We start from the raw sequence: 286,015 nt of genomic DNA, 5'->3' as shown, positions 1-286,015 counted from the left end.
TCAATCGAGTGGGTAGGATCTGGAATGCACTGTCTGAGAGTGTGGTGGAGACAGGTTCAATCGAGTAGATAGGTTCTGGAATGAACTGGGAGTGTAATGGAGACAATGAATCGAGTAGTTAGGATCTGGAATGCACTGTATGAGAGTGCGGTGGAGACTGGGTCCATCGAATGGTTAGGATCTGTAATGCACTGTGTCAGAGTAGTAGTGGAGGCAGCTTCAATCGAGTGGTAAGGATCTGGAATGCACTGCATGAGAGTGTGGTGGAGGCAGGTTCAATCGAGTGGTTAGGATTTGGAATGCACTGCCTGCGAGTGTAGTGGAGACAGCGTCAATCGAGTAGTTAGGGTCTGGAATGCACTGACAGCGTGATGGAGACAGTCAATTGAGTGGTTAGGATCTGGAACACGCTGCCTGATTGTGATGAAGACTGGGTCAATCGAGTGGTTAGGATCTGGAATGCACTGCCTGAGAGTGGTGGAAGCACGTTTAATCGAGTGGTTAGGATCTGGAAAGCACTGCCTGAGAGGCTGGTGGAGACAGGGTCAAACGAGTAGTTAGGATCTGGAATGCACTGCTTGAGAGTGTGGTGGAGACAGGTTCAATCGAGGGGTTAGGATCAGGATGGCACTGTGTGAGAATGTGCTGGAGACAGGGTCAATCGAGTAGATAGGTTCTGGAATGCACTGAGAGTGTAATGGAGACAATGAATCGAGTAGTTAGGATTTGGAATGCACTGCCTGATAGTGGTGGAGACAGGGTCAATCGAGTGATTAGGATCTGGAATGCACTGTCTGACAGTGTGGTGCAGACAGGGTCAATTAAGTGGTTAGGATCTGGAATGCACTGCATGAGAGTGTGTTGGAGACAGGGTCGATTGAGTGGTTCGGATCTGGAATGCATTATCTGAGAGTGTGGTGGAGACAGGGTCAATCGAGTGGTCAGGATTTGGAATGCACTGTCTGAGTGTGATGAAGCCAGGGTCAATCCAGTGGTTAGGATCTGGAATGAACTGTCTGAGAGTGTGGTGGAGACAGGGTGAAGCGCGTGGTTAGGATCTGAAATGCACTGCCTGAGAGTGGTGGAAGCACGTTTAATCGAGTGGTTAGGATCTGGAATGCACTGCCTGAGAGTCTGGTGGAGACAGGGTCAATCGAATAATTAGGGTCTTGAACGCACTGTGAGAGTAGTGGTGGAGACAGGATCAATCGAGTATTTAGGATCTGGAATGCACTGTCTGATAGTGCGGTGGAGTCAGGGTCAACAGAGTGGTTAGGATCTGGAATGCACTGCCTGAGAGCGGTCAAGGCAGGTTCAATCGAGTGGTTAGGATCTGGAATGCACTGTCTGATGTGTTGAAGACAGGGTTAATCGAGTGGTTAGCATCTCGAATGCACAGCCTGAGAGTGTGTTGGAGACAGGGTCAATCGAGTGGTTAGGATCTGAAATGCAGTGCCTGAGAGCGGTGGAGGCAGGTTCAGTCAAGTAGTTAGGGTCTGGAATGCACTATCTGAGTGTGATGAAAACAGGGTTAATCGAGTGGTCAGGATCGGGAAGGCACTGCCTGAGAGTGTGGTGGAGACAGGGTCAATCGAGCAGTTAGGATCTGGAGTGCACTGTCTGAGAGTGCGGTGGAGACAGGGTCAATCGAGTGTTTCGGATCTGGAATGCACGGCCTGAGAGTGGTGGAGGCAGGTTCAATTGAGTGGTTAGGATCAGGAAGGCACTGCATGAGAGTGGTGGAGGCAGGTTCAATCGAGTGGTTAGGATCAGGAAGGCACTGCCTGAGAGTGGTGGAGGCAGGGTCAATTGAGTGGTTAGCACCTGGAATGCAATGCCTGAGAGTGTGATGGAGATAGGGTTAATCGAGTTGTTAGGATCTGGAATTTACTGTCTGAGAGTGTGCAGGAGGCAGGTTCAATTGAGTGGTTAGGATCTGGAATACCTTGCCTAACTGTGAGGAAGACAGGGTCAATCGAGTGGTTAGTATCTGGAATGCACTGTCTGAGACTGTGCTGGAGACAGGATCAATCGAGTGTTTAGGATCTGGAATGTACTGTCTGAAACTGTGGTGGGGACAGGGTCAATCGAGTAGTTAGGGTCCGGAATGCACTGAGAATGTAATGGAGACAGTCTATCGAGTTATTAGGATCCGGAATGCATTGAGAGTGTGGTGCAGACTGGGTCAATCGAGTAGTTAGGATCTGGAATGCACTGTCTGAGAGTGCGGTGGAGACAGGGTCAATTGAATGGTTAGGATCTGGAATGTACTGTCTGAGAGTGTGGTGGAGAAAGGGTCAATCGAGTGGTTACGATCTGCAAGGCACTGCCTGAGAGTGTGGTGGAGGCAGGATCAATTGAGTGGTTAGGATCTGTAATGCACTGACTGAGAGTGTGGTGGAGACAGGGTCAATCGAGTGGTTAGGATCTGGAACGCACTGCGTGAGTGTGATGAAGACGGTCAATCGAATGGTGAGTGGTTAGGATCTGGAATGCACAGTCTGAGAATGTGATGGGCACAGAGTTAATTGAGTGGTTAGGATCGTGAATGCACTGCTTGAGAGTGAGGTGGAGACAGGGTCAATTGAGTGGTTAGGATCTGGAATGCACTGCCTGAGAGTAGTGGAGGCAGTGTCAATCGAGTGGTTAGGATCTGGAATGTACTGTCTGAAACTGTGGTGGAGACAGGGTCTGGAATTAACTGAAAGTATAATGGAAGCAGGTTCAGTCAAGTCGTTTGGGTCTGGAATGCACTGTCTGAGAGTGTGGTGGAAACAGGGTCAATTGAGTGGTTAGGATCTGGAATGCACTGCCTCAGAGTGTGGTGGAGACAAGGTCAATCGAGTGGTTCGGATCTGGAATGGACTGTTTGAGAGTGCTGTGGAAACAGGGTCAAACGAGTGGTTAGGATCTGGAATGCACTTTCTGAGAGTGTGGTGGAGGCAGGATCAATTGAGTGGTTAGGATCTGGAATGCACTCTCTGAAAGTGTGGTGGAGACAGGGTCAATCGAGTGGTTAGGATCTGGAATGTACTGCCTGAAACTGTGGTGGAGACAGGGTCAATCGAGTGGTTAGGATCTGGAATGCACTGACTGAGGATGTGGTGGAAACAGGGTCAATCGAGTGGTTCGGATCTGGAATGCACCGTTTGAGAGCGTGGTGGAAACTGGGTCAATCGAGTGGTTAGGATCTGGAATGCACTGTCTGAGAGTGTGGTGGAGACAGGGTCAATCGAGTGGTTCGGATGTGGAATGCACTGTCTGAGAGTGGTGGAGGCAGGTTCAGTCAAGTAGTTAGGGTCTGGAATGCACTGAGAGTGTGATGGAGACTGGGTCAATCGAGTGGTTAGTATCTGGAATGCACTGTCTGAGAGTGTGGTGGAGACAGGGTCAAGCGAGTGGTAAGGATCTGAAATGCACAGCCTGAGAGTGCTGAAGGCAGGTTTAATCGAGTGGTTAGGATCTGGAATGCAATGCCTGAGAGTGTGGTGGAGACAGGGTCAATCGAGTGGTTCGGATCTGGAATGCACTGCCTGAGAGTGTGGTGGAGACAGTGTCAATCGAGTGGTTAGGATGTGGAATGGACTCTCTGAGAATGTGGTGGAGACAGGGTCAATCGAGTGGTTAGGATCAGGAAAGTACTGTCTGAGAGGGTGGTGGAGACAGCGTCAATCGAGTGGTTAGGATCTGGAATGCTCTGCCTGAGAGTCTGGTGGAGACAGGGTCAATCGAGTGGTTAGGGTCTGGAATTCACTGTGAGAGTAGTGGAGGCAGGTTCAATCGAGTAGTTAGCATCTGGAATGCACTGTCTGAGAGTATGATGGAGACAGGGTCAATCGAGTGGTTCGGATGTGGAATGCACTGTCTGAGAGTGGTGGAGGCAGGTTCAGTCAAGTAGTTAGGGTCTGGAATGCACTGTCTGAGAGTGTGATGGACACAGGTTCAATCGAGTAGTTAGGGGCTGGAATGCACTGAAAATGTGATGGAGACTGGGTCCATCGAATGGTTAGGATCTGGAATGCACTTTCTAAGAGTAGTAGAGGCAGGTTGAATCGAGTGGTTAGGATCTGGAATGTAGTGCCTGAGAGTGTGGTGGAAACAGGGTCAATCGAGTGGTTGGGATCTGGAATGCACTTCCAAAGAGTAGTGGGGACAGGTTCAATCGAGTGGTTAGGGTCTGGAATGCACTGTCTGAGAGTGTGATGGAGACAGGGCTAATCGAGTGGTTAGGATCTGGAATGCACTGCCTGAGAGTGTGGTGGAGGCAGGGTCAATCGAGTGGTTAGGATCTGGAATGCACTGCCTGAGAGTGTGGTGGAGACAGTTTTAATCGAGTGGTTAGGATCCGGAATGTACTGTTTGAGAGTGTAGTGGAAACAGGTCAATCGAGTGGTTAGGATCTGGAATGCACTGCCTGAGAGTGTGGTGGAGACAGGGTCAATCGAGTGGTTAGAATCTGGAATGTACTGCCTGAAACTGTGGTGGAGACAGGGTCAATCGAGTGGTTAGGATCTGGAATGCACTTTCTGAGAGTGATGAAGACAGGGTTAATCGAGTGGTTAGGATCTGGAACGCACTGCCTGAGAGTGTGGTGGAGGCAGGTTCAATCGAGTGGTTAGGATCTGGAATGTACTGCCTGAAACTGTGGTGGAGACAGGGTCAATCGAGTGGTTAGGGTGTGGAATGCACTGTCTGAGAATGTGGTGGAGACAGTGTCAATCGAGTGGTTAGGATCAGGAAAGTACTGTCTGAGAGGGTGGTGAAGACAGGGTCAATCGAGTGTTTAGGATCTGGAATGCACTGCCTGACAGTATGGTGGAGACGGGGTCATTCGAGTGGTTAGGGGCTGGAATGCACTGCCTGAGATTGGTGGAAGCACGTTTAATCGAGTGGTTAGGATCTGGAATGCACTGCCTGAGAGTCTGGTTGAGACAGGGTCAATCAAGTAGTTAGGGTCTGGAATGCACTGACAGTGTAATGGAGACAGTCAATTGAGTGGTTAGGATCTGCAAAACGCTGCCTGAGTGTGATGAAGACTGGGTCAATCGAGTAATTAGGAACTGGAATGCACCGTCTGATGTGTTGAAGACAGGGTCAATCGAGTTGTTAAGATCTGGAATGCACTGCCGCAGAGTGTGGTGGAGGCAGGTTCAGTCAAGTAGTTACAGTCTGGAATGCACTGAGAGTGTGATGGAGACTGGGTCCATCGAATGTTTAGGATCTGCAATGCACTGTCTCAGAGTAGTGGTGGAGGCAGCTTCAGTTGAGTGGTTAGGATCTGGAATGCACTGCCTGAGAGTTTGGTGGATACAGGTTCAATCAAGCAGTTAGGATCTGGAATGCACTATCTGAGTTTGATGAAGACACGGTTAATCGAGTGGTCAGGATCGGAAATCCACTCCCAGAGACTGTGCTGGAGACAGGGTCAATCGAGTGGTTAGGATCTGGAATGTACTGTCTGAGAGTGCGGTGGAGACAGGGTCAATCGAGTAGTTAGTGGCTGGAATGCACTGAGAGTGTGGTGGAGACAGGGTCAATCGAGTGGTTAGGATCTGGAACGAACTGCCTGAGTGTGATGAAGACGGTCAATCGAATGGTGAGTGGTTAGGATCTGGAATGCCCAGTCTGAGAATGTGATGGGTACAGTGTTAATTGAGTGGTTAGGATCATGAATGCACTGCTTGAGAGTGAGGTGGAGACACGGTCAATCGAGTGGGTAGGATCTGGAATGCACTGTCTGAGAGTGTGGTGGAGACAGGTTCAATCGAGTAGATAGGTTCTGGAATGAACTGGGAGTGTAATGGAGACAATGAATCGAGTAGTTAGGATCTGGAATGCACTGTATGAGAGTGCGGTGGAGACTGGGTCCATCGAATGGTTAGGATCTGTAATGCACTGTGTCAGAGTAGTAGTGGAGGCAGCTTCAATCGAGTGGTAAGGATCTGGAATGCACTGCATGAGAGTGTGGTGGAGGCAGGTTCAATCGAGTGGTTAGGATTTGGAATGCACTGCCTGCGAGTGTAGTGGAGACAGCGTCAATCGAGTAGTTAGGGTCTGGAATGCACTGACAGCGTGATGGAGACAGTCAATTGAGTGGTTAGGATCTGGAACACGCTGCCTGATTGTGATGAAGACTGGGTCAATCGAGTGGTTAGGATCTGGAATGCACTGCCTGAGAGTGGTGGAAGCACGTTTAATCGAGTGGTTAGGATCTGGAATGCACTGCCTGAGAGGCTGGTGGAGACAGGGTCAAACGAGTAGTTAGGATCTGGAATGCACTGCTTGAGAGTGTGGTGGAGACAGGTTCAATCGAGGGGTTAGGATCAGGATGGCACTGTGTGAGAATGTGCTGGAGACAGGGTCAATCGAGTAGATAGGTTCTGGAATGCACTGAGAGTGTAATGGAGACAATGAATCGAGTAGTTAGGATTTGGAATGCACTGCCTGATAGTGGTGGAGACAGGGTCAATCGAGTGATTAGGATCTGGAATGCACTGTCTGACAGTGTGGTGCAGACAGGGTCAATTAAGTGGTTAGGATCTGGAATGCACTGCATGAGAGTGTGTTGGAGACAGGGTCGATTGAGTGGTTCGGATCTGGAATGCATTATCTGAGAGTGTGGTGGAGACAGGGTCAATCGAGTGGTCAGGATTTGGAATGCACTGTCTGAGTGTGATGAAGCCAGGGTCAATCCAGTGGTTAGGATCTGGAATGAACTGTCTGAGAGTGTGGTGGAGACAGGGTGAAGCGCGTGGTTAGGATCTGAAATGCACTGCCTGAGAGTGGTGGAAGCACGTTTAATCGAGTGGTTAGGATCTGGAATGCACTGCCTGAGAGTCTGGTGGAGACAGGGTCAATCGAATAATTAGGGTCTTGAACGCACTGTGAGAGTAGTGGTGGAGACAGGATCAATCGAGTATTTAGGATCTGGAATGCACTGTCTGATAGTGCGGTGGAGTCAGGGTCAACAGAGTGGTTAGGATCTGGAATGCACTGCCTGAGAGCGGTCAAGGCAGGTTCAATCGAGTGGTTAGGATCTGGAATGCACTGTCTGATGTGTTGAAGACAGGGTTAATCGAGTGGTTAGCATCTCGAATGCACAGCCTGAGAGTGTGTTGGAGACAGGGTCAATCGAGTGGTTAGGATCTGAAATGCAGTGCCTGAGAGCGGTGGAGGCAGGTTCAGTCAAGTAGTTAGGGTCTGGAATGCACTATCTGAGTGTGATGAAAACAGGGTTAATCGAGTGGTCAGGATCGGGAAGGCACTGCCTGAGAGTGTGGTGGAGACAGGGTCAATCGAGCAGTTAGGATCTGGAGTGCACTGTCTGAGAGTGCGGTGGAGACAGGGTCAATCGAGTGTTTCGGATCTGGAATGCACGGCCTGAGAGTGGTGGAGGCAGGTTCAATTGAGTGGTTAGGATCAGGAAGGCACTGCATGAGAGTGGTGGAGGCAGGTTCAATCGAGTGGTTAGGATCAGGAAGGCACTGCCTGAGAGTGGTGGAGGCAGGGTCAATTGAGTGGTTAGCACCTGGAATGCAATGTCTGAGAGTGTGATGGAGATAGGGTTAATCGAGTTGTTAGGATCTGGAATTTACTGTCTGAGAGTGTGCAGGAGGCAGGTTCAATTGAGTGGTTAGGATCTGGAATACCTTGCCTAACTGTGAGGAAGACAGGGTCAATCGAGTGGTTAGTATCTGGAATGCACTGTCTGAGACTGTGCTGGAGACAGGATCAATCGAGTGTTTAGGATCTGGAATGTACTGTCTGAAACTGTGGTGGGGACAGGGTCAATCGAGTAGTTAGGGTCCGGAATGCACTGAGAATGTAATGGAGACAGTCTATCGAGTTATTAGGATCCGGAATGCATTGAGAGTGTGGTGCAGACTGGGTCAATCGAGTGGTTAGGATCTGGAATGCACTGTCTGAGAGTGCGGTGGAGACAGGGTCAATTGAATGGTTAGGATCTGGAATGTACTGTCTGAGAGTGTGGTGGAGAAAGGGTCAATCGAGTGGTTACGATCTGCAAGGCACTGCCTGAGAGTGTGGTGGAGGCAGGATCAATTGAGTGGTTAGGATCTGTAATGCACTGACTGAGAGTGTGGTGGAGACAGGGTCAATCGAGTGGTTAGGATCTGGAACGCACTGCGTGAGTGTGATGAAGACGGTCAATCGAATGGTGAGTGGTTAGGATCTGGAATGCACAGTCTGAGAATGTGATGGGCACAGAGTTAATTGAGTGGTTAGGATCGTGAATGCACTGCTTGAGAGTGAGGTGGAGACAGGGTCAATTGAGTGGTTAGGATCTGGAATGCACTGCCTGAGAGTAGTGGAGGCAGTGTCAATCGAGTGGTTAGGATCTGGAATGTACTGTCTGAAACTGTGGTGGAGACAGGGTCTGGAATTAACTGAAAGTATAATGGAAGCAGGTTCAGTCAAGTCGTTTGGGTCTGGAATGCACTGTCTGAGAGTGTGGTGGAAACAGGGTCAATTGAGTGGTTAGGATCTGGAATGCACTGCCTCAGAGTGTGGTGGAGACAAGGTCAATCGAGTGGTTCGGATCTGGAATGGACTGTTTGAGAGTGCTGTGGAAACAGGGTCAAACGAGTGGTTAGGATCTGGAATGCACTTTCTGAGAGTGTGGTGGAGGCAGGATCAATTGAGTGGTTAGGATCTGGAATGCACTCTCTGAAAGTGTGGTGGAGACAGGGTCAATCGAGTGGTTAGGATCTGGAATGTACTGCCTGAAACTGTGGTGGAGACAGGGTCAATCGAGTGGTTAGGATCTGGAATGCACTGACTGAGGATGTGGTGGAAACAGGGTCAATCGAGTGGTTCGGATCTGGAATGCACCGTTTGAGAGCGTGGTGGAAACTGGGTCAATCGAGTGGTTAGGATCTGGAATGCACTGTCTGAGAGTGTGGTGGAGACAGGGTCAATCGAGTGGTTCGGATGTGGAATGCACTGTCTGAGAGTGGTGGAGGCAGGTTCAGTCAAGTAGTTAGGGTCTGGAATGCACTGAGAGTGTGATGGAGACTGGGTCAATCGAGTGGTTAGTATCTGGAATGCACTGTCTGAGAGTGTGGTGGAGACAGGGTCAAGCGAGTGGTAAGGATCTGAAATGCACAGCCTGAGAGTGCTGAAGGCAGGTTTAATCGAGTGGTTAGGATCTGGAATGCAATGCCTGAGAGTGTGGTGGAGACAGGGTCAATCGAGTGGTTCGGATCTGGAATGCACTGCCTGAGAGTGTGGTGGAGACAGTGTCAATCGAGTGGTTAGGATGTGGAATGGACTCTCTGAGAATGTGGTGGAGACAGGGTCAATCGAGTGGTTAGGATCAGGAAAGTACTGTCTGAGAGGGTGGTGGAGACAGCGTCAATCGAGTGGTTAGGATCTGGAATGCTCTGCCTGAGAGTCTGGTGGAGACAGGGTCAATCGAGTGGTTAGGGTCTGGAATTCACTGTGAGAGTAGTGGAGGCAGGTTCAATCGAGTAGTTAGCATCTGGAATGCACTGTCTGAGAGTGTGTTGGAGACAGGGTCAATCGAGTAGTTGGGATCTGGAATGCATTTCCAAATAGTAGTGGGGGCAGGTTCAATCGAGTGGTTAGGATCTGGAATGCACTGTCTTGTGTGTGGTGGAGACGGGGTCAATCCAGTGGTTAGGATCTGGAATGCACTGCCTGAGAGTGTGTTGGAGGCAGGGGCAATCGAGTGGTCAGGGTCTGGAATGCACTGCCTGAGAGTGTGGTGGAGACAGGGTCAATCGAGTGGTTAGGATCTGGAATGTACTGTTTGACAGTGTAGTGGAAACAGGGTCAATCAAGTGGTTAGGATCTGGAATGCACTGGCTGAGAGTGCTGTGGAAACAGGGTCAATCGAGTGGTTCGGATCTGGAATGCACTTTCTGAGAGAGTGGTGGATGCAGGATCAATTGAGTGGTTAGGATCTGGAATGCACTCTATGAGAGTGTGATGGAGACAGGGTTAATCAAGTTGTAAGGATCTGGAATGCACTGCCCGAGAGTGTGGTGGAGACAGGGTCAATCAAGTGGTTAGGATCTGGAATGTAGTGCCTGAGAGTGTGGTGGAGACAGGGTCAATCGAAATGTTCGGATCTGTAATGCACTGCCTGAGAGTGCGGTGGAGACAGGGTCAATCGAGTGGTTCAGATCTGGAATGCACTGCGTGAGAGTGTGGTGGAGACAGTGTCAATCGAGTGGTTAGGATGTGGAATGGACTGTCTGAGAATGTGGTGGAGACAGGGTCAATCGAGTGGTTAGGATCAGGAAAGTACTGTCTGAGAGTGTGGTGCAGACTGGGTCAATCGAGTAGTTAGGATCTGGAATGCACTGTCTGAGAGTGCGGTGGAGACAGGGTCAATTGAATGGTTAGGATCTGGAATGTACTGTCTGAGAGTGTGGTGGAGAAAGGGTCAATCGAGTGGTTACGATCTGCAAGGCACTGCCTGAGAGTGTGGTGGAGGCAGGATCAATTGAGTGGTTAGGATCTGTAATGCACTGACTGAGAGTGTGGTGGAGACAGGGTCAATCGAGTGGTTAGGATCTGGAACGCACTGCGTGAGTGTGATGAAGACGGTCAATCGAATGGTGAGTGGTTAGGATCTGGAATGCACAGTCTGAGAATGTGATGGGCACAGAGTTAATTGAGTGGTTAGGATCGTGAATGCACTGCTTGAGAGTGAGGTGGAGACAGGGTCAATTGAGTGGTTAGGATCTGGAATGCACTGCCTGAGAGTAGTGGAGGCAGTGTCAATCGAGTGGTTAGGATCTGGAATGTACTGTCTGAAACTGTGGTGGAGACAGGGTCTGGAATTAACTGAAAGTATAATGGAAGCAGGTTCAGTCAAGTCGTTTGGGTCTGGAATGCACTGTCTGAGAGTGTGGTGGAAACAGGGTCAATTGAGTGGTTAGGATCTGGAATGCACTGCCTCAGAGTGTGGTGGAGACAGGGTCAATCGAGTGGTTCGGATCTGGAATGGACTGTTTGAGAGTGCTGTGGAAACAGGGTCAAACGAGTGGTTAGGATCTGGAATGCACTTTCTGAGAGTGTGGTGGAGGCAGGATCAATTGAGTGGTTAGGATCTGGAATGCACTCTCTGAAAGTGTGGTGGAGACAGGGTCAATCGAGTGGTTAGGATCTGGAATGTACTGCCTGAAACTGTGGTGGAGACAGGGTCAATCGAGTGGTTCGGATCTGGAATGCACTGTTTGAGAGCGTGGTGGAAACTGGGTCAATCGAGTGGTTAGGATCTGGAATGCACTGTCTGAGAGTGTGGTGGAGACAGGGTCAATCGAGTGGTTCGGATGTGGAATGCACTGTCTGAGAGTGGTGGAGGCAGGTTCAGTCAAGTAGTTAGGGTCTGGAATGCACTGAGAGTGTGATGGAGACTGGGTCAATCGAGTGGTTAGTATCTGGAATGCACTGTCTGAGAGTGTGGTGGAGACAGGGTCAAGCGAGTGGTAAGGATCTGAAATGCACAGCCTGAGAGTGCTGAAGGCAGGTTTAATCGAGTGGTTAGGATCTGGAATGCAATGCCTGAGAGTGTGGTGGAGACAGGGTCAATCGAGTGGTTAGGATCTGGAATGCACTGCCTGAGAGTGTGGTGGAGACAGTGTCAATCGAGTGGTTAGGATGTGGAATGGACTCTCTGAGAATGTGGTGGAGACAGGGTCAATCGAGTGGTTAGGATCAGGAAAGTACTGTCTGAGAGGGTGGTGGAGACAGGGTCAATCGAGTGGTTAGGATCTGGAATGCTCTGCCTGAGAGTCTGGTGGAGACAGGGTCAATCGAGTGGTTAGGGTCTGGAATTCACTGTGAGAGTAGTGGAGGCAGGTTCAATCGAGTAGTTAGCATCTGGAATGCACTGTCTGAGAGTGTGTTGGAGACAGGGTCAATCGAGTAGTTGGGATCTGGAATGCATTTCCAAATAGTAGTGGGGGCAGGTTCAATCGAGTGGTTAGGATCTGGAATGCACTGTCTTGTGTGTGGTGGAGACGGGGTCAATCCAGTGGTTAGGATCTGGAATGCACTGCCTGAGAGTGTGTTGGAGGCAGGGGCAATCGAGTGGTCAGGGTCTGGAATGCACTGCCTGAGAGTGTGGTGGAGACAGGGTCAATCGAGTGGTTAGGATCTGGAATGTACTGTTTGACAGTGTAGTGGAAACAGGGTCAATCAAGTGGTTAGGATCTGGAATGCACTGGCTGAGAGTGCTGTGGAAACAGGGTCAATCGAGTGGTTCGGATCTGGAATGCACTTTCTGAGAGAGTGGTGGATGCAGGATCAATTGAGTGGTTAGGATCTGGAATGCACTCTATGAGAGTGTGATGGAGACAGGGTTAATCAAGTTGTAAGGATCTGGAATGCACTGCCTGAGAGTGTGGTGGAGACAGGGTCAATCAAGTGGTTAGGATCTGGAATGTAGTGCCTGAGAGTGTGGTGGAGACAGGGTCAATCGAAATGTTCGGATCTGTAATGCACTGCCTGAGAGTGCGGTGGAGACAGGGTCAATCGAGTGGTTCAGATCTGGAATGCACTGCGTGAGAGTGTGGTGGAGACAGTGTCAATCGAGTGGTTAGGATGTGGAATGGACTGTCTGAGAATGTGGTGGAGACAGGGTCAATCGAGTGGTTAGGATCAGGAAAGTACTGTCTGAGAGTGTGGTGAAGACAGGGTCAATCGAGTGTTTAGGATCTGGAATGCACTGCCTGACAGTGTGGTGGAGACGGGGTCAATCGAGTGGTTAGGATCTGGAATGCTCTGCCTGAGAGTCTGGTGGAGACAGGGTCAATCGAATATTTAGGGTCTGGAATGCACTGTGAGAGTAGTGGAGGCAGGTTCTATCGAGTAGTTAGGATCTGGAATGCACTGTCTGAGAGTGTGTTGGAGACAGGGTCAATCGAGTAGTTGGGATCTGGAATGCATTTCCAAATAGTAGTGGGGACAGGTTCAATCGAGTGGTTAGGATCTGGAATGCACTGTCTTGTGTGTGGTGGAGACGGGGTCAATCGAGTGGTTAGGATCTGGAATGCACTTCCTGAGAGTGTGGTGGAGGCAGGGTCAATCGAGTGGTTAGGATCTGGAATGCACTGCCTGAGAGTGTGGTGGAGACAGGGTCAATCGAATAGTTAAGGTCTGGAATGCACTGAGAGTAGTGAAGGCAGGTTCAATCGAGTAGTTAGGATCTAGAATGCACTGTCTGAGAGTGTGATGGAGACAGGGTTAATCGAGTGGTTAGGATCTGGAATGCACTGAGAGTGTGATGGAGACAGGTTCAATCGAGTGGTTAGGATCTGGAATGCACTGCCTGAGAGTATGGTGGAGACAGGGTGAAGCGAGTGGTTAGGATCTGGAATGGACTGCCTGAGAGTGGTGGAGGCAGGTTTAATCTAGTGGTTAGGATCTGGAATGCGCAGTCTGAGAGTGCGTTGGAGACAGGGTCAATAGACTGGTGAGGATCTGGAATGAACTGATTGACAGTGATGGAGGCAGGTTAAATCGAGTGGTTAGGATCTGGAATGCACTGTCTGAATGTCTTGAAGACAGGGTTAGTGGAGGCAGGGTCAATCGAGTGGTTAGGATCTGGAATGCACTGCCTGAGAGTGTGGTGGAGACAGGGTCAATCGAGTGGTTAGGATCTGGAATGTACTGTTTGAGAGTGTAGTGGAAACAGGGTAAATCAAGTGGTTAGGATCTGGAATGCACTGCCTGAGAGTGTGGTGGAGACAGGGTCAATCAAGTGGTTCAGATCTGGAATGTACTGCCTGAGAGTGGTGGAGGCAGGTTCAATCGAGTGGTTAGGATCTGGAATGCACTGTCTGAGAATGATGAAGACAGGGTTAATCAAATGGTTAGGATGTGGAACGCACTGCCTGAGAGTGTGGTGAAGACAGGGTCAATCGAGTAATTAGCATCTGGAATGCACTGTGAGAGTAGTGGAGACAGGTTCAATCGAGTAGTTAGGATCTGGAATGCACTGTCTGAGAGTGTGATGGAGACAGGGTCAATCGAGTAGTTAGGGGCTGGAATGCACTGAAAATGTGATGGAGACTGGGTCCATCGAATGGTTAGGATCTGGAATGCACTTTCTAAGAGTAGTAGAGGCAGGTTGAATCGAGTGGTTAGGATCGGGAATGTAGTGCCTGAGAGTGTGATGGAAACAGGGTCAATCGAGTGGTTAGGATCTGGAATGCACTGTCTGAGAGTGTGGTGGAGACAGGGTCAATCGAGTGTTTCGGATCTGGAATGCACTGCCTGAGAGTGTGGTGGAGACAGGGTCAATCGAGTGTTTCGGATCTGGAATGCACTGCCTGAGAGTGTGGTGGAGACAGTGTCAATCGAGTGGTTAGGATGTGGAATGCACTGCCTGAGAATGTGGTGGAGACAGGGTCAATCGAGTGGTTAGGATCAGGAAAGTACTGTCTGAGAGGGTGGTGAAGACAGGGTCAATTGAGTGTTTAGGATCTGGAATGCACTGCCTGACAGTGTGGTGGAGACGGGGTCAATCGAGTAGTTAGGATCTGGAATGCTCTGCCTGAGAGTCTGGTGGAGACAGGGTCAATCGAGTGGTTAGGGTCTGGAATGCACTGTGAGAGTAGTGGAGGCAGGTTCAATCGAGTAGTTAGGATCTGGAATGCACTGTCTGAGAGTGTGTTGGAGACAGGGTCAATCGAGTAGTTGGGATCTGGAATGCACTTCCAAAGAGTAGTGGGGGCAGGTTCAATCGAGTGGTTAGGATCTGGAATGCACTGTTTGAGAGCGTGGTGGAGACAGGGTCAATCGAGTGGTTAGGGTCTGGAATGCACTGCCTGAGAGTGTGGTGGAGACAGGGTCAATCGAGTGGTCCGGATGTGGAATGCACTGTCTGAGAGTGTGGTGGAGACAGGGTCAATCGAGTGGTCAGGATCTGGAATGCACTGTCTGAGAGCCTGGTGGAGACAGGGTCAAGCGCGTGGTTAGGATCTGAAAAGCGCTGCCTGAGAGATGGGGAGGCAGGTTTAATCGAATGGTTAGGATCTGGAATGCACTGCCTGAGAGTCTGGTGGAGACAGCGTCAATCGAATAGTTAAGGTCTGGAATGCACTGAGAGTAGTGAAGGCAGGTTCAATCGAGTAGTTAGGATCTAGAATGCACTGTCTGAGAGTGTGATGGAGACAGGGTTAATCGAGTGGTTAGGATCTGGAATGCACTGAGAGTGTGATGGAGACAGGTTCAATCGAGTGGTTAGGATCTGGAATGCACTGCCTGAGAGTATGGTGGAGACAGGGTGAAGCGAGTGGTTAGGATCTGGAATGGACTGCCTGAGAGTGGTGGAGGCAGGTTTAATCTAGTGGTTAGGATCTGGAATGCGCAGTCTGAGAGTGCGTTGGAGACAGGGTCAATAGACTGGTGAGGATCTGGAATGAACTGATTGACAGTGATGGAGGCAGGTTAAATCGAGTGGTTAGGATCTGGAATGCACTGTCTGAATGTCTTGAAGACAGGGTTAATCGAGTGGTTACAATCTGGAATTCACCGCCTGAGAGTGTGTTGCTGACAGGATCAATCGAGTTGTTAGGATCTGGAATGCACTGCCTCAGAGTGTGGTGGAGACAGGGTCAATCGAGTAGTTAGGGACTGGAATGCACTGAGAGTGTAAAGGAGACAGTCAAACGTGTGGTTAGGATCTGGAATGGACTGCCTGAGTGTTCTGAAGAGAGTGTCAATCGAGTGGTCAGGATCTGGAATGCACTGTCTGAGAGTGCGGTGGAGACAGGGTCAATTGAGGGTTTAGGATCTAGAACGCACTGCCTGACAGTGTGGTGGAGACGGGGTCAATAGAGTGGTTACGATCTGGAATGCTCTGCCTGAGAGTCTGGTGGAGACAGGGTCAATCGAGTAGTTAGGGTCTGGAATTCACTGTCTGAGAGTGTGATGGAGACAGGGTTAATCGAGTGGTTAGGATCTGGAACGCACTGCCTGAGATTGTGGTGGAGGCAGGTTCAATCGAGTGGTTCAGATCTGGAATGCACTGTCTGAGTGTGGTGGAGACAGGGTCAATCGAATGTTTAGGATCTGCAATGCACTGTCTGAGAGTGTAATGGAGACAGGTTCAATCGAGTGGTTAGCAACTGGAATGCACTGTCTTGTGTGTGGTGGAGACGGTGTCAATCGAGTGGTTAGGATCTGGAATGCACTGCCTGAGAGTGTGGTGGAGGCAGGGTCAATCGAGTGGTTAGGGTCTGGAATGCACTGCCTGAAAGTGTGGTGGAGACAGGGTCAATCGAGTGGTTAGGATCTGGAATGCACTGCCTGAGATTCTTTTGGATACAGGTTCAATCGAGTGGTTAGGATCTGGAATGCACTGTTTGAGAGTGTGATGGAGACAGGGTCAATAGAGTAGTTAGGGGCTGGAATGCACTGAAAATGTGATGGAGACTGGGTCCATCGAATGGTTAGGATCTGGAATGCAGTTTCTAAGAGTAGTAGAGGCAGGTTGAATCGAGTGGTTAGGATCTGGAATGTAGTTCCTGAGAGTGTGGTGGAAACAGGGTCAATCGAGTGGTTAGGATCTGGAATGCACTGTCTGAGAGTGTGGTGGAGACAGGGTCAATCGAGTGGTTCGGATCTGGAATGCACTGCCTGAGAGTGTGGTGGAGACAGTGTCAATCGAAAGGTTAGGATGTGGAATGCACTGTCTGAGAATGTGGTGGAGACAGGGTCAATCGAGTGGTTAGGATCAGGAAAGTACTGTCTGAGAGGGTGGTGAAGACAGGGTCAATCGAGTGTTTATGATCTGGAATGCACTGCCTGACAGTGTGGTGGAGACGGGCCAATCGAGTGGTTAGGATCTGGAATGCTCTGCCTGAGAGTCTGGTGGAGACAGGGTCAATCGAGTAGTTAGGGTCTGGAATGCACTGTGAGAGTAGTGGAGGCAGGTTCAATTGAGTAGTTAGGATCTGGAATGCACTGTCTGAGAGTGTGTTGGAGACAGGGTCAATCGAGTAGTTGGGATCTGGAATGCACTTCCAAAGAGTAGTGGGGGCAGGTTCAATCGAGTGTTTAGGGTCTGGAATGCACTGTCTGAGAGTGTGATGGAGACAGGGCTAATCGAGTGGTTAGGATCTGGAATGCACTGCCTGAGAGTGTGGTGGAGGCAGGGTCAATCGAGTGGTTAGGATCTGGAATGCACTGCCTGAGAGTGTGGTGGAGACAGGTTCAATCGAGTGGATAGGATCTGGAATGTACTGTTTGAGAGTGTAGTGGAAACAGGGTAAATCGAGTGGTTAGGATCTGGAATGCACTGCCTGAGAGTGTGGTGGAGACAGGGTCAATCGAGAGGTTAGGATCTGGAATATGCTGCCTGAAACTCTGGTGGAGACAGGGTCAATCGAGTGGTTAGGGTCTGGAATGCACTGTCTGAGAGTGTGGTGGAGGCAGGTTCAATCGAGTGGTTAGGGTCTGGAATGCACTGCCTGAGAGTGTGGTGGAGACAGGGTCAATCGAGTGGTTAGGATCTGGAATGTACTGTTTGAGAGTGCTGTGGAAACAGGGTCAATCAAGTGGTTGGGATCTGGAATGCACTGCCTGAGAGTGTGATGGAGACAGCGTTAATCAAGTTGTAAGGATCTGGAATGCACTGCCTGAGATTGTGGTGGAGACAGGGTCAATCGAGTGTTTAGGGTCTGGAATGCACTGTCTGAGAGTGTGGTGGAGGCAGGTTCAATCGAGTGGTTAGGGTCTGGAATGTACTGTTTGAGAGTGTGGTGGAAACAGGGTCAATCGAGTGGTAAGGATCTGGAATGCACTGACTGAGGGTGTGGTGGAGACAGGGTCAATCGAGTGGTTCGGATCTGGAATGCACTGTTTCAGAGCGTGGTGGAAACTGGGTCAATCGAGTGGTTAGGATCTGGAATGCACTGCCTGAGAGTGTGGTGGAGACAGGGTCAATCGAGTGGTTCGGATGTGGAATGCACTGTCTGAGAGTGGTGGAGGCAGGTTCAGTCAAGTAGTTAGGGTCTGGAATGCACTGAGAGAGTGATGGAGACTGGGTCAATCGAGTGGTTAGTATCTGGAATGCACTGTCTGAGAGTGTGGTGGAGACAGTGTCAAGCGAGTGGTTAGGATCTGAAATGCACTGCCTGAGAGTGCTGAAGGCAGGTTTAATCGAGTGGTTAGGATCTGGAATGCAATGCCTGAGAGTCTGGAGAAGACAGGGTCAATAGAGTAATTAGCATCTGGAATGCACTGTGAGAGTAGTGGAGACAGGTTCAATCGAGTAGTTAGGATCTGGAATGCACTGTCTGAGAGTGTGATGGAGACAGGGTCAATCGAGTAGTTGTGGGCTGGAATGCACTGAAAATGTGATGGAGACTGGGTCCATCGAATGGTTAGGATCTGGAATGCACTTTCCAAAAATAGTAGAGGCAGGTTCAATCGAGTGGTTAGGATCTGGAATGTAGTGCCTGAGAGTGTGGTGGAGACAGGGTCAATCGAGTGGTTCGGATCTGGAATGCACTGCCTGAGAGTGTGGTGGAGACAGTGTCAATCGAGTGGTTAGGGTCTGGAATGCACTGTGAGAGTAGTGGAGGCAGGTTCAATCGAGCAGTTAGGATCTGGAATGCACTGTCTGAGAGTGTGTTGGAGACAGGGTCAATCGAGTAGTTGGGATCTGGAATGCATTTCCAAATAGTAGAGGGGGCAGTTTCAATCGAGTGCTTAGGATCTGGAATGCACTGTCTTGTGTGTGGTGGAGACAGGGTCAATCGAGTGGTTAGGATCTGGAATGCACTGCCTGAGAGTGTGGTGGAGGCAGGGTCAATCGAGTGGTTAGGGTCTGGAATGCACTGCCTGAGAGTGTGGTGGAGACAGGGTCAATCGAGTGGTTAGGATCTGGAATGTACTGTTTGAGAGTGTAGTGGAAACAGGGTCAATCAAGTGGTTAGGATCTGGAATGCACTGCCTGAGAGTGTGGTGGAGACAGGGTCAATCGAGTGGTTCAGATCTGGAATGTACTGCCTGAGAATGATGAAGACAGGGTTAATCGAATGGTTAGGATCTGGAACGCACTGCCTGAGAGTGTGATGGAGACAGGGTCAATCGAGTAGTTAGGGGCTGGAATGCACTGAAAATGTGATGGAGATTGGGTCCATCGAATGGTTAGGATCTGGAATGCACTTTCTAAGAGTAGTAGAGGCAGGTTCAATCGAGTGGTTAGGATCTGGAATGTAGTGCCTGAGAGTGTGTTGGAAACAGGGTCAATCAGGTGGTTAGTATCTGGAATGCACTGTCTGAGAATGTGGTGGAGACAGGGTCAATCGAGTGGTTAGGATCTGTAATGCACTGCCTGAGAGTGTGGTGGAGACAGGGTCAATCGAGTGGTTCGGATCTGGAATGCACTGCCTGAGAGTGTGGTGGAGGCAGGTTCAATCGAGTGGTTAGGATCTGGAATGTACTGCCTGAAACTGTGGTGGAGACAGGGTCAATCGAGTGGTTAGGATCAGGAATGTATTGCCTGAAACTGTGGTGGAGACAGGGTCAATCGAGTGGTTAGGGTCTGAAATGCACTGTCTGAGAGTGTGGTGGAGGCAGGTTCAATCGAGTGGTTAGGGTCTGGAATGTACTGTTTGAGAGTGTGGTGGAAACAGGGTCAATCGAGTGGTTAGGATCTGGAATGCACTGCCTGAGGGTGTGGTGGCGACAGGGTCAATCGAGTGGTTAGGATCTGGAATGCACTGCCTGAGGGTGTGGTGAAGACAGGGTCAATCGAGTAATTAGCATCTGGAATGCACTGTGAGAGTACTGGAGACAGGTTCAATCGAGTAGTTAGGATCTGGAATGCACTGTCTGAGAGTGTGTTGGAGACTGGGTCCATCGAATGGTTAGGATCTGGAATGCACTTTCTAAGAGTAGTAGAGGCAGGTTGAATCGAGTGGTTAGGATCTGGAATGTAGTGCCTGAGAGTGTGGTGGAAACAGGGTCAATCGAGTGGTTCGGATGTGGAATGTTCTGTCTGAAAGTGTGGTGGAGACAGTCTCAATCGAGTGGTTAGGATCTGGAATGCACTGTCTGAGAGTGTGTTGGAGACTGGGTCCATCGAATGGTTAGGATCTGGAATGCACTTTCTAAGAGTAGTAGAGGCAGGTTGAATCGAGTGGTTAGGATCTGGAATGTAGTGCCTGAGAGTGTGGTGGAAACAGGGTCAATCGAGTGGTTCGGATGTGGAATGTACTGTCTGAAAGTGTGGTGGAGACAGTCTCAATCGAGTGGTTAGGATGTGGAATGTACTGTCTGAGAATGTGGTGGAGACAGGGTCAATCGAGTGGTTCGGATCTGGAATGCACTGTCTGAGAGTGTGGTGGAGGCAGGTTCAATCGAGTGGTTAGGATCTGTAATGTACTGCCTGAAACTGTGGTGGAGACAGGGTCAATCAAGTGGTTATGGTCTGGAATACACTGTCTGAGTGTGTGGTGGAGGCAGGTTCAATCGAGTGGTTCGGGTCTGGAATGTACTGCCTGAGAGTGTGGTGGAAACAGGGTCAATCGAGTGGTTAGGGTCTGTAATGTACTGTTTGAGAGTGTGGTGGAAATAGGGTCAATCGAGTGTTTAGGATCTGGAATGCACTGCCTGAGGGTGTGGTGGAGACAGGGTCAATCGAGTGGTTAGGATCTGGAATGCACTGTTTGAGAGCGTGGTGGAGACAGGGTCAATCGAGTGGTTCGGATGTGGAATGCACTGTCTGAGAGTGGTGGAGGCAGGTTCAGTCAAGTAGTTAGGGTCTGGAATGCACTGAGAGTGTGATGGAGAAAGGGTCAAGTGAGTGTTTAGGATCTGAAATGAACTGCCTGAGAGTGGTGAAGGCAGGTTTAATCGAGTGGTTAGGATCTGGAATGCACTGCCTGAGAGTGTGGTGGAGACAGGGTTAATCGAGTGGTTCGGATGTGGAATGCACTGTCTGAGAGTGGTGGAGGCAGGTTCAATCGAGTAGTTAGGATCTGGAATGCACTGTCTGAGAGTGTGATGGAGACAGGGTCAATCGAGTAGTTAGGGGCTGGAATGCACTGAAAATGTGATGGAGACTGGGTCCATCGAATGGTTAGGATCTGGAATGCACTTTCTAAGAGTAGTAGAGGCAGGTTCAATCGAGTGGTTAGGATCTGTAATGCACTGCCTGAGAGTGTGGTGGAAACAGGGTCAATCGAGTGGTTAGGATCTGGAATGCACTGCCTGAGAGTGTGGTGGAGACAGTGTCAATCGAGTGGTTCGGATGTGGAACGCACTGTCTGAGAATGTGGTGGAGACAGGGTCAATCCAGTAGTTAGGATCAGGAAAGTACTGTCTGAGAGGGTGGTGAAGACAGGGTCAATCGAGTGTTCAGGATCTGGAATGCACCGCCTGACAGTGTGGTGGAGACGGGGTCAATCGAGTGGTTAGGATCTGGAATGCTCTGCCTGAGAGTCTGGTGGAGACAGGGTCAATCGAGTAGTTAGGGTCTGGAATGCACTGTGAGAGAAGTGGAGGCAGGTTCAATCGAGTAGTTAGGATCTGGAATGCACTGTCTGAGAGTGTGATGGAGACAGGGTCAATCGAGTAGTTAGGGGCTGGACAGCACTGAAAATGTGATGGAGACTGGGTCCATCGAATGGTTAGGATCTGGAATGCACTGCCTGAGAGTGTGGTGGAAACAGGGTCAATCGAGTGGTTAGGATCTGGAATGCACTGCCTGAGAGTGTGGTGGAGACAGGGTCAATCGAGTAGTTAGGGACTGGAATGCACTGAGAGTGTAAAGGAGACAGTCAAACGAGTGGTTAGGATCTGGAATGGACTGCCTGAGTGTTCTGAAGACAGGGTCAATCGAGTGGTCAGGATCTGGAATGCACTATCTGAGAGTGCGGTGGAGACAGGGTCAATCGAGTGTTTAGGATCTAGAACGCACTGCCTGACAGTGTGGTGGAGACGGGGTCAATAGTGTGGTTACGATCTGGAATGCTCTGCCTGAGAGTCTGGTGCAGACAGGGTCAATCGAGTAGTTAGGGTCTGGAATTCACTGCCTGAGAGTCTGGTGGAGACAGGGTCAATCGAGTGGTTAGGGTCTGGAATGCACTGTGAGATTGTGATGGCGACAGGGATAATTGAGTGGTTAGGATCAGGAATACACTGCCTGAGAGTGTGGTGGAGACAGGGTCAATTGAGTGGTTCAGATCTGGAATGTACTGCCTGAGAGTGGTGGAGGAAGGTTCAATCGAGTGGTTAGGATCTGGAATGCACTGTCTGAGACTGATGAAGACAGGGTTAATCGAGTGGTTAGGATCTGGAACGCACTGCCTGAGAGTGTGGTGGAGGCAGGTTCAATCGAGTGGTTAGGGTCTGGAACGTACTGCCTGAAACTGTGGTGCAGAAAGGGTCAATCGAGTAGTTACGGTCTGGAACGCACTGTCGGAGTGTGGTGGAGACAGGGTCAATCGAATGTTTAGGATCTGCAATGCACTGTCTTGTGTGTGGTGGAGACGGGGTCAATCGAATGGTTAGGATCTGGAATGCACTGCCTGAGATTCTGGTGGATACAGGTTCAATCGAGTGGTTAGGATCTGGAATGCACTGTCTGAGAGTGTGGTGGAGACAGGGTCAATTGAGTGGTTAGGATCTGGAACGCACTGTCTGAAAGTGTGTTGGAGACAGGGTCAATCGAGTGGTTAGGATCTGGAACGTACTGCCTGAAACTGTGGTGGAGACAGGGTCAATCGAGTGGTTAGGTACTGGAATGCACTGCCTGAGAGTCTGGTGAAGATAGGGTCAATCGAGTAATTAGCGTCTGGAATGCACTGCCTGAGAGTGGTGGAGGCAGGTTTAATCGAGTGGTTAGGATCTGGAATGCACTGCCTGAGAGTCTGGTGAAGACAGGGTCAATCGAGTAATTAGCGTCTGGAATGCACTGTGAGAGTAGTGCAGACAGGTTCAATCGACTAGTTAGGATCTGGAACGCACTTTCTGAGAGTGTGGTGGAGACAGGGTCAATCGATTAGTTCGGGGCTGGAATGCACTGAAAGTGTGATGGAGACAGGGTCAATCGAAAGGTTAGGATCTGTAATGCACTGCCTGAGAGTGTGGTGGAGACAGGGTCAATCGAGTGGTTCGCATCTGGGATGCACTGCCTGAGAGTGTGGTGGAGACAGGGTCAATCGAGTGGTTAGGATCAGGAAACTACTGTCTGAGAGGGTGGTGAAGACAGGGTCAATCGAGTGTTTAGGATCTGGAATGCACTGCCTGACAGTGTGGTGGAGACGGGGTCAATCGAGTGGTTAGGATCTGGAATGCTCTGCCTGAGAGTCTGGTGGAGACAGGGTCAATCGAGTAGTTAGGGTCTGGAATGCACTGTGAGAGTAGTGGAGGCAGCTTCAATCGAGTAGTTAGGATCTGGAATGCACTGTCTGAGAGTGTGTTGGAGACAGGGTCAATCGAGTGGTTAGGGTCTTGAATGCACTGTCTGAGAGTGTGATGGAGACAGGGTTAATCAAGTGGTTAGGATCTGGAATGCACTGCCTGAGAGTCTGGTGGAGGCAGGGTCAATCGAGTGGTTAGGATCTGGAATGCACTGTCTGAGAGGGTGGTGGAGACAGGGTCAATCGAGTGGTTAGGATCTGGAATGTACTGTTTGAGAGTGTAGTGGAAACAGGATCAATCGAGTGGTTAGGATCAGGAAAGCACTGCCTGAGAGTGTGGTGGAGACAGGGTCAATCGAGTGGTTAGGATCTGGAATGTACTGCCTGAGAGTGGTGGAGGCAGGTTCAATCGAGTGGTTAGGATCTGGAATGCACTGTCTGAGAGTGATGAAGACAGGGTTAATCGAGTGGTTAGGATCTGGAACGCACTGCCCGAGAGTGTGGTGGAGGCAGGTTCAATCGAGTGGTTAGGATCTGGAATGTACTGCCTGAAACTGTGGTGGAGACAGGGTCAATCGAGTGGTTAGGGTCTGGAATGCACTGTCTGAGAGTGTGGTGGAGGCAGGTTCAATCGAGCGGTTAGGTTCTGGAATGTAGTGTTTGAGAGTGTGGTGGAAACAGGGTCAATCGAGTGGTTAGGATCTAGAATGCACTGCCTGAGAGTGTGGTGGAGACAGGGTCAATCGAGTGGTTACGGCCTTGAATGCACTGTCTGAGAGTGTGATGGAGACAGGGTTAATCGAGTGGTTCAGATCTGGAATGCACTGTCTGAGAGTGTGGTGGAGACAGGGTCAATCGAGTGGTCAGGATCTGGAATGCACTGTCTGAGTGTGATGAAGACAGGGTCAATCGAGTGGTTCGGATCTGGGATGCACTGTCTGAGAGCGTAGTGGAGACAGGGTGAAGCGCGTGGTTAGGATCTGGAATGCACTGCCTGAGAGTCTGGTGGAGACAGCCTCAATCGAATAGTTAGGGTCTGGAATGCACTGAGAGTAGTGAAGGCAGGTTCAATCGAGTAGTTAGGATCTAGAATGCTCTGTCTGAGAGTGTGATGGAGACAGGGTTAATCGAGTGGTTAGGATCTGGAATGCACTGAGAGTGTGATGGAGACAGGTTCAATCGAGTAGTTAGGATCTGGAATGCACTGTCTGAGACTGGTGGAGACAGGGTCAATCGAATAGTTAGGGTCTGGAATGCATTGTGAGAGTATTGGAGGCAGGTTCAATCGAATGGTTAGGATCTAGAATGCACTGTCTGCGAGTGTGGTGGAGGCAGGGTGCAGCGCGTGGTTAGGATCTGAAATGCACTGCCTGAGAGTGGTGGAGGCAGGTTCAATCAAGTAGTTAGGGTCTGGAAGGCACTGAGAATGTGATGGAGACTGGGTCCATTGAATGTTTAGGATCTGTAATGCACTTTCGAAGAGTAGTGGAGGCAGGTTCAATCGAGTGGTTAGGATCTGGAACACACTGCCTGAGGGTGATGAAGACAGGGTCAATCGAGTGGTTCGGATCTGGAATGCACTGTCTGAGAGTGTGGTGGAGACAGGGTCAATCGAGTGGTTAGGATCTGGAATGCATTGCCTCAGAGTGTGGTGGAGGCAGGGTCAATCGAATGGTTAGGATCTGGAATGCACTTCCTGAGATTGTGGTGGAGACGGGGTCAATCGAGTGGTTAGGATCTGGAATGCTCTGCCTGAGAGTCTGGTGGAGACAGGGTCAATCGAGTAGTTAGGGTCTGGAATGCACTGTCTGAGAGTGTGATGGAGACAGGGTTAATCGAGTGGTTAGCATCTGGAATGCACTGTCTGAGAGTGTGGTGGAGACAGGTACAATCGAGTGGTTAGGATCTGGAATGCACTGTCTGAGAGTGTGGTGGAGACAGGGTCAATTGAGTGGTTGGGATCTGGAACGCACTGTCTGTGAGTGTGTTGGAGACAGGGTCAATCGAGTGGTAAGGATCTGGAATGCAAAGTCTGAGAGTGGTGGAGGCAGGTTCAATCAAGTAGTTAGGGTCTGGAATGCACTGAGAGTGTGATGGAGACTGGGTCAATCGAGTGGTTAGGATGTGGAATGCACTCTCTGAGAATGTGGTGGAGGCAGGTTCAATCGAGTGGTTAGGATCTGGAATGCACTGCCTGAGATTGTGGTGGAGTCAGGTTCAATTGAGTGGTTAGGATCTGGAATGCACTGCCTGAGAGTGTGGTGGAGACAGGGTGAAGCGAGTGGTAAGGATCTGGAATGGACTGCCTGAGAGTGGTGGAGGCAGGTATAATCTAGTGGTTAGGATCTGGAATGCACTGCCTGGGAGTGTGGTGGAGACAGGGTGAATAGAGTAGTTAGTGTCTGGAATGCACTGTGAGATTGTGATGGCAACAGGGTTAATTGAGTGGTTAGGATCAGCAATACACTGCCTGAGAGATTGGTGGAGACAGGATCAATCGAGTAGTTAGGATCTGGAATGCACAGTCTGAGTGTGCGGTGGAAACAGGGTCAATAGACTGGTGAGGATCTGGAATGAACTGATTGACAGTGATGGAGGCAGGTTAAATCGAGTGGTTAGCATCTGGAATTCACCGCCTGAGAGTGTGTTGCAGACAGGGTCAATCGAGTGGTTAGGATCTGGAATGCACTGAGAGTGTAAAGGAGACAGTCAAACGAGTGGTTAGGATCTGGAATAGACTGCCTGAGTGTTCTGAAGACAGGGTCAATCGAGTGGTCAGGATCTGGAGTGCACTGTCTGAGAGTGCGGTGGAGACAGGGTCAATCGAGTGGTTAGGGTCTGGAATGCACTGTGAGATTGTGATGGCGACAGGGATAATCGAGTGAACAGTGATCTGGAATGCACTGCCTGACAGTGTGGTGGAGACGGGGTCAATAGAGTGGTTACGATCTGGAATGCTTTGCCTGAGAGTCTGGTGGAGACAGGGTCAATCGAGTGGTTAGGGTCTGGAATGCACTGTGAGATTGTGATGATGACAGGGATAATCAAGTGAACAGGGATCTGGAATGCACTGCCTGAGAGTGTGGTGGAGACAGTGTCAATCGACTGGTTAGGATGTGGAATTCACTGTCTGAGAATGTGGTGGAGACAGGGTCAATCGAGTGGTTAGGATCAGGAAAGTACTGTCTGAGAGGGAGGTGAAGACAGGGTCAATCGAGTGTTTAGGATCCGGAATGCACTGCCTGACAGTGTGGTGGAGACGGGGTCAATCGAGTGGTTAGGATCTGGAATGCTCTGCCTGAGAGTCTGGTGGAGACAGGGTCAATCGAGTAGTGAGCGTCTGGAATGCACTGTGAGAGTAGTGGAGGCAGGTTGAATCGAGTAGTTAGGATCTGGAATGCACTGTCTGAGAGTGTGTTGGAGACAGGGTCAATCGAGTAGTTAGGGTCTGGAATGCACTGTCTGAGAGTGTGATGGAGACAGGGTTAATCGAGTGGTTAGGATCTGGAATGCACTGTCTCAGAGTGGTGGAGGCAGGTTCAGTCAAGTAGTTAGGGTCTGGAATGCACTGAGAGTGCGGTGGAGACAGGGTCAAGCGAGTGGTTAGGATCTGTAATGCACTGCCTGAGAGTCTGGTGAAGACCGGGTCAATCGAGTAATTAGCGTCTGGAATGCACTGTGAGAGTAGTGGAAACAGGTTCAATCGATTAGTTAGGATCTGGAACGCACTGTCTGAGAGTGTGATGGAGACAGGGTCAATCGATTAGTTAGGGGCTGGAATGCACTGAAAGTGTGATGGAGACTGGGTCCATCGAATGGTTAGGATCTGGAATGCACTTTCTAAGAGTGTGGTGGAGACAGGGTCAATCGAGTGGTTCGGATCTGCAATGCACTGCCTGAGAGTGTGGTGGAGACAGTGTCAATCGACTGGTTAGGATGTGGAATTCACTGTCTGAGAATGTGGTGGAGACAGGGTCAATCGAGTGGTTAGGATCAGGAAAGTACTGTCTGAGAGGGTGGTGAAGACAGGGTCAATCGAGTGTTTAGGATCTGGAATGCACTGCCTGACAGTGTGGTGGAGACGGGGTCAATCGAGTGGTTAGGATCTGGAAAGCTCTGCCTGAGAGTCTGGTGGAGACAGGGTCAATCGAGTGGTTAGGATGTGGAATGCACTGTCTGAGAATGTAGTGGAGACAGGGTCAAGCGAGTGGTTAGGATCAGGAAAATACTGTCTGAGAGGGTGGTGGAGACAGGGTCAATCGAGTGGTTAGGATCTGGAATGCACTGCCTGAGAGTCTGGTGGAGGCAGGGTCAATCGAGAGGTTAGGATCTGGAATGCACTGCCTGAGAGTGTGGTGGAGACAGGGTCAATCGAGTGGTTAGGATCTGGAATGTGCTGTTTGAGAGTGTAGTGGAAACAGGGTCAATCGAGTGGTTAGGATCAGGAATGCACTGCCTGAGAGTGTGGTGGAGACAGGGTCAATCGAGTGGTTCAGATCTGGAATGTACTGCCTGAGAGTGGTGGAGGCAGGTTCAATCGAGTGGTTTGGATCTGGAATGTACTGCCTGAAACTGTGGTGGAGACAGGGTCAATCGAGTGGTTAGGGTCTGGAATGCTCTGCCTGAGAGTCTGGTGGAGACAGGGTCAATCGTGTAGTTAGGATCTGGAATGCACTGTGAGAGTAGTGGAGGCAGGTTCAATCGAGTAGTTAGGATCAGAAATGCACTGTCTGAGAGTGTGTTGGAGACAGGGTCAATCGAGTAGTTGGGATCTGGAATGCACTTTCTAAGAGTAGTGGGGGCAGGTTCAATGAGAGTGGTTAGGATCTGGAATGCATTGCCTGAGAGTGTGGTGGAGACAGGGTCAATCGAGTGGTTAGGGTCTGGAATGCACTGTCTGAGAGTGTGATGGAGACAGGGTTGATCGAGTGGTTAGGATCTGGAATGCACTGCCTGAGAGTCTGGTGGAGGCAGGGTCAATCGAGTGGTTAGGATCTGGAATGCACTGCCTGAGAGTGTGGTGGAGACAGGGTCAATCGAGTGGTTAGGATCTGGAATGTGCTGTTTGAGAGTGTAGTGGAAACAGGGTCAATCGAGTGGTTCAGATCTGGAATGTACTGCCTGAGAGTGGTGGAGGCAGGTTCAATCGAGTGGTTTGGATCTGGAATGTACTGCCTGAAACTGTGGTTGGGACAGGGTCAATCGAGTGGTTAGGGTCTGGAATGCACTGTCTGAGAGTGTGGTGGAGGCAGGTTCAATCGAGTGGTTAGGGTCTGGAATGTACTGTTTGAGAGTGTGGTGGAGACAGGCTGAAGCGTCTGGTTAGGATCTGAAATGCACTGCCTGAGAGTGGTGGAGGCAGGTTCAATCAAGTAGTTAGGGTCTGGAATGCACTAAGAGTGTGATGGAGACTGGGTCCATTGAATGTTTAGGATCTGTATTGCACTTTCGAAGAGTAGTGGAGGCAGGTTCAATCGAGTGCTTAGGATCTGGAACACACTACCTGAGTGTGGTGGAGACAGGGTCAATCGAGTGGTTCGGATCTGGAATGCATTGCCTCAGAGTGTGGTGGAGGCAGGGTCAATCGAATGGTTAGGATCTGGAATGCACTGCCTGAGATTGTGTTGGAGACGGGGTCAATCGAGTGGTTAGGATCTGGAATGCTCTGCCTGAGAGTCTGGTGGAGACAGGGTCAATCGAGTAGTTAGGGTCTGGAATGCACTGTCTGAGAGTGTGATGGAGACAGGGTTAATCGAGTGGTTGGCATCCGGAATGCACTGTCTGAGCGTGTGGTGGAGACAGGGTCAATCGAGTGGTTAGGATCAGGAATGTATTGCCTGAAACTGTGGTGGAGACAGGGTCAATCGAGTGGTTAGGGTCTGAAATGCACTGTCTGAGAGTGTGGTGGAGGCAGGTTCAATCGAGTGGTTAGGGTCTGGAATGTACTGTTTGAGAGTGTGGTGGAAACAGGGTCAATCGAGTGGTTAGGATCTGGAATGCACTGCCTGAGGGTGTGGTGGCGACAGGGTCAATCGAGTGGTTAGGATCTGGAATGCACTGCCTGAGGGTGTGGTGAAGACAGGGTCAATCGAGTAATTAGCATCTGGAATGCACTGTGAGAGTACTGGAGACAGGTTCAATCGAGTAGTTAGGATCTGGAATGCACTGTCTGAGAGTGTGTTGGAGACTGGGTCCATCGAATGGTTAGGATCTGGAATGCACTTTCTAAGAGTAGTAGAGGCAGGTTGAATCGAGTGGTTAGGATCTGGAATGTAGTGCCTGAGAGTGTGGTGGAAACAGGGTCAATCGAGTGGTTCGGATGTGGAATGTACTGTCTGAAAGTGTGGTGGAGACAGTCTCAATCGAGTGGTTAGGATCTGGAATGCACTGTCTGAGAGTGTGTTGGAGACTGGGTCCATCGAATGGTTAGGATCTGGAATGCACTTTCTAAGAGTAGTAGAGGCAGGTTGAATCGAGTGGTTAGGATCTGGAATGTAGTGCCTGAGAGTGTGGTGGAAACAGGGTCAATCGAGTGGTTCGGATGTGGAATGTACTGTCTGAAAGTGTGGTGGAGACAGTCTCAATCGAGTGGTTAGGATGTGGAATGTACTTGTCTGAGAATGTGGTGGAGACAGGGTCAATCGAGTGGTTCGGATCTGGAATGCACTGTCTGAGAGTGTGGTGGAGGCAGGTTCAATCGAGTGGTTAGGATCTGTAATGTACTGCCTGAAACTGTGGAGGAGACAGGGTCAATCAAGTGTTATGGTCTGGAATACACTGTCTGAGTGTGTGGTGGAGGCAGGTTCAATCGAGTGGTTCGGGTCTGGAATGTGGTTAGGATCTGGAATGCACTGTCTGAGAGTGTGTTGGAGGACTGGGTCCATCGAATGGTTAGGATCTGGAATGCACTTTCTAAGAGTAGTAGAGGCAGGTTGAATCGAGTGGTTAGGATCTGGAATGTAGTGCCTGAGAGTGTGGTGGAAACAGGGTCAATCGAGTGGTTCGGATGTGGAATGTACTGTCTGAAAGTGTGGTGGAGACAGTCTCAATCGAGTGGTTAGGATGTGGAATGTACTGTCTGAGAATGTGGTGGAGACAGGGTCAATCGAGTGGTTCGGATCTGGAATGCACTGTCTGAGAGTGTGGTGGAGGCAGGTTCAATCGAGTGGTTAGGATCTGTAATGTACTGCCTGAAACTGTGGTGGAGACAGGGTCAATCAAGTGGTTATGGTCTGGAATACACTGTCTGAGTGTGTGGTGGAGGCAGGTTCAATCGAGTGGTTCGGGTCTGGAATGTACTGCCTGAGAGTGTGGTGGAAACAGGGTCAATCGAGTGGTTAGGGTCTGGAATGTACTGTTTGAGAGTGTGGTGGAAATAGGGTCAATCGAGTGTTTAGGATCTGGAATGCACTGCCTGAGGGTGTGGTGGAGACAGGGTCAATCGAGTGGTTAGGATCTGGAATGCACTGTCTGAGAGTGTGGTGGAGGCAGGTTCAATCGAGTGGTTAGGGTCTGGAATGTACTGTTTGAGAGTGTGGTGGAAACAGGGTCAATCGAGTGGTTAGGATCTGGAATGCACTGCCTGAGGGTGTGGTGGCGACAGGGTCAATCGAGTGGTTAGGATCTGGAATGCACTGCCTGAGGGTGTGGTGAAGACAGGGTCAATCGAGTAATTAGCATCTGGAATGCACTGTGAGAGTACTGGAGACAGGTTCAATCGAGTAGTTAGGATCTGGAATGCACTGTCTGAGAGTGTGTTGGAGACTGGGTCCATTGAGTGGTTAGGATCTGGAACGCACTGTCTGAAAGTGTGTTGGAGACAGGGTCAATCGAGTGGTTAGGATCTGGAACGTACTGCCTGAAACTGTGGTGGAGACAGGGTCAATCGAGTGGTTAGGTACTGGAATGCACTGCCTGAGAGTCTGGTGAAGACAGGGTCAATCGAGTAATTAGCGTCTGGAATGCACTGCCTGAGAGTGGTGGAGGCAGGTTTAATCGAGTGGTTAGGATCTGGAATGCACTGCCTGAGAGTCTGGTGAAGACAGGGTCAATCGAGTAATTAGCGTCTGGAATGCACTGTGAGAGTAGTGCAGACAGGTTCAATCGACTAGTTAGGATCTGGAACGCACTTTCTGAGAGTGTGGTGGAGACAGGGTCAATCGATTAGTTCGGGGCTGGAATGCACTGAAAGTGTGATGGAGACAGGGTCAATCGAAAGGTTAGGATCTGTAATGCACTGCCTGAGAGTGTGGTGGAGACAGGGTCAATCGAGTGGTTAGGATCTGGAATGTAGTGCCTGAGAGTGTGGTGGAAACAGGGTCAATCGAGTGGTTCGGATGTGGAATGTACTGTCTGAAAGTGTGGTGGAGACAGTCTCAATCGAGTGGTTAGGATGTGGAATGTACTGTCTGAGAATGTGGTGGAGACAGGGTCAATCGAGTGGTTCGGATCTGGAATGCACTGTCTGAGAGTGTGGTGGAGGCAGGTTCAATCGAGTGGTTAGGATCTGTAATGTACTGCCTGAAACTGTGGTGGAGACAGGGTCAATCAAGTGGTTATGGTCTGGAATACACTGTCTGAGTGTGTGGTGGAGGCAGGTTCAATCGAGTGGTTCGGGTCTGGAATGTACTGCCTGAGAGTGTGGTGGAAACAGGGTCAATCGAGTGGTTAGGGTCTGGAATGTACTGTTTGAGAGTGTGGTGGAAATAGGGTCAATCGAGTGTTTAGGATCTGGAATGCACTGCCTGAGGGTGTGGTGGAGACAGGGTCAATCGAGTGGTTAGGATCTGGAATGCACTGTTTGAGAGCGTGGTGGAGACAGGGTCAATCGAGTGGTTCGGATGTGGAATGCACTGTCTGAGAGTGGTGGAGGCAGGTTCAGTCAAGTAGTTAGGGTCTGGAATGCACTGAGAGTGTGATGGAGAAAGGGTCAAGTGAGTGTTTAGGATCTGAAATGAACTGCCTGAGAGTGGTGAAGGCAGGTTTAATCGAGTGGTTAGGATCTGGAATGCACTGCCTGAGAGTGTGGTGGAGACAGGGTCAATCGAGTGGTTCGGATGTGGAATGCACTGTCTGAGAGTGGTGGAGGCAGGTTCAATCGAGTAGTTAGGATCTGGAATGCACTGTCTGAGAGTGTGATGGAGACAGGGTCAATCGAGTAGTTAGGGGCTGGAATGCACTGAAAATGTGATGGAGACTGGGTCCATCGAATGGTTAGGATCTGGAATGCACTTTCTAAGAGTAGTAGAGGCAGGTTCAATCGAGTGGTTAGGATCTGTAATGCACTGCCTGAGAGTGTGGTGGAAACAGGGTCAATCGAGTGGTTAGGATCTGGAATGCACTGCCTGAGAGTGTGGTGGAGACAGTGTCAATCGAGTGGTTCGGATGTGGAATGCACTGTCTGAGAATGTGGTGGAGACAGGGTCAATCCAGTAGTTAGGATCAGGAAAGTACTGTCTGAGAGGGTGGTGAAGACAGGGTCAATCGAGTAGTTAGGGTCTGGAATGCACTGTCTGAGAGTGTGATGGAGACAGGGTTAATCGAGTGGTTAGCATATGGAATGCACTGTCTGAGAGTGTAATGGAGACAGGGTTAATCGAGTGGTTAGGAATTGGAATGCACTGTCGAGTGTGGCGGAGACAGGGTCAATCGAGTGGTTAGGATCTGGAATGAACTGTCTGAGATTCTGGTGGAGACAGGTTCAATCGAGTGGTTAGGATCTGGAATGCACTGTCTGAGAGTGTGTTGGAGACAGGGTGAATCGAGTGGTTAGGATCTGGAATGCTCTGTCTGAGAGTGGTGGAGGCAGGTTCAGTCAAGTAGTTAGGGTCTGGAATGCACTGATAGTGTGATGGAGACTGGGTCAATCGAGTGGTTAGGGTCTGGAATGCACTGTCTGACAGTGTGGTGGAGGCAGGTTCAATCGAGTGGTTCGGGTCTGGAATGCACTGTCTGAGAGTGTGGTGGAGGCAGGTTCAATCGAGCGGTTAGGTTCTGGAATGTAGTGTTTGAGAGTGTGGTGGAAACAGGGTCAATCGAGTGGTTAGGATCTAGAATGCACTGCCTGAGAGTGTGGTGGAGACAGGGTGAAGCGTGTGGTTAGGATCTGAAATGCACTGCCTGAAAGTGGTGGAGCAGGTTCAATCAAGTAGTTAGGGTCTGGAATGCACTAAGAGTGTGATGGAGACTGGGTCCATTGAATGTTTAGGATTTGTATTGCACTTTCGAAGAGTAGTGGAGGCAGGTTCAATCGAGTGCTTAGGATCTGGAACACACTACCTGAGTGTGGTGGAGACAGGGTCAATCGAGTGGTTCGGATCTGGAATGCATTGCCTCAGAGTGTGGTGGAGGCAGGGTCAATCGAATGGTTAGGATCTGGAATGCACTGCCTGAGATTGTGTTGGAGACGGGGTCAATCGAGTGGTTAGGATCTGGAATGCTCTGCCTGAGAGTCTGGTGGAGACAGGGTCAATCGAGTAGTTAGGGTCTGGAATGCACTGTCTGAGAGTGTGATGGAGACAGGGTTAATCGAGTGGTTGGCATCCGGAATGCACTGTCTGAGCGTGTGGTGGAGACAGGGTCAATCGAGTGGTTAGGATGTGGAATGCACTGTCTGAGAATGTGGTGGAGACAGGGTCAATCGAGTGGTTAGGATCAGGAAAGTACTGTTTGAGAGGGTGGTGGAGACAGGGTCCATCGAATGGTTTGGAACTGGAATGCACTTTCTAAGAGTACTGGAGGCAGGTTCAATCGAGTGGTTAGGATCTGGAATGCACTGCCTGAGATTGTTGTGGAGTCAGGTTCAATTGAATGGTTAGGATCTGGAATACACTGCCTGAGAGTGTGGTGGAGACAGGGTCAAGCGGGTGGTTAGGATCTGGAATGGACTGCCTGAGAGTGTGGTGGAGACAGGGTGAATAGAGTAGTTAGTGTCTGGAATGCACTGTGAGATTGTGATGGCGACAGGGTTAATTGAGTGGTTAGGATCAGGAATACACTGCCTGAGAGTCTGGTGAAGACAGGGTCAATCGAGTACTTAGCGTCTGGAATGCACTGTGAGAGTACTGGAGACAGGGTCAATCGAGTGGTTCGGATCTGGAATGCACTGCCTGAGAGTGTGGTGGAGGCAGGTTCAATCGAGTGGTTAGGATCTGGAATGTACTGCCTGAAACTGTGGTGGAGACAGGGTCAATCGAGTGGTTAGGATCAGGAATGTATTGCCTGAAACTGTGGTGGAGACAGGGTCAATCGAGTGGTTAGGGTCTGAAATGCACTGTCTGAGAGTGTGGTGGAGGCAGGTTCAATCGAGTGGTTAGGGTCTGGAATGTACTGTTTGAGAGTGTGGTGGAAACAGGGTCAATCGAGTGGTTAGGATCTGGAATGCACTGCCTGAGGGTGTGGTGGCGACAGGGTCAATCGAGTGGTTAGGATCTGGAATGCACTGCCTGAGGGTGTGGTGAAGACAGGGTCAATCGAGTAATTAGCATCTGGAATGCACTGTGAGAGTACTGGAGACAGGTTCAATCGAGTAGTTAGGATCTGGAATGCACTGTCTGAGAGTGTGTTGGAGACTGGGTCCATCGAATGGTTAGGATCTGGAATGCACTTTCTAAGAGTAGTAGAGGCAGGTTGAATCGAGTGGTTAGGATCTGGAATGTAGTGCCTGAGAGTGTGGTGGAAACAGGGTCAATCGAGTGGTTCGGATGTGGAATGTACTGTCTGAAAGTGTGGTGGAGACAGTCTCAATCGAGTGGTTAGGATGTGGAATGCACTGTCTGAGAATGTGGTGGAGACAGGGTCAATCGAGTGGTTCGGATCTGGAATGCACTGTCTGAGAGTGTGGTGGAGGCAGGTTCAATCGAGTGGTTAGGATCTGTAATGTACTGCCTGAAACTGTGGTGGAGACAGGGTCAATCAAGTGGTTATGGTCTGGAATACACTGTCTGAGTGTGTGGTGGAGGCAGGTTCAATCGAGTGGTTCGGGTCTGGAATGTACTGCCTGAGAGTGTGGTGGAAACAGGGTCAATCGAGTGGTTAGGGTCTGGAATGTACTGTTTGAGAGTGTGGTGGAAATAGGGTCAATCGAGTGTTTAGGATCTGGAATGCACTGCCTGAGGGTGTGGTGGAGACAGGGTCAATCGAGTGGTTAGGATCTGGAATGCACTGTTTGAGAGCGTGGTGGAGACAGGGTCAATCGAGTGGTTCGGATGTGGAATGCACTGTCTGAGAGTGGTGGAGGCAGGTTCAGTCAAGTAGTTAGGGTCTGGAATGCACTGAGAGTGTGATGGAGAAAGGGTCAAGTGAGTGTTTAGGATCTGAAATGAACTGCCTGAGAGTGGTGAAGGCAGGTTTAATCGAGTGGTTAGGATCTGGAATGCACTGCCTGAGAGTGTGGTGGAGACAGGGTCAATCGAGTGGTTCGGATGTGGAATTCACTGTCTGAGAATGTGGTGGAGACAGGGTCAATCGAGTGGTTAGGATCAGGAAAGTACTGTCTGAGAGGGTGGTGAAGACAGGGTCAATCGAGTGTTTAGGATCTGGAATGCACTGCCTGACAGTGTGGTGGAGACGGGGTCAATCGAGTGGTTAGGATCTGGAAAGCTCTGCCTGAGAGTCTGGTGGAGACAGGGTCAATCGAGTGGTTAGGATGTGGAATGCACTGTCTGAGAATGTAGTGGAGACAGGGTCAAGCGAGTGGTTAGGATCAGGAAAATACTGTCTGAGAGGGTGGTGGAGACAGGGTCAATCGAGTGGTTAGGATCTGGAATGCACTGCCTGAGAGTCTGGTGGAGGCAGGGTCAATCGAGAGGTTAGGATCTGGAATGCACTGCCTGAGAGTGTGGTGGAGACAGGGTCAATCGAGTGGTTAGGATCTGGAATGTGCTGTTTGAGAGTGTAGTGGAAACAGGGTCAATCGAGTGGTTAGGATCAGGAATGCACTGCCTGAGAGTGTGGTGGAGACAGGGTCAATCGAGTGGTTCAGATCTGGAATGTACTGCCTGAGAGTGGTGGAGGCAGGTTCAATCGAGTGGTTTGGATCTGGAATGTACTGCCTGAAACTGTGGTGGAGACAGGGTCAATCGAGTGGTTAGGGTCTGGAATGCACTGCCTGACAGTGTGGTGGAGACGGGGTCAATCGAGTGGTTAGGATCTGGAATGCTCTGCCTGAGAGTCTGGTGGAGACAGGGTCAATCGTGTAGTTAGGATCTGGAATGCACTGTGAGAGTAGTGGAGGCAGGTTCAATCGAGTAGTTAGGATCAGAAATGCACTGTCTGAGAGTGTGTTGGAGACAGGGTCAATCGAGTAGTTGGGATCTGGAATGCACTTTCTAAGAGTAGTGGGGGCAGGTTCAATGAGAGTGGTTAGGATCTGGAATGCATTGCCTGAGAGTGTGGTGGAGACAGGGTCAATCGAGTGGTTAGGGTCTGGAATGCACTGTCTGAGAGTGTGATGCAGACAGGGTTGATCGAGTGGTTAGGATCTGGAATGCACTGCCTGAGAGTCTGGTGGAGGCAGGGTCAATCGAGTGGTTAGGATCTGGAATGCACTGCCTGAGAGTGTGGTGGAGACAGGGTCAATCGAGTGGTTAGGATCTGGAATGTGCTGTTTGAGAGTGTAGTGGAAACAGGGTCAATCGAGTGGTTCAGATCTGGAATGTACTGCCTGAGAGTGGTGGAGGCAGGTTCAATCGAGTGGTTTGGATCTGGAATGTACTGCCTGAAACTGTGGTTGGGACAGGGTCAATCGAGTGGTTAGGGTCTGGAATGCACTGTCTGAGAGTGTGGTGGAGGCAGGTTCAATCGAGTGGTTAGGGTCTGGAATGTACTGTTTGAGAGTGTGGTGGAGACAGGCTGAAGCGTCTGGTTAGGATCTGAAATGCACTGCCTGAGAGTGGTGGAGGCAGGTTCAATCAAGTAGTTAGGGTCTGGAATGCACTAAGAGTGTGATGGAGACTGGGTCCATTGAATGTTTAGGATCTGTATTGCACTTTCGAAGAGTAGTGGAGGCAGGTTCAATCGAGTGCTTAGGATCTGGAACACACTACCTGAGTGTGGTGGAGACAGGGTCAATCGAGTGGTTCGGATCTGGAATGCATTGCCTCAGAGTGTGGTGGAGGCAGGGTCAATCGAATGGTTAGGATCTGGAATGCACTGCCTGAGATTGTGTTGGAGACGGGGTCAATCGAGTGGTTAGGATCTGGAATGCTCTGCCTGAGAGTCTGGTGGAGACAGGGTCAATCGAGTAGTTAGGGTCTGGAATGCACTGTCTGAGAGTGTGATGGAGACAGGGTTAATCGAGTGGTTGGCATCCGGAATGCACTGTCTGAGCGTGTGGTGGAGACAGGGTCAATCGAGTGGTTAGGATCAGGAATGTATTGCCTGAAACTGTGGTGGAGACAGGGTCAATCGAGTGGTTAGGGTCTGAAATGCACTGTCTGAGAGTGTGGTGGAGGCAGGTTCAATCGAGTGGTTAGGGTCTGGAATGTACTGTTTGAGAGTGTGGTGGAAACAGGGTCAATCGAGTGGTTAGGATCTGGAATGCACTGCCTGAGGGTGTGGTGGCGACAGGGTCAATCGAGTGGTTAGGATCTGGAATGCACTGCCTGAGGGTGTGGTGAAGACAGGGTCAATCGAGTAATTAGCATCTGGAATGCACTGTGAGAGTACTGGAGACAGGTTCAATCGAGTAGTTAGGATCTGGAATGCACTGTCTGAGAGTGTGTTGGAGACTGGGTCCATCGAATGGTTAGGATCTGGAATGCACTTTCTAAGAGTAGTAGAGGCAGGTTGAATCGAGTGGTTAGGATCTGGAATGTAGTGCCTGAGAGTGTGGTGGAAACAGGGTCAATCGAGTGGTTCGGATGTGGAATGTACTGTCTGAAAGTGTGGTGGAGACAGTCTCAATCGAGTGGTTAGGATGTGGAATGCACTGTCTGAGAATGTGGTGGAGACAGGGTCAATCGAGTGGTTCGGATCTGGAATGCACTGTCTGAGAGTGTGGTGGAGGCAGGTTCAATCGAGTGGTTAGGATCTGTAATGTACTGCCTGAAACTGTGGTGGAGACAGGGTCAATCAAGTGGTTATGGTCTGGAATACACTGTCTGAGTGTGTGGTGGAGGCAGGTTCAATCGAGTGGTTCGGGTCTGGAATGTACTGCCTGAGAGTGTGGTGGAAACAGGGTCAATCGAGTGGTTAGGGTCTGGAATGTACTGTTTGAGAGTGTGGTGGAAATAGGGTCAATCGAGTGTTTAGGATCTGGAATGCACTGCCTGAGGGTGTGGTGGAGACAGGGTCAATCGAGTGGTTAGGATCTGGAATGCACTGTTTGAGAGCGTGGTGGAGACAGGGTCAATCGAGTGGTTCGGATGTGGAATGCACTGTCTGAGAGTGGTGGAGGCAGGTTCAGTCAAGTAGTTAGGGTCTGGAATGCACTGAGAGTGTGATGGAGAAAGGGTCAAGTGAGTGTTTAGGATCTGAAATGAACTGCCTGAGAGTGGTGAAGGCAGGTTTAATCGAGTGGTTAGGATCTGGAATGCACTGCCTGAGAGTGTGGTGGAGACAGGGTCAATCGAGTGGTTCGGATGTGGAATGCACTGTCTGAGAGTGGTGGAGGCAGGTTCAATCGAGTAGTTAGGATCTGGAATGCACTGTCTGAGAGTGTGATGGAGACAGGGTCAATCGAGTAGTTAGGGGCTGGAATGCACTGAAAATGTGATGGAGACTGGGTCCATCGAATGGTTAGGATCTGGAATGCACTTTCTAAGAGTAGTAGAGGCAGGTTCAATCGAGTGGTTAGGATCTGTAATGCACTGCCTGAGAGTGTGGTGGAAACAGGGTCAATCGAGTGGTTAGGATCTGGAATGCACTGCCTGAGAGTGTGGTGGAGACAGTGTCAATCGAGTGGTTCGGATGTGGAATGCACAGTCTGAGAATGTGGTGGAGACAGGGTCAATCCAGTAGTTAGGATCAGGAAAGTACTGTCTGAGAGGGTGGTGAAGACAGGGTCAATCGAGTGTTTAGGATCTGGAATGCACCGCCTGACAGTGTGGTGGAGACGGGGTCAATCGAGTGGTTAGGATCTGGAATGCTCTGCCTGAGAGTCTGGTGGAGACAGGGTCAATCGAGTAGTTAGGGTCTGGAATGCACTGTGAGAGAAGTGGAGGCAGGTTCAATCGAGTAGTTAGGATCTGGAATGCACTGTCTGAGAGTGTGATGGAGACAGGGTCAATCGAGTAGTTAGGGGCTGGACAGCACTGAAAATGTGATGGAGACTGGGTCCATCGAATGGTTAGGATCTGGAATGCACTGCCTGAGAGTGTGGTGGAAACAGGGTCAATCGAGTGGTTAGGATCTGGAATGCTCTGCCTGAGAGTCTGGTGGAGACAGGGTCAATCGAGTAGTTAGGGTCTGGAATGCACTGTCTGAGAGTGTGATGGAGACAGGGTTAATCGAGTGGTTAGCATATGGAATGCACTGTCTGAGAGTGTAATGGAGACAGGGTTAATCGAGTGGTTAGGAATTGGAATGCACTGTCGAGTGTGGCGGAGACAGGGTCAATCGAGTGGTTAGGATCTGGAATGAACTGTCTGAGATTCTGGTGGAGACAGGTTCAATCGAGTGGTTAGGATCTGGAATGCACTGTCTGAGAGTGTGTTGGAGACAGGGTGAATCGAGTGGTTAGGATCTGGAATGCTCTGTCTGAGAGTGGTGGAGGCAGGTTCAGTCAAGTAGTTAGGGTCTGGAATGCACTGATAGTGTGATGGAGACTGGGTCAATCGAGTGGTTAGTATCTGGAATGCACTGTCTGACAGTGTGGTGGAGGCAGGTTCAATCCAGTGGTTAGGGTCTGGAATGCACTGTCTGAGAGTGTGGTGGAGGCAGGTTCAATCGAGTGGTTAGGGTCTGGAATGTACTGTTTGAGAGTGTGGTGGAAACAGGGTCAATCGAGTGGTTAGGATCTGGAATGCACTGCCTGAGAGTGTGGTGGAGACAGGGTGAAGCGTGTGGTTAGGATCTGAAATGCACTGCCTGAAAGTGGTGGAGGCAGGTTCAATCAAGTAGTTAGGGTCTGGAATGCACTAAGAGTGTGATGGAGACTGGGTCCATTGAATGTTTAGGATTTGTATTGCACTTTCGAAGAGTAGTGGAGGCAGGTTCAATCGAGTGCTTAGGATCTGGAACACACTACCTGAGTGTGGTGGAGACAGGGTCAATCGAGTGGTTCGGATCTGGAATGCATTGCCTCAGAGTGTGGTGGAGGCAGGGTCAATCGAATGGTTAGGATCTGGAATGCACTGCCTGAGATTGTGTTGGAGACGGGGTCAATCGAGTGGTTAGGATCTGGAATGCTCTGCCTGAGAGTCTGGTGGAGACAGGGTCAATCGAGTAGTTAGGGTCTGGAATGCACTGTCTGAGAGTGTGATGGAGACAGGGTTAATCGAGTGGTTGGCATCCGGAATGCACTGTCTGAGCGTGTGGTGGAGACAGGGTCAATCGAGTGGTTAGGATGTGGAATGCACTGTCTGAGAATGTGGTGGAGACAGGGTCAATCGAGTGGTTAGGATCAGGAAAGTACTGTTTGAGAGGGTGGTGGAGACAGGGTCCATCGAATGGTTTGGAACTGGAATGCACTTTCTAAGAGTACTGGAGGCAGGTTCAATCGAGTGGTTAGGATCTGGAATGCACTGCCTGAGATTGTTGTGGAGTCAGGTTCAATTGAATGGTTAGGATCTGGAATACACTGCCTGAGAGTGTGGTGGAGACAGGGTCAAGCGGGTGGTTAGGATCTGGAATGGACTGCCTGAGAGTGTGGTGGAGACAGGGTGAATAGAGTAGTTAGTGTCTGGAATGCACTGTGAGATTGTGATGGCGACAGGGTTAATTGAGTGGTTAGGATCAGGAATACACTGCCTGAGAGTCTGGTGAAGACAGGGTCAATCGAGTACTTAGCGTCTGGAATGCACTGTGAGAGTACTGGAGACAGGGTCAATCGAGTGGTTCGGATCTGGAATGCACTGCCTGAGAGTGTGGTGGAGGCAGGTTCAATCGAGTGGTTAGGATCTGGAATGTACTGCCTGAAACTGTGGTGGAGACAGGGTCAATCGAGTGGTTAGGATCAGGAATGTATTGCCTGAAACTGTGGTGGAGACAGGGTCAATCGAGTGGTTAGGGTCTGAAATGCACTGTCTGAGAGTGTGGTGGAGGCAGGTTCAATCGAGTGGTTAGGGTCTGGAATGTACTGTTTGAGAGTGTGGTGGAAACAGGGTCAATCGAGTGGTTAGGATCTGGAATGCACTGCCTGAGGGTGTGGTGGCGACAGGGTCAATCGAGTGGTTAGGATCTGGAATGCACTGCCTGAGGGTGTGGTGAAGACAGGGTCAATCGAGTAATTAGCATCTGGAATGCACTGTGAGAGTACTGGAGACAGGTTCAATCGAGTAGTTAGGATCTGGAATGCACTGTCTGAGAGTGTGTTGGAGACTGGGTCCATCGAATGGTTAGGATCTGGAATGCACTTTCTAAGAGTAGTAGAGGCAGGTTGAATCGAGTGGTTAGGATCTGGAATGTAGTGCCTGAGAGTGTGGTGGAAACAGGGTCAATCGAGTGGTTCGGATGTGGAATGTACTGTCTGAAAGTGTGGTGGAGACAGTCTCAATCGAGTGGTTAGGATGTGGAATGCACTGTCTGAGAATGTGGTGGAGACAGGGTCAATCGAGTGGTTCGGATCTGGAATGCACTGTCTGAGAGTGTGGTGGAGGCAGGTTCAATCGAGTGGTTAGGATCTGTAATGTACTGCCTGAAACTGTGGTGGAGACAGGGTCAATCAAGTGGTTATGGTCTGGAATACACTGTCTGAGTGTGTGGTGGAGGCAGGTTCAATCGAGTGGTTCGGGTCTGGAATGTACTGCCTGAGAGTGTGGTGGAAACAGGGTCAATCGAGTGGTTAGGGTCTGGAATGTACTGTTTGAGAGTGTGGTGGAAATAGGGTCAATCGAGTGTTTAGGATCTGGAATGCACTGCCTGAGGGTGTGGTGGAGACAGGGTCAATCGAGTGGTTAGGATCTGGAATGCACTGTTTGAGAGCGTGGTGGAGACAGGGTCAATCGAGTGGTTCGGATGTGGAATGCACTGTCTGAGAGTGGTGGAGGCAGGTTCAGTCAAGTAGTTAGGGTCTGGAATGCACTGAGAGTGTGATGGAGAAAGGGTCAAGTGAGTGTTTAGGATCTGAAATGAACTGCCTGAGAGTGGTGAAGGCAGGTTTAATCGAGTGGTTAGGATCTGGAATGCACTGCCTGAGAGTGTGGTGGAGACAGGGTCAATCGAGTGGTTCGGATGTGGAATGCACTGTCTGAGAGTGGTGGAGGCAGGTTCAATCGAGTAGTTAGGATCTGGAATGCACTGTCTGAGAGTGTGATGGAGACAGGGTCAATCGAGTAGTTAGGGGCTGGAATGCACTGAAAATGTGATGGAGACTGGGTCCATCGAATGGTTAGGATCTGGAATGCACTTTCTAAGAGTAGTAGAGGCAGGTTCAATCGAGTGGTTAGGATCTGTAATGCACTGCCTGAGAGTGTGGTGGAAACAGGGTCAATCGAGTGGTTAGGATCTGAAATGCACTGCCTGAGAGTGTGGTGGAGACAGTGTCAATCGAGTGGTTCGGATGTGGAATGCACAGTCTGAGAATGTGGTGGAGACAGGGTCAATCCAGTAGTTAGGATCAGGAAAGTACTGTCTGAGAGGGTGGTGAAGACAGGGTCAATCGAGTGTTTAGGATCTGGAATGCACCGCCTGACAGTGTGGTGGAGACGGGGTCAATCGAGTGGTTAGGATCTGGAATGCTCTGCCTGAGAGTCTGGTGGAGACAGGGTCAATCGAGTAGTTAGGGTCTGGAATGCACTGTGAGAGAAGTGGAGGCAGGTTCAATCGAGTAGTTAGGATCTGGAATGCACTGTCTGAGAGTGTGATGGAGACAGGGTCAATCGAGTAGTTAGGGGCTGGACAGCACTGAAAATGTGATGGAGACTGGGTCCATCGAATGGTTAGGATCTGGAATGCACTGCCTGAGAGTGTGGTGGAAACAGGGTCAATCGAGTGGTTAGGATCTGGAATGCACTGCCTGAGAGTCTGGTGGAGACAGGGTCAATCGAGTAGTTAGGGTCTGGAATGCACTGTCTGAGAGTGTGATGGAGACAGGGTTAATCGAGTGGTTAGCATATGGAATGCACTGTCTGAGAGTGTAATGGAGACAGGGTTAATCGAGTGGTTAGGAAATGGAATGCACTGTCGAGTGTGGCGGAGACAGGGTCAATCCAATGGTTAGGATCTGGAATGAACTGTCTGAGATTCTGGTGGAGACAGGTTCAATCGAGTGGTTAGGATCTGGAATGCACTGTCTGAGAGTGTGTTGGAGACAGGGTGAATCGAGTGGTTAGGATCTGGAATGCTCTGTCTGAGAGTGGTGGAGGCAGGTTCAGTCAAGTAGTTAGGGTCTGGAATGCACTGATAGTGTGATGGAGACTGGGTCAATCGAGTGGTTAGTATCTGGAATGCACTGTCTGACAGTGTGGTGGAGGCAGGTTCAATCCAGTGGTTAGGGTCTGGAATGCACTGTCTGAGAGTGTGGTGGAGGCAGGTTCAATCGAGTGGTTAGGGTCTGGAATGTACTGTTTGAGAGTGTGGTGGAAACAGGGTCAATCGAGTGGTTAGGATCTGGAATGCACTGCCTGAGAGTGTGGTGGAGACAGGGTGAAGCGTGTGGTTAGGATCTGAAATGCACTGCCTGAAAGTGGTGGAGGCAGGTTCAATCAAGTAGTTAGGGTCTGGAATGCACTAAGAGTGTGATGGAGACTGGGTCCATTGAATGTTTAGGATTTGTATTGCACTTTCGAAGAGTAGTGGAGGCAGGTTCAATCGAGTGCTTAGGATCTGGAACACACTACCTGAGTGTGGTGGAGACAGGGTCAATCGAGTGGTTCGGATCTGGAATGCATTGCCTCAGAGTGTGGTGGAGGCAGGGTCAATCGAATGGTTAGGATCTGGAATGCACTGCCTGAGATTGTGTTGGAGACGGGGTCAATCGAGTGGTTAGGATCTGGAATGCTCTGCCTGAGAGTCTGGTGGAGACAGGGTCAATCGAGTAGTTAGGGTCTGGAATGCACTGTCTGAGAGTGTGATGGAGACAGGGTTAATCGAGTGGTTGGCATCCGGAATGCACTGTCTGAGCGTGTGGTGGAGACAGGGTCAATCGAGTGGTTAGGATGTGGAATGCACTGTCTGAGAATGTGGTGGAGACAGGGTCAATCGAGTGGTTAGGATCAGGAAAGTACTGTTTGAGAGGGTGGTGGAGACAGGGTCCATCGAATGGTTTGGAACTGGAATGCACTTTCTAAGAGTACTGGAGGCAGGTTCAATCGAGTGGTTAGGATCTGGAATGCACTGCCTGAGATTGTTGTGGAGTCAGGTTCAATTGAATGGTTAGGATCTGGAATACACTGCCTGAGAGTGTGGTGGAGACAGGGTCAAGCGGGTGGTTAGGATCTGGAATGGACTGCCTGAGAGTGTGGTGGAGACAGGGTGAATAGAGTAGTTAGTGTCTGGAATGCACTGTGAGATTGTGATGGCGACAGGGTTAATTGAGTGGTTAGGATCAGGAATACACTGCCTGAGAGTCTGGTGAAGACAGGGTCAATCGAGTACTTAGCGTCTGGAATGCACTGTGAGAGTACTGGAGACAGGGTCAATCGAGTGGTTCGGATCTGGAATGCACTGCCTGAGAGTGTGGTGGAGGCAGGTTCAATCGAGTGGTTAGGATCTGGAATGTACTGCCTGAAACTGTGGTGGAGACAGGGTCAATCGAGTGGTTAGGATCAGGAATGTATTGCCTGAAACTGTGGTGGAGACAGGGTCAATCGAGTGGTTAGGGTCTGAAATGCACTGTCTGAGAGTGTGGTGGAGGCAGGTTCAATCGAGTGGTTAGGGTCTGGAATGTACTGTTTGAGAGTGTGGTGGAAACAGGGTCAATCGAGTGGTTAGGATCTGGAATGCACTGCCTGAGGGTGTGGTGGCGACAGGGTCAATCGAGTGGTTAGGATCTGGAATGCACTGCCTGAGGGTGTGGTGAAGACAGGGTCAATCGAGTAATTAGCATCTGGAATGCACTGTGAGAGTACTGGAGACAGGTTCAATCGAGTAGTTAGGATCTGGAATGCACTGTCTGAGAGTGTGTTGGAGACTGGGTCCATCGAATGGTTAGGATCTGGAATGCACTTTCTAAGAGTAGTAGAGGCAGGTTGAATCGAGTGGTTAGGATCTGGAATGTAGTGCCTGAGAGTGTGGTGGAAACAGGGTCAATCGAGTGGTTCGGATGTGGAATGTACTGTCTGAAAGTGTGGTGGAGACAGTCTCAATCGAGTGGTTAGGATGTGGAATGCACTGTCTGAGAGTGTGGTGGAGGCAGGTTCAATCGAGTGGTTAGGATCTGTAATGTACTGCCTGAAACTGTGGTGGAGACAGGGTCAATCAAGTGGTTATGGTCTGGAATACACTGTCTGAGTGTGTGGTGGAGGCAGGTTCAATCGAGTGGTTCGGGTCTGGAATGTACTGCCTGAGAGTGTGGTGGAAACAGGGTCAATCGAGTGGTTAGGGTCTGGAATGTACTGTTTGAGAGTGTGGTGGAAATAGGGTCAATCGAGTGTTTAGGATCTGGAATGCACTGCCTGAGGGTGTGGTGGAGACAGGGTCAATCGAGTGGTTAGGATCTGGAATGCACTGTTTGAGAGCGTGGTGGAGACAGGGTCAATCGAGTGGTTCGGATGTGGAATGCACTGTCTGAGAGTGGTGGAGGCAGGTTCAGTCAAGTAGTTAGGGTCTGGAATGCACTGAGAGTGTGATGGAGAAAGGGTCAAGTGAGTGTTTAGGATCTGAAATGAACTGCCTGAGAGTGGTGAAGGCAGGTTTAATCGAGTGGTTAGGATCTGGAATGCACTGCCTGAGAGTGTGGTGGAGACAGGGTCAATCGAGTGGTTCGGATGTGGAATGCACTGTCTGAGAGTGGTGGAGGCAGGTTCAATCGAGTAGTTAGGATCTGGAATGCACTGTCTGAGAGTGTGATGGAGACAGGGTCAATCGAGTAGTTAGGGGCTGGAATGCACTGAAAATGTGATGGAGACTGGGTCCATCGAATGGTTAGGATCTGGAATGCACTTTCTAAGAGTAGTAGAGGCAGGTTCAATCGAGTGGTTAGGATCTGTAATGCACTGCCTGAGAGTGTGGTGGAAACAGGGTCAATCGAGTGGTTAGGATCTGGAATGCACTGCCTGAGAGTGTGGTGGAGACAATGTCAATCGAGTGGTTCGGATGTGGAATGCACAGTCTGAGAATGTGGTGGAGACAGGGTCAATCCAGTAGTTAGGATCAGGAAAGTACTGTCTGAGAGGGTGGTGAAGACAGGGTCAATCGAGTGTTTAGGATCTGGAATGCACCGCCTGACAGTGTGGTGGAGACGGGGTCAATCGAGTGGTTAGGATCTGGAATGCTCTGCCTGAGAGTCTGGTGGAGACAGGGTCAATCGAGTAGTTAGGGTCTGGAATGCACTGTGAGAGAAGTGGAGGCAGGTTCAATCGAGTAGTTAGGATCTGGAATGCACTGTCTGAGAGTGTGATGGAGACAGGGTCAATCGAGTAGTTAGGGGCTGGACAGCACTGAAAATGTGATGGAGACTGGGTCCATCGAATGGTTAGGATCTGGAATGCACTGCCTGAGAGTGTGGTGGAAACAGGGTCAATCGAGTGGTTAGGATCTGGAATGCTCTGCCTGAGAGTCTGGTGGAGACAGGGTCAATCGAGTAGTTAGGGTCTGGAATGCACTGTCTGAGAGTGTGATGGAGACAGGGTTAATCGAGTGGTTAGGGTCTGAAATGCACTATCTGAGAGTGTGGTGGAGGCAGGTTCAATCGAGTGGTTAGGGTCTGGAATGTACTGTTTGAGAGTGTGGTGGAAACAGGGTCAATCGAGTGGTTAGGATCTGGAATGCACTGCCTGAGGGTGTGGTGGCGACAGGGTCAATCGAGTGGTTAGGATCTGGAATGCACTGCCTGAGGGTGTGGTGAAGACAGGGTCAATCGAGTAATTAGCATCTGGAATGCACTGTGAGAGTACTGGAGACAGGTTCAATCGAGTAGTTAGGATCTGGAATGCACTGTCTGAGAGTGTGTTGGAGACTGGGTCCATCGAATGGTTAGGATCTGGAATGCACTTTCTAAGAGTAGTAGAGGCAGGTTGAATCGAGTGGTTAGGATCTGGAATGTAGTGCCTGAGAGTGTGGTGGAAACAGGGTCAATCGAGTGGTTCGGATGTGGAATGTACTGTCTGAAAGTGTGGTGGAGACAGTCTCAATCGAGTGGTTAGGATGTGGAATGCACTCTCTGAGAATGTGGTGGAGACAGGGTCAATCGAGTGGTTCGGATCTGGAATGCACTGTCTGAGAGTGTGGTGGAGGCAGGTTCAATCGAGTGGTTAGGATCTGTAATGTACTGCCTGAAACTGTGGTGGAGACAGGGTCAATCAAGTGGTTATGGTCTGGAATACACTGTCTGAGTGTGTGGTGGAGGCAGGTTCAATCGAGTGGTTCGGGTCTGGAATGTACTGCCTGAGAGTGTGGTGGAAACAGGGTCAATCGAGTGGTTAGGGTCTGGAATGTACTGTTTGAGAGTGTGGTGGAAATAGGGTCAATCGAGTGTTTAGGATCTGGAATGCACTGCCTGAGGGTGTGGTGGAGACAGGGTCAATCGAGTGGTTAGGGTCTGAAATGCACTGTCTGAGAGTGTGGTGGAGGCAGGTTCAATCGAGTGGTTAGGGTCTGGAATGTACTGTTTGAGAGTGTGGTGGAAACAGGGTCAATCGAGTGGTTAGGATCTGGAATGCACTGCCTGAGGGTGTGGTGGCGACAGGGTCAATCGAGTGGTTAGGATCTGGAATGCACTGCCTGAGGGTGTGGTGAAGACAGGGTCAATCGAGTAATTAGCATCTGGAATGCACTGTGAGAGTACTGGAGACAGGTTCAATCGAGTAGTTAGGATCTGGAATGCACTGTCTGAGAGTGTGTTGGAGACTGGGTCCATCGAATGGTTAGGATCTGGAATGCACTTTCTAAGAGTAGTAGAGGCAGGTTGAATCGAGTGGTTAGGATCTGGAATGTAGTGCCTGAGAGTGTGGTGGAAACAGGGTCAATCGAGTGGTTCGGATGTGGAATGTACTGTCTGAAAGTGTGGTGGAGACAGTCTCAATCGAGTGGTTAGGATGTGGAATGCACTGTCTGAGAATGTGGTGGAGACAGGGTCAATCGAGTGGTTCGGATCTGGAATGCACTGTCTGAGAGTGTGGTGGAGGCAGGTTCAATCGAGTGGTTAGGATCTGTAATGTACTGCCTGAAACTGTGGTGGAGACAGGGTCAATCAAGTGGTTATGGTCTGGAATACACTGTCTGAGTGTGTGGTGGAGGCAGGTTCAATCGAGTGGTTCGGGTCTGGAATGTACTGCCTGAGAGTGTGGTGGAAACAGGGTCAATCGAGTGGTTAGGGTCTGGAATGTACTGTTTGAGAGTGTGGTGGAAATAGGGTCAATCGAGTGTTTAGGATCTGGAATGCACTGCCTGAGGGTGTGGTGGAGACAGGGTCAATCGAGTGGTTAGGATCTGGAATGCACTGTTTGAGAGCGTGGTGGAGACAGGGTCAATCGAGTGGTTCGGATGTGGAATGCACTGTCTGAGAGTGGTGGAGGCAGGTTCAGTCAAGTAGTTAGGGTCTGGAATGCACTGAGAGTGTGATGGAGAAAGGGTCAAGTGAGTGTTTAGGATCTGAAATGAACTGCCTGAGAGTGGTGAAGGCAGGTTTAATCGAGTGGTTAGGATCTGGAATGCACTGCCTGAGAGTGTGGTGGAGACAGGGTCAATCGAGTGGTTCGGATGTGGAATGCACTGTCTGAGAGTGGTGGAGGCAGGTTCAATCGAGTAGTTAGGATCTGGAATGCACTGTCTGAGAGTGTGATGGAGACAGGGTCAATCGAGTAGTTAGGGGCTGGAATGCACTGAAAATGTGATGGAGACTGGGTCCATCGAATGGTTAGGATCTGGAATGCACTTTCTAAGAGTAGTAGAGGCAGGTTCAATCGAGTGGTTAGGATCTGTAATGCACTGCCTGAGAGTGTGGTGGAAACAGGGTCAATCGAGTGGTTAGGATCTGGAATGCACTGCCTGAGAGTGTGGTGGAGACAGTGTCAATCGAGTGGTTCGGATGTGGAATGCACAGTCTGAGAATGTGGTGGAGACAGGGTCAATCCAGTAGTTAGGATCAGGAAAGTACTGTCTGAGAGGGTGGTGAAGACAGGGTCAATCGAGTGTTTAGGATCTGGAATGCACCGCCTGACAGTGTGGTGGAGACGGGGTCAATCGAGTGGTTAGGATCTGGAATGCTCTGCCTGAGAGTCTGGTGGAGACAGGGTCAATCGAGTAGTTAGGGTCTGGAATGCACTGTGAGAGAAGTGGAGGCAGGTTCAATCGAGTAGTTAGGATCTGGAATGCACTGTCTGAGAGTGTGATGGAGACAGGGTCAATCGAGTAGTTAGGGGCTGGACAGCACTGAAAATGTGATGGAGACTGGGTCCATCGAATGGTTAGGATCTGGAATGCACTGCCTGAGAGTGTGGTGGAAACAGGGTCAATCGAGTGGTTAGGATCTGGAATGCTCTGCCTGAGAGTCTGGTGGAGACAGGGTCAATCGAGTAGTTAGGGTCTGGAATGCACTGTCTGAGAGTGTGATGGAGACAGGGTTAATCGAGTGGTTAGCATATGGAATGCACTGTCTGAGAGTGTAATGGAGACAGGGTTAATCGAGTGGTTAGGAATTGGAATGCACTGTCGAGTGTGGCGGAGACAGGGTCAATCCAATGGTTAGGATCTGGAATGAACTGTCTGAGATTCTGGTGGAGACAGGTTCAATCGAGTGGTTAGGATCTGGAATGCACTGTCTGAGAGTGTGTTGGAGACAGGGTGAATCGAGTGGTTAGGATCTGGAATGCTCTGTCTGAGAGTGGTGGAGGCAGGTTCAGTCAAGTAGTTAGGGTCTGGAATGCACTGATAGTGTGATGGAGACTGGGTCAATCGAGTGGTTAGTATCTGGAATGCACTGTCTGACAGTGTGGTGGAGGCAGGTTCAATCCAGTGGTTAGGTTCTGGAATGCACTGTCTGAGAGTGTGGTGGAGGCAGGTTCAATCGAGTGGTTAGGGTCTGGAATGTACTGTTTGAGAGTGTGGTGGAAACAGGGTCAATCGAGTGGTTAGGATCTGGAATGCACTGCCTGAGAGTGTGGTGGAGACAGGGTGAAGCGTGTGGTTAGGATCTGAAATGCACTGCCTGAAAGTGGTGGAGGCAGGTTCAATCAAGTAGTTAGGGTCTGGAATGCACTAAGAGTGTGATGGAGACTGGGTCCATTGAATGTTTAGGATTTGTATTGCACTTTCGAAGAGTAGTGGAGGCAGGTTCAATCGAGTGCTTAGGATCTGGAACACACTACCTGAGTGTGGTGGAGACAGGGTCAATCGAGTGGTTCGGATCTGGAATGCATTGCCTCAGAGTGTGGTGGAGGCAGGGTCAATCGAATGGTTAGGATCTGGAATGCACTGCCTGAGATTGTGTTGGAGACGGGGTCAATCGAGTGGTTAGGATCTGGAATGCTCTGCCTGAGAGTCTGGTGGAGACAGGGTCAATCGAGTAGTTAGGGTCTGGAATGCACTGTCTGAGAGTGTGATGGAGACAGGGTTAATCGAGTGGTTGGCATCCGGAATGCACTGTCTGAGCGTGTGGTGGAGACAGGGTCAATCGAGTGGTTAGGATGTGGAATGCACTGTCTGAGAATGTGGTGGAGACAGGGTCAATCGAGTGGTTAGGATCAGGAAAGTACTGTTTGAGAGGGTGGTGGAGACAGGGTCCATCGAATGGTTTGGAACTGGAATGCACTTTCTAAGAGTACTGGAGGCAGGTTCAATCGAGTGGTTAGGATCTGGAATGCACTGCCTGAGATTGTTGTGGAGTCAGGTTCAATTGAATGGTTAGGATCTGGAATACACTGCCTGAGAGTGTGGTGGAGACAGGGTCAAGCGGGTGGTTAGGATCTGGAATGGACTGCCTGAGAGTGTGGTGGAGACAGGGTGAATAGAGTAGTTAGTGTCTGGAATGCACTGTGAGATTGTGATGGCGACAGGGTTAATTGAGTGGTTAGGATCAGGAATACACTGCCTGAGAGTCTGGTGAAGACAGGGTCAATCGAGTACTTAGCGTCTGGAATGCACTGTGAGAGTACTGGAGACAGGGTCAATCGAGTGGTTCGGATCTGGAATGCACTGCCTGAGAGTGTGGTGGAGGCAGGTACAATCGAGTGGTTAGGATCTGGAATGTACTGCCTGAAACTGTGGTGGAGACAGGGTCAATCGAGTGGTTAGGATCAGGAATGTATTGCCTGAAACTGTGGTGGAGACAGGGTCAATCGAGTGGTTAGGGTCTGAAATGCACTGTCTGAGAGTGTGGTGGAGGCAGGTTCAATCGAGTGGTTAGGGTCTGGAATGTACTGTTTGAGAGTGTGGTGGAAACAGGGTCAATCGAGTGGTTAGGATCTGGAATGCACTGCCTGAGGGTGTGGTGGCGACAGGGTCAATCGAGTGGTTAGGATCTGGAATGCACTGCCTGAGGGTGTGGTGAAGACAGGGTCAATCGAGTAATTAGCATCTGGAATGCACTGTGAGAGTACTGGAGACAGGTTCAATCGAGTAGTTAGGATCTGGAATGCACTGTCTGAGAGTGTGTTGGAGACTGGGTCCATCGAATGGTTAGGATCTGGAATGCACTTTCTAAGAGTAGTAGAGGCAGGTTGAATCGAGTGGTTAGGATCTGGAATGTAGTGCCTGAGAGTGTGGTGGAAACAGGGTCAATCGAGTGGTTCGGATGTGGAATGTACTGTCTGAAAGTGTGGTGGAGACAGTCTCAATCGAGTGGTTAGGATGTGGAATGCACTGTCTGAGAATGTGGTGGAGACAGGGTCAATCGAGTGGTTCGGATCTGGAATGCACTGTCTGAGAGTGTGGTGGAGGCAGGTTCAATCGAGTGGTTAGGATCTGTAATGTACTGCCTGAAACTGTGGTGGAGACAGGGTCAATCAAGTGGTTATGGTCTGGAATACACTGTCTGAGTGTGTGGTGGAGGCAGGTTCAATCGAGTGGTTCGGGTCTGGAATGTACTGCCTGAGAGTGTGGTGGAAACAGGGTCAATCGAGTGGTTAGGGTCTGGAATGTACTGTTTGAGAGTGTGGTGGAAATAGGGTCAATCGAGTGTTTAGGATCTGGAATGCACTGCCTGAGGGTGTGGTGGAGACAGGGTCAATCGAGTGGTTAGGATCTGGAATGCACTGTTTGAGAGCGTGGTGGAGACAGGGTCAATCGAGTGGTTCGGATGTGGAATGCACTGTCTGAGAGTGGTGGAGGCAGGTTCAGTCAAGTAGTTAGGGTCTGGAATGCACTGAGAGTGTGATGGAGAAAGGGTCAAGTGAGTGTTTAGGATCTGAAATGAACTGCCTGAGAGTGGTGAAGGCAGGTTTAATCGAGTGGTTAGGATCTGGAATGCACTGCCTGAGAGTGTGGTGGAGACAGGGTCAATCGAGTGGTTCGGATGTGGAATGCACTGTCTGAGAGTGGTGGAGGCAGGTTCAATCGAGTAGTTAGGATCTGGAATGCACTGTCTGAGAGTGTGATGGAGACAGGGTCAATCGAGTAGTTAGGGGCTGGAATGCACTGAAAATGTGATGGAGACTGGGTCCATCGAATGGTTAGGATCTGGAATGCACTTTCTAAGAGTAGTAGAGGCAGGTTCAATCGAGTGGTTAGGATCTGTAATGCACTGCCTGAGAGTGTGGTGGAAACAGGGTCAATCGAGTGGTTAGGATCTGGAATGCACTGCCTGAGAGTGTGGTGGAGACAGTGTCAATCGAGTGGTTCGGATGTGGAATGCACAGTCTGAGAATGTGGTGGAGACAGGGTCAATCCAGTAGTTAGGATCAGGAAAGTACTGTCTGAGAGGGTGGTGAAGACAGGGTCAATCGAGTGTTTAGGATCTGGAATGCACCGCCTGACAGTGTGGTGGAGACGGGGTCAATCGAGTGGTTAGGATCTGGAATGCTCTGCCTGAGAGTCTGGTGGAGACAGGGTCAATCGAGTAGTTAGGGTCTGGAATGCACTGTGAGAGAAGTGGAGGCAGGTTCAATCGAGTAGTTAGGATCTGGAATGCACTGTCTGAGAGTGTGATGGAGACAGGGTCAATCGAGTAGTTAGGGGCTGGACAGCACTGAAAATGTGATGGAGACTGGGTCCATCGAATGGTTAGGATCTGGAATGCACTGCCTGAGAGTGTGGTGGAAACAGGGTCAATCGAGTGGTTAGGATCTGGAATGCTCTGCCTGAGAGTCTGGTGGAGACAGGGTCAATCGAGTAGTTAGGGTCTGGAATGCACTGTCTGAGAGTGTGATGGAGACAGGGTTAATCGAGTGGTTAGCATATGGAATGCACTGTCTGAGAGTGTGTTGGAGACAGGGTGAATCGAGTGGTTAGGATCTGGAATGCTCTGTCTGAGAGTGGTGGAGGCACGTTCAGTCAAGTAGTTAGGGTCTGGAATGCACTGATAGTGTGATGGAGACTGGGTCAATCGAGTGGTTAGTATCTGGAATGCACTGTCTGACAGTGTGGTGGAGGCAGGTTCAATCCAGTGGTTAGGGTCTGGAATGCACTGTCTGAGAGTGTGGTGGAGGCAGGTTCAATCGAGTGGTTAGGGTCTGGAATGTACTGTTTGAGAGTGTGGTGGAAACAGGGTCAATCGAGTGGTTAGGATCTGGAATGCACTGCCTGAGAGTGTGGTGGAGACAGGGTGAAGCGTGTGGTTAGGATCTGAAATGCACTGCCTGAAAGTGGTGGAGGCAGGTTCAATCAAGTAGTTAGGGTCTGGAATGCACTAAGAGTGTGATGGAGACTGGGTCCATTGAATGTTTAGGATTTGTATTGCACTTTCGAAGAGTAGTGGAGGCAGGTTCAATCGAGTGCTTAGGATCTGGAACACACTACCTGAGTGTGGTGGAGACAGGGTCAATCGAGTGGTTCGGATCTGGAATGCATTGCCTCAGAGTGTGGTGGAGGCAGGGTCAATCGAATGGTTAGGATCTGGAATGCACTGCCTGAGATTGTGTTGGAGACGGGGTCAATCGAGTGGTTAGGATCTGGAATGCTCTGCCTGAGAGTCTGGTGGAGACAGGGTCAATCGAGTAGTTAGGGTCTGGAATGCACTGTCTGAGAGTGTGATGGAGACAGGGTTAATCGAGTGGTTGGCATCCGGAATGCACTGTCTGAGCGTGTGGTGGAGACAGGGTCAATCGAGTGGTTAGGATGTGGAATGCACTGTCTGAGAATGTGGTGGAGACAGGGTCAATCGAGTGGTTAGGATCAGGAAAGTACTGTTTGAGAGGGTGGTGGAGACAGGGTCCATCGAATGGTTTGGAACTGGAATGCACTTTCTAAGAGTACTGGAGGCAGGTTCAATCGAGTGGTTAGGATCTGGAATGCACTGCCTGAGATTGTTGTGGAGTCAGGTTCAATTGAATGGTTAGGATCTGGAATACACTGCCTGAGAGTGTGGTGGAGACAGGGTCAAGCGGGTGGTTAGGATCTGGAATGGACTGCCTGAGAGTGTGGTGGAGACAGGGTGAATAGAGTAGTTAGTGTCTGGAATGCACTGTGAGATTGTGATGGCGACAGGGTTAATTGAGTGGTTAGGATCAGGAATACACTGCCTGAGAGTCTGGTGAAGACAGGGTCAATCGAGTACTTAGCGTCTGGAATGCACTGTGAGAGTACTGGAGACAGGGTCAATCGAGTGGTTCGGATCTGGAATGCATTGCCTGAGAGTGTGGTGGAGGCAGGTTCAATCGAGTGGTTAGGATCTGGAATGTACTGCCTGAAACTGTGGTGGAGACAGGGTCAATCGAGTGGTTAGGATCAGGAATGTATTGCCTGAAACTGTGGTGGAGACAGGGTCAATCGAGTGGTTAGGGTCTGAAATGCACTGTCTGAGAGTGTGGTGGAGGCAGGTTCAATCGAGTGGTTAGGGTCTGGAATGTACTGTTTGAGAGTGTGGTGGAAACAGGGTCAATCGAGTGGTTAGGATCTGGAATGCTCTGCCTGAGAGTCTGGTGGAGACAGGGTCAATCGAGTAGTTAGGGTCTGGAATGCACTGTGAGAGAAGTGGAGGCAGGTTCAATCGAGTAGTTAGGATCTGGAATGCACTGTCTGAGAGTGTGATGGAGACAGGGTCAATCGAGTAGTTAGGGGCTGGACAGCACTGAAAATGTGATGGAGACTGGGTCCATCGAATGGTTAGGATCTGGAATGCACTGCCTGAGAGTGTGGTGGAAACAGGGTCAATCGAGTGGTTAGGATCTGGAATGCTCTGCCTGAGAGTCTGGTGGAGACAGGGTCAATCGAGTAGTTAGGGTCTGGAATGCACTGTCTGAGAGTGTGATGGAGACAGGGTTAATCGAGTGGTTAGGATCTGGAATGCACTGTCTGAGAGTGTGTTGGAGACAGGGTGAATCGAGTGGTTAGGATCTGGAATGCTCTGTCTGAGAGTGGTGGAGGCAGGTTCAGTCAAGTAGTTAGGGTCTGGAATGCACTGATAGTGTGATGGAGACTGGGTCAATCGAGTGGTTAGTATCTGGAATGCACTGTCTGACAGTGTGGTGGAGGCAGGTTCAATCCAGTGGTTAGGGTCTGGAATGCACTGTCTGAGAGTGTGGTGGAGGCAGGTTCAATCGAGTGGTTAGGGTCTGGAATGTACTGTTTGAGAGTGTGGTGGAAACAGGGTCAATCGAGTGGTTAGGATCTGGAATGCACTGCCTGAGAGTGTGGTGGAGACAGGGTGAAGCGTGTGGTTAGGATCTGAAATGCACTGCCTGAAAGTGGTGGAGGCAGGTTCAATCAAGTAGTTAGGGTCTGGAATGCACTAAGAGTGTGATGGAGACTGGGTCCATTGAATGTTTAGGATTTGTATTGCACTTTCGAAGAGTAGTGGAGGCAGGTTCAATCGAGTGCTTAGGATCTGGAACACACTACCTGAGTGTGGTGGAGACAGGGTCAATCGAGTGGTTCGGATCTGGAATGCATTGCCTCAGAGTGTGGTGGAGGCAGGGTCAATCGAATGGTTAGGATCTGGAATGCACTGCCTGAGATTGTGTTGGAGACGGGGTCAATCGAGTGGTTAGGATCTGGAATGCTCTGCCTGAGAGTCTGGTGGAGACAGGGTCAATCGAGTAGTTAGGGTCTGGAATGCACTGTCTGAGAGTGTGATGGAGACAGGGTTAATCAAGTGGTTGGCATCCGGAATGCACTGTCTGAGCGTGTGGTGGAGACAGGGTCAATCGAGTGGTTAGGATGTGGAATGCACTGTCTGAGAATGTGGTGGAGACAGGGTCAATCGAGTGGTTAGGATCAGGAAAGTACTGTTTGAGAGGGTGGTGGAGACAGGGTCCATCGAATGGTTTGGAACTGGAATGCACTTTCTAAGAGTACTGGAGGCAGGTTCAATCGAGTGGTTAGGATCTGGAATGCACTGCCTGAGATTGTTGTGGAGTCAGGTTCAATTGAATGGTTAGGATCTGGAATACACTGCCTGAGAGTGTGGTGGAGACAGGGTCAAGCGGGTGGTTAGGATCTGGAATGGACTGCCTGAGAGTGTGGTGGAGACAGGGTGAATAGAGTAGTTAGTGTCTGGAATGCACTGTGAGATTGTGATGGCGACAGGGTTAATTGAGTGGTTAGGATCAGGAATACACTGCCTGAGAGTCTGGTGAAGACAGGGTCAATCGAGTACTTAGCGTCTGGAATGCACTGTGAGAGTACTGGAGACAGGGTCAATCGAGTGGTTCGGATCTGGAATGCACTGCCTGAGAGTGTGGTGGAGGCAGGTTCAATCGAGTGGTTAGGATCTGGAATGTACTGCCTGAAACTGTGGTGGAGACAGGGTCAATCGAGTGGTTAGGATCAGGAATGTATTGCCTGAAACTGTGGTGGAGACAGGGTCAATCGAGTGGTTAGGGTCTGAAATGCATTGTCTGAGAGTGTGGTGGAGGCAGGTTCAATCGAGCGGTTAGGGTCTGGAATGTACTGTTTGAGAGTGTGGTGGAAACAGGGTCAATCGAGTGGTTAGGATCTGGAATGCTCTGCCTGAGAGTCTGGTGGAGACAGGGTCAATCGAGTAGTTAGGGTCTGGAATGCACTGTGAGAGAAGTGGAGGCAGGTTCAATCGAGTAGTTAGGATCTGGAATGCACTGTCTGAGAGTGTGATGGAGACAGGGTCAATCGAGTAGTTAGGGGCTGGACAGCACTGAAAATGTGATGGAGACTGGGTCCATCGAATGGTTAGGATCTGGAATGCACTGCCTGAGAGTGTGGTGGAAACAGGGTCAATCGAGTGGTTAGGATCTGGAATGCTCTGCCTGAGAGTCTGGTGGAGACAGGGTCAATCGAGTAGTTAGGGTCTGGAATGCACTGTCTGAGAGTGTGATGGAGACAGGGTTAATCGAGTGGTTAGGGTCTGAAATGCACTGTCTGAGAGTGTGGTGGAGGCAGGTTCAATCGAGTGGTTAGGGTCTGGAATGTACTGTTTGAGAGTGTGGTGGAAACAGGGTCAATCGAGTGGTTAGGATCTGGAATGCACTGCCTGAGGGTGTGGTGGCGACAGGGTCAATCGAGTGGTTAGGATCTGGAATGCACTGCCTGAGGGTGTGGTGAAGACAGGGTCAATCGAGTAATTAGCATCTGGAATGCACTGTGAGAGTACTGGAGACAGGTTCAATCGAGTAGTTAGGATCTGGAATGCACTGTCTGAGAGTGTGTTGGAGACTGGGTCCATCGAATGGTTAGGATCTGGAATGCACTTTCTAAGAGTAGTAGAGGCAGGTTGAATCGAGTGGTTAGGATCTGGAATGTAGTGCCTGAGAGTGTGGTGGAAACAGGGTCAATCGAGTGGTTCGGATGTGGAATGTACTGTCTGAAAGTGTGGTGGAGACAGTCTCAATCGAGTGGTTAGGATCTGGAATGCACTGTCTGAGAGTGTGTTGGAGACTGGGTCCATCGAATGGTTAGGATCTGGAATGCACTTTCTAAGAGTAGTAGAGGCAGGTTGAATCGAGTGGTTAGGATCTGGAATGTAGTGCCTGAGAGTGTGGTGGAAACAGGGTCAATCGAGTGGTTCGGATGTGGAATGTACTGTCTGAAAGTGTGGTGGAGACAGTCTCAATCGAGTGGTTAGGATGTGGAATGTACTGTCTGAGAATGTGGTGGAGACAGGGTCAATCGAGTGGTTCGGATCTGGAATGCACTGTCTGAGAGTGTGGTGGAGGCAGGTTCAATCGAGTGGTTAGGATCTGTAATGTACTGCCTGAAACTGTGGTGGAGACAGGGTCAATCAAGTGGTTATGGTCTGGAATACACTGTCTGAGTGTGTGGTGGAGGCAGGTTCAATCGAGTGGTTCGGGTCTGGAATGTACTGCCTGAGAGTGTGGTGGAAACAGGGTCAATCGAGTGGTTAGGGTCTGGAATGTACTGTTTGAGAGTGTGGTGGAAATAGGGTCAATCGAGTGTTTAGGATCTGGAATGCACTGCCTGAGGGTGTGGTGGAGACAGGGTCAATCGAGTGGTTAGGATCTGGAATGCACTGTTTGAGAGCGTGGTGGAGACAGGGTCAATCGAGTGGTTCGGATGTGGAATGCACTGTCTGAGAGTGGTGGAGGCAGGTTCAGTCAAGTAGTTAGGGTCTGGAATGCACTAAGAGTGTGATGGAGAAAGGGTCAAGTGAGTGTTTAGGATCTGAAATGAACTGCCTGAGAGTGGTGAAGGCAGGTTTAATCGAGTGGTTAGGATCTGGAATGCACTGCCTGAGAGTGTGGTGGAGACAGGGTCAATCGAGTGGTTCGGATGTGGAATGAACTGTCTGAGAGTGGTGGAGGCAGGTTCAATCGAGTAGTTAGGATCTGGAATGCACTGTCTGAGAGTGTGATGGAGACAGGGTCAATCGAGTAGATAGGGGCTGGAATGCACTGAAAATGTGATGGAGACTGGGTCCATCGAATGGTTAGGATCTGGAATGCACTTTCTAAGAGTAGTAGAGGCAGGTTCAATCGAGTGGTTAGGATCTGTAATGCACTGCCTGAGAGTGTGGTGGAAACAGGGTCAATCGAGTGGTTAGGATCTGGAATGCACTGCCTGAGAGTGTGGTGGAGACAGTGTCAATCGAGTGGTTCGGATGTGGAATGCACTGTCTGAGAATGTGGTGGAGACAGGGTCAATCCAGTAGTTAGGATCAGGAAAGTACTGTCTGAGAGGGTGGTGAAGACAGGGTCAATCGAGTGTTTAGGATCTGGAATGCACCGCCTGACAGTGTGGTGGAGACGGGGTCAATCGAGTGGTTAGGATCTGGAATGCTCTGCCTGAGAGTCTGGTGGAGACAGGGTCAATCGAGTAGTTAGGGTCTGGAATGCACTGTGAGAGAAGTGGAGGCAGGTTCAATCGAGTAGTTAGGATCTGGAATGCACTGTCTGAGAGTGTGATGGAGACAGGGTCAATCGAGTAGTTAGGGGCTGGACAGCACTGAAAATGTGATGGAGACTGGGTCCATCGAATGGTTAGGATCTGGAATGCACTGCCTGAGAGTGTGGTGGAAACAGGGTCAATCGAGTGGTTAGGATCTGGAATGCACTGCCTGAGAGTGTGGTGGAGACAGGGTCAATCGAGTAGTTAGGGACTGGAATGCACTGAGAGTGTAAAGGAGACAGTCAAACGAGTGGTTAGGATCTGGAATGGACTGCCTGAGTGTTCTGAAGACAGGGTCAATCGAGTGGTCAGGATCTGGAATGCACTATCTGAGAGTGCGGTGGAGACAGGGTCAATCGAGTGTTTAGGATCTAGAACGCACTGCCTGACAGTGTGGTGGAGACGGGGTCAATAGTGTGGTTACGATCTGGAATGCTCTGCCTGAGAGTCTGGTGCAGACAGTGTCAATCGAGTAGTTAGGGTCTGGAATTCACTGCCTGAGAGTCTGGTGGAGACAGGGTCAATCGAGTGGTTAGGGTCTGGAATGCACTGTGAGATTGTGATGGCGACAGGGATAATTGAGTGGTTAGGATCAGGAATACACTGCCTGAGAGTGTGGTGGAGACAGGGTCAATTGAGTGGTTCAGATCTGGAATGTACTGCCTGAGAGTGGTGGAGGAAGGTTCAATCGAGTGGTTAGGATCTGGAATGCACTGTCTGAGACTGATGAAGACAGGGTTAATCGAGTGGTTAGGATCTGGAACGCACTGCCTGAGAGTGTGGTGGAGGCAGGTTCAATCGAGTGGTTAGGGTCTGGAACGTACTGCCTGAAACTGTGGTGCAGAAAGGGTCAATCGAGTAGTTACGGTCTGGAACGCACTGTCGGAGTGTGGTGGAGACAGGGTCAATCGAATGTTTAGGATCTGCAATGCACTGTCTTGTGTGTGGTGGAGACGGGGTCAATCGAATGGTTAGGATCTGGAATGCACTGCCTGAGATTCTGGTGGATACAGGTTCAATCGAGTGGTTAGGATCTGGAATGCACTGTCTGAGAGTGTGATGGAGACAGGGTTAATCGAGTGGTTAGCATCTGGAATGCACTGTCTGAGAGTGTGATGGAGACAGGGTTAATCGAGTGGTTAGGAATTGGAATGCACTGTCTTGAGTGTGGCGGAGATGGGGTCAATCCAATGGTTAGGATCTGGAATGCACTGTCTGAGATTCTGGTGGAGACAGGTTCAATCGAGTGGTTAGGATCTGGAATGCACTGCCTGACAGTGTGGTGGAGACAGGGTCAATCGAGTGGTTAGGATGTGGAATGCACTGTCTGAGAATGTGGTGGAGACAGGGTCAATCGAGTGGTTCGGATCAGGAAAGTACTGTCTGAGAGGGTGGTGGAGACAGGGTCCATCGAATGGTTAGGATCTGGAATACACTGCCTGAGTGTGTGGTGGAGACAGGGTCAAGCGGGTGGTTAGGATCTGGAATGGACTGCCTGAGAGTGTGGTGGAGACAGGGTGAATAGAGTAGTTAGTGTCTGGAATGCACTGTGAGATTGTGATGGCGACAGGGTTAATTGAGTGGTTAGGATCAGGAATACACTGCCTGAGAATCTGGTGAAGACAGGGTCAATCGAGTACTAAGCGTCTGGAATGCACTGTGAGAGTAGTGGAGACAGGTTCAATCGAGTAGTTAGGATCTGGAATGCACTGTCTGAGAGTGTGATGGAGAGAGGGTCAATCGAGTAGTTAGGGGCTGGAATGCACTGAAAGTGTGATGGAGACTGGGTCCATCGAATGGTTAGGATATGGAATGCACTTTCTAAGAGTAGTAGAGGCAGGTTCAATCGAGTGGTTAGGATCTGGAATGTAGTGCCTGAGCGTGTGGTGGAAACAGGGTCAATCGAGTGGTTAGGATCTGGAATGCACTGTCTGAGAGTGCGGTGGAGACAGGGTCAATCGAAAGGTTAGGATCTGTAATGCATTGCCTGAGAGTGTGGTGGAGACAGGATCAGTCGAGTGGTTCTGATCTGGAATGCACTGCCTGAGAGTGTGGTGGAGACAGGGTCAATCGAGTGGTTAGGATGTGGAATGCACTGTCTGAGAATGTAGTGGAGACAGGGTCAATCGAGTGGTTAGGATCAGGAAAATACTGTCTGAAAAGGTGGTGGAGACGGGGTCAATCGAGTGGTTAGGATCTGGAATGTAGTGCCTGAGAGTGTGGTGGTGACAGGGTCAATCGAGTGGTTAGGGTCTGGAATGCACTGTCTGAGAGTGTGATGGAGACAGGGTTAATCGAGTGGTTAGGATCTGGAATGCACTGCCTGAGAGTCTGGTGGAGGCAGGGTCAATCGAGTGGTTAGGATCTGGAATGCAATGCCTGAGAGTGTGGTGGACACAGGGTCAATCGAGTGGTTAGGATCTGGAATGTACTGTTTGAGAGTGTAGTGGAAACAGGGTCAATCGAGTGGTTAGGATCAGGAATGAACTGCCTGAGAGTGTGGTGGAGACAGGGTCAATCGAGTGGTTCAGATCTGGAATGTACTGCCTGAGAGTGGTGGAGGCAGGTTCAATCGAGCGGTTAGGATCTGGAATGCACTGTCTGAGAGTGATGAAGACAGGGTTAATCGAGTGGTTAGGATCTGGAATGCACTGCCTGAGAGTGTGGTGGAGACAGGGTCAATCGAGTGGTTAGGATCTGGAATGTACTGTTTGAGAGTGTAGTGGAAACAGGGTCAATCGAGTGGTTAGGATCAGGAATGAACTGCCTGAGAGTGTGGTGGAGACAGGGTCAATCGAGTGGTTCAGATCTGGAATGTACTGCCTGAGAGTGGTGGAGGCAGGTTCAATCGAGTGGTTAGGATCTGGAATGCACTGTCTGAGAGTGATGAAGACAGGGTTAATCGAGTGGTTAGGATCTGGAATGCACTGCCTGAGAGTCTGGTGGAAACAGGGTCAATCGAGTGGTTAGGATCTGGAATGCATTGCCTCAGAGTGTGGTGGAGGCAGGGTCAATCGAATGGTTAGGATCTGGAATGCACTGCCTGAGAGTCTGGTGGAGACAGGGTCAATCGAGTAGTTAGGGCCTGGAATGCACGGTCTGAGAGTGTGATGGAGACAGGGTTAATCGAGTGGTGAGCATCTGGAATGCACTGTCTGAGAGTGTGATGGAGACAGCGTTAATAGAGTGGTTAGGAATTTGAATGCACTGTCTTGAGTGTGGCGGAGACGGGGTCAATCCAATGGTTAGGATCTGGAATGCACTGTCTGAGATTCTGGTGGAGACAGGTTCAATCGAGTGGTTAGGATCTGGAATGCACTGTCTGAGAGTGTGTTGGAGACAGGGTGAATCGAGTGGTTAGGATCTGGAATGCTCTGTCTGAGAGTGGTGGAGGCAGGTTCAGTCAAGTAGTTAGGGTCTGGAATGCACTGAGAGTGTGATGGAGACTGGGTCAATCGAGTGGTTAGTATCTGGAATGCACTGTCTGAGAGTGTGGTGGAGACAGGGTCAAGCGAGTGGTTAGGATCTGAAATGCACTGCCTGAGAGTGGTGGAGGCAGGTTTAATCGAGTGGTTAGGATCTGGAATGCACTGCCTGAGAGTCTGGTGAAGACAGGGTCAATCGAGTAGTTAGCGTCTGGAATGCACTGAAAGTGTGATGGAGACTGGGTCCATTGAATGGTTAGGATCTGGAATGCACTTTCTAAGAGTAGTAGAGGCAGGTTCAATCGAGTGGTTAGGATCTGGAATGCACTGCCTGAGAGTGTGGTGGAAACAGGGTCAATCGAGTGGTTAGGATCTGGAATGCACTGTTTGAGAGTGCGGAGGAGACAGGGTCAATCGAAAGGTTAGGATCTGTAATGCACTGCCTGAGAGTGTGGTGGAGACAGGGTCAATCGAGTGGTTCGGACCTGGAATGCACTGCCTGAGAATGTGGTGGAGACAGGGTCAATCGAGTGGTTAGGATCAGGAAAGTACTGTCTGAGAGGGTGGTGGAGACAGGATCAATCAAGTGTTTAGGATCTGGAATGCACTGCCTGAGAGTGTGGCGGAGACGGGGTCAACCCAATGGTTAGGATCTGGAATGCACTGTCTGAGATTCTGGTGGAGACAGGTTCAATCGAGTGGTTAGGATCTGGAATGCTCTGTCTGAGAGTGTGTTGGAGACAGGGTCAATCGAGTGGTTAGGGTCTGGAATGCTCTGTCTGAGAGTGGTGGAGGCAGGTGCAGTCAAGTAGTTAGGGTCTGGAATGCACTGAGAGTGTGATGGAGACTGGGTCAATCGAGTGGTTAGTATCTGGAATGCACTGTCTGAGAGTGTGGTGGAGACAGGGTCAAGCGAGTGGTTAGGATCTGAAATGCACTGCCTGAGAGTGGTGGAGGCAGGTTTAATCGAGTGGTTAGGATCTGGAATGCACTGCCTGAGAGTCTGGTGAAGACAGGGTCAATCGAGTAGTTAGCGTCTGGAATGCACTGTGAGAGTAGTGGAGACAGGTTCAATCGAGTAGTTAGGATCTGGAATGCACTGTCTGAGAGTGTGATGGAGAGAGGGTCAATCGAGTAGTTAGGGGCTGGAATGCACTGCCTGAGAGTTGGCGGACACAGGTTCAATCGAGTGGTCTGGATCTGGAATGCACTGTCTGAGGGTGTGGTGGAGACAGGGTCAATTTAGTGGTCAGGATCTGGAATGTACTGTCTGAGCGTGATGAAGACAGGGTCAAGCGAGTTGTTAGGATCTGGAATGCACTGTCTGAGAGCGTAGTGGAGACAGGGTGAAGCGCGTGGTTAGGATCTGAAATGCACTGCCTGAGAGTGGGGGAGGCAGGTTTAATCGAGTGGTTAGGATCTGGAATGCACTGCCTGAGAGTGTGGTGGAGACAGCGTCAATCGAATAGTTAGGGTCTGGAATGCACTGAGAGTAGTGAAGGCAGGTTCAATCGAGTAGTTAGGATCTAGAATGCACTGTCTGAGAATGTGATGGAGACAGGGTTAATCGAGTGGTTAGGATCTGGAATGCACTGAGAGTGTGATGGAGACAGGTTCAATCGAGTGGTTAGGATCTGGAATGCACTGTCTGAGTCTGGTGGAGACAGGGTCAATCGCATAGTTAGGATCTGGAATGCATTGTGAGAGTATTGGAGGCAGGTTCAATCGAGTGGTTAGGATCTAGAATGCACTGTCTGAGAGTGTGGTGGAGACAGGGTGAAGCGCGTGGTTAGGATCTGAAATGCACTGCCTGAGAGTGGTGGAGGCAGCTTCAATCAAGTAGTTAGGGTCTGCAATGCACTGAGAGTGTGATGGAGACTGGGTCCATTGAATGTTTAGGATCTGTAATGCACTTTCGAAGAGTAGTGGAGGCAGGTTCAATCGAGTGCTTAGGATCTGGAACACACTAACTGAATGTGGTGGAGACAGGGTCAATCGAGTGGTTCGGATCTGGAATGCATTGCCTCAGAGTGTGGTGGAGGCAGGTTCAATCGAATGGTTAGGATCTGGAATGCACTGCCTGAGATTGTGGTGGAGACGGGGTCAATCGAGTGGTTAGGATCTGGAATGCTCTGCCTGAGAGTCTGGTGGAGACAGGGTCAATCGAGTAGTTAGGGTCTGGAATGCACTGTCTGAGAGTGTGATGGAGACAGGGTTAATCGAGTGGTTAGCATCTGGAATGCACTGTCTGAGAGTGTGATGGAGACAGGGTTAATCGAGTGGTTAGGAATTGGAATGCACTGTCTTGAGTGTGGCGGAGACGGGGTCAATCCAATGGTTAGGATCTGGAATGCAATGTCTGAGATTCTGGTGGAGACAGGTTCAATCGAGTGGTTAGGATCTGGAATGCACTGCCTGACAGTGTGGTGGAGACAGGGTCAATCAAGTGGTTAGGATGTGGAATGCACTGTCTGAGAATGTGGTGGAGACAGGGTCAATCGAGTGGTTAAGATCAGGAAAGTACTGTCTGAGAGGGTGGTGGAGACAGGGTCCATCGAATGGTTAGGAACTGGAATGCACTTTCTAAGAGTACTGGGGGCAGGTTCAATAGAGTGGTTAGAATCTGGAACGCACTGCCTGAGATTGTGGTGGAGTCAGGTTCAATTGAATGGTTAGGATCTGGAATACACTGCCTGAGAGTGTGGTGGAGACAGGGTCAAGCGGGTGGTTCGGATCTGGAATGGACTGCCTGAGAGTGTGGTGGAGACAGGGTGAATAGAGTAGTTAGTGTCTGGAATGCACTGTGAGATTGTGATGGCGACAGGGTTAATTGAGTGGTTAGGATCAGGAATACACTGCCTGAGAGTCTGGTGAAGACAGGGTCAATCGAGTACTTAGCGTCTGGAATGCACTGTGAGAGTAGTGGAGACAGGTTCAATCGTGTAGTTAGGATCTGGAATGCACAGTCTGAGAGTGTGATGGAGAGAGGGTCAATCGAGTAGTTAGGGGCTGGAATGCACTGAAAGTGTGATGGAGACTGGGTCCATCGAATGGTTAGGATATGGAATGCACTTTCTAAGAGTAGTAGAGGCAGGTTCAATCGAGTGGTTAGGATCTGGAATGTAGTGCCTGAGCGTGTGGTGGAAACAGGGTCAATCGAGTGGTTAGGATCTGGAATGCACTGTCTGAGAGTGCGGTGGAGACAGGGTGAATCGAAAGGTTAGGATCTGTAATGCACTGCCTGAGAGTGTGGTGGAGACAGGATCAATCGAGTGGTTCGGATCTGGAATGCACTTTCTAAGAGTAGTGGGGGCAGGTTCAATCGAGTGGTTAGGATCTGGAATGCACTGCCTGAGAGTGTGGTGGAGACAGGGTCAATCGAGTGGTTAGGGTCTGGAATGCACTGTCTGAGCGTGTGATGGAGACAGGGTTAATCGAGTGGTTAGGATCTGGAATGCACTGCCTGAGAGTCTGGTGGAGGCAGGGTCAATCGAGTGGTTAGGATCTGGAATGCACTGCCTGAGAGTGTGGTGGAGACAGGGTCAATCGAGTGGTTAGGATCTGGAATGTACTGTTTGAGAGTGTAGTGGAAACAGGGTTCAATCGAGTGGTTAGGATCAGGAATGAACTGCCTGAGAGTGTGGTGGAGACAGGGTCAATTGAGTGGTTCAGATCTGGAATGTACTGCCTGAGAGTGGTGGAGGCAGGTTCAATCGAGTGGTTAGGATCTGGAATGCACTGTCTGAGAGTGATAAAGACAGGGTTAATCGAGTGGTTAGGATCTGGAATGCACTGCCTGAGAGTGTGGTGGAGACAGGGTCAATCGAGTAGTTGGGATCTGGAATGCAATGCCTGAGAATGTGGTGGAGGCAGGGTGAATGGAGCAGTTGGGATCTGGAAAGCACTGTCTGAGAATGTGTTGGAGGCAGGGTTAATCGAGTGGTTGGGTTCAGGAATAATGCACTGCTGAGAGTGTGGTGGAGACAGGGTCAATCGAGTGGTTAGGATCTGGAATGCACTGACAGTGTAATGGAGACAATCAATCGAGTGGTTAGGATTGGAATGCACTGACAGTGTAATGGAGACAATCAATCGAGTGGTTAGGATTGGAATGCACTGACAGTGTAATGGAGACAGTCAATTGAGTGGTTAGGATCTGGAACACACTGCCTGAGTGTGATGAAGACTGGGTCAATCGAGTGGTTAGTATCTGGAATGCACTATCTGAGAGTGTGGTGGAGATAGGGTCAATCAAGTGGTTAGAATCTAGAAAGCACTGCCTGAGAGTGTGGTGGAGACAGGATCAATCGAGTAGTTAGGATCTGGAATGCACTGTCTGAGAGTGATGGAGGCAGGTTCAATCGAGTGGTTAGCATCTGGAATGCACCGCCTGAGAATGTGTTGGAGATAGGGTCAATCAAGTGGTTAGGATCTGGAATGCACTGCCAGAGAGTGTGGTGGAGACAGGTTCAGTCAAGTAGTTAGGGGCTGGAATGCACTGAGAGTGTGATGGAGATTGGGTCCATCGAGTGGTTAGGATCTGGAATGCACTGCCTGAAAGTGTGGTGGAGACAGGGTCAATCGAGTGGTTCGGGTCTGGAATGCACTGTCTGAGTGTGATGAAGACAGGGTCAATCGAGTGGTTAGGATCTGGAATGCACTTTCTGAGAGTAGTGGAGGCAGGTTCAGTCGAGTGATTAGGATCTGGAATGTACTGTTTGAGAGTGTGGTAGAAACAGGGTCAATCGAGTGGTTAGGATCTGGAATGCACTGCCTGAGAGTGTCGTGGAGACAGGGTCAATCGAGTGGTTAGAGTCTGGATTACACTGCCTGAGAGTGTGGTAGAGACAGGATCCATTGAGTAGTTAGGATCTGGAATGCACTGTCTGAGAGTGCGGTGGAGACAGGGTCAATAGAGTGGTTAGGATCTGGATTGCACTGAGAGTGTGATGGAGACAGGTTCAATCGAGTGGTTAGGATCTGGAATGCACTGTCTGAGTCTGGTGGAGACAGGGTCAATCGCATAGTTAGGATCTGGAATGCATTGTGAGAGTATTGGAGGCAGGTTCAATCGAGTGGTTAGGATCTAGAATGCACTGTCTGAGAGTGTGGTGGAGACAGGGTGAAGCGCGTGGTTAGGATCTGAAATGCACTGCCTGAGAGTGGTGGAGGCAGCTTCAATCAAGTAGTTAGGGTCTGCAATGCACTAAGAGTGTGATGGAGACTGGGTCCATTGAATGTTTAGGATCTGTAATGCACTTTCGAAGAGTAGTGGAGGCAGGTTCAATCGAGTGCTTAGGATCTGGAACACACTACCTGAATGTGGTGGAGACAGGGTCAATCGAGTGGTTAGGATCTGGAATGCATTGCCTCAGAGTGTGGTGGAGGCAGGGTCAATCGAATGGTTAGGATCTGGAATGCACTGCCTGAGATTGTGGTGGAGACTGGGTCAATCGAGTGGTTCGGATCTGGAATGCTCTGCCTGAGAGTCTGGTGGAGACAGGGTCAATCGAGTAGTTAGGGTCTGGAATGCACTGTCTGAGAGTGTGATGGAGACAGGGTTAATCGAGTGGTTAGCATCTGGAATGCACTGTCTGAGAGTGTGATGGAGACAGGGTTAATCGAGTGGTTAGGAATTGGAATGCACTGTCTGAGAATGTGGTCGAGACAGGGTCAATCGAGTGGTTAGGATCAGGAAAGTACTGTCTGAGAGGGTGGTGGAGACAGGGTCCATCGAATGGTTAGGAACTGGAATGCACTTTCTAAGAGTACTGGAGGCAGGTTCAATCGAGTGGTTAGGATCTGGAACGCACTGCCTGAGATTGTGGTGTAGTCAGGTTCAATTGAATGTTTAGGATCTGGAATACACTGCCTGAGAGTGTGGTGGAGACAGGGTCAAGCGGGTGGTTAGGATCTGGAATGGACTGCCTGAGAGTGTGGTGAAGACAGGGTGAATAGAGTAGTTAGTGTCCGGAATGCACTGTGAGATTGTGATGGCGACAGGGTTAATTGAGTGGTTAGGATCAGGAATACACTGCCTGAGAGTCTGGTGAAGACAGGGTCAATCGAGTACTTAGCGTCTAGAATGCACTGTGAGAGTAGTGGAGACAGGTTCAATCGAGTAGTTAGGATCTGGAATGCACTGTCTGAGAGTGTGATGGAGAGAGGGTCAATCGAGTAGTTAGGGGTTGGAATGCACTGAAAGTGTGATGGAGACTGGGTCCATCGAATGGTTAGGATATGGAATGCACTTTCTAAGAGTAGTAGAGGCAGGTTCAATCGAGTGGTTAGGATCTGGAATGTAGTGCCTGAGCGTGTGGTGGAAACAGGGTCAATCAAGTGGTTAGGATCTGGAATGCACTGTCTGAGAGTGTGGTGGAGACAGGGTCAATCGAAAGGTTAGGATCTGTAATGCACTGCCTGAGAGTGTGGTGGAGACAGGATCAATCGAGTGGTTCGGATCTGGAATGCACTGCCTGAGAGTGTGGTGGAGACAGGGTCAATCGAGTGGTTAGGATGTGGAATGCACTGTCTGAGAATGTAGTGGAGACAGGGTCAATCGAGTGGTTAGGATCAGGAAAATACTGTCTGAGAGGGTGGTGGAGACAGGGTCAATCGAGTGTTTAGGATCTGGAATGCACTGCCTGACAGTGTGGTGGAGACGGGGTCAATCGAGTGGTTAGGATCTGGAATGCTCTGCCTGAGAGTCTGGTGGAGACAGGGTCAATCGAGTAGTTAGTGTCTGGAATGCACTGTGAGAGTAGTGGAGGCAGGTTCAATCGAGTAGTTAGGATCTGGAATGCACTGTCTGAGAGTGTGTTGGAGACAGGGTCAATCGAGTAGTTGGGATCTGGAATGCACTTTCTAAGAGTAGTGGGGGCAGGTTCAATCGAGTGGTTAGGATCTGGAATGCACTGTCTGAGAGTGTGATGGAGACAGGGTTAATCGAGTGGTTAGGATCTGGAATGCACTGCCTGAGAGTCTGGTGGAGGCAGGGTCAATCGAGTGGTTAGGATCTGGAATGCACTACCTGAGAGTGTGGTGGAGACAGGGTCAATCGAGTGGTTAGGATCTGGAATGTACTGTTTGAGAGTGTAGTGGAAACAGGGTCAATTGAGTGGTTAGGATCGGGAATGAACTGCCTGAGAGTGTGGTGGAGACAGGGTCAATCGAGTGGTTCAGATCTGGAATGTACTGCCTGAGAGTGGTGGAGGCAGGTTCCATCGAGTGGTTAGGATCTGGAATGCACTGTCTGAGAGTGATGAAGACAGGGTTAATCGAGTGGTTAGGATCTGGAATGCACTGCCTGAGAGTGTGGTGGAGACAGGGTCAATCGAGTGGTTAGGATCTGGAATGCACCGCCTGAGAGTCTGGTGGAGACAGGGTCAAGCGAGTGGTTGGCGTCTGGAATGCAGTGAGAGTAGTGGAGGCAGGTTCAATCGTGTAGTTAGGATCTAGAATGCACTGTCTGAGAGTGTGATGAAGATAGGGTTAATCAAGTGGTTAGGTTCAGGAATAATGCACTGCCTGAGAGTGTGGTGGAGACAGGGCCAATCGAGTGGTTAGGATCTGGAATGCACTGACAGTGTAATGGCGACAGTCAATTGAGTGGTTAGGATCTGGAACACACTGCCTGAGCGTGATGAAGACTGGGTCAATCGAGTGGTTAGTATGTGGAATGTACTGTCTGAGAGAGTACTGGTGGCAGGTTCAATCGAGTAGTTAGGATCTGGAATGCACTGTCTGAGAGTGTGATGGAGATCGGGTCAATCGAGTGGTTAGGATCTAGAAAGCACTGCCTGAGAGTGTGGTGGAGGCAGGTTCAATCGAGTGGTTACGATCTGGAATGCACTGTCTGAGTGTGTTGAAGACAGGGTTAATCGAGTGGTTAGTATCTGGAATGCACCGCCTGAGAATGTGTTGGAGACAGGCTCAAAAGAGTGGTTAGGATCTGGAATGCACTGCCAGAGAGTGTGGTGGAGACAGGTTCAGTCAAGTAGTTAGGGGCTGGATTGCACTGAGAGTGTGATGGAGACTGGGTCCATCCAATGGTTAGGATCTGGTATGCACTTTCTAAGAGTAGTGGAGGCAGGTTCAATCGAGTGGTTAGGATCTGGAATGCACTGCCTGAGAGTGTCGTGGAGACAGGGTCAATCGAGTGGTTAGAGTCTGGATTACACTGCCTGAGAGTGTGGTAGAGACAGGATCCATTGAGTAGTTAGGATCTGGAATGCACTGTCTGAGAGTGCGGTGGAGACAGGGTCAATAGAGTGGTTTGGAGCTGGAATGCACTGTCTGAGATTGTGGTGGAGACAGGGTCAATCGAGTAGTTAGGGTCTGGAATGCACTGTGTGAGTCGTGGAGGCAGGTTCCATCGAGTAGTTAGGATCTGGAATGCACTGTCTGAGAGTGTAATGGAGACAGAGTTATTTGAGTGGTTAGGATCTGGAATACAGTGCCTGAGAGTGCGGTGGAGACAGGATCAATCGAGTAGTTTGGATCTGAAATGCACTGTCTGAGAGTTTGTTGAAAACAGGGTTAATCGAGTGGTTAGCATCTGGAATGCACTCCCTGAGAGTGTGGTGGAGGCAGGTTCAGTCAAGTAGTTAGGGTCTGGAATGCACTGTCTGAGTGTGATGAAGACAGGGTCAATCGAGTGGTTAAGGTCTGGAATGCACGGCCTGAGAGTGTGGTGGAGACAGGGTCAATCGAGGCATTAAAGAGAGAATTGTATTGTTTCTTTTCAAGTAATAATGTGCAGGGTTATAGGGAGTAGGCAGGAGAATGGTACTAAGTGAAATGTTCATTCGGGGGGCCAGTGCAGAAATGATGGACCGAATGGCCTCCTTCTGCCCTGTAACAATCTTGTGATTCTGTGAAGACAACCCACTCATTGCAGGTATAAATATAGTAAGCCTCCTCTGAACCGCCTCCAACACATTCAAATCCTGCCTTAAATAACGAGACCAAAACTGCACACAGCATTCAGTGTGCGGTCTCACCAATGCCTTGCATAACTGAAGCATAACCTCCTCACTTTATTGTTCAATTCCTCTCATAGTAAAGGATAGCATTGCATTAGTCGTCTGAATTACTTGCTGGACCTGCTTCCTAACATTTTGTGACTCATGCACTGGTAGGCCTGCGCAATTTGTCTGTGTGGCTTTGTAATTGTTCCTTTGTGCCTTCCAACTTCTGGACAGCTACAAAGAAGAATATAAAATTCTATTCCTTCATCCAACTCATTAGTAAACAATGGGGAAAAGGTGAGGAAGGTCTGCTTGTTTTATCCCACCAATCAGGGAAGAATTCTCACCTCACAATCAATTGGTTAATCACCTCACAAGGTTGCTTCCAATTTTGTACACTTTCACTTTTGCAGGCCTTGACTTTGAAATTGCGGCTGATAATTCAGTGTCCTACTGAGAGAGCCCTGCACTGTCAGAGGTGCTGTCTTTCTGTTGAGTCGCTAAACCTAGGTCCCACCTGCCTTTTCAGGTGGATATATTAGGAGAAGAAGAACAGGGGAATTCTCCCCAGTGTCCTGGCCAATATTTTTGCACCAACCAACATCACTAAAATAGATTTTGTTTTACACTCATTGGTTGCTGTATTTTCTACATTGCAACACCGACCTCACTCAAGATTACTTCATCAGCTGTGAAGTGTCCTGAGGTGTGCTGAAGTTGTTCAAGGTGCTATAAAAGTGCAAACGATTGCACTTGAATTAAACCCATTTTGTAGCGGTCCTAATCATGGCACAAATTTGTAAGCCTCTGGTGTCATTCGTTCCCCAGTTCGACCAATACAATTGGGCCATAGCTTCCGAGCTCCCCATCGTCATATTGGGCGGTAACCCAAAGATTCACTGGGAAATCCCCTTCAGGGGGTCCCAGGTAAGTTTGCAAGGCAATTTCCTGAAGTGCAAACCTCCCCTGGGCAACTGCCTTGTACAGAGAACCATCTGAAAATATGATTTAAATCGCAAATTTCGGATGGTTCTGACTAGGTTACACCAATAGTTACCCGGATAAAGTTAGGATTTAAACCACTTCTAACTGAAGCATAACCTCCCTACTCTAGCATTCAATTCCCCTCGTAATAAACAATAACATTCTATTAACTTTCCTAATTCCCTTCATACTAACCTTTTGTGATTCATGCACTCGGACACCCAGATCCCTCTGAATCTCAGAGCTCTGCAATATCTCACCATTTAGATAATAAGCATCTTTTTTATTCTTCCTGCCAAAATGGACAATTTCACATTTTCCTACAATATACTCCATTCGCCAGATTTTGCCCACTCAACTAACCTATCTATATCCCTTTGTAGGCTCCTTATGTCCTCTTCACAACTTACTTTCCTATCTATCTTTGTGTCATCAGTAAATTTAGCAACCATACCACCTGTCCCTTTATCCAAGTCATTTCTATAAATTGTATAAAGTTGAGGCCCCAGCACTGATCCCTGTGGCACACCACTCATTACATCCTGCCAACCAGAAAACGACCCATTTATACTATCTCTCTGTTTCCTGTTTCCAATCTTCTATCCATGCCAATATGTTACCCCCATACCATGAGCTTTTATTCTCCCCAATAACCTTCAATGTGGCACCTTATCAAAGGCCTGATTGCCTTGAATTTATCTAAATGCCCTGCTATAACGTCTTTAATAATAGCTTTGAACATTTTCCCTGTGACAGATGTTAGGCTAACTGGCCTGTAGTTTGCTGCTGTCTGTCTCCCTCCCTTTTTGAATACAGCTGTTATATTTTCTATTTTCCAATCTAATGGAACCTTCCCCGAATCTAGGGAATTTTGTAAAAGTAAAACCAATGCATCAACCATATATTCTGTTTCTAGAATGCTTTTGTGAAAGTTTCCTTGAGCAATATGTTGTGGAGCCAACTAGAGATAAAGCTATCTTAGATGTAGTATTGTGTAATGAGTCAGGGTTAATTAGTAATATCATTGTAAAAGATCCACCAAGAAATAGTGGTCATAATGCCATTGAATGCTACATTAAGTTAGAAAATGATGTGCTCCAATCACAAACAAGGGTCTTAAATAAAACAATTTACATAGGTATGAGGGGAGAACTGGCAAATAGACTAATGGGTGTGGCGTAAATAAACAGTGGGAAATATTTAAAGAAACAATTCAATATCTTCAACAAAAATATTTTCCATTGAAAAAGAAGAGCACAGTGAGAAAGATCTATCCATGTTTACTAAGGAGCTTAAGGATAGTATTGGATGAAAACAAGAAGCTTATAATGTTACAAAGAATAGTGGTGGGTTTGAAGATTTGGGAGTGTTTTAGAAACTCACAAAGGACCAACAAAAAGTTGATAAAAGGAAAAAAAATAGAATGTGAGTAAACTAGCCAGGAATATAAAAACCAGATTGTAAGAGCTTTTATGGGTATATACAAACATACGAAATGGGAGCAGAAGTAGGTCATTTGGCCCCTTGAGCCTGATTCACCATTTCTCCTCATCTCTGTCCCAAAAGGGTGACCCCTAATTTTAAAACAGTGCCCCCTCGTTCTGGACTCACCCACAAGAGGAAACATTCTTTCCACATTCATCTTGTTGAAACCATTCAGGATCTTGTATAATTCAATCAAGTCACCCCTCACTCTTCTAAACTCCAGTGGAAACAAGCCCAGTCTGTCCAACCTATCCTCATAAGACAACCTACTCATTCCAGGTATCAATCTAGTAAACCTCCTCTGAACCGCCTTGAATGCATTTACATCCTTCCTTAAATAAGGAGACTAAAACTGCACACAGTATTCAAGATGTGGTCTCACCAATGCCCTGTATAACTGGAGCACAGTCCTTACTTTAATGTTCAAACCCTCTTGTAATGAAGGATAACATTCCATTAGCCTTCTTCATTACTTACTGTACCTGCATACTAACTTTTTGTGACTCATGCACGATAACGCCAAGCTACCTCTGCACCTGGGAATTCTACAGTCGTTCTCTATTTAAGTAATACTCTTCCTGCCAAAGTGAACAACTTCACATTTTCCCACATTATCCTCTATCTCCCAGATTTTTGCCCACTCGCTCAACTTCTATATATCCGTCTGCACTGTCCTTAGGTCCTCTTCACAACATACTTTCCTGCCTAAATTTGTAACATCTGCAAACTTGGCTACCGCGCCTTCGCTCACCTCATCTAAGTCATTGATGTAAATTGTAAAAAGTTGAGGCCCCAGTACAGACTCCATTCATCACATCCTGCCAATCAGAAACTGACCCATTTCAGCACACTCTCAGCTCTCTGCCAGCCAGCCAATCTCCTATCCATGCTAATATGTTACCCCCCCTACACCATGAGCTTTTATTTTCCACAATAACCTCCGATGTGGCACCTTATTAAATGCCTTCTGGAAATCCAAGTACAGCACATCTACAGGCTCCCCTTTATCCTCCAAAGAACTCCAATAAATTGGTTAATTATGATTTCCCTTTCACAAAACCATGCTGACTCTTCCCAGTTACCTTGAGTTTTTTTTAAGTGTCCAGCTATAACACCCTTAAAGATCAATTCTAACACCTTCCCCTGACAACGTCAGGCTAACTGGCCTATAGTTTCCTGTTTTCTGCCTAGCTCCCTTCTTGAATAGAGGGGTTTTCTTTGCTACTTTCCTGTCTGATGGAACCTTTCCAGAATCTAGGGAATTTTGGAAAATTAACACCAACACATCTACTACCTCATTAGCCATCTCTTTTAAGACCCTAGGATGAAGTCCATCAGGACCTGGAGACTTGTCACCCGCAGCTCCAGCAGTTTGCTCTGTACCGCTTCCCTAGTGATTCTAATTTCACCAAGTTCCCCTGACCATTCCGTTTCCTGATTTACAACAACTACCAGAATGTTTCTTGTATCCTCTATAATGAAGACAGAAACAAAATATTTATCCGTTTCATCTGCCATTTCCTTATTTTCTACTATTAACTCTCCATTCTCTAGAGGGCCAATATTCATGTAAAATTCAATCATGTTGTGGTTGCTACTACCTAGGGGTGACTTTACTCTGAGGTCATTAATTAATCCTGTCACATTACACAGTCCCAAGTCTAATAACCTGCTCTTTGGTCGGTTCCAGAACGTGCTGCTCTAAGAAACTATCTCGAAAGCATTCTATGAACTCCTCATCCAGGCTACTACTGCCAATCTGATTTTTCCAGTTTATATGTAAATTAAAATCACCCATGGTTATTGCCACCTCTTTATCACAAGCATCCAATATACTTTGTCCTACATTGTGCTTACTGTTTAGAGGGCATGTAGACCACTCCCACTAGTGACTTTTTCACCTTACTATTCCTCATCTCCACCCAAACCGAGTCTACATCCTGATCTCCTGAACCAAGGTCATCCCTAACTGTAGCACCAGTGCCATCCTTGATTAACAGCGCTACCCCTCCACCTTTACCTAGCTCCCTATTCTTCTTGAATGTCACATACCCCTTAATATTCAGGACCCGATCCTTGTCATCCTGCAGCCACTTCTCTGTAATGGCTGTCAGATCATATTTATTTACTTCAATGTGTGCTAAAAATTCATTTATTTTGTTACGAAAGCTACAGGCATACAGATAGAAAGACTTTATTTTTTTTTTAATCTTTGTAACATCCAGTCTTGACTGTTTGTGTATTCTTAGGTTTTTTTCTCTCTGTCCCTTCCTGCCATTCTCTGACCCTCATTCCCCATATTACTATTTTGCTCTCCAGCCTTGACTCTACTCCTTCATTTTCTACGTCTCCCCAGGCTTGATCCCTCATCCTCGTTGTTTAGTTTCTAGCCCTCTCTACTTCCCTAGTTATGCAGCCCGCTATAACACCAGTCCCAGCACAGTTCAGGTATGGACTATCCCAACGGTACAGCCCCCACTTTCTCCAGTACTGATGCCGGTGCTCCACAAACTGGAACCCACTTCTCCCATGCCAGTCTTTGAGCCACACAATCATTTCCCTAAATGTATTTGCCCTGCAGCCCCCACTCTCATCCAAACAAGCTGAGAGAACCTCAAACCTGTTGGATAATTGCAGAGGCTGAAACTCCTGCCCTTATCTGCCTTAGCTGCAGTCACACCCTCCTGTCCCTGACCACCTTCCAAATCAGAAGACCTATCCTAAGGGGTGTGACCGCATCCTTGTACAAAGCGTCCAGGTAACTTTCCCCTTCTCTGATGTGTCACGGTGTCTGCAGCTCGGCCTCCAGCTCAATGATTCTGAGTTGAAGCTCCTCAAGCTGCAAACGTTTACTGCAGATGGGTTTGCCCTGGATCATACTGGCACCCAGGAGCTCCCACATGCTGCAGCCTTGACACATCATCTGTCCTGTCATCCTTATGTATTTTAATTAACTACTTTATTATTTCATTCAATTATTTATTTATTTTGTATCCTATTAATCTTACCATGAATTCCTGTACTATTTTAAACGTTAGGAATAAAATAGATCTTAACCACTCACCAGATACTCACCAAACAGCTGGCACTCTCCCCGGTAGCCGAGGCATAACTATTTCCTACCAGGGTGAAAAAACTATAAAAAGCAAAGGAGCACCTCCCTCCCGTCCTCACCGAACTCCCTCAACTCACCAAACTCCCAGCACTCCATTGAGCTCACTCTCCAGTGCTAGGTCACTGAAATGTCTGAATTCATATGCTCAGAAAATAAAGGCATTAAGCCCAGAGACAGAGAAGCCAGTTCAAGCAAGTTTCCTTCATTAATTATCTCTAGCTGCTCCCCAGTGGTAGCTTCTACCTTTCTGCTTGGGCCCCTGAATGAGATTTAGAATTAGACAGTACTTTCAATTAAATGCTAAATATAAGCAATATTAGATATTTAGAAAGAGATTTCAGGTTCCCTCAACTCACCAAACTCCCAGTACTCCATTGAGGTTGCACGGCAGTGTATAAAAAAGGAAGTAGCTAAAGTAAATGTTGGTCTTTTAGAAGGAAAGACAGGAGAAATTATCACAGGGAATGAGGAAATGGCAGAGACATTGGTCAAATATTTTTATCTGTCATCACAGTGGAAGACAGAAGTTACCTGAAATAGAGGGTAACCTAGGGGCTAATAAGTGTGAGGAAGGTAAGATAATTAATATCAGCAGATAAGAAGTACTGGAGAAACTCAAGGGACTAAAATCTGACAAAACCTCAGGGCTTGATGGCCTACATCCTGGGATTCTAAAAGAGATAGCTGCAGAGATAGTGTATGCGCTGGCTGTGATTTTCCAAAATTCTGGAAGGAACCCAGCAGATTGGAAGTTAGCAAATGTAACATTATTATTCATGAATGACTTAGACAAAGAGTAATGTTTCTGAGTTTGTTAATGAAAGAAAAGTGGGTGGGAATACAAGCTGCGAGGAGGACACAAAGGGACTGCAAAGGTATAGAGGCACGGATTGGGCAACAAGGTGGCAGATGGAGTATAACTTGGGAAGTGTAAGGTTCTTCATTTTGGTCATCAGAATAGAAAAACTTATTTTTTTCTAAAGATGCGCAACTTATAAAAGAATGTTGAGAGACACTTGGGTGTACTCAAGGAATGTAGGTACAGCAAACAATTAGGAAAGTAAATGGCATGTTGGGCTTTATTACAAGGGGATTGTATTACAGGAATAAAGAAGTCTTTCTACAGCTGTACAGGGTTTTGGTGAGACCACGCCTGGAGCACTATGTGCAGTTTTGGTCTCCATATCTAAGGAAGGATATACTTGCATTGTAGGTGATACAGCAAAGGTTCACTAGATTGTTCTCTGGGAGAAGAAGGTTGTCCTATGATGAGAGACTGAATATATTGTGTCTATATTCTTTGGAGTTTAGAGGAATGAGTGATGATCTGATTGAAACCTACAGGATTCTGAAGGGACGAAAACATGAATACAAAAATACCTAGAAAAACTCAGCAGGTCTGACAGCATCAGCGGAGAGGGGTACAGTTGACGCTTCGAGTCCATATGATCCTTCATCAGAACTAAAAAATATATAAATGAGATGAAATATAAGCTGGTAGAGGGGGCTGGGAGAGACAGGTAGAGCTCGATAGGGGGCCAGTGATCGGTGGAGGCCAAGAGACTGCCAAAGATGTCATAGACAAAAGGACAAAGGGGTGTTAACGGTGGTGATATTATCTAAAGGATGTGCTAATGGGGACATTAAGGGTAGCAAGCAGGACAAGCTAGTGGCAGATGGCCCTAGTGGGGGTGGAGTGAGATGGGGGGGGGGGCGGGGGGGAGGGGATTTTGAAGGTGTTTGACTGGGTGGGCGCTGAGAGATTGTTCCCCTCCCCGGCTGGGGATTCTAAAGCACGGGGGCAGTCTCAGGATAGAGGGCTGATCATTTAGGGCATGGGAGTCACTGACTGGGCCCAGTATTTATTGCCCATCCCTTATTGCCCCTTGAGAAGGTGGTGGTGAGCTGCCTCCTTGAACTGCTGCAGTCCATCTGGTGTAGGCACACCCACAGTGCTGTTAGGGAGGGAGTTCCAGAATTTTGACCCAGCGACAGTGAAGGAACGGTGATATATTTCCAAGTCAGGATGGTGAGTGACTTGGAGGGGAACTTGAGTTGAAGCCGAAGATCAGTCATGATGGTATTGAATAGCGGAGTGGGCTCAAGGGTCATTTACTGTGTTCTTAGAGCAGCAACAGGTCCTCTTACCAAAGAGCTTATTCACTTGGAGACTGCAGCTTCCATACATTCTTAATCCGAGAAACTGCAAATAAACATCCATTCTGTTGATTCTACATGACCAAGATGGCGGCAGCGAGGCCGGGGGGTGGGGGGGGGGGGGGGGGGGGGGGGCGCGCGGCGGGGGATGTCGACCCTCTCCGGAAATTCCCGAAGTCTCGCCCCGGGGCAGGTCGACCGTCTCCGGAAACTCCCGAAGTCTCTACCAGAGGGTCGACCGCCTCCGGAAACTGCGTGCGCATTCCTTAAGCCACACCCCTTTCAGTCTCTCGCTCTTTCTCTCTCTCTCGGCGGCGGCGCTAAGATGGCGGGTGTGCATTTGTGCGAGTGTCTTGACTGTCCTTCTGAATCCATCGCCATCCTCCATCCCAGAGTCTCAGAGCAAGCAGCAGAGAGTTGGATGCGACTGCCACGACTCCGTTCCGTAAGGCCTCACCAAGATGTGGCTGAAAAATATTTGTGTTTAGAAACCTTTAGCTGAACTGATGGTGTGCTTTCTCTTCCTGTTCAGGGAGGGGGGTTTTGTGCAGGAGGATGGATGGCAGCAGAACCAGTTTTAAAAAAAAGGTTTGGATCTGAATTCATACTGGCTTTTAAAAGTGCAACATCTCTGAGCTGCTCACCTGATTAAGTTGATGTACTTTTATCCAATGCATGTTTTGTTGTGTTTGCACGTTTCTGTATCTGAACCTGAGATCACTCATTTGTCCACTCAAACCATCATCATCATTTTAGACACAATCAGCAAATGATCCTCCCCCCCACCTCCCCCAAAGTAGGGGTTATTCTGATGTTAAATGGTAAACCAGGTTGCAATGAATGAGATTCTGGAGGGAAGGTTGGTGGTAGAAAATTAGTGACACAGGACGGGGTCACTCGGCCCATCCTTTCTTTACTAGTCGTAAACGAGTGAACCAGTTTAGTCCCACCTTCCAGCACGAGATTCCAGCACCTCCAGGCCGATGTCCCGAGGAACAAAAACAAAAATTGCTGGGAAAACCTCAGCGGGTCTGACAGCGTCTGTGGAAAGACAGGGTTCATGTTTCCAGCCCGCGAGACTCCTCTCCAGAACCAAAGGGAAGGAGGAACGTGGTGAAATATATTCTCTTTAAGGGGGTGGGGCAGGGCAAGCTGGATCGAGGGGCCAGTGATTGGTGGAGGCTAAGGAGAGATGGCAAAAGATGTCATAAGCAAAAGGTGGAAGGGGTGTTAATGGTGGTGATATTGGAGAAAGGAGGTGCTAATGGTGACAGTAAGAGTAAGAATGAGCAGCAGATGGCCCTAGTTGGGGGGAGGGGGAGGGGACAGTGTGGGGATAAAAGATGGAAATTGGCTAAAAGATGAGGATAAAACTGAATGGAAATAAGTTTGAAAATTAATAGAAATAGGTGGGGAAAAATGTGTATATATAAAAATTTAAAAATAAATATTTGGAAAAAAAGGGGTGAGCATGGAGGAGAGAGCTCATGATCTGAAGTTGTTGAACTCAATATTCAGTCCGGAAGGCTGTAAAGTACCTAGTCGGAAGATGAGGTGCTGTTCCTCTAGTTTGTGTTGAGCTTCACTGGAACAATGCAGCAGGCCAAGGATGGACATGTGGGCATAAGAGCAGGGTGGAGTGTTGAAATGGCAAGCGACAGGGAGGTCTGGGTCATGCTTGCGGACAGACTGAAGGTGTGATGAAGTGTGTCCCGGAGGGAATGATTCCTACGGAATGCTGACGGGGGTGAGGGGGGCGGTGTGGGTGAAGGGAAGATGTGTTTGGTGGTGGCCTCGTGCTAGAGTTGGCGGAGTATGATCCTTTGAATGCGGAGGCTGGTGGGGTGAAAAGTGAGGACAAGGGGGATCCTATCATGGTTCTGGGAGGGAGATGAAGGTGTGAGGGCAGAGGTGCGGGAGATGGGTAGGACGATTTTTGATCAGGGATTCTGCCTCGGCTACCCTTTCAGGCAGTATGTTCCAAAGTGCCCACCACCCTCTGGGGAAAAATATTCTCCCCAACTCCCCTCTTATCCTCCCAGTAATTAATTTAAATCTCTGGTTATTGACCTTTCTGCTCATAGAAGGGCAGATTGGAGACCAAAAGGGGTGACATGTAGTGGGAGAGAGGGCATGGCTGAGATTAGGGCTAGGTTGTCTATACCAAGAAAAAAGACGATGCCAATGCTGTGAAAGAGGAGGCAATTGAGACAGTGGATGGGTTAAAACTTGATAAAGAGGAAAGACTGGCTGTAATTGGGATAAGTCACCAGGACTGAAGGGAATATTGAGGCAAGTTGCCGAGGCATTGGTCATAAGTCTTCCAAGCTTAGAAACGGGTGTTGCCAGAGGACTGGAGGATTGCATCCTTGATCAAAAAAAGGGCCCATAGATAAGCCCAGCAACTACAGGCCGTCAGTTTAACTTCAGTGCTGGGGAATCTTCTAGAATCACTGACTTGGACAAAATTATGTCACTTGGGCAAATATGGATTAATTACACCACATGGACTGCAGTGGTTCAAGAAGGCAGTTGAACACCACCACCTCAATTGAAGTTAGGGAGGGGCAATAAATGCCAGCGTTGCCCTTGTCTCTTGAATAAGAAAGTCAGCACGGATTTCTTTAGGGCAGAACATGTTTGTCTAATTTTGCGATAACAGAGGGTTGATGAGGGGAATGTTGTTGATGTGGTGTACATGGAATTCCAAAATGTGTTAGATAAAGTGCCTCTAACAGGCTTCTCAGCAAAGTTGAAGACTCTGGAATCAAAGTAGCAAAATGGATACAGAATTGGCTGAGTGTCAGTTGGAGAGTAGTGGTTAATGGGTATTTTTTGGGCTGGAGGAAGGTTTGTGGTGGAGTTCCCCAGGGGTCAGTGTTGGGACCCTCGCTCTTCCTGATATATATTAATGACCTTGACCTTGGTGTACAGGCAATAATTTCAAAATTTACCGATGACACAAAGTTTGGAAGCATTGTAAACTGTGAAGACAGTGTAGAACTTCAATACGACACAAGAAGGTGGAGTGGGCGGACAGTTGGCAGATGAAATCTAATACAATGAAGTGTGAGGTGATTTATTTTGGTCAGAAAAATGCAGAGAGACAATATAAAATAAATTGTACAATTCTAAAGGGGGTGCTGGAGCAGAGGGACCTGGGTGTATAGATGTACAAATCATTGAAGGTGACAGGACAAGTGGAGAGTGCATTTAACAAGGCATTCAGTATTCTGGCCTTTATCAATAGAGGAGCAAGGAGGTTATGATGTGACTTTATAAAACACTGGTTGAGTTTGAACTGGTGTGTCTTGGGCACCAAATGTAAGGAAGGATGTGATGGCTTTACAGTACAGAAATGATTCATGAGACTAACATAGAAAATAGGAGCAGGAGGAGGCCATTCGGTCCTTTGAGCCTGCCCTGCCATTCAATATGATCATGGCTGATCCTCTATCTCAACACAGTACTCCCGTTCTCTCCCTATACCCCTTGGTGCCTCTCGAGTCCAGAAATCTATCTATTTCCTCCTTCAATATATTCAGTGACTTGGTCTCCACAGCCTCTGTGGTAGAGAATTCAATCGGTTCACAACCCTCTGAGTGAAGAAATTTCACCTCACCTCAGTCCTAAATGGACTACCCCGTATCCTGAGACTGTGACCCCTTGTTCTACACCCCGTAGCCAGAGGAAACCTCATCCCTGCATCCAGTCTGTCCATCCCTGTCAGAAATGTATACGTTTCAATGAGATCCCCTCTCATTCTTCTAAACTCCAGTGAATACAGACCTAGTCAGCCCAATCTCTACTCATACCACAATCCTGCCATCCCAGGAATCAGTCTGGTGAACCTTTGCTTCACTCCCTCTATGGCAAGAAAATCCTTTCTTAGGTAAGGAGACTAAAACTGCTCACAATACATCAGGTGGGGTCTCAGCAAGGCCCTGTACAGCTGCAGTTAGACATACTTGCTCCTGTACTCAAGTCCTCTCACAATGAAGGCCAACGTACCATTTACCTTCTTAACTGCTTGCTGCACCTGCATGCTTGCTCTCACTGACTGGTGTACAAGGACACCCAGGTCCCTTTGTACAAGAACATTTCCCAATCTATCACAATTTAAATAAGACTGTCATTATGTTTTTCCTTATCCTTATTTCACACTTATCCACATGATACTACATCTGCCATGAATTTGCCCACTCACTCAATTTGCCTAAATCACCTTGAAACCTCTTAACATCCTCCTCACCTCTCGCATTCCCACCAAGTTTCATGTTGTCAGCTATTTTGGAAATATTACATTTGGGATGAAGTGAATTCAGTTACGTCGGTAGATTGAGAAGCCAAGGCAGCCCTTGGAGAAGAGAAGGTTGAGAGGAGATTTGACAGAGATGTTGAAAATCATGAGGGATCTGGACAAAGTAGATAGGGAGGAACTTCCCATTAGTGGAAGGATCGAGAACCAGAGGGCACAGGTTTAAAGTAATGGCGAAAGAAGCAATGGAGACATGAGAAACTTTTTCACACAGCGAGTGGTTAGGATCTGGAATGCATTGTCTGAGAGTGTGGTGGAGACAGGGTCAATCGAGGCTTTTTAAAGGGAATTGGATTATTTGAACAGAGAATTTTACCAGGGCTGCAGGTCAAAGGTGGGTGAGTAGTACAAGATGGGTTTCAAGATTACACGGTGCCTCGATAAAAAGCACCTTTCTCTCTGCGTCTCTTCCCAATCAGCCCTGCACCTCTTAACCACCATATTCCCTGACTGACTTAAATTCCTGTCTGGGAGTGTTTGATGGGGACAGTGTAGAGGGAGCTTTACTCTGTATCTAACCCCATGCTGTGCCTGTCTCAGGAGTGTTTGGTGGGGACAGTGTAGACGGAGCTTTACCCTGTATCTAGCCCCGTGTTGTACCAGTCCTGGGAGTGTTTGATGGGGACAGTGTAGAGGGAGCTTTAGCCTGTATCTCACCCTGTGCTGTACCTGTCCTGGGAGTGTTTGATGGGGACAGTGCAGAGGGAGCTTAAGCCTGTATCTCACCCTGTGCTGTACCTGTTGTGAGTGAATAGCTTCATACAATTGCAAATTTTTTTACCTCTGGTCCTTGCACCTGACCAACCTGAATTGTTTTCATCTTTGTAACTCAGCATTTTCTCTGATTATGTTGCAGATTGGAATCTGAAACTGACTCGTGCAATGAGCACTAATCCTGACAGCATCACAGTGTCACAGGTACGATTCTTACCTTGTGTTCAGTCTGACCAAGAGCTCGTCGCCACCGTGCCTGCTGTTGCCCCATGAGCATGTATGGCCAATGAGTGTGGCTCAAGAGGAACACACAAGCCCAGGCTAGGAAGCAGTAAGTGTCTGACCTGTGACCCTGCTGTGCTGAATCTAACTGGGACAAGTTCTGTACTTTCCCCTGGTGGATGGTGATGGTTAGGAGTGAGGAGGAGGGGACTCAGTGCTCACTGTTCCGGTGTGGGGGAAATGGCCGGAGAGTTTCTGTGAGAATGTTTGGCCAGCTGTTGGACATCAACAGTTTAAAGCAGATCACGTTTTGAACCTCGTGGATTCTGTAATCCATTTGGAGACTCTGAGTAACCTCCACCATTGAGAGCCTGACTTGACATTGAAACCGATACAGAGAAGGGACAGGATTCTGTAGCTTTGTGAGTGGCTCTGAGCTGTCAGGAGCTGGGTTTAAACCCAGTTCTGTCTGCTGGGAGTAGTGGAGGAGACAGAGGCCGATGTCTGTTCATTGTAAGTCAGAAATAAAAGCTGTTGGACAGTGACAAAATCTCCTGGAGCCCTTGTCCCACCGCACAGCCTGTCTGAAATGGTGGATCTCGTGCAGAGGCTACAGGCCCATTGGTTTGAGTAATTACATCTCGCATTGTCATGGAATAGGCTGTTGTATTAATTTGGGAATTAGATGCACTGAAATTGAGGAGAGAGCTTTATCCTGTATCTTCTCCTGTAATGTACCTGTCCTGGGAGTGTTTGATGGGGACAGTGCAGAGGGAGCTTTAGTCTGTATCTAACCTCGTGCTGTACTGCACCTATCCTAGGAAAGTTTGATGGGGGCAGTGTAGAGTGAGCTTTAGCCTGTATCTCACCCTGTGCTGTACCTGTCCTGGGAGTGTTTGATGGGGACAGTGTAGAGGGAGCTTTGGTCTGTATCTAACGCCGTGCTGTAGCTGTCCTGGGAGTGTTTGGTGGGGACAGTGCAGAGGGAGCTTTAACCTGTATCTCACCCTGTGCTGTACCTGTCTTGAGTGAATGGCTTCATACAATTGCAAATCTTTTTACCTGTGGCCCTTGCACCTGACCAACCTGAATTGTGTTCATCTTTTTAACTCAGCATTTTCTCTGATTATGTTGCAGATTGGAAACTGAAACTGACTCGTGCAATGAGCACTAATCCTGACAGCATCGCAGTGTCACAGGTACGATTCTTACCTTGTGTTCAGTCTGACCAAGAGCTCGTCGCCACCGTGCCTGCTCTTGCCCCATGAGCATGTATGGCCAATGAGTGTGGCTCAAGAGGAACACACAAGCCCAGGCTAGGAAGCAGTAAGTGTCTGACCTGTGACCCTGCTGTGCCGTATCTAACTGGGACAAGTTCTGTACTTTCCCCTGGTGGATGGTGATGGTTAGGAGTGAGGAGGAGGGGACTTTGCTCACTGTTACGGTGTGGGGGAAATGGCCGGAGAGTTTCTGTGAGAATGTTTGGCCAGCTGTTGGACATCAACAGTTTAAAGCAGATCACGTTTTGAACCTCGTGGATTCTGTAATCCATTGGGAGACTGAGTAACCTCCTCCATTGAGAGCCTGACTTGACATTGAAACCGATACAGAGAAGGGACAGGATTCTGTAGCTTTGTGAGTGGCTGTGAGCTGTCAGGAGCTGGGTTTAAACCCAGTTCTGTCTGCTGGGAGTAGTGGAGGAGACAGAGGCTGATGTCTGTTCATTGTAAGTCAGAAATAAAAGCTGCTAGACAGTGACAAAATCTCCTGGAGCCCTTGTCCCACCGCACAGCCTGTCTGAAATGGTGGATCTCGTGCAGAGGCTACAGGCCCATTGGTTTGAGTAATTACATCTCGCATTGCCATGGAATAAGCTGTTGTATTAATTTGGGAATTAGATGCACTGAAATTGAGGAGAGAGCTTTATCCTGTATCTTCTCCTGTAATGTACCTGTCTTGGGAGTTTTTGATGGGTACAGTGTTGAGGGAGATTTTCTGTGTATCTACCCCTGTGGTATAACTGTCCTGTGAGTGTTTGATGGGGACAGTACAGAGGGAGCTTTAGTCTGTATCTAACTCCGTGCTGTACCTGTCCTGGTTGTGTTTGATGGGGTCAGTGTAGAGGGAGCTCTTGTCTCTATCTAACCCCGTGCTGTACCTATCCTAGGAGTTTTTGATGGGGACAGTGCAGAGGGAGCTTTAGCCTGTATCTCACCCTGTGCTGTACCTGTCGTGAGTGAATAGCTTCATACAATTGCAAATCTTTTTACCTCTTTCCCTTACACCTGACCAACCTGAATTGTGTTCATCTTTCTAACTCAGCTTTTTCTCTGATTATGTTGCAGACTGGAATCTGAAACTGACTCGTGCAATGAGCACTAATCCTGACGGCATCGCAGTGTCACAGGTACGATTCTTACCTTGTGTTCAGTCTGACCAAGAGCTCGTCGCCACCGTGTCTGCTCTTGCCCCATGAGCATGTATGGCCAATGAGTGTGGCTCAAGAGGAACATATAAGCCCAGGCTATGAAGCAGTAAGTGTCTGACCTGTGACCCTGCTGTGCCGTATTTAACTGGGACAAGTTCTGCATTTTCCCCTGGTGGATGGTGATGGTTAGGAGTGAGGAGGAGGGGACTCAGTGCTCACTGTTACGGTGTGGGGGAAATGGCCAGAGTGTTTCTGTGAGAATGTTTGGCCAGCTGTTGGACATCATCTGTTTAAAGCCGGTCACGTTTTGAACCTCGTTGATTCTGAAATCCATTGGGAGACTCTGAGTAACATCCTCCATCGAGAGCCTGACTTCATATTGAAACCGTTACAGAGAAGGGACAGGATTCTGTAGCTTGGTCAGTGGCTCTGACCTGTCAGGAGCTGGGTTTAAACCCAGTTCTGTCTGCTGGGAGTAGTGGAGGAGACAGAGGCCGGTGTCTGTTCATTGTAAGTCAGAAATAAAAGCTGCTGAACAGTGACAAAATCTCCGGGAGCCCTTGTCCCACCACACATCCTGTCCGAAATGGTGGATCTCGTGCAGAGGCTACAGGCCCATTGGTTTGAGTAATTACATCTCACATTGCCATTGAATAGGCTGTTGTATTCATTTGGGAATTAGATGCATTGAAATGGAGGAGAGAGCTTTACCCTGTATCTTCTCCTGTAATGTACCTGTCTTGGGAGTTTTTGATGGGTAAAGTGTTGATTGAGATTTTCTGTGTATCTACCCCTGTGGTGTAACTGTCCCGTGAGTGTTTGATGGAGACAGTGTAGAGGGAGCTTTAGTCTGTATCTAACCCTCTGCTGTACCTGTCCTGTGAGTGTTTGATGGGGACAGTGTCGAGGGAGCTTTTGTCTGTATTTAACTCCGTGCTGAACCTGTCCTGGTTGTGTTCGATGGGGACAGTGTAGAGGGATCTATACTCTGTATCTAACCACGTGCCATAGCTGTCCTGGGAGTGTTTGATGGGGACAGTGCAGAATGAGCTTTAGTCTGTATCTAACCCTGTGCTGTACTTGTTCTGGTAGTGTTTGATGGGGACAGTGTAGAGGGAGCTTGACTCTGTAGGTAACCCCGTGCTGTACCTGTCCTGGGAGTGTTTGACGGGGGCAGTGTAGGAGGAGCTTTAATCTGTATTTAACTCCGTGCTGTACCAGTCCTGGGAATGTTTGATGGGGACAGTGTAGAGGGAGCTTTAGCCTGTATCTCACCCTGTGCTCTAGCTGTCCTAGGAGTGTTTGATGGGGACGGTGCAGAGTGAGCTTTAGCCTGTATCTCACCCTATGCTGTAGCTGTCCTAGGAGTGTTTGATGGCGATGGTGTAGAGGGAGCTTTACTCTGTATCTAACCCCGTGCTTCAGCTGTCCTGGGAGTGTTTGATGTTCACAGTGCAGAGAGTGCTTTAGTCTATATCTAAGCCCATGCTGTACCTGTCCTGGGAGTGTTTGATGGGGACAGTGTAGAGGGAGCTTTAGTCTGTATCAAGGCCCATGCTGTACCTCTCCAGGGAGTGTTTGATGGAGACAGTGTAGAGGGAGCTTTAGTTTGCATCTAACCCCGTGCTGTAGCTGTCCTTGGAGTGTTTGATGGGGACAGTGCAGAGGGAGCTTTAGTCTGTATCTAACCCTCTGCCTTACCTGTCCTGTGACTGTTTGATGGGGTCAGTGTAGCGGGAGCTTTACTCTGTATCTAACCTCGTGCTGTACTGCACCTATCCTAGGAGAGTTTGATGGGGACAGTGTAGAAGGAGCTTTAGCCTGTATCTCACACTGTGCTCTACCTGTCCTGAGAGTGTTTGATCGGGACAGTGTAGACGGAGCTTTAGTCTGTATCTAACCCCGTGCTGTAGCTGTCCTGGGAGTGTTTGATGGGGACAATGTAGAGGGAGCTTTACTCTGTATCTAACCCCATTCTGTACCTGCCCTGGGAGTGTTTGATGGGGACAGTGCAGAGGGAGCTTTAGCCTGTATCTCACCCTGTGCTGTAACTGTCGTGAGTGAATGGCTTCATACAATTGCGAATCGTTTTGCCTCTAGTCCTTGCACCTGACCAACCTGAATTGTGTTCATCTTTGTAACTCAGCATTTTCTCTGATTGTGTTGCAGACTGGAATCTGAAACTGACTCGTGCAATGAGCACTAATCCTGACAGCATCGCAGTTTCACAGGTAAGATTCTTACCTTGTGTTCAGTCTGACCAAGAGCTCGTCGCCACCGTGCCTGCTGTTGCCCCATGAGCGTATATGGCCAATGAGTGTGGCTCAAGAGGAACACACAAGCCCAGGCTAGGAAGCAGTAAGTGTCTGACCTGTGACCCTGCTGTGCCGTATCTAACTGGGACAAGTTCTGTACTTTCCCCTGGTGGATTGTGAAGGTTAGGAGTGAGGAGGAGGGGACTCAGTGCTCACTGTTACGGTGTGGGGGAAATGGCCGGATAGTTTCTGTGAGAATGTTTGGCCAGCTGTTCGACGTCAACAGTTTAAAGCAGGTCACGTTTTGAACCTCGTGGATTCTGTAATCCATTGGGAGACTCTGAGTAACGTCCACCATTGAGAGCCTGACTTGACATTGAAACCGATACAGAGAAGGGACAGGATTCTATAGCTTTGTGAGTGGCTCTGAGCTGTCAGGAGCTGGGTTTAAACCCAGTTCTGTCTGCTGGGAGTAGTGGAGGAGACAGAGGCCGATGTCTGTTCATTGTAAGTCAGAAATAAAAGCTGCTGGACAGTGACAAAATCTCCTGGAGCCCTTGTCCCACCACACAGCCTGTCCGAAATGGTGGATCTCGTGCAGAGGCTACAGGCCCATTGGTTTGAGTAATTACATCTCGCATTGCCATGGAATAAGCTGTTGTATTAATTTGGGAATTAGATGCACTGAAATTGAGGAGAGAGCTTTATTCTGTATCTACTCCTGTAATGTTACAGCCTTGGGAGTGTTTGATGGGTACAGTGTTGAGGGAGATTTACTGTGTATCTACCCCTGTGGTGTAACTGTCCTGTGAGTGTTTGATGGAGACAGTGCAGAGGGAGCTTGACTCTGTCTGTAACCCCGTGCTGTAGCTGTCCTGTGAGTGTTTGATGGGTACAGTGCAGAATGAGCTTTAGTCTTTATCTAACCCCGTGCTGTACCTATCGTGGGAGTGTTTGATCGGGGTGGTGTAGGAGGAGCTTTAATCTGTATGTAACCCCGTGCAGTACCTGTCCTGAGAGTGTTTGATGGGGTCATTGTAGAGGGAGCTTTAGTCTGTATCTAACACCGTGCTGTCGCTGTCCTGGGAGTGTTTGATGGGGACAGTGCAGAGTGAGTTTTAGTCTATATCTAATCCCATTCTGTACCTGTCTTGTGAGTGTTTGATGGAGACAGTGTAGAAGGAGCTTTAATCTTTATTTAAGCCCATGCTGTACCTGTCCTGGGAGTGTTTGATATGGACAGTGTAGAGGGAGCTTTAGCCTGTATCTAAGCCCATGCCGTACCTGTCCTGGGAGTGTTTGATGGGGACAGTGCAGAGGGAGCTTTAGTCTGTATCTCACCTTGTGCTGTACCTGTCCTGGGAGTGTTTGATGGGGACACTGCAGAGGGAGCTTTAGCCTGTATCTAACCCTCTGCCTTACCTGTCCTGTGAGTGTTTGATGGGGACAGTGTAGCGGGAGCTTTACTCTGTATCTAACCTCGTGCTGTACTGCACCTATCCGAGGAGAGTTTGATGGGGACAGTGCAGAAGGTGCTTTAGCCTGTATCTCACCCTGTGCTGTACCTGTCCTGGGAGTGTTTGATATGGACAGTGTAGAGGGAGCTTTACTCTGTATCTAACCCCATGCTGTACTTGTCCTGGGAGTGTTTGATGGGGACAGTGCAGAGGGAGCTTTAGCCTGTATCTCACCCTGTGCTGTACCTGTCTTGAGTGAATGGCTTTATACAATTGCAAATCTTTTTATCTCTGGCCCTTGCACCTGACCAACCTGAATTGTGTTCATCTTTGTGACTCAGCATTTTCTCTGATTATGTTGCAGTTTGGAAACTGAAACTGACTCGTGCATTGAGCACTAATACTGACAGCATCGCAGTGTCACAGGTACGATTCTTACCTTGTGTTCAGTCTGACCAAGAGCTCGTCGCCACCGTGCCTGCTCTTGCCCCATGAGCATGTATGGCCAATGAGTGTGGCTCAAGAGGAACACACAAGTGCAGGCCAGGAAGCAGTAAGTGTCTGACCTGTGACCCTGCTGTGCCGTATCTAACTGGGACACGTTCTCTACTTTTCCCCTGGTGGATGGTGATGGTTAGGAGTGAGGTAGAGGGGACTCAGTGCTCACTGTTCCGGTGTGGGGGAAATGGCCGGAGAGTTTCTGTGAGAATGTTTGGCCAGCTGTTGGACATCAACAGTTTAAAGCAGATCACGTTTTGAACCTCGTGGATTCTGTAATCCATTGGGAGACTCTGAGTAACCTCCGCCATTGAGAGCCTGACTTGACATTGAAACCGATACAGAGAAGGGACAGGATTCTGTAGATTTGTGAGTGGCTGTGAGCTGTCAGGAGCTGGGTTTAAACCCAGTTCTGTCTGCTGGGAGTAGTGGAGGAGACAGAGGCCGATGTCTGTTCATTGTAAGTCAGAAATAAAAGCTGCTGTACAGTGACAAAATCTCCTGGAGCCCTTGTCCCACCACACAGCCTGTCTGAAATGGTGGATCTCGTGCAGAGGCTACAGGCCCATTGGTTTGAGTAATTACGTCTCGCATTGCCATGCTACAGGCTGTTGTATTAATTTGGGAATTAGATGCACTGAAATTGAGGAGAGAGCTTTATCCTGTATCTTCTCCTGTAATGTACCTGTCTTGGGAGTTTTTGATGGGTACAGTGTTGGGGGAGATTTACTGTGTATCTACCCCTGTGGTGTACCTCTCCTGTGAGTGTTTGATGGAGACAGTGTAGAGGGAGCTTTAGTCTGTATCTAACCCTCTGCTGTACCTGTCCTGTGAGTGTTTGATGGGGACAGTGTCGAGGGAGCTTTTGTCTGTATTTAACTCCGTGCTGAACCTGTCCTGGTTGTGTTCGATGGGGACAGTGTAGAGGGATCTATACTCTGTATCTAACCACGTGCCATAGCTGTCCTGGGAGTGTTTGATGGGGACAGTGCAGAATGAGCTTTAGTCTGTATCTAACCCTGTGCTGTACTTGTTCTGGTAGTGTTTGATGGGGACAGTGTAGAGGGCGCTTGACTCTGTAGGTAACCCCGTGCTTCAGCTGTCCTGGGAGTGTTTGATGTTCACAGTGCAGAGAGTGCTTTAGTCTATATCTAAGCCCATGCTGTACCTGTCCTGGGAGTGTTTGATGGGGAAGGTGTAGAGGGAGCGTTACTCTGTATCTAACCTCGTGCTGTACTGCACCTATCCTAGGAGTCTTTGATGGGGACAGTGTAGAAGGAGCTTTAGCCTGTACCTCACCTTGTGCTCTACCTGTCCTGGGAGTGTTTGATCGGGACAGTGTAGACGGAGCTTTAGTCTGTATCTAACCCCATTCTGTACCTGTCCTGGGAGTGTTTGATGGAGACAGTGTAGAAGGAGCTTTAATGTGTATTTAAGCCCATGCTGTACCTGTCCTGGGAGTGTTTGATATGCACAGTGTAGAGGGAGCTTTAGCCTGTATCTAAGCCCATGCCGTACCTGTCCTGGGAGTGTTTGATGGGGACAGTGCAGAGGGAGCTTTAGCCTGTATCTCACCCTGTGCTGTACCTGTCGGGAGTGAATAGCTTCATACAATTGCAAACCTTTTTCCCTCTGGCCCTTGCACCTGACCAACCTGAATTGTGTTCATCTTTGTAACTCAGCATTTTCTCTGATTATGTTGCAGATTGGAAACTGAAACTGACTCGTGCAATGAGCACTAATCCTGACAGCATCGCAGTGTCACAGGTACGATTCTTACCTTGTGTTCAGTCTGACCAAGAGCTCGTCGCCACCGTGCCTGCTCTTGCCCCATGAGCATGTATGGCCAATGATGTGGCTCAAGAAGAACACACAAGCCCAGGCTAGGAAGCAGTAAGTGTCTGACCTGTGACCCTCCTGTGCCGTATCTTACTGGGACACGTTCTCTACTTTTCCCCTGGTGGATGGTGATGGTTAGGAGTGAGGAGGAGGGGACTCAGTGCTCACTGTTCCGGTGTGGGGGAAATGGCCGGAGAGTTTCTGTGAGAATGTTTGGCCAGCTGTTGGACATCAACAGTTTAAAGCAGATCACGTTTTGAACCTCGTGGATTCTGTAATCCATTGGGAGACTCTGAGTAACGTCCGCCATTGAGAGCCTGACTTGACATTGAAACCGATACAGAGAAGGGACAGGATTCTGTAGCTTTGTGAGTGGCTGTGAGCTGTCAGGAGCTGGGTTTAAACCCAGTTCTGTCTGCTGGGAGTAGTGGAGGAGACAGAGGCCGATGTCTGTTCATTGTTAGTCAGAAATAAAAGCTACTGGACAGTGACAAAATCTCCTGGAGCCCTTGTCCCACCACACAGCCTGTCTGAAATGGTGGATCTCGTGCAGAGGCTACAGGCCCATTGGTTTGAGTAATTACATCTCGCATTGCCATGTAATAAGCTGTTGTATTAATTTGGGAATTAGATGCACTGAAATTGAGGAGAGAGCTTTATCCTGTATCTTCTCCTGTAATGTAGCTGCCTTGGGAGTTTTTGTTGGGTACAGTGTTGATTGAGATTTACTGTGTATCTACCCCTGTGGTATAACTGTCCTGTGCGTGTTTGATGGAGACAGTGTAGAGGGAGCTTTAGTCTGTATCTAAGCCCATGCTGTACCTGTCCTGGGAGTTTTCGATGGGGACAGTGTAGAGGGAGCTCTAGTCTGTATCTAACCCCGTGCTGTACCTCTCCTGGGAGTGTTTGATGGGGACAGTGTAGAGGGAGCTTTATCCTGTATCTCACCCTGTGATGCAGCTGTCCTAGGAGTGTTTGATGGGGACAGTGTAGAGGGAGCTTTATCCTGTATCTCACCCTGTGATGTAGCTGTCCTAGGAGTGTTTGATGGGGACATTGCAGGGGGAGCTTTAGCCTGTATCTCACCCTGTGCTCTATCTCTCCTAGGAGTGTTTGATGGTGACGGTGTAGAGGGAGCTTTACTCTATCTAACCCCGTGCTGTAGCTGTCCTGGGAGTGTTTGATGTGGACAGTGTAGAGGGAGCTTTAGTCTGTATCTAACCCCGTGCTTTTGCTGTGCTGGGATTGTTTGTAGGAGACAGTGTAAAGGGAGCTTTGCTCTGTATCTAACCCCGTACTGGCGCTGTCCTGGGAGTGTTTGATGGGGATAGTGGAGAGGGAGCTTTAGTCTGTATCTAACACCGTGCTGTCGCTGTCCTGGGAGTTTTTGATGGGGACAGTGTAGAGGGCGCTTTAGTCTGTATCTAAGCCCATGCTGTACCTCTCCTGGTAGTGTTTGATGGGGACAGTGTAGAGGGAGCTTTAGTCTGTATCTCAGCCCATGCTGTACATGTCCTGGGAGTGTTTGATGGGGACAGTGCAGAGAGAGCTTTAATCTGTATCTCAGCCCATTCTGTACCTGTCCTGGGAGTGTTTGATGGAGACAGTGTAGAGGGAGCTTTACTCAGTATCTAACCCCATGCTGTACTTGTCCTGGGAGTGTTTGATGGGGACAGTGCAGAGGGAGCTTTAGCCTGTATCTCACGCTGTGCTGTACCTGTCTTGAGTGAATGGCTTCATACAATTGCAAATCTTTTTACCTGTGGCCCTTGCACCTGACCAACCTGAATTGTGTTCATCTTTGTAACTCAGCATTTTCTCTGATTATGTTGCAGATTGGAAACTGAAACTGACTCGTGCAATGGGCACTAATCCTGACGGCATCGCAGTGTCACAGGTACGATTCTTACCTTGTGTTCAGTCTGACCAAGAGCTCGTCGCCACCGTGCCTGCTGTTGCCCCATGAGCATGTATGGCCAATGATGTGGCTCAAGAGGAACACACAAGCCCAGGCTAGGAAGCAGTAAGTGTCTGACCTGTGACCCTCCTGTGCCGTACCTAACTGGGACACGTTCTCTACTTTTCCCCTGGTGGATGGTGATGGTTAGGAGTGAGGAGGAGGGGACTCAGCGCTCATTGTTCCGGTGTGGGGGAAATGGCCGGAGAGTTTCTGTGAGAATGTTTGGCCAGCTGTTGGACATCAACAGTTTAAAGCAGATCACGTTTTGAACCTCGTGGATTCTGTAATCCATTTGGAGACTCTGAGTAACGTCCACCATTGAGAGCCTGACTTGACATTGAAACCGATACAGAGAAGGGACAGGATTCTATAGCTTTGTGAGTGGCTCTGAGCTGTCTGGAGCTGGGTTTAAACCCAGTTCTGTCTGCTGGGAGTAGTGGAGGAGACAGAGGCCGATGTCTGTTCATTGTAAGTCAGAAATAAAAGCTGCTGGACAGTGACAAAATCTCCTGGAGCCCTTGTCCCACGACACAGCCTGTCTGAAATGGTGGATCTCGTGCAGAGGCTACAGGCCCATTGGTTTGAGTAATTACATCTCGCATTGCCATGGAATAGGCTGTTGTATTAATTTGGGAATTAGATGCACTGAAATTGAGGAGAGAGCTTTATCCTGTATCTTCTCCTGTAATGTACCTGTCTTGGGAGTTTTTGTTGGGTACAATTTTGAGGGAGATTTACTGTGTATCTACCCCTGTGGTATAACTGTCCTGTGCGAGTTTGATGGAGACAGTGTAGAGGGAGCTTTAGTCTGTATCTAAGCCCATGCTGTACCTGTCCTGGGAGTGTTTCGATGGGGACAGTGTAGAGGGAGCTCTAGTCTGTATCTAACCCCGTGCTGTACCTCTCCTGGGAGTGTTTGATGGGGACCGTGTAGAGGGAGCTTTATCCTGTATCTCACCCTGTGATGTAGCTGTCCTAGGAGTGTTTGATGGGGACATTGCAGAGGGAGCTTTAGCCTGTATCTCACCCTGTGCTCTATCTCTCCTAGGAGTGTTTGATGGTGACGGTGTAGAGGGAGCTTTACTCTGTATCTAACCCCGTGCTGTAGCTGTCCTGGGAGTGTTTGATGTGGACAGTGTAGAGGGAGCTTTAGTCTGTATCTAACCCCGTGCTTTTGCTGTGCTGGGATTGTTTGTAGGAGACAGTGTAAAGGGAGCTTTGCTCTGTATCTAACCCCGTACTGGCGCTGTCCTGGGAGTGTTTGATGGGGATAGTGGAGAGGGAGCTTTAGTCTGTATCTAACACCGTGCTGTCGCTGTCCTGGGAGTTTTTGATGGGGACAGTGTAGAGGGCGCTTTAGTCTGTATCTAAGCCCATGCTGTACCTCTCCTGGTAGTGTTTGATGGGGACGGTGTAGAGGGAGCTTTAGTCTGTATCTCAGCCCATGCTGTACATGTCCTGGGAGTGTTTGATGGGGACAGTGCAGAGAGAGCTTTAGTCTGTATCTCAGCCCATTCTGTACCTGTCCTGGGAGTGTTTGATGGAGACAGCGTAGAGGGAGCTTTACTCAGTATCTAACCCCATGCTGTACTTGTCCTGGGAGTGTTTGATGGGGACAGTACAGAGGGAGCTTTAGCCTGTATCTCACGCTGTGCTGTACCTGTCTTGAGTGAATAGCTTCATACAATTGCAAATCTTTTTACCTCTGGCCCTTGCACCTGACCAACCTGAATTGTGTTCATCTTTGTAACTCAGCATTTTCTCTGATTATGTTGCAGATTGGAAACTGAAACTGACTCGTGCAATGGGCACTAATCCTGACGGCATCGCAGTGTCACAGGTACGATTCTTACCTTGTGTTCAGTCTGACCAAGAGCTCGTCGCCACCGTGCCTGCTCTTGCGCCATGAGCATGTATGGCCAATGATGTGGCTCAAGAGGAACACACAAGCCCAGGCTAGGAAGCAGTAAGTGTCTGACCTGTGACCCTCCTGTGCCGTATCTAATTGGGGCACGTTCTCTACTTTTCCCCTGGTGGATGGCGATGGTTAGGAGTGAGGAGGAGGGGTCTCAGTGCTCATTGTTCCGGTGTGGGGGAAATGGCCGGAGAGTTTCTGTGAGAATGTTTGGCCAGCTGTTGGACATCAACAGTTTAAAGCAGATCACGTTTTGAACCTCGTGGATTCTGTAATCCATTGGGAGACTCTGAGTAACGTCCACCATTGAGAGCCTGACTTGACATTGAAACCGATACAGAGAAGGGACAGGATTCTGTAGCTTTGTGAGTGGCTGTGAGCTGTCAGGAGCTGGGTTTAAACCCAGTTCTGTCTGCTGGGAGTAGTGGAGGAGACAGAGGCCGATGTCTGTTCATTGTAAGTCAGAAATAAAAGCTGCTGGACAGTGACAAAATCTCCTGGAGCCCTTGTCCCACCACACAGCCTGTCTGAAATGGTGGATCTCGTGCAGAGGCTACAGGCCCATTGGTTTGAGTAATTACATCACGCATTGCCATGGAATAAGCTGTTGTATTAATTTGGGAATTAGATGCACTGAAATTGAGGAGAGAGCTTTATCCTGTATCTTCTCGTGTAATGTACCTGCCTTGGGAGTTTTTGATGGGTACAGTGTTGAGGGAGATTTACTGTGTATCTACCCCTGTGGTGTAACTGTCCTGTGAGTGTTTGATGGAGACAGTACAGAGGGAGCTTTAGTCTGTATCTCAGCCCATGCTGTACATGTCCTGGGAGTGTTTGATGGGGACAGTGCAGAGAGAGCTTTAATCTGTATCTCAGCCCATTCTGTACCTGTCCTGGGAGTGTTTGATGGAGACAGTGTAGAGGGAGCTTTACTCAGTATCTAACCCCATGCTGTACTTGTCCTGGGAGTGTTTGATGGGGACAGTGCAGAGGGAGCTTTAGCCTGTATCTCACGCTGTGCTGTACCTGTCTTGAGTGAATGGCTTCATACAATTGCAAATCTTTTTACCTGTGGCCCTTGCACCTGACCAACCTGAATTGTGTTCATCTTTGTAACTCAGCATTTTCTCTGATTATGTTGCAGATTGGAAACTGAAACTGACTCGTGCAATGGGCACTAATCCTGACGGCATCGCAGTGTCACAGGTACGATTCTTACCTTGTGTTCAGTCTGACCAAGAGCTCGTCGCCACCGTGCCTGCTGTTGCCCCATGAGCATGTATGGCCAATGATGTGGCTCAAGAGGAACACACAAGCCCAGGCTAGGAAGCAGTAAGTGTCTGACCTGTGACCCTCCTGTGCCGTATCTAACTGGGACACGTTCTCTACTTTTCCCCTGGTGGATGGTGATGGTTAGGAGTGAGGAGGAGGGGACTCAGTGCTCATTGTTCCGGTGTGGGGGAAATGGCCGGAGAGTTTCTGTGAGAATGTTTGGCCAGCTGTTGGACATCAACAGTTTAAAGCAGATCACGTTTTGAACCTCGTGGATTCTGTAATCCATTGGGAGACCTGAGTAACGTCCACCATGAGCCTGACTTGACATTGAAACCGATACAGAGAAGGGACAGGATTCTGTAGCTTTGTGAGTGGCTGTGAGCTGTCAGGAGCTGGGTTTAAACCCAGTTCTGTCTGCTGGGAGTAGTGGAGGAGACAGAGGCCGATGTCTGTTCATTGTAAGTCAGAAATAAAAGCTGCTGGACAGTGACAAAATCTCCTGGAGCCCTTGTCCCACCACACAGCCTGTCTGAAATGGTGGATCTCGTGCAGAGGCTACAGGCCCATTGGTTTGAGTAATTACATCTCGCATTGCCATGGAATAGGCTGTTGTATTAATTTGGGAATTAGATGCACTGAAATTGAGGAGAGAGCTTTATCCTGTATCTTCTCGTGTAATGTACCTGCCTTGGGAGTTTTTGATGGGTACAGCGTTGAGGGAGATTTACTGTGTATCTACCCCTGTGGTGTAACTGTCCTGTGAGTGTTTGATGGAGACAGTACAGAGGGAGCTTTAGTCTGTATCTCAGCCCATGCTGTACATGTCCTGGGAGTGTTTGATGGGGACAGTGCAGAGAGAGCTTTAATCTGTATCTCAGCCCATTCTGTACCTGTCCTGGGAGTGTTTGATGGAGACAGTGTAGAGGGAGCTGTACTCAGTATCTAACCCCATGCTGTACTTGTCCTGGGAGTGTTTGATGGGGACAGTGCAGAGGGAGCTTTAGCCTGTATCTCACGCTGTGCTGTACCTGTCTTGAGTGAATGGCTTCATACAATTGCAAATCTTTTTACCTGTGGCCCTTGCACCTGACCAACCTGAATTGTGTTCATCTTTGTAACTCAGCATTTTCTCTGATTATGTTGCAGATTGGAAACTGAAACTGACTCGTGCAATGGGCACTAATCCTGACGGCATCGCAGTGTCACAGGTACGATTCTTACCTTGTGTTCAGTCTGACCAAGAGCTCGTCGCCACCGTGCCTGCTGTTGCCCCATGAGCATGTATGGCCAATGATGTGGCTCAAGAGGAACACACAAGCCCAGGCTAGGAAGCAGTAAGTGTCTGACCTGTGACCCTCCTGTGCCGTACCTAACTGGGACACGTTCTCTACTTTTCCCCTGGTGGATGGTGATGGTTAGGAGTGAGGAGGAGGGGACTCAGCGCTCATTGTTCCGGTGTGGGGGAAATGGCCGGAGAGTTTCTGTGAGAATGTTTGGCCAGCTGTTGGACATCAACAGTTTAAAGCAGATCACGTTTTGAACCTCGTGGATTCTGTAATCCATTGGGAGACTCTGAGTAACGTCCACCATTGAGAGCCTGACTTGACATTGAAACCGATAGAGAAGGGACAGGATTCTATAGCTTTGTGAGTGGCTCTGAGCTGTCTGGAGCTGGGTTTAAACCCAGTTCTGTCTGCTGGGAGTAGTGGAGGAGACAGAGGCCGATGTCTGTTCATTGTAAGTCAGAAATAAAAGCTGCTGGACAGTGACAAAATCTCCTGGAGCCCTTGTCCCACCACACAGCCTGTCTGAAATGGTGGATCTCGTGCAGAGGCTACAGGCCCATTGGTTTGAGTAATTACATCTCGCATTGCCATGGAATAGGCTGTTGTATTAATTTGGGAATTAGATGCACTGAAATTGAGGAGAGAGCTTTATCCTGTATCTTCTCCTGTAATGTACCTGTCTTGGGAGTTTTTGTTGGGTACAGTGTTGAGGGAGATTTACTGTGTATCTACCCCTGTGGTATAACTGTCCTGTGCGCGTTTGATGGAGACAGTGTAGAGGGAGCTTTAGTCTGTATCTAAGCCCATGCTGTACCTGTCCTGGGAGTTTTCGATGGGGACAGTGTAGAGGGAGCTCTAGTCTGTATCTAACCCCGTGCTGTACCTCTCTTGGGAGTGTTTGATGGGGACAGTGTAGAGGGAGCTTTATCCTGTATCTCACCCTGTGATGTAGCTGTCCTAGGAGTGTTTGATGGGGACATTGTAGAGGGAGCTCTAGTCTGTATCTCACCCTGTGCTCTATCTCTCCTAGGAGTGTTTGATGGTGACTGTGTAGAGGGAGCTTTACTCTATCTAACCCCGTGCTGTAGCTGTCCTGGGAGTGTTTGATGGGGATAGTGGAGAGGGAGCTTTAGTCTGTATCTAACCCCGTACTGGCGCTGTCCTGGGCGTGTTTGATGGGGACAGTGTAGAGGGAGCTTTAGTCTGTATCTAACACCGTGCTGTCGCTGTCCTGGGAGTTTTTGATGGGGACAGTGTAGAGGGCGCTTTAGTCTGTATCTAAGCCCATGCTGTACCTCTCCTGGTAGTGTTTGATGGGGACAGTGTAGAGGGAGCTTTAGTCTGTATCTCAGCCCATGCTGTACATATCCTGGGAGTGTTTGATGGGGACAGTGCAGAGAGAGCTTTAGTCTGTATCTCAGCCCATGCTGTACCTGTCCTGGGAGTGTTTGATGGAGACAGTGTAGAAGGAGCTTTAATCTGTATTTAAGCCCATGCTGTACCTGTCCTGGGAGTGTTTGATATGGACAGTGTGGAGGGAGCTTTACTCTGTATCGAACCCCATGCTGTACTTGTCCTGGGAGTGTTTGATGGGGACAGTGCAGAGGGAGCTTTAGCCTGTATCTCACCCTGTGCTGTACCTGTCTTGAGTGAATGGCTTCATACAATTGCAAATCTTTTTACCTGTGGCCCTTGCACCTGACCAACCTGAATTGTGTTCATCTTTGTAACTCAGCATTTTCTCTGATTATGTTGCAGATTGGAAACTGAAACTGACTCGTGCAATGGGCACTAATCCTGACGGCATCGCAGTGTCACAGGTACGATTCTTACCTTGTGTTCAGTCTGACCAAGAGCTCGTCGCCACCGTGCCTGCTGTTGCCCCATGAGCATGTATGGCCAATGATGTGGCTCAAGAGGAACACACAAGCCCAGGCTAGGAAGCAGTAAGTGTCTGACCTGTGACCCTCCTGTGCCGTATCTAACTGGGACACGTTCTCTACTTTTCCCCTGGTGGATGGTGATGGTTAGGAGTGAGGAGGAGGGGACTCAGTGCTCATTGTTCCGGTGTGGGGGAAATGGCCGGAGAGTTTCTGTGAGAATGTTTGGCCAGCTGTTGGACATCAACAGTTTAAAGCAGATCACGTTTTGAACCTCGTGGATTCTGTAATCCATTGGGTGACTCTGAGTAACGTCCACCATTGAGAGCCTGACTTGACATTGAAACCGATACAGAGAAGGGACAGGATTCTATAGCTTTGTGAGTGGCTCTGAGCTGTCAGGAGCTGGGTTTAAACCCAGTTCTGTCTGCTGGCAGTAGTGGAGGAGACAGAGGCCGATGTCTGTTCATTGTAAGTCAGAAATAAAAGCTGCTGGACAGTGACAAAATCTCCTGGAGCCCTTGTCCCACCACACAGCCTGTCTGAAATGGTGGATCTCGTGCAGAGGCTACAGGCCCATTGGTTTGAGTAATTACATCTCGCATTGCCATGGAATAAGCTGTTGTATTAATTTGGGAATTAGATGCACTGAAATTGAGGAGAGAGCTTTATCCTGTATCTTCTCCTGTAATGTACCTGCCTTGGGAGTTTTTGATGGGTACAGTGTTGAGGGAGATTTACTGTGTATCTACCCCTGTGGTGTACCTCTCCTGTGAGTGTTTGATGCAGACAGTACAGAGGGAGTTTTAGTCTGTATCTCAGCCCATGCTGTACATGTCCTGGGAGTGTTTGATGGGGACAGTGCAGAGAGAGCTTTAGTCTGTATCTCAGCCCATTCTGTACCTGTCCTGGGAGTGTTTGATGGAGACAGTGTAGAGGGAGCTTTACTCTGTATCTAACCCCTTGCTGTACTTCTCCTGGGAGTGTTTGATGGGGACAGTGCAGAGGGAGCTTTAGCCTGTATCTCACCCTGTGCTGTACCTGTCTTGAGTGAATGGCTTCATACAATTGCAAATTTTTTTACCTCTGGCCCTTGCATCTGACCAACCTGAATTGTGTTCATCTTTGTAACTCAGCATTTTCTCTGATTATGTTGCAGATTGGAAACTGAAACTGACTCGTGCAATGAGCACTAATCCTGACAGCATCGCAGTGTCACAGGTACGATTCTTACCTTGTGTTCAGTCTGACCAAGAGCTCGTCGCCACCGTGCCTGCTCTTGCCCCATGAGCATGTATGGCCAATGATGTGGCTCAAGAAGAACACACAAGCCCAGGCTAGGAAGCAGTAAGTGTCTGACCTGTGACCCTGCTGTGCCGTATCTAACTGGGACACGTTCTCGTCTTTTCCCCTGGTGGATTGTGAAGGTTAGGAGTGAGGAGGAGGGGACTCAGTGCTCACTGTTACGGTGTGGGGGAAATGGCCGGAGAGTTTCTGTGAGAATGTTTGGCCAGCTGTTGGACATCAACAGTTTAAAGCAGATCACGTTTTGAACCTCGTGGATTCTGTAATCCATTGGGAGACTCTGAGTAACGTCCGCCATTGAGAGCCTGACTTGACATTGAAACCGATACAGAGAAGGGACAGGATTCTGTAGCTTTGTGAGTAGCTCTGACCTGTCAGGAGCTGGGTTTAAACCCAGTTCTGTCTGCTGGGAGTAGTGGAGGAGACAGAGGCCGATGTCTGTTCATTGTAAGTCAGAAATAAAAGCTGCTGGACAGTGACAAAATCTCCTGGAGCCCTTGTCCCACCACACAGCCTGTCTGAAATGGTGGATCTCGTGCAGAGGCTACAGGCCCATTGGTTTGAGTAATTACATCTCGCATTGCCATGAAATAAGCTGTTGTATTAATTTGGGAATTAGATGCACTGAAATTGAGGGGAGAGCTTTATCCTGTATCTTCTCCTGTAATGTACCTGCCTTGGGAGTTTTTGATGGGTACAGTGTTGAGGGAGATTTACTGTGTATCTACCCCTGTGGTGTACCTCTCCTGTGAGTGTTTGATGGAGACAGTACAGAGGGAGTTTTAGTCTGTATCTCAGCCCATGCTGTACATGTCCTGGGAGTGTTTGATGGGGACAGTGCAGAGAGAGCTTTAGTCTGTATCTCAGCCCATTCTGTACCTGTCCTGGGAGTGTTTGATGGGGACAGTGTAGAGGGAGCTTTACTCTGTATCTAACCCCTTGCTGTACTTCTCCTGGGAGTGTTTGATGGGGACAGTGCAGAGGGAGCTTTAGCCTGTATCTCACCCTGTGCTGTACCTGTCTTGAGTGAATGGCTTCATACAATTGCAAATTTTTTTACCTCTGGCCCTTGCATCTGACCAACCTGAATTGTGTTCATCTTTGTAACTCAGCATTTTCTCTGATTATGTTGCAGATTGGAAACTGAAACTGACTCGTGCAATGGGCACTAATCCTGACGGCATCGCAGTGTCACAGGTACGATTCTTACCTTGTGTTCAGTCTGACCAAGAGCTCGTCGCCACCGTGCCTGCTCTTGCCCCATGAGCATGTATGGCCAATGATGTGGCTCAAGAAGAACACACAAGCCCAGGCTAGGAAGCAGTAAGTGTCTGACCTGTGACCCTGCTGTGCCGTATCTAACTGGGACACGTTCTCGTCTTTTCCCCTGGTGGATTGTGAAGGTTAGGAGTGAGGAGGAGGGGACTCAGTGCTCACTGTTACGGTGTGGGGGAAATGGCCGGAGAGTTTCTGTGAGAATGTTTGGCCAGCTGTTGGACATCAACAGTTTAAAGCAGATCACGTTTTGAACCCCGTGGATTCTGTAATCCATTGGGAGACTCTGAGTAACGTCCGCCATTGAGAGCCTGACTTGACATTGAAACCGATACAGAGAAGGGACAGGATTCTGTAGCTTTGTGAGTAGCTCTGACCTGTCAGGAGCTGGGTTTAAACCCAGTTCTGTCTGCTGGAAGTAGTGGAGGAGACAGAGGCCGATGTCTGTTCATTGTAAGTCAGAAATAAAAGCTGATGGACAGTGACAAAATCTCCTGGAGCCCTTGTCCCACCACACAGCCTGTCTGAAATGGTGGATCTCGTGCAGAGGTTACAGGCCCATTGGTTTGAGTAATTACATCTCGCATTGCCATGGAATAAGCTGTTGTATTAATTTGGGAATTAGATGCACTGAAATTGAGGAGAGAGCTTTATCCTGTATCTTCTCCTGTAATGTACCTGCCTTGGGAGTTTTTGATGGGTAGTGTTGAGGGAGATTTACTGTGTATCTACCCCTGTGGTGTACCTCTCCTGTGAGTGTTTGATGGAGACAGTGTAGAGGGAGCTTTAGTCTGTATCTAAGCCCATGCTGTACCTGTCCTGGGAGTTTTCGATGGGGACAGTGTAGAGGGAGCTCTAGTCTGTATCTAACCCCGTGCTGTACCTCTCCTGGGAGTGTTTGATGGGGACAGTGTAGAGGGAGCTTTATCCTGTATCTCACCCTGTGATGTAGCTGTCCTAGGAGTGTTTGGTGGAGACAGTACAGAGGGAGTTTTAGTCTGAATCTCAGCCCATGCTGTACATGTCCTGGGAGTGTTTGATGGGGACAGTGCAGAGAGAGCTTTAATCTGTATCTCAGCCCATTCTGTACCTGTCCTGGGAGTGTTTGATGGAGACAGTGTAGAGGGAGCTTTACTCAGTATCTAACCCCATGCTGTACTTGTCCTGGGAGTGTTTGATGGGGACAGTGCAGAGGGAGCTTTAGCCTGTATCTCACGCTGTGCTGTACCTGTCTTGAGTGAATGGCTTCATACAATTGCAAATCTTTTTACCTGTGGCCCTTGCACCTGACCAACCTGAATTGTGTTCATCTTTGTAACTCAGCATTTTCTCTGATTATGTTGCAGATTGGAAACTGAAACTGACTCGTGCAATGAGCACTAATCCTGACAGCATCGCAGTGTCACAGGTACGATTCTTACCTTGTGTTCTGACCAAGAGCTCGTCGCCACCGTGCCTGCTCTTGCCCCATGAGCATGTATGGCCAATGATGTGGCTCAAGAAGAACACACAAGCCCAGGCTAGGAAGCAGTAAGTGTCTGACCTGTGACCCTGCTGTGCCGTATCTAACTGGGACACGTTCTCGTCTTTTCCCCTGGTGGATGGTGATGGTTAGGAGTGAGGAGGAGGGGACTCAGTGCTCACTGTTCCGGTGTGGGGGAAATGGCCGGAGAGTTTCTGTGAGAATGTTTGGCCAGCTGTTGGACATCAACAGTTTAAAGCAGATCACGTTTTGAACCTCGTGGATTCTGTAATCCATTGGGAGACTGAGTAACATCCACCATGTGACTTGACATTGAAACCGATACAGAGAAGGGACAGGATTCTGTAGCTTTGTGAGTGGCTGTGAGCTGTCAGGAGCTGGGTTTAAACCCAGTTCTGTCTGCTGGGAGTAGTGGAGGAGACAGAGGCCGATGTCTGTTCATTGTAAGTCAGAAATAAAAGCTGCTGGACAGTGACAAAATCTCCTGGAGCCCTTGTCCCACCACACAGCCTGTCTGAAATGGTGGATCTCGTGCAGAGGCTACAGGCCCATTGGTCTGAGTAATTACATCTCGCTTTGCCATGGAATAAGCTGTTGTATTAATTTGGGAATTAGATGCACTGAAATTGAGGAGAGAGCTTTATCCTGTATCTTCTCCTGTAATGTACCTGCCTTGGGAGTTTTTGATGGGTACAGTGTTGAGAGAGATTTTCTGTGTATCTACCCCTGTGGTGTACCTCTCCTATGAGTGTTTGATGGAGACCGTACAGAGGGAGTTTTAGTCTGTATCTCAGCCCATGCTGTACATGTCCTGGGAGTGTTTGATGGGGACAGTGCAGAGAGAGCTTTAGTCTGTATCTCAGCCCATTCTGTACCTGTCCTGGGAGTGTTTGATGGAGACAGTGTAGAGGGAGCTTTACTCAGTATCTAACCCCATGCTGTACTTGTCCTGGGAGTGTTTGATGAGGACAGTGCAGAGGGAGCTTTAGCCTGTATCTCACCCTGTGCTGTACCTGTCTTGAGTGAATGGCTTCATACAATTGCAAATCTTTTTACCTGTGGCCCTTGCACCTGACCAACCTGAATTGTGTTCATCTTTGTAACTCAGCATTTTCTCTGATTATGTTGCAGATTGGAAACTGAAACTGACTCGTGCAATGGGCACTAATCCTGACGGCATCGCAGTGTCACAGGTACGATTCTTACCTTGTGTTCAGTCTGACCAAGAGCTCGTCGCCACCGTGCCTGCTGTTGCCCCATGAGCATGTATGGCCAATGATGTGGCTCAAGAGGAACACACAAGCCCAGGCTAGGAAGCAGTAAGTGTCTGACCTGTGACCCTCCTGTGCCGTATCTTACTGGGACACGTTCTCTACTTTTCCCCTGGTGGATGGTGATGGTTAGGAGTGAGGAGGAGGGGACTCAGTGCTCATTGTTCCGGTGTGGGGGAAATGGCCGGAGAGTTTCTGTGAGAATGTTTGGCCAGCTGTTGGACATCAACAGTTTAAAGCAGATCACGTTTTGAACCTCGTGGATTCTGTAATCCATTGGGAGACTCTGAGTAACGTCCACCATTGAGAGCCTGACTTGACATTGAAACCGATACAGAGAAGGGACAGGATTCTATAGCTTTGTGAGTGGCTCTGAGCTGTCTGGAGCTGGGTTTAAACCCAGTTCTGTCTGCTGGGAGTAGTGGAGGAGACAGAGGCCGATGTCTGTTCATTGTAAGTCAGAAATAAAAGCTGCTGGACAGTGACAAAATCTCCTGGAGCCCTTGTCCCACCACACAGCCTGTCTGAAATGGTGGATCTCGTGCAGAGGCTACAGGCCCATTGGTTTGAGTAATTACATCTCGCATTGCCATGGAATAGGCTGTTGTATTAATTTGGGAATTAGATGCACTGAAATTGAGGAGAGAGCTTTATCCTGTATCTTCTCCTGTAATGTACCTGTCTTGGGAGTTTTTGTTGGGTACAGTGTTGAGGGAGATTTACTGTGTATCTACCCCTGTGGTATAACTGTCCTGTGCGCGTTTGATGGAGACAGTGTAGAGGGAGCTTTAGTCTGTATCTAAGCCCACGCTGTACCTGTCCTGGGAGTTTTCGATGGGGACAGTGTAGAGGGAGCTCTAGTCTGTATCTAACCCCGTGCTGTACCTCTCCTGGGAGTGTTTGATGGGGACAGTGTAGAGGGAGCTCTAGTCTGTATCTAACCCCGTGCTGTACCTCTCCTGGGAGTGTTTGATGGGGACAGTGTAGAGGGAGCTTTATCCTGTATCTCACCCTCTGATGTAGCTGTCCTAGGAGTGTTTGATGGGGACATTGCAGAGGGAGCTTTAGCCTGTATCTCACCCTGTGCTCTATCTCTCCTAGGAGTGTTTGATGGTGACGGTGTAGAGGGAGCTTTACTCTATCTAACCCCGTGCTGTAGCTGTCCTGGGAGTGTTTGATGTGGACAGTGTAGAGGGAGCTTTAGTCTGTATCTAACCCCGTGCTTTTGCTGTGCTGGGATTGTTTGTAGGGGACAGTGTAAAGGGAGCTTTGCTCTGTATCTAACCCCGTACTGGCGCTGTCCTGGGAGTGTTTGATGGGGATAGTGGAGAGGGAGCTTTAGTCTGTATCTAACACCGTGCTGTCGCTGTCCTGGGAGTTTTTGATGGGGACAGTGTAGAGGGCGCTTTAGTCTGTATCTAAGCCCATGCTGTACCTCTCCTGGTAGTGTTTGATGGGGACAGTGTAGAGGGAGCTTTAGTCTGTATCTCAGCCCATGCTGTACATATCCTGGGAGTGTTTGATGGGGACAGTGCAGAGAGAGCTTTAGTCTGTATCTCAGCCCATGCTGTACCTGTCCTGGGAGTGTTTGATGGAGACAGTGTAGAAGGAGCTTTAATCTGTATTTAAGCCCATGCTGTAGCTGTCCTGGGAGTGTTTGATATGGACAGTGTGGAGGGAGCTTTACTCTGTATCGAACCCCGTGCTGTACCTGTCCTGGGAGTGTTTGATGGAGACAGTGTGGAGGGAGCTTTACTCTGTATCGAACCCCATGCTGTACTTGTCCTGGGAGTGTTTGATGGGGACAGTGCAGAGGGAGCTTTAGCCTGTATCTCACCCTGTGCTGTACCTGTCTTGAGTGAATGGCTTCATACAATTGCAAATCTTTTTACCTGTGGCCCTTGCACCTGACCAACCTGAATTGTGTTCATCTTTGTAACTCAGCATTTTCTCTGATTATGTTGCAGATTGGAAACTGAAACTGACTCGTGCAATGGGCACTAATCCTGACGGCATCGCAGTGTCACAGGTACGATTCTTACCTTGTGTTCAGTCTGACCAAGAGCTCGTCGCCACCGTGCCTGCTGTTGCCCCATGAGCATGTATGGCCAATGATGTGGCTCAAGAGGAACACACAAGCCCAGGCTAGGAAGCAGTAAGTGTCTGACCTGTGACCCTCCTGTGCCGTATCTAACTGGGACACGTTCTCTACTTTTCCCCTGGTGGATGGTGATGGTTAGGAGTGAGGAGGAGGGGACTCAGTGCTCATTGTTCCGGTGTGGGGGAAATGGCCGGAGAGTTTCTGTGAGAATGTTTGGCCAGCTGTTGGACATCAACAGTTTAAAGCAGATCACGTTTTGAACCTCGTGGATTCTGTAATCCATTGGGTGACTCTGAGTAACGTCCACCATTGAGAGCCTGACTTGACATTGAAACCGATACAGAGAAGGGACAGGATTCTATAGCTTTGTGAGTGGCTCTGAGCTGTCAGGAGCTGGGTTTAAACCCAGTTCTGTCTGCTGGGAGTAGTGGAGGAGACAGAGGCCGATGTCTGTTCATTGTAAGTCAGAAATAAAAGCTTCTGGACAGTGACAAAATCTCCTGGAGCCCTTGTCCCACCACACAGCCTGTCTGAAATGGTGGATCTCGTGCAGAGGCTACAGGCCCATTGGTTTGAGTAATTACATCTCGCATTGCCATGAAATAAGCTGTTGTATTAATTTGGGAATTAGATGCACTGAAATTGAGGAGAGAGCTTTATCCTGTATCTTCTCCTGTAATGTACCTGTCTTGGGAGTTTTTGTTGGGTACAGTGTTGAGGGAGATTTACTGTGTATCTACCCCTGTGGTATAACTGTCCTGTGCGCGTTTGATGGAGACAGTGTAGAGGGAGCTTTAGTCTGTATCTAAGCCCATGCTGTACCTGTCCTGGGAGTTTTCGATGGGGACAGTGTAGAGGGAGCTCTAGTCTGTATCTAACCCCGTGCTGTACCTCTCCTGGGAGTGTTTGATGGGGACAGTGTAGAGGGAGCTTTATCCTGTATCTTACCCTCTGATGTAGCTGTCCTAGGAGTGTTTGATGGGGACATTGCAGAGGGAGCTTTAGCCTGTATCTCACCCTGTGCTCTATCTCTCCTAGGAGTGTTTGATGGGGACAGTGTAGAGGGAGCTTTACTCTGTATCTAACCCCGTGCTGTAGCTGTCCTGGGAGTGTTTGATGTGGACAGTGTAGAGGGAGCTTTAGTCTGTATCTAACCCCGTGCTTTTGCTGTGCTGGGATTGTTTGTAGGGGACAGTGTAAAGGGAGCTTTGCTCTGTATCTAACCCCGTACTGGCGCTGTCCTGGGAGTGTTTGATGGGGATAGTGGAGAGGGAGCTTTAGTCTGTATCTAACACCGTGCTGTCGCTGTCCTGGGAGTTTTTGATGGGGACAGTGTAGAGGGCGCTTTAGTCTGTATCTAAGCCCATGCTGTACCTCTCCTGGTAGTGTTTGATGGGGACAGTGTAGAGGGAGCTTTAGTCTGTATCTCAGCCCATGCTGTACCTGTCCTGGGAGTGTTTGATGGAGACAGTGTAGAAGGAGCTTTAATCTGTATTTAAGCCCATGCTGTACCTGTCCTGGGAGTGTTTGATATGGACAGTGTGGAGGGAGCTTTACTCTGTATCGAACCCCGTGCTGTACCTGTCCTGGGAGTGTTTGATGGAGACAGTGTGGAGGGAGCTTTACTCTGTATCGAACCCCATGCTGTACTTGTCCTGGGAGTGTTTGATGGGGACAGTGTGGAGGGAGCTTTACTCTGTATCGAACCCCATGCTGTACTTGTCCTGGGAGTGTTTGATGGGGACAGTGCAGAGGGAGCTTTAGCCTGTATCTCACGCTGTGCTGTACCTGTCTTGAGTGAATGGCTTCATACAATTGCAAATTTTTTTACCTCTGGCCCTTGCATCTGACCAACCTGAATTGTGTTCATCTTTGTAACTCAGCATTTTCTCTGATTATGTTGCAGATTGGAAACTGAAACTGACTCGTGCAATGAGCACTAATCCTGACGGCATCGCAGTGTCACAGGTACGATTCTTACCTTGTGTTCAGTCTGACCAAGAGCTCGTCGCCACCGTGCCTGCTCTTGCCCCATGAGCATGTATGGCCAATGATGTGGCTCAAGAAGAACACACAAGCCCAGGCTAGGAAGCAGTAAGTGTCTGACCTGTGACCCTGCTGTGCCGTATCTAACTGGGACACGTTCTCGTCTTTTCCCCTGGTGGATTGTGAAGGTTAGGAGTGAGGAGGAGGGGACTCAGTGCTCACTGTTACGGTGTGGGGGAAATGGCCGGAGAGTTTCTGTGAGAATGTTTGGCCAGCTGTTGGACATCAACAGTTTAAAGCAGATCACGTTTTGAACCTCGTGGATTCTGTAATCCATTGGGAGACTCTGAGTAACGTCCGCCATTGAGAGCCTGACTTGACATTGAAACCGATACAGAGAAGGGACAGGATTCTGTAGCTTTGTGAGTAGCTCTGACCTGTCAGGAGCTGGGTTTAAACCCAGTTCTGTCTGCTGGGAGTAGTGGAGGAGACAGAGGCCGATGTCTGTTCATTGTAAGTCAGAAATAAAAGCTGCTGGACAGTGACAAAATCTCCTGGAGCCCTTGTCCCACCACACAGCCTGTCTGAAATGGTGGATCTCGTGCAGAGGTTACAGGCCCATTGGTTTGAGTAATTACATCTCGCATTGCCATGGAATAAGCTGTTGTATTAATTTGGGAATTAGATGCACTGAAATTGAGGAGAGAGCTTTATCCTGTATCTTCTCCTGTAATGTACCTGCCTTGGGAGTTTTTGATGGGTAGTGTTGAGGGAGATTTACTGTGTATCTACCCCTGTGGTGTACCTCTCCTGTGAGTGTTTGATGGAGACAGTGTAGAGGGAGCTTTAGTCTGTATCTAAGCCCATGCTGTACCTGTCCTGGGAGTTTTCGATGGGGACAGTGTAGAGGGAGCTCTAGTCTGTATCTAACCCCGTGCTGTACCTCTCCTGGGAGTGTTTGATGGGGACAGTGTAGAGGGAGCTTTATCCTGTATCTCACCCTGTGATGTAGCTCTCCTAGGAGTGTTTGGTGGAGACAGTACAGAGGGAGTTTTAGTCTGTATCTCAGCCCATGCTGTACATGTCCTGGGAGTGTTTGATGGGGACAGTGCAGAGAGAGCTTTAGTCTGTATCTCAGCCCATTCTGTACCTGTCCTGGGAGTGTTTGATGGAGACAGTGTAGAGGGAGCTTTACTCTGTATCTAACCCCTTGCTGTACTTCTCCTGGGAGTGTTTGATGGGGACAGTGCAGAGGGAGCTTTAGCCTGTATCTCACCCTGTGCTGTACCTGTCTTGAGTGAATGGCTTCATACAATTGCAAATTTTTTTACCTCTGGCCCTTGCATCTGACCAACCTGAATTGTGTTCATCTTTGTAACTCAGCATTTTCTCTGATTATGTTGCAGATTGGAAACTGAAACTGACTCGTGCAATGAGCACTAATTCTGACAGCATCGCAGTGTCACAGGTACGATTCTTACCTTGTGTTCAGTCTGACCAAGAGCTCGTCGCCACCGTGCCTGCTCTTGCCCCATGAGCATGTATGGCCAATGATGTGGCTCAAGAAGAACACACAAGCCCAGGCTAGGAAGCAGTAAGTGTCTGACCTGTGACCCTGCTGTGCCGTATCTAACTGGGACACGTTCTCGTCTTTTCCCCTGGTGGATTGTGAAGGTTAGGAGTGAGGAGGAGGGGACTCAGTGCTCACTGTTACGGTGTGGGGGAAATGGCCGGAGAGTTTCTGTGAGAATGTTTGGCCAGCTGTTGGACATCAACAGTTTAAAGCAGATCACGTTTTGAACCTCGTGGATTCTGTAATCCATTGGGAGACTCTGAGTAACGTCCGCCATTGAGAGCCTGACTTGACATTGAAACCGATACAGAGAAGGGACAGGATTCTGTAGCTTTGTGAGTAGCTCTGACCTGTCAGGAGCTGGGTTTAAACCCAGTTCTGTCTGCTGGGAGTAGTGGAGGAGACAGAGGCCGATGTCTGTTCATTGTAAGTCAGAAATAAAAGCTGCTGGACAGTGACAAAATCTCCTGGAGCCCTTGTCCCACCACACAGCCTGTCTGAAATGGTGGATCTCGTGCAGAGGCTACAGGCCCATTGGTTTGAGTAATTACATCTCGCATTGCCATGAAATAAGCTGTTGTATTAATTTGGGAATTAGATGCACTGAAATTGAGGGGAGAGCTTTATCCTGTATCTTCTCCTGTAATGTACCTGCCTTGGGAGTTTTTGATGGGTACAGTGTTGAGGGAGATTTACTGTGTATCTACCCCTGTGGTGTACCTCTCCTGTGAGTGTTTGATGGAGACAGTACAGAGGGAGTTTTAGTCTGTATCTCAGCCCATGCTGTACATGTCCTGGGAGTGTTTGATGGGGACAGTGCAGAGAGAGCTTTAGTCTGTATCTCAGCCCATTCTGTACCTGTCCTGGGAGTGTTTGATGGAGACAGTGTAGAGGGAGCTTTACTCTGTATCTAACCCCTTGCTGTACTTCTCCTGGGAGTGTTTGATGGGGACAGTGCAGAGGGAGCTTTAGCCTGTATCTCACCCTGTGCTGTACCTGTCTTGAGTGAATGGCTTCATACAATTGCAAATTTTTTTACCTCTGGCCCTTGCATCTGACCAACCTGAATTGTGTTCATCTTTGTAACTCAGCATTTTCTCTGATTATGTTGCAGATTGGAAACTGAAACTGACTCGTGCAATGAGCACTAATCCTGACGGCATCGCAGTGTCACAGGTACGATTCTTACCTTGTGTTCAGTCTGACCAAGAGCTCGTCGCCACCGTGCCTGCTCTTGCCCCATGAGCATGTATGGCCAATGATGTGGCTCAAGAAGAACACACAAGCCCAGGCTAGGAAGCAGTAAGTGTCTGACCTGTGACCCTGCTGTGCCGTATCTAACTGGGACACGTTCTCGTCTTTTCCCCTGGTGGATTGTGAAGGTTAGGAGTGAGGAGGAGGGGACTCAGTGCTCACTGTTACGGTGTGGGGGAAATGGCCGGAGAGTTTCTGTGAGAATGTTTGGCCAGCTGTTGGACATCAACAGTTTAAAGCAGATCACGTTTTGAACCTCGTGGATTCTGTAATCCATTGGGAGACTCTGAGTAACGTCCGCCATTGAGAGCCTGACTTGACATTGAAACCGATACAGAGAAGGGACAGGATTCTGTAGCTTTGTGAGTAGCTCTGACCTGTCAGGAGCTGGGTTTAAACCCAGTTCTGTCTGCTGGGAGTAGTGGAGGAGACAGAGGCCGATGTCTGTTCATTGTAAGTCAGAAATAAAAGCTGCTGGACAGTGACAAAATCTCCTGGAGCCCTTGTCCCACCACACAGCCTGTCTGAAATGGTGGATCTCGTGCAGAGGTTACAGGCCCATTGGTTTGAGTAATTACATCTCGCATTGCCATGGAATAAGCTGTTGTATTAATTTGGGAATTAGATGCACTGAAATTGAGGAGAGAGCTTTATCCTGTATCTTCTCCTGTAATGTACCTGCCTTGGGAGTTTTTGATGGGTAGTGTTGAGGGAGATTTACTGTGTATCTACCCCTGTGGTGTACCTCTCCTGTGAGTGTTTGATGGAGACAGTGTAGAGGGAGCTTTAGTCTGTATCTAAGCCCATGCTGTACCTGTCCTGGGAGTTTTCGATGGGGACAGTGTAGAGGGAGCTCTAGTCTGTATCTAACCCCGTGCTGTACCTCTCCTGGGAGTGTTTGATGAGGACAGTGTAGAGGGAGCTTTATCCTGTATCTCACCCTGTGATGTAGCTGTCCTAGGAGTGTTTGGTGGAGACAGTACAGAGGGAGTTTTAGTCTGTATCTCAGCCCATGCTGTACATGTCCTGGGAGTGTTTGATGGGGACAGTGCAGAGAGAGCTTTAATCTGTATCTCAGCCCATTCTGTACCTGTCCTGGGAGTGTTTGATGGAGACAGTGTAGAGGGAGCTTTACTCAGTATCTAACCCCATGCTGTACTTGTCCTGGGAGTGTTTGATGGGGACAGTGCAGAGGGAGCTTTAGCCTGTATCTCACGCTGTGCTGTACCTGTCTTGAGTGAATGGCTTCATACAATTGCAAATCTTTTTACCTGTGGCCCTTGCACCTGACCAACCTGAATTGTGTTCATCTTTGTAACTCAGCATTTTCTCTGATTATGTTGCAGATTGGAAACTGAAACTGACTCGTGCAATGAGCACTAATCCTGACAGCATCGCAGTGTCACAGGTACGATTCTTACCTTGTGTTCTGACCAAGAGCTCGTCGCCACCGTGCCTGCTCTTGCCCCATGAGCATGTATGGCCAATGATGTGGCTCAAGAAGAACACACAAGCCCAGGCTAGGAAGCAGTAAGTGTCTGACCTGTGACCCTGCTGTGCCGTATCTAACTGGGACACGTTCTCGTCTTTTCCCCTGGTGGATGGTGATGGTTAGGAGTGAGGAGGAGGGGACTCAGTGCTCACTGTTCCGGTGTGGGGGAAATGGCCGGAGAGTTTCTGTGAGAATGTTTGGCCAGCTGTTGGACATCAACAGTTTAAAGCAGATCACGTTTTGAACCTCGTGGATTCTGTAATCCATTGGGAGACTGAGTAACATCCACCATGTGACTTGACATTGAAACCGATACAGAGAAGGGACAGGATTCTGTAGCTTTGTGAGTGGCTGTGAGCTGTCAGGAGCTGGGTTTAAACCCAGTTCTGTCTGCTGGGAGTAGTGGAGGAGACAGAGGCCGATGTCTGTTCATTGTAAGTCAGAAATAAAAGCTGCTGGACAGTGACAAAATCTCCTGGAGCCCTTGTCCCACCACACAGCCTGTCTGAAATGGTGGATCTCGTGCAGAGGCTACAGGCCCATTGGTTTGAGTAATTACATCTCGCATTGCCATGGAATAAGCTGTTGTATTAATTTGGGAATTAGATGCACTGAAATTGAGGAGAGAGCTTTATCCTGTATCTTCTCCTGTAATGTACCTGCCTTGGGAGTTTTTGATGGGTACAGTGTTGAGAGAGATTTTCTGTGTATCTACCCCTGTGGTGTACCTCTCCTATGAGTGTTTGATGGAGACAGTACAGAGGGAGTTTTAGTCTGTATCTCAGCCCATGCTGTACATGTCCTGGGAGTGTTTGATGGGGACAGTGCAGAGAGAGCTTTAGTCTGTATCTCAGCCCATTCTGTACCTGTCCTGGGAGTGTTTGATGGAGACAGTGTAGAGGGAGCTTTACTCAGTATCTAACCCCATGCTGTACTTGTCCTGGGAGTGTTTGATGAGGACAGTGCAGAGGGAGCTTTAGCCTGTATCTCACCCTGTGCTGTACCTGTCTTGAGTGAATGGCTTCATACAATTGCAAATCTTTTTACCTGTGGCCCTTGCACCTGACCAACCTGAATTGTGTTCATCTTTGTAACTCAGCATTTTCTCTGATTATGTTGCAGATTGGAAACTGAAACTGACTCGTGCAATGGGCACTAATCCTGACGGCATCGCAGTGTCACAGGTACGATTCTTACCTTGTGTTCAGTCTGACCAAGAGCTCGTCGCCACCGTGCCTGCTGTTGCCCCATGAGCATGTATGGCCAATGATGTGGCTCAAGAGGAACACACAAGCCCAGGCTAGGAAGCAGTAAGTGTCTGACCTGTGACCCTCCTGTGCCGTATCTTACTGGGACACGTTCTCTACTTTTCCCCTGGTGGATGGTGATGGTTAGGAGTGAGGAGGAGGGGACTCAGTGCTCATTGTTCCGGTGTGGGGGAAATGGCCGGAGAGTTTCTGTGAGAATGTTTGGCCAGCTGTTGGACATCAACAGTTTAAAGCAGATCACGTTTTGAACCTCGTGGATTCTGTAATCCATTGGGAGACTCTGAGTAACGTCCACCATTGAGAGCCTGACTTGACATTGAAACCGATACAGAGAAGGGACAGGATTCTATAGCTTTGTGAGTGGCTCTGAGCTGTCTGGAGCTGGGTTTAAACCCAGTTCTGTCTGCTGGGAGTAGTGGAGGAGACAGAGGCCGATGTCTGTTCATTGTAAGTCAGAAATAAAAGCTGCTGGACAGTGACAAAATCTCCTGGAGCCCTTGTCCCACCACACAGCCTGTCTGAAATGGTGGATCTCGTGCAGAGGCTACAGGCCCATTGGTTTGAGTAATTACATCTCGCATTGCCATGGAATAGGCTGTTGTATTAATTTGGGAATTAGATGCACTGAAATTGAGGAGAGAGCTTTATCCTGTATCTTCTCCTGTAATGTACCTGTCTTGGGAGTTTTTGTTGGGTACAGTGTTGAGGGAGATTTACTGTGTATCTACCCCTGTGGTATAACTGTCCTGTGCGCGTTTGATGGAGACAGTGTAGAGGGAGCTTTAGTCTGTATCTAAGCCCATGCTGTACCTGTCCTGGGAGTTTTCGATGGGGACAGTGTAGAGGGAGCTCTAGTCTGTATCTAACCCTGTGCTGTACCTCTCCTGGGAGTGTTTGATGGGGACAGTGTAGAGGGAGCTTTATCCTGTATCTCACCCTCTGATGTAGCTGTCCTAGGAGTGTTTGATGGGGACATTGCAGAGGGAGCTTTAGCCTGTATCTCACCCTGTGCTCTATCTCTCCTAGGAGTGTTTGATGGGGACAGTGTAGAGGGAGCTTTACTCTGTATCTAACCCCGTGCTGTAGCTGTCCTGGGAGTGTTTGATGTGGACAGTGTAGAGGGAGCTTTAGTCTGTATCTAACCCCGTGCTTTTGCTGTGCTGGGATTGTTTGTAGGGGACAGTGTAAAGGGAGCTTTGCTCTGTATCTAACCCCGTACTGGCGCTGTCCTGGGAGTGTTTGATGGGGATAGTGGAGAGGGAGCTTTAGTCTGTATCTAACACCGTGCTGTCGCTGTCCTGGGAGTTTTTGATGGGGACAGTGTAGAGGGCGCTTTAGTCTGTATCTAAGCCCATGCTGTACCTCTCCTGGTAGTGTTTGATGGGGACAGTGTAGAGGGAGCTTTAGTCTGTATCTCAGCCCATGCTGTACCTGTCCTGGGAGTGTTTGATGGAGACAGTGTAGAAGGAGCTTTAATCTGTATTTAAGCCCATGCTGTACCTGTCCTGGGAGTGTTTGATATGGACAGTGTGGAGGGAGCTTTACTCTGTATCGAACCCCGTGCTGTACCTGTCCTGGGAGTGTTTGATGGAGACAGTGTGGAGGGAGCTTTACTCTGTATCGAACCCCATGCTGTACTTGTCCTGGGAGTGTTTGATGGGGACAGTGTGGAGGGAGCTTTACTCTGTATCGAACCCCATGCTGTACTTGTCCTGGGAGTGTTTGATGGGGACAGTGCAGAGGGAGCTTTAGCCTGTATCTCACGCTGTGCTGTACCTGTCTTGAGTGAATGGCTTCATACAATTGCAAATTTTTTTACCTCTGGCCCTTGCATCTGACCAACCTGAATTGTGTTCATCTTTGTAACTCAGCATTTTCTCTGATTATGTTGCAGATTGGAAACTGAAACTGACTCGTGCAATGAGCACTAATCCTGACGGCATCGCAGTGTCACAGGTACGATTCTTACCTTGTGTTCAGTCTGACCAAGAGCTCGTCGCCACCGTGCCTGCTCTTGCCCCATGAGCATGTATGGCCAATGATGTGGCTCAAGAAGAACACACAAGCCCAGGCTAGGAAGCAGTAAGTGTCTGACCTGTGACCCTGCTGTGCCGTATCTAACTGGGACACGTTCTCGTCTTTTCCCCTGGTGGATTGTGAAGGTTAGGAGTGAGGAGGAGGGGACTCAGTGCTCACTGTTACGGTGTGGGGGAAATGGCCGGAGAGTTTCTGTGAGAATGTTTGGCCAGCTGTTGGACATCAACAGTTTAAAGCAGATCACGTTTTGAACCTCGTGGATTCTGTAATCCATTGGGAGACTCTGAGTAACGTCCGCCATTGAGAGCCTGACTTGACATTGAAACCGATACAGAGAAGGGACAGGATTCTGTAGCTTTGTGAGTAGCTCTGACCTGTCAGGAGCTGGGTTTAAACCCAGTTCTGTCTGCTGGGAGTAGTGGAGGAGACAGAGGCCGATGTCTGTTCATTGTAAGTCAGAAATAAAAGCTGCTGGACAGTGACAAAATCTCCTGGAGCCCTTGTCCCACCGCACAGCCTGTCTGAAATGGTGGATCTCGTGCAGAGGTTACAGGCCCATTGGTTTGAGTAATTACATCTCGCATTGCCATGGAATAAGCTGTTGTATTAATTTGGGAATTAGATGCACTGAAATTGAGGAGAGAGCTTTATCCTGTATCTTCTCCTGTAATGTACCTGCCTTGGGAGTTTTTGATGGGTAGTGTTGAGGGAGATTTACTGTGTATCTACCCCTGTGGTGTACCTCTCCTGTGAGTGTTTGATGGAGACAGTGTAGAGGGAGCTTTAGTCTGTATCTAAGCCCATGCTGTACCTGTCCTGGGAGTTTTCGATGGGGACAGTGTAGAGGGAGCTCTAGTCTGTATCTAACCCCGTGCTGTACCTCTCCTGGGAGTGTTTGATGGGGACAGTGTAGAGGGAGCTTTATCCTGTATCTCACCCTGTGATGTAGCTCTCCTAGGAGTGTTTGGTGGAGACAGTACAGAGGGAGTTTTAGTCTGTATCTCAGCCCATGCTGTACATGTCCTGGGAGTGTTTGATGGGGACAGTGCAGAGAGAGCTTTAGTCTGTATCTCAGCCCATTCTGTACCTGTCCTGGGAGTGTTTGATGGAGACAGTGTAGAGGGAGCTTTACTCTGTATCTAACCCCTTGCTGTACTTCTCCTGGGAGTGTTTGATGGGGACAGTGCAGAGGGAGCTTTAGCCTGTATCTCACCCTGTGCTGTACCTGTCTTGAGTGAATGGCTTCATACAATTGCAAATTTTTTTACCTCTGGCCCTTGCATCTGACCAACCTGAATTGTGTTCATCTTTGTAACTCAGCATTTTCTCTGATTATGTTGCAGATTGGAAACTGAAACTGACTCGTGCAATGAGCACTAATTCTGACAGCATCGCAGTGTCACAGGTACGATTCTTACCTTGTGTTCAGTCTGACCAAGAGCTCGTCGCCACCGTGCCTGCTCTTGCCCCATGAGCATGTATGGCCAATGATGTGGCTCAAGAAGAACACACAAGCCCAGGCTAGGAAGCAGTAAGTGTCTGACCTGTGACCCTGCTGTGCCGTATCTAACTGGGACACGTTCTCGTCTTTTCCCCTGGTGGATTGTGAAGGTTAGGAGTGAGGAGGAGGGGACTCAGTGCTCACTGTTACGGTGTGGGGGAAATGGCCGGAGAGTTTCTGTGAGAATGTTTGGCCAGCTGTTGGACATCAACAGTTTAAAGCAGATCACGTTTTGAACCTCGTGGATTCTGTAATCCATTGGGAGACTCTGAGTAACGTCCGCCATTGAGAGCCTGACTTGACATTGAAACCGATACAGAGAAGGGACAGGATTCTGTAGCTTTGTGAGTAGCTCTGACCTGTCAGGAGCTGGGTTTAAACCCAGTTCTGTCTGCTGGGAGTAGTGGAGGAGACAGAGGCCGATGTCTGTTCATTGTAAGTCAGAAATAAAAGCTGCTGGACAGTGACAAAATCTCCTGGAGCCCTTGTCCCACCACACAGCCTGTCTGAAATGGTGGATCTCGTGCAGAGGCTACAGGCCCATTGGTTTGAGTAATTACATCTCGCATTGCCATGAAATAAGCTGTTGTATTAATTTGGGAATTAGATGCACTGAAATTGAGGAGAGAGCTTTATCCTGTATCTTCTCCTGTAATGTACCTGCCTTGGGAGTTTTTGATGGGTACAGTGTTGAGGGAGATTTACTGTGTATCTACCCCTGTGGTGTACCTCTCCTGTGAGTGTTTGATGGAGACAGTACAGAGGGAGTTTTAGTCTGTATCTCAGCCCATGCTGTACATGTCCTGGGAGTGTTTGATGGGGACAGTGCAGAGAGAGCTTTAGTCTGTATCTCAGCCCATTCTGTACCTGTCCTGGGAGTGTTTGATGGAGACAGTGTAGAGGGAGCTTTACTCTGTATCTAACCCCTTGCTGTACTTCTCCTGGGAGTGTTTGATGGGGACAGTGCAGAGGGAGCTTTAGCCTGTATCTCACCCTGTGCTGTACCTGTCTTGAGTGAATGGCTTCATACAATTGCAAATTTTTTTACCTCTGGCCCTTGCATCTGACCAACCTGAATTGTGTTCATCTTTGTAACTCAGCATTTTCTCTGATTATGTTGCAGATTGGAAACTGAAACTGACTCGTGCAATGAGCACTAATCCTGACGGCATCGCAGTGTCACAGGTACGATTCTTACCTTGTGTTCAGTCTGACCAAGAGCTCGTCGCCACCGTGCCTGCTCTTGCCCCATGAGCATGTATGGCCAATGATGTGGCTCAAGAAGAACACACAAGCCCAGGCTAGGAAGCAGTAAGTGTCTGACCTGTGACCCTGCTGTGCCGTATCTAACTGGGACACGTTCTCGTCTTTTCCCCTGGTGGATTGTGAAGGTTAGGAGTGAGGAGGAGGGGACTCAGTGCTCACTGTTACGGTGTGGGGGAAATGGCCGGAGAGTTTCTGTGAGAATGTTTGGCCAGCTGTTGGACATCAACAGTTTAAAGCAGATCACGTTTTGAACCTCGTGGATTCTGTAATCCATTGGGAGACTCTGAGTAACGTCCGCCATTGAGAGCCTGACTTGACATTGAAACCGATACAGAGAAGGGACAGGATTCTGTAGCTTTGTGAGTAGCTCTGACCTGTCAGGAGCTGGGTTTAAACCCAGTTCTGTCTGCTGGGAGTAGTGGAGGAGACAGAGGCCGATGTCTGTTCATTGTAAGTCAGAAATAAAAGCTGCTGGACAGTGACAAAATCTCCTGGAGCCCTTGTCCCACCACACAGCCTGTCTGAAATGGTGGATCTCGTGCAGAGGTTACAGGCCCATTGGTTTGAGTAATTACATCTCGCATTGCCATGGAATAAGCTGTTGTATTAATTTGGGAATTAGATGCACTGAAATTGAGGAGAGAGCTTTATCCTGTATCTTCTCCTGTAATGTACCTGCCTTGGGAGTTTTTGATGGGTAGTGTTGAGGGAGATTTACTGTGTATCTACCCCTGTGGTGTACCTCTCCTGTGAGTGTTTGATGGAGACAGTGTAGAGGGAGCTTTAGTCTGTATCTAAGCCCATGCTGTACCTGTCCTGGGAGTTTTCGATGGGGACAGTGTAGAGGGAGCTCTAGTCTGTATCTAACCCCGTGCTGTACCTCTCCTGGGAGTGTTTGATGAGGACAGTGTAGAGGGAGCTTTATCCTGTATCTCACCCTGTGATGTAGCTGTCCTAGGAGTGTTTGGTGGAGACAGTACAGAGGGAGTTTTAGTCTGTATCTCAGCCCATGCTGTACATGTCCTGGGAGTGTTTGATGGGGACAGTGCAGAGAGAGCTTTAATCTGTATCTCAGCCCATTCTGTACCTGTCCTGGGAGTGTTTGATGGAGACAGTGTAGAGGGAGCTTTACTCAGTATCTAACCCCATGCTGTACTTGTCCTGGGAGTGTTTGATGGGGACAGTGCAGAGGGAGCTTTAGCCTGTATCTCACGCTGTGCTGTACCTGTCTTGAGTGAATGGCTTCATACAATTGCAAATCTTTTTACCTGTGGCCCTTGCACCTGACCAACCTGAATTGTGTTCATCTTTGTAACTCAGCATTTTCTCTGATTATGTTGCAGATTGGAAACTGAAACTGACTCGTGCAATGAGCACTAATCCTGACAGCATCGCAGTGTCACAGGTACGATTCTTACCTTGTGTTCTGACCAAGAGCTCGTCGCCACCGTGCCTGCTCTTGCCCCATGAGCATGTATGGCCAATGATGTGGCTCAAGAAGAACACACAAGCCCAGGCTAGGAAGCAGTAAGTGTCTGACCTGTGACCCTGCTGTGCCGTATCTAACTGGGACACGTTCTCGTCTTTTCCCCTGGTGGATGGTGATGGTTAGGAGTGAGGAGGAGGGGACTCAGTGCTCACTGTTCCGGTGTGGGGGAAATGGCCGGAGAGTTTCTGTGAGAATGTTTGGCCAGCTGTTGGACATCAACAGTTTAAAGCAGATCACGTTTTGAACCTCGTGGATTCTGTAATCCATTGGGAGACTGAGTAACATCCACCATGTGACTTGACATTGAAACCGATACAGAGAAGGGACAGGATTCTGTAGCTTTGTGAGTGGCTGTGAGCTGTCAGGAGCTGGGTTTAAACCCAGTTCTGTCTGCTGGGAGTAGTGGAGGAGACAGAGGCCGATGTCTGTTCATTGTAAGTCAGAAATAAAAGCTGCTGGACAGTGACAAAATCTCCTGGAGCCCTTGTCCCACCACACAGCCTGTCTGAAATGGTGGATCTCGTGCAGAGGCTACAGGCCCATTGGTTTGAGTAATTACATCTCGCATTGCCATGGAATAAGCTGTTGTATTAATTTGGGAATTAGATGCACTGAAATTGAGGAGAGAGCTTTATCCTGTATCTTCTCCTGTAATGTACCTGCCTTGGGAGTTTTTGATGGGTACAGTGTTGAGAGAGATTTTCTGTGTATCTACCCCTGTGGTGTACCTCTCCTATGAGTGTTTGATGGAGACAGTACAGAGGGAGTTTTAGTCTGTATCTCAGCCCATGCTGTACATGTCCTGGGAGTGTTTGATGGGGACAGTGCAGAGAGAGCTTTAGTCTGTATCTCAGCCCATTCTGTACCTGTCCTGGGAGTGTTTGATGGAGACAGTGTAGAGGGAGCTTTACTCTGTATCTAACCCCTTGCTGTACTTCTCCTGGGAGTGTTTGATGGGGACAGTGCAGAGGGAGCTTTAGCCTGTATCTCACCCTGTGCTGTACCTGTCTTGAGTGAATGGCTTCATACAATTGCAAATTTTTTTACCTCTGGCCCTTGCATCTGACCAACCTGAATTGTGTTCATCTTTGTAACTCAGCATTTTCTCTGATTATGTTGCAGATTGGAAACTGAAACTGACTCGTGCAATGAGCACTAATTCTGACAGCATCGCAGTGTCACAGGTACGATTCTTACCTTGTGTTCAGTCTGACCAAGAGCTCGTCGCCACCGTGCCTGCTCTTGCCCCATGAGCATGTATGGCCAATGATGTGGCTCAAGAAGAACACACAAGCCCAGGCTAGGAAGCAGTAAGTGTCTGACCTGTGACCCTGCTGTGCCGTATCTAACTGGGACACGTTCTCGTCTTTTCCCCTGGTGGATTGTGAAGGTTAGGAGTGAGGAGGAGGGGACTCAGTGCTCACTGTTACGGTGTGGGGGAAATGGCCGGAGAGTTTCTGTGAGAATGTTTGGCCAGCTGTTGGACATCAACAGTTTAAAGCAGATCACGTTTTGAACCTCGTGGATTCTGTAATCCATTGGGAGACTCTGAGTAACGTCCGCCATTGAGAGCCTGACTTGACATTGAAACCGATACAGAGAAGGGACAGGATTCTGTAGCTTTGTGAGTAGCTCTGACCTGTCAGGAGCTGGGTTTAAACCCAGTTCTGTCTGCTGGGAGTAGTGGAGGAGACAGAGGCCGATGTCTGTTCATTGTAAGTCAGAAATAAAAGCTGCTGGACAGTGACAAAATCTCCTGGAGCCCTTGTCCCACCACACAGCCTGTCTGAAATGGTGGATCTCGTGCAGAGGCTACAGGCCCATTGGTTTGAGTAATTACATCTCGCATTGCCATGAAATAAGCTGTTGTATTAATTTGGGAATTAGATGCACTGAAATTGAGGAGAGAGCTTTATCCTGTATCTTCTCCTGTAATGTACCTGCCTTGGGAGTTTTTGATGGGTACAGTGTTGAGGGAGATTTACTGTGTATCTACCCCTGTGGTGTACCTCTCCTGTGAGTGTTTGATGGAGACAGTACAGAGGGAGTTTTAGTCTGTATCTCAGCCCATGCTGTACATGTCCTGGGAGTGTTTGATGGGGACAGTGCAGAGAGAGCTTTAGTCTGTATCTCAGCCCATTCTGTACCTGTCCTGGGAGTGTTTGATGGAGACAGTGTAGAGGGAGCTTTACTCTGTATCTAACCCCTTGCTGTACTTCTCCTGGGAGTGTTTGATGGGGACAGTGCAGAGGGAGCTTTAGCCTGTATCTCACCCTGTGCTGTACCTGTCTTGAGTGAATGGCTTCATACAATTGCAAATTTTTTTACCTCTGGCCCTTGCATCTGACCAACCTGAATTGTGTTCATCTTTGTAACTCAGCATTTTCTCTGATTATGTTGCAGATTGGAAACTGAAACTGACTCGTGCAATGAGCACTAATCCTGACGGCATCGCAGTGTCACAGGTACGATTCTTACCTTGTGTTCAGTCTGACCAAGAGCTCGTCGCCACCGTGCCTGCTCTTGCCCCATGAGCATGTATGGCCAATGATGTGGCTCAAGAAGAACACACAAGCCCAGGCTAGGAAGCAGTAAGTGTCTGACCTGTGACCCTGCTGTGCCGTATCTAACTGGGACACGTTCTCGTCTTTTCCCCTGGTGGATTGTGAAGGTTAGGAGTGAGGAGGAGGGGACTCAGTGCTCACTGTTACGGTGTGGGGGAAATGGCCGGAGAGTTTCTGTGAGAATGTTTGGCCAGCTGTTGGACATCAACAGTTTAAAGCAGATCACGTTTTGAACCTCGTGGATTCTGTAATCCATTGGGAGACTCTGAGTAACGTCCGCCATTGAGAGCCTGACTTGACATTGAAACCGATACAGAGAAGGGACAGGATTCTGTAGCTTTGTGAGTAGCTCTGACCTGTCAGGAGCTGGGTTTAAACCCAGTTCTGTCTGCTGGGAGTAGTGGAGGAGACAGAGGCCGATGTCTGTTCATTGTAAGTCAGAAATAAAAGCTGCTGGACAGTGACAAAATCTCCTGGAGCCCTTGTCCCACCACACAGCCTGTCTGAAATGGTGGATCTCGTGCAGAGGTTACAGGCCCATTGGTTTGAGTAATTACATCTCGCATTGCCATGGAATAAGCTGTTGTATTAATTTGGGAATTAGATGCACTGAAATTGAGGAGAGAGCTTTATCCTGTATCTTCTCCTGTAATGTACCTGCCTTGGGAGTTTTTGATGGGTAGTGTTGAGGGAGATTTACTGTGTATCTACCCCTGTGGTGTACCTCTCCTGTGAGTGTTTGATGGAGACAGTGTAGAGGGAGCTTTAGTCTGTATCTAAGCCCATGCTGTACCTGTCCTGGGAGTTTTCGATGGGGACAGTGTAGAGGGAGCTCTAGTCTGTATCTAACCCCGTGCTGTACCTCTCCTGGGAGTGTTTGATGAGGACAGTGTAGAGGGAGCTTTATCCTGTATCTCACCCTGTGATGTAGCTGTCCTAGGAGTGTTTGGTGGAGACAGTACAGAGGGAGTTTTAGTCTGTATCTCAGCCCATGCTGTACATGTCCTGGGAGTGTTTGATGGGGACAGTGCAGAGAGAGCTTTAATCTGTATCTCAGCCCATTCTGTACCTGTCCTGGGAGTGTTTGATGGAGACAGTGTAGAGGGAGCTTTACTCAGTATCTAACCCCATGCTGTACTTGTCCTGGGAGTGTTTGATGGGGACAGTGCAGAGGGAGCTTTAGCCTGTATCTCACGCTGTGCTGTACCTGTCTTGAGTGAATGGCTTCATACAATTGCAAATCTTTTTACCTGTGGCCCTTGCACCTGACCAACCTGAATTGTGTTCATCTTTGTAACTCAGCATTTTCTCTGATTATGTTGCAGATTGGAAACTGAAACTGACTCGTGCAATGAGCACTAATCCTGACAGCATCGCAGTGTCACAGGTACGATTCTTACCTTGTGTTCTGACCAAGAGCTCGTCGCCACCGTGCCTGCTCTTGCCCCATGAGCATGTATGGCCAATGATGTGGCTCAAGAAGAACACACAAGCCCAGGCTAGGAAGCAGTAAGTGTCTGACCTGTGACCCTGCTGTGCCGTATCTAACTGGGACACGTTCTCGTCTTTTCCCCTGGTGGATGGTGATGGTTAGGAGTGAGGAGGAGGGGACTCAGTGCTCACTGTTCCGGTGTGGGGGAAATGGCCGGAGAGTTTCTGTGAGAATGTTTGGCCAGCTGTTGGACATCAACAGTTTAAAGCAGATCACGTTTTGAACCTCGTGGATTCTGTAATCCATTGGGAGACTGAGTAACATCCACCATGTGACTTGACATTGAAACCGATACAGAGAAGGGACAGGATTCTGTAGCTTTGTGAGTGGCTGTGAGCTGTCAGGAGCTGGGTTTAAACCCAGTTCTGTCTGCTGGGAGTAGTGGAGGAGACAGAGGCCGATGTCTGTTCATTGTAAGTCAGAAATAAAAGCTGCTGGACAGTGACAAAATCTCCTGGAGCCCTTGTCCCACCACACAGCCTGTCTGAAATGGTGGATCTCGTGCAGAGGCTACAGGCCCATTGGTTTGAGTAATTACATCTCGCATTGCCATGGAATAAGCTGTTGTATTAATTTGGGAATTAGATGCACTGAAATTGAGGAGAGAGCTTTATCCTGTATCTTCTCCTGTAATGTACCTGCCTTGGGAGTTTTTGATGGGTACAGTGTTGAGAGAGATTTTCTGTGTATCTACCCCTGTGGTGTACCTCTCCTATGAGTGTTTGATGGAGACAGTACAGAGGGAGTTTTAGTCTGTATCTCAGCCCATGCTGTACATGTCCTGGGAGTGTTTGATGGGGACAGTGCAGAGAGAGCTTTAGTCTGTATCTCAGCCCATTCTGTACCTGTCCTGGGAGTGTTTGATGGAGACAGTGTAGAGGGAGCTTTACTCAGTATCTAACCCCATGCTGTACTTGTCCTGGGAGTGTTTGATGAGGACAGTGCAGAGGGAGCTTTAGCCTGTATCTCACCCTGTGCTGTACCTGTCTTGAGTGAATGGCTTCATACAATTGCAAATCTTTTTACCTGTGGCCCTTGCACCTGACCAACCTGAATTGTGTTCATCTTTGTAACTCAGCATTTTCTCTGATTATGTTGCAGATTGGAAACTGAAACTGACTCGTGCAATGGGCACTAATCCTGACGGCATCGCAGTGTCACAGGTACGATTCTTACCTTGTGTTCAGTCTGACCAAGAGCTCGTCGCCACCGTGCCTGCTGTTGCCCCATGAGCATGTATGGCCAATGATGTGGCTCAAGAGGAACACACAAGCCCAGGCTAGGAAGCAGTAAGTGTCTGACCTGTGACCCTCCTGTGCCGTATCTTACTGGGACACGTTCTCTACTTTTCCCCTGGTGGATGGTGATGGTTAGGAGTGAGGAGGAGGGGACTCAGTGCTCATTGTTCCGGTGTGGGGGAAATGGCCGGAGAGTTTCTGTGAGAATGTTTGGCCAGCTGTTGGACATCAACAGTTTAAAGCAGATCACGTTTTGAACCTCGTGGATTCTGTAATCCATTGGGAGACTCTGAGTAACGTCCACCATTGAGAGCCTGACTTGACATTGAAACCGATACAGAGAAGGGACAGGATTCTATAGCTTTGTGAGTGGCTCTGAGCTGTCTGGAGCTGGGTTTAAACCCAGTTCTGTCTGCTGGGAGTAGTGGAGGAGACAGAGGCCGATGTCTGTTCATTGTAAGTCAGAAATAAAAGCTTCTGGACAGTGACAAAATCTCCTGGAGCCCTTGTCCCACCACACAGCCTGTCTGAAATGGTGGATCTCGTGCAGAGGCTACAGGCCCATTGGTTTGAGTAATTACATCTCGCATTGCCATGGAATAGGCTGTTGTATTAATTTGGGAATTAGATGCACTGAAATTGAGGAGAGAGCTTTATCCTGTATCTTCTCCTGTAATGTACCTGTCTTGGGAGTTTTTGTTGGGTACAGTGTTGAGGGAGATTTACTGTGTATCTACCCCTGTGGTATAACTGTCCTGTGCGCGTTTGATGGAGACAGTGTAGAGGGAGCTTTAGTCTGTATCTAAGCCCATGCTGTACCTGTCCTGGGAGTTTTCGATGGGGACAGTGTAGAGGGAGCTCTAGTCTGTATCTAACCCCGTGCTGTACCTCTCCTGGGAGTGTTTGATGGGGACAGTGTAGAGGGAGCTTTATCCTGTATCTCACCCTCTGATGTAGCTGTCCTAGGAGTGTTTGATGGGGACATTGCAGAGGGAGCTTTAGCCTGTATCTCACCCTGTGCTCTATCTCTCCTAGGAGTGTTTGATGGTGACGGTGTAGAGGGCGCTTTACTCTATCTAACCCCGTGCTGTAGCTGTCCTGGGAGTGTTTGATGTGGACAGTGTAGAGGGAGCTTTAGTCTGTATCTAACCCCGTGCTTTTGCTGTGCTGGGATTGTTTGTAGGAGACAGTGTAAAGGGAGCTTTGCTCTGTATCTAACCCCGTACTGGCGCTGTCCTGGGAGTGTTTGATGGGGATAGTGGAGAGGGAGCTTTAGTCTGTATCTAACACCGTGCTGTCGCTGTCCTGGGAGTTTTTGATGGGGACAGTGTAGAGGGCGCTTTAGTCTGTATCTAAGCCCATGCTGTACCTCTCCTGGTAGTGTTTGATGGGGACAGTGTAGAGGGAGCTTTAGTCTGTATCTCAGCCCATGCTGTACATATCCTGGGAGTGTTTGATGGGGACAGTGCAGAGAGAGCTTTAGTCTGTATCTCAGCCCATGCTGTACCTGTCCTGGGAGTGTTTGATGGAGACAGTGTAGAAGGAGCTTTAATCTGTATATAAGCCCATGCTGTAGCTGTCCTGGGAGTGTTTGATATGGACAGTGTGGAGGGAGCTTTACTCTGTATCGAACCCCGTGCTGTACCTGTCCTGGGAGTGTTTGATGGAGACAGTGTGGAGGGAGCTTTACTCTGTATCGAACCCCATGCTGTACTTGTCCTGGGAGTGTTTGATGGGGACAGTGCAGAGGGAGCTTTAGCCTGTATCTCACCCTGTGCTGTACCTGTCTTGAGTGAATGGCTTCATACAATTGCAAATCTTTTTACCTGTGGCCCTTGCACCTGACCAACCTGAATTGTGTTCATCTTTGTAACTCAGCATTTTCTCTGATTATGTTGCAGATTGGAAACTGAAACTGACTCGTGCAATGGGCACTAATCCTGACGGCATCGCAGTGTCACAGGTACGATTCTTACCTTGTGTTCAGTCTGACCAAGAGCTCGTCGCCACCGTGCCTGCTGTTGCCCCATGAGCATGTATGGCCAATGATGTGGCTCAAGAGGAACACACAAGCCCAGGCTAGGAAGCAGTAAGTGTCTGACCTGTGACCCTCCTGTGCCGTATCTAACTGGGACACGTTCTCTACTTTTCCCCTGGTGGATGGTGATGGTTAGGAGTGAGGAGGAGGGGACTCAGTGCTCATTGTTCCGGTGTGGGGGAAATGGCCGGAGAGTTTCTGTGAGAATGTTTGGCCAGCTGTTGGACATCAACAGTTTAAAGCAGATCACGTTTTGAACCTCGTGGATTCTGTAATCCATTGGGTGACTCTGAGTAACGTCCACCATTGAGAGCCTGACTTGACATTGAAACCGATACAGAGAAGGGACAGGATTCTATAGCTTTGTGAGTGGCTCTGAGCTGTCAGGAGCTGGGTTTAAACCCAGTTCTGTCTGCTGGGAGTAGTGGAGGAGACAGAGGCCGATGTCTGTTCATTGTAAGTCAGAAATAAAAGCTTCTGGACAGTGACAAAATCTCCTGGAGCCCTTGTCCCACCACACAGCCTGTCTGAAATGGTGGATCTCGTGCAGAGGCTACAGGCCCATTGGTTTGAGTAATTACATCTCGCATTGCCATGAAATAAGCTGTTGTATTAATTTGGGAATTAGATGCACTGAAATTGAGGAGAGAGCTTTATCCTGTATCTTCTCCTGTAATGTACCTGTCTTGGGAGTTTTTGTTGGGTACAGTGTTGAGGGAGATTTACTGTGTATCTACCCCTGTGGTATAACTGTCCTGTGCGCGTTTGATGGAGACAGTGTAGAGGGAGCTTTAGTCTGTATCTAAGCCCATGCTGTACCTGTCCTGGGAGTTTTCGATGGGGACAGTGTAGAGGGAGCTCTAGTCTGTATCTAACCCCGTGCTGTACCTCTCCTGGGAGTGTTTGATGGGGACAGTGTAGAGGGAGCTTTATCCTGTATCTTACCCTCTGATGTAGCTGTCCTAGGAGTGTTTGATGGGGACATTGCAGAGGGAGCTTTAGCCTGTATCTCACCCTGTGCTCTATCTCTCCTAGGAGTGTTTGATGGGGACAGTGTAGAGGGAGCTTTACTCTGTATCTAACCCCGTGCTGTAGCTGTCCTGGGAGTGTTTGATGTGGACAGTGTAGAGGGAGCTTTAGTCTGTATCTAACCCCGTGCTTTTGCTGTGCTGGGATTGTTTGTAGGGGACAGTGTAAAGGGAGCTTTGCTCTGTATCTAACCCCGTACTGGCGCTGTCCTGGGCGTGTTTGATGGGGATAGTGGAGAGGGAGCTTTAGTCTGTATCTAACACCGTGCTGTCGCTGTCCTGGGAGTTTTTGATGGGGACAGTGTAGAGGGCGCTTTAGTCTGTATCTAAGCCCATGCTGTACCTCTCCTGGTAGTGTTTGATGTGGACAGTGTAGAGGGAGCTTTAGTCTGTATCTCAGCCCATGCTGTACCTGTCCTGGGAGTGTTTGATGGGGACAGTGTAGAAGGAGCTTTAATCTGTATTTAAGCCCATGCTGTACCTGTCCTGGGAGTGTTTGATATGGACAGTGTGGAGGGAGCTTTACTCTGTATCGAACCCCGTGCTGTACCTGTCCTGGGAGTGTTTGATGGAGACAGTGTGGAGGGAGCTTTACTCTGTATCGAACCCCATGCTGTACTTGTCCTGGGAGTGTTTGATGGGGACAGTGTGGAGGGAGCTTTACTCTGTATCGAACCCCATGCTGTACTTGTCCTGGGAGTGTTTGATGGGGACAGTGCAGAGGGAGCTTTAGCCTGTATCTCACGCTGTGCTGTACCTGTCTTGAGTGAATGGCTTCATACAATTGCAAATTTTTTTACCTGTGGCCCTTGCATCTGACCAACCTGAATTGTGTTCATCTTTGTAACTCAGCATTTTCTCTGATTATGTTGCAGATTGGAAACTGAAACTGACTCGTGCAATGAGCACTAATCCTGACGGCATCGCAGTGTCACAGGTACGATTCTTACCTTGTGTTCAGTCTGACCAAGAGCTCGTCGCCACCGTGCCTGCTCTTGCCCCATGAGCATGTATGGCCAATGATGTGGCTCAAGAAGAACACACAAGCCCAGGCTAGGAAGCAGTAAGTGTCTGACCTGTGACCCTGCTGTGCCGTATCTAACTGGGACACGTTCTCGTCTTTTCCCCTGGTGGATTGTGAAGGTTAGGAGTGAGGAGGAGGGGACTCAGTGCTCACTGTTACGGTGTGGGGGAAATGGCCGGAGAGTTTCTGTGAGAATGTTTGGCCAGCTGTTGGACATCAACAGTTTAAAGCAGATCACGTTTTGAACCTCGTGGATTCTGTAATCCATTGGGAGACTCTGAGTAACGTCCGCCATTGAGAGCCTGACTTGACATTGAAACCGATACAGAGAAGGGACAGGATTCTGTAGCTTTGTGAGTAGCTCTGACCTGTCAGGAGCTGGGTTTAAACCCAGTTCTGTCTGCTGGGAGTAGTGGAGGAGACAGAGGCCGATGTCTGTTCATTGTAAGTCAGAAATAAAAGCTGCTGGACAGTGACAAAATCTCCTGGAGCCCTTGTCCCACCACACAGCCTGTCTGAAATGGTGGATCTCGTGCAGAGGTTACAGGCCCATTGGTTTGAGTAATTACATCTCGCATTGCCATGGAATAAGCTGTTGTATTAATTTGGGAATTAGATGCACTGAAATTGAGGAGAGAGCTTTATCCTGTATCTTCTCCTGTAATGTACCTGCCTTGGGAGTTTTTGATGGGTAGTGTTGAGGGAGATTTACTGTGTATCTACCCCTGTGGTGTACCTCTCCTGTGAGTGTTTGATGGAGACAGTGTAGAGGGAGCTTTAGTCTGTATCTAAGCCCATGCTGTACCTGTCCTGGGAGTTTTCGATGGGGACAGTGTAGAGGGAGCTCTAGTCTGTATCTAACCCCGTGCTGTACCTCTCCTGGGAGTGTTTGATGGGGACAGTGTAGAGGGAGCTTTATCCTGTATCTCACCCTGTGATGTAGCTGTCCTAGGAGTGTTTGGTGGAGACAGTACAGAGGGAGTTTTAGTCTGTATCTCAGCCCATGCTGTACATGTCCTGGGAGTGTTTGATGGGGACAGTGCAGAGAGAGCTTTAATCTGTATCTCAGCCCATTCTGTACCTGTCCTGGGAGTGTTTGATGGAGACAGTGTAGAGGGAGCTTTACTCAGTATCTAACCCCATGCTGTACTTGTCCTGGGAGTGTTTGATGGGGACAGTGCAGAGGGAGCTTTAGCCTGTATCTCACGCTGTGCTGTACCTGTCTTGAGTGAATGGCTTCATACAATTGCAAATCTTTTTACCTGTGGCCCTTGCACCTGACCAACCTGAATTGTGTTCATCTTTGTAACTCAGCATTTTCTCTGATTATGTTGCAGATTGGAAACTGAAACTGACTCGTGCAATGAGCACTAATCCTGACAGCATCGCAGTGTCACAGGTACGATTCTTACCTTGTGTTCTGACCAAGAGCTCGTCGCCACCGTGCCTGCTCTTGCCCCATGAGCATGTATGGCCAATGATGTGGCTCAAGAAGAACACACAAGCCCAGGCTAGGAAGCAGTAAGTGTCTGACCTGTGACCCTGCTGTGCCGTATCTAACTGGGACACGTTCTCGTCTTTTCCCCTGGTGGATGGTGATGGTTAGGAGTGAGGAGGAGGGGACTCAGTGCTCACTGTTCCGGTGTGGGGGAAATGGCCGGAGAGTTTCTGTGAGAATGTTTGGCCAGCTGTTGGACATCAACAGTTTAAAGCAGATCACGTTTTGAACCTCGTGGATTCTGTAATCCATTGGGAGACTGAGTAACATCCACCATGTGACTTGACATTGAAACCGATACAGAGAAGGGACAGGATTCTGTAGCTTTGTGAGTGGCTGTGAGCTGTCAGGAGCTGGGTTTAAACCCAGTTCTGTCTGCTGGGAGTAGTGGAGGAGACAGAGGCCGATGTCTGTTCATTGTAAGTCAGAAATAAAAGCTGCTGGACAGTGACAAAATCTCCTGGAGCCCTTGTCCCACCACACAGCCTGTCTGAAATGGTGGATCTCGTGCAGAGGCTACAGGCCCATTGGTTTGAGTAATTACATCTCGCATTGCCATGGAATAAGCTGTTGTATTAATTTGGGAATTAGATGCACTGAAATTGAGGAGAGAGCTTTATCCTGTATCTTCTCCTGTAATGTACCTGCCTTGGGAGTTTTTGATGGGTACAGTGTTGAGAGAGATTTTCTGTGTATCTACCCCTGTGGTGTACCTCTCCTGTGAGTGTTTGATGGAGACAGTACAGAGGGAGTTTTAGTCTGTATCTCAGCCCATGCTGTACATGTCCTGGGAGTGTTTGATGGAGACAGTGCAGAGAGAGCTTTAGTCTGTATCTCAGCCCATTCTGTACCTGTCCTGGGAGTGTTTGATGGAGACAGTGTAGAGGGAGCTTTACTCAGTATCTAACCCCATGCTGTACTTGTCCTGGGAGTGTTTGATGAGGACAGTGCAGAGGGAGCTTTAGCCTGTATCTCACCCTGTGCTGTACCTGTCTTGAGTGAATGGCTTCATACAATTGCAAATCTTTTTACCTGTGGCCCTTGCATCTGACCAACCTGAATTGTGTTCATCTTTGTAACTCAGCATTTTCTCTGATTATGTTGCAGATTGGAAACTGAAACTGACTCGTGCAATGGGCACTAATCCTGACGGCATCGCAGTGTCACAGGTACGATTCTTACCTTGTGTTCAGTCTGACCAAGAGCTCGTCGCCACCGTGCCTGCTGTTGCCCCATGAGCATGTATGGCCAATGATGTGGCTCAAGAGGAACACACAAGCCCAGGCTAGGAAGCAGTAAGTGTCTGACCTGTGACCCTCCTGTGCCGTATCTTACTGGGACACGTTCTCTACTTTTCCCCTGGTGGATGGTGATGGTTAGGAGTGAGGAGGAGGGGACTCAGTGCTCATTGTTCCGGTGTGGGGGAAATGGCCGGAGAGTTTCTGTGAGAATGTTTGGCCAGCTGTTGGACATCAACAGTTTAAAGCAGATCACGTTTTGAACCTCGTGGATTCTGTAATCCATTGGGAGACTCTGAGTAACGTCCACCATTGAGAGCCTGACTTGACATTGAAACCGATACAGAGAAGGGACAGGATTCTATAGCTTTGTGAGTGGCTCTGAGCTGTCTGGAGCTGGGTTTAAACCCAGTTCTGTCTGCTGGGAGTAGTGGAGGAGACAGAGGCCGATGTCTGTTCATTGTAAGTCAGAAATAAAAGCTGCTGGACAGTGACAAAATCTCCTGGAGCCCTTGTCCCACCACACAGCCTGTCTGAAATGGTGGATCTCGTGCAGAGGCTACAGGCCCATTGGTTTGAGTAATTACATCTCGCATTGCCATGGAATAGGCTGTTGTATTAATTTGGGAATTAGATGCACTGAAATTGAGGAGAGAGCTTTATCCTGTATCTTCTCCTGTAATGTACCTGTCTTGGGAGTTTTTGTTGGGTACAGTGTTGAGGGAGATTTACTGTGTATCTACCCCTGTGGTATAACTGTCCTGTGCGCGTTTGATGGAGACAGTGTAGAGGGAGCTTTAGTCTGTATCTAAGCCCATGCTGTACCTGTCCTGGGAGTTTTCGATGGGGACAGTGTAGAGGGAGCTCTAGTCTGTATCTAACCCCGTGCTGTACCTCTCCTGGGAGTGTTTGATGGGGACAGTGTAGAGGGAGCTTTATCCTGTATCTCACCCTCTGATGTAGCTGTCCTAGGAGTGTTTGATGGGGACATTGCAGAGGGAGCTTTAGCCTGTATCTCACCCTGTGCTCTATCTCTCCTAGGAGTGTTTGATGGTGACGGTGTAGAGGGAGCTTTACTCTATCTAACCCCGTGCTGTAGCTGTCCTGGGAGTGTTTGATGTGGACAGTGTAGAGGGAGCTTTAGTCTGTATCTAACCCCGTGCTTTTGCTGTGCTGGGATTGTTTGTAGGAGACAGTGTAAAGGGAGCTTTGCTCTGTATCTAACCCCGTACTGGCGCTGTCCTGGGAGTGTTTGATGGGGATAGTGGAGAGGGAGCTTTAGTCTGTATCTAACCCCGTGCTGTAGCTGTCCTGGGAGTGTTTGATGTGGACAGTGTAGAGGGAGCTTTAGTCTGTATCTAACCCCGTGCTTTTGCTGTGCTGGGATTGTTTGTAGGAGACAGTGTAAAGGGAGCTTTGCTCTGTATCTAACCCCGTACTGGCGCTGTCCTGGGAGTGTTTGATGGGGATAGTGGAGAGGGAGCTTTAGTCTGTATCTAACACCGTGCTGTCGCTGTCCTGGGAGTTTTTGATGGGGACAGTGTAGAGGGCGCTTTAGTCTGTATCTAAGCCCATGCTGTACCTCTCCTGGTAGTGTTTGATGGGGACAGTGTAGAGGGAGCTTTAGTCTGTATCTCAGCCCATGCTGTACATATCCTGGGAGTGTTTGATGGGGACAGTGTAGAGGGAGCTTTAGTCTGTATCTCAGCCCATGCTGTACATATCCTGGGAGTGTTTGATGGGGACAGTGCAGAGAGAGCTTTAGTCTGTATCTCAGCCCATGCTGTACCTGTCCTGGGAGTGTTTGATGGAGACAGTGTAGAAGGAGCTTTAATCTGTATTTAAGCCCATGCTGTAGCTGTCCTGGGAGTGTTTGATATGGACAGTGTGGAGGGAGCTTTACTCTGTATCGAACCCCGTGCTGTACCTGTCCTGGGAGTGTTTGATGGAGACAGTGTGGAGGGAGCTTTACTCTGTATCGAACCCCATGCTGTACTTGTCCTGGGAGTGTTTGATGGGGACAGTGCAGAGGGAGCTTTAGCCTGTATCTCACCCTGTGCTGTACCTGTCTTGAGTGAATGGCTTCATACAATTGCAAATCTTTTTACCTGTGGCCCTTGCACCTGACCAACCTGAATTGTGTTCATCTTTGTAACTCAGCATTTTCTCTGATTATGTTGCAGATTGGAAACTGAAACTGACTCGTGCAATGGGCACTAATCCTGACGGCATCGCAGTGTCACAGGTACGATTCTTACCTTGTGTTCAGTCTGACCAAGAGCTCGTCGCCACCGTGCCTGCTGTTGCCCCATGAGCATGTATGGCCAATGATGTGGCTCAAGAGGAACACACAAGCCCAGGCTAGGAAGCAGTAAGTGTCTGACCTGTGACCCTCCTGTGCCGTATCTTACTGGGACACGTTCTCTACTTTTCCCCTGGTGGATGGTGATGGTTAGGAGTGAGGAGGAGGGGACTCAGTGCTCATTGTTCCGGTGTGGGGGAAATGGCCGGAGAGTTTCTGTGAGAATGTTTGGCCAGCTGTTGGACATCAACAGTTTAAAGCAGATCACGTTTTGAACCTCGTGGATTCTGTAATCCATTGGGAGACTCTGAGTAACGTCCACCATTGAGAGCCTGACTTGACATTGAAACCGATACAGAGAAGGGACAGGATTCTATAGCTTTGTGAGTGGCTCTGAGCTGTCTGGAGCTGGGTTTAAACCCAGTTCTGTCTGCTGGGAGTAGTGGAGGAGACAGAGGCCGATGTCTGTTCATTGTAAGTCAGAAATAAAAGCTGCTGGACAGTGACAAAATCTCCTGGAGCCCTTGTCCCACCACACAGCCTGTCTGAAATGGTGGATCTCGTGCAGAGGCTACAGGCCCATTGGTTTGAGTAATTACATCTCGCATTGCCATGGAATAGGCTGTTGTATTAATTTGGGAATTAGATGCACTGAAATTGAGGAGAGAGCTTTATCCTGTATCTTCTCCTGTAATGTACCTGTCTTGGGAGTTTTTGTTGGGTACAGTGTTGAGGGAGATTTACTGTGTATCTACCCCTGTGGTATAACTGTCCTGTGCGCGTTTGATGGAGACAGTGTAGAGGGAGCTTTAGTCTGTATCTAAGCCCATGCTGTACCTGTCCTGGGAGTTTTCGATGGGGACAGTGTAGAGGGAGCTCTAGTCTGTATCTAACCCCGTGCTGTACCTCTCCTGGGAGTGTTTGATGGGGACAGTGTAGAGGGAGCTTTATCCTGTATCTCACCCTCTGATGTAGCTGTCCTAGGAGTGTTTGATGGGGACATTGCAGAGGGAGCTTTAGCCTGTATCTCACCCTGTGCTCTATCTCTCCTAGGAGTGTTTGATGGTGACGGTGTAGAGGGAGCTTTACTCTATCTAACCCCGTGCTGTAGCTGTCCTGGGAGTGTTTGATGTGGACAGTGTAGAGGGAGCTTTAGTCTGTATCTAACCCCGTGCTTTTGCTGTGCTGGGATTGTTTGTAGGGGACAGTGTAAAGGGAGCTTTGCTCTGTATCTAACCCCGTACTGGCGCTGTCCTGGGAGTGTTTGATGGGGATAGTGGAGAGGGAGCTTTAGTCTGTATCTAACACCGTGCTGTCGCTGTCCTGGGAGTGTTTGATGGGGACAGTGTAGAGGGCGCTTTAGTCTGTATCTAAGCCCATGCTGTACCTCTCCTGGTAGTGTTTGATGGGGACAGTGTAGAGGGAGCTTTAGTCTGTATCTCAGCCCATGCTGTACATATCCTGGGAGTGTTTGATGGGGACAGTGCAGAGAGAGCTTTAGTCTGTATCTCAGCCCATGCTGTACCTATCCTGGGAGTGTTTGATGGAGACAGTGTAGAAGGAGCTTTAATCTGTATTTAAGCCCATGCTGTACCTGTCCTGGGAGTGTTTGATATGGACAGTGTGGAGGGAGCTTTACTCTGTATCGAACCCCGTGCTGTACCTGTCCTGGGAGTGTTTGATGGAGACAGTGTGGAGGGAGCTTTACTCTGTATCGAACCCCATGCTGTACTTGTCCTGGGAGTGTTTGATGGGGACAGTGCAGAGGGAGCTTTAGCCTGTATCTCACGCTGTGCTGTACCTGTCTTGAGTGAATGGCTTCATACAATTGCAAATCTTTTTACCTGTGGCCCTTGCACCTGACCAACCTGAATTGTGTTCATCTTTGTAACTCAGCATTTTCTCTGATTATGTTGCAGATTGGAAACTGAAACTGACTCGTGCAATGGGCACTAATCCTGACGGCATCGCAGTGTCACAGGTACGATTCTTACCTTGTGTTCAGTCTGACCAAGAGCTCGTCGCCACCGTGCCTGCTGTTGCCCCATGAGCATGTATGGCCAATGATGTGGCTCAAGAGGAACACACAAGCCCAGGCTAGGAAGCAGTAAGTGTCTGACCTGTGACCCTCCTGTGCCGTATCTAACTGGGACACGTTCTCTACTTTTCCCCTGGTGGATGGTGATGGTTAGGAGTGAGGAGGAGGGGACTCAGTGCTCATTGTTCCGGTGTGGGGGAAATGGCCGGAGAGTTTCTGTGAGAATGTTTGGCCAGCTGTTGGACATCAACAGTTTAAAGCAGATCACGTTTTGAACCTCGTGGATTCTGTAATCCATTGGGAGACTCTGAGTAACGTCCACCATTGAGAGCCTGACTTGACATTGAAACCGATACAGAGAAGGGACAGGATTCTATAGCTTTGTGAGTGGCTCTGAGCTGTCAGGAGCTGGGTTTAAACCCAGTTCTGTCTGCTGGGAGTAGTGGAGGAGACAGAGGCCGATGTCTGTTCATTGTAAGTCAGAAATAAAAGCTGCTGGACAGTGACAAAATCTCCTGGAGCCCTTGTCCCACCACACAGCCTGTCTGAAATGGTGGATCTCGTGCAGAGGCTACAGGCCCATTGGTTTGAGTAATTACATCTCGCATTGCCATGAAATAAGCTGTTGTATTAATTTGGGAATTAGATGCACTGAAATTGAGGAGAGAGCTTTATCCTGTATCTTCTCCTGTAATGTACCTGTCTTGGGAGTTTTTGTTGGGTACAGTGTTGAGGGAGATTTACTGTGTATCTACCCCTGTGGTGTACCTCTCCTGTGAGTGTTTGATGGAGACAGTGTAGAGGGAGCTTTAGTCTGTATCTAAGCCCATGCTGTACCTGTCCTGGGAGTTTTCGATGGGGACAGTGTAGAGGGAGCTCTAGTCTGTATCTAACCCCGTGCTGTACCTCTCCTGGGAGTGTTTGATGGGGACAGTGTAGAGGGAGCTTTATCCTGTATCTCACCCTCTGATGTAGCTGTCCTAGGAGTGTTTGATGGGGACATTGCAGAGGGAGCTTTAGCCTGTATCTCACCCTGTGCTCTATCTCTCCTAGGAGTGTTTGATGGTGACGGTGTAGAGGGAGCTTTACTCTATCTAACCCCGTGCTGTAGCTGTCCTGGGAGTGTTTGATGTGGACAGTGTAGAGGGAGCTTTAGTCTGTATCTAACCCCGTGCTTTTGCTGTGCTGGGATTGTTTGTAGGAGACAGTGTAAAGGGAGCTTTGCTCTGTATCTAACCCCGTACTGGCGCTGTCCTGGGAGTGTTTGATGGGGATAGTGGAGAGGGAGCTTTAGTCTGTATCTAACACCGTGCTGTCGCTGTCCTGGGAGTTTTTGATGGGGACAGTGTAGAGGGCGCTTTAGTCTGTATCTAAGCCCATGCTGTACCTCTCCTGGTAGTGTTTGATGGGGACAGTGTAGAGGGAGCTTTAGTCTGTATCTCAGCCCATGCTGTACATATCCTGGGAGTGTTTGATGGAGACAGTGTAGAGAGAGCTTTAGTCTGTATCTCAGCCCATGCTGTACCTGTCCTGGGAGTGTTTGATGGAGACAGTGTAGAAGGAGCTTTAATCTGTATTTAAGCCCATGCTGTACCTGTCCTGGGAGTGTTTGATGGGGACAGTGTGGAGGGAGCTTTACTCTGTATCGAACCCCATGCTGTACTTGTCCTGGGAGTGTTTGATGGGGACAGTGCAGAGGGAGCTTTAGCCTGTATCTCACGCTGTGCTGTACCTGTCTTGAGTGAATGGCTTCATACAATTGCAAATCTTTTTACCTGTGGCCCTTGCACCTGACCAACCTGAATTGTGTTCATCTTTGTAACTCAGCATTTTCTCTGATTATGTTGCAGATTGGAAACTGAAACTGACTCGTGCAATGGGCACTAATCCTGACGGCATCGCAGTGTCACAGGTACGATTCTTACCTTGTGTTCAGTCTGACCAAGAGCTCGTCGCCACCGTGCCTGCTGTTGCCCCATGAGCATGTATGGCCAATGATGTGGCTCAAGAGGAACACACAAGCCCAGGCTAGGAAGCAGTAAGTGTCTGACCTGTGACCCTCCTGTGCCGTATCTAACTGGGACACGTTCTCTACTTTTCCCCTGGTGGATGGTGATGGTTAGGAGTGAGGAGGAGGGGACTCAGTGCTCATTGTTCCGGTGTGGGGGAAATGGCCGGAGAGTTTCTGTGAGAATGTTTGGCCAGCTGTTGGACATCAACAGTTTAAAGCAGATCACGTTTTGAACCTCGTGGATTCTGTAATCCATTGGGAGACTCTGAGTAACGTCCACCATTGAGAGCCTGACTTGACATTGAAACCGATACAGAGAAGGGACAGGATTCTATAGCTTTGTGAGTGGCTCTGAGCTGTCAGGAGCTGGGTTTAAACCCAGTTCTGTCTGCTGGGAGTAGTGGAGGAGACAGAGGCCGATGTCTGTTCATTGTAAGTCAGAAATAAAAGCTGCTGGACAGTGACAAAATCTCCTGGAGCCCTTGTCCCACCACACAGCCTGTCTGAAATGGTGGATCTCGTGCAGAGGCTACAGGCCCATTGGTTTGAGTAATTACATCTCGCATTGCCATGAAATAAGCTGTTGTATTAATTTGGGAATTAGATGCACTGAAATTGAGGAGAGAGCTTTATCCTGTATCTTCTCCTGTAATGTACCTGCCTTGGGAGTTTTTGATGGGTACAGTGTTGAGGGAGATTTACTGTGTATCTACCCCTGTGGTGTACCTCTCCTGTGAGTGTTTGATGGAGACAGTACAGAGGGAGTTTTAGTCTGTATCTCAGCCCATGCTGCACATGTCCTGGGAGTGTTTGATGGGGACAGTGCAGAGAGAGCTTTAGTCTGTATCTCAGCCCATTCTGTACCTGTCCTGGGAGTGTTTGATGGAGACAGTGTAGAGGGAGCTTTACTCTGTATCTAACCCCTTGCTGTACTTCTCCTGGGAGTGTTTGATGGGGACAGTGCAGAGGGAGCTTTAGCCTGTATCTCACCCTGTGCTGTACCTGTCTTGAGTGAATGGCTTCATACAATTGCAAATTTTTTTACCTCTGGCCCTTGCATCTGACCAACCTGAATTGTGTTCATCTTTGTAACTCAGCATTTTCTCTGATTATGTTGCAGATTGGAAACTGAAACTGACTCGTGCAATGAGCACTAATCCTGACAGCATCGCAGTGTCACAAGTACGATTCTTACCTTGTGTTCAGTCTGACCAAGAGCTCGTCGCCACCGTGCCTGCTCTTGCCCCATGAGCATGTATGGCCAATGATGTGGCTCAAGAAGAACACACAAGCCCAGGCTAGGAAGCAGTAAGTGTCTGACCTGTGACCCTGCTGTGCCGTATCTAACTGGGACACGTTCTCGTCTTTTCCCCTGGTGGATTGTGAAGGTTAGGAGTGAGGAGGAGGGGACTCAGTGCTCACTGTTCCGGTGTGGGGGAAATGGCCGGAGAGTTTCTGTGAGAATGTTTGGCCAGCTGTTGGACATCAACAGTTTAAAGCAGATCACGTTTTGAACCTCGTGGATTCTGTAATCCATTGGGAGACTCTGAGTAACGTCCGCCATTGAGAGCCTGACTTGACATTGAAACCGATACAGAGAAGGGACAGGATTCTATAGCTGTGTGAGTGGCTCTGAGCTGTCTGGAGCTGGGTTTAAACCCAATTCTGTCTGCTGGGAGTAGTGGAGGAGACAGAGGCCGATGTCTGTTCATTGTAAGTCAGAAATAAAAGCTGCTGGACAGTGACAAAATCTCCTGGAGCCCTTGTCCCACCACACAGCCTGTCTGAAATGGTGGATCTCGTGCAGAGGTTACAGGCCCATTGGTTTGAGTAATTACATCTCGCATTGCCATGGAATAAGCTGTTGTATTAATTTGGGAATTAGATGCACTGAAATTGAGGAGAGAGCTTTATCCTGTATCTTCTCCTGTAATGTACCTGCCTTGGGAGTTTTTGATGGGTAGTGTTGAGGGAGATTTACTGTGTATCTACCCTTGTGGTGTACCTCTCCTGTGAGTGTTTGATGGAGACAGTGTAGAGGGAGCTTTAGTCTGTATCTAAGCCCATGCTGTACCTGTCCTGGGAGTTTTCGATGGGGACAGTGTAGAGGGAGCTCTAGTCTGTATCTAACCCCGTGCTGTACCTCTCCTGGGAGTGTTTGATGGGGACAGTGTAGAGGGAGCTTTATCCTGTATCTCACCCTGTGATGTAGCTGTCCTAGGAGTGTTTGGTGGAGACAGTACAGAGGGAGCTTTAGTCTGTATCTCAGCCCATGCTGTACATGTCCTGGGAGTGTTTGATGGGGACAGTGCAGAGAGAGCTTTAATCTGTATCTCAGCCCATTCTGTACCTGTCCTGGGAGTGTTTGATGGAGACAGTGTAGAGGGAGCTTTACTCAGTATCTAACCCCATGCTGTACTTGTCCTGGGAGTGTTTGATGAGGACAGTGCAGAGGGAGCTTTAGCCTGTATCTCACGCTGTGCTGTACCTGTCTTGAGTGAATGGCTTCATACAATTGCAAATCTTTTTACCTGTGGCCCTTGCACCTGACCAACCTGAATTGTGTTCATCTTTGTAACTCAGCATTTTCTCTGATTATGTTGCAGATTGGAAACTGAAACTGACTCGTGCAATGAGCACTAATCCTGACAGCATCGCAGTGTCACAGGTACGATTCTTACCTTGTGTTCTGACCAAGAGCTCGTCGCCACCGTGCCTGCTCTTGCCCCATGAGCATGTATGGCCAATGATGTGGCTCAAGAAGAACACACAAGCCCAGGCTAGGAAGCAGTAAATGTCTGACCTGTGACCCTGCTGTGCCGTATCTAACTGGGACACGTTCTCGTCTTTTCCCCTGGTGGATGGTGATGGTTAGGAGTGAGGAGGAGGGGACTCAGTGCTCACTGTTCCGGTGTGGGGGAAATGGCCGGAGAGTTTCTGTGAGAATGTTTGGCCAGCTGTTGGACATCAACAGTTTAAAGCAGATCACGTTTTGAACCTCGTGGATTCTGTAATCCATTGGGAGACTCTGAGTAACGTCCACCATTGAGAGCCTGACTTGACATTGAAACCGATACAGAGAAGGGACAGGATTCTGTAGCTTTGTGAGTGGCTGTGAGCTGTCAGGAGCTGGGTTTAAACCCAGTTCTGTCTGCTGGGAGTAGTGGAGGAGACAGAGGCCGATGTCTGTTCATTGTAAGTCAGAAATAAAAGCTGCTGGACAGTGACAAAATCTCCTGGAGCCCTTGTCCCACCACACAGCCTGTCTGAAATGGTGGATCTCGTGCAGAGGCTACAGGCCCATTGGTTTGAGTAATTACATCTCGCATTGCCATGGAATAGGCTGTTGTATTAATTTGGGAATTAGATGCACTGAAATTGAGGAGAGAGCTTTATCCTGTATCTTCTCCTGTAATGTACCTGCCTTGGGAGTTTTTGATGGGTACAGTGTTGAGAGAGATTTTCTGTGTATCTACCCCTGTGGTGTACCTCTCCTGTGAGTGTTTGATGGAGACAGTACAGAGGGAGTTTTAGTCTGTATCTCAGCCCATGCTGTACATGTCCTGGGAGTGTTTGATGGGGACAGTGCAGAGAGAGCTTTAGTCTGTATCTCAGCCCATTCTGTACCTGTCCTGGGAGTGTTTGATGGAGACAGTGTAGAGGGAGCTTTACTCTGTATCTAAGCCCATGCTGTACCTGTCCTGGGAGTGTTTGATGGGGACAGTGTAGAGGGAGCTCTAGTCTGTATCTAACCCCGTGCTGTACCTCTCCTGGGAGTGTTTGATGTGGACAGTGTAGAGGGAGCTTTATCCTGTATCTCACCCTGTGATGTAGCTGTCCTAGGAGTGTTTGGTGGAGACATTGCAGAGGGAGCTTTAGTCTGTATCTCACCCTGTGCTCTATCTCTCCTAGGAGTGTTTGATGGTGACGGTGTAGAGGGAGCTTTACTCTATCTAACCCCGTGCTGTAGCTGTCCTGGGAGTGTTTGATGGGGACAGTGTAGAGGGAGCTTTATCCTGTATCTCACCCTCTGATGTAGCTGTCCTAGGAGTGTTTGATGGGGACATTGCAGAGGGAGCTTTAGCCTGTATCTCACCCTGTGCTCTATCTCTCCTAGGAGTGTTTGATGGTGACGGTGTAGAGGGAGCTTTACTCTATCTAACCCAGTGCTGTAGCTGTCTTGGGAGTGTTTGATGTGGACAGTGTAGAGGGAGCTTTAGTCTGTATCTAACCCCGTGCTTTTGCTGTGCTGGGATTGTTTGTAGGGGACAGTGTAAAGGGAGCTTTGCTCTGTATCTAACCCCGTACTGGCGCTGTCCTGGGAGTGTTTGATGGGGATAGTGGAGAGGGAGCTTTAGTCTGTATCTAACACCGTGCTGTCGCTGTCCTGGGAGTTTTTGATGGGGACAGTGTAGAGGGCGCTTTAGTCTGTATCTAAGCCCATGCTGTACCTCTCCTGGTAGTGTTTGATGGGGACAGTGTAGAGGGAGCTTTAGTCTGTATCTCAGCCCATGCTGTACATATCCTGGGAGTGTTTGATGGGGACAGTGCAGAGAGAGCTTTAGTCTGTATCTCAGCCCATTCTGTACCTGTCCTGGGAGTGTTTGATGGAGACAGTGTAGAAGGAGCTTTAATCTGTATTTAAGCCCATGCTGTAGCTGTCCTGGGAGTGTTTGATATGGACAGTGTGGAGGGAGCTTTACTCTGTATCTACCCCGTGCTGTACCTGTCCTGGGAGTGTTTGATATGGACAGTGTGGAGGGAGCTTTACTCTGTATCGAACCCCGTGCTGTACCTGTCCTGGGAGTGTTTGATATGGACAGTGTGGAGGGAGCTTTACTCTGTATCGAACCCCGTGCTGTACCTGTCCTGGGAGTGTTTGATGGAGACAGTGTGGAGGGAGCTTTACTCTGTATCGAACCCCATGCTGTACTTGTCCTGGGAGTGTTTGATGGGGACAGTGCAGAGGGAGCTTTAGCCTGTATCTCACCCTGTGCTGTACCTGTCTTGAGTGAATGGCTTCATACAATTGCAAATCTTTTTACCTGTGGCCCTTGCACCTGACCAACCTGAATTGTGTTCATCTTTGTAACTCAGCATTTTCTCTGATTATGTTGCAGATTGGAAACTGAAACTGACTCGTGCAATGGGCACTAATCCTGACGGCATCGCAGTGTCACAGGTACGATTCTTACCTTGTGTTCAGTCTGACCAAGAGCTCGTCGCCACCGTGCCTGCTGTTGCCCCATGAGCATGTATGGCCAATGATGTGGCTCAAGAGGAACGCACAAGCCCAGGCTAGGAAGCAGTAAGTGTCTGACCTGTGACCCTCCTGTGCCGTATCTAACTGGGACACGTTCTCTACTTTTCCCCTGGTGGATGGTGATGGTTAGGAGTGAGGAGGAGGGGACTCAGTGCTCATTGTTCCGGTGTGGGGGAAATGGCCGGAGAGTTTCTGTGAGAATGTTTGGCCAGCTGTTGGACATCAACAGTTTAAAGCAGATCACGTTTTGAACCTCGTGGATTCTGTAATCCATTGGGTGACTCTGAGTAACGTCCACCATTGAGAGCCTGACTTGACATTGAAACCGATACAGAGAAGGGACAGGATTCTATAGCTTTGTGAGTGGCTCTGAGCTGTCAGGAGCTGGGTTTAAACCCAGTTCTGTCTGCTGGGAGTAGTGGAGGAGACAGAGGCCGATGTCTGTTCATTGTAAGTCAGAAATAAAAGCTGCTGGACAGTGACAAAATCTCCTGGAGCCCTTGTCCCACCACACAGCCTGTCTGAAATGGTGGATCTCGTGCAGAGGCTACAGGCCCATTGGTTTGAGTAATTACATCTCGCATTGCCATGAAATAAGCTGTTGTATTAATTTGGGAATTAGATGCACTGAAATTGAGGAGAGAGCTTTATCCTGTATCTTCTCCTGTAATGTACCTGCCTTGGGAGTTTTTGATGGGTACAGTGTTGAGGGAGATTTACTGTGTATCTACCCCTGTGGTGTACCTCTCCTGTGAGTGTTTGATGGAGACAGTACAGAGGGAGTTTTAGTCTGTATCTCAGCCCATGCTGTACATGTCCTGGGAGTGTTTGATGGGGACAGTGCAGAGAGAGCTTTAGTCTGTATCTCAGCCCATTCTGTACCTGTCCTGGGAGTGTTTGATGGAGACAGTGTAGAGGGAGCTTTACTCTGTATCTAACCCCTTGCTGTACTTCTCCTGGGAGTGTTTGATGGGGACAGTGCAGAGGGAGCTTTAGCCTGTATCTCACCCTGTGCTGTACCTGTCTTGAGTGAATGGCTTCATACAATTGCAAATTTTTTTACCTCTGGCCCTTGCATCTGACCAACCTGAATTGTGTTCATCTTTGTAACTCAGCATTTTCTCTGATTATGTTGCAGATTGGAAACTGAAACTGACTCGTGCAATGAGCACTAATCCTGACAGCATCGCAGTGTCACAGGTACGATTCTTACCTTGTGTTCAGTCTGACCAAGAGCTCGTCGCCACCGTGCCTGCTCTTGCCCCATGAGCATGTATGGCCAATGATGTGGCTCAAGAAGAACACACAAGCCCAGGCTAGGAAGCAGTAAGTGTCTGACCTGTGACCCTGCTGTGCCGTATCTAACTGGGACACGTTCTCGTCTTTTCCCCTGGTGGATTGTGAAGGTTAGGAGTGAGGAGGAGGGGACTCAGTGCTCACTGTTACGGTGTGGGGGAAATGGCCGGAGAGTTTCTGTGAGAATGTTTGGCCAGCTGTTGGACATCAACAGTTTAAAGCAGATCACGTTTTGAACCTCGTGGATTCTGTAATCCATTGGGAGACTCTGAGTAACGTCCGCCATTGAGAGCCTGACTTGACATTGAAACCGATACAGAGAAGGGACAGGATTCTGTAGCTTTGTGAGTAGCTCTGACCTGTCAGGAGCTGGGTTTAAACCCAGTTCTGTCTGCTGGGAGTAGTGGAGGAGACAGAGGCCGATGTCTGTTCATTGTAAGTCAGAAATAAAAGCTGCTGGACAGTGACAAAATCTCCTGGAGCCCTTGTCCCACCACACAGCCTGTCTGAAATGGTGGATCTCGTGCAGAGGTTACAGGCCCATTGGTTTGAGTAATTACGTCTCGCATTGCCATGGAATAAGCTGTTGTATTAATTTGGGAATTAGATGCACTGAAATTGAGGAGAGAGCTTTATCCTGTATCTTCTCCTGTAATGTACCTGCCTTGGGAGTTTTTGATGGGTAGTGTTGAGGGAGATTTACTGTGTATCTACCCCTGTGGTGTACCTCTCCTGTGAGTGTTTGATGGAGACAGTGTAGAGGGAGCTTTAGTCTGTATCTAAGCCCATGCTGTACCTGTCCTGGGAGTTTTCGATGGGGACAGTGTAGAGGGAGCTCTAGTCTGTATCTAACCCCGTGCTGTACCTCTCCTGGGAGTGTTTGATGGGGACAGTGTAGAGGGAGCTTTATCCTGTATCTCACCCTGTGCTGTACCTGTCTTGAGTGAATGGCTTCATACAATTGCAAATTTTTTTACCTCTGGCCCTTGCATCTGACCAACCTGAATTGTGTTCATCTTTGTAACTCTGCATTTTCTCTGATTATGTTGCAGATTGGAAACTGAAACTGACTCGTGCAATGAGCACTAATCCTGACAGCATCGCAGTGTCACAGGTACGATTCTTACCTTGTGTTCAGTCTGACCAAGAGCTCGTCGCCACCGTGCCTGCTGTTGCCCCATGAGCATGTATGGCCAATGATGTGGCTCAAGAGGAACACACAAGCCCAGGCTAGGAAGCAGTAAGTGTCTGATCTGTGACCCTGCTGTGCCGTATCTAACTGGGACACGTTCTCTACTTTTCCCCTGGTGGATGGTGATGGTTAGGAGTGAGGAGGAGGGGACTCAGTGCTCATTGTTCCGGTGTGGGGGAAATGGCCGGAGAGTTTCTGTGAGAATGTTTGGCCAGCTGTTGGACATCAACAGTTTAAAGCAGATCACGTTTTGAACCTCGTGGATTCTGTAATCCATTGGGAGACTCTGAGTAACCTCCACCATTGAGAGCCTCTCTTGACATTGAAACCGATACAGAGAAGGGACAGGATTCTATAGCTTTGTGAGTGGCTCTGAGCTGTCAGGAGCTGGGTTTAAACCCAGTTCTGTCTTCTGGGAGTAGTGGAGGAGACAGAGGCCGATGTCTGTTCATTGTAAGTCAGAAATAAAAGCTGCTGGACAGTGACAAAATCTCCTGGAGCCCTTGTCCCACCACACAGCCTGTCTGAAATGGTGGATCTCGTGCAGAGGCTACAGGCCCATTGGTTTGAGTAATTACATCTCGCATTGCCATGGAATAAGCTGTTGCATTAATTTGGGAATTAGATGCACTGAAATTGAGGAGAGAGCTTTATCCTGTATCTTCTCCTGTAATGTACCTGCCTTGGGAGTTTTTGATGGGTACAGTGTTGAGGGAGATTTACTGTGTATCTACCCCTGTGGTGTACCTCTCCTGTGAGTGTTTGATGGAGACAGTACAGAGGGAGTTTTAGGCTGTATCTCAGCCCATGCTGCACATGTCCTGGGAGTGTTTGATGGGGACAGTGCAGAGAGAGCTTTAGTCTGTATCTCAGCCCATTCTGTACTTGTCCTGGGAGTGTTTGATGGAGACAGTGCAGAGGGAGCTTTAGCCTGTATCTCACCCTGTGCTGTACCTGTCTTGAGTGAATGGCTTCATACAATTGCAAATTTTTTTACCTCTGGCCCTTGCATCTGACCAACCTGAATTGTGTTCATCTTTGTAACTCTGCATTTTCTCTGATTATGTTGCAGATTGGAAACTGAAACTGACTCGTGCAATGAGCACTAATCCTGACAGCATCGCAGTGTCACAGGTACGATTCTTACCTTGTGTTCAGTCTGACCAAGAGCTCGTCGCCACCGTGCCTGCTGTTGCCCCATGAGCATGTATGGCCAATGATGTGGCTCAAGAGGAACACACAAGCCCAGGCTAGGAAGCAGTAAGTGTCTGATCTGTGACCCTGCTGTGCCGTATCTAACTGGGACACGTTCTCTACTTTTCCCCTGGTGGATGGTGATGGTTAGGAGTGAGGAGGAGGGGACTTAGTGCTCATTGTTCCGGTGTGGGGGAAATGGCCGGAGAGTTTCTGTGAGAATGTTTGGCCAGCTGTTGGACATCAACAGTTTAAAGCAGATCACGTTTTGAACCTCGTGGATTCTGTAATCCATTGGGAGACTCTGAGTAACCTCCACCATTGAGAGCCTCTCTTGACATTGAAACCGATACAGAGAAGGGACAGGATTCTATAGCTTTGTGAGTGGCTCTGAGCTGTCAGGAGCTGGGTTTAAACCCAGTTCTGTCTTCTGGGAGTAGTGGAGGAGACAGAGGCCGATGTCTGTTCATTGTAAGTCAGAAATAAAAGCTGCTGGACAGTGACAAAATCTCCTGGAGCCCTTGTCCCACCACACAGCCTGTCTGAAATGGTGGATCTCGTGCAGAGGCTACAGGCCCATTGGTTTGAGTAATTACATCTCGCATTGCCATGGAATAAGCTGTTGCATTAATTTGGGAATTAGATGCACTGAAATTGAGGAGAGAGCTTTATCCTGTATCTTCTCCTGTAATGTACCTGCCTTGGGAGTTTTTGATGGGTACAGTGTTGAGGGAGATTTACTGTGTATCTACCCCTGTGGTGTACCTCTCCTGTGAGTGTTTGATGGAGACAGTACAGAGGGAGTTTTAGGCTGTATCTCAGCCCATGCTGCACATGTCCTGGGAGTGTTTGATGGGGACAGTGCAGAGAGAGCTTTAGTCTGTATCTCAGCCCATTCTGTACTTGTCCTGGGAGTGTTTGATGGAGACAGTGCAGAGGGAGCTTTAGCCTGTATCTCACCCTGTGCTGTACCTGTCTTGAGTGAATGGCTTCATACAATTGCAAATTTTTTTACCTCTGGCCCTTGCATCTGACCAACCTGAATTGTGTTCATCTTTGTAACTCAGCATTTTCTCTGATTATGTTGCAGATTGGAAACTGAAACTGACTCGTGCAATGAGCACTAATCCTGACAGCATCGCAGTGTCACAGGTACGATTCTTACCTTGTGTTCAGTCTGACCAAGAGCTCGTCGCCACCGTGCCTGCTGTTGCCCCATGAGCATGTATGGCCAATGATGTGGCTCAAGAAGAACACACAAGCCCAGGCTAGGAAGCAGTAAGTGTCTGACCTGTGACCCTGCTGTGCCGTATCTAACTGGGACACGTTCTCGTCTTTTCCCCTGGTGGATGGTGATGGTTAGGAGTGAGGAGGAGGGGACGCAGTGCTCATTGTTCCGGTGTGGGGGAAATGGCCGGAGAGTTTCTGTGAGAATGTTTGGCCAGCTGTTGGACATCAACAGTTTAAAGCAGATCACGTTTTGAACCTCGTGGATTCTGTAATCCATTGGGAGACTCTGAGTAACCTCCACCATTGAGAGCCTCTCTTGACATTGAAACCGATACAGAGAAGGGACAGGATTCTATAGCTTTGTGAGTGGCTCTGAGCTGTCAGGAGCTGGGTTTAAACCCAGTTCTGTCTGCTGGGAGTAGTGGAGGAGACAGAGGCCGATGTCTGTTCATTGTAAGTCAGAAATAAAAGCTGCTGGACAGTGACAAAATCTCCTGGAGCCCTTGTCCCACCACACAGCCTGTCTGAAATGGTGGATCTCGTGCAGAGGCTACAGGCCCATTGGTTTGAGTAATTACATCTCGCATTGCCATGGAATAGGCTGTTGTATTAATTTGGGAATTAGATGCACTGAAATTGAGGAGAGAGCTTTATCCTGTATCTTCTCCTGTAATGTACCTGCCTTGGGAGTTTTTGATGGGTACAGTGTTGAGGGAGATTTACTGTGTATCTACCCCTGTGGTGTACCTCTCCTGTGAGTGTTTGATGTGACAGTACAGAGGGAGTTTTAGGCTGTATCTCAGCCCATGCTGTACATGTCCTGGGAGTGTTTGATGGGGACAGTGCAGAGAGAGCTTTAGTCTGTATCTCAGCCCATTCTGTACTTGTCCTGGGAGTGTTTGATGGAGACAGTGCAGAGGGAGCTTTAGCCTGTATCTCACCCTGTGCTGTACCTGTGGTGAGTGAATGGCTTCATACAATTGCAAATTTTTTTACCTCTGGCCCTTGCATCTGACCAACCTGAATTGTGTTCATCTTTGTAACTCAGCATTTTCTCTGATTATGTTGCAGATTGGAAACTGAAACTGACTCGTGCAATGAGCACTAATCCTGACAGCATCGCAGTGTCACAGGTACGATTCTTACCTTGTGTTCAGTCTGACCAAGAGCTCGTCGCCACCGTGCCTGCTGTTGCCCCATGAGCATGTATGGCCAATGATGTGGCTCAAGAGGAACACACAAGCCCAGGCTAGGAAGCAGTAAGTGTCTGACCTGTGACCCTCCTGTGCCGTATCTAACTGGGACACGTTCTCTACTTTTCCCCTGGTGGATGGTGATGGTTAGGAGTGAGGAGGAGGGGACTCAGTGCTCATTGTTCCGGTGTGGGGGAAATGGCCGGAGAGTTTCTGTGAGAATGTTTGGCTAGCTGTTGGACATCAACAGTTTAAAGCAGATCACGTTTTGAACCTCGTGGATTCTGTAATCCATTGGGAGACTCTGAGTAACCTCCACCATTGAGAGCCTCTCTTGACATTGAAACCGATACAGAGAAGGGACAGGATTCTATAGCTTTGTGAGTGGCTCTGAGCTGTCAGGAGCTGGGTTTAAACCCAGTTCTGTCTTCTGGGAGTAGTGGAGGAGACAGGCCGATGTCTGTTCATTGTAAGTCAGAAATAAAAGCTGCTGGACAGTGACAAAATCTCCTGGAGCCCTTGTCCCACCACACAGCTTGTCTGAAATGGTGGATCTCGTGCAGAGGCTACAGGCCCATTGGTTTGAGTAATTACATCTCGCATTGCCATGGAATAAGCTGTTGTATTAATTTGGGAATTAGATGCACTGAAATTGAGGAGAGAGCTTTATCCTGTATCTTCTCCTGTAATGTACCTACCTTGGGAGTTTTTGATGGGTACAGTGTTGAGGGAGATTTACTGTGTATCTACCCCTGTGGTGTACCTCTCCTGTGAGTGTTTGATGGAGACAGTACAGAGGGAGTTTTAGGCTGTATCTCAGCCCATGCTGTACATGTCCTGGGAGTGTTTGATGGGGACAGTGCAGAGAGAGCTTTAGTCTGTATCTCAGCCCATTCTGTACTTGTCCTGGGAGTGTTTGATGGAGACAGTGCAGAGGGAGCTTTAGCCTGTATCTCACCCTGTGCTGTACCTGTCTTGAGTGAATGGCTTCATACAATTGCAAATTTTTTTACCTCTGGCCCTTGCATCTGACCAACCTGAATTGTGTTCATCTTTGTAACTCAGCATTTTCTCTGATTATGTTGCAGATTGGAAACTGAAACTGACTCGTGCAATGAGCACTAATCCTGACAGCATCGCAGTGTCACAGGTACGATTCTTACCTTGTGTTCAGTCTGACCAAGAGCTCGTCGCACCGTGCCTGCTGTTGCCCCATGAGCATGTATGGCCAATGATGTGGCTCAAGAAGAACACACAAGCCCAGGCTAGGAAGCAGTAAGTGTCTGACCTGTGACCCTGCTGTGCCGTATCTAACTGGGACACGTTCTCGTCTTTTCCCCTGGTGGATGGTGATGGTTAGGAGTGAGGAGGAGGGGACTCAGTGCTCACTGTTCCGGTGTGGGGGAAATGGCCGGAGAGTTTCTGTGAGAATGTTTGGCCAGCTGTTGGACATCAACAGTTTAAAGCAGATCACGTTTTGAACCTCGTGGATTCTGTAATCCATTGGGAGACTCTGAGTAACGTCCACCATTGATAGCCTGACTTGACATTGAAACCGATACAGAGAAGGGACAGGATTCTATAGCTTTGTGAGTGGCTCTGAGCTGTCAGGAGCTGGGTTTAAACCCAGTTCTGTCTGCTGGGAGTAGTGGAGGAGACAGAGGCCGATGTCTGTTCATTGTAAGTCAGAAATAAAAGCTGCTGGACAGTGACAAAATCTCCTGGAGCCCTTGTCCCACCGCACAGCCTGTCTGAAATGGTGGATCTCGTGCAGAGGCTACAGGCCCATTGGTTTGAGTAATTACATCTCGCATTGCCATGCTACAGGCTGTTGTATTCATTTGGGAATTAGATGCACTGAAATTGAGGAGAGAGCTTTATCCTGTATCTTCTCCTGTAATGTACCTGCCTTGGGAGTTTTTGATGGGTACAGTGTTGAGGGAGATTTACTGTGTATCTACCCCTGTGGTGTACCTCTCCTGTGAGTGTTTGATGGAGACAGTGTAGAGGGAGCTTTAGTCTGTATCTAAGCCCATGCTGTACCTGTCCTGGGAGTGTTTGATGGGGACAGTGTAGAGGGAGCTCTAGTCTGTATCTAACCCCGTGCTGTACCTCTCCTGGGAGTGTTTGATGGGGACAGTGTAGAGGGAGCTTTATCCTGTATCTCACCCTCTGATGTAGCTGTCCTAGGAGTGTTTGATGGGGACATTGCAGAGGGAGCTTTAGCCTGTATCTCACCCTGTGCTCTATCTCTCCTAGGAGTGTTTGATGGTGACGGTGTAGAGGGAGCTTTACTCTATCTAACCCCGTGCTGTAGCTGTCCTGGGAGTGTTTGATGTGGACAGTGTAGAGGGAGCTTTAGTCTGTATCTAACCCCGTGCTTTTGCTGTGCTGGGATTGTTTGTAGGAGACAGTGTAAAGGGAGCTTTGCTCTGTATCTAACCCCGTACTGGCGCTGTCCTGGGAGTGTTTGATGGGGATAGTGGAGAGGGAGCTTTAGTCTGTATCTAACACCGTGCTGTCGCTGTCCTGGGAGTTTTTGATGGGGACAGTGTAGAGGGCGCTTTAGTCTGTATCTAAGCCCATGCTGTACCTCTCCTGGTAGTGTTTGATGGGGACAGTGTAGAGGGAGCTTTAGTCTGTATCTCAGCCCATGCTGTACATATCCTGGGAGTGTTTGATGGGGACAGTGCAGAGAGAGCTTTAGTCTGTATCTCAGCCCATGCTGTACCTGTCCTGGGAGTGTTTGATGGAGACAGTGTAGAAGGAGCTTTAATCTGTATTTAAGCCCATGCTGTACCTGTCCTGGGAGTGTTTGATGGGGACAGTGTGGAGGGAGCTTTACTCTGTATCGAACCCCATGCTGTACTTGTCCTGGGAGTGTTTGATGGGGACAGTGCAGAGGGAGCTTTAGCCTGTATCTCACGCTGTGCTGTACCTGTCTTGAGTGAATGGCTTCATACAATTGCAAATCTTTTTACCTGTGGCCCTTGCACCTGACCAACCTGAATTGTGTTCATCTTTGTAACTCAGCATTTTCTCTGATTATGTTGCAGATTGGAAACTGAAACTGACTCGTGCAATGGGCACTAATCCTGACGGCATCGCAGTGTCACAGGTACGATTCTTACCTTGTGTTCAGTCTGACCAAGAGCTCGTCGCCACCGTGCCTGCTGTTGCCCCATGAGCATGTATGGCCAATGATGTGGCTCAAGAGGAACACACAAGCCCAGGCTAGGAAGCAGTAAGTGTCTGACCTGTGACCCTCCTGTGCCGTATCTAACTGGGACACGTTCTCTACTTTTCCCCTGGTGGATGGTGATGGTTAGGAGTGAGGAGGAGGGGACGCAGTGCTCATTGTTCCGGTGTGGGGGAAATGGCCGGAGAGTTTCTGTGAGAATGTTTGGCCAGCTGTTGGACATCAACAGTTTAAAGCAGATCACGTTTTGAACCTCGTGGATTCTGTAATCCATTGGGAGACTCTGAGTAACGTCCACCATTGAGAGCCTGACTTGACATTGAAACCGATACAGAGAAGGGACAGGATTCTATAGCTTTGTGAGTGGCTCTGAGCTGTCAGGAGCTGGGTTTAAACCCAGTTCTGTCTGCTGGGAGTAGTGGAGGAGACAGAGGCCGATGTCTGTTCATTGTAAGTCAGAAATAAAAGCTGCTGGACAGTGACAAAATCTCCTGGAGCCCTTGTCCCACCACACAGCCTGTCTGAAATGGTGGATCTCGTGCAGAGGCTACAGGCCCATTGGTTTGAGTAATTACATCTCGCATTGCCATGAAATAAGCTGTTGTATTAATTTGGGAATTAGATGCACTGAAATTGAGGGGAGAGCTTTATCCTGTATCTTCTCCTGTAATGTACCTGCCTTGGGAGTTTTTGATGGGTACAGTGTTGAGGGAGATTTACTGTGTATCTACCCCTGTGGTGTACCTCTCCTGTGAGTGTTTGATGGAGACAGTACAGAGGGAGTTTTAGTCTGTATCTCAGCCCATGCTGCACATGTCCTGGGAGTGTTTGATGGGGACAGTGCAGAGAGAGCTTTAGTCTGTATCTCAGCCCATTCTGTACCTGTCCTGGGAGTGTTTGATGGAGACAGTGTAGAGGGAGCTTTACTCTGTATCTAACCCCTTGCTGTACTTCTCCTGGGAGTGTTTGATGGGGACAGTGCAGAGGGAGCTTTAGCCTGTATCTCACCCTGTGCTGTACCTGTCTTGAGTGAATGGCTTCATACAATTGCAAATTTTTTTACCTCTGGCCCTTGCATCTGACCAACCTGAATTGTGTTCATCTTTGTAACTCAGCATTTTCTCTGATTATGTTGCAGATTGGAAACTGAAACTGACTCGTGCAATGAGCACTAATCCTGACAGCATCGCAGTGTCACAAGTACGATTCTTACCTTGTGTTCAGTCTGACCAAGAGCTCGTCGCCACCGTGCCTGCTCTTGCCCCATGAGCATGTATGGCCAATGATGTGGCTCAAGAAGAACACACAAGCCCAGGCTAGGAAGCAGTAAGTGTCTGACCTGTGACCCTGCTGTGCCGTATCTAACTGGGACACGTTCTCGTCTTTTCCCCTGGTGGATTGTGAAGGTTAGGAGTGAGGAGGAGGGGACTCAGTGCTCACTGTTCCGGTGTGGGGGAAATGGCCGGAGAGTTTCTGTGAGAATGTTTGGCCAGCTGTTGGACATCAACAGTTTAAAGCAGATCACGTTTTGAACCTCGTGGATTCTGTAATCCATTGGGAGACTCTGAGTAACGTCCGCCATTGAGAGCCTGACTTGACATTGAAACCGATACAGAGAAGGGACAGGATTCTATAGCTGTGTGAGTGGCTCTGAGCTGTCTGGAGCTGGGTTTAAACCCAATTCTGTCTGCTGGGAGTAGTGGAGGAGACAGAGGCCGATGTCTGTTCATTGTAAGTCAGAAATAAAAGCTGCTGGACAGTGACAAAATCTCCTGGAGCCCTTGTCCCACCACACAGCCTGTCTGAAATGGTGGATCTCGTGCAGAGGTTACAGGCCCATTGGTTTGAGTAATTACATCTCGCATTGCCATGGAATAAGCTGTTGTATTAATTTGGGAATTAGATGCACTGAAATTGAGGAGAGAGCTTTATCCTGTATCTTCTCCTGTAATGTACCTGCCTTGGGAGTTTTTGATGGGTAGTGTTGAGGGAGATTTACTGTGTATCTACCCTTGTGGTGTACCTCTCCTGTGAGTGTTTGATGGAGACAGTGTAGAGGGAGCTTTAGTCTGTATCTAAGCCCATGCTGTACCTGTCCTGGGAGTTTTCGATGGGGACAGTGTAGAGGGAGCTCTAGTCTGTATCTAACCCCGTGCTGTACCTCTCCTGGGAGTGTTTGATGGGGACAGTGTAGAGGGAGCTTTATCCTGTATCTCACCCTGTGATGTAGCTGTCCTAGGAGTGTTTGGTGGAGACAGTACAGAGGGAGCTTTAGTCTGTATCTCAGCCCATGCTGTACATGTCCTGGGAGTGTTTGATGGGGACAGTGCAGAGAGAGCTTTAATCTGTATCTCAGCCCATTCTGTACCTGTCCTGGGAGTGTTTGATGGAGACAGTGTAGAGGGAGCTTTACTCAGTATCTAACCCCATGCTGTACTTGTCCTGGGAGTGTTTGATGAGGACAGTGCAGAGGGAGCTTTAGCCTGTATCTCACGCTGTGCTGTACCTGTCTTGAGTGAATGGCTTCATACAATTGCAAATCTTTTTACCTGTGGCCCTTGCACCTGACCAACCTGAATTGTGTTCATCTTTGTAACTCAGCATTTTCTCTGATTATGTTGCAGATTGGAAACTGAAACTGACTCGTGCAATGAGCACTAATCCTGACAGCATCGCAGTGTCACAGGTACGATTCTTACCTTGTGTTCTGACCAAGAGCTCGTCGCCACCGTGCCTGCTCTTGCCCCATGAGCATGTATGGCCAATGATGTGGCTCAAGAAGAACACACAAGCCCAGGCTAGGAAGCAGTAAATGTCTGACCTGTGACCCTGCTGTGCCGTATCTAACTGGGACACGTTCTCGTCTTTTCCCCTGGTGGATGGTGATGGTTAGGAGTGAGGAGGAGGGGACTCAGTGCTCACTGTTCCGGTGTGGGGGAAATGGCCGGAGAGTTTCTGTGAGAATGTTTGGCCAGCTGTTGGACATCAACAGTTTAAAGCAGATCACGTTTTGAACCTCGTGGATTCTGTAATCCATTGGGAGACTCTGAGTAACGTCCACCATTGAGAGCCTGACTTGACATTGAAACCGATACAGAGAAGGGACAGGATTCTGTAGCTTTGTGAGTGGCTGTGAGCTGTCAGGAGCTGGGTTTAAACCCAGTTCTGTCTGCTGGGAGTAGTGGAGGAGACAGAGGCCGATGTCTGTTCATTGTAAGTCAGAAATAAAAGCTGCTGGACAGTGACAAAATCTCCTGGAGCCCTTGTCCCACCACACAGCCTGTCTGAAATGGTGGATCTCGTGCAGAGGCTACAGGCCCATTGGTTTGAGTAATTACATCTCGCATTGCCATGGAATAGGCTGTTGTATTAATTTGGGAATTAGATGCACTGAAATTGAGGAGAGAGCTTTATCCTGTATCTTCTCCTGTAATGTACCTGCCTTGGGAGTTTTTGATGGGTACAGTGTTGAGAGAGATTTTCTGTGTATCTACCCCTGTGGTGTACCTCTCCTGTGAGTGTTTGATGGAGACAGTACAGAGGGAGTTTTAGTCTGTATCTCAGCCCATGCTGTGCATGTCCTGGGAGTGTTTGATGGGGACAGTGCAGAGAGAGCTTTAGTCTGTATCTCAGCCCATTCTGTACCTGTCCTGGGAGTGTTTGATGGAGACAGTGTAGAGGGAGCTTTACTCTGTATCTAAGCCCATGCTGTACCTGTCCTGGGAGTGTTTGATGGGGACAGTGTAGAGGGAGCTCTAGTCTGTATCTAACCCCGTGCTGTACCTCTCCTGGGAGTGTTTGATGTGGACAGTGTAGAGGGAGCTTTATCCTGTATCTCACCCTGTGATGTAGCTGTCCTAGGAGTGTTTGGTGGAGACATTGCAGAGGGAGCTTTAGTCTGTATCTCACCCTGTGCTCTATCTCTCCTAGGAGTGTTTGATGGTGACGGTGTAGAGGGAGCTTTACTCTATCTAACCCCGTGCTGTAGCTGTCCTGGGAGTGTTTGATGGGGACAGTGTAGAGGGAGCTTTATCCTGTATCTCACCCTCTGATGTAGCTGTCCTAGGAGTGTTTGATGGGGACATTGCAGAGGGAGCTTTAGCCTGTATCTCACCCTGTGCTCTATCTCTCCTAGGAGTGTTTGATGGTGACGGTGTAGAGGGAGCTTTACTCTATCTAACCCAGTGCTGTAGCTGTCCTGGGAGTGTTTGATGTGGACAGTGTAGAGGGAGCTTTAGTCTGTATCTAACCCCGTGCTTTTGCTGTGCTGGGATTGTTTGTAGGGGACAGTGTAAAGGGAGCTTTGCTCTGTATCTAACCCCGTACTGGCGCTGTCCTGGGAGTGTTTGATGGGGATAGTGGAGAGGGAGCTTTAGTCTGTATCTAACACCGTGCTGTCGCTGTCCTGGGAGTTTTTGATGGGGACAGTGTAGAGGGCGCTTTAGTCTGTATCTAAGCCCATGCTGTACCTCTCCTGGTAGTGTTTGATGGGGACAGTGTAGAGGGAGCTTTAGTCTGTATCTCAGCCCATGCTGTACATATCCTGGGAGTGTTTGATGGGGACAGTGCAGAGAGAGCTTTAGTCTGTATCTCAGCCCATTCTGTACCTGTCCTGGGAGTGTTTGATGGAGACAGTGTAGAAGGAGCGTTAATCTGTATTTAAGCCCATGCTGTAGCTGTCCTGGGAGTGTTTGATATGGACAGTGTGGAGGGAGCTTTACTCTGTATCTACCCCGTGCTGTACCTGTCCTGGGAGTGTTTGATATGGACAGTGTGGAGGGAGCTTTACTCTGTATCGAACCCCGTGCTGTACCTGTCCTGGGAGTGTTTGATATGGACAGTGTGGAGGGAGCTTTACTCTGTATCGAACCCCGTGCTGTACCTGTCCTGGGAGTGTTTGATGGAGACAGTGTGGAGGGAGCTTTACTCTGTATCGAACCCCATGCTGTACTTGTCCTGGGAGTGTTTGATGGGGACAGTGCAGAGGGAGCTTTAGCCTGTATCTCACCCTGTGCTGTACCTGTCTTGAGTGAATGGCTTCATACAATTGCAAATCTTTTTACCTGTGGCCCTTGCACCTGACCAACCTGAATTGTGTTCATCTTTGTAACTCAGCATTTTCTCTGATTATGTTGCAGATTGGAAACTGAAACTGACTCGTGCAATGGGCACTAATCCTGACGGCATCGCAGTGTCACAGGTACGATTCTTACCTTGTGTTCAGTCTGACCAAGAGCTCGTCGCCACCGTGCCTGCTGTTGCCCCATGAGCATGTATGGCCAATGATGTGGCTCAAGAGGAACGCACAAGCCCAGGCTAGGAAGCAGTAAGTGTCTGACCTGTGACCCTCCTGTGCCGTATCTAACTGGGACACGTTCTCTACTTTTCCCCTGGTGGATGGTGATGGTTAGGAGTGAGGAGGAGGGGACTCAGTGCTCATTGTTCCGGTGTGGGGGAAATGGCCGGAGAGTTTCTGTGAGAATGTTTGGCCAGCTGTTGGACATCAACAGTTTAAAGCAGATCACGTTTTGAACCTCGTGGATTCTGTAATCCATTGGGTGACTCTGAGTAACGTCCACCATTGAGAGCCTGACTTGACATTGAAACCGATACAGAGAAGGGACAGGATTCTATAGCTTTGTGAGTGGCTCTGAGCTGTCAGGAGCTGGGTTTAAACCCAGTTCTGTCTGCTGGGAGTAGTGGAGGAGACAGAGGCCGATGTCTGTTCATTGTAAGTCAGAAATAAAAGCTGCTGGACAGTGACAAAATCTCCTGGAGCCCTTGTCCCACCACACAGCCTGTCTGAAATGGTGGATCTCGTGCAGAGGCTACAGGCCCATTGGTTTGAGTAATTACATCTCGCATTGCCATGAAATAAGCTGTTGTATTAATTTGGGAATTAGATGCACTGAAATTGAGGAGAGAGCTTTATCCTGTATCTTCTCCTGTAATGTACCTGCCTTGGGAGTTTTTGATGGGTACAGTGTTGAGGGAGATTTACTGTGTATCTACCCCTGTGGTGTACCTCTCCTGTGAGTGTTTGATGGAGACAGTACAGAGGGAGTTTTAGTCTGTATCTCAGCCCATGCTGTACATGTCCTGGGAGTGTTTGATGGGGACAGTGCAGAGAGAGCTTTAGTCTGTATCTCAGCCCATTCTGTACCTGTCCTGGGAGTGTTTGATGGAGACAGTGTAGAGGGAGCTTTACTCTGTATCTAACCCCTTGCTGTACTTCTCCTGGGAGTGTTTGATGGGGACAGTGCAGAGGGAGCTTTAGCCTGTATCTCACCCTGTGCTGTACCTGTCTTGAGTGAATGGCTTCATACAATTGCAAATTTTTTTACCTCTGGCCCTTGCATCTGACCAACCTGAATTGTGTTCATCTTTGTAACTCAGCATTTTCTCTGATTATGTTGCAGATTGGAAACTGAAACTGACTCGTGCAATGAGCACTAATCCTGACAGCATCGCAGTGTCACAGGTACGATTCTTACCTTGTGTTCAGTCTGACCAAGAGCTCGTCGCCACCGTGCCTGCTCTTGCCCCATGAGCATGTATGGCCAATGATGTGGCTCAAGAAGAACACACAAGCCCAGGCTAGGAAGCAGTAAGTGTCTGACCTGTGACCCTGCTGTGCCGTATCTAACTGGGACACGTTCTCGTCTTTTCCCCTGGTGGATTGTGAAGGTTAGGAGTGAGGAGGAGGGGACTCAGTGCTCACTGTTACGGTGTGGGGGAAATGGCCGGAGAGTTTCTGTGAGAATGTTTGGCCAGCTGTTGGACATCAACAGTTTAAAGCAGATCACGTTTTGAACCTCGTGGATTCTGTAATCCATTGGGAGACTCTGAGTAACGTCCGCCATTGAGAGCCTGACTTGACATTGAAACCGATACAGAGAAGGGACAGGATTCTGTAGCTTTGTGAGTAGCTCTGACCTGTCAGGAGCTGGGTTTAAACCCAGTTCTGTCTGCTGGGAGTAGTGGAGGAGACAGAGGCCGATGTCTGTTCATTGTAAGTCAGAAATAAAAGCTGCTGGACAGTGACAAAATCTCCTGGAGCCCTTGTCCCACCACACAGCCTGTCTGAAATGGTGGATCTCGTGCAGAGGTTACAGGCCCATTGGTTTGAGTAATTACGTCTCGCATTGCCATGGAATAAGCTGTTGTATTAATTTGGGAATTAGATGCACTGAAATTGAGGAGAGAGCTTTATCCTGTATCTTCTCCTGTAATGTACCTGCCTTGGGAGTTTTTGATGGGTAGTGTTGAGGGAGATTTACTGTGTATCTACCCCTGTGGTGTACCTCTCCTGTGAGTGTTTGATGGAGACAGTGTAGAGGGAGCTTTAGTCTGTATCTAAGCCCATGCTGTACCTGTCCTGGGAGTTTTCGATGGGGACAGTGTAGAGGGAGCTCTAGTCTGTATCTAACCCCGTGCTGTACCTCTCCTGGGAGTGTTTGATGGGGACAGTGTAGAGGGAGCTTTATCCTGTATCTCACCCTGTGCTGTACCTGTCTTGAGTGAATGGCTTCATACAATTGCAAATTTTTTTACCTCTGGCCCTTGCATCTGACCAACCTGAATTGTGTTCATCTTTGTAACTCTGCATTTTCTCTGATTATGTTGCAGATTGGAAACTGAAACTGACTCGTGCAATGAGCACTAATCCTGACAGCATCGCAGTGTCACAGGTACGATTCTTACCTTGTGTTCAGTCTGACCAAGAGCTCGTCGCCACCGTGCCTGCTGTTGCCCCATGAGCATGTATGGCCAATGATGTGGCTCAAGAGGAACACACAAGCCCAGGCTAGGAAGCAGTAAGTGTCTGATCTGTGACCCTGCTGTGCCGTATCTAACTGGGACACGTTCTCTACTTTTCCCCTGGTGGATGGTGATGGTTAGGAGTGAGGAGGAGGGGACTCAGTGCTCATTGTTCCGGTGTGGGGGAAATGGCCGGAGAGTTTCTGTGAGAATGTTTGGCCAGCTGTTGGACATCAACAGTTTAAAGCAGATCACGTTTTGAACCTCGTGGATTCTGTAATCCATTGGGAGACTCTGAGTAACCTCCACCATTGAGAGCCTCTCTTGACATTGAAACCGATACAGAGAAGGGACAGGATTCTATAGCTTTGTGAGTGGCTCTGAGCTGTCAGGAGCTGGGTTTAAACCCAGTTCTGTCTTCTGGGAGTAGTGGAGGAGACAGAGGCCGATGTCTGTTCATTGTAAGTCAGAAATAAAAGCTGCTGGACAGTGACAAAATCTCCTGGAGCCCTTGTCCCACCACACAGCCTGTCTGAAATGGTGGATCTCGTGCAGAGGCTACAGGCCCATTGGTTTGAGTAATTACATCTCGCATTGCCATGGAATAAGCTGTTGCATTAATTTGGGAATTAGATGCACTGAAATTGAGGAGAGAGCTTTATCCTGTATCTTCTCCTGTAATGTACCTGCCTTGGGAGTTTTTGATGGGTACAGTGTTGAGGGAGATTTACTGTGTATCTACCCCTGTGGTGTACCTCTCCTGTGAGTGTTTGATGGAGACAGTACAGAGGGAGTTTTAGGCTGTATCTCAGCCCATGCTGCACATGTCCTGGGAGTGTTTGATGGGGACAGTGCAGAGAGAGCTTTAGTCTGTATCTCAGCCCATTCTGTACTTGTCCTGGGAGTGTTTGATGGAGACAGTGCAGAGGGAGCTTTAGCCTGTATCTCACCCTGTGCTGTACCTGTCTTGAGTGAATGGCTTCATACAATTGCAAATTTTTTTACCTCTGGCCCTTGCATCTGACCAACCTGAATTGTGTTCATCTTTGTAACTCTGCATTTTCTCTGATTATGTTGCAGATTGGAAACTGAAACTGACTCGTGCAATGAGCACTAATCCTGACAGCATCGCAGTGTCACAGGTACGATTCTTACCTTGTGTTCAGTCTGACCAAGAGCTCGTCGCCACCGTGCCTGCTGTTGCCCCATGAGCATGTATGGCCAATGATGTGGCTCAAGAGGAACACACAAGCCCAGGCTAGGAAGCAGTAAGTGTCTGATCTGTGACCCTGCTGTGCCGTATCTAACTGGGACACGTTCTCTACTTTTCCCCTGGTGGATGGTGATGGTTAGGAGTGAGGAGGAGGGGACTCAGTGCTCATTGTTCCGGTGTGGGGGAAATGGCCGGAGAGTTTCTGTGAGAATGTTTGGCCAGCTGTTGGACATCAACAGTTTAAAGCAGATCACGTTTTGAACCTCGTGGATTCTGTAATCCATTGGGAGACTCTGAGTAACCTCCACCATTGAGAGCCTCTCTTGACATTGAAACCGATACAGAGAAGGGACAGGATTCTATAGCTTTGTGAGTGGCTCTGAGCTGTCAGGAGCTGGGTTTAAACCCAGTTCTGTCTTCTGGGAGTAGTGGAGGAGACAGAGGCCGATGTCTGTTCATTGTAAGTCAGAAATAAAAGCTGCTGGACAGTGACAAAATCTCCTGGAGCCCTTGTCCCACCACACAGCCTGTCTGAAATGGTGGATCTCGTGCAGAGGCTACAGGCCCATTGGTTTGAGTAATTACATCTCGCATTGCCATGGAATAAGCTGTTGCATTAATTTGGGAATTAGATGCACTGAAATTGAGGAGAGAGCTTTATCCTGTATCTTCTCCTGTAATGTACCTGCCTTGGGAGTTTTTGATGGGTACAGTGTTGAGGGAGATTTACTGTGTATCTACCCCTGTGGTGTACCTCTCCTGTGAGTGTTTGATGGAGACAGTACAGAGGGAGTTTTAGGCTGTATCTCAGCCCATGCTGCACATGTCCTGGGAGTGTTTGATGGGGACAGTGCAGAGAGAGCTTTAGTCTGTATCTCAGCCCATTCTGTACTTGTCCTGGGAGTGTTTGATGGAGACAGTGCAGAGGGAGCTTTAGCCTGTATCTCACCCTGTGCTGTACCTGTCTTGAGTGAATGGCTTCATACAATTGCAAATTTTTTTACCTCTGGCCCTTGCATCTGACCAACCTGAATTGTGTTCATCTTTGTAACTCAGCATTTTCTCTGATTATGTTGCAGATTGGAAACTGAAACTGACTCGTGCAATGAGCACTAATCCTGACAGCATCGCAGTGTCACAGGTACGATTCTTACCTTGTGTTCAGTCTGACCAAGAGCTCGTCGCCACCGTGCCTGCTGTTGCCCCATGAGCATGTATGGCCAATGATGTGGCTCAAGAAGAACACACAAGCCCAGGCTAGGAAGCAGTAAGTGTCTGACCTGTGACCCTGCTGTGCCGTATCTAACTGGGACACGTTCTCGTCTTTTCCCCTGGTGGATGGTGATGGTTAGGAGTGAGGAGGAGGGGACGCAGTGCTCATTGTTCCGGTGTGGGGGAAATGGCCGGAGAGTTTCTGTGAGAATGTTTGGCCAGCTGTTGGACATCAACAGTTTAAAGCAGATCACGTTTTGAACCTCGTGGATTCTGTAATCCATTGGGAGACTCTGAGTAACCTCCACCATTGAGAGCCTCTCTTGACATTGAAACCGATACAGAGAAGGGACAGGATTCTATAGCTTTGTGAGTGGCTCTGAGCTGTCAGGAGCTGGGTTTAAACCCAGTTCTGTCTGCTGGGAGTAGTGGAGGAGACAGAGGCCGATGTCTGTTCATTGTAAGTCAGAAATAAAAGCTGCTGGACAGTGACAAAATCTCCTGGAGCCCTTGTCCCACCACACAGCCTGTCTGAAATGGTGGATCTCGTGCAGAGGCTACAGGCCCATTGGTTTGAGTAATTACATCTCGCATTGCCATGGAATAGGCTGTTGTATTAATTTGGGAATTAGATGCACTGAAATTGAGGAGAGAGCTTTATCCTGTATCTTCTCCTGTAATGTACCTGCCTTGGGAGTTTTTGATGGGTACAGTGTTGAGGGAGATTTACTGTGTATCTACCCCTGTGGTGTACCTCTCCTGTGAGTGTTTGATGTGACAGTACAGAGGGAGTTTTAGGCTGTATCTCAGCCCATGCTGTACATGTCCTGGGAGTGTTTGATGGGGACAGTGCAGAGAGAGCTTTAGTCTGTATCTCAGCCCATTCTGTACTTGTCCTGGGAGTGTTTGATGGAGACAGTGCAGAGGGAGCTTTAGCCTGTATCTCACCCTGTGCTGTACCTGTGGTGAGTGAATGGCTTCATACAATTGCAAATTTTTTTACCTCTGGCCCTTGCATCTGACCAACCTGAATTGTGTTCATCTTTGTAACTCAGCATTTTCTCTGATTATGTTGCAGATTGGAAACTGAAACTGACTCGTGCAATGAGCACTAATCCTGACAGCATCGCAGTGTCACAGGTACGATTCTTACCTTGTGTTCAGTCTGACCAAGAGCTCGTCGCCACCGTGCCTGCTGTTGCCCCATGAGCATGTATGGCCAATGATGTGGCTCAAGAGGAACACACAAGCCCAGGCTAGGAAGCAGTAAGTGTCTGACCTGTGACCCTCCTGTGCCGTATCTAACTGGGACACGTTCTCTACTTTTCCCCTGGTGGATGGTGATGGTTAGGAGTGAGGAGGAGGGGACTCAGTGCTCATTGTTCCGGTGTGGGGGAAATGGCCGGAGAGTTTCTGTGAGAATGTTTGGCTAGCTGTTGGACATCAACAGTTTAAAGCAGATCACGTTTTGAACCTCGTGGATTCTGTAATCCATTGGGAGACTCTGAGTAACCTCCACCATTGAGAGCCTCTCTTGACATTGAAACCGATACAGAGAAGGGACAGGATTCTATAGCTTTGTGAGTGGCTCTGAGCTGTCAGGAGCTGGGTTTAAACCCAGTTCTGTCTTCTGGGAGTAGTGGAGGAGACAGGCCGATGTCTGTTCATTGTAAGTCAGAAATAAAAGCTGCTGGACAGTGACAAAATCTCCTGGAGCCCTTGTCCCACCACACAGCTTGTCTGAAATGGTGGATCTCGTGCAGAGGCTACAGGCCCATTGGTTTGAGTAATTACATCTCGCATTGCCATGGAATAAGCTGTTGTATTAATTTGGGAATTAGATGCACTGAAATTGAGGAGAGAGCTTTATCCTGTATCTTCTCCTGTAATGTACCTACCTTGGGAGTTTTTGATGGGTACAGTGTTGAGGGAGATTTACTGTGTATCTACCCCTGTGGTGTACCTCTCCTGTGAGTGTTTGATGGAGACAGTACAGAGGGAGTTTTAGGCTGTATCTCAGCCCATGCTGTACATGTCCTGGGAGTGTTTGATGGGGACAGTGCAGAGAGAGCTTTAGTCTGTATCTCAGCCCATTCTGTACTTGTCCTGGGAGTGTTTGATGGAGACAGTGCAGAGGGAGCTTTAGCCTGTATCTCACCCTGTGCTGTACCTGTCTTGAGTGAATGGCTTCATACAATTGCAAATTTTTTTACCTCTGGCCCTTGCATCTGACCAACCTGAATTGTGTTCATCTTTGTAACTCAGCATTTTCTCTGATTATGTTGCAGATTGGAAACTGAAACTGACTCGTGCAATGAGCACTAATCCTGACAGCATCGCAGTGTCACAGGTACGATTCTTACCTTGTGTTCAGTCTGACCAAGAGCTCGTCGCACCGTGCCTGCTGTTGCCCCATGAGCATGTATGGCCAATGATGTGGCTCAAGAAGAACACACAAGCCCAGGCTAGGAAGCAGTAAGTGTCTGACCTGTGACCCTGCTGTGCCGTATCTAACTGGGACACGTTCTCGTCTTTTCCCCTGGTGGATGGTGATGGTTAGGAGTGAGGAGGAGGGGACTCAGTGCTCACTGTTCCGGTGTGGGGGAAATGGCCGGAGAGTTTCTGTGAGAATGTTTGGCCAGCTGTTGGACATCAACAGTTTAAAGCAGATCACGTTTTGAACCTCGTGGATTCTGTAATCCATTGGGAGACTCTGAGTAACGTCCACCATTGATAGCCTGACTTGACATTGAAACCGATACAGAGAAGGGACAGGATTCTATAGCTTTGTGAGTGGCTCTGAGCTGTCAGGAGCTGGGTTTAAACCCAGTTCTGTCTGCTGGGAGTAGTGGAGGAGACAGAGGCCGATGTCTGTTCATTGTAAGTCAGAAATAAAAGCTGCTGGACAGTGACAAAATCTCCTGGAGCCCTTGTCCCACCGCACAGCCTGTCTGAAATGGTGGATCTCGTGCAGAGGCTACAGGCCCATTGGTTTGAGTAATTACATCTCGCATTGCCATGCTACAGGCTGTTGTATTCATTTGGGAATTAGATGCACTGAAATTGAGGAGAGAGCTTTATCCTGTATCTTCTCCTGTAATGTACCTGCCTTGGGAGTTTTTGATGGGTACAGTGTTGAGGGAGATTTACTGTGTATCTACCCCTGTGGTGTACCTCTCCTGTGAGTGTTTGATGGAGACAGTGTAGAGGGAGCTTTAGTCTGTATCTAAGCCCATGCTGTACCTGTCCTGGGAGTGTTTGATGGGGACAGTGTAGAGGGAGCTCTAGTCTGTATCTAACCCCGTGCTGTACCTCTCCTGGGAGTGTTTGATGGGGACAGTGTAGAGGGAGCTTTATCCTGTATCTCACCCTCTGATGTAGCTGTCCTAGGAGTGTTTGATGGGGACATTGCAGAGGGAGCTTTAGCCTGTATCTCACCCTGTGCTCTATCTCTCCTAGGAGTGTTTGATGGTGACGGTGTAGAGGGAGCTTTACTCTATCTAACCCCGTGCTGTAGCTGTCCTGGGAGTGTTTGATGTGGACAGTGTAGAGGGAGCTTTAGTCTGTATCTAACCCCGTGCTTTTGCTGTGCTGGGATTGTTTGTAGGAGACAGTGTAAAGGGAGCTTTGCTCTGTATCTAACCCCGTACTGGCGCTGTCCTGGGAGTGTTTGATGGGGATAGTGGAGAGGGAGCTTTAGTCTGTATCTAACACCGTGCTGTCGCTGTCCTGGGAGTTTTTGATGGGGACAGTGTAGAGGGCGCTTTAGTCTGTATCTAAGCCCATGCTGTACCTCTCCTGGTAGTGTTTGATGGGGACAGTGTAGAGGGAGCTTTAGTCTGTATCTCAGCCCATGCTGTACATATCCTGGGAGTGTTTGATGGGGACAGTGCAGAGAGAGCTTTAGTCTGTATCTCAGCCCATGCTGTACCTGTCCTGGGAGTGTTTGATGGAGACAGTGTAGAAGGAGCTTTAATCTGTATTTAAGCCCATGCTGTACCTGTCCTGGGAGTGTTTGATGGGGACAGTGTGGAGGGAGCTTTACTCTGTATCGAACCCCATGCTGTACTTGTCCTGGGAGTGTTTGATGGGGACAGTGCAGAGGGAGCTTTAGCCTGTATCTCACGCTGTGCTGTACCTGTCTTGAGTGAATGGCTTCATACAATTGCAAATCTTTTTACCTGTGGCCCTTGCACCTGACCAACCTGAATTGTGTTCATCTTTGTAACTCAGCATTTTCTCTGATTATGTTGCAGATTGGAAACTGAAACTGACTCGTGCAATGGGCACTAATCCTGACGGCATCGCAGTGTCACAGGTACGATTCTTACCTTGTGTTCAGTCTGACCAAGAGCTCGTCGCCACCGTGCCTGCTGTTGCCCCATGAGCATGTATGGCCAATGATGTGGCTCAAGAGGAACACACAAGCCCAGGCTAGGAAGCAGTAAGTGTCTGACCTGTGACCCTCCTGTGCCGTATCTAACTGGGACACGTTCTCTACTTTCCCCTGGTGGATGGTGATGGTTAGGAGTGAGGAGGAGGGGACTCAGTGCTCATTGTTCCGGTGTGGGGGAAATGGCCGGAGAGTTTCTGTGAGAATGTTTGGCCAGCTGTTGGACATCAACAGTTTAAAGCAGATCACGTTTTGAACCTCGTGGATTCTGTAATCCATTGGGAGACTCTGAGTAACGTCCACCATTGAGAGCCTGACTTGACATTGAAACCGATACAGAGAAGGGACAGGATTCTATAGCTTTGTGAGTGGCTCTGAGCTGTCAGGAGCTGGGTTTAAACCCAGTTCTGTCTGCTGGGAGTAGTGGAGGAGACAGAGGCCGATGTCTGTTCATTGTAAGTCAGAAATAAAAGCTGCTGGACAGTGACAAAATCTCCTGGAGCCCTTGTCCCACCACACAGCCTGTCTGAAATGGTGGATCTCGTGCAGAGGCTACAGGCCCATTGGTTTGAGTAATTACATCTCGCATTGCCATGAAATAAGCTGTTGTATTAATTTGGGAATTAGATGCACTGAAATTGAGGGGAGAGCTTTATCCTGTATCTTCTCCTGTAATGTACCTGCCTTGGGAGTTTTTGATGGGTACAGTGTTGAGGGAGATTTACTGTGTATCTACCCCTGTGGTGTACCTCTCCTGTGAGTGTTTGATGGAGACAGTACAGAGGGAGTTTTAGTCTGTATCTCAGCCCATGCTGCACATGTCCTGGGAGTGTTTGATGGGGACAGTGCAGAGAGAGCTTTAGTCTGTATCTCAGCCCATTCTGTACCTGTCCTGGGAGTGTTTGATGGAGACAGTGTAGAGGGAGCTTTACTCTGTATCTAACCCCTTGCTGTACTTCTCCTGGGAGTGTTTGATGGGGACAGTGCAGAGGGAGCTTTAGCCTGTATCTCACCCTGTGCTGTACCTGTCTTGAGTGAATGGCTTCATACAATTGCAAATTTTTTTACCTCTGGCCCTTGCATCTGACCAACCTGAATTGTGTTCATCTTTGTAACTCAGCATTTTCTCTGATTATGTTGCAGATTGGAAACTGAAACTGACTCGTGCAATGAGCACTAATCCTGACAGCATCGCAGTGTCACAAGTACGATTCTTACCTTGTGTTCAGTCTGACCAAGAGCTCGTCGCCACCGTGCCTGCTCTTGCCCCATGAGCATGTATGGCCAATGATGTGGCTCAAGAAGAACACACAAGCCCAGGCTAGGAAGCAGTAAGTGTCTGACCTGTGACCCTGCTGTGCCGTATCTAACTGGGACACGTTCTCGTCTTTTCCCCTGGTGGATTGTGAAGGTTAGGAGTGAGGAGGAGGGGACTCAGTGCTCACTGTTCCGGTGTGGGGGAAATGGCCGGAGAGTTTCTGTGAGAATGTTTGGCCAGCTGTTGGACATCAACAGTTTAAAGCAGATCACGTTTTGAACCTCGTGGATTCTGTAATCCATTGGGAGACTCTGAGTAACGTCCGCCATTGAGAGCCTGACTTGACATTGAAACCGATACAGAGAAGGGACAGGATTCTATAGCTGTGTGAGTGGCTCTGAGCTGTCTGGAGCTGGGTTTAAACCCAATTCTGTCTGCTGGGAGTAGTGGAGGAGACAGAGGCCGATGTCTGTTCATTGTAAGTCAGAAATAAAAGCTGCTGGACAGTGACAAAATCTCCTGGAGCCCTTGTCCCACCACACAGCCTGTCTGAAATGGTGGATCTCGTGCAGAGGTTACAGGCCCATTGGTTTGAGTAATTACATCTCGCATTGCCATGGAATAAGCTGTTGTATTAATTTGGGAATTAGATGCACTGAAATTGAGGAGAGAGCTTTATCCTGTATCTTCTCCTGTAATGTACCTGCCTTGGGAGTTTTTGATGGGTAGTGTTGAGGGAGATTTACTGTGTATCTACCCTTGTGGTGTACCTCTCCTGTGAGTGTTTGATGGAGACAGTGTAGAGGGAGCTTTAGTCTGTATCTAAGCCCATGCTGTACCTGTCCTGGGAGTTTTCGATGGGGACAGTGTAGAGGGAGCTCTAGTCTGTATCTAACCCCGTGCTGTACCTCTCCTGGGAGTGTTTGATGGGACAGTGTAGAGGGAGCTTTATCCTGTATCTCACCCTGTGATGTAGCTGTCCTAGGAGTGTTTGGTGGAGACAGTACAGAGGGAGCTTTAGTCTGTATCTCAGCCCATGCTGTACATGTCCTGGGAGTGTTTGATGGGGACAGTGCAGAGAGAGCTTTAATCTGTATCTCAGCCCATTCTGTACCTGTCCTGGGAGTGTTTGATGGAGACAGTGTAGAGGGAGCTTTACTCAGTATCTAACCCCATGCTGTACTTGTCCTGGGAGTGTTTGATGAGGACAGTGCAGAGGGAGCTTTAGCCTGTATCTCACGCTGTGCTGTACCTGTCTTGAGTGAATGGCTTCATACAATTGCAAATCTTTTTACCTGTGGCCCTTGCACCTGACCAACCTGAATTGTGTTCATCTTTGTAACTCAGCATTTTCTCTGATTATGTTGCAGATTGGAAACTGAAACTGACTCGTGCAATGAGCACTAATCCTGACAGCATCGCAGTGTCACAGGTACGATTCTTACCTTGTGTTCTGACCAAGAGCTCGTCGCCACCGTGCCTGCTCTTGCCCCATGAGCATGTATGGCCAATGATGTGGCTCAAGAAGAACACACAAGCCCAGGCTAGGAAGCAGTAAATGTCTGACCTGTGACCCTGCTGTGCCGTATCTAACTGGGACACGTTCTCGTCTTTTCCCCTGGTGGATGGTGATGGTTAGGAGTGAGGAGGAGGGGACTCAGTGCTCACTGTTCCGGTGTGGGGGAAATGGCCGGAGAGTTTCTGTGAGAATGTTTGGCCAGCTGTTGGACATCAACAGTTTAAAGCAGATCACGTTTTGAACCTCGTGGATTCTGTAATCCATTGGGAGACTCTGAGTAACGTCCACCATTGAGAGCCTGACTTGACATTGAAACCGATACAGAGAAGGGACAGGATTCTGTAGCTTTGTGAGTGGCTGTGAGCTGTCAGGAGCTGGGTTTAAACCCAGTTCTGTCTGCTGGGAGTAGTGGAGGAGACAGAGGCCGATGTCTGTTCATTGTAAGTCAGAAATAAAAGCTGCTGGACAGTGACAAAATCTCCTGGAGCCCTTGTCCCACCACACAGCCTGTCTGAAATGGTGGATCTCGTGCAGAGGCTACAGGCCCATTGGTTTGAGTAATTACATCTCGCATTGCCATGGAATAGGCTGTTGTATTAATTTGGGAATTAGATGCACTGAAATTGAGGAGAGAGCTTTATCCTGTATCTTCTCCTGTAATGTACCTGCCTTGGGAGTTTTTGATGGGTACAGTGTTGAGAGAGATTTTCTGTGTATCTACCCCTGTGGTGTACCTCTCCTGTGAGTGTTTGATGGAGACAGTACAGAGGGAGTTTTAGTCTGTATCTCAGCCCATGCTGTGCATGTCCTGGGAGTGTTTGATGGGGACAGTGCAGAGAGAGCTTTAGTCTGTATCTCAGCCCATTCTGTACCTGTCCTGGGAGTGTTTGATGGAGACAGTGTAGAGGGAGCTTTACTCTGTATCTAAGCCCATGCTGTACCTGTCCTGGGAGTGTTTGATGGGGACAGTGTAGAGGGAGCTCTAGTCTGTATCTAACCCCGTGCTGTACCTCTCCTGGGAGTGTTTGATGTGGACAGTGTAGAGGGAGCTTTATCCTGTATCTCACCCTGTGATGTAGCTGTCCTAGGAGTGTTTGGTGGAGACATTGCAGAGGGAGCTTTAGTCTGTATCTCACCCTGTGCTCTATCTCTCCTAGGAGTGTTTGATGGTGACGGTGTAGAGGGAGCTTTACTCTATCTAACCCCGTGCTGTAGCTGTCCTGGGAGTGTTTGATGGGGACAGTGTAGAGGGAGCTTTATCCTGTATCTCACCCTCTGATGTAGCTGTCCTAGGAGTGTTTGATGGGGACATTGCAGAGGGAGCTTTAGCCTGTATCTCACCCTGTGCTCTATCTCTCCTAGGAGTGTTTGATGGTGACGGTGTAGAGGGAGCTTTACTCTATCTAACCCAGTGCTGTAGCTGTCCTGGGAGTGTTTGATGTGGACAGTGTAGAGGGAGCTTTAGTCTGTATCTAACCCCGTGCTTTTGCTGTGCTGGGATTGTTTGTAGGGGACAGTGTAAAGGGAGCTTTGCTCTGTATCTAACCCCGTACTGGCGCTGTCCTGGGAGTGTTTGATGGGGATAGTGGAGAGGGAGCTTTAGTCTGTATCTAACACCGTGCTGTCGCTGTCCTGGGAGTTTTTGATGGGGACAGTGTAGAGGGCGCTTTAGTCTGTATCTAAGCCCATGCTGTACCTCTCCTGGTAGTGTTTGATGGGGACAGTGTAGAGGGAGCTTTAGTCTGTATCTCAGCCCATGCTGTACATATCCTGGGAGTGTTTGATGGGGACAGTGCAGAGAGAGCTTTAGTCTGTATCTCAGCCCATTCTGTACCTGTCCTGGGAGTGTTTGATGGAGACAGTGTAGAAGGAGCGTTAATCTGTATTTAAGCCCATGCTGTAGCTGTCCTGGGAGTGTTTGATATGGACAGTGTGGAGGGAGCTTTACTCTGTATCTACCCCGTGCTGTACCTGTCCTGGGAGTGTTTGATATGGACAGTGTGGAGGGAGCTTTACTCTGTATCGAACCCCGTGCTGTACCTGTCCTGGGAGTGTTTGATATGGACAGTGTGGAGGGAGCTTTACTCTGTATCGAACCCCGTGCTGTACCTGTCCTGGGAGTGTTTGATGGAGACAGTGTGGAGGGAGCTTTACTCTGTATCGAACCCCATGCTGTACTTGTCCTGGGAGTGTTTGATGGGGACAGTGCAGAGGGAGCTTTAGCCTGTATCTCACCCTGTGCTGTACCTGTCTTGAGTGAATGGCTTCATACAATTGCAAATCTTTTTACCTGTGGCCCTTGCACCTGACCAACCTGAATTGTGTTCATCTTTGTAACTCAGCATTTTCTCTGATTATGTTGCAGATTGGAAACTGAAACTGACTCGTGCAATGGGCACTAATCCTGACGGCATCGCAGTGTCACAGGTACGATTCTTACCTTGTGTTCAGTCTGACCAAGAGCTCGTCGCCACCGTGCCTGCTGTTGCCCCATGAGCATGTATGGCCAATGATGTGGCTCAAGAGGAACGCACAAGCCCAGGCTAGGAAGCAGTAAGTGTCTGACCTGTGACCCTCCTGTGCCGTATCTAACTGGGACACGTTCTCTACTTTTCCCCTGGTGGATGGTGATGGTTAGGAGTGAGGAGGAGGGGACTCAGTGCTCATTGTTCCGGTGTGGGGGAAATGGCCGGAGAGTTTCTGTGAGAATGTTTGGCCAGCTGTTGGACATCAACAGTTTAAAGCAGATCACGTTTTGAACCTCGTGGATTCTGTAATCCATTGGGTGACTCTGAGTAACGTCCACCATTGAGAGCCTGACTTGACATTGAAACCGATACAGAGAAGGGACAGGATTCTATAGCTTTGTGAGTGGCTCTGAGCTGTCAGGAGCTGGGTTTAAACCCAGTTCTGTCTGCTGGGAGTAGTGGAGGAGACAGAGGCCGATGTCTGTTCATTGTAAGTCAGAAATAAAAGCTGCTGGACAGTGACAAAATCTCCTGGAGCCCTTGTCCCACCACACAGCCTGTCTGAAATGGTGGATCTCGTGCAGAGGCTACAGGCCCATTGGTTTGAGTAATTACATCTCGCATTGCCATGAAATAAGCTGTTGTATTAATTTGGGAATTAGATGCACTGAAATTGAGGAGAGAGCTTTATCCTGTATCTTCTCCTGTAATGTACCTGCCTTGGGAGTTTTTGATGGGTACAGTGTTGAGGGAGATTTACTGTGTATCTACCCCTGTGGTGTACCTCTCCTGTGAGTGTTTGATGGAGACAGTACAGAGGGAGTTTTAGTCTGTATCTCAGCCCATGCTGTACATGTCCTGGGAGTGTTTGATGGGGACAGTGCAGAGAGAGCTTTAGTCTGTATCTCAGCCCATTCTGTACCTGTCCTGGGAGTGTTTGATGGAGACAGTGTAGAGGGAGCTTTACTCTGTATCTAACCCCTTGCTGTACTTCTCCTGGGAGTGTTTGATGGGGACAGTGCAGAGGGAGCTTTAGCCTGTATCTCACCCTGTGCTGTACCTGTCTTGAGTGAATGGCTTCATACAATTGCAAATTTTTTTACCTCTGGCCCTTGCATCTGACCAACCTGAATTGTGTTCATCTTTGTAACTCAGCATTTTCTCTGATTATGTTGCAGATTGGAAACTGAAACTGACTCGTGCAATGAGCACTAATCCTGACAGCATCGCAGTGTCACAGGTACGATTCTTACCTTGTGTTCAGTCTGACCAAGAGCTCGTCGCCACCGTGCCTGCTCTTGCCCCATGAGCATGTATGGCCAATGATGTGGCTCAAGAAGAACACACAAGCCCAGGCTAGGAAGCAGTAAGTGTCTGACCTGTGACCCTGCTGTGCCGTATCTAACTGGGACACGTTCTCGTCTTTTCCCCTGGTGGATTGTGAAGGTTAGGAGTGAGGAGGAGGGGACTCAGTGCTCACTGTTACGGTGTGGGGGAAATGGCCGGAGAGTTTCTGTGAGAATGTTTGGCCAGCTGTTGGACATCAACAGTTTAAAGCAGATCACGTTTTGAACCTCGTGGATTCTGTAATCCATTGGGAGACTCTGAGTAACGTCCGCCATTGAGAGCCTGACTTGACATTGAAACCGATACAGAGAAGGGACAGGATTCTGTAGCTTTGTGAGTGGCTCTGAGCTGTCAGGAGCTGGGTTTAAACCCAGTTCTGTCTGCTGGGAGTAGTGGAGGAGACAGAGGCCGATGTCTGTTCATTGTAAGTCAGAAATAAAAGCTGCTGGACAGTGACAAAATCTCCTGGAGCCCTTGTCCCACCACACAGCCTGTCTGAAATGGTGGATCTCGTGCAGAGGTTACAGGCCCATTGGTTTGAGTAATTACATCTCGCATTGCCATGGAATAAGCTGTTGTATTAATTTGGGAATTAGATGCACTGAAATTGAGGAGAGAGCTTTATCCTGTATCTTCTCCTGTAATGTACCTGCCTTGGGAGTTTTTGATGGGTAGTGTTGAGGGAGATTTACTGTGTATCTACCCCTGTGGTGTACCTCTCCTGTGAGTGTTTGATGGAGACAGTGTAGAGGGAGCTTTAGTCTGTATCTAAGCCCATGCTGTACCTGTCCTGGGAGTTTTCGATGGGGACAGTGTAGAGGGAGCTCTAGTCTGTATCTAACCCCGTGCTGTACCTCTCCTGGGAGTGTTTGATGGGGACAGTGTAGAGGGAGCTTTATCCTGTATCTCACCCTGTGCTGTACCTGTCTTGAGTGAATGGCTTCATACAATTGCAAATTTTTTTACCTCTGGCCCTTGCATCTGACCAACCTGAATTGTGTTCATCTTTGTAACTCTGCATTTTCTCTGATTATGTTGCAGATTGGAAACTGAAACTGACTCGTGCAATGAGCACTAATCCTGACAGCATCGCAGTGTCACAGGTACGATTCTTACCTTGTGTTCAGTCTGACCAAGAGCTCGTCGCCACCGTGCCTGCTGTTGCCCCATGAGCATGTATGGCCAATGATGTGGCTCAAGAGGAACACACAAGCCCAGGCTAGGAAGCAGTAAGTGTCTGATCTGTGACCCTGCTGTGCCGTATCTAACTGGGACACGTTCTCTACTTTTCCCCTGGTGGATGGTGATGGTTAGGAGTGAGGAGGAGGGGACTCAGTGCTCATTGTTCCGGTGTGGGGGAAATGGCCGGAGAGTTTCTGTGAGAATGTTTGGCCAGCTGTTGGACATCAACAGTTTAAAGCAGATCACGTTTTGAACCTCGTGGATTCTGTAATCCATTGGGAGACTCTGAGTAACCTCCACCATTGAGAGCCTCTCTTGACATTGAAACCGATACAGAGAAGGGACAGGATTCTATAGCTTTGTGAGTGGCTCTGAGCTGTCAGGAGCTGGGTTTAAACCCAGTTCTGTCTTCTGGGAGTAGTGGAGGAGACAGAGGCCGATGTCTGTTCATTGTAAGTCAGAAATAAAAGCTGCTGGACAGTGACAAAATCTCCTGGAGCCCTTGTCCCACCACACAGCCTGTCTGAAATGGTGGATCTCGTGCAGAGGCTACAGGCCCATTGGTTTGAGTAATTACATCTCGCATTGCCATGGAATAAGCTGTTGCTATTAATTTGGGAATTAGATGCACTGAAATTGAGGAGAGAGCTTTATCCTGTATCTTCTCCTGTAATGTACCTGCCTTGGGAGTTTTTGATGGGTACAGTGTTGAGGGAGATTTACTGTGTATCTACCCCTGTGGTGTACCTCTCCTGTGAGTGTTTGATGGAGACAGTACAGAGGGAGTTTTAGGCTGTATCTCAGCCCATGCTGCACATGTCCTGGGAGTGTTTGATGGGGACAGTGCAGAGAGAGCTTTAGTCTGTATCTCAGCCCATTCTGTACTTGTCCTGGGAGTGTTTGATGGAGACAGTGCAGAGGGAGCTTTAGCCTGTATCTCACCCTGTGCTGTACCTGTCTTGAGTGAATGGCTTCATACAATTGCAAATTTTTTTACCTCTGGCCCTTGCATCTGACCAACCTGAATTGTGTTCATCTTTGTAACTCAGCATTTTCTCTGATTATGTTGCAGATTGGAAACTGAAACTGACTCGTGCAATGAGCACTAATCCTGACAGCATCGCAGTGTCACAGGTACGATTCTTACCTTGTGTTCAGTCTGACCAAGAGCTCGTCGCCACCGTGCCTGCTGTTGCCCCATGAGCATGTATGGCCAATGATGTGGCTCAAGAGGAACACACAAGCCCAGGCTAGGAAGCAGTAAGTGTCTGACCTGTGACCCTGCTGTGCCGTATCTAACTGGGACACGTTCTCGTCTTTTCCCCTGGTGGATGGTGATGGTTAGGAGTGAGGAGGAGGGGACTCAGTGCTCATTGTTCCGGTGTGGGGGAAATGGCCGGAGAGTTTCTGTGAGAATGTTTGGCCAGCTGTTGGACATCAACAGTTTAAAGCAGATCACGTTTTGAACCTCGTGGATTCTGTAATCCATTGGGAGACTCTGAGTAACCTCCACCATTGAGAGCCTCTCTTGACATTGAAACCGATACAGAGAAGGGACAGGATTCTATAGCTTTGTGAGTGGCTCTGAGCTGTCAGGAGCTGGGTTTAAACCCAGTTCTGTCTGCTGGGAGTAGTGGAGGAGACAGAGGCCGATGTCTGTTCATTGTAAGTCAGAAATAAAAGCTGCTGGACAGTGACAAAATCTCCTGGAGCCCTTGTCCCACCACACAGCCTGTCTGAAATGGTGGATCTCGTGCAGAGGCTACAGGCCCATTGGTTTGAGTAATTACATCTCGCATTGCCATGGAATAAGCTGTTGTATTAATTTGGGAATTAGATGCACTGAAATTGAGGAGAGAGCTTTATCCTGTATCTTCTCCTGTAATGTACCTGCCTTGGGAGTTTTTGATGGGTACAGTGTTGAGGGAGATTTACTGTGTATCTACCCCTGTGGTGTACCTCTCCTGTGAGTGTTTGATGGAGACAGTACAGAGGGAGTTTTAGGCTGTATCTCAGCCCATGCTGCACATGTCCTGGGAGTGTTTGATGGGGACAGTGCAGAGAGAGCTTTAGTCTGTATCTCAGCCCATTCTGTACTTGTCCTGGGAGTGTTTGATGGAGACAGTGCAGAGGGAGCTTTAGCCTGTATCTCACCCTGTGCTGTACCTGTCTTGAGTGAATGGCTTCATACAATTGCAAATTTTTTTACCTCTGGCCCTTGCATCTGACCAACCTGAATTGTGTTCATCTTTGTAACTCAGCATTTTCTCTGATTATGTTGCAGATTGGAAACTGAAACTGACTCGTGCAATGAGCACTAATCCTGACAGCATCGCAGTGTCACAGGTACGATTCTTACCTTGTGTTCAGTCTGACCAAGAGCTCGTCGCCACCGTGCCTGCTGTTGCCCCATGAGCATGTATGGCCAATGATGTGGCTCAAGAAGAACACACAAGCCCAGGCTAGGAAGCAGTAAGTGTCTGACCTGTGACCCTGCTGTGCCGTATCTAACTGGGACACGTTCTCGTCTTTTCCCCTGGTGGATGGTGATGGTTAGGAGTGAGGAGGAGGGGACTCAGTGCTCATTGTTCCGGTGTGGGGGAAATGGCCGGAGAGTTTCTGTGAGAATGTTTGGCCAGCTGTTGGACATCAACAGTTTAAAGCAGATCACGTTTTGAACCTCGTGGATTCTGTAATCCATTGGGAGACTCTGAGTAACCTCCACCATTGAGAGCCTCTCTTGACATTGAAACCGATACAGAGAAGGGACAGGATTCTATAGCTTTGTGAGTGGCTCTGAGCTGTCAGGAGCTGGGTTTAAACCCAGTTCTGTCTGCTGGGAGTAGTGGAGGAGACAGAGGCCGATGTCTGTTCATTGTAAGTCAGAAATAAAAGCTGCTGGACAGTGACAAAATCTCCTGGAGCCCTTGTCCCACCACACAGCCTGTCTGAAATGGTGGATCTCGTGCAGAGGCTACAGGCCCATTGGTTTGAGTAATTACATCTCGCATTGCCATGGAATAAGGCTGTTGTATTAATTTGGGAATTAGATGCACTGAAATTGAGGAGAGAGCTTTATCCTGTATCTTCTCCTGTAATGTACCTGCCTTGGGAGTTTTTGATGGGTACAGTGTTGAGGGAGATTTACTGTGTATCTACCCCTGTGGTGTACCTCTCCTGTGAGTGTTTGATGTGACAGTACAGAGGGAGTTTTAGGCTGTATCTCAGCCCATGCTGTACATGTCCTGGGAGTGTTTGATGGGGACAGTGCAGAGAGAGCTTTAGTCTGTATCTCAGCCCATTCTGTACTTGTCCTGGGAGTGTTTGATGGAGACAGTGCAGAGGGAGCTTTAGCCTGTATCTCACCCTGTGCTGTACCTGTGGTGAGTGAATGGCTTCATACAATTGCAAATTTTTTTACCTCTGGCCCTTGCATCTGACCAACCTGAATTGTGTTCATCTTTGTAACTCAGCATTTTCTCTGATTATGTTGCAGATTGGAAACTGAAACTGACTCGTGCAATGAGCACTAATCCTGACAGCATCGCAGTGTCACAGGTACGATTCTTACCTTGTGTTCAGTCTGACCAAGAGCTCGTCGCCACCGTGCCTGCTGTTGCCCCATGAGCATGTATGGCCAATGATGTGGCTCAAGAGGAACACACAAGCCCAGGCTAGGAAGCAGTAAGTGTCTGACCTGTGACCCTCCTGTGCCGTATCTAACTGGGACACGTTCTCTACTTTTCCCCTGGTGGATGGTGATGGTTAGGAGTGAGGAGGAGGGGACTCAGTGCTCATTGTTCCGGTGTGGGGGAAATGGCCGGAGAGTTTCTGTGAGAATGTTTGGCTAGCTGTTGGACATCAACAGTTTAAAGCAGATCACGTTTTGAACCTCGTGGATTCTGTAATCCATTGGGAGACTCTGAGTAACCTCCACCATTGAGAGCCTCTCTTGACATTGAAACCGATACAGAGAAGGGACAGGATTCTATAGCTTTGTGAGTGGCTCTGAGCTGTCAGGAGCTGGGTTTAACCCAGTTCTGTCTTCTGGGAGTAGTGGAGGAGACAGGGCCGATGTCTGTTCATTGTAAGTCAGAAATAAAAGCTGCTGGACAGTGACAAAATCTCCTGGAGCCCTTGTCCCACCACACAGCTTGTCTGAAATGGTGGATCTCGTGCAGAGGCTACAGGCCCATTGGTTTGAGTAATTACATCTCGCATTGCCATGGAATAAGCTGTTGTATTAATTTGGGAATTAGATGCACTGAAATTGAGGAGAGAGCTTTATCCTGTATCTTCTCCTGTAATGTACCTACCTTGGGAGTTTTTGATGGGTACAGTGTTGAGGGAGATTTACTGTGTATCTACCCCTGTGGTGTACCTCTCCTGTGAGTGTTTGATGGAGACAGTACAGAGGGAGTTTTAGGCTGTATCTCAGCCCATGCTGTACATGTCCTGGGAGTGTTTGATGGGGACAGTGCAGAGAGGAGCTTTAGTCTGTATCTCAGCCCATTCTGTACCTGTCCTGGGAGTGTTTGATGGGGACAGTGCAGAGGGAGCTTTAGCCTGTATCTCACCCTGTGCTGTACCTGTCGTGAGTGAATAGCTTCATACAATTGCAAATCTTTTTACCTCTGGCCCTTGCACCTGACCAACCTGAATTGTGTTCATCTTTGTAACTGAGCATTTTCTCTGATTATGTTGCAGATTGGAAACTGAAACTGACTCGTGCAATGAGCACTAATCCTGACAGCATCGCAGTGTCACAGGTACGATTCTTACCTTGTGTTCAGTCTGACCAAGAGCTCGTCGCCACCGTGCCTGCTCTTGCCCCATGAGCATGTATGGCCAATGATGTGGCTCAAGAGGAACACACAAGCCCAGGCTAGGAAGCAGTAAGTGTCTGACCTGTGACCCTGCTGTGCCGTATCTAACTGGGACAAGATCTGTACTTTCCCCTGGTGGATGGTGATGGTTAGGAGTGAGGAGGAGGGGACTCAGTGCTCACTGTTACTGTGTGGGGGAAATGGCCGGAGAGTTTCTGTGAGAATGTTTGGCCAGCTGTTGGACATCATCTGTTTAAAGCAGGTCACGTTTTGAACCTCGTGGATTCTGTAATCCATTGGGAGACTCTGAGTAACCTCCTCCATCGAGAGCCTGACTTGACATTGAAACCGATACAGAGAAGGAGCACGATTCTGTAGCTTTGTGAGTGGCTCTGAGCTGTCAGGAGCTGGGTTTAAATCCAGTTCTGTCTGCTGGGAGTAGTGGAGGAGACAGAGGCCGATGTCTGTTCATTGTAAGTCAGAAATAAAAGCTGCTGGACAGTGACAAAATCTCCTGGAGCCCTTGTCCCACCACACAGTCTGTCCGAAATGGTGGATCTCGTGCAGAGGTTACAGGCCCATTGGTTTGAGTAATTACATCTCGCATTGCCATGGAATAGGCTGTTGTATTAATTTGGGAATTAGATGCACTGAAATTGAGGAGAGAGCTTTATCCTGTATCTTCTCCTGTAATGTGCCTGTCTTGGGAGTTTTTGATGGGTACAGTGTTGAGGGAGATTTACTGTGTATCTACCCCTGTGGTGTAACTGTCCTGTGAGTGTTTGGTGGAGACAGTGTAGAGGGAGCTTTAGTCTGTATCTAACTCCGTGCTGTACCTGTCCTGGTTGATGTTCACAGTGCAGAGAGTGCTTTAGTCTATATCTAAGCCCATGCTGTACCTGTCCTGGGAGTGTTTGATGGGGCCAGTGTAGAGGGAGCGTTACTCTGTATCTAACCTCGTGCTGTACTGCACCTATCCTAGGAGACTTTGATGGGGACAGTGTAGAAGGAGCTTTAGCCTGTATCTCACCTTGTGCTCTACCTGTCCTGGGAGTGTTTGATCGGGACAGTGTAGACGGAGCTTTAGTCTGTATCTAACCCCGTGCTGTAGCTGTCCTGGGAGTGTTTGATGGGGACAATGTAGAGGGAGATTTACTCTGTATCTAACCCCATTCTGTACCTGTCCTGGGAGTGTTTGATGGAGACCGTGTAGAAGGAGCTTTAATGTGTATTTAAGCCCATGCTGTACCTGTCCTGGGAGTGTTTGATATGCACAGTGTAGAGGGAGCTTTAGCCTGTATCTAAGCCCATGCCGTACCTGTCCTGGGAGTGTTTGATGGGGACAGTGCAGAGGGAGCTTTAGCCTGTATCTCACCCTGTGCTATACCTGTCGGGAGTGAATAGCTTCATACAATTGCAAACCTTTTTCCCTCTGGCCCTTGCACCTGACCAACCTGAATTGTGTTCATCTTTCTAACTCATCTTTTTCTCTGATTATGTTGCAGGTGGAATCTGAAACTGACTCGTGCAATGAGCACTAATCCTGACAGCCCCGCAGTGTCACAGGTACGATTCTTACCTTGTGTTCAGTCTGACCAAGAGCTCGTCGCCACCGTGCCTGCTCTTGCCCCATGAGCATGTATGGCCAATGAGTGTGGCTCAAGAGGAACACACAAGCCCAGGCTAGGAAGCAGTAAGTGTCTGACCTGTGACCCTGCTGTGCCGTATCTAACTGGGACAAGTTCTGTACTTTCCCCTGGTGGATGGTGATGGTTAGGAGTGAGGAGGAGGGGACTCAGTGCTCACTGTTACGGTGTGGGGGAAATGGCCGGAGTGTTTCTGTGAGAATGTTTGGCCAGCTGTTGGACATCATCTGTTTAAAGCCGGTCACGTTTTGAACCTCGTGGATTCTGAAATCCATTGGGAGACTCTGAGTAACATCCTCCATCGAGAGCCTGACTTCATATTGAAACGGTTACAGAGAAGGGACAGGATTCTGTAGCTTTGTGAGTGGCTCTGAGCTGTCAGGAACTGGGTTTAAACCTGGCTTTAGTCTGTATCTAACCCTCTGCTGTACCTGTCCTGTGAGTGTTTGATGGGGACAGTGTAGAGGGAGCTTTTGTCTGTATTTATCTCCGTGCTGTACCTGTCCTGGTTGTGTTCGATGGGGATAGTGTAGAGGGATCTATACTCTGTATCTAACCACGTGCTGTAGCTGTCCTGGGAGTGTTTGATGGGGACAGTGCAGAATGAGCTTTAGTCTGTATCTAACCCCGTGCTGTACTTGTTCTGGTAGTGTTTGATGGGGACAGTGTAGAGGGAGCTTGACTGTAGGTAACCCCGTGCTGTACCTGTCCTGGGAGTGTTTGATGGGTCAGTGTGGCGGGAGATCTAGTCTGTACCTAACCCCGTGCTGTACATTTCCTGGGAGTGTTTGATGGGGGCAGCGTAGGAGGAGCTTTAATCTGTATCTAACTCCGTGCTGTACCTGTCCTGGGAGTGTTTGATAGGGACAGTGTAGAGGGAGCTTTAGCCTGTATCTCACACGGTGCTGTAGCTGTCCTAGGAGTGTTTGATGGCGATGGTGTAGAGGGAGCTTTACTCTGTATCTAACCCCGTGCTTCAGCTGTCCTGGGAGTGTTTGATGTTCACAGTGCAGAGAGTGCTTTAGTCTATATCTAAGCCCATGCTGTACCTGTCCTGGGAGTGTTTGATGGGGACAGTGTAGAGGGAGCTTTAACCTGTATCTCACACTGTGCTCTACCTGTCCTGGGAGTGTTTGATCGGGACAGCGTAGACGGAGCTTTAGTCTGTATCTAACCCCGTGCTGTAGCTGTCCTGGGAGTGTTAGATGGGGACAGTGTAGAGGGAGCTTTAGTCTGTATCTAACCCCGTGCTGTACCTGTCCTGGGAGTGTTTGATGGGGACAATGTAGAGGGAGCTTTACTCTGTATCTAACCCCATTCTGTACCTGTCCTGGGAGTGTTTGATGGAGACAGTGTAGAGGGAGCTTTAATGTGTCTTTAAGCCCATGCTTTACCTGTCCTGGGAGTGTTTGATGGGGACAGTGCAGAGGGAGCTTTAGCCTGTATCTCACCCTGTGCTGCTGTGGTTTGAGTAATTACATCTCGCATTGCCATGGAATAGGCTGTTGTATTAATTTGGGAATTAGATGCACTGAAATTGAGGAGAGAGCTTTATCCTGTATCTACTCTTGTAATGTTACAGTCTTGGGAGTGTTTGATGGGTACAGTGTTGAGGGAGATTTACTGTGTATCTACCCCTGTGGTGTACCTCTCCTGTGAGTGTTTGATGGAGACAGTACAGAGGGAGTTTTAGGCTGTATCTCAGCCCATGCTGTACATGTCCTGGGAGTGTTTGATGGGGACAGTGTTGAGGGAGATTTACTGTGTATCTACCCCTGTGGTGTAACTGTCCTGTGAGTGTTTGATGGAGACAGTGCAGAGGGAGCTTTACTCTGTCTGTAACCCTGTGCTGTAGCTGTCCTGTGTGTGTTTGATGGGTACAGTGCAGAATGAGTTTAGTCTTTATCTAACCCCGTGCTGTACCTGTCCTGGGAGTGTTTGATATGGACAGTGTAGAGGGAGCTTTAGCCTGTATCTAAGCCCATGCCGTACCTGTCCTGGGAGTGTTTGATGGGGACAGTGCAGAGGGAGCTTTAGCCTGTATCTCACCCTGTGCTATACCTGTCGGGAGTGAATAGCTTCATACAATTGCAAACCTTTTTCCCTCTGGCCCTTGCACCTGACCAACCTGAATTGTGTTCATCTTTCTAACTCATCTTTTTCTCTGATTATGTTGCAGGTGGAATCTGAAACTGACTCGTGCAATGAGCACTAATCCTGACAGCCCCGCAGTGTCACAGGTACGATTCTTACCTTGTGTTCAGTCTGACCAAGAGCTCGTCGCCACCGTGCCTGCTCTTGCCCCATGAGCATGTATGGCCAATGAGTGTGGCTCAAGAGGAACACACAAGCCCAGGCTAGGAAGCAGTAAGTGTCTGACCTGTGACCCTGCTGTGCCGTATCTAACTGGGACAAGTTCTGTACTTTCCCCTGGTGGATGGTGATGGTTAGGAGTGAGGAGGAGGGGACTCAGTGCTCACTGTTACGGTGTGGGGGAAATGGCCGGAGTGTTTCTGTGAGAATGTTTGGCCAGCTGTTGGACATCATCTGTTTAAAGCCGGTCACGTTTTGAACCTCGTGGATTCTGAAATCCATTGGGAGACTCTGAGTAACATCCTCCATCGAGAGCCTGACTTCATATTGAAACGGTTACAGAGAAGGGACAGGATTCTGTAGCTTTGTGAGTGGCTCTGAGCTGTCAGGAACTGGGTTTAAACCTGGCTTTAGTCTGTATCTAACCCTCTGCTGTACCTGTCCTGTGAGTGTTTGATGGGGACAGTGTAGAGGGAGCTTTTGTCTGTATTTATCTCCGTGCTGTACCTGTCCTGGTTGTGTTCGATGGGGATAGTGTAGAGGGATCTATACTCTGTATCTAACCACGTGCTGTAGCTGTCCTGGGAGTGTTAGATGGGGACAGTGCAGAATGAGCTTTAGTCTGTATCTAACCCCGTGCTGTACTTGTTCTGTTAGTGTTTGATGGGGACAGTGTAGAGGGAGCTTGACTCTGTAGGTAACCCCGTGCTGTACCTGTCCTGGGAGTGTTTGATGGGTCAGTGTGGTGGGAGATCTAGTCTGTACCTAACCCCGTGCTGTACATTTCCTGGGAGTGTTTGATGGGGGCAGCGTAGGAGGAGCTTTAATCTGTATCTAACTCCGTGCTGTACCTGTCCTGGGAGTGTTTGATAGGGACAGTGTAGAGGGAGCTTTAGCCTGTATCTCACACGGTGCTGTAGCTGTCCTAGGAGTGTTTGATGGCGATGGTGTAGAGGGAGCTTTACTCTGTATCTAACCCCGTGCTTCAGCTGTCCTGGGAATGTTTGATGTTCACAGTGCAGAGAGTGCTTTAGTCTATATCTAAGCCCATGCTGTACCTGTCCTGGGAGTGTTTGATGGGGACAGTGTAGAAGGAGCTTTAACCTGTATCTCACACTGTGCTCTACCTGTCCTGGGAGTGTTTGATCGGGACAGCGTAGACGGAGCTTTAGTCTGTATCTAACCCCGTGCTGTAGCTGTCCTGGGAGTGTTTGATGGGGACAGTGTAGAGGGAGCTTTAGTCTGTATCTAACCCCGTGCTGTACCTGTCCTGGGAGTGTTTGATGGGGACAATGTAGAAGGAGCTTTACTCTGTATCTAACCCCATTCTGTACCTGTCCTGGGAGTGTTTGATGGAGACAGTGTAGAGGGAGCTTTAATGTGTCTTTAAGCCCATGCTTTACCTGTCCTGGGAGTGTTTGATGGGGACAGTGCAGAGGGAGCTTTAGCCTGTATCTCACCCTGTGCTGCTGTGGTTTGAGTAATTACATCTCGCATTGCCATGGAATAGGCTGTTGTATTAATTTGGGAATTAGATGCACTGAAATTGAGGAGAGAGCTTTATCCTGTATCTACTCTTGTAATGTTACAGTCTTGGGAGTGTTTGATGGGTACAGTGTTGAGGGAGATTTACTGTGTATCTACCCCTGTGGTGTACCTCTCCTGTGAGTGTTTGATGGAGACAGTACAGAGGGAGTTTTAGGCTGTATCTCAGCCCATGCTGTACATGTCCTGGGAGTGTTTGATGGGGACAGTGTTGAGGGAGATTTACTGTGTATCTACCCCTGTGGTGTAACTGTCCTGTGAGTGTTTGATGGAGACAGTGCAGAGGGAGCTTTACTCTGTCTGTAACCCTGTGCTGTAGCTGTCCTGTGTGTGTTTGATGGGTACAGTGCAGAATGAGTTTAGTCTTTATCTAACCCCGTGCTGTACCTGTCCTGGGAGTGTTTGATATGGACAGTGTAGAGGGAGCTTTAGCCTGTATCTAAGCCCATGCCGTACCTGTCCTGGGAGTGTTTGATGGGGACAGTGCAGAGGGAGCTTTAGCCTGTATCTCACCCTGTGCTATACCTGTCGGGAGTGAATAGCTTCATACAATTGCAAACCTTTTTCCCTCTGGCCCTTGCACCTGACCAACCTGAATTGTGTTCATCTTTCTAACTCATCTTTTTCTCTGATTATGTTGCAGGTGGAATCTGAAACTGACTCGTGCAATGAGCACTAATCCTGACAGCCCCGCAGTGTCACAGGTACGATTCTTACCTTGTGTTCAGTCTGACCAAGAGCTCGTCGCCACCGTGCCTGCTCTTGCCCCATGAGCATGTATGGCCAATGAGTGTGGCTCAAGAGGAACACACAAGCCCAGGCTAGGAAGCAGTAAGTGTCTGACCTGTGACCCTGCTGTGCCGTATCTAACTGGGACAAGTTCTGTACTTTCCCCTGGTGGATGGTGATGGTTAGGAGTGAGGAGGAGGGGACTCAGTGCTCACTGTTACGGTGTGGGGGAAATGGCCGGAGTGTTTCTGTGAGAATGTTTGGCCAGCTGTTGGACATCATCTGTTTAAAGCCGGTCACGTTTTGAACCTCGTGGATTCTGAAATCCATTGGGAGACTCTGAGTAACATCCTCCATCGAGAGCCTGACTTCATATTGAAACGGTTACAGAGAAGGGACAGGATTCTGTAGCTTTGTGAGTGGCTCTGAGCTGTCAGGAACTGGGTTTAAACCTGGCTTTAGTCTGTATCTAACCCTCTGCTGTACCTGTCCTGTGAGTGTTTGATGGGGACAGTGTAGAGGGAGCTTTTGTCTGTATTTATCTCCGTGCTGTACCTGTCCTGGTTGTGTTCGATGGGGATAGTGTAGAGGGATCTATACTCTGTATCTAACCACGTGCTGTAGCTGTCCTGGGAGTGTTAGATGGGGACAGTGCAGAATGAGCTTTAGTCTGTATCTAACCCCGTGCTGTACTTGTTCTGTTAGTGTTTGATGGGGACAGTGTAGAGGGAGCTTGACTCTGTAGGTAACCCCGTGCTGTACCTGTCCTGGGAGTGTTTGATGGGTCAGTGTGGTGGGAGATCTAGTCTGTACCTAACCCCGTGCTGTACATTTCCTGGGAGTGTTTGATGGGGGCAGCGTAGGAGGAGCTTTAATCTGTATCTAACTCCGTGCTGTACCTGTCCTGGGAGTGTTTGATAGGGACAGTGTAGAGGGAGCTTTAGCCTGTATCTCACACGGTGCTGTAGCTGTCCTAGGAGTGTTTGATGGCGATGGTGTAGAGGGAGCTTTACTCTGTATCTAACCCCGTGCTTCAGCTGTCCTGGGAATGTTTGATGTTCACAGTGCAGAGAGTGCTTTAGTCTATATCTAAGCCCATGCTGTACCTGTCCTGGGAGTGTTTGATGGGGACAGTGTAGAAGGAGCTTTAACCTGTATCTCACACTGTGCTCTACCTGTCCTGGGAGTGTTTGATCGGGACAGCGTAGACGGAGCTTTAGTCTGTATCTAACCCCGTGCTGTAGCTGTCCTGGGAGTGTTTGATGGGGACAGTGTAGAGGGAGCTTTAGTCTGTATCTAACCCCGTGCTGTACCTGTCCTGGGAGTGTTTGATGGGGACAATGTAGAAGGAGCTTTACTCTGTATCTAACCCCATTCTGTACCTGTCCTGGGAGTGTTTGATGGAGACAGTGTAGAGGGAGCTTTAATGTGTCTTTAAGCCCATGCTTTACCTGTCCTGGGAGTGTTTGATGGGGACAGTGCAGAGGGAGCTTTAGCCTGTATCTCACCCTGTGCTGCTGTGGTTTGAGTAATTACATCTCGCATTGCCATGGAATAGGCTGTTGTATTAATTTGGGAATTAGATGCACTGAAATTGAGGAGAGAGCTTTATCCTGTATCTACTCTTGTAATGTTACAGTCTTGGGAGTGTTTGATGGGTACAGTGTTGAGGGAGATTTACTGTGTATCTACCCCTGTGGTGTACCTCTCCTGTGAGTGTTTGATGGAGACAGTACAGAGGGAGTTTTAGGCTGTATCTCAGCCCATGCTGTACATGTCCTGGGAGTGTTTGATGGGGACAGTGTTGAGGGAGATTTACTGTGTATCTACCCCTGTGGTGTAACTGTCCTGTGAGTGTTTGATGGAGACAGTGCAGAGGGAGCTTTACTCTGTCTGTAACCCTGTGCTGTAGCTGTCCTGTGTGTGTTTGATGGGTACAGTGCAGAATGAGTTTAGTCTTTATCTAACCCCGTGCTGTACCTGTCCTGGGAGTGTTTGATATGGACAGTGTAGAGGGAGCTTTAGCCTGTATCTAAGCCCATGCCGTACCTGTCCTGGGAGTGTTTGATGGGGACAGTGCAGAGGGAGCTTTAGCCTGTATCTCACCCTGTGCTATACCTGTCGGGAGTGAATAGCTTCATACAATTGCAAACCTTTTTCCCTCTGGCCCTTGCACCTGACCAACCTGAATTGTGTTCATCTTTCTAACTCATCTTTTTCTCTGATTATGTTGCAGGTGGAATCTGAAACTGACTCGTGCAATGAGCACTAATCCTGACAGCCCCGCAGTGTCACAGGTACGATTCTTACCTTGTGTTCAGTCTGACCAAGAGCTCGTCGCCACCGTGCCTGCTCTTGCCCCATGAGCATGTATGGCCAATGAGTGTGGCTCAAGAGGAACACACAAGCCCAGGCTAGGAAGCAGTAAGTGTCTGACCTGTGACCCTGCTGTGCCGTATCTAACTGGGACAAGTTCTGTACTTTCCCCTGGTGGATGGTGATGGTTAGGAGTGAGGAGGAGGGGACTCAGTGCTCACTGTTACGGTGTGGGGGAAATGGCCGGAGTGTTTCTGTGAGAATGTTTGGCCAGCTGTTGGACATCATCTGTTTAAAGCCGGTCACGTTTTGAACCTCGTGGATTCTGAAATCCATTGGGAGACTCTGAGTAACATCCTCCATCGAGAGCCTGACTTCATATTGAAACGGTTACAGAGAAGGGACAGGATTCTGTAGCTTTGTGAGTGGCTCTGAGCTGTCAGGAACTGGGTTTAAACCTGGCTTTAGTCTGTATCTAACCCTCTGCTGTACCTGTCCTGTGAGTGTTTGATGGGGACAGTGTAGAGGGAGCTTTTGTCTGTATTTATCTCCGTGCTGTACCTGTCCTGGTTGTGTTCGATGGGGATAGTGTAGAGGGATCTATACTCTGTATCTAACCACGTGCTGTAGCTGTCCTGGGAGTGTTAGATGGGGACAGTGCAGAATGAGCTTTAGTCTGTATCTAACCCCGTGCTGTACTTGTTCTGTTAGTGTTTGATGGGGACAGTGTAGAGGGAGCTTGACTCTGTAGGTAACCCCGTGCTGTACCTGTCCTGGGAGTGTTTGATGGGTCAGTGTGGTGGGAGATCTAGTCTGTACCTAACCCCGTGCTGTACATTTCCTGGGAGTGTTTGATGGGGGCAGCGTAGGAGGAGCTTTAATCTGTATCTAACTCCGTGCTGTACCTGTCCTGGGAGTGTTTGATAGGGACAGTGTAGAGGGAGCTTTAGCCTGTATCTCACACGGTGCTGTAGCTGTCCTAGGAGTGTTTGATGGCGATGGTGTAGAGGGAGCTTTACTCTGTATCTAACCCCGTGCTTCAGCTGTCCTGGGAATGTTTGATGTTCACAGTGCAGAGAGTGCTTTAGTCTATATCTAAGCCCATGCTGTACCTGTCCTGGGAGTGTTTGATGGGGACAGTGTAGAAGGAGCTTTAACCTGTATCTCACACTGTGCTCTACCTGTCCTGGGAGTGTTTGATCGGGACAGCGTAGACGGAGCTTTAGTCTGTATCTAACCCCGTGCTGTAGCTGTCCTGGGAGTGTTTGATGGGGACAGTGTAGAGGGAGCTTTAGTCTGTATCTAACCCCGTGCTGTACCTGTCCTGGGAGTGTTTGATGGGGACAATGTAGAAGGAGCTTTACTCTGTATCTAACCCCATTCTGTACCTGTCCTGGGAGTGTTTGATGGAGACAGTGTAGAGGGAGCTTTAATGTGTCTTTAAGCCCATGCTTTACCTGTCCTGGGAGTGTTTGATGGGGACAGTGCAGAGGGAGCTTTAGCCTGTATCTCACCCTGTGCTGCTGTGGTTTGAGTAATTACATCTCGCATTGCCATGGAATAGGCTGTTGTATTAATTTGGGAATTAGATGCACTGAAATTGAGGAGAGAGCTTTATCCTGTATCTACTCTTGTAATGTTACAGTCTTGGGAGTGTTTGATGGGTACAGTGTTGAGGGAGATTTACTGTGTATCTACCCCTGTGGTGTACCTCTCCTGTGAGTGTTTGATGGAGACAGTACAGAGGGAGTTTTAGGCTGTATCTCAGCCCATGCTGTACATGTCCTGGGAGTGTTTGATGGGGACAGTGTTGAGGGAGATTTACTGTGTATCTACCCCTGTGGTGTAACTGTCCTGTGAGTGTTTGATGGAGACAGTGCAGAGGGAGCTTTACTCTGTCTGTAACCCTGTGCTGTAGCTGTCCTGTGTGTGTTTGATGGGTACAGTGCAGAATGAGTTTAGTCTTTATCTAACCCCGTGCTGTACCTGTCCTGGGAGTGTTTGATATGGACAGTGTAGAGGGAGCTTTAGCCTGTATCTAAGCCCATGCCGTACCTGTCCTGGGAGTGTTTGATGGGGACAGTGTAGAGGGAGCTTTACTCTGTATCTAACCCCGTGCTGTACCTGTCCTGGGAGTGTTTGATGGGGACAGTGCAGAATAAGTTTAGTCTTTATCTAACCCCGTGCTGTTCCTGTCCTGGGAGTGTTTGATGGAGACAGTGTAGAAGCAGCTTTACTCTGTATCTTACTTCGTGCTGTACCTGTCCTGGGAGTGTTTGATGGGGACAGTACAGAGGGAGCTTTAGCCTGTATCTCACCCTGTTCTGTATCTTTCCTGGGATTGTTTGATGGGGACAGTGCAGAATGACCTTTAGTCTGTATCTAACCCCGTGCTGCAATTGTTCTGGGAGTGTTTGATGGGGACAGTGTAGAGGGAGCATTAGTCTATATCTAAGCCCATGCTGTACCTGTCCTGTAAGTGTTTGATGGGGACAGTGTAGAGGGAGCTTTAGTCTGTATCTAAGCCCATGCTGTACCTGTCCTAGGAGTGTTCGATGGCGACGGTGTAGAGGGAGCTTGACTCTGTATCTAACCCCGTGCTGTAGCTGTCCTGGGAGTGTTTGATGTGGACAGTGTAGACGGAGCTTTACTCTCTATGGAGCCCCGTGCTGTACCTCTCCTGGGAGTTTTTAATGGGGACAGTGCAGCGGGAGCTTTAGTCTGTATCTAAGCCCATGCTGTACCTGTTGTGAGTGAATGGCTTCATACAATTGCAAATCTTGTTGCCTCTGGCCCTTGCACCTGACCAACTTTGAATTGTGTTCATCTTTGTAACTCAGCATTTTCTCTGATTATGTTGCAGACTGGAATCTGAAACTGACTCGTGCAATGAGCGCTAATCCTGACAGCATCGCAGTGTCACAGGTACGATTCTTACCTTGTGTTCAGTCTGACCAAGAGCTCGTCGCCACCGTGCCTGCTCTTGCCCCATGAGCATGTATGGCCAATGAGTGTGGCTCAAGAGGAACACACAAGCCCAGGCTAGGAAGCAGTAAGTGTCTGACCTGTGACCCTGCTGTGCCGTATCGAACTGGGACAAGTTCTGTACTTTCCCCTGGTGGATGGTGATGGTTAGGAGTGAGGAGGAGGGGACTCGTTGCTCTCTTTTACGGTGTGGGGGAAATGGCCGGAGAGTATCTGTGAGAATGTTTGGCCAGCTGTTGGACATCATCTGTTTAAAGCAGGTCACATTTTGAACCTCGTGGATTCTGTAATCCATTGGGAGACTGAGTAACATCCACCATCCACCATGTGACTTGACATTGAAACCGTTACAGAGAAGGGACAGGATTCTGTAGCTTTGTGAGTAGCTCTGAGCTGTCAGGAGCTGGGTTTAAACCCAGTTCTGTCTGCTGGGAGTAGTGGAGGAGACAGAGGCCGATGTCTGTTCATTGTAAGTCAGAAATAAAAGCTGCTGGACAGTGACAAAATCTCCTGGAGCCCTTGTCCCACCACACAGTCTGTCCGAAATGGTGGATCTCGGTCAGAGGCTACAGGCCCATTGGTTTGAGTAATTACGTCTCGCATTGCCATGCTGCAGGCTGTTATATTCATTTGGGAATTAGATGCACTAAAATTGAGGAGAGAGCTTTGCCCTGTATCTTCTCCTGTAATGTACCTGCCTTGGGAGTGTTTGATGGGTACAGTGTTGAGGGAGATTTACTGTATATCTACCCCTGTGGTATAACTGTCCTGTGAGTATCTGATGGAGACAGTGTAGAGGGAGCTTTAGTCTGTATCTAACTCCGTGCTGTACCTGTCCTGGGAGTGTTTGATGGGGACAGTGCAGAATGAGCTTTAGCCTGTATCTAACCCCGTGCTGTAATTGTTCTGGGAGTGTTTGATGGGGACAGTGTCGAGGGAGCTTTTGTCTATATCTAAGCCCATGCTGTACCTGTCCTGTGAGTGTTTGATGGGGACAGTGTAGAGGGAGCTTTAGTCTGTATCTAACCCTCTGCTGTACCTGTCCTGTGAGTGTTTGACGAGGACAGTGTAGAGGGAGCTTTAATCTGTATCTAACTCCGTGCTGTACCTGTCCTTGGAGTGTTTGATGGGGACAGTGTAGAAGGAGCTCTTGTCTCTATCGAGCCCCGTGCTGTAGCTGTCCTGGGAGTGTTTGATGGGGACAATGCAGAAAGAGCTTTAGTCTATATCTAACCCCGTGCTATAATTGTTCTGGCAGTGTTTGATGGGGACAGTGTAGAGGGAGCTTTAGTCTGTATCTAAGCCCATGCTGTACCTGTCCTGGGAGTGTTTGATGGAGACAGTGTAGAGGGAGCACTAGTCTGTATCTAACCCCCTGTTGTAGCTGTCCTGGGAGTGTTTGATGGGGACAGTGCAGAATGATCTTTAGTCTGTATCTAACCCCGTGCTGTACCTATCCTGGGAGTGTTTGATGGGGACAGTATAGAGGGAGCTTTATTCTGTATCTAAGCCCAGGCTGTACCTGTCCTGGGAGTGTTTGATGGGGACAGTGTAGAGGGAGCTTTAGCCTGTATCCAACCCCGTGCTGTACTTGCTCTGGGAGTGTTTGATGGGGACAGTGTAGAGGGAGCTTTTGTCTGTATCTAAGCCCATGCTGAACCTGTCCTGGGAGTGTTTGTTGGGGACAGTGCAGAGGGAGCTTTACTCTGTGTGTAACCCCGTGCTGTACCTATCCTGGGAGTGTTTGATGGGGGCGGTTTCGGAGGAGCTTTAATCTGTTTCTAACTCAGTGCTGTACCTGTCCTATGAGTATTTGATGGGGGCAGTGTAGGAGGAGCTTTAATCTGTATGTAACCCCGTGCTGTCCCTGTCCTGGGACTGTTTGATGGGGACAGCGTAGAGTGAGCTCTTGTCTGTATCTAACCCCGTGCTGTAGCTGTCCTGGGAGTGTTTGATGGGGACGGTGCAGAATGAGCTTTAGTCTGTATCTAACCCCGTGCTGTAATTGTTCTGGGAGTGTTTGATGGTGACAGTGTAGAGGGAGCTTTTGTCTGTATCTAAGCCCATGCTGAACCTGTCCTGGGAGTGTTTGATGGGGTCAGTGTAGAGGGAACTTTAGTGTGTATCTAACACCGTGCTGTCGCTGTCCTGGGAGTGTTTGATGAGGACAGTGCAGCGGGAGATTTACTCTATATGTAACCCCTTGCTGTACATGTCCTGGGAGTGTTTGATGGAGACAGTGTAGAGGGAGTTTTACTCGGTATGTAATCCGGTGCTGTACATGTCCTGGGAGTGTTTGACGGGGACAGTGTAGAGGTTGCTTTAGTCTGTATCTAAGCCCATGCTGTACCTGTCCTGGGAGTGTTTGATGGGGACAGTGCAGAGGGATTTTACCCTGTATCTCACCCTGTGCTGTACCTGTCCTGTGAGTGTTTGATGTGGACAGTGCAGAGGGAGCTTTAGTCTGTATCTAAGCCCATGCTGTCGCTGTCCTGGGTGTGTTTGATGGGGACAGTGCAGAGGGAGCTTTAGCTTGTATCTCACCCTATGCTGTAGCTCTCCTGGGAGTGTTTGATGCGGACAGTGTAGAGGGAGCTCTAGTCTGTCGCTAACCCTGTGCTGTACTTTTTCTGGGAGTGTTTGATGGGCACACTGTAGAGGGAGCTTTAGTCTTTATCTAACCCCGTGCTGTACTAGTTCTGGGAGTATTTGATGGAGACAATGTAGAGGGAGCTTTACCCTGTATCTAACCACGTGCTGTACCTGTCCAGGGAGCGTTTGAAGGGGACAGTGTAGAGTGAGCTTTGTTCTGTCTGTAACCCCGTGCTGCACCTGTCCTGGGAGTGTTTGATGGGGACAGTGTAGAGGGAGCTCTAGTCTGTATCTAACCCTGTGCTGTAGCTGTCCTGGGAGTGTTTGATGGGGACAGTGTAGAGGGAGCTCTTGTCTGTATTTAACCCCGTGCTGTACCTGTCCTGGGAGTGTTTGATGGGGTCAGTGTAGACGGAGCTCTAGTCTGTATCTAACCTCGTGCTATAATTGTTCTGGGAGTGTTTGATGGGGACAGTGTAGAGGGAGCTTTAGCCTGTATCCAACCCCGTGCTGTACTTGCTCTGGGAGTGTTTGATGGTGACAGTGTAGACGGAGCTTTTGTCTGTATCTAGGCCCATGCTGAACCTGTCCTGGGAGTGTTTGTTGGGGACAGTGCAGAGGGCGCTTTACTCTGTGTGTAACCCCGTGCTGTACCTATCCTGGGAGTGTTTGATGGGGGCCGTTTAGGAGGAGCTTTAATCTGTATCTAACTCAGTGCTGTACCTGTCCTGGGAGTGTTTGATGGGGTCAGTGTAGAGGGAGCTTTAGTCTATATCTAAGCCCATGCTTCACCTGTCCTGTGAGTGTTTGATGGGGGCAGTGTAGGAGCAGCTTTAATCTGTATGTAACCCCGTGCTGTACCTGTCCTGGGACTGTTTGATGGGGACAGTGTAGAGGGAGCTCTTGTCTGTATCTAACCCCGTGCTGTAGCTGTCCTGGGAGTGTTTGTTGGGGACAGTGCAGAATGAGCTTTAGTCTGTATCTAACCCCATGCTATAATTGTTCTGGTAGTGTTTGATGGGGACAGTGTAGAGGGAGCTTTAGTCTGTATCTAAGCCCAGGCTGTACCTGTCCTGGGAGTTTTTGATGGGGACAGTGTAGAGGGAGCTTTAGCCTGTATCCAACCCCGTGCTGTACTTGTTCTGGGAGTGTTTGATGGGGACAGTGTAGAGGGAGCTTTAGTCTATATCTGAGCCCATGCTGTACCTGTTGTGAGTGAATGGCTTCATACAATTGCAAATCTTGTTTCCTCTGGCCCTTGCACCTGACCAACCTGAATTGTGTTCATCTTTGTAACTGAGCATTTTCTCTGATTATGTTGCAGATTGGAATCTGAAACTGACTCGTGCAATGAGCACTAATCCTGACAGCATCGCAGTGTCACAGGTACGATTCTTACCTTGTGTTCAGTCTGACCAAGAGCTCGTCGCCACCGTGCCTGCTCTTGCCCCATGAGCATGTATGGCTAATGAGTGTGGCTGAAGAGGAACACACAAGCCCAGGCTAGGAAGCAGTAAGTGTCTGACCTGTGACCCTGCTGTGCCGTATCTAACTGGGACAAGATCTGTACTTTCCCCTGGTGGATGATGATGGTTAGGAGTGAGGAGGAGGAGACTGAGTGCTCACTGTTACGGTGTGGGGGAAATGGCCGGAGAGTTTCTGTGAGAATGTTTGGCCAGCTGTTGGACATCATCTGTTTAAAGCAGGTCACGTTTTGAAGCTCGTGGATTCTGTAATCCATTGGGAGACTGAGTAACATCCACCATCCACCATGTGACTTGACATTGAAACCGATACAGAGAAGGGACAGGATTCTGTAGCTTTGTGAGTGGCTCTGAGCGGTCAGGAGCTGGGTTTAAACCAAGTTCTGTCTGCTGGGAGTAGTGGAGGAGACAGAGGCCGATGTCTGTTCATTGTTAGTCAGAAATAAAAGCTACTGGACAGTGACAAAATCTCCTGGAGCCCTTGTCCCACCACACAGCCTGTCTGAAATGGTGGATCTCGTGCAGAGGCTACAGGCCCATTGGTTTGAGTAATTACATCTCGCATTGCCATGGAATAGGCTGTTGTATTAATTTGGGAATTAGATGCACTGAAATTGAGGAGAGAGCTTTTCCCTGTATCTTCTCCTGTAATGTTACAGCCTTGGGAGTTTTTGATGGGTACAGTGTTGAGGGAGATTTACTGTGTATCTACCCCTGTGGTGTAACTGTCCTGTGAGTGTTTGATGGAGACAGTGTAGAGGGAGCTTTAGTCTGTATCTAACCCTCTGCTGTACCTGTCCTGGGAGTGTTTGATGAGGACAGTGTAGAGGAATCTTTAATCTGTATCTAACTCCGTGCTGTACCTGTCCTTGGAGTGTTTGATGGGGACAGTGTAGAGGGAGCTCTTGTCTGTATCTAACCCCGTGCTGTAGCTGTCCTGGGAGTGTTTTATGGGGACAATGCAGAATGAGCTTTAGTCTGTATCTAACCCCGTGCTGTAATTGTTCTGGGAGTGTTTGATGGGGACAGTGGAGAGGGAGCTTTAGTCTGTATCTCAGCCCAGGCTGTATCTGTCCTGGGAGTGTTTGATGGGGACAGTGTAGAGGAAGCTTTAGCCTGTATCCAACCCCGTGCTGTACTTGCTCTGGGAGTGTTTGATGGTGACAGTGTAGAGGGAGCTTTTGTCTGTATCTAAGCCCATGCTGAACCTGTCCTGGGAGTGTTTGTTGGGGACAGTGCAGAGGGAGCTTTACTCTGTGTGTAACCCCGTGCTGTACCTATCCTGGGAGTGTTTGATGGGGGCGGTTTTGGAGGAGCTTTAATCTGTTTCTAACTCAGTGCTGTACCTGTCCTGTGAGTATTTGATGGGGGCAGTGTAGGAGGAGCTTTAATCTGTATGTCACCCCGTGCTGTACCTGTCCTGGGACTGTTTGATGGGGACAGCGTAGAGTGAGCTCTTGTCTGTATCTAACCCCGTGCTGTAGCTGTCCTGGGATTGTTTGATGGGGACAGTGCAGAATGAGCTTTAGTCTGTATCTAACCCCATGCTGTAATTGTTCTGGGAGTGTTTGATGGGGACAGTGTAGAGGGAGCTTTACACTATATCTAACCCGTGCTGTACCTGTCCTGCGAGTGTTTGATGGAGACAGTGTAGAAGCAGCTTTTCTCTGTATCTAACTCCGTGCTGTACCTCTCCTGGGAGTGTTTGATGGGGACAGTGTAGAGGGAGCTTTAGCCTGTATCTCACCCTATGCTGTACATGTCCTGGGAGTCTTTGAGGGATGGTGTAGAGGGAGCTTTAGCCTATATCTCACCCTGTGCTGTACCTGTACTGGGAGTGTTTGATGGGGACAGTGCAGAGGGAGCTTTAGCCTGTGTCTCACCCTGTGCTGTACCTGTCGTGAGTGAATGGCTTCATACAATTGCAAATTTTTTTACCTCTGGCCCTTGCACCTGACCAACCTGAATTGTGTTCATCTTTGTAACTCAGCATTTTCTCTGATTATGTTGCAGATTGGAAACTGAAACTGACTCGTGCAATGAGCACTAATCCTGACAGCATCGCAGTGTCACAGGTACGATTCTTACCTTGTGTTCAGTCTGACCAAGAGCTCGTCGCCACCGTGCCTGCTCTTGCCGCATGAGCATGTATGGCCAATGATGTGGCTCAAGAGGAACACACAAGCCCAGGCCAGGAAGCAGTAAGTGTCTGACCTGTGACCCTGCTGTGCCGTATCTAACTGGGACAAGTTCTGTACTTTCCCCTGGTGGATGGTGATGGTTAGGAGTGAGGAGGACGGGACTCAGTGTTCACTGTTACTGTGTGGGGGAAATGGCCGGAGAGTTTCTGTGAGAATGTTTGGCCAGCTGTTGGACATCATCTGTTTAAAGCAGGTCACGTTTTGAAGCTCGTGGATTCTGTAATCCATTGGGAGACTGAGTAACATCCACCATCCACCATGTGACTTGACATTGAAACGGTTACAGAGAAGGGACAGGATTCTGTAGCTTTGTGAGTGGCTCTGAGCTGTCAGGAGCTGGGTTTAAACCCAGTTCTGTCTGCTGGGAGTAGTGGAGGAGACAGAGGCCAATGTCTGTTCATTGTAAGTCAGAAATAAAGGCTACTGGACAGTGACAAAATCTCCTGGAGCCCTTGTCCCACCACACATCCTGTCCGAAATGGTGGATCTCGTACAGAGGCTACAGGCCCGTTGGTTTGAGTAATTACATCTCGCATTGCCATGCTACAGGCTGTTGTATTCATTTGGGAATTAGATGCACTGAAATGGAGGAGAGAGCTTTATCCTGTATCTTCTCCTGTAATGTACCTGTCTTGGGAGTTTTTGATGGGTACAGTGTTGAGGGAGATTAACTGTTTATCTACCCCTGTGGTGTAACTGTCCTGTGAGTGTTTGATGGAGACAGTGTAGAGGGAGCTTTAGTCTGTATCTAACTCCGTGCTGTACCTGTCCTGGGATTGTTTGATGGGGACAGTGCAGAATGACCTTTAGTCTGTATCTAACCCCGTGCTGCAATTGTTCTGGGAGTGTTTGATGGGGACAGTGTAGAGGGAGCATTAGTCTATATCTAAGCCCATGCTGTACCTGTCCTGTAAGTGTTTGATGGGGACAGTGTAGAGGGAGCTTTACACTATATCTAACCCGTGCTGTACCTGTCTTGCGAGTGTTTGATGGAGACAGTGTAGAAGCAGCTTTAATCTGTATCTAACTCCGTGCTGTACCTGTCCTGGGAGTGTTTGATGGGGACAGTGTAGAGGGAGCTTTAGTCTGTTTCTAAGCCCATGCTGTCGCTGTCCTGGGTGTGATTGATGGGGACAGTGCAGAGGGAGCTTTAGCTTGTATCTCACCCTGTGCTGTAGCTCTCCTGGGAGTGTTTGATGGGGACAGTGCAGAGGGAGCTCTAGTCTCTAGCTAATCCCGTGTTATACTTGTTCTATGAGTGTTTGATGCGGAGAGTGTAGAGGGAGCTCTAGTCTGTATCTAACCCCGTGCTGTACCAATCCAGGGTGTGTTTGATGGGGGCGGTGTAGGAGGAGCTTTAATCTGTATCTAACTCAGTGCTGTACCTGTCCTGGGAGTGTTTGATGGGGGTCAGTGTAGAGGGAACTTTAGTGTGTATCTAACACCGTGCTTTCGCTGTCCTGGGAGTGTTTGATGAGGACAGTGCAGAGGGAGATTTACTCTATGTAACCCCGTGCTGTACCTGTCCTGGGAGTGTTTGATGGGGACAGTGTAGAGGGAGTTTTACTCGGTATCTAAGCCCATGCTGTACATGTCCTTGGAGTGTTTGATGGGGACAGTGCAGCGGGAGCTTTAGTCTGTATCCAAGCCCATGCTGTACCTGTTGTGAGTGAATGGCTTCATACAATTGCAAATCTTGTTACCTCTGGCCCTTGCACCTGACCAACCTGAATTGTGTTCATCTTTGTAACTCAGCATTTTCTCTGATTATGTTGCAGATTGGAAACTGAAACTGACTCGTGCAATGGGCACTAATCCTGACAGCATCGCAGTGTCACAGGTACGATTCTTACCTTGTGTTCAGTCTGACCAAGAGCTCGTCGCCACCGTGCCTGCTCTTGCCCCATGAGCATGTATGGCCAATGATGTGGCTCAAGAGGAACACACAAGCCCAGGCTAGGAAGCAGTAAGTGTCTGACCTGTGACCCTGCTGTGCCGTATCTAACTGGGACACGTTCTCTACTTTTCCCCTGGTGGATGGTGATGGTTAGGAGTGAGGAGGAGGGGACTCAGTGCTCATTGTTCCGGTGTGGGGGAAATGGCCGGAGAGTTTCTGTGAGAATGTTTGGCCAGCTGTTGGACATCAACAGTTTAAAGCAGATCACGTTTTGAACCTCGTGGATTCTGTATTCCATTGGGAGACTCTGAGTAACCTCCACCATTGAGAGCCTGACTTGACATTGAAACCGATACAGAGAAGGGACAGGATTCTATAGCTTTGTGAGTGGCTCTGAGCTGTCAGGAGCTGGGTTTAAACCCAGTTCTGTCTGCTGGGAGTAGTGGAGGAGACAGAGGCCGATGTCTGTTCATTGTAAGTCAGAAATAAAAGCTGCTGGACAGTGACAAAATCTCCTGGAGCCCTTGTCCCACCGCACAGCCTGTCTGAAATGGTGGATCTCGTGCAGAGGCTACAGGCCCATTGGTTTGAGTAATTACATCTCGCATTGCCATGGAATAAGCTGTTGTATTAATTTGGGAATTAGATGCACTGAAATTGAGGAGAGAGCTTTGCCCTGTATGTTCTCCTGTAATGTACCTGCCTTGGGAGTTTTTGATGGGTACAGTGTTGAGGGAGATTAACTGTTTATCTACCCCTGTGGTGTAACTGTCCTGTGAGTGTTTGATGGAGACAGTGTAGAGGGAGCTTTAGTCTGTATCTAACTCCGTGCTGTACCTGTCCTGTGAGTGTTTGATGGAGACAGTGTAGAGGGAGCTTTAGTCTGTATCTAACTCCGTGCTGTACCTGTCCTGGGAGTGTTTGATAGGAACAGTGCAGAATGAGGTTTAGTCTGTATCTAACCCCGTGCTGTAATTGTTCTGGGAGTGTTTGATGGGGACAGTGTAGAGGGAGCTTTAGTCTGTATCTAACCCTCTGCTGTACCTGTCCTGGGAGTGTTTGATGGAGACAGTGTAGAGGAATCTTTAATCTGTATCTAACTCCGTGCTGTACCTGTCCTTGGAGTGTTTGATGGGGACAGTGTAGAGGGAGCTTTTGTCTGTATCTAACCCCGTGCTGTAGCTGTCCTGGGAGTGTTTGATGGGGACAGTGCAGGATGAGCTTTAGTCTGTATCTAACCCCGTGCTGTAATTGTTCTGGGAGTGTTTGATGGGGACAGTGTAGAGGGAGCTTTAGTCTGTATCTAACCCCATGCTGTAGCTGTCCTTGGAGTGTTTGATGAGGGCAGTGCAGAGGGAGCTTTACTCTGTATGTAACCCTGTGCTGTCGCTGTCCTCGGAGTGTTTGATGGGCACAGTGCAGAGGGAGCTTTAGTCTGTATCCAATCCCGTGCTGTACCTGTCCTGTGGGTGTTTGATGGTGACCGTGTAGAGGGAGCTTTAGTCTGTATCTGTCCCCATGCAGAACCTGTCCTGTGAGTGTTTGATGGGGACAGTGTCGAGGGAGCTTATCTCTGTATCTAACCCCGTGCTGTACCTGTCCTGGGAGTGTTTGATGGGGACTGTGCAGAGGGAGCTTTACACTATATCTAACCCGTGCTGTACCTGTCCTGCGAGTGTTTGATGGAGACAGTGTAGAAGCAGCTTTACTCTGTATCTTACTCCGTGCTGAACCTGTCCTGTGAGTGTTTGATGGGGACAGTGTCGAGGGAGCTTATCTCTGTATCTAACCCCGTGCTGTACCTGTCCTGGGAGTGTTTGATGGGGACTGTGCAGAGGGAGCTTTACACTATATCTAACCCGTGCTGTACCTGTCCTGCGAGTGTTTGATGGAGACAGTGTAGAAGCAGCTTTACTCTGTATCTTACTCCGTGCTGTACCTGTCCTGGGAGTGTTTGATGGGGACAGTGTAGAGGGAGCTTTAGCCTGTATCTCACCCTGTGCTGTACCTGTCCTGGGAGTCTTTGAGGGATGGTGTAGAGGGAGCTTTAGCCTATATCTCACCCTGTGCTGTACCTGTCCTGGGAGTGTTTGATGGGGACAGTGCAGAGGGAGCTTTAGCCAGTATCTCACCCTGTGCTGTACCTGTCGTGAGTGAATAGCTTCATACAATTGCAAATTTTTTTACCTCTGGCCCTTGCACCTGACCAACCTGAATTGTGTTCATCTTTGTAACTTCGCATTTTCTCTGATTATGTTGCAGATTGGAATCTGAAACTGACTCGTGCAATGAGCACTAATCCTGACAGCGTCGCAGTGTCTGTACCCGTGCTGTACCTGCCCTGGGAATTTAGGGGTTTTCTGCCTGCTTATTGGCTTCTGACTACTTGCATTTCAATAGTTTCTGCTCTTCAGAATGTATTTCGTTGGCTGGAATGTGGTTCGGGATGTCCTGAGGTTGTGACCTGCACAATCTAAATGCAAGTTATCTTCTGCCCATACAGACTTCTCTCGTTGGATTAAGGCAGAATTGGAATGGGATCAAGTTCCAGCCGAGTTTCTGGAAAATCCTGCAAGCGAATTCCACCTCCCTGGATCACACTTAATCTGTTCATTGTCTGTTTCCCAACTTGTTGAATTACTTATTGATTAAAATCTGGTGAAGAATTCTATTTTAACTGAAACGTTCTTCAGAGCATTGTGATTTTGACTGTTGCCCTTCTGTTTCTTTCCCTTCCGTCAACAATTTTCTCCCCCCCCCCCCCCAATATCCCAATGTCCTTTAGGGAAGGAAATCTACAGTTCTTACCCAGTCTAGCTTACATGTGACTCCAGACTTGCAGCAATGTGGATGACTCTTAACTGCCCTCTGAAATGGCCTAGCAAGATACTGAGTTCAAGGATGGGCAGCTAGTACCTTGGCCACATCCCATGTAAAAATAAATGAAGCTTTCCCAGACTGTACCGATTGCATACGTCACAATGTGAAATCACAGTTGGCAGTGTTGCAAATTAGATCAACTCTCAAATATCCTCCCTGTCACCACCACCGTGCCCACCCACCACAGCCTCCTTTAAGATACAAGACACTTCTGAAAACTGTTGGTGCCTTGTGCTAATGACCGCTTGCTGTAGTTCGGCATCTGTACATTAGTTTAAGTTTCTGTTGGTGATTTGGTGTTTAAAAATGGTCTGAAATTGCAGAAAGAAATCGACCTTTTATGCCCAGCTGGTCCATATTAACAGTGATGCTCGCTGGCAGTTTCGTTGTTCGTCACCAGTATTTGTCCCGCAATTCGATATCGCAAAGAAATGATCTGGTCCCTGTCACACTGCTGTTTCTGGGAGCTTGCTGTGTGGTATATTGGCTGCCATGTTTCCTGTGTTACAACAAACGCTACAGTTCAGCAATAATAATTAATCAAGGTGCTGGAAGACTCCGGGTCTGGCAGCGTCTGTGGAGAGAGAAATACGGTTTGCGTTACAAGTCCAAACGGACTCCAGACTGGAAATGCTGTTTCTGCACAGATGAGGCTGACCTACTGAATCCACTATTCACTGGGCTAAAACAAAACAATACAAAAAGAGAATTACCTGGAAAAACTCAACAGGTCTGGCAGCATTGGCGGAGAAGAAAAGAGTTGACGTTTCGAGTCCTCATGACCTTTCGACAGAACTTGAGTTCGAGTCCAAGAAAGAGTTGAAATATAAGCTGGTTTAAAGTGTGTGTGTGGGGGCGGAGAGATAGAGAGACAGGGAGGGGGGGAGGGGGTGTGGTTGTAGGGACAAACAAGCAGTGATAGAAGCAGATCATCAAAAGATGTCAACGACAATAGTACAATAGAACACATAGGTGTTAAAAAGTTAAAGTTGGTGATATTATCTAAACGAATATGCTAATTAAGAATGGATGGTAGGGCACTCAAGGTATAGCTCTAGTGGGGTTTTTTTTTATGTAATGGAAATGGGTGGGAAAAGGAAAATCTTTATAATTTATTGGAAAAAAAAGGAAGGGGGAAACAGAAAGGGGGTGGGGATGGGGGAGGGAGCTCACGACCTAAAGTCGTTGAATTCAATATTCAGTCCGGAAGGCTGTAAAGTTCCTAGTCGGAAGATGAGGTGGTGTTCCTCCAGTTTGCGTTGGGCTTCACTGGAACAATGCAGCAAGCCAAGGACAGACATGTGGGCAAGAGAGCAGGGTGGAGTGTTAAAATGGCAAGCGACAGGGAGGTTTGGGTCATTCTTGCGGACAGACCGCAGGTGTTCTGCAAAACGGTCGCCCAGTTTACGTTTGGTCTCTCCAATGTAGAGGAGACCACATTGGGAGCAACGAATGCAGTAGACTAAGTTGGGGGAAATGCAAAACAAAACAATGCCCTGGGACATCGAGGTTGTGCAAATTGCTGTTGAGGTGCAAATTCTTCTATTGATTCAAGTAATGTTCAAACAACTTTGATAATCTACTAGAGATTAAGCCTTAATAAATCTAAAGATTCATTGTCTTTCTTACTGATGATGGATATGTGTTCGAGGCTGATTCTACTTTCCTCCCAGCTGGTTCTTATCTGATGCAAATTTCTCAATCTCTGGTAATGTTGGCATCATTTTGTCCATAAGCACTAAAACACCATGCAGAATGCACAGGGGGTAAGTACCCCACCCAAATTAACCATACATGACCATCATTCAGTAATCAAGGAATTAGCTTGATCAAAAATCAGTTTTAAGGATGATTTGAGCTCTAAGCCTGAGAATGCTTCATTCGATTCATTCTGTAGTGCCTACTTAGACATGGTGCCGGTTTGTGCACAGCATGATCCCACAAATGGGAACAGTCCCATCTTTTTCTGCTCTGGGTTGGGGAAATTGAGGCACTTGCTGTTTGAGCAGTGACCAATGCTGTTTGCAGGGGGCTCGGTCTAAGCTGGGAGAGGCTGGAGCAGCCCATTCACCTTTCCTCTTCAGTTAACTCATGGATCTTATCTGTTTTGGGTCAGTAACCTTTGGCTCTGAGAGCTTCAGGACAGATCTTTATTAACCCACCCCCCCCGCCGCAGGTTTTTCTGGAGGGGAACTTTGTAACAATAGTTTTGCTGCAGTGAGTATTTAATGGAAGTGAACCCCTTCCCTCAGGAGACTTGTTAAATTTCGAGGTGGTGATTCTGGGCCGCCTACCCCTTTAAACTTTTGTTGCCATTGTTGGTCCAGTTGGAGACGGAAGGACGTCACAACCGACGTAACTCCGCCCATTGTATGACGTGTAGAAAGGGTGCGGCTAGTGAAGGGTGCGGCCCCTCCCCGGGCAGGGCGGGGCTTAAAACTCCGAAGTGGGCAGGGTAATGAGTGGCTTGAGAAGCCCATGGAAGCCTCTCAGACCCTGGGGAAGGACCTGACCCTCCCCTGAAACTCTTTAGAGCAAAGAGAAGCCCCTCTCCCACTCCCCCAACCCCTCAGACAATGGACCACAGCAAACCATTGAAAGGAATCTTAAAAAAGGCCAGTAGCTCCAACCTTGAGAAAGGCAAAAGGTTTTCCGAAGAAGATGGGTGAGTTCATGCTGAGAAAAGTCTAGTAGCTCCCTGTTGGCATTGGTCCACGGCTGGCAATGAACACCAGGCCTCAGACCCAATTTCCACTCTATGACCTCACCACGTGCCAGCTACACCCCTCCTAGAACTGCACCATTGGCTTAAAAAGTCAGGCATCGTCACCACCTTGGGTAGAAAGATCTAGGCTTGAGCCTCCCCACTGTAGGACTGAGGAAGTGCTGCAACTGTAGCAGGTGCTATGATTCGGGTGAAATAATAAACCAAAACATAGCTCTTACATTCTCAGGTGGGCACTAAAGGTTCTTATGGGAGTAATTGAAAGAGCAGGGGGGTTACCAAGTGCCACTTGCTGGTCAATATTTATCTCGACCCAGCAGCAAACTGAAAAAAAACCATGATCTGGTCATGTTGTTGTTTGTGGGATCTTGCTGTGTCTGTTTCCTACATTACAACAGTGACCACACTTCAAAAGTCCTTCTTCAGTGCCTGGGAAGCATTCTGGGACATCCGGAGGTTGTGAAACACTTGCTATGGAAATGCACCTCTCGATTTCTTTTATTCACTGAGCACTGCCTCCAACCGTTGGATTATGCACTCCAGCTGAGGGAAGGAACAGGCATAGCTATGATGCCTCTTGTAGTTGAGGAGCCCACTAATACTGCACTGAAGGATGCCCATTTGGCTGAGGAACTGGGGCATCCCTGGTTCTGTGACCCGAAGTGACCCTGTCACTGCAAAGTGGACATCACTGCGCTGGGCATATGTCTCCTCAACACCTCAAATTAAACATCTCCATGTTGTATTTAAATCCCTCTGTGATACACTCCACCATTAACAACCCTACACTCTGGACTTTCCCAACATGAATTTCTCACCTTTCCCACCTCATTGTCGATGACTCTTATCCTCATGATCTCCTTGGCTTGGTGATTATTTTTGATTACATCTCTGTGAAAGGCTTTGGGATGTCTTATTTAAAGGCTTTATATAAATGTTCCTGTATCAATAGGAATGGAAAACGGTTTCCGGTGGTATTCCACAGGTCTCAGTGTTAGGGCCCTTGCTGTTTGTTGCATATATTAATGATTTAAACTTAAATGTGGGAGGCAAGATGGGGAAATTTGCAGATGACACAATGATTGGTTGTGTAGCTGATAGTGAAGTGGATAGCTGTGGACTCCAGAAAGATACCAATGGTTTGGTTGAGTGGATGGAGAAGTGGCGAATGGAATGCAATCTGGAAAACTGTGAGGTAATGCATTTGGGGAGGGCAAACAAAGCAAGGGAATACTCAATAAACAAGGATATTGAGAGGGGTTGAGGAAGACAGAGACCTTGGAGTGCAAGTCCACAGGTCCCTGAAACATAGAAACTAGGAGCAGGAGGAGGCCATTCAGCCCTTCGAGCCTGCTCTGCCATTCATTATGATCATGGCTGATCATCCAACTCAATAGCCTGCTCCCGCTTTCTCCCCATATCCTTTGATCCCTTTCGCCCCAAGAGCTATATCTAACTCCTTGAAAACATACAATGTTTTGGTCTCAACTACTTTCTGTGGTAACGAATTCCACAGGCTCACCACTCTCTGGGTGAAGAAATTTCTCCTCATCTCAGTCTTAAATGGTATACCCCATATCATCAGACTGTGACCCCTGGTTCTGGACTCTCCCACCATCAGGAACATCCTTTCTGCATCTACCCTGTCTTGTCCTGTTTGAATTTTATAGGTTTTTATTTTATCCCCCTCATTCTTCTGAACTCCAGTGAATATATCCTAATTGACTCAATCTCTCCTCATATGTCAGCCCCACCATCCCAGGAATCAGGTCGGGTAAAGGTGGCAGGACAAGGTGGTCAAGAGAGCATATTGAATGCTTTCCTTTGTTAGACGAAGTATTGACTATAAAAGCAGGGATGTAAAGATGGAACTGTATACAGTGCTGGTTAGTCCACAGCTGGAATTGTGTGTACACTTCTGGTCACCACATTACAGGAAGGACATAACTGCTCTGGAAAGAGTGCAGAGGAGATTTACAAGAATGTTGTCAGGGCTGGAAAATTGCAGCTATGAGGAGAGATCAGATGGGCTAGGGTCGTTTTCCTTACAACAGAGGAGCTAAGGGGTGATATAATTGAGGTGTACAAAATGTTGAAGGGCCTAGATAGGATAGACAGGAAACACCTGTTTCCCTGAGCTGAGGGGACAATTACCAGGGACACATTGAAGGGGATGGGTAGAAGGATTAGAGGAGATGATGGAAAACGTTTTCACCCAGAGGGTGATGGGTGTCTGGAATTCACTGCCTCAGTTGGTGGTTGAGGCTGAAACTCTCAACTCATTTAAACGGTATCTGGATCTGCATCTGAAGTGCTGGAACCTGCAAGGCTACAGACCAGGGGCTGGAAAGTGGGATTAAAATGAGCAGCTAGTTTATTTTATCTCACTTTGGCCGGTGCAAACACGATGGGCTGAATGGCTTCTTTCTGCTTTGTAACTTTTCTATGGTTTTTATACTGTAATGCCCTCTGAGTCACCAGGAACATGGTAACTCCAGCCCATTCTCAACACAAACATGTCTTGGTGAACTGGACTCACTTGCCATGGGGTCTGACCAGATAAGTGCATATTTTGATCATGTCATTAGAACTATAGAGTCATAGAGATGTCTAATTATATCCACTGGCTTGGATTGTGGCTGCCGCAGTTATAGAATATCATAGTATCATACAGCACAGCCATTCGGCCCATTGCATGTGTGATTGGCTCTTTGAAGGATGTAGCCAAAGTTTATAGACATTATGTTATTCACCTAATAACCCAAAGGACATGAAACATCTGTGCCAGGAACTGGGATCAGTGAAAGTCACCATGACATTGTCAAATTGTCCTAAGAACCCAACTGTTTAACGACTCTCATTTGAAGGAAGGGAACCTGCTCTCCTTACTTTATCTGGACCCAAACATGACTCCCGTCCCACAACATCATGGTTGACTCTTACCTGCCCACTGAAGTGGCCTCTCAAACTACTTGGGGACCAGCACCTTCTCAGGGCAGCTAAAGGTGGACAGTAAGCACTGGTCTTGCCAATCGCTGCTCACACGGAGAATGAATGTCACTCTGGGAATGGCTTCCTCCCCACATCCTGCTCCAGGGCAATAGTGTCCATTACTTGCCCCTGTTTGTAATTGTTAACTGCGAGCCAAACATTAGGACTGGTTCGACATTCTCGAAACGACTTATCCTGGTTTACTGATTTCTGGGCGGCACTGGAAGCAAATCACTTGAGCTGGGCCTATCCCCACCACTCGAGGGTACCAGGGCCTGGGCATGAAATGCAGCATGCCCTGGCATCACCCACGTCTTGATTGAAAATAACAACAGCTTATATTTATATAGTATCTTTAATGAAAGAGAACTTTACAGAAGTATTATAAAACATAATTTGACCCTGAGTCACACAGAGAGATGCTAGGACAGAGGTCAAAAAAATTGGGCAGGAAACATTTAGAGAAGCCTAACGCAATCAGAGTCAACATGGTCTTGTGAAAGGGAAATCATGTTTGACAAATTTGCTATAGTTCTTTGAGGATATAACAAGCAGAGTTGATAAAGGGGAACCGGTAGCTGAAGTGTATTTGGATTTCCAAAAGGCATTCGATAAGGTGACTTATCATCAAGAACGGCTAAACAAGTTAGACCTTTATTTATTAGAGTTTAGAAGAATGAGGGGTGATCTCACTGAAACGTACAAGATTCTGAGGGGATTTGACAGGGTAGATTTTGAGAAGATGTTTCGAGTGGGGGATTCTCGAACTAGGGGACATATTTACAGAATAAGGGGACACTCTGATATAAAACTGAGATGTGAAGGAATTTCTTCTCTCAGAGGGTAGTGAATGTCTGGAATTCTCTACCCCAGAGAGTTGTGGAGGCTAGATACTGTAAGTATTTAAAGAGGAGGTAGATAGAGTTTTGAAATATCGGGGAGTTGAGGGCTATGAGGAGCTGGTGCAAAAGAGGAGTTGAGGCCTGGGGCTGATCAGCCATGATCTTATTGAATAGCAGGGCAGGCTTGAGGGGCCGAATGGCCTACTCCTGCTCCTAATTCTCATGTCCTCATGTTCTTCTGGTCAAAGAGAAAGGTTAAAGAAGGTGGAGAGGGAGAGAGGAGTAAGGAGGGACAGAGGAGTAGCAAGGGAGAGAGGAGTAGGGAGGGGAAAAGAGTGGGGAGGGAGAGAGGAGTCGGGAAGGGAGAGGAGTGGGGACGGAGGGAGGAGTAGCGAGGGAGAGAGGAGTAGTGAGGGAGAGGGAAGTAGGGAGAGAGGAGTAGGGAAGGAAAGGAGAGGGAGGAGTAGGGAGGGAGAGGGAGATAGGGTGGGAGAGAGGACTAAGGAGGGAGAGAGGGAGGAGTAGGGAGGGAGAGAGGAGTAGTGAGAGGGACTGGAGTTGGAAGGGAGAGAGAAGTAGGGAGGGAGAGAAGAGTGAGGAGGGAGGGAGGAGTGGGGAGGGAGAGAGGAGTAGAGAGGGAGGGAGGAGTAGCGAGGGAAAGAGGAGTAGGGAGGGAGGAGTAGTGAGGGAGAACTGTAGTGAGGGAGAGAAGACAGGGGTAGGGAGGGAGGGTGGTGTAGAGAGGGAAGGAGGACTAGGGGAGGATTAGGGATGGAGTAGGGAGGGAGGAGTAGAGAGGGAGGGAGGAGTAGGGGAGGTGTAGAGAGGGAGGGAGGAGTAGTGAGGGAGAGAGGAGTAGGGAGGGAGGAATAGTGAGGGAGATGGATCATGAGGGACGGAGGAGTAGGGAGGGAGGAAGGGGAGAAGAATAAGGAGGGAGTGAGGAGTAGGGAGGGAGAGATGAGTAAGAAGGGAGGAGTAGCGAGGGAGAGAGCAGTAGCGAGGGAGAGAGGAGTATTGAGGGAAGAGTAATGAGGGAGGGAGGAGTAACAAGGGAGAGAGGATAAGGGTGGGAGGAGTATGGAGGGAGCAGGGAATAGGGAGGGAGAGGGAGGGAGGAGTAGAGAGTGACAAGTAATGACAGAGGGAGGAGTATCAAGGGAGAGAGGAGTGAGGGGGAGGGAGATGTATGGAGGGTGGGAGATGTAGAGAGGGAGGGAAGAGTAGGGAGGGAGAGAGGGGTAGGGAGGGTGAGAGAAGTCGCGAGAGAGAGGGGCTGGCATGGAGGCGTAGCGAGGGAGAGAGGATAGTGAGGGAGGGAGGAGTAGGGAGGGAGAGAGGAGTAGTGAGGGAGAAAGGGGCAGCGAGGGAGAGATGAGTAGTGAGGGAGAGACGAGTAGTGAGGGAGAGATGAGTAGTGAGGGAGAGAGGAGTAGGGAGGGAGAGAGGAGTAGTGAGGGAGAAAGGGGCAGCGAGGGAGAGAGGAGTAGGGAGGGAGAGACGAGTAGGGAGGGAGAGAGTAGTGAGGGAGAGAGGGGCAGCTAGGGAGAGAGGAGTAGGGAGGGAGAGAGGGGCAGCGAGGGAGAGAGGAGTAGTGAGGGAGAGAGGGGCAGTTAGGGAGAGAGGAGTAGGCAGGGAGAGAGGGGCAGCTAGGGAGAGAGGAGTAGGGAGTGAGAGAGGAGTAGTGAGGGAGAGGGGGCAGCTAGGGAGAAAGGAGTAGGGAGGGAGAGAGGGGCAGCGAGGGAGAAGGGAGGGAGAGAGGAGTAGGCAGGGAGAGAGGAGTAGGGAGGGAGAGAGGAGTAGGCAGGGAGAGAGGGGCAGCGAGGGAGAGAGGGGCAGCGAGGGAGAGAGGAGTAGGGAGGGAGAGAGGATTAGTAAACCTATTCCCTTGTGGAAGGTAAATTTAAAAAGTAAGTGGAAAACTGGCAAAGTGACCGTTGGGGTGATGCAAAAATTTCCTATTGCAGGGTTCAAATTCAATTTATTCTGGGTAATGATCTAGCTGGATCACAAATATGGTGCTGCCTATGGTGGATGAGCAGCCTGTAGAAGTGTTTTCAACAGAGGTGTTACAAGATGATATCACAGGCACACAGGGTGAAGCAAAGAAAAACAAGAAGGACAGGAAGTGCTAAGGCAGGAAGAAGCTATCGGAATCCAGTTAGCAGGCAGTGTGTGTGATAACATTGTTCAGAAAGAGACAGGAGAGAACAATTCAGCTGAAGTGTTTAACTCAAGTTAATTAAATTGCAGCAGGAGGATTTGCAATTAAAACATTTATATCAGAAAGCTTACTCGGAAACAGAAGAAAAATGTATAACAGAATGTTTTTACCTTAACGGTGATATTATAATGAAAAAATGGAGGCTGGATCATGTCTCAGCAAATGAAAGCTGGAGAGTGGTACATCAGATTGTTATCCCATTAGGGTATAGAAATTTAAAGAGTATTTAGATGATCACTTGAAACGCCATAGCATACAGGGCTGTGGGCCAAGTGCTGGAAAATGGGATTAGAATAGATAGGTGTTTGATGGCTGGCACAGACATGATAGGCTGAAGGGCCTGTTTCTGTACTGTAGAACTCTATGACTCTCTGAGAGAGGAGTGAGGAAGGAGAGAGGAGTAAGAGGGAGGAGCAATGAGGGAGGGAGGAGTAACGAGGGAGAGAGGGATAGCGAGGGAGTGTCAGGTAGGGAGGGAGGAGTGGTGAGGGAGAGAGGATAAGGGAGTGAGGGAGGAGAAGGAAGGGAGAAAGGGAGGAGTAGGGAAGGAGTGGGGAGTATCAAGAGAGAGGAGTATCGAGGGAGAGAGGAGTAGGGAGCGAGGGAGGTTTAAGGAAGGGGAGGAGTAGCGAGGGAGAGAGGAGTAGGGAGAGAGGAATGTGGAAGGAGTAGGAAGGGAGAGATGAATAGGGAGGGAGAGAGGAGCAGGGAGGGAGAGAGGAATAGGGAGGGAAGAGTAATGAGGGGGAGGGAGGAGTAGCGAGGGAGATGGGAGTAGGCAGGGAGAGAGGAGTGAGGGAGAGGGAGGTGTAGAGAGGGAGGCAGGAGTTGGGGTGGATTAATGAGGGGGAGGTAGGGAGGGAGGGAGGAGTATGGGGAGGAGTATGGAGGGAGATGTAGAGAGGGAGGCAGGAGTTTGTGGAGGATTAAGGAGGGGGTGGTAGGGAGGGAGGAGTAGTGGGAGGGAAGAGTATGAGGAGGAGTAGGGAGGGAGGAGTCTGGAGGGCGAAGTAGGGAGGGAGGGAGGAGTAGCCAGGGAAAGAGCAGTGAGGGGGAGGGAGGTATAGGGAGGGATGTAGGTGTACAGGGGGAGGGAGGAATTGGGGAGGATTAGGAAGGGAGAGGTATGGAGGGAGGGAGGAGTAGGGGATGGAGGAGTAGGGAGGGTGGTGTAGAGAGGGAGAGAGGAGTAGGGAGTGCAGGAGGAGTAGGGAGGGAGGAGCAGAGACAGGAATAGGGAGTGCAAGAGAGTAGGGAGGGAGGAGTAGGGAGTGAAAGAGGAATAGTGAAGAATATTTAGGGAGGGGGAGGAGTAGCAGGGGAGGGAGGAGTAGGGAGGGAGAAATGAGTGAGGGGGAGGGAGGTATATGGAGGGTGGGAGATGTAGAGAGGGAGGGAGGAGTAGGGAGGGTGGGAGAAGTAGCGAGGGAGAGAAGAGTACAGAGGGAGGGTATGGCAAGGGAGAGATGATAGGGAGGGAGAGAAGAGTAGGAGGAGAGAGAGAGTAGTAGTGAGGGAGAGAGCAGTGGGGAGGGTGAGAGGAGTTGAGACGGAGGGAAGAATAGGGAGGGAGAAGTAGGGAGGGATGAGTTGCAAAGGAGAGAGGAGTAAGGAAGGAGGGAGGAGCAATGAGGGAGGGAGGAGTAATGAGGGAGAGAGGGATAGTGGGGGAGTGTGGGGTAGGGAGGGAGGAGTAGTGAGGGAGAGAGGATTAGGGAGTGAGGGAGGAGTAGGAAGGGAGAGAGGGAGGAGTAGGAAGGAAAGGAGGAATAGGGAAGGAGAGAGGAGTATCGAGGGAGAGAGGAGTATCGAGGGTGAGAGGAATAGGGAGCGAGGGAGGTTTAGGGAAGGGGAGGAATAGCGAGGGAGAGAGGAGTGGGGAGGGAGGAGTAGTGAGGGAGAGAGGAGTGGGAAGGGAGGAGTAGGAATGGAGAGAGGTATAGATTACAAAAGTAAGGAGGTCATGTTGGAGTTGTATAGAGCCTTGGTGAGGCCACAGCTGGAGTACTGTGTGCAGTTCTGGTTGCCACATTATAGGAAGGATGTGATTGCACTGGAGGGGGTGCAGAGGAGATTCACCAGGATGTTGCCTGGGATGAAACATTTAAGTTATGAAGAGAGGTTGGATAGACTTGGGTTGTTTACGTTGGAGCAGAGAAGACTGAGGGGCGACCTGAGCGAGGTGTACAAGATTATGAGGGGCATGGACAGGGTGGATAGGGAGCAGCTGTTTCCCTTAGTTGAAGGGTCAGTCACGAGGGGGCATAAGTTCAAGGTGAGGGGCAGGAGGTTTAGGGGGGATGTGAGGAGAAACTTTTTTACCCAGAGGGTGGTGACAGTCTGGAATGCGCTGCCTAGGAGGGTGGTGGAGGCAGGTTGTCTCACATCCTTTAAAAAGTACCTGGATGAGCACTTGGCACATCATAACATTCAAGGCTATGGGCCAAGTGCTGGTAAATGCAATTAGGCAGGTAGGTCAGGTGTTTCTTACATGGCAGTGCAGACTCGAAGGGCCGAAGGGCCTCTTCTGCATTGTGAGATTCTGTCATAGGGAGGGATAAGTAATGAGGGAGGGAGGAGTCGCAAGGGAGAGATGAATGGGGAGGGAGGGAGGAATAGGGAGGGAAGAGTAATGGGGGGGATAACAAGGGAGAGAGGAGTAGAGAGGGTGATGGAGGGAGGGAGGGAGAAGTAGAGAGGAGTAGGCAGGGAGAGAGGAGTGAGGGGGAGGGAAATGTAGGGAGGGAGGGAGGTGTAGAGAGGGAGGGAGGAGTTGGGGAGGATTAGGGAGAGAGAGGTATGGAGGGAGGAGTTGTCGGACGGAGGAGGGGAGGAGGTGTATAGAGGGAGAAGTAGGGGGAGGGAGGAGTAGAGGGAGGAAGGAGTATGGGGAGGAGTAGGGAGGGAGAAAGAGGGAGGAGTCAGGAAGGCGAAATAGGGAGGGAGGGAGGAGTAGCCAGGGAGAGAGGAATGAGGGGGAGGGAGGTGTAGGGAGGGAGGGAGGAGCAGAGAGGGAGGGAGGAGTAGGGGAGGAGTAGGGAGGGTGAAAGAGGGAGGGAGGAGTAGTGAAGGAGAAGTAGAGAGGGAGGGGGGAGTAAAGGGAGGGAGGAGTCGGGAGTTTGAAGTAGAGAGGGAGGTGTAGAGAGGGAGACAGGAGTAGGGAGTGCGAGAGGAGTAGGGAGGGATGAGTAATGAGGGAGGGAGGAGTAGAAGGGAGAGTGGATTAAGGAGCGAGGTGTAGGAAGGGAGAGAGGAGTAGTGAGGGAGAGAGGAGTGAGGGGAAGGTATATGGAGGGAGGGTGGAGTAGCGAGGAAGAAAGGAGTAAGGAGGGAGGAGTAGTGAGGGGGAGAGAGCTGTATGGAGGTGTAGAGAAGGAGGGAGGAGTGGGGGAGGAGAAAGGAGGGAGGAGAAGAGAGGAGTCGGGAGGCAGAGAGGAGTAAGGAGGGAACGCAGGAGTGGGGAGGAAGGAGTAGGAAGGGAGAGAGGAGTAAGGAAGGATGACTAATGAGGGAGGGAGGATCTGCAAGGGAGAGAGGAATAGGGAGAGAAGAGTAATGAGGGGGAGGATAACAAGGGAGAGAGGAGTAGAGAGGGATAGAAGAGTTGGGAGGGAGAGAGGCCTAGGGGAGAGAGAAGTAGGGAGGGAGTAATGAGGATGGAGGGAGAGAGTAGCAAGGGGGAGAGGAATAGGGAGGGAGGAGTAGGGAGGGAGAGATGAGTAGGGAGGGAGAGGGATGTAGGCAGGGAGAGAGGAGTGAGGGGGAGGGAGGTGTAGGGAGGGATGTATAGGGAGAGAGGGAGGAGTTAGGGGAAGTTTAGGGAGGGAGAGGTAGGGAGGGTGGAGTAGAGAGGGAGTGAGGTGGGAAGGAGGAGTAGGGAGGGAGAAATAGAGAAGGAGGGAGGAGTAGAGGGAGGGAGGAGTATGGGGAGGAATAAGAAGGGAAGAGTCAGGAGGGCGAAGTAGGGAGGGAGGGAGGAGTAGCCAGGGAGAGAGGAGTGAGGGGGAGGGAGGCATAGGGAGGGAGGGATGTGTACAGGGGGAGGGAGGAGTTGGGAGAGGATTGGGGAGGGAGTGGTAGGGAGGGAGAAAGAGGGATTGAGGAGCAGGGAAGGAGAAGTAGAGAGGGAGGGAGGAGTATGGGGAGGAGTAGAGAGGGAGGAGTCAGGAAAGAGAGAGGAGTGAGGGGGAGGGAGGTTTATGGAGGGAGTGGGCGGGAGGGAGGAGTAGGGAGGGAGGAGTAATGAGGGTGGGAGAAGTATCAAGGGAGAGAGGAGTATGGAGCGTGGTATTGGGAGAGAGCGAGGGAGAGAGGATTAGCAAGGGAGAGAGGAGCAGGGAGGGAGAGAGGAATAGGGAGGGAGGGTGGAGTAGCGAGGGAGAGTGGAATTGGGAAGGAGGAGTAGCAAGGGAGAGATGAATAGGGATGGAGAGAGGGGCACGAAGGGAGAGAGGAATAGGGAGGGATGAGTAATGAGGGGGGATAACAAGGGAGAGAGGGAGGAGTAGGGGAGACAGGAGTAGGGGGGTGTAATGAGGATGGAGGGGGAGAGGAGTAGCAAGGGGGAGAGGAATAGGGAGGGAGGAGTAGGGAGGGAGAGATGAGTAGGGAGGGAAAGGGATGTCGGGAGGGAGAGAGGAGTAGAGAGTGAGGGAGGGTGGGAGGGAGGAGTAGAGAGGGAGAAAGAGGAAGTGAGGAGTAGGGAAGGAGAAGTATAGAGGGACGGAGGAGTAGAGGGAAGGAGGAATATGGGGAGGAGTGGCGAGGGACGAGTCAGGAGGGAGAGAGAAGTGAGGGGGAGGGAGGTGTAGGGAGGGAGTGAGAGGGAGGGAGGAGTAGGGAATGATGAGTAATGAGGGTGGGAGAAGTATCAAGGGAGAGAGGAGTATGGAGGGTGGTGTTGGGAGGGAGCAAGGGAGAGAGGAGTAGCGAGGGAGAGAGGAGTGAGGGGGAGGTGTTTGGAGGGTGGGAGGTGTAGAGAGGGAGGGAGGAGTAGGGGGAGGATTAGGGAGGGAGGAGTCGGGAGGGAGGATGGAGTAGGGGAGGAGAAGTGAGGGAGGAGTATGGATGGAGGGAGGAGTAGGGAGGCAGAGAGGAGTAGGGAGGGAGAGAGCAGTGGGAAGGAAGGGGGTTGTATGGAGGGTGAGAGGTGTAGGTAGGGAGAGAGGAGTCAAGACGGTGGGAGGAATAGGGAGTAGGAGGCAGAGAGGAGTAGGGAGGGTGAGAGAAATAGCGAGGGAGAGAGGCTTAGCGAGAGAGGGAGGAGTAGCAGGGATAGAGGAGAACAGAGGGATGAGTAACAAGGGAGAGAGAATAGCGAGGGAGGGAGGAATAGGGAGCGAGGGAGAGAAGACTCGTGAGGGAGAGAGGAGTAAGGAGGGAGAGAGGAGTAGTGAGGGAGAGAGCAGTGGGGAGGAAGGGGGTGTATGGAGGGAGAGAGGTGTAGGTAGGGAGAGAGGTCGAGATGGAGGGAGGAATAGGGAGGGAGAAGTAGGGAGGGAGGACTTGCGAGAGGAGTAGCAAGGGAGAGAGGGGTACGAGGAAGAGTGGGGTGGGAGGGAAGAGTAGGGAGGGAGAGAGGAGTAGTGAGGGAGAGAACAGTGGGGAGGGAGAGAGGTGTAGGGAGGGAGAGAGAGCAGTAGGTAGGGAGAGAGGAGTTGAGACAGAAGGAGGAATTTGGAGGGAGAAGTACGGAGGGAGGGAAGAGTTGCGAGAGGAGTAGCAAGGGAGATAGGGGTACGAGGAAGAGTGGGGTAGGGAGGGAAGATTAGTGAGGAAGAGAAGGAAGAGTAGGAAGGGAGAGAGGGAGGAGTAGGGAGGGAGGAGTAGGGAAGGAGTGGGGAGTATCAAGGGAGAGAGGAGTATCGAGGGAGAGAGGAATAGGGAACAAGGGAGGTTTAGGGAAGGGGAGGAGTAGCGAGGGAGAGAGGAATAGGGAGGGAAGAGTAATGAGAGGGAGGGAGGGGTAGTGAGGGAGAGAGGAGTAGGCAGGGAGAGAGGAGTGAGGGGGAGGGAGGTGTAGGGAGGGAGGGAGGTGTAGAGCGGGATGCAAGAGTTGGGGGAGGATTAGGGAGGGGGTGGTAGGGAGGGAGGAGTAGGGAGTGAGAAGTCTGAAGGATGAAGTAGGGAGGGAGGGAGGAATAGCGAGGGAGAAGGAGTAGGCAGGGAGAGAGGAGTGACGGGGAGGGAGGTGTAGGGAGGGATGGAGGTGTACAGGGGGAGGGAGGAGTTGGGGAGAATTAGAGAGGAGAGATAAGGAGGGAGGTAGGAGTAGAGAGGGAGCGAGGAATAGGGGAGGGAGGAGTAGGGAAGCAGCAGTAGAGAGGGAGGGAGGAGTATGGGGAGGAGTAGAGAGGGAGGAGTCAGGAGTGCGAAGTTGGGAGGGAGGTGTAGAGAGGGAGAGAGGAGTAGGGAGTGCAAGAGGAGTAGGGAGAGGGGATTAAGGAGTGAGGGAGGAGCAGGAAGGAAGAGAGGGACGAGTAGCGAGGGAGAGAGGAGTAGGGAAGGAGAGAGAAGTGTCAAGGGACAGAGGAGTATCGTGGGCGAGAGGAGTAGGGAGTGAGGGAGGTTTAGGGAAGGGGAGGAGTAGCGAGGGACAGAGAAGTAGGGAGGGAGGAGCAGGGAGGGCAAAGTTGGGAGGGAGGGAGGGAGGAGTAGCCAGGGAGAGAGGAGTGAGGGGGAGGGAGGCATAGGGAGGGAGGGAGGTATAGAGAGGGAGGGAGGAGTAGGGGAGGAGTAGGGAGGGTGAAAGAGGGAGGGAGGAGTAGTGAAGGAGAAGTGGAGGGGGGTAGTAAAGGGAGGAAGGAGTATGGGGAGGAGTAGAGAGGAAGGAGTCGGGAGTGTGAAGTAGGGAGGGAGGTGTAGAAAGGGAGAGAGGAGTAGGAAGTGCGAGAGTAGGGAGGGAGGAGTAGGGAGTGAAAGAGGAACAGCGAGGGAGAGAGGGGCAGGGAGGGAGAGAGGAGTAGGGAGGGAGAGCGGAGTATCGCGCGAGTGAGGAGCAGGGAGCGAGGGAGGTTTAGGAAAGGGGAGGAGTAGCGAGGGAGAGAGGAGTAGGGAGGGAGGAGTAGGGAGAGAACGCAGGAGTGGGAAGGGAGGAGTAGGAAGGGAGAGAGGTGTAGCGAGGGAGAGAGGAGTAGGGAGGGAGAAGTGAGGGAGGTATACTAATGGAGGGAGGAGTAGGAGGCAGAGAGGAGTAGGGAGGGTGAGAGAAATAGCGAGGGAGAGAGGCCTAGCGAGGGAGGGAGGAGTAGCAGGGGAGGGAGGATTAGAGTGGGAGGAGTAGGGAGTGAGGGAGAGAAGAGTAGGGAGGGAGAGAGGAGTAGGGAGGGAGAGAGTAGTGAGGGAGAGAGCTGTGGTGAGGAAGTGGGGTGTATGGAGGAAGAGAGGTGTAGGTAGGGAGAGAGAAGTCAAGACGGAGAGAGGAATAGGGAGGGAGGACTTGTGAGAGGAGTAGCAAGGGAGAGAGGGCTACGAGGGAGAATGGGGCAGGGAGGGAAGAGTAGCGAGGGAGAGAGGGGCAGCGTGGGAAAGAGGAGTGGGGAGTGAGAGAAGAGTAAGGAGGGGGAGAAGAGTAGTGCGGGAGAGAAGAGTAGGGAAGAGAGGAGTAGGGAGGGAGAAACGAGTAATGAGGGAGGGAGGAGTAATGAGGGAGAGATGAGTAGGGAGGCTGGTGTAGGGAGGAAGTGAGGGAGAGAGGAGTCGCGAGGGAGAGAGGAGTAGGGAGGGAGAGAGGAGTGAGAGGTAGGGAGGTGTATGGAAGGTGGGAGGTGTAGAGAGGGAGGGAGGAGTAGGGGAGTAGAAGGAAGGGAGGAGTAGGAAGGGAGAGAGGGGTAGGGAGGGACTGAGAGGAGGAGGGAGGTGAGAGAAGTAGCGAGGGAGAGAGGAGTAGTGAGGGAGGCGTAGCAAGGGAGAGAGGAGTAGGGATGGAGGCATAGCGAGGGAGAGAGGAGTTGAGAGGGAGGACTAGCGAGAGAGAGAAGATAGCAAAGGAGGGAGGAGTAGGGAGGGAGAGAGGAGTAGGGAGGGAGAGAGGAGTAGTGAGGGAGAGAGGAGTGAGGGGGATGGAGGTGTAGGAACGGAGGGAGGTGTAGAGAGGGAGGGAGATGTTGGGGGAAGATTAGGGAGGGAGAGGTAGGGAGGGAGAAGTAGAGAGGGAGGGAGGAGTGGAGGGAGGAAGGAGTATGGGGGGAACAGGGAGGGAGGAGTCGGGAGGGCGGAGTAGGTAGGGAGGGAGGAGGGGCCAGGGAGAGAGGAGTGAGGGGGTGGGAGGTGTGGGGAGGGAGGCAGGTGTAGAGGGGGAGGGAGGAGCTGGGGGAGGATTAGGGAGGGAGAGGTATGGAGGGAGGGAGGTGTGGTGAGGAGGGAGGAGTAGGGAGGGAGGAATATGGGGAGGAGTAGAGAGGTAAGAGTCAGGAGGGTGAAGTGGAGGAGTAGAGAGGGAGAGAGGAATAGGAAGTGCGAGAGAGTGGGGAGGGAGGAGTAGGGATGGAGTAGAGAGGAGTAGGGAGTGCGAAAGGAGTAGGTAGTGTGAGAGGAGTAAGGAGAGAGGATTAGAGGGAGAGAGGAGTAGGTAGTGCGAGAGGAGTAAGTAGTGCGAGAGGAATGAAGATGGAGTAGAGAGGGATGAGGCCTCAGACAGCTAAAGTTACGGTCGCCAATCGGTAATACACCAGAATTGGAAGAGTGCAGAGAGCCTGAAGGGTTGTAGGGTTCAAAACGTTTATAGAGCTAGGGAGGGGTTTAAAACATGGATGAGAAATTTAAAGTCAGGGTCACCAGGGAGGTACAGTGATATAGAGTATAGCTCCCTCTACACTCTCCCCATCAAACATTCACAGGACAGGTACAGCACCAGGGTTAGATACAGAGTAAAGCTCCCTCTACACTCTCCCCATCAAACACTCACAGGACAAGTACAGAACGGGGTTAGATACAGAGTAAAACTCCTTCAATATTGTCCCCGTCAAACACTCCCAGCACAGGTGCAGCACGGGGTTAGATACAGAGTAAAGCTCCCTCTACACTGTCCCCATCAAACACTCCCAGGACAGTTACAGCACCGGGTTAGATGCAGAGTAAATCACACTTCACACTGTCTCATTAAACACTCCCAGGTATATTTTTATATAAACAGTCATTCATGTGGGCGTCGCTGGCTGGGCCAGCATTTATTATCCATCCCTAATTGCCCTTGAGAAGGTGGTGGTGAGCTGCCTCCTTGAACTGCTGCAGCCCATGTGGTGTAGGTACAACCCACAGTGCTGTTAGGGAGGGAGTTCCAGGATTTTGACCCAGCGACAATGAAGGAACAGTGATATATTTCCAAGTCAGGATGGTGAGTGACTTGGAGGGGAACTTCCAAGTGGTGGTGTTCCCATGTGTCTGCTGTCCTTGTCCTTCTAGATGGTCGTGGTCATGGATTTAGAAGGTGCTGTCTAAGGAGCCTTGGTGAATTCCTGCAGTGCATCTTATAGATGGTACACACTGTTGCTAATGTGCGTCGGTGATGGAGGGAGTGAATGTTTGTGGATGGGGTGCCCATCAAGCGGGCTGTTTTGTCCTGGATGGTGTCAACCTTCTTGAGTATTGTGGGGGCTGCACTTATCCAGGCAAGTGGGGAGCATTCCATCACACTCCTAAGCTGTGCCTTGTAATGATGGATGGGCTCAGGAGGTGAATTACTGGCCACAAAATTCCCAACCTCTGACCTGCTCTTGTAGCCACAGTATTTATATGCCGAGTCCAGTTCAGTTTCTGGTCAATGGTAACCCTCAGGATATTGATAGTGGGGGATTTAGCGATGGTTAGAATCTCTTTTATTGGGCATGGTCAAAACCTGGCAATTGTGTGGTGTGAGTGTTACTTGCCACTTGTCAGCCCAAGCCTGGATATTGTCCAGTCTTGCTGCATTTGGACATGGACTGCTTCAGTATCTGAGGAGTCGTGAATGGTGCTGAACATTGTACAATCATCAGTAATTATCCCCACCTCATGATGGAATAAAGGTTATTGATGAAGTTGCCGAAGATGGTTGGGCCTAGGACACTACCCTGAGGAACTCAACCCCGATTAATAAAGCCCAGCAAACTATATGCTTTATTAACTGCACTTTTTATCCCGCCTGCCACTTTCAATGATCTATGCACATATACACCTAGGTCCCTCTGCTCCTGTACCTCCTTAAGAATTGTGCCTCTTATTTTGTATTATCTCCCCATGTTCTTCCTGCCAAAATGCATAACCTCACTCTTCTCTGCATTGAAGTTCATCTGCCACCTATCTGGCCACTCCACCAACTTGTCTGTCCTTTTGAAGTTCTACACTTTCCTGCTCACAGTTTACAACACTCCCAAGCTTCATATCATCCACAAACTTTGAAATTGTCCCAAGATCTAGATCATTTATATGTATCAAGGAAAGCAAGGGTTCCAATACCGACAGGAAGAAAGGAAATGGAGTTGGGGTAGCTCTGTTAATATCTCAGTTAAACTCTCTCCCTGTGCCAGGAGGAGACAATGAGTGAGATTGGCTTTGCCAGCAGAGGAAAGGGGCTTTGCCAGGATGCGAGACTGGCTTTGCCAGGGGGAGAGAGTGGCTTCGTCAAGAGGAGAGATTGGCTTTGCCAGGGGGAGAGATTGGCTTTGCCGGGGGAGAGATTGGCTTTGCCAGGGGGAGGGATTGTCTTTGTCAAGGGAGGAATTGGCTTTCCCAGGAGGAGAGATTGGCTTTGCCAGGATGCAAGATTGGCTTTGCCAGGGGGAGAGAGTGGCTTTGCCTGGGGGAGAGAAAGCAGCTTTGCCAGGGGAGAGAGTGGCATTGCCAGGAGGAGAGAGAGGCTTTGCCAGGGGGAGGGATTGTCTTTGCCAGGAGGAGAGAGGGGCTTTGCCAAGGGGAGAGAGTGGCTTTGCCAGGAGGAGAGAGAGGCTTTGCCAGGGGGAGGGATTGTCTTTGCCAGGAGGAGAGAGGGGCTTTGCCAGGGGGAGGGATTGGCTTTGTCAGGGGAGGAATTGGCTTTCCCAGGGGGAGAGGTTGGCTTTGCCAGGGGAGAGAGTGGTTTTGCCAGGAGGAGAGAGAGGCTTTGCCAGGGCGAGAGAGTGGTTTTGCCAGGAGGAGAGAGAGGCTTTGCCAGGGGGAGAGATTGGCTTTGCCAGAGGGAGAGAGTGGCATTGCCAGGAGAAGAGATTGGCTTTGCCAGGGGGAGAGATTGGCTTTGTCAGGAGGAGAGAGTGGCTTTGCCAGGGGGAGAGATTGGCTTTGCCAGGAGGAGAGAGAGGCTTTGCCAGGGGGAGGGATTGTCTTTGTCAGGGGAGGAATTGGCTTTCCCAGGAGGAGAGATTGTCTTTGCCAGGGGGAGAGATTGGCTTTGCCAGGATGCGAGATTGGCTTTGCCAGGGGGAGAGATTGGCTTTGCCAGGGGGAGAGATTGGCTTTGCCAGGGGAGAGAGTGGCTTTGCCAGGGGGAGAGAAAGCGACTTTGCCGGGGGAGAGAGTGGCATTGCCAGGGGGAGAGAGAGGACAACTAAAAAAGAAATAAGGAGGGAGAAGATTAAATATGAGGGTAAACTAGCCAGTAATATAAAAGAAGATTGCAAGAGATTTTTTAGATATATAAAGGGTAAGAGAGAGGCAAAAGTGGACATTGGGCCACTGGAAAATGACGCTGGAGAAGTAGTAGTGGGGAATAAAGAAATGGCGGAGGAACTGAATATGTACTTTGCATCAGTCTTCACAGTGGAAGACGTGAGTAACATCCCCAAAGTTCAAGAGAGTCAGGGAGTCAGAGGTGAGTATGGTGGCCATTACCAAGGAGAAGGTGCTAGGAAAACTGAAAGGTCTGAAAGTGGATAAATCACTTGGACCAGACGGGTTACACCCCAGAGTTCTGAAGGAGATAGCTGAAGAGATAGTGGAGGCATTAGTGGTGATCTTTCAGGAATCATTGGAGTCAGGGAGGGTCCCAGAGGACTGGAAAATCACTAATGTAACCCCCCTATTTAAGAAGGGAGTGAGGCAAAAGACAGGAAATTACAGGCCGATTAGCCTGACCTCGGCCGTTGGTAAGATTTTACAGTCCATTATTAAGGATGAGATTTCAGAATACTTGGAAGTGCATGGTAAAATCAGGCAAAGTCAGCATGGTTTCATCAAGGGGAGGTCATGCCTGACAAATCTGTTAGAATTCTTTGAGGAGGTAACGAGTAGGTTTGACAAAGGAGAGCCCATGGATGTTATCTACTTGGACTTCCAGAAGGCCTTTGACAAGGTGCCGCACAGGAGGCTGCTCAGTAAGGTAAGAGCCCATGGTGTTAGAGGCAAGTTACTAGCATGGATAGAAGATTGGCTGTCTGGCAGGAGGAAGAGAGTGGGGATAAGGGATCCTTCTCACGATGACGGCCGGTGACTAGTGGAGTTCTGCAGGGGTCAGTGTTGGGACCACAACTTTTCACTTTATACATTAATGATCTAGATGAAGGAACTGAGGGCATCCTGGCTAAGTTTGCAGATGATACAAAGATAGGTGGAGGGACAGGTAGTATTGAGGAGGCAGGGAGGCTGCAGAAGGATTTGGACAGGTTAGGAGAATGGGCAAATAAGTGGCAGATGGAATACAATGCGGGGAAGTGTAAGGTCATGCACTTTGGTAGGAAGAATAGAGGCATGGACTATTTTCTAAATAGGGAGAGAATTCAGAAATCTGGAGTGCAAAGGGACTTGGGAGTCCTAGTCCAGGATTCTGTTAAGGTTAACTTGCAGGTTGAGTCAGTAGTTAGGAAGGCAAATGCAATGTTGGCGTTTATTTCGAGAGGACTAGAATATAAAAGCAGGGATGTGCTGCTGAGGCTTTGTAAGGCTCTGGTCAAACCATATTTAGAACATTGTGAGCAATTTTGGGCCCCGTATCTCAGGAAGGATGTGCTGGCCCTGGAGAGGGTCCAGAGGAGGTTCATGAGAACGATCCCAGGAATGAAAGGCTTAACTTATGAGGAATGTTTGAGGACTCTGGGTCTATACTCGATGGAGTTTAGAAGGCTGAGGGGGGATCTGATTGAAACTTACAGAATACTGAAAGGCCTGGATAGAGTGGACGTGGGGAAGATGTTTCCATTAGTAGGAGAGACTAGGATCCGAGGGCACAGCCTCAGAGTAAAGGGAAGACCTTTTAGAACAGAGATGAGGAGAAACTTCTTTAGCCAGAGAGTGGTGAATCTATGGAATTCATTGCCACAGAAGGCTGTAGAGGCCAGGTCATTGAGTGTATTTAAGACCGATAGATAGGTTCTTGATTGGCAAGGGGATCAAAGGTTACAGTAGAAGGCGGGAGAATGGGGTTGAGAAACTTATCAGCCGTGATTGAATGGCGGAGCAGACTCGATGGGCCGAATGGCCTAATTTCTGCTCTTATGTCTTATGGTCTTAAGGACTTTGCCAGAGGGAGAGATTGGCTTTGCCAGGGGGAGAGAAAGTGACTTCGCCAGGGAGAGTGACTTTGCCAGAGGGAGAGTGACTTTGCCAGAGGGAGAGATTGGCTTTGCTGGGGGAGGGATTGGTTTTGCCAGGGGGAGAGAGAGTGTCTTTGCCATAGAACCATAGAAAAGTTACAGTACAGAAGGAGGCCATTCGGCCCATCTTGTCCATGCCTGCCCAAGGACACCCAGGTGCCCTTTCTAATCCCATCTTCCTGCACCCGGCCCATAGCCCTGCAGCTTACAGCACTTTAGGTGCAGATCCAGGTACCTTTTTAAAGAGTTTAGAGTTTCTGCCTCTACCACCAACTTGGACAGCGAGTTCCAGACACCCACAACCCTCTGTGTTAAAAAGTTCTTCCTCATGCCCCCCTAACACATTCTGCCATTTATCTTGAATCTATGTCCCCTGGTTCTAGAATTCTCCATCAAGGGAAACAATTTTATCCTGTCCACTCTATATATTCCCCTCATAATTTTGTACATCTCAATCAAGTCACCTCTCAGCCTTCTTTGTTCTAAGGAAAACAACCCCAACCTATCCAATCTCTCCTTGTAGCTACACTTTTCTAACCCTGGTAACATTCTTGTAAACCCCCTCTGCACTCTCTGCAGAGCTATTACGTTCTTCCTGTAATGTGATGACCAGAACTGCACACAGTACTCCAGTTGTGGCCTCACCAGTGTTTTATACAATTCCAACATTATATCCTTACTTTTATATTCTATACCTCTGCCAATGAAGGAGAGCATTCCATTTGCCTTCTTTACAACCATGTCTACTTGAATTGCTACCTTCAGGGACCTGTGTACTGGTACGCCAAGATCTCTCACTTCATCTACCCCTCTTTGTATATTCCCATTTATTGTGTAATCCCTGTAACTGTTTGACCTCCCTAAATATATGACCTCATACTTCTCTGTTAAAATCCATCTGCCACTTTACCGCCCACTCCACCAATCCATCTATATCGTTTTGGAGATTATGGCTATCCTCTACACTATCCACTATTCGGCCAATCTTTGTGTCATCTGCAGGGGGAGAGAGAGTGACTTTGCCAGAGGGAGAGATTGGCTTTGCCAGGGGGAGAGAATTGCCTTGCCAGAGGGGGAGAGAGTGACTTTGCCAGAGGGAGAGAATTGCTTTGCCAAAGGGAGAGAGAGTGACTTTGCCCGAGGGAGAGAATTGCCTTGCCAGAGGGAGAGAGAGTGACTTTGCCAGAGGGAGAGAATTGCTTTGCCAGAGGGGGAGAGAGTGACTTTGCGAGAGGGAGAGATTGGCTTTGCCAGAGGGAGAGAGAGTGACTTTGCCAGAGGGAGAGATTGGCTTTGCCAGAGGGAGAGAGAGTGACTTTGCCAGAGGGAGAGAATTGCTTTGCCAGAGGGAGAGAGAGTGACTTTGTCAGAGGGAGAGATTGGCTTTGCCAGAGGGAGAGAGAGTGACTTTGCCAGAGGGAGAGAATTGCCTTGCCAAGGGGCGAGAATTGTTTTGCCAGGGGAGGGATTGGCTTTGATGGGGGAGAGAGCAGCTTTGCCATCTTTGAGGGTCTGTCAATGGGAACCATTGACTGTATCCACAAGCCTCTCTGAGCTCCCCGCAGGTCAATCAGGAGCCGACTCACCACCTGTATATCCTGACCCTGCACTCCTTTGTGAAGTTCGCACACGGCCTACATCTCAGCCGGTAGCTCAGTGTGTCAACACCTTTTCACCAGGGCTGTGCCCTTCATCCTGAGTTTGTTTAAGGCAGTGTGCGTTGGTCTGACTAGGGTGGGAGGATTGTGTGAATTATCAAGCCTGTCTCTGTCGCCGTACCATTAATTTAAATGTTTAATTTTCTCACCGAAATGGTCAATTGTTTACTTATACCTCTAGTACCCAGAAGAAAAGAGACTGCGACTAGGCATCTTTCAAAAACTCAGAATGATGAATTTATTTTAAAATTAAACTTCTTTTAACAAGTTGCAAGTACTGATTAACACACAATTGTAATCGGGAAGTATAACTATCTTTTCCTAAAGAATTCTTCCCAGCACAAACACACACACACAGAGACACACACACACACACACACACAGACACACACATGCAGACACACACACACACACACACACACAGACACACACACACACAGACACACACACAGTCACACACACACAGACGCACACATGCAGACACACACACACATAGACACACACACACACACAGTCACACACACATGCAGACACACAGATACACACATACACACACACAGGCACACACACAGGCACACACACACAGACACACAAACACATACACACACGCAGACACACACACAGACACACACAAAAACACATACACAGGCACACACACACACAGACACACAAACACAGACACACATACAGATACACACACAGACACGCAGGCACACACACAAAGATACACAAGCACACACACAGAGACACACACACGGACAAATAATGGATAAACAGATAAAGCTTTCCTGCAGAGATGGGCTTTGGAGGGCGGGTGTTATAAAATAATGGATAAAGTCCACAGTGTCTCGACGCTGTCAACCTGGAGTTCTCTGGTGTGAGGACGAGCCGCTGGTCGAGCCTGGTGGATGTCTAGAAGCTCTCACCAACTGATCTCAGCCTTGCAGTCCAAATGTTGACCAGTTACACTCGAATAAAAACAAAAAAACTGCGGATGCTGGAAATCCAAAACAAAAACAGAATTACCTGGAAAAACTCAGCAGGTCTGTCAGCATCGGCGGAGAAGAAAAGAGTTGACGTTTCGACTCATGACTCTTCGACAGAACTTGCGTTCGAGTCTCGAACGCAAGTTCTGTCGAAGAGTCATGAGGACTCGAACCGTCAACTCTTTTCTTCTCCGCCGATGCTGCCAGACCTGCTGAGTTTTTCCAGGTAATTCTGTTTTTGTTACACTCGAATGTTGGTTCTCTGGCTACAGGTTGATAGCCAAGAACAATTTTAGAAAAGGTAGAGAGAGGGAGCCTTCTTCCCTCAGTTTGTTCTCCAACAAGACTGCCTTAAATACAAGCAGGTTCACAACTTAAACTTTTTTTCCTGTCCCATGCCTTTTTGTCTTCCAGCTTTTCATTAATTAAAGCGCTTTGCAGTTCAACACAAACAACTCCTTCTGAAGCACCATAAAGGTCAGGTGATTTCTTGGAAGGGGCCTGCTTGTTGACAGTTCCATTGTGATCTTATGACCTTTTAAAAAATATTAGGTTAGCATCCAGATGTCCAACTCATGCCAAGTCCTTCCATATTGTAAAAGAAAACTTCAGTCTTGAGAGATATGATTCTAACAGTATGTTTGGGTGATGTGCCTGCCATAGCTGAATAGCTTTAGGTATGCAGAGGGTGTGAGAGGTGGGTGTGAGACTGTTATCAGTGGAAGGTGTGTGAGGATGAGGTGGAGTATATGAAAGTTCAGTGTGAGTCCTGAGTGTTGGGGACTGTGATGGGTGAGTGCTGGGGGTGTGGTACATTGAGCACTGTGAGAGGTTGATGTCACAGTGAACAGGGGATGTCCTTTCATGATATATTCACTGACCTTGGCCTTGCACATGAAGCCATTGAATTTTCTTTCTGGCACTGCTGCGAAACTACAACGTTACTGTTGGACAAATGAGGAGGTTGTACCATGTTAGTGCGCTGCCTGCCTCACTGGCACTGGGTGTAGACTGATCACCAAAACAGATCACCAATACTGGGTGTAGGCAGATCGCCAGTACAGATCATCAATACAGGGTGTAGACAGGTCACCAATACTGGATGTAGGTAGATCAACAATACAGATCACTAATACTGGGTGTAGACAGATCACCAATGCAGATCACCAATACTGGGTGTAGACAGATCACCAATGCAGATCACCAATACTGGGTGTAGACAGATCACCAATGCAGATCACCAATACTGGGTGTAGACAGATCACCAATGCAGATCACCAATACTGGGTGCAGGCAGATTGCTAATACAGATCACCAATACTGGGTGCAGGCAGATTGCTAATACAGATCACCAATACTGGGTGCAGGCAGATTGCTAATACAGATCACCAATACTGGGTGCAGGCAGATCGCTAATACAGATCACCAATACTGGGTGTAGACAGATCAGCAATACTGGGTGTAGACAGATCGCTAATACAGATCACCAATACTGGGTGCAGGCAGATCGCTAATACAGATCACCAAATCTGGGTGCAGGCAGATCGCTAATACAGATCACCAATACTGGGTGCAGGCAGATCGCTAATACAGATCACCAATACTGGGTGTAGACAGATCACCAATGCAGATCACCAATACTGGGTGCAGGCAGATCGCTAATACAGATCACCAATACTAGGTGTAGACAGATCACCAATACAGATCACCAATACTGGGTGTAGACAGATCACCAATGCAGATCACCAATACTAGGTGCAGGCAGATCGCTAATACAGATCACCAATACTGGGTGCAGGCAGATCACTAATACAGATCACCAATACTGGGTGTAGACAGATCACCAATACTGGGTGTAGACAGATCACCAATGCAGATCACCAATACTGGGTGCAGGCAGATCGCTAATACAGATCACCAATACTGGGTGCAGGCAGATCGCTAATACAGATCACCAATACTGGGTGCAGGCAGATCGCTAATACAGATCACCAATACTGGGTGCAGGCAGATCACCAATACTGGGTGTAGACAGATCGCTAATACAGATCACCAATACTGGGTGCAGGCAGATCGCTAATACAGATTACCAATACTGGGTGTAGACAGATCACCAATACTGGGTGTAGACAGATCACCAATACTGGGTGTAGACAGATCGCTAATACAGATCACCAATACTGGGTGTAGACAGATCACCAATACTGGGTGTAGACAGATCACCAATACAGATCACCAATACTGGGTGCAGGCAGATCGCTAATACAGATCACCAATACTGGGTGTAGACAGATCGCCAATACAGATTACCAAAACAGATCACCAACACTGGGTGCAGGCAGATCACTAATACAGATCACCAGTACTGGTTGTAGACAGATCACTAATACAGATCACCAATACATGGTGCAGACAGGTCACCAATACAGATCACCAATACAGGGTGTAGACAGGTCACCAATAGTCAACCATACACCTGAAAACAGGAGCTGACAAACATTTAGCCCAAAGTAGCGGAGTTCCCCAGGGGTCAGTGTTGGGACCTTTGCTCTTCTTGATATATATTAATGACCTAGGCTGTGGTGTGCAGGGCATAATTTCAAAATTTGCAGATGATTCAAAGATTGGAAGCATTGCCAACTGTGATGAGGATAGTTGTGAACTTCAAAAGGACATAGACATGTTGGTGGATTGGGCAGACAAGTGGCAGATGAAGTTCAATGCAGAGAAGTGTAACGTGATTTCATTTTGGCAGGAAAGATATGGAGAGACAGCGTACAATAAAGGGAGAAACTCTAAAGGAAGTGCAGGAACAAAGGGACCTCGGTGCATATGTACATATGTCATTGAAGATGGCAGGGCATGTTGAGAGAGCAGTTAATAAAGCATTTAGTATCTTAGGCTTTATTAATAGAGGCCATTGAGTACAAGAGTAAGGAGGTCATGTTGAACTTGTATAAGACACCAGTTAGGTCTCATCTGGATTGTGAACTGTGTCCAGTACTGGGTGCCATACTTGAGGAAGGATGTGAAGACATTGGAGAGAGTACAGAGGAGATTCACAGAATGATTCCCGGGATGAAGAATTGTAGCTATGAGGACAGATTGGAGAGGTTGGGACTATTTTCCTTGGAGAAAAGAAGGCTGAGAGGAGACTTGATAGAGGTATTCAAGATCCTGAGGGTATGGACAGGGTAAATAGTGAGAAACTGTTCCCACTCAAGATAACATCAAGAACTAGAGGGCACAGGTTCAAAATAATTGGCAAAAGGAGTAAAATTTATGCGCGGAAAAATTTTTTCACCCAGAGGGTGGTTGGAGTCTGGAACAAACTTCCTGAAAGGGTGGTGGAGGCAGGTTCGATCGGGGTATTCAAAAGGGTATTGGATTGCTACCTGAAAAGAGAGAATGTGCAAGGTTACGGGGATAAGGCAGGGGAATGGGGCTAGGTAGAATGCTCCTTCAGAGAGCCAGTGCAGACTCGATGGGCTGAATGGCCTCCTCCTGCACTATAAAGATACTGTGATAAAACTTCCCAATGCATCTGTGATAATACACACCCTGTGTTATGGAGTATAATGCTCTGGTATTTATTATATCATAACACATTATACAAGTATGTTACCTGGTATAATGTTTCTCTTTTTAAGATGTGATACTCATTCAGTTCTGTTGGTACTCATTTCTGAATCAACAAAATCATGGGTTTAATTTCCACTCTAGAGGTTTGAGGCCATAATTCAGACTGACATTCCCAGAACCACCACTGAGGGAGTGTTCCACTGTCAGAGGCCCCATCTGTCCTCTCAGAGAATGTAAAAGATCCCAGAGCCACTGCTGGAAGAAGAGCGGGGTGTGGTGAGTTCCTCCTGGTGTCCTGGGGCCAAAACTCATCCCTCAACCAACACCAGTGAAAGAGATGATCTGGCCATGATTCCATTTTTATTCATGGGATCTTGCTGTGTGCAAATCAGCTGCTGCCTTTCCTACATTGGAACATTGATGTGATTTCAACAGTATTTCATTGGGTGTAAAATGCTATGGGACGTCCTGAACGTTCTCCGTCCCTGTGCCCTGGCCCTAACATTCCTCCCTCTGAAGACAGGTCAAACTTTTGCTCATCCAGTTGTTTGTGGGAACTTGCTGTGCGCAAAAGCTCTGCTCCATTTGCCAACAGGACAGCAGCAAGCACACCTGAAACATCAAGTGCACTTGGGACGTCCTGGCTCAGTAGAAATCCCAGATCTTTTGTACCTTAGGTGCAAGGACTGACAAGCTGAGGAATCCCAAGCTGCTGGACCCTGTTGAGTTTAAACAGTCCTGCTGACTCGACCGGTTTCAAGCAGACTACATACTGGGACTCTTCATTTACCCGACTGTAGGTGCAAGTAGCCAGAGAGCCATGTCCAGAGAGAGATACACTGACACTCCACTTTCTTTTAATTCTAGCCAAAAGAAAGCGCAGTCCTGGGATGAGATGAACATATTATCCACATACAAACCACCAGGGAAGAGTTATGGACATATGGTTATCAATGAACCTAAAACTCCTTACAGGTAATCCAGTCCAATACAATAGCCAGCGGGTAGATCACATTTGGAGTATGGTGCACAGTTCTGCTCTGGCGAAGGTCCAAACAGCAATGACAAATATACCAGAACTGACAACTAACAGGAAAGACTGAACAGACCGGACCTCTTTTTGAAAAGAGAAGGCTAAGGGGCTTACCCAACAGAGGTCTTTAAGCAAGTGAAAGTGTTCAATCGGATAATGAAGTTGTCTTCACTTGGGACATGAGTCCAAACTCGGGGCCATCAATGTAAGACAGTCACTAATAGATCCAACGGGGAATTCAGGAGAAACTCCTTTACCCAGAGAGTGAGGAGAATGTGGAACTCACTCCCACAGGGAGTGGTTGAGGTGAATAATATCGATACATTTAAGGGGGAAGCTGGATAAACACATGAGGGAGAAAGGATTTGAAGGACATACTGATTGGAGGAGATGAAGAGAGGGTAGGAGGAGGGTCATATGGAGCGTAAATACTAAAAAGATGAATTCGGCCAAATGCCCTCTTTCTGAACTCTGAATCCTCCCACATGTCCTTCACTCAGCTTTATCCTGACAACATTGTCCCTATCTTGTTCTCAATCTCAGTTTGCATCCTGTTCTTGATCTCTTTCCCAATACCTGTAGCCATCCTGCTCTTGATATCGGTCTCCATCCAGTCCTTCATCTTGGTCCCCATCCTGTCCTCGATCTCTGCCCCCATCCTGTTCTTGCTCTCTGTCCCCATCCTGTTCTTGATCCTTGTCCCCATCCAGTTCTCGATCCTTGTCCCCATCCTGTTCTCGAAGTCTGTCCCCATATTGTTTTGGATCCCTGTCCCGATCCTGTTATCGATCTCTGTCCCTATCCTGTTCTCAATGCCTGTCACATCCTGTCCTTGATCCCCGGCCCCATCCTGTTCTCGCTGTCTGTCCCTATCCAGTTTTGGATGCCCGTCCCCATCCTGTTCTCAATCTCTGTCCCTATCCTGTTCTCAATGCCTGTCTCATCCTGTCCTCGATCCCTGGCCTCATCCTGTCCTTGATCCCCAGCCCCATCCTGTTCTCGCTCTCTGACCCTATCCAGTTCTGGATCCCCGTCCCCATCCTGTTCTCAATCTCTGTCCCTATCCTGTTCTCAATGCCTGTCCCATCCTGTCCTCGATCCCTGGCCTCATCCTGTCCTCAATCCCCAGCCCCATCCTGTTCTTGCTCTCTGTCCCTATCCAGTTCTGGATCCCTGTCCCCATCCTGTCCTCGATCCTTATCCCCATCCTGTTCTTGACCTCTGTCCCTATCCCGTTCCCGAACCCTGGCCCCATCCTGTTCCTGAATCCAGGCCCCCACCTGGTTCTCGATCCCTGCCCCCACCCAGTTCTCGATCTCATTTCCTATTCTGTTCTTGATCTTGGTCCCCATCCCATTCTCAGCCTAAGCCTCTATCATAGAATCATTGAAAGTTTACAATGCAGAAAGAGGCCACTTGGCCCATCGTCTCTGTGCCGGCCGAAAAATGAGCAACCCAGCCTAATCCCACTTTCTAGCATTTGGCCGTAGCCCTGCAGATTACGGCACTTGAGGTCCAGACCCAGACACCTTTTAAATGAGTTGAGGGTTTCTGCCTCTACTACCCTTTCAGGCAGAGAGTTCCAGGCCCCCATAATCCTCTGGGGTTGGAAATATTTTTTCTCATCTGCCTCTAATCTTTCTACCAATCACTTAAAACCTATCCCCCTAGTCACTGACCTCTCTGCTAAAGTAAATAGGCCCTTCCCATCCACTCTATCCAGGCTCCGGCCTCGCAATTTTGTACATCTCAGTCAAATCTCCCCTCAGCCTCCTCTGTTCAAGGAGAACAGCCCCAGCTCATCCAATCTCTCCTCATAACTACAATTTCCCAGTCCTGGCAACATCCTTGTAAATCTCTTCTGTACCTTCTCTAAATGCAATTCCATCCTTTCTGTAATGCGGTGACCAGAACTGCACGCAGTCCTCAAGTTGCGGCCTAACTAATGTTTTATATAGTTCCAGCATAACCTCCCTGCTCTTATATTCTATACCTCAGCCCATCCTGTTCTCAATCTCTTTCCATACCCTGTCCTAGATCTCGGTCCCATCCTGTTATAGATTCCTTTCCCTATCTCTGTCCCCATCTTAATCTTGATCTTGTTCTCAATCTTGGTCCTGATCCTGTTCTCGTTCGCTATCCCAATCTCTGTCCTCATCCTGAGCTCAATCTCTGTTGCTGTCATAAGATCTTAAAAAAAACCTTGCATTTGTATAGTATCTTTCACAGCCTCAGGAAGCTTCACAGCCAATTATGTACTTTTTGAAGTGTAGTCACTGTTGTAATGTCAGATGCACAGCTAATTCATGCGCAGCAAGACCTCACAAACAGCAATGTGATAATAACCTGATAATCTGTTTTTCTGATGTTTATGTTGATCCCACAGCACCAATTTTATAGAAGAGCAGGACTGGTTCTCCCCAGTGCCCTGGGGGCAATATTTATGCCCCACTCGGCGTCCTTAACATAAAAAAGATGATCCTGTCATTATCACGTTTCTCTTTGTGGGATCTTGCTGTGTGTAAATTGGCTGCCCCATTTCTTGCATTACAACAGTTACAACACTTCAAAAGAAAGTACTTCATTGATTGTAAAGTGATGTCCTGAGGCCATGCAAGGCGCTATATAAACGCAATCCTTATATCCTCCACCTTTGCATGTTGTATTGTTATATCATTTGAAAATAATTAGGAAATTTGTTCATGTATACATTAGTATCCAGGATGCCATATCACTCACTGCTGCACTACAGTCTGTTTACAAAACTAACATTATATCATTCCACAGCAGTTGGTGAGATCTGGAAAAACATGCTTTATGAAAGCTGCTGAACTTGTGTCAAAAATTGTGATTATTTCAAACTTCTGGGAATGACAAGACATAACATGGTGGCAGCCAGTGTTTGTGAGTAAAACCCAAGCATTATAAACAAAATAATGCTGGACTGGATTGAGAAAAGTCAGTCCATGTTAGTACCAGAGGGAGAGAAAAAAAAACTGAATCATGTAAAAACAAAATGGCCACCACCAGGGAAATAAACTCCAGCTCAGGGTGAATTGAGAGGCTGAAGATGCCATTGAGGCATTTGAAAAGTCTAAACAAAAGTGTGAGCAGATATTTAGTAGTTTTCTAAAAGGCATGAGGAAGAGGAAAGGGTCAATTACATCCTTTTGTGAGTAGGAGAGAAAAGATTACATTTTTTCAATAGCTGGAAAATGAGTGAGGACAACATTAAAGATCCAGACAACATTTTTGAAAAAGTCAGCACACATCGCTAAGCCAAAATAAAACCATCAGATCCACCAATATGAATTTCAGAGCCTGAGGCAGGAACCAGGTGAGCCTGTTGATAATTTCTTAACAAGTAAGTGTAAATACAAAGAAACGGATGAAAGGCTAATAGATCAACTAATCTGGGGTTCTGCACACCCTGAAGTACAAGAAGATTTAATTGGAAAGGAGAATCTCATAATATTGCAGGCTGTAGACAATGCCAGAGCACATGAAGCCACAAGCTGACAGGTGAAGATGCTGATTGCCCATACAGTTAGCCTTTAGTTAAGTCAATAGAAAGGCAGCAGGGCTAATGAAACAGCAACAAAAGAATGCAGACCAAACAGAGAGAAAGATGCACAGGAGTGTGGACAACCACGAGTTGACAGACAGAAGGAAATGCCCTGCACATGGATCACACTGCACAGCTAGGAAAGGCCAAGAAAAGGCGTGCAGAACATTGAAAGAAGATGGTAAATGAGTTACCAGAGTTAGAGCAACAGGGCGAATGAGCAAGAACAGAATCTAAAACAGCCATACCCTAGAAGATGACAATGAGTTTGAGAACACAATGGACATAGGAACCATACAACTACATGAAATGGCTGCATGTGACAGTTCCCAGAGAAAAGAAATTCACTCAAACATTCAGATCAGGAAGAGGGTTAAAATAAGGCCGCAACTATAAATCTGAAGGTGAAGAGTGATACTGGAATCACAGAGTAACATAATTCTGCCCATACCAGAAGATCTTTCCTGAAAGTTTGGAAGAAAATGGTTATCCAAAGGAAGATGCACATGAACCAACCAAGGTCATGCTAATAGCATACAGCGGAACTGAGATTCAACAGCTGGAAACAACCCAAATCAGAGGGGCACACATCAGAGGATGTTACCTTTATATTCTACATCACGGAAACAGATGGCCCTGCTATCTTAGGGCTGAGCAATTGCGAAGAGCTGTAGCTGATCTCAGTAAACCATGAGGTGAAGGAGATGACACTGAGGGTTGAAGGTATTATACCCACTGCAAAGCAACTTCCAGTCTGAGTAAGGAAGATCTGGTACAAATGTACCCTGAGTGTTTTGATGAGATGGTTTGATGCTTTGAAGATTTTGAGTATCACATCACATTGATGCAGCAATTCATCCCCCACGAAAAGTACCAATAGAACTCAAAGGAAGGCTTGGAAGAGAGCTCCAAGAGATGGAAGAAAAGAAGGTGATTGCCAGAGCCTACAGATTAGGTAAATTCCAATGTGATGAGGGAGAAGCCAAATAAATGGCTACAAATTTGCCTAGATCTCAAGTATCTTAATCAAGCAATAAATAAGAATTACCACCCAATCCCAATACTAGAGGGGATCATACCAACTCCTGCCAGAACCATTTCTCTTCCTGGCTTGTATTTCAGAATGAAATCATATTTGCAGGGACTAAAGTTTTCAATAAGCTCAATACTAGAAACTGCCACTGGAACATGAAGCTTGACAAGGAATCTTTGCTGTTGACAACATTTAACACTGTTCAGACGGTACAAATTCATGCATTAACCTTTTGTCCTTAAAGTGACCCAGGATGTATTCCAGCAGAGAGTAGACGAGACACACAGAGGATACAAAGGAGCAGTTGGCATAGCAAATGGTATCCAGATCTATGGTATAGATGAAAACGAGCATGAACACCATCTACAGGAAGTCATGGAGAGAACCGAGGAAGCTGGAATCAAGCTAAACTCAGACAAATGCATTGGGAATTGGACAGAATGCCAGTTCTTTGGAATGGTGTACACACCTGATGGAGTCAAGCCGAGTCCTGAAAAGGTCACAGCGATCTCTGAGATGGAAGTTCCCAGAGACAAGAAAGAGTTGAGAAGTTTTCTTGGCTTGATCCAGCATGAGTTTGTCCACATTTCACACGTCAGAACACACAGCAAGCCTACGAGAGCTGATGAGAGAAAATGTTGAGGACCAGTCGTCAGTGTCACACGAGAGAAGTTTCAAAACCCAAAGGAGTAGTATGCAAAGAGACAAGCTGTCATACTACAACAGAAAGGAACCTGTCACTCTGTGAGTAGATGCTTCTACAAAAGGACTGAGAGTGGCCCTGCCCCAAGGAAGACAGATAGCATTCACATCCAAAGCTCTCACCTCAGCTGAGATCAGATATGCCAACACAGAAAGAGGGCTTTTAGCAGTCATGTCTGGATGTGAGAAGCCCCATACATATCTCTATGGGAGAAAGTTCTTAGTAGAGAGTGATCATCGTCCACTGGAGCAGCTCTACAAGAGCAATTTGTGCAAAGACCAGCAAATTGAGGCTTCAGAGTTATGATTTCACTCTGAAGTACAAGCCAGGGAGAGAAATGGTGCGGGCAGATACCCCTATCTTGGGAGAAATACAAGATAGAAGATATAGGTATAAAGATCCATCACCTAGTGAATGTAACACCACCGAAGCTGAGTCAAATTAGAGATGAGACCAGCAAAGAGGAGGAGTTACAGATGCTTTCTCAGCCAGTGATTCAGGGATGGCCTGATAAGAAAAAAGCAAACACAGTCACAATACGGCAGTACTGGCCTATCGGAGATGACATCTCACTGGAAGGTGGTGTTCTGCTAGCTGGATCCAGAATAATCATGCCCAAAATGATGCTAGGAGAACTTGTCTATAAAATACATGAAGGCCACATGGAAATGGAGAAGTGTGAACTCAGAGCCAGACGAGCTGTGTACTGGATAGGCATCTACAAACACGTCGAAAGAATGGTGTCTACATGCAATGTCAGCCAGAAGTACAGAAACACACAGCAGAAAGAGGGGGTGACAGCTACTGAAGTACCACCCAAACCGTAACATACTGTGGGAGCTGATTTATTCACACACAATCAAGAATGACAGCAGACTTGTGATATTTTTTGGACTGGAGGAAGGTTTGTAGTGGAGTTCCCCAGGGGTCGGTATTGGGACCCTTGCTTTTCCTGATATATATTAATGATCTAGATCTCCATGTGCAGGGGACAATTTCAAAGTTTGTGGATGATATGAAGCTTGGGAGTGTTATAAACTGTGAGGAGGATAATGTGGAACTTCAAGAGGACATAGACAAGTTGGTGGAGTGGGCAGATAGGTGGCAGATGAAGTTCAATGTGGAGAAGTGAGAGGTGATGCATTTTGATAGGAAGAACATGCACATACAATATAAGGGGTGAAATTTTAAAGGGGGTGCAGGAGCAGAAAGACCTGGGTATATATGTACATAGATTATTGAAGGTGGCAGGACAGATGGAGAGAGCAGTTAATAAAGCATATAGTATCCTGGGCTTTATTAATAGGGGCATAGAGTACAAGAGCAGGGAGGTTATGTTGAATTTATGTAAGAATCTCTTTAGACTGCAGTTGGAGGATTGTGTACAGTTCTGGGCACCACACTGTAGGAAGGATGTGAACACATTGGAGAGAGTGCAGAAGAGGTTTATAAGAATGGTTCCAGGGATGAGAAACTTCAGTTATGAAGATAGATTGGAGAGGCTGGGACTGTTCTCCTTGGAGAAGAAGGCTAAGAGGAGATTTGATACAGATGTTCAAAATCACGAGGTGGCTGGACAGAGTAGAGAGGGAAAAGTTGTTCCCACTCATAAAAGGATCAAGAGTGAGAGGGCACAGAGTTAAAGTGATTTGCAAAAGAAGCAAATGTGACATGAGAAAAATCTTTTTCACACAGCGAGTGGTTCGGGTCTGGAATGCACTGCGTGGAAGTGTGGTGGAGGCAGGTTCAATGGAGACATTTAAGAGGGCATTGAATGATTATTTGAATAGAAACAAGGTGCAGGGGTACGGGAAAAAGGCAGGGAAATGGCACGAGGTCATAATGCTCATTTGGAGAGCTGGTGCAGACATGATGGGCCGAATAGCCTCCTTCTGTGCTGTTAAAGTTCTGTGAGTCTGTGGCACCTCAGAGTCACAGACTAATACTCAAACTTCCCTTTTACCTGAAAGGTGAAAGATTTCACAGTTCCAACAATCATCTCAACCAGATGAGATTTTTTCACTGAGCAAGAGATTCCTGAAAGATTAATATGTGCCAATGGAACCCAATTCAACTCCAGAGAATTTACTGGATTCACTGAACAGTATGGATTCAATGTCATCACCTAATCACCACGTTACCCAAGAGGACACGGGTTTATAGAAAGACACATCCAGATGGTCAAGTAAACCCTCATGAAATGCCGAGAGATGAAGTAAAGACCCAAACTTTGCCTTATTGCCACTCCGATCCACAGCTCTCAAAGCTGATGTCAAAGCTCCTGCAGAGTTGCTGAATGTATGAGACTACTCTGCCGAGCAAGTTACTCCCCCTGATGACCAGGAGGAAGTCAGACTGATGCATAAGTGGAGGTGGTCACCACCCTAACAAGCACGTCAAACCCCAGCCTGAGTTTCTGAAGGGACGAGCTGTACATGTACAGGATCCAATCAGAAAAACCCTGGGACCAGCAAAGGTTATTGGTGAAGTTGAGACTTCAAGGTCATACATCATCGAGACCGAAACCAGTAGCAAATGAGGAGGAGAGTCTCTATTGTCATGACAGTGGACTGCAGCTACCAACAACCTATGGGCATATTGAAACTTTATTAGGGAACACCTGTGTTTTTTTAAAAGAAATACAAGTAAAGACTGATCAAAAGATGGCTGATAATGCAGCGTGACCACTTTCTGGAAAATTCCTATGTGGATTATACTGACAGGCCTATTCTGAGAGGACATGGAATGTCACCCCTGAAGAGGGGTCATGGCTACTTCAAGCAGGGCCACTTGAAAGGAAGATGCAGAAGACTGGACTTTCAATCTGTTGTGTTTGTGGAGAGCATGGAGACTGATTCCCACATCTCAGCAGTCATCCAAAAACCCACCTCCTGTTGATTTATATCTCAATGTGTAAAATGGTTGGAGAGGAAAGAAAAATGGACTCTGGGCGCAAGACATGACTACTTCACCTCTCAGGAATACACACGGAAGATGGGTTAAAGAGCTGGCTGCAGACCAATGTGTGTGAATAACAGAAACAAGAAGAAACACCAGTCAGTCACCCCCGCCAAGACAAGCAGGCCATTTCTCTCTCTCACTCTCTCTTAACTGGGGGGCAAGTTTTTAGCAGAGAGCACAAGCCAGAAGAAACAGGACAGCTTCTTCAGTTACCCTGCAGAGAGAACCAGGATTCCTCCCCCGGGCCAACCCAACAGTGTCTTTAACAGACCGTGTATCTGCCAAAGTCAGCTCCACTGAAACCCCCCAACTTCAAGGCCACAGCATACCACCATCTACACCTGACAGACAAGCCAAAGACTGATTTGTATATTTTTTAAATTTTTATTTGGACTCTTAACTTTCTCATTTCTGATCTGTGCCTACATGCAATGTATGCCAGAAGTACAGAAGCACACAGTGACTTCAAGCACAACACCTACAACACCAGGAGCAACACTTACAACATCACCTGTGCCAACTCAGCACTGAGAGATGATGATTGCCAAATCTATAAGATGGAGACACAATATCCAACCACCTAAACAATACTGTGGAAAAAGAAAACAAGCTATGAAAGATTCTTAAGGTGGTCAGTCTAATTATAAAAGTCAATTATTAATCTTCTTCAGTTAGATATAATATTTTTTAAAAAGTGATTGGAACAGTTATTTGATATTTTATAGTTATTTGAGGGTTATATTATGTATTATTACTCTATATTACATATTAATACACAATATTATTGAGTATGTATCCATAAATATCCCACCACAGTCAATGCTCCAATTCAACATTCTGTTGCCCCAGCATATGCTGAGATGTGAGAAATACACTCGATCTCAGCTCCAGTGTTTGTGTCTGAGAGCCTGATTATTTCAAACTTCTGTGAACACCAAGCCTAACATCCGCTCCCCTTCTCTCAGATACGATATTGATGACGAGGCGGGAAGTAGCTCCAATCACACGTTCGCTGTGGAAGAACTGTCAGCAAGGTGCGGTAGCTGGCATTTATCTGCTGATTTCATTCCCTGCTTGCAGACAGATTGATGAGACGGTGTGTTTAAGCGCGGAGCCTTGGAGGGGATGGTGGGTGGGGGCTGCGGGGTCTGGAGCGGTGCAGGTGGCGGGTGAGGGGCTGGGGGAGGGGTGCGGATTTCTGGGGGACGTGAGGAATTCTCCTTCAGAGACTTTCCTGTTCCCAATTCAAATGGGACTGGCGTGAACCTGCGCAGGAACCCAGGCTGATTCACCCTCTTCACATCCCACTTCCTGTTCTCCCTCCATTCCTGGCAGTGTGGAGGCTGCTGTCACCCTTAAAACATGCTGCAAATCAGCAATGGGGCCTTCAGGGGCTAAACATTTCACCACCAGTGTCAGTGTTTTCAGGATGTAACAGCAGTTACCACTTAGCTCCACACTATGCTCTTGCCAGAAGAATATAAGAAATGGAAGCAGGAGATGACCATTCAGCCCTTCCAGCCTGCTCCTCCATTCAATAAGAACATAGCCAACTTTCTACCTCAACTTCCTGTCCTATCCTCATATCCCTCGATTTCCTCTGTGTGTAAAGCTCTCCATCTCAGTCTTGAATCTACTCAATGACTGAGCACCTGTGGCTCTCTGGGGTAGAGAATTCCAAAGATTCACAACCCTCTGAGTGAAGATATTTCTCCTCATCTCAGTCATAAATGGCTCACCCTTTACTTGGGACTGTGACCCTGTGTTCCAGACTCTCCAGCCAGGGGAAGCCACCTCTCAGGATCAACCCTCTCAAACCCTCTCAGAATCTGATAAGTTTCAATGAAATCACTTCCCATTCTTCTAAACTCCAGATACGCACATTGGAGCCAACAGTAATGAACGGACAATGTTGCTGATGGTGTTCATCTGCCCTCTGAACTTTACTCTCCTGTTCCTTCCTGTGGCCACAACCTTCACTATGACAACATTCATCTCCTGTTCAAAAGCATTCTGTCCCAGCACCTCAAAATGGTCAAACTCCTCATGTCCCCCTCATCATCCATCTCCTTTGATGAACAAAGTGGAGTCATTGAAAGATCCTCCAACCCCAGCAGACGGAGAGAGAGAGAGAGAGACTTGCCGGCCAGGCCCAGGGAGAGGAATGGTAAGATTCAAAACCGAGGCTCTCTGAGAGGGACCCCCTTTCAGCCTCGACCATTTGGGGTGGGACCCAGTTTCTGGATGGGACTCCAGTGTCTAACCACACAGGAAGACCCTGCCATCATTCCCATGGCTCCTGGGGATGGAGTTGGAGTGCTGGGGGGAGGTGGGTGCATGTAAAAAAGGAACAGGAACTAATCTGCAGCCAATGAGAATGTAAAGCACAGGGGCTGTTGATTCATCATTGCCGTTTTGTGTTACCACCTGGAGAACAATCCCCTCAGGTTTACCACTTTTTAAATGCGGTGTTTCTAGAGGATAAGTGTGGTTTGAATGGAGGGAGACTCATGTTCCTTGGATGTAATTGTCTGTACATGGTTTAGGATGAGCAATCTGAATGCAGCAAGAAAAGGCAAAGTAAAGACACCAAAGGCTAAAAATCAGGATTCTGATGAGGAAGATATTCCACTTGTTGATCTAGGTGAGTATACCAATGATGCTGTCACTGCAGGAGGAGGCCATTCAGCCCCTCGAGCCTGTTCCGCCATGCTGATATGCATCTTAACTCCATCAATCAACGTTAGTTCTGTAACCCCTGACCCTTATTCCTGGGATGGTGGGGGGGATTATTTTATGAGGAAAGGTTAGACATGCTGGATCTGTATCCGTTGGAGTTTAGAGGTGATCTTACTGAAACACATAAGACACTGAGGGGACTTAACAGGGTGGATACTGAGAGGATGTTTTCTCTTGTGGGAGAGACTTAGAACTACGGGGCACAGTTTAAAAATAAGGGGTGTCCCGGTTTATGACAGAGATGAGGAGAAATATTTTCTCTGAGGGTCATAGGTATATGGAGCTCTCTTCCCTACAGAGTGGTGGAGGCTGGGTCAATGAATATTTTTAAGGCCAAGGTAGATAGATTCTTGACTGACAAGGGAGTCAAAGGTTATCGGGCCTGGGCAGAAAAGTGGAGTTAAGGCCACAGTCAGATCAGCCATGATCTTATTGAATGGCAGAGCAGGCTTGAGGGGCTGAATGGCCTACTCCTGCTCTTAATTTGTATGTTCGTATGTACCCTCACCCAATGGGGAGTCGGAGGACAAGTGACAGAATGGGTTGCTGGCTGGTTTCCAGACAGAAAGCAGAGAATGAGAGTAAAGAGTCATTAATCAGAGTGGCAGAAGGTGGGAAGTGATTTCCATAGGGATCAGTGGTGGGACCACTGCTGTTCACAATTTATATTAACCATTTGGACTTTGGAATCAAAAACCCAATTTCTAAATTTGCGGATGGCATGAAATTGGGGAGACGGTCAATACTGAGGAGGACTGCAACAAATTACAAGAGGACTTGCCAAATGGGTCAATATTCGGCAAATAAAGTTCAGCGCAGATAAATGTCAGGTCTGACATTTTGATCGAACGGGGGTCATTTATTACTTGGAAGGTATGAATCTCGCTGGGGAAGAGGAACAAAGGGGTCTCAGAGTATGAATCCACCAATCACTAAATGTTGCTCCACACATTAGGAAGGCTGTTAACAAAAACAAGCCAAGCACTGGTGCAATAGAATTGAAAGGTAGGGAAGTTGTACTGAGCCTTGTGTCAAACCTTAGTTAGGCCGCACTGAGAGAATGGTGTGCCATTGGTCTCCATGGCCTGAATTTTCCGGTTGGTGGGGAGGGGCGAAGGGGGAGCGGGCGTGGACAGACTGCCGGGCTCAGTGGCGACCCGGGAGCCTGTTTAAATGAAGGCCTAGCAGCCTTCTCTAGGCTGCTCACAATGGCAAATGGAAGGCCATAGCAGAGGGCTTCTGGTGAGCAGGCCAGTCCAGAGGGTAGGCCGGTGGGACATGCCAGGTCGGAGGTTAGGGTGCCCCTCATTTATTGGGTGACTGTCTTGCTGCCCTCCTTGAGGAGGTGGCAGCATGGGGGGAGGTGCTGGTCCCCCAGTGTGGGAGGAGGAGGCCCCCCGACAGGGCAAAATGTGCCTGAGAGAAGGTGGTGAAGGTGGTGAGCTCCCGTGACGTGATGTGGCGCACCTGGATCCAGTGTTGCAAGCACTTCAATGACTTGTTGCGCTCTGGCAGGGTGAGTTCCATGTTGGCATTGGGCATTTAACCCAGCAGGTAGGCTTAGCACCCGCCCCCCACCCACCCCACCACCCCACCTTCCCAATTCCGAGTGTGGTAACTGCATTGAATCATTGATGGCATTTGTCCTTTGCTGGGTGGGCAAGCAGATACTGCCTATGCTGAGGTCAGCCTGAGAGGTGATGAGGAGATGTGTTTTGCCCCCACAGCATGTGTTACACTGAATGCCACATGACTGGTGTGGGGGCAACTTGGAGGAGCTGCACCTAGATGCTGTGTGAGAACTCCAGGACATGTCCAAGTCAGGGTGATGAGATGGTGGGAGGGGAGCTTCAAGGTGGCTCGGCAACAAACCATCTGCTGCCCTCTGCGCTCCACGTGCTTGCGCCTCCTTGCTATGGAAGGATATACCATGTATACTGTAGGCAGCATGTGTCCAAGGTGGGGGGTGGGCAGCAGGCCAAGCATCTTTGTGTGAGTGTTCGGCAGCAGTGGGGTGAGGGGGCACTGGAGCCCTGATATGTCCCACTCTGGTTGGGGTGGACCGTGTGCGAACAGAGTCCATGTGCAATTTCCACTAATCAATGCTCGTCTCTCATTTTCAGGAGAAGAATGCTCATAATGCGGCAGAGCGTGCGAGGACTAGCGGCAGCCAGGCACAGATCGCCATTCTTAGCCACTTCGAGCAGGAGGCCCTGGATCTGAAGAGGTGCCATGTGCCAGGGTCCACTGGTGCCCGTGAGGCTGGGGTGCCACAGGCAGGTATTTATGCCCAGCAGTGATGTCAGTATTGTTCTCCCAACAACTATAGCACTGCTGAATGTTAAATGATCTAATTTTGCAACATGGCTTGGCCATTGGTTATGGAAGGATGAGCACACAATGGTCTGGGGGACAGGGGTGGACTTTGTCATTGTCTCCACGCCAAGTGATCCACTGTCCTTGTTCTTCCTTTCAGCATCATCAGAGCAGAGCCAGGAGGAGGAGCAGCTGAGGCCCCCTCTCACACCTAAGGGACTTGAAGTCTCATCAGCGTCACACCATTTCTGTGAGGCAGGCACCAGCGCAGATACTAGCACTTCGGTGGGAATAGAACATTGGCTAGTGCCCCGAGGCACAGCGGTGAGGGCATTTCACAGTCGCTGGAGGAGCTGGCAGAGATAGAGAGCACCCATGGCACCAGCAGTTGGAGGACCGCAAGGGACCTGGCACATGCTCAGTCGGTGCCTGATAATGGGCCTCTGGAGTCATCCGCGATGCAGCAGTTGCAGGAAATGCGGCCAGGTGTGTGGGAGCATCTGGGGGAGATACATGAGGCTATGCTTGGCTTGGTCTTCATGGTGCCCATCCATCCACGGTGAGCAGGGAGGCCCAAGCAACCTCAAGTCGGCACTCCAGCTGTCTGTCTGTTCTCTGCGGGCTCCTCTCAGGGCGCTGCGGATGAGGGTGGCAGCTTCTCTGCTCCTCTCCTAGTGACCGTATCATCTGGTGAGGCTGTGACGACTGGGGAGATGCTAGCTGTGGAACTGACAGCTCCCTCCCAGGTGGGGCAGCACAGGCTCCACGGGCCAGAGGACGATCGCCAAGGTCATCAAGGCCAACAGGACAGCAGAGTCAGCAGGCTGTCTCAGGTGCCAGTCCCAGCAATGGGGCAGCACCAAGATGTGGCACCCAGAAACGAAAGCATAAGTCACCTTAGGCACACCATGGGTTTATCACTGGTGGTTTTTTGTTGGCCCAAGATGAGGCCCTTATGATTTTATTTGATTTGTAACACTCTAGCCTTTTTTTTGTAATAAGCTGCTTTGTTTGACACATTAAATTCCGATATGTCACCATGGCTAAGGGTGCCTCTTTTTCTCTGCAGGTGGATGATTTCCAAAACTGTAATGAGTGCTTTGTTGGACATTCAGCTTTACTAACCTGATAGCCTGGCAGATTTTGCATTTAGGTGTCGAGTATCAAGGCGGCAGTCCAGGCTTGTCCTGGTGGCCCATATGTGATGTGCCATCCGAAGGATCATTGGATTAAAGCCTCCCGGGTGTCCCTGCCTCCCTGGAGTATGCCCAGGTCAGCATCTACCCCTTCAGCATTTCCCTGTGCGTGCTCATCCTTGGACTCACTCCTGGACTCATCGTGTGCATCGACGTCTTCATCATCCACTGCTTCCCATCTTTCCAGTGCCCGATTGTGGAGAGCGCAGCATGTAACCACTATCACAGAGACACGATCTGGGGGGTATTGGAGTGCACCCCTGAGTGGTCCAGGCATCAGAAGCGCATCTTGAGAAGACCAATGGCTCTCTGCACCACAGCACTTGTGGAGGCCTGGCTCCTATTGTACCGCTGCTCAGCTTCTGTTCTTGGATGGTGGAGAGGCGTCATGAGCCACCTTCTGAGGGATAGCCCTTGTCACCCAGCAGCCATCCATCCAGCCGGGCTAGAGCACTGAAAAGCCTCGGCACCTGGGAGTGTCTGGGGTGTCGTGGGAGCTGCCTGGTTACCTTGCACGGACTTGTAGGATCACACCCTGTGATCACACACTATCTGCACGTTCATGGAGCGGAATCTCTTCCTGTTGACGAAGGCACTGGGCTCACTCACTGGCGCCTTGATGGCCACATTTGTACAGTCTATTGCACCCTGGATGCGGGGGAAGCCAGCAATTGCCGCGAAGCCTCTGGCTCACTGTGCCTGACTTGCCTGGTCCCAATGGAAGTGGATAAAGGTCAATGCCCATCTGAACAGAGGCATCTGTAACCTGCTTGACACAAATGTGCACAGCTGATTGGGAGACTCCACAAGGAGCCGGAGGCATAGAAGTTGACGGCAGCTGTGGCCTTTAGAGCCATGGGTATAGGATGTCCACCCACACAGTTAGGAGAGATCTCAGGCCCAATTATCTGACAGACATAGTTGACTGTCTCCCTTGAGAGATGGAGCCTCCTTCAGCAATGCACCTCAGACATATTGAGGTAGCTGCTTTGCCGCCTGTAAACCCTGGCAGCAGGATAGTGACATTTTCTGCGGCCCCTTCTACCTTGGATTACCTCTTGGCTCTGCACCCCTTGTGCCTGCACCTGTCCTCCCAAAGGTGGCTCCCCTGGAGGCTGAATGTGCATTCCTAGCCTCCTCCCCCTTCTGGCCCTCCCTTCTTCCTCAGTGGACAGTTCAGCTTCCATTCCCAGGCTAAGGTAGGGCTTCCTGAAACCTGCAGGCCCAGAAAAGATTCCTCACTTGCAGAGTGCTGACCTGAAGGTTAAGAGTCCAGAAAAAGCAGTTGGTATGCATTCTGAAGTACTGCAGATCACACAGGCAAGTTTGTAAAGCTTTCAAAAATAAACACTTGACTGTGCACACTCGTGACCCCAGTGAGCCCTCTTATCCCACCCATGGATGAGGTTTATACAAATGTGTCCTGCCGCCGGCCCGTTGCGTCCGTGCACCGACCTGAAGATTGCACGGGTGCTGAAAAATCGGTGTCGATTGAACGCTTAAGGGCCTTAAGTGGTCTGTTAATTAATGGCAGGCATGAATCGGACTTCATTGTGCGCCCGCCCAGCGAAATATTGCAATGGCGCATGCTGATGTCAGGACGCTCGCCCAACGTCACCGCCCGTCATTTTACTCGTGGATATGGGGGGCCTGTCCCCCCGCACGATAATCACACAGGCAATCTCACCTGGGAAAATGCTGCCCCATATTAGAGGCACTGGGGGACGTGCAGAGAGGATTTACAAGGATGATCCCAGGAATATGTGGGAGTACAGATCAGGAAAGGGTTGACAGGCTGGGCCTCGTTTCTCTTAAAAACAGAGGCTGAGGGGGGCCTAATCGAGGTGTTTACAATTCTGAAAGATTTTGATTGAGTAGATACAGAGAGAATGTTTCCTCTTGTGGGGAAGAGTAGAACTCCGGGCCATCAATATAAGATAGTTACCGAGGAATCGAATGGTGAATTCAGAAGAAATTCCCTTACCTAGAGAGTTGGGAGAATGTGGAACTCACTCCCACAGGGAGTGGTCGAGGTGAATAGTATCAATAGATTTAAGGGGGAAGCTGAATAAACACATGAGGGAGAAAGGAATAGAAGGATAGGCTGAGAGGGGGAGATGAAGAGGGGGTGGGAGGAAGCTCGTGTGGAGCAGAAACACCAGCTTGGAGCAGATGGGCCAAATGGCCTGTTTCTGTGCTATATATCCTATGTAATCCAAGAAAATTTGTTCAATCTCAGTTCTGACATTTTCAATTAACCCCCCACACTCCAGCCTTGAGTGCTTTTTGAGGGGAGAGAGTTCCAGATTTCCACTCCCCTTTTGCTTTCTGACATTACCCTGAATATCCCGGCTTGAATTTTATTCTTATATTATTATTTTATTTACCTAATTTCTTGATTTGGACTTCCCTCCCCACCTTCAGAGCAAACAGTTTCTCTCGATCGACCCTCTCGAATCCTTTAATCATCTTAAACACCTCGATTAGATCAACCCTTTAATCTTCTCTACCCGAGGGAATGTACAAGTCCAATTTATGCAAAAGTCAAGACACTGTGGATCTTGAGGTCAGAGAGCATCTGTAAAGACAAACAGAAGGTAACAGTTCAGGTCAATGACATATCCGCTCAGCTGTTTCATCTCTCACACCTTCCACCCTATCAGAGATCATCCCTGTGTCTTTTTCCACACCCTGCCTCCCTACCTTACCCCGTACAGCCTATTCCTAGTGAAACATTTACTAAAAGGTCATTGACCTAAATCATTGGCCAAAATTTTAAATTATAAAAACGGGTGGGTTTGAATCTGGTGTTTGGGAAGTTTATGGGGGCATGGGTAGGAGCTGCACATTAAAGTTTCAAAAATATGTTTCCCTGCCCAAAACTGTTCATTTCCAGCTTTGATCCCAGTAGCTGGGTCATCATTTACAGATGATAATGAGACATGCAGCTCATTGACATGCAGGTTTTAAACTTTAATGACTATCAGTATGTGATTCCTGAGTGCCAGGTTGTGTGGCAGCTTCCTCAAGGTGAAGACAGGAGGGGTAGGTGCATTCACACATACCTCCTGGACCCAGCTACCTGTCTATGCAGCCTTTGTGATTGGATAATCCCTATTGAACTTCTTCCAAAGGTAAAACAAAAACAGAATTACCTGGAAAAACTCAGCAGGTCTGGCAGCATCGGCGGAGAAGAAAAGAGTTGACGTTTCGAGTCCTCATGACCCTTCAACAGAACTGATCTTTCTTAGATCAGTTCTATTGAAGGGTCATGAGGACTTGAAACACCAACTCTTTTCTTCTCCGCCGATGCTGCCAGACCTGCTGAGTTTTTCCAGGTAATTCTGTTTTTGTTTTGGATTTCCAGCATCCGCAGTTTTTTGTTTTTATCTTCTTCCAAAGGTCTTCAGTCCCAACTCCAGGCCCCTCACATTCCCCCAGCCCTCCACTTCCACTCCACCATGATGACTCTCCCGAGGCCTCCCATCTCCCCTTCCCCACAGGCCTTGATCCTCCCACAAGCACCACCCACTGCCCACCGCCCACCCCACCCCCTACCAGCCACTGCCCACCGCCCACCCCACCACCCACTGCCCACCCCAGCCTCCACTGCCCACCCCACTCCCAGACAACCCACTGCCCACCCCACCCCCTAACCCCCCACCCCCACACCGCCCACCCCACCCCCCTAACTCCCCACCCCTACACCTCCCAACACCCCGCCCCACCCTATCACCACCCACCACCCACTCCACCCCACCCCTAACCCCCCAACATGAGGCCTCCATTCAAGCACTGATTCTGAACTCCAATCTCCCATCCCTGAGGCGTCTGACTTCCACTATTGTAAGGCTTCAGCCGACAGCATGCACCTCCCCCCACCCTTCAGGACCCCCAACATCCATTCAGTTACCAATAGCCTAGTCAATAGCCTCCCCTGTAGTAGAAGGATCCGGTATGTTAAGTGTTAACGTGGGACTGAATGCAGTACTGCCCACCAGTGATGTAAGGCGCCAGCTGGCCTGGAGCTAGGTAGCAACAGGAAGGACATGCCAGGGAGTCCTCTCTATACCTGTACCCTCTACTGTAAATGTTAATAAAGGCTTCTTTGTGATTTCTACAAGACTGTTTAATGATGTCTAAGCAATGCACACCACGGGTAGTGACAACCCAACAAAACATGGTGGCAGCTGGAGATCAAAATCCACATCCTCTGTAAAAAGACTGAAGAAATCAAGAAAAGGGCTCCAGCAATTAATTCCTGCTCTGAAAAAAACCTCACTCAGCAAATACCAGCCAGTGTGATGAAACCACAGAGTCCACTGGAACCAGATAGCAGCCTACGCAAACACCCTCAACAAAGGTGAGCCACTCTACATTCTTCTGCCATCCACCAGATGGCTCCCCTTCAACCCCAGAAGGCTTGTAGATGCCGGAAAAGGCAGAGGAAGAAGAGAAGGGATGTGGCAGGCAGCCGGATGGATACCACTCCCATCCTCCCAGAAAGAAACGAGCACCACTCTCAGTGCCAGTCCACTGCCGCAGCAACCTGGCCGAGCAGGCATGCTCCAACACTTGCCAGTGGAAATAGTGCATGAAGCCACGCTGGTACCCAGCACCAACCAATCCACCACCAAGATCAACAGCCACTCAACCCGACACTCTCCAACCTTATGGTAAATGAGACTTGATGGGAGTACAAGACATGGTGACTGCCGTTCTTGAACACTGATTTCAAAGACTTAAATGGGGGGATGGGGTAGTGTGAACTCTGGTAATATATCCTGTTAGTGTTATAAAGCTAATCACAAAGCAGTTTAGAGGTAGAATAGTTATAGTTGCAACACTGAAGTTAAATACACAAGCCTTAAGATAACACAAGACTTGAATCAAATCGTAAGTAACTATTTTCAGTAGGTATCCGGGGGGGTAAAGACTTGAGGGAGGTGTAGTAGAAGGATCCAGTGATTAAGGGTTAACCTGAGACTGAGTGAGTGAGTACAGTACTGCCCATCGATGATGTAAGAAGGCACCTGACCTAGAGCTTAGGTCAGCAGTGTGGAGCTAGGCAGCAACATGTAGGAACATGCTGTGGAATCCACTCCATACATGCACCCTCTACTGTAAATATGTATAGAGTTCAGTAATGTTAATAAATGCTTCTTGGTAACTTCTACAATGCTATGTAATGATGTCTAAGCAGTACAGACCATGGGTAGCAACAAAACAAGAAAACATTTCCCTGCCCTCATACCCATCAAATCCTCATTTCAATGGAGCCACCCTCCCTCTGGATCAAATGATCCAATTAAAGACAGTGAGGCGGGGAGTGTTTGATGGGGACAGTGTAGAGGGAGCTTTACTCTGTATCTAACCCCGTTCTGTACCTGTCCTGGGAGTGTTTGATGGGGACAGTGTAGAGGGAGCTTTACTCTGTATCTAACCCCGTTCTGTACCTGTCCTGGGAGTGTTTGATGGGGACAGTGTAGAGGGAGCTTTACTCGGTATCTAACCGCGTGCTGTACCTGTCCTTGGAGAATTTGATGGGGACAGTGTAGAGGGAGCTTTACTCTGTATCTAACCCCGTTCTGTACCTGTCCTGGGAGAGTTTGATGGGGACAGTGTAGAGGGTGCTTTACTCTGTATCTAACCCCGTGCTGTACCTGTCCTGGGAGAGTTTGATGGGGACAGTGTAGAGGGAGCTTTACTCTGTATCTAACCCCGTGCTGTACCTGTCCTGGGAGAGTTTGATGGGGACAGTGTAGAGGGAGCTTTACTCTGTATCTGACCCCGTGCTGTACGTGTCCTGGGAGAGTTTGATGGGGACAGTGTAGAGGGAGCTTTACTCTGTATCTAACCCCGTGCTGTATCTGTCCTGGAAGTGTTCGATGGGGACAGTGTAGAGGGAGCTTTGCTCTGTATCTAACCCTGTGCAGTACCAGTCTTGGGAGTATTTGATGGGGACAGTATAGGGGGAGCTTTACTCTGTATCTAACCCTGTGCTGTACCTGTCCTGGTAGTATTTGATGGGGACAGTGTAAAGGGAGCTTTACCCTGTATCTAACCCCGTGCTATACCTGTCCTGGGAGTTTTTGGTGGGGACAGTGCCACAGGAGCTTAAGTCATTATCTAACCCTGTGCTGTACCTTCTGTGAGAGTGCTTGATGGAGACAGTGTAGAGGGAGCTCAACTCTGTATCTAACACCTGTCCTGGGAGTGTTTGGTAGGGACAGTATAGAGAGTGCATTACTCTGTATCTAACACCATTATACCTGTCCTGGGAGTGATTAATGTGGAGAGTGTAGAGGGAACTTTACTCTGTATCTAACCTCGTGCTGTACCTGCCCAGGGAATGTTTGATGGGGACAGTGTAGAGGGAGCTTTACTCTGTGCTGTATCTGTCCTGGGAGTGTTTGATGGGGACAGTGTAGAGGCTGCATTACTCTGTATCTAACACTGTGCTGTACCTGTCCTGGGAGTGTTTGATGGGGACAGTGTAGAGGAAACTTTACTCTGTATCTAACCCTGTGCTGTACCTGTCCTGGGAGGGTTTGATGGGGTCAGTGTAATGGGAGATTTACTCTGTATCTAACCCTGTGCTGTTCTTACCCTGCTAATGTTTGATTACGACAGTGCACATGGAGATTTATTCTGTGTCTAACCCCATGCTATCATGTCCTGGGAGTATTTGCTGGGGACAGTGTTGGGGAAGCTTTATTCTCTATCTAACCCTGTACTGTAACTGTCCTTGGAGTGTTTAATTGTGTCAGTGTAGAGAGAACTTTATTCTGTATCTAAATCCATGCTGTACCTGTCCTGCATGTGTTTGATGGGGACAGTGTAAAGGGATCTTAAATCTGTATCTAACCCCGTGCTGTACCTGTCCTGGGAGTATTTGCTAGAGAAAGTGTACAGGGAGCTTTAGTCTTTATCTAGCTCCGTACTGTTCCTGTCCTGTGTGTTTGATGGGAACAGTGTAGAGGGAGCTTGATTCTGTATCTCACCACATGCTGTACCTGTCCTGGGAGTGTTTGGTGGTAAGTGTAGAGGGAGCTTTGTTCTGAATCTAACCCCATGCTGGTCCTTCCTTTGGAGTTTTTCATGGGGACTGTGCCAAGGGAACTTTTCACTGTATCTAACCCTCTGAAGAATATGTCCTAGGATTGTTTGAAAGAGGCCGTGTAGAAGGAGCTTTACTCTGTTATCTAAGCCTGTGCTATACCTGTCCTGGGAGTTTTTGATGGGGACACTGTGGCGGGTTCTTTACTCAGTATCTAACCCTGTGATGTACCTGCCCTGGGAGTGTTTGATGGGGACAGTGTCGAGTGAGATTTACACTGTATCTAACCTTGTGCCCTGCCATTCCCTCGAATGTTTGATGGGGACAGTGTAGAGGGAGCTTTACTCTGCATCTAACTCGTGCTGTACTTTTCTTGAGAATTTTTGATTGAGACTGTGCAGAGGGAGCTTTATTCTGTATCTAACCCCGTCCTGTACCTGTCGCCAGAATTTTTAATGGGGACAGTGTAGAAGCAGTTTACTCTGTATCTTACTCCGCGCTGCAACTGTCCTGAGAGAGTTTAATGGTGACAATGTAGTGGGAGCTTTCTTCTGTATCTAAACCCATGCTTCACCTGTCCTTGGACTGTTTAATGGGGTCAGATAGAGTGATCTTTACTCTTTATCTAAACCTGTGTTATATCTGTCCTGGGAGTGTTTGATGGTGACAGTGTAGAGGGAGCCTTACTCTGTATCTAACTCCGTTCTGTACCTGTCCTGTGAGTGTTTGATGCGGATAGGTTGGAGGGAGATTTACTCTGTATCTAACCCCGTGCTGTACTTGTGCTGGGAGTGTTTGTTGGGGACAATGGAGTGGGAGCTTTACTCTGTACCTAACCCCGTAGCTAACCCCATGATGTAACTATCCTGGGAGCTTTGAATGGGGACACTGTAGGAGATTTACTTTGCATCTAACCCCATGCTGTACGTGTCCTGGGAGCGCTTGATGGGAACTGTGTAGAGGGAGCTTTACATTGTATCTAACCTTGTGCTCTGCCTTTTCCTCGAGTGTTTGATGGGAACAGTGTAGAGGGAGCTTTACTCTGCATTTAATCCATGCTGTACCTGTCCTCAGAATATTTAATGGGGACAGTGTAGAAGGAGTTTACTCTGTATCTAACCTTGTGTTGTACCTGTCCTGGGAGTGTTTGATGGGGACAGTGTAGAGGGAGCTTTACTCTGTATGTAACCCCGTGCTGTACCCGTCCTGGGCGTGTTTGATGGGGACAGTGTAGAAGGAGTTTACTCTGTATCTAACCCCGTGCTGCACTTGTCCTGTTAGTGTATGATGGGAACAGAGTAGAGGGCGATTTACTCTGTACAAATGACATTGGTAAGACTAGAAAGGAGGTTTTGGTGAAGGAATTTGAACAGTTAGGAGCTAAAATAAGAAGCAGAACCTCCAAGGTATTAAACTTGTGATTACTAGCTGAACCACAGGCAAACTGGCATAGGAGAAATGAAGTCAAGGAGTTAAATGCATGGCTCAAAGGTTGGTGTGGGAGGAATGGGTTTCAGTTAATGGAGCACTGGCATCAGTACTTGGGTAGAAGGGAGCTGTTCCAGTGGGACGGGTTTCATTTGAACCATGCTGGGACCAGTGTCCTGGCAAATCGAATAGCTAGAGCTGTAGAGAGGGCTTTAAACTAAATAGAGTGGGGGAGGGTTCTGGAGAAAGCAAAAAGATATGGTGGCATTGCAGGGCAGCTACTTAGGTAATGATACCCGGAGTGTCACAGAAAGGGACAGAGTGTCCAAACATAAAAAAAAAGCAGTAAATATGGTCAAAGGGGGAAAAAGTGGTAAAAAGGCAAAATTAATGGCTCTTTACTTAAATGCACATAGTATTCGGAACAAAATAAATGAATTAACGGCACAAATTAAGGTTAATGGGTATGATCTTATAGCCATTATGAAGACATGGTTACAAGGAGATCAAAGCTGGGAACTAAATATTCAGGAGTATGTGACTTCTCAAAAGGACAGCAGGAAGGAAAGGGTGCTGGGGTAGCCTTGTTACGAGATGGAATAAGTACAATAGCAAGAAATGATCTTGGATCGGATGATGTAGAATCCATATGGGTGGAGGTAAGAAATAACAAAGGGAAGAAGACACTGGTGGGAGTAGTCTATAGGATCCCAAATAGTATACTGTAGGACAGAGAATAAATCAGGAAATAATGGGGTTATGTAAAAAAAGGCAGTACATTAATCGTGGGTGACTTTAATCTCCATGTAGATTGGGAAAACCAAATCAGCAGAGGTAACCATGAGCAAGAATTCATAGAGTGTATTTGGGACAGTTTCCTAGAACAAGATGCTTTGGATCCAACCAGGGATCAGGCTATTTTGGATCTGGTAATGTGTAATGAGGCAGGTTTAATAAATTATCTCAGAGTAACAGATCCCCTAGGAAACATTGGCCACAACATGGTAGAATTTAGTATTCAGTTTGAGAGTGAGAAACTTGGGTCGGAAACAACTGCACTAAATTTAAATAATGGTAATTACAAATGAATGAGAGCAGAGTTGGCTGGAGTGGACTGGGAAAGAAGTTTAGCAGAAAAGACGGTTGATGAACAGTGGCAGACATTTAAGAAAATAGTTCATGACTCACAACAAAGATATATCCCAGTGAGGAAGAAGGATTGTAGGAAGGGGATAAACCAACCATGGTTAACCAGGCAAGTTAAGGATAGCATCAAAGTGAAAGAAAAAACATACAATGTGGCAAAGATTAGTGGTAAGCCAGAGGATTGGGAAAGTTTTAAAAACCATCAGATGACCTAAAAAAGAGGGAGAAAAAATACTTTAAGGGTAAACTAGCAAGTAATATAAAAACAGACAGTAAGAGCTTCTTTAAATATATAAAAAGGAAGAGAGAGGCCAAAGTCAATATAGGTCCCTTAGAGAATGAGGCTGGGGAAATAATAATGGGGAACCAGGAAATGACAGAGGAGTTGAATAAATACTTTGCTTCACTCTTCACGGTAGAAGACACTAAGAGCATTTCAAAAATACTAAATAATCAAGGGACAAAAGGGGGAGAGGAAATACATACAATAACTATCACTAGAGAAAAAGTACTAGGGAAACTAATGGGACTAAAGGCCGATAAGTCACCTGGACCTGATGGGTTGCATCCCAGGATATTAAAGGAAATAGCTGAAGAGATAGTGGATGCACTGAAAGTAATCTTCCAAGAGTCCTTAGATTTTGGAAAAGTCCCAGAGGATTGGAAAACTGCCAATGTAACACCCTTATTCAAAAAGGGTGGGAGACAAAAACAGGTAACTATAGGCCAGTTAGCTTAACATCTGTCATTGGGAAAATGTTGGAGTCTATTGTAAAGGATGTAATAGCAGAGCATTTAAAAATGCATAATCTAATCAAGTAGAGTCAGCATGGCTTCATGAAAAGGAAATCATGCCTGACAAATTTATTAGAATTCTTTGAGGAGGTAACAAGCAGGATAGATGAAGGGGAACCAGTAGATGTAACATATTTGGATTTCCAAAAGGCATTCAATAAGGTACCAAACATAAGGCTACTTAATAAGAGAAGAGCCCATGGTATTGGAGGTAGTATATCAGCATGGATAGGTGACAAAGAGTTGGGATATGGGGGGCATTTTCAGGATGGCAACCTGTAACTAGTGGAGTGCCACGAGGATCAGGGCTGGGGCCACAGTTATTTACAATATATATTAATGACTTGGATGAGGGAAGTGAATGTACTATCGCCAAGTATGCAGATGACACAAAAATAGGTGGGAAGGCAAGTGGTGAGGATGGCCCAAAGAGTCTACAGAGGGATAAAGACAGGTTAAGTGAGTGGGCAAAAAATGTGGCAGATAGAATATAATATGGGAAAGTGTGAAGTTATGAACTTTGGCAGGAAGAATAGAGGAGCTGAATGTTATTCAAATGGAGAAAGACTGAAGAAAGCTGTAGCACAGAGGGATTTGGGAGTCCTCGTGCATGAATCCCAAAAAGCTAACATACAAGTTCAGCAGGTAATAGGTAAGGCAAATGGAATGTTGGCCTTTATTTCAAAGGGAATAGAGTGTAAAAATAGGGAAATCTTGCTAAAACTGTGCAAGGCTCTAATTAGACCACACCTGTGAACAGTTTTGGTCCCCTTATCTAAGGAAAGATATACTGGCATTGGATGCAGTCCAGAGGAGATTCACTAGGTTGATCCCGGGGATGGAGCACTTTTCTGATGAGGAGAGGTTGAGTAAGTTGGGCCTGTACTCATTGGAGTAGGTGACCTTATTGAAACATATAAGATTCTTAGGGGGCTTGACAGGGTAGATGCTGAGAGATTGTTTCCCCTAGTGGGACAGTCTAGGACCAGAGGGCATAATCTCAGAGTAAAGGGGCCCCCATTTAAAACAGAGATGAGGAGGAATTTCTTCTCTCAGAGGGTAGTGAATCTGTGGAATTCTTTACTGCAGTGGGCTGTAGAGGTTGGGTCATAAAATATATTCAAGGCTGAGATAGACAGATTTTTAATCAGTAAGGGAATCAAGGGTTATGGGGAAAAGGCAGGAAGGTGGAGCTGAGGATTATCAGATCAGCCATGACCTCATTGAATGGTGGAGCAGACTTGATGGGCTGAATGGCCTATTTTTGATCCTAAATCTTATGGTTTTATGGTCTGTATCTAACCCCATGCTGTTCCTGCGTTGGGAATGTTTGATGGGGACAGTGTAGAGGGAGCTTTATTCTGTATCTAACTCCGTGCTGTACCTGTCTTGGGAGTGTTTGATGGGGACAGTGTAGAGGGAGCTTTACTCTGTATCTGGCCCCGTGCTGTACCTGCCCTGGGAGTGTTTGATGGGGACAGTGTAGAGGGAGCTTTACTCTGTATCTGGCCCCGTGCTGTACCTGCCCTGGGAGTGTTTGATGGGGACAGTGTAGAGGGAGCTTTACTCTGTATCTGGCCCCGTGCTGTACCTGCCCTGGGAGTGTTTGATGGGGACAGTGTAGAGGGAGCTTTATTCTGTATCTAACTCCGTGCTGTACCTGTCTTGGGAGTGTTTGATGGGGACAGTGTAGAGGGAGCTTTATTCTGTATCTAACTCCGTGCTGTACCTGTCTTGGGAGTGTTTGATGGGGACAGTGTAGAGGGAGCTTTATTCTGTATCTAACCCCGTGCTGTACCTGTCTTGGGAGTGTTTGATGGGGACAGTGTAGAGGGAGCTTTACTCTGTATCTGGCCCCGTGCTGTACCTGCCCTGGGAGTGTTTGATGGGGACAGTGTAGAGGGAGCTTTACTCTGTATCTAACCCCGTGCTGTACCTGTCTTGGGAGTGTTTGATGGGGACAGTGTAGAGGGAGCTTTACTCTGTATCTAACCCCGTGCTGTACCTGTCTTGGGAGTGTTTGATGGGGACAGTGTAGAGGGAGCTTTACTCTGTATCTGGCCCCGTGCTGTACCTGCCCTGGGAGTGTTTGATGGGATATAGAGGGTATCACCATTCTCGGGACTGTTCCAAACTGAAACTAGGAAATAGCTTGAATAAAGTTCCAAGTGGTTCAGTGTTCCCCATATTTTAGTTGTCAGTTTGCCTTGTTTTATTCCCTCAGGAATTTATGCCCCATTTTTCCTCTGTTCTCCTAAGAAAAGAAACGTCAGTTTGAAATGAGGCGGAAGCAGATTTACGATGAAGGGAGAAATATAAAGCGGGCACGAGAACTGCTTGCTCGCGAGGAGCAAGAGGAGCGCGATGAATCTGATTGTGAGTAATCTTACATCACCACCATGTCTCCCGCGAAATCTCCTTATGCAGATTGTGAGAAAGTTTCCTCCATTGACAAGTATGATCCACCAGGGACTCCGAGAGCCATTGCAGCACCCCCAACACGGCACATAGATATCCTTCCGATCAAGTCTACGGGACCAATAAACAGTGCAGAAAGGCCGCTAAGGGCGAGGCGGAGACGGAGATTTAGATACACCAGTCAGTGTCCAGATATCACCCACAGAGAGGGGGTACTGAGAGACAGCAGTCAGAGTCCAGACAGCTCCCTGAGAGAGAGGAGCTGAGAGAAAGCAGTCAGTGTACAGATATATCCCTGAGAGAGAGGAGCTGAGAGAAAGCAGTCAGTGTACAATTATCCCCCGATGGAGAGGGATAGAGAGACAAAAACAGAATTATCTGGAAAAACTCAGCAGGTCTGGCAGCATCGGAGGAGAAGAAAAGAGTTGACATTTCGAGTCCTCATGACCCTTCAACAGAACTGAGTGAATATTAGGAGAGGGGTGAAATATAAGCTGGTTTAAGGTTGGGATGGGGGGTGAGAATTGGGGGGGGGGGTATCTTTTCTTCTCTGCCAATGCTGCCAGACCTGCTGAGTTTTTCCAGGTAATTCTGTTTTTGTTTTGGATTTCCAGCATCCGCAGTTTTTTGTTTTTGTTTTTATCATAGGGATAGAGAGACATCAGTTAGTGTACAAATATCTCCCTGAGAGTGAGGCGATTGCGAAGGACATGAGACAGTGTGTAGATATCTCCCAGAGAGAGAGACTTTGAGGCACGAAGTCAGTGTGGAGATATCTCCGTGAGAGAGGTAGTGACAGGCACCAGTCAGAATACATATATCTGCCTGAGATATAGGAGCAGACAGAAACCAGTCAATGTGCAGATATCCTTCTGGGAGAGAGGGACTGGGAGACACTAGTCAGTGAACAGATATCTCCATGAGAGAGAGGACTGAGTGACATGAGTAAGTGTACAGATATCTCCCTGAGAGATGGAGACTGAGAGATAACAGTGTGCAGATATCACCCTGAAAGAGTTGGGATTGAGACAGACCAATCAGTGTACAGATATCTCCCAGAGAGGTAATGAAAAGCACCAATGTACAGACATCTCCCTGAGTGAGAGACTGAGGGACACCAGTCAGTGTACAGATATCTCATTGAGAGGGACTGAGAGACACCAGTCCGTGTGCAGTTATCACCCAAAGAGAGAGGCCACTGAGAGACACCAGTTAGTGTATAGATATCACCCTGAGAGGGAGGGATTGAGTGATACCAGTCAGTGTGCAGATATCTCCCAGAGAGAGACTGAGAGACATGAGTCAGTGTACAGGTATCTCCCTGAGAGGGACTTAAAGACAATAGTCAGTGTAGAGTGTTCTCCCTGTGAGAGAGGAACTGAGACAGTAGTCAGTGCACCGATATCACCTTGAGGCAGTGAGTCTCAGAGACACCAGTCAGTGTACAGATATCTCCCTGAGGGAGAAAGTCTGAGAGACACCAGTCAGTGCACAGATATCTCCCTGAGAGAGAGGAACTGAGTGATACCAGTCAGTGTGCAGATATCTCCTAGAGCGAGAGAGACTGAGAGACATGAGTCAGTGTACAGATATCTTCCTGAGAGAGAGGTAATGAGAGGCACCAGTCAGTATACAGATATCTCCCTGAGATAGACGGGCTGAAAGACAGCCGTGAGTGTGCAAATATCACCCTGAGAGAGAGGGGACTGAGAGAGACCAGTCAGTGCACAGATATCACCCTGAGAGAGAGGATGGTAAGCTGTAACTCTTGGGGTGCCACAGGGCTCAGTCCTTGAGTTCCAACTATTTACAATCTATATTAATGATTTGGATTCAGAGATAGAAGATACAATAGCTAAATTCGCAGATGACACCAAAATAGGTAAGAAAGTAAGTTGCAATGAAGAAATAAGAAATTCACAAATGGATATGGACAAGTTAGATGAATGGGCCAAAATTTGGCAGATGGAGCTTAACGTGGATAAGTGTGAGGTTATCCATTTTGGTCAGAAGAATAAAAAGGCGACTTATTATTTAAATGGAGAGAAACTTCAGAATGCATCAATGACTGAAAGACACCAGTCAGTATACAGGTATCTTCCTGAGAGAGAGGTAATGAGGAGCACCAGTCGGTGTACAGATATCTCCTTGAGAGAGAGGGACTGAGACACCAGTCAGTGTACAGATATCTCATTGACAGGGACTGAGTGACACCAGTGAGTATACAGATATCCACCTGAGAGACAGGGGCTGAGTGAAAGCAGTGTGTACAGATACCTCCGTGAGAAAGAGGGACTGAGAGACACCAGTTAGTTTACAGTGTTCTCCCTGTGAGAGAGGGACTTAGACACACTAGTTAGTGTACAAATGTCTCCCTGAGTGTGAGGGGACTGAGGGACATGAGCCAGTGCACCAAAAACTCCATGAGAGAGAGAAGGACTGAGAGACACCAGTCAGTGTACATATATCTCATTGAGAGGAACAAAGTTGACGTTTTGAATCCTCATGACCCTTCAACAGAACTAAGTAAAAATAGGAGACGGGTGAAATATAAGCTGGTTTAAGGACCTGCTGAGTTTTTCCAGGTATTTCTGTTTTTGTTTTGGATTTCCAGCATCCGCAGTTTTTTGTTTTTATCTCATTGAGGGGGACTGATTGACACCAGTGAGTATACAGATATCCACCTGAGAGAGAGGGGCTGAGAGAAAGCAGAGAGTGTACAGATATCTCCCTGAGTGAGAAGGTCTGAGAGATAGCAGTCCGTATGCTGATATCTTCCTAAGAGAGAAGTACTGAAACATACCAGTCAGTGTACATATATCACCTTAAGAGAGAGGGACTGAGACACACCAGTTGGTGTACAAAATATCTCCCTGAGAGTAAGGAAACTGAGGACACGAGTCAGTGTAGAGATATCTCCCTGAGACAGAGGAAATGAGAGGAACCTGTCAGGATAGAGATATCTGCCTGAGAGACAGGGGACTGAAAGACAACAGTCAGTGTGCAGATATCTCCCAGATAGAGAGAGAGACTGAGAGACATGAATTGGTGTACTGATATCGCCCTCAGGGAGAGATTCTCAGAGACACCAATCAATGCACAGATATCTCCCTGAGAGAGAGGAACTGAGAGAAAGCAGTCAGTGTACAGATACCTCCCTGTGAGACACCACATAGTCTTCAAATATCTCCAAGAGAGAGGTAATGAGAGGCACCAGTCAGTATATATATATCTCCCTGAGATAGAGGAGCGGAGAGAAACCAGTCAATGTAAGATATCCCCTGAGGAGAGAGGGACTGGGAGACAACAGTCTGTGTGAAGATATCCCCAGAGAGAGACAGAGAGAGACTGAGAGAAACCAAACAGTGCACAAATATCCCCCTGAGAGAGAGGTAATGAAGGACATCAGTCAGTGTCCAACTATGTCCCTGAGAGAGAGGGACTGAGAGGCACCAGTCAGTATACAGATATCTCCCCGAGAGGGAGGGGACTGAGAGACACCAGTCAGTGTGCAGATATCGAGTGATTGAGAGACAGGCAGTGTACATATATATCCCAGAGAGAGAGGGGACTGAGAGGCACCAGTCTGTATACAGATATCTCCCTGAGAGAGTGAGTGAGAGAAACAGGTCAGGATATATCCATGAGAGAGGGACTAGGAGGTGCCACCCAGTGTATGGATATCTCCATGAGGGAGAAAGAGTCTCAGAGACACCAGTCATTGTACAGATATATCCCTGGGAGAAAGGGCAGAGAGAGACCGGACAGTGTACAGATATCTCCCTCAGAGAGGGGACTCAAAGGCACCAGTCAGTGTACAGATATAACCCGGGAGACTAGTCACTTTACAGATATCTCCCTGAGTGACAGGGTGACTGAGAGACACCAGACAGTGTACAGATATGTCCCTGAAAGAGAGGGACTGAGAGACACCAAGCCAGTGTACTGATACCTCTCTGAGAGAGAGGGACTGAGACACACCAGTTAATGTACAGATATCTCCCTGAGAGAGAGGCACCAGCCAGGATAGAGATATCTCCCTGAGATAAAGGAGCGGAGAGAAACCAGTCAATGTACAGATTTCCCCCTGGGAGAGAGGGACTGGGACACACTAGCCAATGTACAGATATCTCCCTGAGAGAGAGGGACTGAGAGACACTAGTCAGTCTACAGATATCTCCCTGACAGAGGGCTTGAGAGACAGGCAGTGTACAGATATATCCCCGAGAGAGAGGGGACAGAGAGGCACCAGTCAGTCTCCAAATGTCTCCCTGAGAGAGAGGGAATGAGGGTCATCAGTCAGTATCCACCTATGTCCCTGAGAGGGACTGAGAGGCACCAGTCAGTGTACAGATATCTCCCTGAGAGAGAGGGATTGAGAGACAAGCAATGTACAGATATACCCCCGAGAGAGAGGGGACTGGGAGACACCAGTCAGCGTACAGATATGTCCCTGAGAGAGTGAGTGAGAAAAATAAGTCAGTGTACAGATACATTCATAAGAGAGGGACTAGGAGGCGCCACCCAGTGTATGGATATCTCCCTGAGGGAGAGAGAGTCTCAGAGACACCAGTCATTGTACAGATATCTCCCTCAGAGAGGGGACTCAGAGGCACCAGTCAGTGTACAGATATATCCCCGGGAGAAAGGGCAGAGAGAAACTGGTCAGTGTACAGTTATCTCCCTGAGAGAGGGACTGAGACACCATGCCAGTGTACTGAAACCTCCCTGAGAGAGAGGAACTGAGAGACAGCAGTCAGTGTACAGATAGCCCCCTAAGAGAGAGGGACTGAGGGACATGAGTCAGTGGACAGATATCTCTCTGAGTGAGAGACACCAGTTAGCTTTCAGTGTTCTCTCTGAGAGAGAGGGGACTGAGGGACACCAGCCAGTGTTCAGATATCTCCCTTTGAGAGAAGGGACTGAGAGACACCACTCAGTGTACGAATATCATCGTCAGGGAGAGAGTCTCAGAGACAGCAGTCAGTGCACAGATGTTTGCCTGAGAGAGATGGGACAGAGAGACACCAGTCGATGTACAGATATCTCCTTGAGAGAGAGGGGACTCAGAGACAGGCAGTGTACAGAGATAGAGGGGGCTGAGAGACAACAGTCAGTGTGCAGATATCTCCCTCAGAGGGGAATGAGAGACAAGCAGTGTACAGATATATCCTTGAGGTATAGGGGACTGAGAGACACCAGTCAGTGTCCAGCTATCTCCCTAAGAGTGGGAGCTTCAGAGACACCAGTGCACAGATATCTCCCTGAAGGAGAGACCGAATGAGGGGTACCAGTCAATGTAGAGATACCACCTTGAGAGAGAGTTTGGGTCACACCAGTGTGTACATATCTCCCTAAGAGAGAGGGACTGAGGGACAGATGTCTCCTGGAAAGAGTGTGAGTTAGGGACACCAGTTGGTGTACAGAAATCTCCCTTATAGAGTGGACGGAGAGGCACCAGTAAGTGTACAGTTATCTCCATGGGAGAGAGGAGACAAGCAGTGTACAGATATATCCCTGAGGTATAGGGGACTGAGAGGGCACCAGTCACTGTACAGCAATCCCACAGAGAGAGAGAGACACTGAGAGAGTGTTCCGATATCTCCCTGTGACAGAGGGACTGAGAGACACCAGTCAGTGTACAGATGTCCCCCTGAGAGACAGGCAGTGTACAGATATATCCTTGAGAGAGAATCGACTGAGAGGCACCAGTCAGTGTACAGATATCTCCCTGAGTGTGCAGGACTGAGAGATGCCAGTCAATGTACAGCTATCTCCTTGAGAGAGAGGGATTGAGAGACACTAGTCTGTCTACAGATATATCCGTGAGAGAGGGGATGGGAGGCATGACTCAGTGTACGGATATCTGCCTGAGGGAGAGAGAGTTTTAGAGACACCAGTCAATGCACAGCTATCTCTCTCAGAGAGGGGGCTGAGAGGCACCAGTCAGTGTACAGATATCTCCCTGAGGGATCGAGGGACTGAGAGACTCCAGTCAGCGCACAGATATCACCCTGAGAGAGAGAGGGACTAAGAGACACCAGTCAGTGTACGGATATCTCCCTGAGGGAGAGAGGGTGACTTAGAGTCACCAAGAAGTGTACAGATATTTCCCTGAGAGAGGGGACTGAGAGATGCTAGTCAGTGCATAGATATCTCCCTGAGAGTGAGATGGACTGGGACACCAGTCAGTGTACAGATATCTCCCCAAGACAGAGAGTGTCAGAGGAACCAGTCAGTGTACAGTTATCTCCCTGAGAGGGAACTGAGAGACACCAGTCAGTGTACAGATATCTCCCTATGAGAGAGAGAGAGAGAGATGGAGAGACACCAGTGTACAGATATTTCTCTGAGGGATCGAGGGACTGAGAGACACCAGTGTCCAGTTATCTCCCTGAAAAAGAGTGGACTGAGGGACACCAGTCAGTTTGCAGACATCTCCCTGAGACAGAACGACTGAGAGACACCAGTCAGTGTGCAGAAATCTGCCTGAGAGAGAGGGCATGACTGACACCAGTCAGTGTACAGATATCTCCCCCGAGAGAGAGGGACGGAGAGACACCAGTCAGTGTACAGATACCTCCCAAAGAGTGACGGACTGAGAGACACCATGTTGGTGTCCAGAAATCTCCCTGTGAGAGAGGTGACTGAGAGACACCAGTCAGTGTACAGCTATCTCCTTGAGAGAGAGGGAGTGAGAGACACCGGTCAGTGTTCAGATATATCCCTAATGAGAGGGACTGAGAGACACCAGCCAATGTACAGATATCTCCCTGTGACAGAGGGACTGAGAGACACCAGTCAGTGTACAGGTATCTCCTTGAGAGAGAGGGAGTGAGAGATACCGGTCAGTGTTCAGATATATCCCTTAATGAGAGGGATTGAGAGACACCACCCAATGTACAGATATCTCCCTGTGACAGAGGAACTGAGATACACCAGTCAGTGTACAGATATCCACCTGAGAGAGAGGGAATGAGAGACACCAGTCAGTATAGAGATACTTCCCTGAGTGAGAGAGAGACTGGGACACACCACTTATTGTGCATATATCTCCATGGGAGAGAGCAGACAGAGCGACATCAGTCAGTGCACAGATAATCTCGCTGTGACAGAGGGACTGAGAGACACAGTCAGTGTACCAATATATCCCTTAACAAGATAGACATCAGTCAGTGTACAGATATTTTCCTGAGGGATTGAGGGAGTGAGAGACACCAGTCAGTGTACAGATATCTTCCTGGGAGAGAGTCTCTTGGATACAAGCCATTTTGTCAATCAGATGGAAGAGGAAAGCTGCAGTTTTGTCTCTGTTCCCCCATTGATTCTGACAACTCTATAGTTTCTTTTGGTTGAAAGTTTCTTTCTGTGTGGGATAAAGAAATGTAGCTTCACCTTGCCTTGGTATGTTATTCTATCCCTTGTGAAGAATATGGTGCCCAGTGTCATGTGTGTGTGGTAGAAGCTGACAATTAAACATACACTTCTGTCGGCACTTGGTGGTCTGTGCTCTTGACTCAATGTCCGGACATAGAATGTCAGGCCCATTAATAACCTGCTTTTATTGAGTTCTACTTGAATGTTGTCCTGATGAACCTTATACTCACCATCTCTGGGTAACCCTGTGTCCATGCAGCACTCTGCATCAAAGTGTGGTGTGTATACCATTATAGCATCAGGGGAAGCGAAGACATTGTGTATACAAGCTCTGGATGGTGACTCCACCCTGTCCTTTACAAATTCTCATCTCAAATGTCAGTTGATCTTCTCTGGGATTGACTTAGCATTGGCCTCAGTGCCTTGGTAGTAGTCTGAATTCTTGCTTTTGCCATTTCCTCTTCCAATAATGCTAGTGTAACTCGTGGATGTGGTTTGAAACAACGGGTGCAGGAGCAACCTGGGTGAAAATGATGCCCCCATTATTGGATGGAGGTGCTGGAAGTTTAGGGGGCTAAGGGGAGAAGGGACAAGGCTCAAGAGAGCAGTTGACATCTGTGGAACTATATTCCGGCAAGAGTAAGTGCCTTTGGGAAAGGACAGTAAAAGATCAAGATGTGGAATGGGCAGGGGCAGCTCATGGTACCCAGGCAGTGGGATGCCTTTCTGGTGCTACCTTCTGTATTTAGACTCAGAACTAATTTCAAGGACTGCAGCAAAGTGCTCTCTGTGTTCTGGAGGTGGGTCCAATTCAACCCAAAGCAGGGATTTCCTTGCTGGGTGCCAAGCTCCTCAGAGATGGGTGCTCAGGGGCCTGTGAAACCATCCACAGTAAGATGCAAGAAGGTAAAAGCAAAAAACTGCAGATGCTGGAAATCCAAAACAAAAACAAAAATACCTGGAAAAACTCAGCAGGTCTGGCAGCATCTACAGAGAGGAACACAGTTAATGTTTCGAGTCCGTATGACTCTTCAACAGAACTAAGTAAAAATAGAAAAGAGGTGAAATATAAGCTGGTTTAAGGTGTGGGGGGTGGGACAGGTAGAGCTGGATAGAGGGCCAGTGATAGGTGGAGATAGCCAAAAGATGTCATAGGCAAAAAGACAAAGAGGTGTTGAAGGTGGTGATATTATCTAAGGAATGTGCTAATTAAGGGTAGAAAGCAGGACAAGCAAGGTACAGATAGCCCTGATGGGGCAAGAAGGGACTAAGGAATTAGTTCAGACAGTGGAGGGCTCACTGAGCATGGGAGAGGTAGTGGCACCAATACCTGCACTTCCCATTGCTCTCTTGGCTACGACACATTGGGAGTGCCAGTGAACCCACAGACCAGGCAATTCCAAAATGTTTCCATGCCTGTCTCTGATTGGGTGCTGGGATACGGCCAGTGCTGGCAGACGTTGCCCTGTGAGTGTTGTCCACCACCACCTTGACTGTTCCTGCAGGGGCATTGAGATTTAATTACATCACATGCGACTGGAGTCACGTCGTGAGCAGGACTGGGTAAGGAGCATACAACTCTCTTCCCCGAAGTATATGAGTGAACCAGTTAGGGTTTTAGGACAATCGAGCAGCTTTCACAGGGTCATTATTCACATTCCTGTTGCCGGGCCATTAATGACCAGCTTTTATTGAGATCTAATTAAACGTTGTCCTGATGAACTTTATACTCACGATCTCTGGGTAACAAGTACAAGCACTACCCATATCCCAGCACCCGATCACGCACAAGCATGGAAACACTGTGGAATCACCATGGAATGACCAAGCCAGAGATTTTGATCAGACCAAGAGATACAAACCAGTCCAGTTTATTTCAGAATCAATAAATATTGAAGCCAACGATAAACAAAGGGTGAACTACAAAGGTGAAAATTCATCCCACACAAATAGAAAGTATGTTTACATTTTCTAATTTGTGCTTTTGGTATGATCTTTTTCCCCAGCTGGTCAAGATGAGGGTTATAAATACTTGGGCCTGGACCAGCAACAGAGAAACTCAGGTCAGGTACAGCATGGGGTTAGATACAGAGTAAAACTCCCTCTACACTGTCCCCATCAAACACTCCCAGGACAGGTACAGCACGGGGTTAGATACAGAGTAAAGCTCCCTCTACACTGCCCCCATCAAACACTCTCAGGACAGGTACAGCACGGGGTTAGATACAGAGTAAAGCTCCCTCTACACTGCCCCCATCAAACACTCCCAGGACAGGTACAGCATGGGGTTAGATACTGAGTAAAACTCCCTCTATACTGTCCCCATCAAACACTCCCAGGGCAGGTACAGCACGGGGGTTAGATACAGAGTAAATCTCCCTCTACACTCTCTTTACTCTGTATCTAACCCCGTGCTATACCTGTCCTGGGAGTGTTTGATGGGGGCAGTGGAGAGGGAGATCTGTTTTGGAAAATGCAACCAGCCTGGTTTTCTCTTTAGCCGATGATGCCTCGTTATTCTCATCCATTCCTTATTGACCATAAACTCAGCAGCTTCACCTTCCTCTGACTGGCTGCTCTCAGTCCTGATTGCCAGCAAGCTTTTTAATGACTCGACAAAGATCCTGTCTCATGCAGTTCTTCAAAGTCTTGGTATTTTTCCTTATGTCTGTCTCCTTCATTGGCACCCACTGACAGCTCTATCTTTTCCCTATGATGGTATCACTTTGGGCTTCTTCATTGATTGATATTCCAGTCTCTGGCTGCCAATCCTCACCTCTTGTTGATGTGCTCCTTCCCATCAGGTGCCAACATTTTCTCTGAGGTGGTCGATTGTCTTTTCCCTAGATGGAAAAGCACAAGGTACATTTGTGTAGCACCTATCTCAACCTCATATATCCCAAAACACTTAGTTAATAAAGTAGGTCTTTTTGAACCAGTCACTCTGAAGGCGAGGGGGCAGCCAATTTGTGCACAGTAAACTCCCACAAACAGTAGGGTGATAAATGACCAGATAATCTGCTTTGGCAGCTGTGCCTTCCACTGCCCTGGCCCTCACTTTGTAATTCCTCGCTGGCTTCTCACCCTCTCTCTTCCTCTACAAGGCCCTGTTGAAACCCATTGCTTTCCTCTTTCTTTTCTTCATTCATCTAATGTTTCTTCCTGACTCACTGGCCATTCAGTCTTTTCTGATGACACTTATGTGAAATTCCTCGGCTCCTTTTTTCAAGGCTGAATGCAAGATACCAAACCTCCCTCTAATTCTTGAATTCTGTTAAATCTGGCCAAGGATTCAATGACACGTGGATTTAGGAGTGCTCTCTCTTGACACATTGGATAGGGATACAAGTAGAGAGAAGCCTTGTCTGATACTCATTCTCTCTCACTTCCCTCTTGGCCATCCCAATCACCTTTCTGCGCACCTGAATCTTTCTCACTTGTCCCTGCCAAGTGTGGCATCCTAGCACTCCTTCCATCTCTGTGCATTATCCACCAAGCTGAGATCAAGGCTGCTCACGTCCCCACCCGCCCAAACCCAAGGACTAGGAACTCCCCACACTGCAGGACAACAATCCCTCAACTGGGCAGTCCAGTAACCAGCTCAGATCACTACCAGAATGTGCTCGTGTGTGGGGAGCAAGTGAGGTTTAGTCTTGAACTGCAGCCCCCAAACCTGTCACAGTCAAATTGCCCTCATGACCATCCCTCCCCGGCTCCCTGTGAAGGTGCTGGGGAAGAGTGGACAGATGGTAACGTACTCCATGCAAAGACTGAGTGGAAGTTGGAGTGGGGGGAAGCCTGAGAGAATGATCCTCTTAAGATGGGACTGTTTTCTTGTTCAAATTCATCTTTTGAAACACCGCAGTACACAGACAACTGCAGAATCGGGTCTTTCTAGAGCTCGTGTTACACCATCCAACATGAGACGAAATGTTTCCACATGTTTCTGAGTGTCTACTGAGTTTACAATTCACAATTGAGAAGTCTATACATCACACTCCACAATCCCACTGTGACTATAATATTCATTGGATTACTCAAACTCTGACACCAATTCTACCTTTGAGCTCCCCAGTTATACAACTCTTGCTTAATCATCATATATGCAAACATATGAACAAGGAGCAGGAGTAGGCCATTCGGCCCCTCTAGCCTGCTCCGCCTCTTAATAAGATCTTGGCTGACCTGATAATAATCTGAACTCTGCAGCCCGCCTACCCCCAATAACCTTTCACCCCCTTGCTTACCAAGAATCTATCCACCTCTGCCTTACAAATATTCAAAGACTTTGCTTCCACCGCCTTTTCAGGAAGAGAGTTCTAAAGATTCACAACCCTCTGAGTGAAAAACATTTACCTCGTCTCTGTTTTAAAGTTTTAAACAATGATCCCTAGTTTTAGATTTTCCCACAAGAGGAAATATCCTCTCCACATCGAACCTGTCAGGACCCCTCAGGATCTTATGTTTCAATCAAGTCACCTCTCACTCTTCTAAACTCCAGTGGATACAAGCCTAACCTGTCCAGCCTTTCCTCATATACCTGTCTGGGTATTAGTCTAGTGAACTGTTACTAACGCATTTACATCCTTCCTTAAATAAGGAGACCAGTACTGTACACAGTACTCCAAATGGTGTCTCACCAATGCCCTGTACAACTGAGGTATAATCTCCTTACTTTTGTATTCAATTCCCTCACAATAAATGATAACATTCTATTAACTTTCCTAATTACCTGCTGTACCTGCATACTAACCTTTTGTGACAGACACATAGTGACATCAAGAACAAAACCAAGAGTCAAGAAAATGCATTTAATCCATCTCGTTTTCTCCTCATCAATCTGTTACCATGGTTATATGGTCCACTTAAGCTCTTCTAATCATTATTACGATGAATCCAGTGCTCAGGCCAACATCTCCCAAACCATCAACGGATGAGTAACCTTCATGCTTTCCTTAATTGCTCATTTGAACTGTAGGCCTGCTTCACAAGGCAATTATGTTCATTATATGATGATCCCACAAACAGTCCCGGACCTTGAGGTACATGGGATGGTACAGTGACACATTCCCACAGACTGTGCACCCATTTTAACTCAGAGCTCTGCCAGGGTCACTAAAGTTCAGAGCCAAGGACGCATTGCCCTAACCAGCATTAACTTCATGACATGGGGATGTCAAGGGGAATGTTGGGGTGGGGGTGATGATTGTGACAATTGCTGCTTGCCATTTTGTTTTGGGTGAAGTTATTCACCGTGCCCCATGCCAAGCTACTATTTGCGAGATCACGGGGCTAAGATTGGCACTGGTTGGCGCAGGTTTAACCCACGCCAATGGGTGGATATGGGAAAAGGGAGATGGAGGGAAGGAAGGGAAAGGACAGAGCTGGTCCAACTCTTGTCCATCTCCAACTGGTCACTGTCAGGCAGCGGAACGACAGGCTTGATGACTAGGACCCCACAACCTGTTCCCAATGCAAACTCCATTGACTCTCCCTCACCCAATGTGATCAATTCCAAAACTCCTCTCCTCACCTATAGGCCACTTGGCAGTCGAGCCCTCCCTTCACTGTGCCATCTCCTCCTGCTTTGCGTCCCAGTGCTTGGCAACTCGGAGATCCCTTGCACCCCCAGCCTCTCTCCACAAGGGCTATCTTAATTACGCAATCTATGACCCGCCCTGACACTCCCTCCACCCCCCCAAAAACCATCCCAAATCCCCTATGCTGTGAACTTGCTCTCAGTCGCCTTCTTTAAGTCTTCTTCCACCCCCTCCTTGGGGCCTGATTGCCATTTTACTGAAACTTTGACAAATCTTACTACGTTATATAGAATTGAATAGTATTCCCAGCACAGAAACAGGCCATTCGACCCTTCTGTTCTACATGAAGCTCCTCCCACTCCCACTTCATCTCCCCCTGTCAGCAGAGCCCTCTATTCCTGTCTCCCTTGTGTGTTTATCCACTAGTCCTGTGCACCCCACCTGAGGAGGGTAGTATTGACCTTTCCTGTGTAATAGGCTGGAGGGGGCAGAACGGCCTCTTCCTGTTCCTTTGTAATAGGCTGGAGGGGCTGAATGGCCTCCTCCTGTTCCTATGTAACAGGCTGGAGGGGCTGAACGGCCTCCTCCTGTTGCTATGAAGGAACTTTTGTACACTTCCATGGGAAGCCCCAGGTGCCCAGTGATCCCACATGGCCCTGGAACTGCGCAGTAACCATCCAGGACTGAAGGAGGCCTGGACTGGCCCTGTGTGTTTGTGAATGGGCCATCCAATTCTAATCGCTGCACTTTTTCACCATAACCCTGGTCATTCCTCCTTTTTGAATATCTGATTTCCATTTAGAAAGCTTTGAAAGCTTAGAAAGAATTTGCTTACACTGCCCTTTCAGGCAGTGCATTGCAGATACTGAGGATAACGATGCTGTTTGACTGAGTGGGTCAGCCATAGAATATATTTTGTAGTCACTATAGGGAGCAGTTTAGCCTGGGTGGTGCTGACGAGCGGTGGGGAAGGGTACAATGCTTGAGGGCATGTTAGCCTGTTGGTTAGTCTTTCAGCAGTTTGACTGCCTGTTCAAAAGAGGCAGAGGAAATGTCACTGCCTGAATCTGATGCTGTCTCTGTCACTGCCACAGCCTCGGAGACCCAGGTGCCTGAAGATCCCAGGAGCAGGCAGCAATCCCTGATCAGGAAGATTGTCAAATGCTGTTGTCTCCAGTGAGGAGAGAGAGAGAGAGAGAGGACAGAGGAAAGACAAAACAGCTCTTACAGGGTAGACAAAGTAAGAGAAGCGAGAGGGGGCATTAAACAGGTATTTTGGATGCCCATGATGAGTGTCGGTGCTGTGACCGGAGCGGGCAGGTGCTGTAATGGGGGGGGGGGGGGGTGCGCTGTGCATGGGGGCGGGCGCTGTGATTGGGGTGGGCGCTGTGGTTAGAGGGTGGGCATGGAGATTGGAGGGGTGGGCGTTGTGATTGGAGGGTGGGCGCGGTGATTGGAGGGTGGGCGCGGTGATTGGAGGGGTGGGCACTGTGATTGGGGGAGTGGGAACTGTGATTGGGGGAGTGGGCACTGTGATTGGGGGGGTGGACACTGTGAGTGGGGGGGTGGGCACTGTGATTGGAGGGGTGGGCACTGTGATTGGGGGAGTGGGCACTGTGATTGTGAGGGTGGGCAATGTGATTGGAGGAGTGGGCGCTGTGATTGTGAGGGAGGGTGCGGTGATTGGAGGGGTGGGCGCTGTGATTGGGGGTTGGGTGCTGTGATTGGGGGGGTGGGCACTGTGATTGGGGGGTGAGCACTGTGATTGGGGGGGTGGGCACTGTGATTGGGGGGCTGGGTGCTGTGATTGGGATGGGCACTGTGATTGGGGGGTGGGCACTGAGATTAGGGGGGTGGGCACTGTGATTGTGAGGGTGGGCACTGTGATTGGAGGGGTGGGCGCTGTGATTGGAGGGGTGGGCGTTGTGATTGGTGGGGTGGGTGCTGTGATTGGGGGGTGGGCACTGTGTTTGGGGGGTGTGGGCGCTGTGATTGTGAGGGTGGGCACTGTGATTGCGGGAGTGGGCGCTGTGATTAGGGGGTGGGCACTGTGATTGTGAGGGTGGGCACTGTGATTGGGGGAGTGGGCGCTGTGATTAGGGGGTGGGCACTGTGATTGTGAGGGTGGGCACTGTGATTGCGGGAGTGGGTGCTGTGATTAGGGGGGTGGGCACTGTGATTGTGAGGGTGGGCACTGTGATTGGGGGAGTGGGCACTGTGATTGGAGGGGTAGGCAATGTGATTGGGGGGTGGGCACTGTGATTGTGAGGGTGGGCGCTGTGATTGGGGGAGTGGGCGCTGTGATTGGGGGAGTGGGTGCTGTGATTGGGGGTGGGCACTGTGATTGGGGGGTGGGCACAGTGATTGGGGGGAGGGCGCGGTGATTGGGGGTGGGCACTGTGATTGGGGGCTGGGCACTGTGATTGGAGGGGTGGGCACTGTGATTGGGGGGGTGGGCACTGAGATTGGGGGGATGGGCGCTGTGATTGGGGGGGTGGGCACTGTGATTGGGGGGTGGGCACTGTGATTGTGAGGGTGGGCGCTATGATTGGGGGTGGGCACTGTGATTGGGGGGGAGGGTGCTGTGATTGAGGGTGGGCACTGTGATTGGGGGCTGGGCACTGTGATTGGAGGGGTGGGCACTGTGATTGGGGGGGTGGGCACTGTGATTGGGGGCTGGGCACTGTGAATGTGAGGGTGGGCACTGTGATTGTGAGGGTGGGTGTGGTGATTGTGAGGGTGGGTGCTGTGATTGGGGGAGTGGGCGCTGTGATTGGGGGGTGGGCACTGTGATTGGGGGGGTGGGCGCTGTGATTGGGGGGTGGGCGCTGTGATTGGGGGAGTGGGTGCTGTGATTGGGGGAGTGGGTGCTGTGATTGGGGGGGTGGGCACTGTGATTGGGGGGTGGGCACGGTGATTGGGGGGCTGGGCGCTGTGATTGGGATGGGCACTGTGATTGGGGGGGTGGGCACTGAGATTGGGGAGGTGGGCACTGTGATTGTGAGGGTGGGCACTGTGATTGGAGGGGTGGGCACTGTGATTGTGAGGGTGGGCACTGTGATTGCGGGAGTGGGTGCTGTGATTAGGGGGGTGGGCACTGTGATTGTGAGGGTGGGCACTGTGATTGGGGGAGTGGGCACTGTGATTGGAGGGGTAGGCAATGTGATTGGGGGGTGGGCACTGTGATTGTGAGGGTGGGCGCTGTGATTGGGGGAGTGGGCGCTGTGATTGGGGGAGTGGGTGCTGTGATTGGGGGTGGGCACTGTGATTGGGGGGTGGGCACAGTGATTGGGGGGAGGGCGCGGTGATTGGGGGTGGGCACTGTGATTGGGGGCTGGGCACTGTGATTGGAGGGGTGGGCACTGTGATTGGGGGGGTGGGCACTGAGATTGGGGGGATGGGCGCTGTGATTGGGGGGGTGGGCACTGTGATTGGGGGGTGGGCACTGTGATTGTGAGGGTGGGCGCTATGATTGGGGGTGGGCACTGTGATTGGGGGGGAGGGTGCTGTGATTGAGGGTGGGCACTGTGATTGGGGGCTGGGCACTGTGATTGGAGGGGTGGGCACTGTGATTGGGGGGGTGGGCACTGTGATTGGGGGCTGGGCACTGTGAATGTGAGGGTGGGCACTGTGATTGTGAGGGTGGGTGTGGTGATTGGGGGGGTGGGCACTGTGATTGTGAGGTTGGGTGTGGTGATTGTGAGGGTGGGTGCTGTGATTGGGGGAGTGGGCGCTGTGATTGGGGGGTGGGCACTGTGATTGGGGGGGTGGGCGCTGTGATTGGGGGGTGGGCGCTGTGATTGGGGGAGTGGGTGCTGTGATTGGGGGGGTGGGCACTGTGATTGGGGGGTGGGCACGGTGATTGGGGGGCTGGGCGCTGTGATTGGGATGGGCACTGTGATTGGGGGGGTGGGCACTGAGATTGGGGAGGTGGGCACTGTGATTGTGAGGGTGGGCACTGTGATTGGAGGGGTGGGCGCTGTGATTGGGGGGGTGGGCGCTGTGATTGGGGGGGTGGATGCTGTGATTGGGGGGGGTGGGCGCTGTAATTGGGGGGTGGGCACTGTGATTGTGAGGGTGGGTGATGTGATTGGAGGAGTGGGCGCTGTGATTGTGAGGGTGGGTGCAGTGATTGGAGGGGTGGGCGCTGTGATTGGAGGGGTGGGCGCTGTGATTGGGGGGGTGGGCACTGCGATTGGGGGGTGGGCACTGTGATTGGGGGGGTGTGGGCGCTGTGATTGGGGGAGTGGGCGCAGTGATTGTGAGGGTGGGCACTGAGATTGTGGGAGTGGGCGCTGTGATTGTGAGGGTGGGCGCTGTGATTGGGGGTGGGCGCAGTGATTGGGGGTGGGCACTGTGATTGGGGGGGAGGGTGCTGTGATTGGGGGGTGGGCACTGTGATTGGGGGGTGTGGGCGCTGTGATTGGAGGGGTGGTCACTGTGATTGGGGGGGTGGGCACTGTGATTGTGGGAGTGGGCGCTGTGATTGTGAGGGTGGGCACTGTGATTGCGGGAGTGGGTGCTGTGATTAGGGGGGTGGGCACTGTGATTGTGAGGGTGGGCACTGTGATTGCGGGAGTGGGTGCTGTGATTAGGGGGGTGGGCACTGTGATTGGGGGAGTGGGCATTGTGATTGGAGGGGTAGGCAATGTGATTGGGATGTGGGCACTGTGATTGTGAGGGTGGGCACTGTGATTGTGGGAGTGGGCGCTGTGATTGTGAGGGTGGGCGCTGTGATTCGGGGTGGGCACTGTGATTGGGTGGTGGGCACTGTGATTGGGGGGTGGGCACTGTGATTGGGGGGTGTGGGCGCTGTGATTGGTGGAGTGGGCGCTGTGATTGGGGGAGTGGGTGCTGTGATTGGGGGAGTGGGTGCTGTGATTGGGGGGGTGGGCGCTGTGATTGGGGGAGTGGGTGCTGTGATTGGGGGAGTGGGTGCTGTGATTGGGGGAGTGGGTGCTGTGATTGGGGGGGTGGGCACAGTGATTGGGGGGTGGGCATGGTGATTGGGGGGCTGGGCGCTGTGATTGGGATGGGCACTGTGATTGGGGGGGTGGGCACTGAGATTGGGGGGGTGGGCACTGTGATTGTGAGGGTGGGCACTGTGATTGGAGGGGTGGGCGCTGTGATTGGGGGGGTGGGCGCTGTGAATTGGGGGGTGTGGGGGATGTGATTGGGGGGGTGGGTGCTGTGATTGGGGGTGGGCACTGTGATTGTGAGGGTGGGCGATGTGATTGGAGGAGTGGGCGCTGTGATTGTGAGGGTGGGTGCGGTGATTGGAGGGGTGGCGCTGTGATTGGGGGGGTGGGTGCTGTGATTGGGGGGTGGGCACTGTGATTGGGGGTGGGCACTGTGATTGGGGGGTGGGCACAGTGATTGGGGGGAGGGCGCTGTGATTGGGGGTGGGCACTGTGATTGGGGGCTGGCACTGTGATTGGAGGGGTGGGCACTCTGATTGGGGGTGGGCACTGTGATTGTGAGGGTGGGCACTGTGATTGGGGGGTGGGCACTGTGATTGTGAGGGTGGGCACTGTGATTGGGGGAGTGGGCGCTGTGATTGGGGGAGTGGTTGCTGTGATTGGGGGGGTGGGCACGGTGATTGGGGGGTGGGCACGATGATTGGGGGGCTGGGCGCTGTGATTGGGATGGGCATTGTGTTTGGGGGGGTGGGCACTGAGATTGGGGGGATGGGCGCTGTGATTGGGGGGGTGGGCGCTGTGATTGGGGGGTGGGCACTGTGATTGTGAGGGTGGGCAATGTGATTGGAGGAGTGGGCGCTGTGATTGTGAGGGTGGGTGTGGTGATTGGAGGGGTGGGCGCTGTGATTGGGGGGGGTGGGTGCTGTGATTGGGGTTGGGCGCTGTGATTGTGAGGGTGGGCACTGTGATTGTGGGAGTGGGCGCTGTGATTGTGAGGGTGGGCACTGTGATTGTGAGGGTGGGCACTGTGATTGCGAGAGTGGACGCTGTGATTAGGGGGTGGGCGCTGTGATTGGGGGGATGGGCGCTGTGATTGGGGGGGTGGGCGCTGTGATTAGGGGGGTGGGCGCTGTGATTAGGGGGCTGGTCACTGTGATTGGGGGTTGGGTGCTGTGACTGGGGGTGGGTGCTGTGATTGGAGGTGGGTGCTGTGATTGGAGGTGGGTGGGCATGGTGATTGGGAGGGTGGGTGCTGTGATTGGGGGGTGGGCGCTGTGATTGGGGGAGTGGGTGCTGTGATTGGGGGGCTGGGCACTGTGATTGTGAGGGTGGGCAATGTGATTGGAGGAGTGGGCGCTGTGATTGTGAGGGTGGGTGCGGTGATTGGAGGGGTGGGTGCTGTGATTGGGGTTGTGCACTGTGATTGGGGGATGTGGGCGCTGTGATTGTGAGGGTGGGCACTGTGATTGTGGGAGTGGGCACTGTGATTGTGAGGGTGGGCGCTGTGGTTGTGGGAGTGGGCGCTGTGATTGTGAGGGTGGGCGCTGTGATTGTGAGGGTGGGCACTGTGATTGCAAGAGTGGGCGCTGTGATTAGGGAGTGGGCGCTGTGATGGGGGGTGTGGGCGCTGTGATTGGGGGGTGTGGTCCCTGTGATTGGGGGGGTTGGCACTGTGATTGGAGGGGTGGGCGCGGTGATTGGAGGGGTGGGTGCTGTGATTGGGGGGTGGGCACTCTGATTGGGGGGATGGGTGCGGTTATTGGGTGGGTGGGTGCTGTGATTGTGGGGTGGGTGCGCTGTGATTGTGAGGGTGGGCACTGTGATTGTGGGAGTGGGCGCTGTGATTGTGAGGGTGGGCACTGTGATTGTGAGGGTGGGCACTGTGATTGCGAGAGTGGGCGCTGTGATTAGGGGGTGGGCGCTGTGATTGGGGGGATGGGCGCTGTGATTGGGGGGGTGGGCGCTGTGAATAGGGGGTGGGCACTGTGATTAGGGGGCTGGGCACTGTGATTGGGGGTTGGGCGCTGTGATTGGGGGTGGGTGCTGTGATTGGAGGTGGGTGCTGTGATTGGAGGTGGGTGGGCGTGGTGATTGGGAGGGTGGGTGCTGTGATTGGGGGGTGGGTGCTGTGATTGGGGGTTGGGCGCTTTGATTGGGGGGGTGGGCACTTTGATTGGGGGAGTGGGCACTGTGATTGGAGGTTGGGTGCTGTGATTGGGGGGTGGGCACTGTGATGGGGGGAGTGGGCACTGTGATGGGGGGTGGGCACTGTGATGGGGTTGTGCGCACTGTGATTGCAAGGGTGGGCACTGTGATTGGAGGGGTGGGTGCTGTGATTGGGGGTTGGGTGCTGTGATTGGGGGGGTGGGCACTGTGATTGTGAGTTGGCTGCTGTGATTGGGGGGGTGGGCACTGTGATTGGGGGGTGGGCACTGTGATTGGGGGGTGGGCACTGTGATTGGAAGGGTGGGCACTGTGATTGTAGGGCACTATGATTGTGAGGGTAGGTGCGGCGATTGGAGGGGTGGGCACTGTGATAGTGGGGTTGGGCACTGTGATTGGAGATTGGGTGCTGTGATTGGGAGGGTGGGCATTGTGATTGGGGGTGGGATGGGCGCTGTGATTCGGGGGTGGGCACTGTGATTGGGGGGGGCGCTGTGATTGCGGGGGGATGGGTGCTGTGATTGGGGGGGTGGGCACTGTGATTGTGAGGGTGGGCACTGTGATTGGGAGGGGGATGGGCGCGGTGATTGGGGGGGAACTGTGATTGTGAGGGTGGGCACTGTGATTGGGGGTGGGCACTGTGATTGGAGAGGTGGGCGCGGTGAGTGGAGGGGTGGGTCCTGTGATTGGGGGGGTGGGCACTGTGATTGGGGGCTGGGCGCTGTGATTGGGGGGGTGGGCGCTGTGATTGGGGGTTGGGTGCTATGATCGGGGGGTGGGCACTGTGATTGGGGGGGTGGGCACGGTGATTGGGGGGTGGGCACTCTGATTGGGGGGCTGGGCGCTGTGATTGGGATGGGCACTGTGATTGGGGGGGTGTGCGGTGATTGGAGGGGTGGGCGCTGTGATTGGGGGGGTGGGGGCTGTGATTGGGGGGGGTGGGCGCTGTGATTGGGGGGTGGGCACTCTGATTGTGAGGGTGGGCAATGTGATTGGAGGAGTGGGCGCTGTGATTATGAGGGTGGGTGCGGTGATTGGAGGGGTGGGCCCTGTGATTGGGGGGGTGGGTGCTGTGATTGGGGTGGGCACTGTGATTGGGGGATGTGGGCACTGTGATTGTGAGGGTGGGCACTGTGATTGTGGGAGTGGGCGCTGTGATTGTGAGGGTGGGCACTGTGCTTGTGAGGGTGGGTGCTGTGATTGGGGGGGTGGGTGCTGTGATTGGGGGTTGGGCGCTTTGATTGGGGGGGTGGGCACTTTGATTGGGGGAGTGGGCACTGTGATTGGAGGTTGGGTGCTGTGATTGGGGGGTGGGCACTGTGATGGGGGGGTGGGCACTGTGATGGGGTTGTGCGCACTGTGATTGCGACGGTGGGAACTGTGATTGGAGGGGTGGGTGCTGTGATTGGGGGTTGGGTGCTGTGATTGGGGGGGTGGGCACTGTGATTGGGGGTTGGCTGCTGTGATTGGGGGGGGTGGGCACTGTGATTGGGGGGTGGGCACTGTGGGGGGGGTGGGCACTGTGATTGGAAGGGTGGGCACTGTGATTGTAGGGCACTATGATTGTGAGGGTGGGTGAGGCGATTGGAGGGGTGGGCACTGTGATAGTGGGGTTGGGCACTGTGATTGGAGATTGGGTGCTGTGATTGGGAGGGTGGGCATTGTGATTGGGGGTGGGATGGGCGCTGTGATTGGGGGGTGGGCACTGTGATTGGGGGGGGCGCTGTGATTGCGGGGGGATGGGTGCTGTGATTGGGGGGGTGGGCACTGAGATTGTGAGGGTGGGCACTGTGATTGGGAGGGTGATGGGCGCGGTGATTGGGGGGAACTGTGATTGTGAGGGTGGGCGCGGTGATTGGAGGGGTGGGCACTGTGATTGGGGGTGGGCACTGTGATTGGGGGTGGGCACTGTGATTGGGGGTGGGCGCTGTGATTGGGGGGGGGTGGGTGCTGTGATTGGGTGGGTGGGCGCTGTGATTGGGAGTTGGGTGCTGTGATTGGGGGTGGGCACTGTGATTGGGGAGGTGGGCACTGTGATGGGGGGGTGGGCACTGTGATTGGGGGGGTGGGCGCTGTGATTGGGGGGGTGGGTGCTGTGATTGGGGGTGGGTGCTGTGATTGGGAGGGTGGGTGCTGTGATTGGGGGGATGGGCACTGTGATTGGGGGGGATGTGCACTGTGATTGGGGGGATGTGCGCTGTGATTGGGGGGCTGGGCGCTGTGATGGGGGGGGGTGGTCGCTGTGATTGAGGGGGTGGGCACTGTGATTGGAGGGGTGGGCGCGGTGATTGGAGGGGTGGGTGCTGTGATTGGGGGGTGGGCAATCTGATTGGGGGGATGGGTGCGGTTATTGGGTGGGTGGGTGCTGTGATTGTGGGGTGGGTGCTGTGATTGCGGGGGTGGTGCAGTGATTTTGGGGGGTGGGTGCTGTGATTGAGAGGGGTACTGTGATTGCGGTGTTTGGTGGCTGTGATGGGGATGGGTGCTGTAATTGTGGGGGTACTGTGTTTGGGAGTGTGATTGGGGTGGTGGTGTGATTGGGTAGGGTGGGTGCGGTGATTGGGAGGGTGGGTGCTGTGATTGGCAGTGTGGGTGCGGTGATTGGGGGGTTGGGTGCTGTGATTGGGGGTTTGGGTGCTGTGATTGGGGGTTTGGGTGCTGTGATTGGGGTTTGGGTGCTGCGATTGGGGTTGGGTGCTGTGATTGGGGGGAAGGTTGGGTGCTGTGATTGGGGGGGTGGGTGCTGTGATTGGGGGGTTGGGCGCTGTGATTGGGGGGGTTGGCGCT

General features: G+C 49.1%; 1 long non-coding RNA gene across 50 annotated transcripts; it reads left to right on the top strand.

The window, feature by feature from the left end:
• Nucleotides 1-80,481: 80,481 nt before the first annotated feature.
• On the top strand, nt 80,482-206,126 carry LOC121274155. 50 transcript variants are annotated; one of them, XR_005942190.1, is made up of 76 exons: nt 80,482-80,621; nt 80,709-80,764; nt 85,351-85,412; nt 86,568-86,629; nt 87,776-87,837; nt 90,028-90,089; nt 91,935-91,996; nt 93,774-93,835; nt 95,743-95,930; nt 97,646-97,833; nt 98,927-99,114; nt 100,204-100,391; nt 102,102-102,289; nt 103,383-103,444; nt 104,664-104,725; nt 106,150-106,211; nt 107,418-107,605; nt 109,525-109,712; nt 111,565-111,626; nt 113,051-113,112; nt 114,332-114,393; nt 115,818-115,879; nt 117,086-117,273; nt 119,126-119,187; nt 120,612-120,673; nt 121,893-121,954; nt 123,379-123,440; nt 124,647-124,834; nt 125,928-125,989; nt 127,414-127,475; nt 128,682-128,869; nt 130,720-130,907; nt 132,760-132,821; nt 134,246-134,307; nt 135,514-135,701; nt 137,828-138,015; nt 139,866-140,053; nt 141,835-142,022; nt 143,116-143,303; nt 144,602-144,663; nt 147,116-147,177; nt 148,397-148,458; nt 149,607-149,794; nt 150,819-151,006; nt 152,031-152,092; nt 153,242-153,303; nt 154,452-154,513; nt 156,420-156,607; nt 157,701-157,888; nt 159,187-159,248; nt 161,701-161,762; nt 162,982-163,043; nt 164,192-164,379; nt 165,404-165,591; nt 166,616-166,803; nt 167,827-167,888; nt 169,037-169,098; nt 171,005-171,192; nt 172,285-172,472; nt 173,770-173,831; nt 176,284-176,345; nt 177,565-177,626; nt 178,775-178,962; nt 179,988-180,175; nt 181,200-181,387; nt 182,412-182,599; nt 183,623-183,684; nt 185,247-185,307; nt 187,567-187,627; nt 189,889-189,949; nt 192,211-192,271; nt 195,154-195,215; nt 199,192-199,253; nt 201,365-201,426; nt 203,331-203,392; nt 205,712-206,126. It is a non-coding gene; the product is annotated as an uncharacterized LOC121274155 (long non-coding RNA). The 50 variants fall into 50 exon arrangements; XR_005942179.1 differs by having other exon boundaries at nt 80,482-80,764; nt 95,743-95,804; nt 97,646-97,707; XR_005942191.1 differs by having other exon boundaries at nt 80,482-80,764; nt 95,743-95,804.
• The last annotated feature ends 79,889 nt before the right edge of the window (nt 206,127-286,015 follow it).

The sequence above is a fragment of the Carcharodon carcharias genome (assembly GCF_017639515.1).
Source record: "Carcharodon carcharias isolate sCarCar2 chromosome 33 unlocalized genomic scaffold, sCarCar2.pri SUPER_33_unloc_1, whole genome shotgun sequence".
Lineage (NCBI taxonomy): Eukaryota > Metazoa > Chordata > Chondrichthyes > Lamniformes > Lamnidae > Carcharodon > Carcharodon carcharias.
The sequence above is the reverse complement of the archived record's forward strand: the minus strand, read 5'-3'. Positions and strand labels throughout refer to the sequence as shown.